The 248,395-nt window shown below is 42.8% G+C and overlaps 1 protein-coding gene across 3 annotated transcripts; it reads left to right on the forward strand.

Moving 5' to 3' along the window:
• The first annotated feature begins 101,096 nt into the window (after positions 1-101,096).
• On the forward strand, positions 101,097-242,290 carry NFATC3 (nuclear factor of activated T cells 3). 3 transcript variants are annotated; one of them, XM_072117782.1, is made up of 11 exons: positions 101,097-101,406; positions 121,379-121,576; positions 135,463-136,576; positions 144,944-145,106; positions 162,613-162,812; positions 182,025-182,197; positions 183,214-183,354; positions 192,717-192,775; positions 199,742-199,868; positions 210,961-211,995; positions 240,863-242,290. In XM_072117782.1, exons 1-11 carry the CDS (start codon positions 101,322-101,324, stop codon positions 240,937-240,939), a joined length of 3,372 nt encoding a protein of 1,123 aa, XP_071973883.1. In that variant the 5' UTR covers positions 101,097-101,321; the 3' UTR covers positions 240,940-242,290. The 3 variants fall into 3 exon arrangements, with proteins under 3 accessions (XP_071973883.1, XP_071973885.1, XP_071973884.1); XM_072117784.1 differs by lacking the exon at positions 121,379-121,576 and adding an exon at positions 130,906-130,953 and having other exon boundaries at positions 101,113-101,406; XM_072117783.1 differs by lacking the exon at positions 121,379-121,576 and having other exon boundaries at positions 101,113-101,406.
• Positions 242,291-248,395: the final 6,105 nt, after the last annotated feature.

Consider the following 248,395-nt stretch of genomic DNA (forward strand, 5'->3'; position numbering starts at 1 on the left):
GCAATGTAGTAGATAACAACATAATTAGTAGTAGTAACGATCACAAGGGATATATATAAAAACAGAAACTCCAGGACCAGGAGTACGAGTGAATAAGCAGATAATGGCAGGACAAATAAACATAGACAAAAAAGGAATAGAAAAAAAAAATAATAATAAATGTAAACACAAAAGCAGAAAAACAGGTGGAGGTCCACAATTACGAGTGTATCCATCAAGGACAGGAATCAAGCATGAGGAATGACCAAGAATGGTAAGACGTAGTAGTATCCAGGAGTGAGAGTGTAAGTCACAAATAGAGTTCCTAGGAGGAGCATCCCTAGGCGAGTGTAAAGCTTCTCCACGCCTGCATCTTCCAATTCTGCTCAGCTTTGGAACCAGTGATCCTGTTCCAGTCTCGGCCTTCCTGGACTCTGTTCTGCAGGGAATTTCATGGATGCTTCTTTAGTCTCCCGGCATAATTTTCCTGTGGTTCGTATGGAGAAGTCCCTGGTCATCTCGTCAATCAGTGGGCAGATCCTCTGTGAACCAGTCCAATATTGCACAGAACCACTATGTCTGCAAGTTGGTGCCCTGCATAAAGAGAGACTGTTTTTCTATGTGCTCCCCCGCTCCACGTCCTCCATTCAATTGGGACTTCCGTGGTTGCAGCAACATGCACCTGTCCTCAACTGGCAGACTGGGGAGGTTCTTCGCTGGGGTCCTGAGTGCCAGCCTCGCTGCCTCAAGACTCTCTGACCAGTCTCCACCAGAGTCTTCCAAGCCGTTGTTGGGTCTTCTTGCTGTTTATATGGACCTTGCTGACATCTTCCCAGGGAAAGAAGTCGAGACTTTGCCTCTGTACCGTCCTTACGGCTGTCCTATAGAGCTGCTACCAGGTACATCTCCTCCTCGGGTATATCCACTCTCCGTGCCCGAGACTGCGGCTATGTTGGCCTATATCGAGGCGAATATGCAGAAGGGGTTCATCCACAAATCCTCTTCTCCTGCCGCTGCTGGATTCTTCTTCGTGGCCAAGAAGAACGGCTCCCTCCATCCGAGGATCGACTACCGCTGCTTCGATAACATCACGGTGAAAAAACGCTATCCTTGATCACAGAACTTTTTGACCGTTTATGTGGTGCCCAGGTTTTCACCAAGCTGGATTTGCGGGAGGCATATAACCTCATCCGCATTTGTGAAGGTGATGAGTGGAAGACCGCCTTCAATACTCGTGACGGGCACTTTGAATACCTGGTTATGCCCTTTGTACTGTGCAATGCGCATGTGTTTCAGGAATTTGTCAATGACATTTTTAGAGACTTGCTCTACACCTGTGTCGTAGTCTACCTAGATTATCTTTGTGTTTTCTGCTGATCTGGAGTCTCATCATGTCCACGTATGACAAGTTTTTAGGCGCCTAAGAGCCAATAGTCTCTATGCAAAACTGGAAAAGTGCCAGTTCCATCAGAAGAGTCTTCCATTTCTTGGATACATCATCTCCAGAGAGAGCCTACAGATGGATCCAACCAAGTTATCTGCGGTACTTTAGTGGCCTCGCCCAGTAGGACTTCGTGCCATACAGGTTCTTGGGTTTCGCCAATTACTACCGGCAGTTTATAACGCATTTTTCCTCTCCCGTGTCTCCCATTGTGGCGTTAACAAAAATTCTGGCCTCCGGCGGACATAGAAGCATTTACCAAGCTTAAATCTGCTTCTGCCCCTGTCCTTACATGGCCTGACACTGAGAAACCATTCCAACTTGAGGTAGATGTTTCCTCTGTAGGTGCTGGAGTTGTTCTCACCCAGAAAGGGCCTAAAGGCCGAACACTCACTTGTGTGTTTTTCTCCAAGACCTTCTCCACTGCTGAGAGGAATTACTCCATTGGAGATTGAGAACTTCTCGCTATTAAACTTGCCTTGGAAGAGTGGCGCTATCTTCTGGAGGGGAACACAAGAACACAAGAATCTCCTGTACCTCCAGACTGCTCAGCGCCTCAACCCACGACACGCTCGCTTGTCCCTTTTCTTTTCTAGCTTTAATTTCCTGATCAACTTCCGCCCTGCTGAGAAGAATGTCAAAGCTGATGCTCTCTCTCCTGCCTCCGATGTTGTTGGGGAAGAACCGGCTCCACAGCATGTTATCCCTCCTGAAAGACTGATTCTTTCTGCTCCAGTGGATCTACGGCAGCTCCCTCCTGGCAAGACATATGTCCGACCTGCTTTGTGGGAAAAGATATTGAGTTGGGGACATTGCTCTCGAATGGCTGTGCATCCAGGGGTGCAGCGTTCAGTGGCCCTCATTTCTCTTTACTATTGGTGGCCAAACCTTGTCAAAGATATTAGGGAGTTCTTGGAGTTCTTCCTGCACGTCCTGTGCTCGTAACAAGCCATCTCGCCTAAAACCTGCTGGTCTCCTGTTGCCGTTATCCAGCTCCCCGTGGACTCACGTGGCCATGGACTTTATTACGGATCTACCATCTTTCTCTTGAAATTCAGTCATTTGGGTGCTAACTGACAGGTTCTCGAAGATGTCTCATTTTGTTACGCTGCCAGGTCTGCCATCAGCTCCTCGTCTGGCCAGTCTGTTCTTCCTCCATATGTTCCGGTTACCTGGACTTCCTCTGCACATTATCTTGGACCGTGGGGACCAGTTTGTTTCCAGATTCTGCCGTTCCCTCTGCAATCAACTGCAGGTCAAGCGTTCCGTGTTCTTGTGTTGCCAGTGCCCCTCCTCGTTCCTGTGTTGCCAGTGCCCCTCCACGTTCCTGTGTTGCCAGCGCCCCTCCATGTTCTGTTGCCAGCGCCCCTCCTCGTCTTGTGTTGCCAGCGTCCCTCTGTGTTCCTGTGTTGCCAGCGTCCCTCTGCTTTCCTGTGTTGCTAGCGTCCCTCTGCGTTCCTGTGTTGCCAGCATCCCTCCTCGTCATGATGTATTGCCAGCGTCACTCCTCGTCCTGTGTTGCCAGCGTCCCTCCGCATTCCTGTGTTGCCAGCGTCTCTCCGTGTTCCTGTGTTGCCAGCGTCTCTCCGCGTTCCTGTGTTGCCAGCATCTCTCCCCGTTCCTGTGTTGCCTGCGTCCCTCCGCGTACCTGTGTTGCCTGCGTCCCTCCGCGTTCCTGTGTTGCCAGCGTCCCTCCGTGTTCCTTTGTTGCCAGCGTCCCTCCGTGTTCCTTTGTTGCCAGCGTCCCTTCATGTTCCTGTATTGCCAGGGTTCCTTCACTTTCCTGTGTTGCCAGCATCCTTCCGCGTTCCTGTGTTGCCAGCGTCCCGAACCCTCACAAGTACTTGGGGGTCTATGTAGATAAGAAACTTGATTGCCACTTTCATGTTAATCAACAGGTAAAGAAATTTCAAAGCAGGTTGTACTTCCTGCACACTCTAAGATTCTTCAATGTTTGTAGTCACTTGTTGTGTAGGTTTTATCGATCAGCGCTCGAAAGCGTGTTATTTTTTTGCGGCCTCAGAATGGGGTACAGGAATCGCAATTCGTAACAGGTCTAGTCTAGATGGTCAGATCAGGAAAGCTAGTTCAGTAGAAGGATTTTTGTTGGATTCCAGAGAGCTAGTTCTGAATAAGCGAGTGCTTGGCAGGTTCAATAAGATTATTAAGGACCTGAGAAACCCAAATCATGCCACATTAGCTAGTCAGCTAGTGTGTTCAGTGGTAGATATTACACCGGTTTTTCACGCGATTTAACAATTCAATTTGTGTCGCAAGCCATGTACTTACATGCACCAGGAGGAAGATGGTGAACTCCGGCAGACCTCATCGGGGAAGCGACACATTCAGGAAATCGGGTGCACGATTTTCCTCTCAAAATTTTTCTCTCAAAATCACTATTAGAAGAGAATTTCTTTACACATTCAATCTTCTCTAATATCTCTGTTGACTTACCTGTTCCCTGTGCGATCCCCCATCCAGAATGTCCACCGGTATGCCCATCTGCCGCGATTCATGGGTACAGCCCCCCACCCCCCAAAGGTATAAAACGATTCTGGCCCCTTGTAAAATACATATCACCGCACCCCCCACAGTATAAAACAATTCTGGTCCCATAAAAATACACAGCAACCCTCCACCCCAAAGTATATTACGATTCTGGCCCTTATAACATACATAGCAACCCCCCTTTCCAGTATTATAAAGCGATTATGGCCAAATATAAGTAATATAAATATGTACACTAGCATCCCCACCACGTTATAGTTGTATTTGCCCCTTATTGGCCACATTTAATCAAGGAGTGTACATGAAAAATAATAAAAATCATACTTACCTGCAGGCATAGTGCTCCCACGGCGCACGTCTCCTCACAGCTCTTAATGAGACAGGCAAGATTTATATAGCTGGTGGGTAATTCGGGCATCAACGGGCGTCATTCTGCCGCCTGAGGCGAGATTTTCATTTTGGTGCACTTATCTAATTTTTCTGTGTGCAAGTGGTGTGGCTTTTCCCTGTAGTTTGGTGTGCATTATCTTATTTTACTGTGTTCCATCTGTATAGCTTGTCCATGTAGTTTGGTGCTCATCATCTAATTTTTCTGTGTCTCAAATCTGAAGTTTATCCATGTAGTTGGGTGTACCTTATCTAATTTTTCTGGTGCACATTATCTTATTTTTCTGTGTACAATATCGCAGAAATTTTGCAAAAAAGGCCTGGATATGGCCTCACTAAGACCCATTAGTCAACAAAGAACACTTGCGTGTATATAAAACGTATCTTTCTTTATTCTCTCCAAAAAATATAATGTGAATAACACTACAGAAACTGGAATATTAAAAATCTACAGTCATGGCCATAAGTTTTGAGAATGAAACAAATATTATATTTTCACATGATCTGTTGCCCTCTGGTTTTTATGTGTGTTTGTCAGATGTTTTTATCACATACAGAAATTTAAGTCCAATCATATTATGAGTAACAAAAGCTTTTATTGACTGAATGAGTTAATACAGCAAGTCAATATTTGCAGTGTTGACCCTTCTTCATTAGGACCTTTGCAATTCTCCCTGGCAGCTCTCAATCAACTTCTGGACCAAATCCTGACTGATAGCAGTCCACTCTTGCACAATCAATGCTTGCATTTTGTCACAATTTGTTGGTTTTTGTTTGTCCACCCATCTCTTGATGATTGACCACAAGTTTTCAATGGGATTAAGATCTGGGGAGTTTCCAGGCCATGAACCCAAATCTCTATGTTTTGTTCTCTGAGCCATTTAGTTATCACCTTTGCTGTATGGCAAGGTGCTCCATCATGCTGGAAAAGGCATTGTTGATCACCAAACTGCTCTTGGACGGTTTGGAGAAGTTGCTCTTGGAAGACATTCTGGTACCATTCTTTATTCATGGATGTGTTTTTAGGCAATACTGTGAGAGAGCCGATTCTCTTGATTCTCTTGAGAAGCAACCCCACACATGAATGTTGCAGGAAGCTTTCCAGCTGGCATGAGACAAGACTGGTGGTATCGCTCACCTTGTCTTCTCCGAACAAGCTGTTTTCCAGATCTTCCAAACAATCGGAAAGGGGATTCATCGAAGAAAATTACTTTACCCCAGTCCTCAGCAGTCCACTCCCTGTACCTTTTGCAGAATACCAGTCTGTCCCTGATGTTATTTCTGGAGAGAAGTGGCTTCTTTGCTGCCCTCCTTGACACCAGGCCTTGCTCCAAGAGTCTCCGCCTCACAGTGCGTGCAGATGCACTCACACCTGGTTGCTGCCATTCCTGAGCAAGCTCTGCACTGCTGGTAGCCCGATCCCAAAGCTGAAACACTTTTAAGAGACGGTCCTGGTGCTTGCTGGTCCTTCTTGAGCGCCCTGGAGCCTTTTTGGCAACAATGAAACCTCTCTCCTTGAATTCCTTGATGATGCAGATTGTTGACTGAGGTGCAATCTTTCTAGCTGCGATACTCTTCCCTGTTTTGTGCAGTGCAATGATGACTGCATGTGTTTCTTTAGAGATAACCATGGTTAACAGAAGAGAAACAATGTCCAGTGGTGTGATTCTTACTTAATCATGACAGATTCATCTCCAGCCCTGTCCTCATCAACACCCACACCTGTGTTAATGGAGCAATCACTGAAACGATGTTAGCTGCCCCTTTTAAGGCAGCCCTGCAATGAGTTGAAATGTGTCTTGGGGGGAAAAAGTTCATTCAAATTGCTATTATAAAATCCGTACACTTTGTAAAAATTAACATTTGTATCATTCTCAAAACTTTTGGCCATGACTGTACACTCACCAGGACCAGATTGATCAATCCAATTATAAGGATATTTGTTTGTGGCCTGAGTGTTGTGTATTGTGGTGTTTTACTTTACATAGGGTCAGCCTTATCTTGGAACTGGATATAGAGGAAAGTATTATGCTGATTCGTGGGAACAAAGTTTTTTTTTCCCTCCTTTTTCAGCTAAATGGGCACAAGCACAATGGGCAGAGAACTCTGGGAAGCAGAAAGGAACACCCCCGATGACATCTGCAGACCTGTAAGCCAATCAGCAACCGGCAAGCCTCTGGATGTGCTGTCTGCAGCGTCTAGCTGCCCGTTACTGTACTGTGCAGTAGCTATTCCTGCTCCAGTCCCTGGATGTTCTTTAAGGGTGATCTGTATACCCAAATAGCAGTTCTGTTTAGTGACAAAATCAAATAGGAAGAAATCTGTTTCACATTTATGCATCAGCAGTATGTGGACCTCTCACTGGGTGTCAGTTGTGGGGTATCTGTATAACGCAAATTCCCATACCTTTTTGTGGTTATAGTTTAGTATAATAGTAGTATAGTTTACTAGGTGGTCTGGGCTCAGCGCCACTATTCAGCGAGGACAAAGTATTTGAGGACAGTCAGCAGCTGCTTGGCAGTGAAGAGGTGGGGCAGACTTACGCTGCTTCCTGCAGTAGGCAGGCTGTGCATACTAACACCGGTGAGGAGAGTATCGGTGACCGGGAATCGCAAATTGACGATGATGCGGCTGATCGCACTTGGGATCTGGATGTAGCAGGGGATTCATCATCGTCAGGCAAAGAGAGTGTCAGCTTGCGTGTCAGGCAGCGGAGCAGGCAGCAAGTCGCTACTGTGGCCGTGAGTCAGCAGGGTGGCAGCAGCGGAAGGGCGGAAGCCAAACGTCCACGGGCTACAAATCCTGATTCACAGGTCCAAGTAAGCAGTGTCACAATGGCTCAGCGAGGCAGTGGAGGTAGTAGTCGCTCAGTGCAGAGTGTTGGCGATAAAATTACCACCTCGGCCATGTGGCAGTTTTTTGTAAAGACAACAGAGTAGCCGAGCGTGGGTATATGTCGTATCTGCGGGCAGAAAGAGAAGCGTGGCCAGGGAGCTGCGCCAACACATGCAGCGTCACCATCCAATGGCCTGGGAGAAACGGGTGTCAGATGCGATCCATCCTGCAGGCGCAGAAACAGCAGCAGTACCTAGTGGCACACATGGTGCTTCAGCGAGTCAAGGCTCCAGCACCTCTGCAGAAGGGAGCTGTTTGTCTTTGACATCATCTCCCGGTCCAGATGCTCCTGCTCCTCGCTACGCATGGAGCAGGAGCATTACAAAGAGACAACTCTATGCGTCCAGCCATCCTAAGCTGCAGAAGCTGACCGTGCTCTTGTCCAAGTTGTTGGTACTGCAGTTTCTCCCTTTCCAAGTTGTGGACTCTGCACCCTTCAGAGAACTAATGGCTTGTGCCGAACCGAGGTGGAGAATTCCAAACCGCAATTTTTTTCCCAAAAAAGGCACTGCCAGCCCTTCACCAATATGTACAACAGATGGTGGGCCAGTCCTTGAGCTTATCAGTTTCTCCCATGGTGCACGGCAGCGTGGAAGCGTGGAGCTGTAACTATGGTCAGGGCCAGTACATGTCCTTTACAGCCCACTGGGTGAATGTGTTTCCCACCCAGCCACACCAACAACTTCCACAAGAGACGGCACTTTCTCCTCCATGTTGTCAAACTGCTGCTCCTGTGCCAGTCTCCGCCTCCTCCTTCTCCACCACCACCTCAGCCTCCAATAGTGCTGCTCCATCATACCACATGTGCAGGGTACAGCAGTGTCACGCATTTCTACACCTGGTTTGCCTGGGCGAACGGAGTCACACAGGGGAGGAACTGCTCCGCGTCATGCAACAAGAAACCATGTGTGGCTTTCTCCGCGACAACTAAAAATCGGAACCATGGTGACAGACAATGGGAGGAACATGGTGTCAGCGCTGCACTGAGGAGGGATGGTCCATGCGCCCTGCATGCCACATGTGTTCAATCTGGTTTTTAACAAGTTCCTGAAGTCTTCCACCCATCTGCAAGACATTCTAAAAATGGCCAGGACACTGTACACGCACTTCAGCCATTCTTACAAAGCCAAGCACACCCTCCTCGAGTTGCAGCGTCAGAACGACCTACCCCAACATAGTCTGATATGCGACGTTTCCAACCGTTGGAATTCCAGCCTCCATATGTTAGACCGCCTGTATGAACAGAGAAAAGCCATTAATGATTTTTGTGATGATGCAAGCGGACTGGAGTACTCCCCTGTGTAACTTTGAAGTCAGCCACTGGCAGCTCATGCGTGACACCTGCCGTTTGCTCAGGCCCTTTGAAGAGGCCACGTTATTTGTCAGTTGCCAGGACTGCTGGATGAATAACGTCATTCCACTGCTTCATGTCCTGTAACTCATGCTGCAAAATCTGTCTGGTCAGGGCACTGGAGAAGTGTAGACTACATCTCATGGCCACATGAGTCCAGTGGGGGCTTAACTGGAGGAGGAGGACATTGGTGCACAAGCAGAGTCTGGTGCAATTTGTGGTTTTTCTCAGGTGACAGGAGAGGAGGAGCAGGAGCATCCGGAGGAGGTAGAAGAATAGTCAACATCTGCCATAGGGATGACATTTGACTTTTTTCCAGCTGCTGAGAGGGAGGAACAACTGGCATACTATATAGAGATACTGTGCACACAGTTGGTCGCTGCCTATGTACGCCATTGTCCATCCTCTGTCAGGTCTAACCGGGGGATTTCTGGCAGTCATCGCTCACGTACTACTGCCACGGCTGCTGTGGGGAGCTGGGGGGTAGGAGCAGTAGCAGTTCCATCAGCAGCAGCTTGAGTCTGGATTCCTTAATGAGCAATTTCCTTCACCCGCCTATTGAGGGGGTAGCCGCCACCAGCAGCAGCAGGACATGGAGCAGACCCTGCACCAGCAGGTGGTGGCCTACTTTGGACAGCACTTTACCACCTCAGGTAGAGGATCCCATGGACTCCTGGGCAGTTGGCAGTACAGAGGCTGTCATGCCGGCCAGTAGTGTGGCATCAGAGCGGGTGTTCAGTGCGACGGGGGCCATCGTTACCCCCAGGAGAACCCGCTTGTCCACCCGTAATGTGGAGAGACTGACCTTTGTCAAGATGAATCGGGCTTGGATTGGCCAGGATTTCAACTCACCAATGCCTAATACATCAGATTAGATCAGCCATGACACCTCCTCCAAACATTGAGAAATGAGTCTGGGTTCTAACTACCTGCCTCAGCCACTATTCTGATGCTGCTACCCGCCTGATGATACACATCTGCTGTGAGTTGCTCCATATGGCTCCTACCATCTTTGCCAGGGTCTGGAATTGTCCGCCACCTCCACACTATATCATTGAGACACTCTGGGGGCTCCTGCTGCTGATGCCACCTTCACACTATATCACTGTGCCACTATGCTGGCTCCTGCTGCTGCTACTGATGCCACCTCCACACTATATCATTGTGCCACTCTGTGAGCTCCTGCTGCTGCTATTATTGACGCCACCTCCACACTATATCATTGTACCACTCTGTGTGCTCCTGCTGCTGCTACTCACGCCACCTCCACACTATATCATTGTGCCACTGTGTGGGCGCCTGCTGATGCCACCTTCACACTATATAATTTTGCCACTCTGTGGGCTCCTGCTGCTACTGATGCCACCTCCACACTATATCATTGTGCCACTCTGTGGGCTGCTGCTGATGCCACCTCCACACTATATCATTGTGCCATTCTGCGGGCTCCTGCTGCTGCTGATGCCACCTTCACACTATATCATTGTGCCACTCTGTGGGCTCCTGCTGTGGCTGCTACTGATGCCACCTCCACATTATATCATTGTGCCACCCTGCAGGCTCCTGCTGCTACTGATGCCACCTCCACACTATATAATTGTGCCACTCTGTGGGCTCCTACTGCTGCTACTGATGCCACCTCCACACTATATCATTGTGCCACTCTGTGGGCTCCTGCTGCTGCTACTGACACCACCCCCACACTATATCATTGTGCCACCCTGTGGGCTCCTGCTGCCGCAGCTACTGATACGACCTCCACACTATATCATTGTGTCACTCTGCGGGCTCCTGCTACTGATGCCACCTCCACACTATATCATTGTGCCACTCTGTTGGCTCCTGCTGTGGCTGCTACTGATGCCACCTCCACACTATATAATTGTTTCACTCTGCAGGCTCCTGCTGATGCCACCTTCACACTATATCATTGTGCCACCCTGCAGGCTCCTGCTGCTACTGATGCCACCTCCCCACTATATCTTTGTGCCACCCTGCAGCTCCTTCTGCTGCTGATGCCACCTTCACACTATATCATTGTGCCTCTCTGCAGGCTCCTGCTGCTGCTAAAGCCATCTTCACACTATATAATTGTGCCACTCAGCGGGCTCCTCCTGCTGCTGCTGATGCCACCTTCACACTATATAATTTTGCCACTCTACGGGCTCCTGCTGCTGCTGTTGCCACCTTCACACTATATCATTGTGCCACTCTGTGGGCTGCTGCTGCTGTTACTGACACCATCTCCACATTATATCATTGTGCCACTCTGTGGGGTCCTGCTGCTGCTACTGATGCCACCTCCTCACTATATCATTGTGCCACCCTGCGGGCTCCTGCTGCTACTGATGCCACCTCCACACTATATCATTGTGCCACTCTGTGGGCTCCTAATGCTGCTACAGATGCCACCTCCACACTATATCATTGTGCCACTCTGTGGGCTTCTGCTGCTGTTACTGACACCATCTCCACACTATATCATTGTGCCACTCTGTGGGCTCCTGCTGCTGCTACTGATGCCACCTCCACACTATATCATTGTGCCACACTGAATGCTCCTGCTGCTACTGATGCCACCTTCACACTATATCATTGTGCCACCCTGCGGGCTCCTGCTGCTACTGATGCCACCTCCACACTATATCATTGTGCCACTCTGCGGGCTTCTGCTGCTGCTGCTTATGCCACCTTCACACTATATCATTGTGCCACTCTGTGGCCTACCATGTTGCCACCACCTCCACACCTCTGACCTCATGCTACTGCTACTGCTGGTGCCACCTTTGCAGTTCTTTTTTTGGCAAAGACCTAATATTTTCAGGAAAACTGTAATGTATTATGCATGTGGCATCTCGAATCTACAAATTGAAATTTACATTGAATATTTTGAATTCAAATTCATTTCAAACTTCATCATTGTGCCACATTGTGGCCTCCTCTGCTGTGGGTTTTGTGGGCTTCTGCTGCTGTTACTGACACCATCTCCACACTATATCATTGTGCTACTCTGTGGGCTCCTGCTGCTGCTACTGATGCCACCTCCACACTATATCATTGTGCCACCCTAAGGGCTCTTGCTGCTACTGATGCCACCTCCACACTATATCATTGTGCCACCCTGCGGGCTCCTACTGCTGTTACTGATGCCACCTCCACACTATATCATTGTGCCACTCTGCGGGCTCCTGCTGCTGCTGATGCCACCTTCACACTATATCATTGTGCCACTCTGTGGCCTACCATGTTGCCACCACCTCCACACCTCTGACCTCATGCTACTGCTGGTGCCACCTTTGCAGTTCTTTTTTGGTAAAGACCTAATATGCATGTGGCATCTCGAATCTACAAATTGAAATTTACATTGAATATTTTGAATTCAAATTCATTTCAAACTTCATCATTGTGCCACAATGTGGCCTCCTCTGCTGTGGGCTTTGTGGGCTCCTGCTGCTGCTGCTTACGCCACCTACACACTATATCATTGTGCCAGTCTGTGGCTTTCCCTGTTGCTGCCACCTGTGGGCTCCTGCTGCCACCTCCACACTCTTTTCATTGTGCCACTTTGTGGCCTCCTGTTGCTCCTCTGCTGCCTCCACCTCCACACTCTGTCATTGGACCACTCTGTGGCTTTCCATGTTGCTGCCACCATGTTTCTGCCCCCTGTGGCTCCAGCTGCTGCTTCTACTGCCGCCACCTTCACACTCTTATCATTGTGCCACTTTGTAGCCTCCTGTTGCTGCTGCTGATGCCACCTCCACTCTATATCATTGTGCCATTCTGTGGCTTTCCATGTTGCTGCCACCTGTGGGCTCCTGCTGCTGCCACCACCTCCACACTCTTATCATTGTGCCACTTTGTGGCCTCCTGTTGCTGCTGCTGATGCCACCTTCGCACTATATCATTGTGCCACTTTGTGGCCTACCATGTTGCCGCCACCTCCACACCTCTGACCTCATGCTGCTGCTGTTGGCGCCATCTTTGCAGTTCTTTTTTGGAAAAGACCTGATATTTTCAGGAAAACTGTATTGTATTATGCATGTGGTGTATCAAATCTACAAATTGAAATTTAAATTGAATATTTCAAATTCATTTCAAACTTCATCATTGTGCCACAATGTGGCCTCCTCTGCTGTGGGTTTTGTAGGCTCCTGCTGCTGCTGACGCCACCTCCACACTCTTATCATTGTGCCACTCTGTGGCCTCCTGTTGCTGCTGCAGATGCTGCTGCCGCAACCTCCATACTCTGTCATTGGACCACTCTGTGGCTTTCCATGTTGCTGCCACCATGTTGCTGCCTCCTGTGGCTCCTGCTGCTGCTTCTGCTGCCGCCACCTCCACACTCTTATCATTGTGCCACTTTGTGGCCTACCATGTTTCCGCCACCTCCATAATTTGTCATTGTGCCTCTCTGCGGCCTACTCCTGCTGCTGCCAACTAATTGCTGTCTCCCTAACAGCTGTTTCCATAATGCTGTTTTCACCCTCCATTGCTCTATGGCAGTGTTGGCTAACCTATGGCACTGGTGCCAGAGGTGGCACTCAGAGCCCATTCTGTGGGCACTCAGGCCATCACCAGAGATGACTCCAGGTATCTTCCTGCTGTCCCAGACAGCCCAGGACTTGCTGTGCACAGAGCTATTTTAAAGTGACAGCGCTACTTGGGACTACTGGAGGAGTGGGAAGGTGTGGACAGATCTGGATTATCATTGTAGCTCCTGCTCCGGCCTTGACAATTCTTCCTGTTTATGGGACCCTTAGGGAAGCAACAATGATCATCCAAATTTCTAATATTTTCTGCTTTATTGGTGTCCTTAGGGTGCCGGTATCAATGTGACTGAGAAGGGAGTTTAAATCAATAATTTAAATTTTTGTGTTGGCACTTTGTGACAAATAAGTGGGTCTTGGTTGTAGTTTGGGCACTCTGCCTCTAAAAGGTTCGCCATCACTGCTCTATGGCAATGCCACTATGTTTAGTTTCATCTGTCAGAAGGAATGAAAAGCCTCAGGATTGAGAGCCAAAAGCAGGAGTGGATACAGAACTTAGAGGACATGCAAATATCCCATTTACTGGTCATCTCTGTTTTGGATCCACTCCTGTTTGATTTTGGCTTTAGCAATACTGATGGTGGATTATTGACCGATTGAAAGCGGACACTGATGGACGAAATGAAGGGCAAAATGATCAGTGATGTCAAAGCAGAATTACTGCCGACACCCTCTGCACTCTTTTGGAAGGTTTCTACATATATCCATGTTTAACAGAACAGGTTCTGTCTAATCTATGGAATTATCAATGTAAAAAGAGTGCACTATTTGATGTTATAGTGGGATCTTGGCCCTCAGCTCAGTCCTTTCGAGCTCGCACAGACGATACCTTGTCAGGCTGCGTTCCCGCTTCGCTTATTTGGTGAAGTTGGCCTCTGTAAGTGCACATGGAAGTGAAGAGTGAAGCGATTCTAAGAGCAGCGGCTGTCATGTGTGTGTCGTACTAAAACACAGCATTGTTTGAAGACCAAACCACGCTCCTTAAGCATGGCAAAACGTTCTACAACACCCTCCAGGATGTCTGAAGACAGGAAATCCCTTTTTTTTTTTTTAACGTGATGCGTCATGATTCGATTTGGGTCGAATCGAATTTTTCCGAAAATTCGGCGAATCGGGATGAACCGAATATTAACAAATTCGCCCATCTCTTACTAGGTGTCAATCCTGAGTTACCATTTGTCTATTGTATCTTGTGAGGATGATACAATGTTACTCTCTCTCAATGATGTTGATAGTAAATAGCGTTATAATTATAACAACAGGAGAGTGGTGGGAATATGGACACTCTCACTTTATATCACAAGCAGGTACTAGGTTATTTTCCTAAGACATTCGGTGTCAGTCCTGAGTCATCATTTATGTCTTGTGAAGATGAAACAATGTTATTCTCTCTCAGTAACGTTCATAGTAAGTAGTGTTATGATTGTTTCAACAATAGGGTGTTTGGTCTATGGACACTCTCACTATATATATCTCCACACCCCTGAAGAAGCCACAGGACTAGGTGGCGGAACACATGGGGAGCCAGCCCCCCCTCCTATTATCCCAGTGATATCTTTTCATTTATTTAGCCATTTCACAGCATATAGAGCTTTGATTGTATTTACTTATGCTTGATATTATATTAGGAAGTTGATGTTATTGTGCGGGTATTAAAGGGGAGAGGGTTTTTCAGCAACCACTGTTTATTTTTAGCACATATCTACGTGGCTGCTATTGTAATCTTTGCATCATTTTTCACATATTTGATTGATTACACAGGACATGAATTTGCACTTGTTGGTGCTTTTAAATGTTTTTAACTTGTCTGTAGTATGAATTTAAAATAAAGATATCTGATATTTCTTCAAAAAGTATATATTGAGTAGGTACCTTTAACATGTCACATGTTTGTTTGCACTGTAATGTTTGTTTTTGACATGTGGTACCAACATTGGCCATTAACTGTTTTCTGGACTATGGACACTCTCACTATATATATCTCCACTGTGTCACTTTGAAATCCCAATTACACTTTTGTGCTTTTGTGCTTGATTCCACTCACACTTTTCTGCCACTATCTTATCCTATCTGCGTCTATATCGTTTGGGTCCTATGATTACTACGTAAAACTAAAAGAATACTACAGCCCCCGACATGTTGAGCTATGTCCCCAGGGGTGCCTGGGTGTTCCGTACTTCCCTCCGTTTGGGACGTTGATGTTAGATACTTTTCTTTGTGTGGCTGCACAACCTGTTTGCTGGCCGTGATGCTTGGATTCTATTCTGTTAGCTTATGTCTATATGGACCAGGACTAGCCATTCGATCAGTATTGGAATGGGACATATCTTTCCAATATCGTACAAAGCAGGTCAAACTATTAATATTAGGAGGTAAGTATATCAGTACGATGTTTACTTTACAGATCACATTCTCTTTTGGGGCAGATATATTGGCAATGTCCTCATCTTCTGGAATGGGGGTGAGGATATATTTGATCAATTTGTAAATACCCTTAATCACAATGCAATAGGCATGAAATTCACTCCCGAAATTCACTCCTCTATGATTAATTTTTTGGAACTCACTGTGTACAATGATACCAAAGGGGAAATAGGTTTCATGGTCTTTCAAAAAACCACGGCCACTTATAGTTTACTCAACTGGGAAAGCAGGCATCCACAAACACTCAGACAGGGTATCCAAGTTGGTCAATACCTTAGAGCCAGAAGAAACTGCTCGGATGAAAATGATTTTGAAGGAGAATGTAAGACACACATTGATTCAAGGAAAGAAGGTTCTCAAAAAAGGTTCTCAATCATGCATATATTAACAAGCAAAAATGACGAACAGAGAAACCCTTGTCAACAATGGGAGTAAAAAGAAAGAAGAGAAGAAGATTGTAACTTTTGACGCCTATGCAGAGGATGTCAAGAAAATTCGGCACAGAATTTGTCCCCTGTTGCAAGAAGACACAGATCTGACTGAAGTAATAACCTTCATAACCTACCGACGTGGTAGAAACATTAACGACAGACTGGTACACAGTCCTTTTGATATGTGGTTGTCCGCAAAAAAGACATGGCTATCCACACCCAACATGGGATCCTTCCCATGTGGTGATTGCATTTTTTGCAAATTCATGCCAAAAACTAAACAATTTGAGACAAATGGTCTTCACAATTCGCAAATTTTACAATCTCACGGAGTGTGGAATCACTCAAGATACGGCTGAGAACAACTCAGGTGCACATCCCAGGACCTAGACCAGGGCCCATCCACATACAAAAACACGAAAAAATGGCAACACTCCGAGATTCAAAATGTGGCAAAAAACGTACTCGTTTATTCACACATGTGTCAAGTCTACGTTTCGGCTCCTTACACCTGGAGCCTTTCTGAAGCAAAGGTGCATACAACAATGTGGCAATTTAAATACAATGCACAGGAAGTGAAATCATTGCCAGGAAGTGACAATGCACAGGAAGTGACATCATTGCCAGAAAGTGACAATGCACAGGAAGTGACATCATTATGTTAATCATGTGATCAAGGTAAACATTCATGTTACAAAATATACAAGAGCTTAGTTACATCGTTGGATCAAAGCTATAAAGTGCATAAGTGCTTATGGATTAATAACAATCTCTCGCTTACCTAAGGATCAGTTCTGACTGGTGCGAGAGCGAGTTACGCCCATTACTGAGCAATATGCGTTATTCTAAATTTGACATTAAGACCCTTGGGTTTTAGTGTATCCAATATATGGATCCACTCCAATTCCTTCCTGTGTAATCTATATGACCTATTGCTCCCCAATCTATGTGGTGGGACATGATCAATGATTTTTACTCGTAGTTGGAATTCAGTATGTTTTGCTTCTGCAAAATGTTTAGAGACAGGTAAATCAATTCTTCTGTCCCTAATAGACTGTCTGGGATTATTCAATCTCATTTTCAACTCTGTACTGGTTTCTCCAACATACCATAGCCCACACGGACATTCAAGAAGATAAATCACATAGAATGATTTACAGGTGAGATGATGTCTGATTGAGTATGCTTTCCCAGTGCGTCTGTCAGTAAACGTGTTACCCTTGACAATCATTTTACAGTTAATACAATTCAAGCATGGGAAACAACCCTTCCTGATTGTAGATAAAGTGGATTGGACGGCAATTTTCTTAGGACCAATGTCGGACCTCACCAGGTCATCTTTTACGTTTCTCACTCGTCTATAGGAGTATTCTCCTATAGACAAGTGAGAAACTTAAAAGATGAAGATGAAGAAGGGGAGTTTAGATTTATTCAATCCATCTCTCAAAATCGTCCAGTGTTTCCTGACTATATTGGTTATTAGGGGACTCATTTCTGTATATGTAGAAACAAATTTCAGTCAATCTGTTGTCAATTTCATTGGTGTACTATTTAACATTTCGTTCCTATCTCTTTAAAGTACCCTCTTTCTGTGTGTTTCCAAAATATGAGAGAGATAGCCTCTATCACAAAATTTATCTGTCATATTATCTAGTCTGTTTTTTAAGGGGATATCTCCATCTACAATCCTCCTGACACGTAACATCTGACTGTATGGCAAGGATTTGACCATCCGTCTTGGGTGACAACTCCGAAAATCTAATAGGTTATTCCTATCCGTCTTTTTAATGTGTAGATCTGTGGTCAATTTATTACCCTCAAGTGATACCTTCACATCCAAGAATTGCATTTCATGCATGGAATACACATGAGTAAATTTTACTCAATGCAATTTAAGTAATCAAAAAACGAATTTAATCGTTCCTCCCCACCTGTCCAGATGACGGATATATCATCTATATAACGCCACCAGCAGAGAACATATTCAAAATGGTGCGCTACATAGATGTGATACTCCTCCAGAAAACGCATAACAATATTTGGCTACGTTCGACCTCATTGCAGTCCCCTGGACTTGAACAAAAAACTGATCTCTAAATAAAAAGTAGTTACACATAAGAATTAATTCCACTAACTGTATAATAAATGTATTACATTCAGACATTATCTCACCTGTAAATCATCCTATGTGATTTATCTTCTTGAATGTCCGTATGGCCAAGGTATGTTCAGTACAGAGTTGAAAATTAGATTGAATAATCACAGTCAGTCTATTAGGGAAAAAGAATTGATTTACCTGTCTCTAAACATTTTGCAGAAGCAAAACATACTGAATTCCAACTACGAGTAAGAATCATTGATCATGTCCCACCACATAGATTGGGGAGCAATAGGGCATATAGATTACGCAGGAAGGAATTGGAGTGGATCCATAGATTGGATACACTAAAACCCAAGGGCCTTAATGTCGAATTTAGAATAACGTATACTGCTCAGCAATGGGCGTAACTCCAGTGAGGATGGATCTTGTTCTCTCTATCCGATTCAGTGAAACATTGGTGCAAATGTATATCTTTATGTTTTTATTGAAGTACATATCATTCAAGCCATATACTTACAATATTTCTCTTTCCTTCGAGATTCCGTAGTTACTTCACTACAAGCACTTCACTATAACCCCCCACTGAAGATACGATCATCGGTGCCCACCATAAGGATCAGATGTGTTGATACTCTATAGAATTGGGGGACTGCGTTTACCTTGGTGCAAATAGTCTCTGACAGGGGGCCACTGTGGGAGTGTCATCCCGACCCTAAATATGCACCCACTGGGCACTCGCCCTGAGAGGGTTGCTAATGATCGGGTTTGAGCCAAAAAATCCCAGCCGTAACAGAGTTGCTGGTGTTAGAGCACTTACTCCCTGGTCCCTCGATACTCAGCACCTTATTCATTTATTAATTTTGGTTGGAAGTGGATTTTTTACACTTCAGCTTCAGCACCCTAAAGTGCACGCGCGCATGCTGTCGTGATCACGTGATCGTCCTTTTTCTTGTTAGTTAGTCAAATGAACTGGATACATGGGCAGTGACCAAGGCAGGACGCTGATGGCACTCCCTCCAGTCAGAACTGATCCTTAGGTAAGAAAATATCGTTATTAATCTATAAGCACTTATGCACTTTATAGCTTTGATCCAACGATGTAACTAAGCTCTTGTATATTTTGTAACATGAATGTTTACTTTGATCACATGATTAACATAATGATGTCACTTCCTGTGCATTGTCACTTCCTGGCAATGATTTCACTTCCTGTGCATTGTATTTAAATTGCCACATTGTCGTATGCACCTTTGCTTGAGAAAGGCTCCAAGTGTAAGGAGCCGAAACGTAGCCTTGACAGGTGTAAATAAACAAGTACGTTTTTTGCCACATTTTGAATCTCTGAGTGCTGCCATTTTTTCGTGTTTATATATATGTATATATATATACATAAACATACCTCCCAACATTTATGAAAGGGAAAGAGGGACAAAATGGCGGCATGCGTAGTGTGCCGCGGCGATCCCCCTAAGCCACACCCCCAATCACTCCCTGGCCACACCCCAAATTTTAGCCATATTATAATAATAAAAATCATCTCAATAAAAAGAAAAAATTATCCTCTATGGGATTTGAACCTAGAACCTGCAGTGTCTATGTACAATAATGTCACAGTGCCTCAACCAACTGAGCTATAACCTTTGTGATTATCAAAGTTTAGAATTGTGGTAACTAAGAACTATGACTACTGTTACACTGTGACACAGATTTAATGCCTTGGTATATAGAGAGGGATCTTCTCAGAGATTATTGTAATTATTGAGACTATTATTATTATTTTGGAGATTATTATTATTGAGATGATTATTATTATTTTTACTATTACTAATAATAATCTCCATAATAATAAAAATAATACAATTTATAATAATAATAATAGTCTCAATAATTACAATAATAATCTCTGAGGAGATCCCTCTCTATATATCAGTGCATTAAGTCTGTGTCACAATGTAACAGTGGCAGATAACACTTCTTAGTTACCAGAAATCCTCTGATAAGCATCACTGGGCTTATAGCTCAGTTAAGGCTCCTGTTTATAGTGCAGAGGGTCCCAGGTTTGAATCTCAGCCTGGGCAAAACTTTATTCAATTTAATTAAATAAAGAGCTTGTGTCTGGGGAAGCCCCAGGAGACCATATATGGACAGATGGTGATCTGAAACTGATGATGTGGTCCCTGCTCTCCGCTAACCGGACACTTCTCTGAAAAGGATTCCCTGCCCGATGTCTGCTCTGGGGAACCCTAGGAGATGTAGTGACCATATATGGACAGATGTGGAACTGAACCTGATGACGTGGTCCCTGCTCTCTCCGCTAACCCGACACATCTCTGAAAAGGATTCCCTGCCCGATGTCTGTAGAAGCCATTCTGTACTATCAGTTCCGGCTTTCAAAGTATTTACTATGCGGACACTGCGCCGGGACATGCGGGACCTGGGGGGGAAATCCGTGACAATCTCATAGCTGCCTGTGACGCAGAGGTGAGAAAAATGGGACTTTCCCGGCAAAATCTGGACGGTTGGAAGCTATGCATATATATATCATATTTTCTGGACTATAAGACGCTCTTTTTAGGAAGAAAAAATCTTGCTAGAAAAGTGCCTGCATCTTATAGACTGGAGGTCAGGAGGATCCAGCACGGCCAGACTCTCCTGACCGCTGTAATGGAGATTGGGTGATGCCCTGATATAGAGCTGCTCCTGATCTCCCAGAGAGAAGCCTCCGTACAGCTTTGTCCTACAGGTACAGGACCTGCGATGATATCAGCATCATGTGACTGATCACATGCTTCTTACATCACCACAGATCTCATACTGCCATGCTGCATTGGGACATGGTAAGAAGAAGGGGAATGGGGGAAGTGTGTGTGTGTGTGTGTGTGTGTATAGCTGAGCTGTGTGTGTATGTGGATGGATGATGCAGAGATGAGTGTGTATATGGATGGATGATGCAGAGATGAGTGTGTATGTGAATGGATGATGCAGAGCTGAGTGTGTATGTGAATGGATGATGCAGAGCTGAGTGTGTATGTGGATGGATGATGCAGAGCTGAGTGTGTATGTGGATGGATGATGCAGAGATGAGTGTGTATGTGGATGGATGATGCAGAGATGAGTGTGTATGTGGATGGATGATGCAGAGCTGAGTGTGTAACTGTGGGTGATGAGCGTCTTATAGTCCGAAATATATACGGTGTGTATATACTATGTATATACTATACTATATATATACTATGTTCTTGTTATTTTTGTTCAGAATATTGAAATAATCTAACACTACAGATCTTAACATCATAATTGTATCTTGTTGCTCCAGTATTAAGAAGAAAGAGATCATTTCATTTGAAAAAATCATGATTAATTAACATAAGAAATATAATTCTAAGTTTAGATATACAACATTGGACTAATATACTTACCTCCTTATATTAGTATTTTGACTTGCTTTGGACGATATTGGAAGGATACTCCCCTCCCAATAATGATCCCACGTCTAGTCATAAGCTGACAGAATAGAATCTAAGTATCACGCAAAAAAGCAGATGACCAATGGGAGGGTCTTATGGACACACATCTAACCGATCAGATATAGAGAGGCATGTATTGCTAAAAGGAATCTGACGTCATCATTGACGTCCCAAACGAAGGCAATGTTTAGAAGTAAAGAACAGGATTCACTCACACTTAGCCCCAAGGGACTGTAGTGTTGGGTGGGCTGTAGTGCTCTGTTAGTTTTATTTAGCAATCATAGGATTTAGACGCAAGTGAGATAAGATAGTGGCAGGAAAAATGAGTGGAATCAATGTGCCTAAGGCACATAAGTGTAATTGAGATTGGATGCCTCTTTTCTCTCTATATCCTGTCCCAGGATAAGGCTGACACTGTGGAAAGTAAAACACCACAATACACACCACTCAGGCCACAAACATATATCCTTGTATTGTATAATTGTAGGCTTTTAATATTCCAGTTTCTGTAGTGTTTTTTTAACATTTTATTTGGTTTTCCAATATATAACAGAAAGAAATAAGAACTTAAACATTAAGTATTTTGCTGGGTACAAAGCCGATGTACAAATATCGTTAGTCATAATGCAGTTTCTGATACAGAAAGTGGAATGATTGTACAGAATAGGACATGAAATGACATGAGATAACATGAGAATAAAGACTGAGGATGCCCTGGGGGGGGTTGTTTTATTCGTGCTTGTCTCTATATTGCTAGGACCCGCTGCTTGGTCCATCGCGGGGAGGGCATTACTCCTTTGTAATATGATCGCTCTGAATATTATAGTTGTAGAGCTCCCAATGTGCCTTTGAGGAATTGTGTGTTGTACCATTCAGTAAGACGAAATGGTGTAACTAATTCTATAATTACCGCCCTTGTCATATGCGTGTAATAAACGCTTTCCATTTTCGGAAGAAATCTTTGGCCTGCTTTTCTATGTGCCGTAAGGTTTCCAGTCAATCTAGCCTAACCAAGTATCTCATTTGTGATACGACTTTCGTAACAGAGGGCACGGACGGTTGTATCCAGTGATTCATTATACACCTTTTTGCTAATAGCAGAGCATGTATAACAACCCTCGCATGACCAACTCTCATGAGGGTGAGAGTAATGTGTATTGTGTATATTCCCTAGGGTCAGGGTGCATTGTGCGCCAGGCAACGCGTAACCCTGTCTTGTGAATAAAATTGGCTAGTGTTTGGTCAGCTGGGCGTGTTATTGTTCTTGTTACCTGTTGTGTGGTGCGCTTACTGTCTTCATCTGTGGATGAGACTGCATTCATGTCACCCACGAGTAGCTTCAGGTCATTGCTGTCGTTCAAAAGAGTGATCAGTTGATTAAAGAAGGGCCCATTTGCCCCGTTGGGACCGTATATGTTGTAAAAAGACCATTTTTCCCTTTGATAATCTATCTGGAGTCTGATCCATCTTCCTTCCGTGTCATGTGTCTGGTAGGTTATTTTCCCAGAGAAATTTTTATGGAATAGGATCAAGACTCCTGCTTTACTGTTTTGCGTGGGGGAGCCCACCACCTCTCCTACCCAAATCTTCTTGAGGCGCCAATAGTCCTCAACTTCTAAATGGGTTTCCTGCAACAGGACAATATCTGGTCGTGCCTGCCCTAGGTGTCTCAAAATTTTTGTGCGTTTCTGTGGGGAACGCAATCCCTTAACATTCCATGTTATAACTTTCATAACTCCAGGAGGGATCGATTCTGGTAGCCCCAAGTTATTTCTTCTGGAGCGGTTCTCGATGTCATCTATTTTATCATTCATGCGTTTGACTTCTAGGGAGACTTCCTCTAACTTGCGTCTCATAGTTTCTTGTGAATCTTCTGTGCTCGAGACTCTTTGTTCCATTACTAGTAGCTGGTTGGCTTGTTGTGTTAATTCTTTTTGAAGCGATTTTATTGCTGTTTGCATGGAGGATTCCAATGCTTTTTGTATATCTGGAGCTAGTTTCGCCACACTTCCGCTGCTAGGAGCTGGTAGTTCAGTTGTAGGCCTGTTATGGTGGCGTTGCCTGCGTTTGTGATTGAACACATTACCTGCAGTAGATGTGTCAGATATAGCTTCCTGGGTGTCCGGCATTGAGGGCAGTTGGTGGCTTGGCATTGTGGGGCCCTCCTTGGGGTCTTCTCCTGGTTTACTTTTTTGCGCACTGCGCAGTACATATCTCTCCATGCACTCTATAGCTAGGGGTGCCCAGCCGGGTTAGGATGAGGAACGAGTCTGTCCTGATGTCTGTGTAGCAGCTCGCCTCTTGGGGAAAATAATATTCTCTCAGCAGTCTCAACAGTCGCCAGGTGGAATCAGGCAGGTCTGCCCTGATGGTTGCGTAGCAGCCTTCACTGATAGCTGGTGGGAGTAGAGTTCCTCAGCCAAGAGAGCTGTGGTTCCGCTGGAGTGAGGAGCAGGCCTGCCCTGATGTTTGTGTGTCAGTCTGCCTTTTGGGACTTATTGCTATGTCAGGTCTATGGCAGTATGCAGAAGCTGCACTGATCTCTGTGTAGCAGCCTGCTATTTGCTGGGGGAGGGGTTCCGTGGGACCTGCGGAAAGGGTTTCACTGGGGAAGGAGGGTCAGTTCCAACAGACAGGTGCTTACTGTGTTCCCTGGCCGAACACGTGTGATGTGGTGCTGCTGCGGCCCGAGTTCGGGGTGTAAGTGGCTGCTTTCGGGTCCGACTGTCTGGCTATGCTGGCCTTTTAATGTAGCTGCCAGTCTGCCAGTAGTGGCCAGTCTGTAGCGGAGCGGCTCTGTACGCTGCTGTGCTTCGCGCTCTAATCTTCCCGCCACGTGGCAATGGCGTGCTGCCACTCCGCTCACTGCTAGTGCTTCCGCAAATCGTGTCGGCTCCTGGTCACCTCCCAAGTCCCTTGTGTGCCGTCTAGAGATGACCGAGCACTAAAATGCTCGGGTACTCGTTATTCGAGACAAACTTTTCCCGATGCTCGAGTGCTCGTCTCGAATAACGAGCCCCATTGAAGTCAATGGGAGACTCGAGCATTTTTCAAGGGGACCAAGGCTCTGCACAGGGAAGCTTGGCCAAACACCTGGGAACCTCAGAAAAGGATGGAAACACCACGGAAATGGACAGGAAACAGCAGGGGCAGCATGCATGGATGCCTCTGAGGCTGCTTAATCGCACCATTATGCCAAAATTATGGGCAAAAGCATGGCAATCACAGAGTGACCGAATGAGGCTAGATAGCATCTAAAACATACAATAATTGACCCTGACACTATAGGGGACGGCATTCAGAGGCAGCGGCAGCAGTGCCAGGCTAGAGAGTGTCATGGCGACATACCCTAAATGGACTCAGGTTTCACCAAAGGAGGTGAAATGATTTCCTATGTGAACAAAAGGTTGACGGTATATTTAGTCGATAACACAGCATGGTGGCGACATAGTGACCAAGTTCCATAACGTATCTGGTGAAACACCCGAAAAATTAGCCTGACACAGCTCGTTTGATAAAGGGACGACATGTGTAGGCAGCCATAGAGACGACTTCCATGATTAAGAGTGACTACTGGGGCATCCATATTGCTTCTATGATTGAAACTTCAGGTCTCCAGCATGGTGACAGATGGTCCAAGTTCCACTATGTATCTGATGAAACACCTGAAAATTCTGCCTGACACAGCTCGTTTGATAAGGGTATAATGTGCTGCATATCCTCTCGTGCTCCAGCGTCTGGGGTATAGAGAGTTGAAATTTGCGCATGGAGACATTGGTGGACGCTGTGGAGGATCGTGGAGGCAAAATGGACAGGAAACAGCAGGGGCAGCATGCATGGATGCCGCTGAGGCTGCCTAATCTTGGGATGGAGCTGGCGGTCCGCTGCCAGGCGAGCTTTCGCCTGTCCAAGCCCCTGTCTCTCGGCTCCTCCCCACCCAAAATGGGCCTGGGGGCCAGAAGCGTTTACTTTGAAAAAATTATAATTTTCAAAGCAGGCCGGGTCGTTTAAATATTTCACCTAGGAATAATGGAATAGCATAGTGGTTCTATTTTTAATTGTTTTTTCGGAAATGGTTCCATGATTAAGAGCGACAGTATGGGGCATCCATATTGCACTGCTATGATTGCAACTTCAGGTCTCCAGCATGGCGGCGACAGATGGGCCGCGTTCCACTATGTATCTGGTGAAACACCTGAAAATTCTGCCTGACACAGCTCGTTTGATAAGGGGACGATGTATGGAGGCAGTGAACTAGTAGTAGATTAAAGGTGCTGCAGTTAAAACTATGTTAGTTGGATCTTGGGATGGAGCTGGCGCTCCGCTGCCAGTCGAGCTTTCGCCTATCCAGGCCCCTGTCTCTCGGCTACTCCCCAAACAGCACTTCTAAGAACCTTTTGTATAAGATCAAGTGTAGTAGTGTTCTTTTAAGTTTGGGTTTTGGCGGGTGAGGGGAATGTAAACAGATGCGCAAGAAGCACTGAAATAATATCGGTAAATTATAAAAATTTGCCAGTATATTTTGTGGATTACACAGCAGGATGGCGACAAAGTTAACAAGTTTGATGTGGAAGCCATGAAAACAACCCAAAATTCTGCCTGACACAGCTCGTTTGATAAGGGGACGATGTATGGAGGCAGTGAACTAGTAGTAGATTAAAGGTGCTGCAGTTAAAACTATGTTAGTTGGATCTTGGGATGGAGCTGGCGCTCTGCTGCCAGGCGAGCTTTCGCCAATCCAAGCCCCTGTCTCTCGGCTACTCCCCAAACAGCACTTCTAAGAACCTTTTATATAAGATCAAGTGTAGTAGTGTTCTTATAAGTTTGGGTTATGGCAGGTGAGGGGAATGTAAACAGATGCGCAAGAAGCACTGAAATAATATCGGTAAATGATAAAAATTTGCCAGTATATTTTGTGGATTACACAACAGGATGGCGACAAAGTTAACAAGTTTGATGTGGAAGTCATGAAAACAACCCAAAATTCTGCCTGACACAGTTCGTTTGATAAGGGGACCATGTATGGAGGCAGTTATATGGACGACTTTTGGAGGCAGCTATGGCGATGACGTGTGGAGGTAGCAATGGATACGATGGGGCACATTTACTAAGGGTCCGCAGCCGCGAATTCGTCGGGTTTTTCCCGAATATTTCCTCTTTGCGCTGTATTTCACGGAATTGTGGCGCACGCGATCGATTTTTGGCGCAAAAAGCGCTGAAATAATATTGGTAAATTATAAAAGTTTGCCAGTATATTTTGTGAATTACACAGCAGGATGGCGACAAAGTTAACAAGTTTGATGTGGAAGCCATGAAAACAACCCAAAATTCTGCCTGACACAGTTCGTTTGATAAGGGGACCATGTATGGAGGCAGTTATATGGACGACTTTTGGAGGCAGCTATGGCGATGACGTGTGGAGGTAGCAATGGATACAATGGGGCACATTTACTAAGGGTCCGCAGCCGCGAATTCGTCGGGTTTTTCCCGAATATTTCCTCTTTGCGCTGTATTTCACGGAATTGTGGCGCACGCGATCGATTTTTGGCGCAATCGCGCCGCCTTTCGCGCGACAGAAATCGGGGGGCGTGGCCACCGGACAACCCAAAGGATTCGGAAAAACCGCAGAATTTAAAAAGCCATTTGTGTCGCAAGATCAAGCACTCACATACACCAGAAAAAAGCAGGTGAACTCCAGCGGACCTCGGCGCAACAGCGACACCTGGTGAATATCGGCGCACGAACCTTAGTGAATCCCAGCAGAACCCGAATCAGCGTCGGAGAACCCGCCGCTGGATCGCGACTGGACCGGGTAAGAAATGTGCCCCAATGTGTGGAGGCAGCTAAAAAGACGATGTGTGGAGGCTGCTATGGAGACAATTTAATTTGGATAGTGCCTGTATGTGGCAGTCCAAAAAAGTTTTCAAACCAGAGGAGCAGGTAGGTGGTCCTCCAGAAAAATTAAATAGATTGAGTGCCTGTATGTGGCAGTCCGAAAAAGTTTTCAACCCAGAGGAGCAGGTAGGTGGTCCTCCAGAAAAATTAAATACATAGAGTACTATAGCTAGAGACAGTTGGCCCTGGCAAAAAATAGCCAGTTTCCTCTGCTTAAGTGTACGAGGAGGAGGAGGAGGACAATGAGGAGGAGGAGTGCATACATTATTCAGGTTGAGCTTCTTTCACCTGGTGGAGAATGGAAATCCTGAGAAATCCAGGCTTTATTCATCTTGATAAGCGTCAGCCTGTCAGCGCTGTCAGTCGACAGGCGTGTACGCTTATCGGTGATGATGCCACCAGCTGCACTGAAAACCCACTCAGACAACACGCTAGCGGCAGGGCAGGCAAGAACCTCCAAGGCGTACAGCGCCAGTTCGTGCCACATGTCCAGCTTTGAAACCCAGTAGTTGTAGGGAGCTGTGTGATCATTTAGGACGATGGTATGGTCAGCTACGTACTCCCTCACCATCTTTCTGTACAGATCAGCCCTACTCTGCCGATACTGGGGACAGGTGACAGTGTCTTGCTGGGGTGACATAAAACTGGCAAAGGCCTTGTAAAGCGTACCCCTGCCAGTGCTGGACAAGCTGCCTGCTCGCCTACTCTCCCTCGCCACTTGTCCCGCAGAAGTACGCCCTCTGCCGCTAGCGCTGTCAGAAGGGAAATACTGTTTCAGCTTGTGCACCATGGCCTGCTGGTATTCATGCATTCTCACACTCCTTTCTTCTCCAGATGAGAGTGGAAAGATTTTGCTTGTACCGTGGGTCCAGGAGAGTGAATACCCAGTAATCGGTGCTGGAATAAATTCTTTTAACGCGAGGGTCACGGGATAGGCAGCCTAGCATGAAATCTGCCATATGCGCCAGAGTCCCAACGCGCAAGAATTCACTCCCCTCACTGGCCTGACTGTCCTTTTCCTCCTCCTCCAACTCCTCTTCTTCTGCCCATACACGCTGAACATTGAAGGACTGAACAATGCTCCCCTCTTCTGTCTCGCCAACGTTCTCCTCCTCTTCCTCCTCATCCTCCTCCACCTCCTCCGATATGCGCTGAGAAACAGACCTAAGGGTGCTTTGGCTATCAACAAGGGAATCTTCTTCCCCCGTCTCTTGTGACGAGCGCAAAGCTTCCGACTTCATGCTGACCAGAGAGTTTTTCAACAGGCCAAGCAGCGGGATGGTGAGGCTGAGGATGGCGGCATTGCCACTGACCATCTGTGTTGACTCCTCAAAGTTACTCAGCACCTGACAGATATCAGACATCCACGTCCACTCCTCATTGTAGACTTGAGGAAGCTGACCTCACTACCAGTTCTGGTGGAAGTTGACATCTGGCAGTCTACAATCGCTCTGCGCTGCTGGTAAACTCTGGATAACATGGTCAATGTTGAATTCCACCTCGTGGGCACGTCGCACAACAGTCGGTGAGCGGGCAGTTGGAGGCGGCGCTGCGCTGCCCTGAGAGTGGCAGCATCTGTGCTTGACTTTCTCAAATGCGCACAGATGCGGCGCACCTTCGTGAGCAAATCAGACAGATTGGGGTATGTCTTGAGGAAACGCTGAACTATGAGATTTAACACATGGGCCAGGCATGGCTCATGTGTCAGTCTGCCGAGTTGCAGAGCCGCCAACAGGTTACGGCCGTTGTCACACACAACCATGTCTGGCTTCAGGTTCAGCGGTGCCAGCCACAGATCAGTCTGCGCCGTGATGCCCTGTAATAGCTCTTGGGCGGTGTGCCTTTTATCGCCTAGGCTCAGCAGTTTGAGCACCGCCTGCTGTCGCTTAGCGATGGCACTGCTGCTGTGCCTAGAGCTACCGACTTATGGCACCATGCCCACGGATGGTAATTCGGAGGAGGAGGTGGAGGAGGGGTGGGAAGAGGCATAGTAGGCCTTTGAGACCTGGACCGAGGTAGGCCCCGCAATCCTCGGCGTCGGCAGTATATGACCAGCCCCAGGGTCAGACTCGGTCCCAGCCTCCACCAAGTTAACCCAATGTGCCTTCAGCGATATATAGTGGCCCTGCCCGGCAGCACTCGTCCACGTGTTTAGCATTCCTATGCCTGCGCATACTGGTGGTAGTTAAGCTAGTAGTGGTGGAACCCCTGCTGATCCTGGTTTGGCACAGGTTGCACACCACAGTCCGTCGGTCATCCGGTGTCTCTTAAAAGAACCATGGGAGCTCGACTACGGGAAACATTTGGTGATGATGCACCAGCTCTGGCCCTGCCTCTCCATCTGGCCCCACCACTGCCTCTTCCAACCTGTTCTGCTATAGGACTCGCCTCCGTCTTCACCCGGCCTATCAACCCAGCTTGGGTCTGTCACCTCATCATCCTCCGATCCCTCAGTCTGCTCCCCCCTCGGACTTCCTGCCCTGACAACAACTTCACCACTGTCTGACAACCTTGTCTCCTCATCGTCCGACACCTCTTTACACACTCCTTCCACTACGTCAATAATGTCATCATCACCCACAGACTGCGACCGGTGGAAAACCTGGGCATCGGAAAATAGCTCAGCAGCAACCGGACAAGTGGTTTGTGACTGTGGGAATGGTCCAGAAAACAGTTCCTCAGAGTATGCCGGTTCAAATGCCAAATTTTGCTGGGAGGGGCCAGACTGAGGGGAAGGAGGCTGAGGTGGAGGAGCTGGAGGAGTGCTAATTTCGATGACATGGGTGGACTGCGTGGAAGACTGACTGGTGGACCAATGGCTACAAGCATTGTCCGCAATCCACAACATCACCTCTTCGCACTGTTCTGGCCTCAACAGTGCTCTACCACGAGTCCCAGTAACTTGAGACATGATGAACCTAAGGAGTGTAGCTCTGCGGTGTTCTCTTGCTCCCTCATCAGCAGGTGGTGTCTCACCCCACCCAGGACCACGGCCTCTGACCCCTGCAGTAATTGGACGCCCACGTCCACGCCCTCGTCCTCTACCCCTAGCCCTCGGGTTAAACATTTTCCAAATTAAAGTGTAAACTTTAATTTTTTTTTTATTATTATTTTTTTTTTAAACAAAACGATGCTATCCTATTGCTATGGCTAGTTTCTAACCTACACTGACAGCACACAACTGGATTTTGTGCTGTGCCTGATGACTTTGAGCTATAAAATGAAATAAACGTCAGCAGACTGTGCCTAATTCAAATCAAACGCCTAATAAATTGTCCCACTTCGGTGTTTGAGGTGGATATGTGTGTCACTAAGAGCTAAACACAACGGTCGCAAGTCTCCCTGCAAATTACTCACAATATGGTACTAGCTGCACTACTAATGGCAGCAAGCCCAGCCACAAGCAAACCAAAAAAAAGGAAAATATAATGCTATTGTAGGCCTAAATAAGCCGTTGGGGTTCTCCTATGGCTATTTTCTAGCCTACACTGAAAGCACACTGCTTTGCCAGATTACTTTGAGTTATAAAAAGAAATAAACGTTATTGTAGCCCTAAGAAGGGCTGTTGGGTTCTTGTAGAATCCCTCCTGCCTAACACTATTCTAATAGAACACCCTAACGCTTTCCCTGACCAGCAGCAGCTCTCTCCCTAGCGGCATCCAGACAGAGATTGATCCGAGCAGCGCGGGCAGGGGCTAGTCTATTCCAGGGTCACCTGATCAGGCCAGCCAACCACTGCTATCGACGTGTAAGGGTACCACGTCATGCTGGGTGGAGTGCAGAGTCTCCTGGCTTGTGATTGGCTCTGTTTCTGGCCGCCAAAAATCACAACGGTGGGAGATGCCATTTTCTCGAGCTGGCGAAATACTCGTCCGAGCAGTTTCGAGTACGCTAATGCTCGAACGAGCATCAAGCTCGGACGAGTATGTTCGCTCATCTCTAGTGCCGTCCTGACCAGGTTGAGGACCGTATTGTGCGGGTGATCTATGGCCGGGTAGGTAGAGCTCCTGAACTGCGTCCTCACATACCCGTGCCGGAACCGGAAGTCTCATTTCTGTAGTGCTATTCACATTATATTTTTTTAAAGAGAATAAATAAAATAAATAAAGATAAGTTTTCTGTCTTGACCAATGGGTCTTAGTAATTATTCTAAAATGGAAAAATGTAAGGCTCTGCTTTTCCCTGCCTTAATAGAAAAAAAGTTCTGATAAAAAAAGGGTCTTAATGAGGCCATATCAAGGCCTTTTTTGTTAAATAGCCCAGAAATAAATGTGGACCCAGTGAAAATATATCCATGCTTCTCTTCTCCAAGCAATGTCTCAGAAGACGTACACCGTGTTGGAGGCATACAGTACAACATGCTGGCTTCTGACACAGAGTCAGCTAGTGGGGATGATGTCCCCTTCTACCACTTCTCTCCCTCATCTTCCAGTGACCTGTAAGAGCCCCCGAGAAGGTGCGGCATAGGGTTTATGCTGAAGCAGTGCCTAGGATTTCTGCAGGAGAAGCGTCTGGGGCTTCCACTGACCCTACATGTGTAGCCCCAGATAATTATTCCCCTCAGGTCTTTTTGGCTCAACCTGGAATTAAATTTGACACGGCAGGGCTCAGAGCTTTGGACTTTTTTTTAGTATTTGTTTTTGATGAGGAGCTATTGAATTTAATTGTAGTCCAGATTAATCTTTATGCTGCACAGCATATTGCCCAAAACCCCACTTCATTTTATGCACAATCCCACAGGTGGACCCAGCAGAGATGGAGAAGTATCGGGCCATAATGCTTCTTATGGGTATTATAAAGAAGCCTCAATCGGGGACTACTGGAGCACAGACATTCTGTACCGCACCCCGATGTTCTGCATGGCGATGAGCAGGATGCACTTTGAAGCCATCCATAAGTTTTTGCATTACACACAGTGCCCACCCAGTTATGACTGTTTGTTTAAGGTCGGGCCCATATTAGACCATTTTAACGCCAAGTTTGCCCAGGCATATACCCCTGCAAAACATGTGACCATAGATGAGTACCTAGTACAATAAAAAGATAGACTTCAATTCTGCCAGTACCTGCTCAATAAGAGGTCAAGGTATGATGTGAAGATGTATAAGCTGTGCAAAAGTACATTAGGGTACATGTACAAGTTCAGGGTATATAAAGGGAAGGACTTCACTATAGTGCCCCCAGGAACCTCTTCCTGGGTGTTACTGCGAATATAGGGGCACATTTACTTAGAGGGTAACCGAAGTTCACCGAAAGTGTATTGTCCGACTATAATGCACTGTGTGGCGATTCACTAAAATCGTGAAACCGCATTCTGCATGTGTCGCTTCCCCGCTCAGGTCCGACAGAGTTCACCATCTTTTTAGTGGTGCATCTTAGAGCTAGGGCTTGCGACACAATTGAACGTTAAATACCGTGCTTTCTCCGAATCAGTCGGACTGTCCAATGGCACGCCCCCTAATTTGTGTCACATGGAAGCAAGTGCAGCTGCGCCAAAAAATGGGTCAGGATCGACACAATCCCAGTGCATACACTTTTTAAATACCTGTACAAGCTGTTTTAGTCCCGAAAACGGTGCACAGTCCGACAAAAGTGTGAGCGACCCTTAGTAAATGAACCCCATAGTGTTGGATTTGGTGCACCATTGCTGTACCAGAGCTACCACCTCTACCTGGACAATTTCTACAACAGCTCTACACTATTCAAGTGCTTCGCTTCCAGAAATACTGTGGCATTTGGCACTGTAGGCAGAAATCAGAGAGGTCTCCCTAAGTCGCTGCATGGGCGAAAAATGAAAAGGCATGAGAGCAGGGCACTATGCAGGGACTAAGGGCGCCGGGCTAAGGGCTTTCCGTGGGCTGGAACATTGCCTCTCCGCTGTGGCTGGCTGATACTGGGTGAGCCAGTTGGGATCTCGACAGCATGTGCCGAGCTGTGTGAGCCGCCAGAGGAACGCTGTGGGGACGGAGTAGCGGGATCATAATATTGCCGGTGTGAGATGGACTCAATGGAACTTGCCCCGAGCAGGTGTATGCAGGTGGTGTGACCAGGCTGGAGGACGGACCGGGCGCGGAGCTATATTCCGGGTTCTGTTGGGGGAGAGCTGTGCTTAAATGCATGGTGCTCCCTCAGAGTGGAATCGCCGAGGTCAAATACAGCTGTTGGATGTGTGCACAGAAGGTCTCCAGGGATCAATACCACCCCAAGAACGGACTGAACTGTGCTTCTCGGTTCCAGGGGCGGTAAGACCGTGAGATGATACTTTGTTCCTTTTCTGCCGCAATCTGCTATATAACAGCCTAACTCTGCTACATTGTGATGTGTTTAACCCTAATAACCCGGGCGATCTATTGATAACTGCGACTTCTGCATGGAATGTCTGGCGGATGTACTATGTCTTACTGGTCTACTATAAACTTGTCCATGTCCTAAGTGTTTGGACATAAATAAAGACAAGCTTATAGTTCAACCAACAACCAAGGTGATTTTCAATATTTCTGATGGAGTCAATAAATTAATTGGATGATCAACATAGTCAGCGTTTGGTGAACTTTCAAAAGTTATAAGGTCGCAGACTGTGATATAAGACAGTCCTGTAAATATATCCTGTGATATAAGACAGTCCTGTAAACATATGGCATTGCAAAGCTACTTGGGAGTCTAACATATGACTACACGACAGACTGCTTAACTCCACCTATTGTCTGATATACCATCTATGGACATTGCATTCTGAAGCAACCACAGTTCTTCCTCCCATGTGCCAGTTTTTCCTGTTTTTTTGTGGCAAACTTACTATGACTATCTGGTGTGAATAATACCTATATACACTTTTATAACAACTATATAAACGTGTAAAATCTGAGGGCGATAAATCTAGCAAGAGTGATTGACTGATCCCAGAGTGTGGCGTATTTGTATTGAACAACCTTATAGGCCACAGGACCACTCAGTAAAAGTGTAAATCCCTTAAGTAAACATGGGAAGTAAAAGACAAAATAAAGCAGGAATGAAGAGTAGATTATCAGAAGGGGGGCTTTCCCCGGGAGCAAAGTCAAAAGAGGGGAAGTTGGATAAATTCCTGCAATCCCCTGGGCCAACTAGAGATAAGGGGGAAAAAACTGAAGAAAAACAGAAAAGTGGGGGGCTCCCGGATAATCCTCAGGCCAAACCTATGTCAGGTCAGGAGTCAACTAGTACAGGGGACTCGATAATAGGTGAGGAATCCCTATCTCTTAAGGATATCTCAGCCCAAATAACACAATGTACATTGGCAGTAGGCGAGGTACTGAAGGAGATAGGGTGTATGAAAAATAAAATAGATGACATAGGTACTGAAATAGGTACGCTTAAAGGCAGAATAGATGGGGCAGAAACCAGAATAGGCAATGTAGAAGATACAGTTGTTGAATTAGAAAAAAGGGTTAAAAAGTTGGAGAAAGCAGAACAGCTGGCTCAACAAAAACTCTTAGACCTCGAGAATAGGTCAAGGAGGAACAATTTAAGAATAGTTGGGTTCCCAGAAGGTGTGGAAGGAGAGGATGTGGCGGAAAAAACTTTTTCGGAGGAGATACGCACCAGGGCATTCATGGTAGATAGAGCACACAGGGTGCCCTTCAAGAGGCGTGCAGTGGGTTGGCCTCCAAGGAGTATCCTGGTGCGTCTCCTCTCTCGGGATAATATTTTTAAGAGTTTGAGGGAAGTGGGGAAGTTGGAATATAATTCAGCTCCAATTATGATATCCCCAGATTATCCTCAAGAAATTAAAAAAAGGGCCACTTATGTAGATCTGAAGAAGAGGCTGAAGAGTAAAGGGGTCCTATACTCACTGATGTACCCGGCAAAACTGAAGGTTATTCATGAAGAAAGAACCTTCTTTTTTGAGAATCCGGCAGAGGCTAATGAATGGGCAGAGAGGGTCCTCAAGATTTAGTATTAGGAGAGGTGGCCCATTAGTATCTCTGGCCCGGCAGAGGTATCATAGTATCATAGTATATAAGGCTGGAAAAAGACGCAAGTCCATCAAGTCCAACCTTTAAGAATTAAATAAATGTTTTATCCCCATAACCCGTGATATTTTTTCTCTCCAGAAAGGCATCCAGGCCTCTCTTGAACATGTACATAGAGTCCTCCATAACAACCTCCTGCGGCAGAGAGTTGCATAGTCTCACTGCTCGTACAGTAAAGAACCTTTGTCTATGTTGATGGTAAAATCGCCTCTCCTTCAGGCGCAGAGGATATCCCCTTGTCCTGGTCACAGGCCTAGGTATAAAAAGATCTTTGGAGAGATCCTTGTACTGTCCGTTCAGATATTTGTACATTGTAATGAGGTGTCCCCTCAGTCGTCTTTTTTCTAAACTGAATAATCCCAAATTTTTTAATCTGTCAGTGTATTCTAATCCCTCCATTCCCCTAATAATCCTGGTGGCTCTCCTCTGCACCCGTTCCAGCTCTACTATATCCTTTTTATACACTGGTGCCCAAAACTATACACAATATTCCATGTGTGGTCTGACCAGGGATTTGTATAAGGGCAAAACTATGTCTTTATCATGAGAATCTATTCCTCTCTTGATACATCCCATAATTTTATTTGCTTTAGCAGCAGTCGCCTGGCTCTGGTCACTAAAATTAAGTTTACCATCCACCAATACCCCCAAGTCCTTTTCAGCTCCAGTTTTACTAAGTAATTGACCGTTTAGAATATAATTATACTTTTTGTTTCCATGGCCCAAGTGCATAACTTTACATTTATCTACATTAAACCTCATCAACCATTTCTCTGCCCACTCCTCAAGCTTCCACAAATCCCTCTGTAATGCTAAACTATCAACCTCAGTATTTATTACTTAACACAGCTTAGTATCATCTGCAAATATTGAAACTTGACTGTGTAAACCCAGTACAAGGTCATTAATAGAAATATTAAAAAGAAGTGGCCCCAATACTGACCCCTGTGGCACTCCACTGGTAACATCAACCCAATCTGAGAATGTGCCATTAATGGCCACCCTCTGTTTTCTATCACTAAGCCAATTACTTACCCAAATACACAGATTTTCTCCTATTCCCAGCAGTCTCATTTTATATACCAACCTTTTATGTGGCACCGTGTCAAATGCCTTTGAAAAGTCCAGATATACAACATCCACAGCGTCTCCCAGATCCAGTCTTGAACTTACCTCCTCGTAGAAACCAATCAGATTAGTCTGACAGGACCGATCTCTCATAAACCCATGCTGACGCTGGGTTATAAGGTTGTGCACAGTAAGATACTCCAGGATAGGGGGATCTCTAACAAACCCCTCAAATATTTTTCCCAGGTAATGCTCTGGGATGAGCTCAGGAAGAATAAGTCCTGGGTATTGGTGGGGGGTATGTAAGGGCGGGAAGGGGGGGGGGAACGACTGGTGAACCTAGAACCTAGTGTAAAAAAACTGTGTTATGCTATATGATTTTATACTCCAATGACCAAGCTACTCTCATGGAATGTGCGAGGCCTGAACAATAGGGCTAAGAACAGAGCAGTATTTGATTTATGTGCTTCATATCAACCAGATGTAATATGTCTACAGGAGACTCACCTATTGAAGGAATCGACATATAAGGTGAAGAAGGCCTGGCTGAGTCACTATTTCCACTCGACCTTCTCTGCCTATGCACAAGGAGTTAGTTTAATGATAAATAAATCAGCAGGTTTTCATGAATTGATGTCAAGAGTGGATCCACAGGGTAGATATGTGATTTTGGATTGTTTATTGAATGAACAAGAAGTAGTGTTGGTGGGGATTTATTTGCCTCCATCTGCTCCTGTGGATGTACTCATTGAAGTATGGAACCAGATTGATGAGCTTAATAATATCCCAACATACTGGATGGGCGATTTCAACAAGGTGATGAATGAGAATCTTGATAGAGTACGAAAAGGGTCTAGTCGGACGGAGAATCTTCTTACTAAATTTGGCAGAACAATAGAGGAGCTGGGCCTACGGGATGTATGGAGGGAGAGGTTCCCGACTAGACAGTGTTACACATGTTATTCTAAAACACACAGTACTCTCTCAAGAATTGATCTAATCCTAGCAAATGTGAGCGGGTACGGCCTCATCGATGGATATAGGAGCAAGGGGGTTGTCGGATCACTCCCCTGTGTGGTTGTCGTTGATTAGCGGCGATAACACTGGGATTATATTTTATAAAATTAAGCCCTTCTTGTTTGACTTAGTTAAAGGGGAAAGCAAAATCCAGGAGGATATAGAAATATTTCTGAAGAACTGGAAGGGGGATCAAGATGAAATAGTGAGTTGGGAAGCATTGAAGGCATATCTGAGGGGCTCGGATCGGGGCTGTGTGAGTTACTTTAAAAAAAAGGGAAAGATAAATCTTGCCCAGGCTGAATCGAGGGTATGGAGAAAAAATTCCTGGCAGACCCTACTGAAGACAATAATAACCAATTGTTAGAGGCTCAGGAATGTCTGAGATTATTATGTATGGAAAAAGCGCCGTTGGTATTAAGAGGACAAGCTCGGAGAATGATAGGGGGCCAATATACCTTAATGAAGAGAGTGGCATCCTTAATAAAAAAAATCAGTCCCCTAAGCAGATAATCAGTGCCATAAAGGCAAGAGATGGGAAGTTACTAAGAACCCAAGTAGATATCCGAAATGAATTTTTGGAATATTTTAAGGATGTATACCAGTGATAGTGAACCTTTTAGAGGGACGAGTGCCCAAACTACAACAAAGACCCGTTTATTTATCGCAAAGTGCCAACACAGAAATTCTATTTGTGATTTATACTCCCTTCTCTGTCACAGTTTTCATTGATACCAGCACCCTGAGGACACCAATAAAGCAGAAAATAGTCCCAGGTAGAGCTGTCACTTTAAATTACCTCTGTGCACAGCAAGTCCTGGGCTGTCTGGGACTGCAGGAAGATACCTGGAGTCATCTCTGGTGATGGCCTGAGTGCCCACAGAAAGGGCTCTGAGTGCCACCTCTGGCACCAGTGCCATAGGTTCGCCATCACTGATGTATACTCATGTGAGCTTTGTGTGGGGGTGGGGAAAATTGAAGAGGTGTTGGCTAACATTCCAATTCCAAATATTTCAGCAGAAGATGCAGTGATGTTAGATGGCCCAATTTCCCTCTCTGAATTAAGCGATGCACTAAATAATATATCCAAGGGTAAAGCAGTGGGTTCTGATGGAATCCCTCCAGAGGTGTATGTGCAATTTTCTGACTTACTCTTGCCAGTCTTGTTAGAGGTATTTAATGCCTCCCATGAAAAAGGCATGTTACCAGATTCAATGAGAGAAGCCCTTATTACCTTGCTTTTAAAAGAAGGGAAAAATGCTCAAGAGCTTGAAGCATACCGGCCAATCTCCCTGCTGAACACTGATTACAAATTACTGGCAAAATTACTGGCTAATCGACTACAGAAGGTTATTCCAGATGTGGTACTCAAGTTAAAAAATATTATTACGGACCGATCTCGCTGCCATAAACCCTGTCTGGTCTTCATAGACCAGACAGGGTTTATGGCAGGGAGATCGGTCCGTAATAATATTTTAAAAACTTGGTGGAACATATAGACACCATGTGAGTCAAAGGGTAAGAGAATGTTGGTCTCATTGGACGCGGTCAAAGCTTTTGACCGCGTCGAATGGGATTACATTTGGGCTGTGCTTAAAAGGATGGGATTTGGCCCTCAATACATCAGGTGGATCAAAAGCTTTGACCGCTTCTAATGGGATTACATTTGGGCTGTGCTTAAAAGGATGGGATTTGGCCCTCAATACATCAGGTGGATCAGAATTTTATATAGCGGGGCTGTAGCGAGAGTAAGCATTAACGGGAGGGCTTTGGTGCCCTAGGGGAACAAGGCAAGGGTGCCCTCTATCCCCCATGCTGTTCGCGGTTGCATTGGAGCCCCTGTCCTGTAGACAAAGAGACAAGGGTTTGTTAAGAGGGTTTGTCAGAGGTCCGAACGAGGATAGACTGAATTTATATGCGGATGATATGATCTTGTTCTTGGATCACTCGGAGAATATGCTTCAGTCTGTAATTGACCTTATAGGTGAGCATGGTACCTTGTCCAGTATATCTATTAATTGGAGTAAGTCCTCGTATCTCTTGTTGGATGCCACTGTTGAAGAAATCCCAAATACTGGGCAACTGAATAGAGTATCTGAATTGAAGTATCTTGGCATAGTGATTAGCAAGAATTTGAAGGACTATGTTAATTTGAATGTGAAGCCCATGTTGACTAAAATAAGACAAAAATAGGAATATGGAAGAAAATGAATCTGCCAATGGCAGCTAGGTTGGTTATTTGTAAGATGGCAATATTGCCTCAGGTTTTGTTTGTTTTTCAGAACAGCCCAACAGTAATAATGAAAAAAGTTTTTAAGCTGCTAGAGAATCTCATGAGGGAGGGGGGCACGAATGAGTATGGGGAGGGGGGCACGAATTAGTCTTAAGAAATTATATGCACCAATTGACCTTGGGGGGGGGGGTTAGCTCTTCCTGAATTTAATAAATATTTTATTGCTACACAATTACAAAATATTATGGATTGCGACATTATGAAAATTAGGTATGCACTTGGTAGGGATTATGATTTTTTGGAGCGATATAATATATGGAGTGTATTGGAGTCAGGAGTTTTGGCCAAGGAAGAATTTAAGGAACAATATCCACTGTTCACGTTGATGCACTGGGTATGGGAAAAAATGTAATTAGATTTAGGACGGGAAAGTTTTATAAAAGAAACTCCACTATGGGGCAACGGGGAGTGGACTCTAGCTCCGTTCAATGGGCTGAGGTTTTGGTGTTAAAAAGCTGTAAAGGGAATATATGTAAAAATGTATATTTAATCTGTTAAAGATCTCTACAATAAGTAGAGTAAGAATAAGTGTATATTAGAAATGTATAAAGTTTTGTATTTGACAGAGGATGACCTATACATTTATTGTTATGATGTGTTGAATCATTAATAAAAATTATTAAAAAAAAAACAAGGACAAGAGAGAGCTCCTTGTAGTAACCACAATACATGGACACACCACCACCCCTGTCCCAGTACAAGGTACCAGTACAGAAACCCCCAAACCTGATTTGCATATTGGATTATAACAAGGAGGGCTAGGTGTTTCAGCCATACAATGCCATGCAGAAATAGAGGGTGTACAAGAAGCTGGCCATGCACATCATTCAGATAACACTGTTTAATGCCAGGAACTTTCCAGGAATTTCAAGAGGTGTTTATTAAGTATTTTCTTTTTGGAGACCAGGAAGAGGGAAGTGCCAGCTCTTCTGGAAACGAGGCCACAACATGTATTAAACCAGGGCTGAACGTTCCAGGACACAAAAAAAAAGTGCAGGGTGTGCTCCAAAAAAGGCATTCGGAAGGACACCATTTACAATTGTGAAAGATGTCCAGAACACCAGGATTATGTATGAAAGAGTGCTTCAGTATTTATCAGACCTGGACATTAAGATGTAGATTTTACCCTGCATTACTATGCACAGCTTATAGATCATACAGCATGCAGAATCTTCCCTTTTAAGCCCTGCCGTGTGTGCAACCTGTAGATTATTTCCTCACATGGGGTATTGCCATACCCGGGAGAAAAAGCATCATGATTTTTGGGGTGTTTGTCTCCCGTGGCAGAAGCTTGGCACAATATGACATAATGGATATTTTTTACTATGTACTATCCATTAAGCATTTTTTTTGGGTCCACCTGTGGGGTTAAAATGCTAACTATACCCCTAGATTAATTCATGGAGAGGTGTAGTTTCCAAAATAGGGTCAGCTGTTCCGGGTTTCTACTGTACTGGTTCCTATTGGCATCTACAAATGCGTCATGATGCCAAAAAGAAAAAAATATGTAAAATGTCTGTGCGCCGAATGCCAGTTTTTCACATTTACTTTGTAATATATTTGGGTCAACATTGCAGAGGTTAAAATGCTCATACAACCCTAGATACATTCTTTGAGGGGTACCCCAAAAACAGAGCTCCAAAAGCCCTTCTGTGACGTGTGCTTAGTTTATTGCCCTAAACGAGATAACAATATGACATAATGGAAATTTTTTACTATGTACTATTCATTAAAGGGGTATTCTCGTCTGGGTATTCACATTCAGTTTCATTAATCTTCCACATATAAACATTTCTTCAATTAGGTTATTAAAAAAATGTACCTACGTGAAGAAAATTTCTCATAAATGTAGCCATGTTGTCCCTTAGTAACAAGACTGTGTCCCTGGATACAGCCGCTGGAGGGATTGCACAAAGAAACAAAAGGTTTTTGTACATGTAATGTCTGGGAGTTACCGCAGGTCCCACAGCCGTCCTGTGGTAATGATCGCTGAATCCAGGTTGCCAGGCATGACTCAATAGGGCATGTCTGGCCACCTCTGCCAAAATGTGAAGTAGTCGTATCCAAGGAAGCCATCTCGTTTCTAAGGGACAACATGGCTACATTTATGAGAAATTATCTTCACACAGGAACATTTTTTTTAACATCCAATTGAAGAAATGTTTATACATGGCAAATTAATTAAATTAAATGTAAATGCCCTGATGGGAATACCCCTTTAAGCATTTTCTTTTGGGTCCACCTGTGGGGTTAAAATGCTAACTATACCCCTAGGATAATTCATGGAGAGGTGTAGTTTCCAAAATAGGGTCAGTTCTTACGGGTTTCTACTGTTCTGGTTCCTATTGGCATCTACAAATGCGTCATGATGCCAAAAAGAACAAAAATATGTAAAATGTCTGTGCGCCAAATGCCAGTTTTTCCCTTTTGATCCCTGCCTTTCTCCATCCTGCAGATTATTGCAACATATGAGATATTGCCGTAGAAAGATTTTTGGGGTGTTTGTCCCCAGTGACATGAGTTGGGATGACACTTCAATGGCACATTTGAGAAAACACTGGCGCATTTAATTTGTATTATATTTGGGCCAACTTCGCAGAGGTTAAAATGCTCATACAACCCTAGATACATTCTTTCAGGGGTACCCCAAAAACAGAGCTCCAAAAGCCCTTCCGTGACGTGTGCTTATCCTGTAGTTTATTGCCACATATGGGGTATTGCCCTAACCGGGATAACCCGCAGGATGATTTTTGATTTGTTTGTGCTCAGTGACATGAGTTGGGCAGTGTTAGCAGTCATAGCAGCCGCCATGGGGCCCACAGTGTCAGGGGGCCCCGGCATCTGATCTGACACATTAAAGAATGGAAGATGTGCACCATTATATAAATATTATGCTGCACATTGTACAGCATATTTATCAGTGCATAAATGTGTGTAAGAGCGTATTAATGTTATAAATGTTTGAGTATACAAATGTGTATATTTTCTAAGGGTGTACGGGGCCCCATTCAAACATGCTATGGGGCCCTGCCTCTCCTAGTTACGCCCCTGATCTTGTGGGTTAAAATGCTCACTATAACCCTAGATAAATTTATTGAGGGGTGTAGTTTCCAAAATGGTGTCACTTCTTGGGGGTTTCTATTATCACCCTGGGGCTCTGCTATCACAACAAGGCACTCCAAAGCCAAACCCGTTAAAATAGAGGTCCAAAAGCAAAATGTTCGCTTCTGTGCCCAAACTGGAGATTATTGCCATTTATCGGGTATTGCCGTACCCAGGACAACCCACAGAATAATATTTGTGGTTTTTGTCTGTTGTGGCATGAGTTGGGCAAAATATATTTGGCACTAAAATATCACTTTTGAGAAAAAATTACATTTTTTACTCTATACCATTTAGTTTGTATTACGTTTCGTCCAGCATGCTGGGGTTAAAATACTCATCACAACCCCAGATAAATTATTTGAGAGGTGTAGTTTCCAAAATGGTGTCACTATTGTACTGTACCTCTAGAGCTCTATGAACATGAAATGCACTCCAAATCCAAACTTGTGAAAACAGAGCTCAAAGAGCTAAATTTTGCTCCTTCCCTTCTCAGCCATGCTGTGTGCCCAGAATGTCGATTATTGCCACGTGTGGGGTATTGCCGTACTTTAGACGACCCGCAAAATTATATTTTGGGTGTTTGTCTTAAGTGGCATGAGTTGGGCACAATATATTTGGCACTAGCATGGCATATAAATAATAAAATGCATTTACTTTGTATTAAATGTTGACCAGCTTGTTGAGGGTTAAAACTTAACTCAACCCTAGATAAATTCCATGAGGGGTAGAGTTTCCAAAATCTTGTCATGTTTAGGGGTTTTCTATTGTAAGAGAATATTCTTATACAAAAATTGTAATGTAAAAATTTCCAATCCATTTTTGTTTGATTCCTGATAAAGAATTAAAGGGTTCACAGACTTCCCAAATGTTGATTTGAATAGTTTGAAATGTAAGGTTCATAAAATGATGTTACTTCTGGCTGGAGGGGTGGTGGGAGTACACACACAGGCACTGAGGCGGGGAGGGGGGGGGGGTCTGTTATTGTATTATTATGTTATTGTTTACCAATTTGTTATTGGGGTGGTAAGGTGTGAGCCAAAGCACCTATGTAAATTGATTTATGTCATGTTGGCTCTGCAAAGTCAAAACATATGTAAAGGGCCCAATTGTCTATATATCCCGTTGAAAGAAAATGACTAGGTATGACCTAAAGCACCTATGTAAATTGATATATGTTATGTTGGCTCTGCAAAGTCAATACATATGAAAATGGCTCATCTGTTTATTTTTTTATTTTTTTTATTAAATGAAAGTAAAAAATTTTTCAAGTGAAGAAAAAATTGTGTTTTTATAGTGCATAAGCCTTCCAAAACTAAATTTGTCAACAAAAATGTTGCGTTTTTCAAATCACTTGAAAATCCACTCAAGTCACTTGAAATGATGTAAATACAATGAAGACAGATGGCAGATGTCCAAAAAAAAAATTGTGGTATGACTTTTTGCCTTTTTTAAAAATTTCTTTATTCAATTTTTCTTTAACACAATTACATATATTTTGTAAATTCAATCACATACCTTCAATATTTTACCCTCAGCTTCCTCCCGCCCCCTCCCTTAAGCCAGGTTCCAAAAAAAAAAAAAAAAAGGTAAGGGAAAAAGAAAAATCTATTTTTCTTGTTCTAAGAGCCATCTTTTATTCCATACATGTATTTGTATATATACAGACATATATTAACCCCTAGGGGACACAGCCTATTTTGGCCTTAAGGACGCGGCCCCATTCTTCAAATCTGGCCTGTGTCACTATAAGTGGTTGTAGTTTTGGAACGCTATGAGATATCCAGGGGATTTTGAGATTGTTTTCTCGTGACACATTGTACTTCAAATTAGTTTAAAAATTTGGATGATATCTTTTGTGTTTAGTTATGAAAAAAAGCTAAATTTGGCAAAAATTTGGAAAAATTCTTTATTTTCAACGTTCTAAATTCTCTACTTTTGATGCAGATAGTCATAGCTCCCAAATAAATTCATAACTTACATTTCCCAAATGTCTGCTTTATGTTGGCATGGTTTTTTAAGATTCCACATATTTTACTAGAATGTTATGAGGCTCAGAATTTAGGTATCATTTTTCACATTTTTTGTAAAATCACCAAAACCTGTATTTAGATGGACCTGCTCAACTTCTAATTGACACTGAGAGGCCTAAATAATAGCGAGACTCATAAATTACCCCATTGTGAAACTACACACCTCAACGTATGAAAAACCACTTTTAAGAAGTTTGTTAACGCTTTACGTGTTTTATAGGGGTTAAAACAAAATGGAGGTGCAGTCTGCAAATTGTAATATTTTTTCACAATACACTCATTTTGGGTGGAAAATTAAACATTTACAATGGATTAAATGAATAAAGGCTCCACAAAGTTTGTTACCCAATTTCTCCCGAGTACACGGATACTCTATATGTGGTGGTAACCTGCTGTATGGGCGCACGGCCGGGCATAGAAGGGAAGGAGGCGCCATCCAGATCAGATTTGCTATGTCACATTGTACAGGCTATAATTTTTTTCTTTTTTTAATGTGGACCTATAGGGGCTTATTTCTTTTGCCACATGAGATGCACTTTTCTGGTACGTAATTTGGGGGAATCTATAGGCTAATTGGTGAGATTTTATTAACTCTTTGTTGGTGGAGGAAATGAAAATCATCACTTTTTAGGAAGATTTTTATGGGGTTTTTTTTTTGGCTGTTTACCATACCATAAAAATAGTATATTATTTTTATTCTATGGGTCGCCACGATTACAAAAAGACCTCATTTATATAGATTTTTTATTTTTTTCCCATTTTTAGTGCATAAAAAGTAATTTGGCAAAAATGTTGTTACTTTTAGCATCACCGTCTTTCATATGCATAACTTTTTTATTTTTCGCCTCACAAATCTGTTTAAGGGCTTATTTTTTGCGAGAAGGATTGTTCTTTTTAGTGGTCTTAAATCCCTTTTTTAAATCCCTTTTTAGAGCATTTTTATAGGGTATTAATTGAAAATTATCTTTTTTCTGGAGCTTTTTTTTGTTTTGTTTTTTACGGGGTTAACTTTGCGGATCTAATAACGATTCTGTTTTATTATGCAGATTGCTACGGACGCATGGATACCAAATATGTGGGGGCTTTGTGTATTTTATTCAATTGTACTGAATAAAAACCAATTTGGAGAAAATCTTGTTCATTTTAGCATCATCATCTTTTCATATGCATAACTTTTTTATTTTTTGGCTGACAAATCTAGTTAGGGGCTTATTTTTTGCGAGAAGAGTTGTTCTTTTTAGTGGGCTTATTTTGGAGTGCATAACATTTTTTAAATTACTTTTTAGAGCATTTTTTTATAGGGTATTAATTAAAAATTATCTTTTTTTGGAACGTTTTCGCATTTTTTTTTCTACGGGGTGTACCGTGCGGGTCCAGTAAGGATTCTGTTTTATTATACAGATTGTTACGGACGCGGCAATACCAAATATGCGGGGTTTTTTGTGTTTTTGTGTTTTTTATACTTTATTAAGTGTTTTTATGGGAAAGTGACATTTTAGGGGCTTATATTTTTATGTATTTATTTTTTATTTATTATAATGTTTAGTGTTCAGTGTTTTTGCATTTTTTTTACTTATACATACTTGAACTTGAACCAGTGATGCTCTGATCACTGGTTTAAGTTCAATACACTGCTCTACAATACTATTTTATTGTAGAGCAGTGTAAACTGTCTGAGCAAGCTTGCGCATGCTCAGACAGTTTACAGTCAGACCCGGAAGGGGTCTGGCTGCCATGGAGACCGGGCAGCTCCGGGGCACATGCCAGTCCTCGGAGCTGCCCAGAAGTGGATCGGATCCCCCGGTAAGCGGCACGGGGGATCTGATCCACAGCGCAAACACCCTTACACGCCGCGGTCATGTTTGACCGCGGCGTGTAAGGGGTTAACACCCGCGATCGGAGCCGGATCCGATCGCGGGTGTTAGCGCAGGCTGTCAGCTGTACTAGACAGCTGACAGCCGCTGCTTCTGGTACCGACTCCGTTCGTGAGCCGGTGCCAGAAGCAGGACGTTATAGAACGTCCCCGTGCGCTAAGCATCTAGCCCCGGGGACGTACTATAACGTCCTGGTGCGCCTAGGGGTTAATATGTACCCATATTGCCATATTTAATCTCATCAAATTTTTTGACACGTTCCAAATGCTTGTCTTGTCGTGTACTTTGGGCCAACTTCGCAGAGGTTAAAATGCTCATACAACCCTAGATACATTCTTTCAGGGGTACCCCAAAAACAGAGCTCCAAAAGCCCTTCCGTGACGTGTGCTTATCCTGTAGTTTATTGCCACATATGGGGTATTGCCCTAACCGGGATAACCCGCAGGATGATTTTTGATTTGTTTGTGCTCAGTGACATGAGTTGGGCAGTGGTAGCAGTCATAGCAGCCGCCATGGGGCCCACAGTGTCAGGGGGCCCCGGCATCTGATCTGACACATTAAAGAATGGAAGATGTGCACCATTATATAAATATTATGCTGCACATTGTACAGCATATTTATCAGTGCATAAATGTGTGTAAGAGCGTATAAATGTTATAAATGTTTGAGTATACAAATGTGTATATTTTCTAAGGGTGTACGGGGCCCCATTCAAACATGCTATGGGGCCCTGCCTCTCCTAGTTAAAATCACATACCTTCAATATTTTACCCTCAGCTTCCTCCCGCCCCCTCCCTTAAGCCAGGTTCCAAAAAAAAAAAAAAAAGGTAAGGGAAAAAGAAAAATCTATTTTTCTTGTTCTAAGAGCCATGTATATATACATGTATTTGTATATATACAGACATATATTAATATGTACCCATATTGCCATATTTAATCTCATCAAATTTTTTGACACGTTCCAAATGCTTGTCTTGTCGTGTACTTCTACCCAGAAGGCCATAATTGTTTGGCAAATCCAAAACCTATGGATAATGTCTACATTTTTCTCTTGACATTCACAACATTCAATATCTTTCCCTTTCTTGAGTTTACTAATAAACTTTGGACTATAATATAACCTATAGACTATCTTGATCTGTATCAACTTAAAGGACTCTGGTAATATATCCAGTTCTATATTACTATAAATACTATTCCATTGTGCCACTTCCAATGTGCCTGCATTCCATTTAATCTTATTTATGTGCTCATTTTCAAAATTCCTCATTCTCATGAAATTTTTGTATATTTTTGAAAGTGACCTCTTTGTGTTCCAAAGTCCGCCCAAAAAAATGTATTTGTTCATGTTCACCCACATATAATGCTTCCTTATTTACAATTTCACCGCTTCTATAAGCTATTTGTCTATACTATAAATAATGATTATCCTCTACTTCAAAACACTCATTTGGCCTCAAAACAAAATGGCCTCAGTTGTCCATTTTGAAACAACTGAGCCACCGATCACATTCCCTTATTTATCCAAAAATGTTTATCCCAAATTCTTTTAAGCCAATATTATTTCAGAGTGGTAAAAATTCTGTGCTCCCCCTGATATCCCATGGATATTCTGTGCTCCCCTTGATCAATGACCATACTTTTTTTAATTTTTTTTTATATTTTTTTTTTTATCATACAAACTTTATTAGAAAAATTGATCCAATTCGGTAAACCATCTTATTTCACATGACAGTGTGACTCTTATTAAAAAGAATTTAAATATATATACAATTTACACACGTATCGTCCACATCGGCAAGCCATCTTGGTGCAAATAACAATGTAACTCAGTTTACTCTAATTCGAACCCCCCCCCCCACCACCACCACCATTGGTCCGCTGAGGAGACAGAGAAAAAAAAAATATTTTTAAATTCTGCTCTCTCTAATTCCATTTAGCCCAAATTCCTTCCCATTTTCCTGGGGCTCCTTTTTTCCCACACATATTTCTTTCATAGTTTTTAATCAAAAGTGAGAGGTTATACCATGCCTCCAATGTAGGGGGGTTTTTTGATCCCCAGTTACGTGCCAAACAAACACCAGCCAGGTTCATCAATCTGAGAATCAGTTTGCCATGTTTTCTTTCTATGTCTTGGTTCTCTATTAATCCTAATATGGCCGTTTGAAGGGACATATTTAATTTGATCTCCACAACATTACAAATTTTTCCGAATACCTTTTCCCAAAACTCCCATACTGGTTGAAGGCCGCTCGAGCACTATTACTGGAGCGATGTGGCCGGAATACAACCCCGGCGCACATCACTCCATGAACTAGGTTGCGCGGCCGCGCGATTACGTCATCACGCAGCCGAGCACCCCTTCCTGCCCGGACACGGCAAGAAGATAGAAGACGCGCGGCGGTGAGTACAGGGTTTTTATTTTTTATTAAAAAGGGCAGTAGAAAGATTGTGGTGGCCGGGGGCCAATAGTTAGTTATGAGGGGCAGTATAGGGAATAATTAATTATGAGGGACAGCATAGGAAATAATTAATGGTGAGGGGCCGTATAGGAAATAATTAATGGTGAGGGGCAGTATCGGAAATAATTAATTTGGAGGGGCAGTATAGAAAATAATTAATTATGAGGGGCAGTATAGGAAATAATTAATTATGAGGGGCAGTATAGGAAATAATTAATTATGAGGGGCAGCATAGGGAATAATTATGAGTGGCAGTATAGGAAATAATTAATTATGAGGGGCAGTATAGGAAATAATTATTGGGGGCAGTATAGGAAATAATTAATGGTGAGGGGCAGTATAGGAATTAATTATGCAGGGCAGTATAGGAAATAATTAATTATGAGGGGCAGCATATGGAATAATTATGAGTGGCAGTATAGGAAATAATTATGAGGGGCAGTATAGGAAATAATTCATTATGAGGGGCAGTATAGGAAATAATTAATTATGAGGGGCAGTATAGGAAATAATTAATTATGAGGGGTAGTATAGGAAATAATTAATGGTGGAGGGGCAGTATAGGAAATAATTAATTATGAGGGGCATCTTAGGAAATAATTAATTATGAGGGACAGCATAGGAAATAATTAATTATGAGGGGCAGCATAGGAAATAATCAATTATGAGGGGCAGCACAGGGAATAATTAATTATGAGGGGCAGCATAGGAAATAATTAATTATGAGGGGCAGCATAAGAAATAATGGTAGGGGGCAGCACAGGAAATAATTAATTATGGGGGGCAGCATAGAAAATAATTAATTATGAGGGGCAGTATAGGGAATAATTAATTATGAGGGGCAGCATAGGGAATAATTAATGGTGGGGGGCAGCATAGGAAATAATTAATTTTGAGGGGCAGCATAGGAAATAAATAATGGTGGGGGGCAGCACAGGAAATAGTTAATTATGAGGGGCAGCATAGGAAATAATTAATTATGAGGGGCAATATAGGAAATAATTAATTATGAGGGGCAGCATAGGAAATAATGGTAGGGGGCAGCACAGGAAATAATTATGGCTCAATAACGTTTTTATTTCTTTAATTTGCACATTGACAAATGTCATAAATTGTGACAAGCAATTCAAGAGTATATGCATCATTATGTTGAATGTTTAGAATTACAGAGTTGAGTGCAAAATGAGATTGAATGAATTGGAGCAGTAAAATAACAAAAGGGAAAAACTATCGCGGTCCAGAACAAAAGAGACCATGAACAATAACTTAATTAACTTGCACATACAACATAGAGACGCAAGACAACACGAAGGGTAGGATAGGGAGGGGTGTAAATGAAAAGGCAGGGGGGGGGCAAGAGGCTGCCTTGTATCCAGGAATGGAGCTTTAGGGTGCTGGATTACTAGCCTGTAGCCAAACTTCCATGGCCGGTTGGGATCTAAAAGAGATCCAGGGATTCCATGTTTTATAAAAATTGTCATGCTTACCCTCATCACTAGCCTTCAATTCCTCCATGTGTAAGATTGTATTGAATGCTTCCACCCACTGTGCTTTAGTAGGCGGATCGGGGGATCTCCATAGCCTTACTGCCTAGCTGCCACCAAAAAGTGACGAAGTAGGCTTTTTTGGAATTTGGAGATAGTCCCTGGAAATATAGAAAGAAGGGCTAACTCAGGTGACGGATCTATGCCTGGTGGGCATATGTCTTTGTACAAGTGGAAGATTTCCCTCCAAAGTTTATGAATCGGAGGGCAATCCCACCACAAGTGTAGCATGTTGCCTTCTGATTCTCCACAGCGCCAGCACAGGGGAGAAACTTCCGGGAACATTCTATGCAGTTTTGCAGGTGTTCTGTACCATTGAGACACAATTTTGTAGTTTAGTTCCTGAAGGCGGCAGGAGACTGAAGCCTTGTGGGTTAAGATAAGTGCTTTTCGCCACTGTTCAAGTGAGAAAGACTTATTGAGGTCCCTCTCCCATGAAGCAGTAAATGACGGCAGCTCATCCCCCGCACCTCCCCGCACCAGCATAGCATAGACCAAGGAGATCGTGTGGATAGGAGGGGAGGAGACCATACATAATTCTTCAAACGGGGTGAGGGTGGTAGAGAGTGCAGATGGACCTAGGGTGTTGACAAATTTACGAACCTGAAAATATTGTAACCATCTGGAAGAAGCTAGGCCAAGTGCTGTTACATCGGTCATGTCGCGGATTCCCTGCTTGTTAACTACACTACGCACCCTGGCTAGCGGAGCTTGTGGATCTGAGGGAGCATTTTGTAGGTCTGGTAGGTCAGGATTGCCGATGAGCGGAGTGAGTGGGCCTGATACTGTAATCAGGTTAGTAAGTCGCATGCATTTGCGCCAAGATTTAAGTAAAAGCGTTATTAGGGGGGATGCATTGATATTTCATATTAATGTGCTTGGGGACCACCAGAAAGCTCCAAGGGCATGTGTGTGATTTAACTCTAGCTCCATTTCAACCCATAGTTTGGATGTACGTTTGTGGAATAAGTCGAGTATGAATGTGGCGATGGAGGCCCTATGATAAGAGCGAAAGTCAGGTAGTCCTGTGCCCCCGTCTAATTTGTTGAGGCTTAGTATAGGATGTCTAATGCGCGGCCTTGAGGAGCGCCAGACAAAGACTTGTGACAGCCGTCTAAGTTGGTCAAAGAAGGTTCTTGGTAAAGGAATGGGGATGGTCTGAAACAAGTACAAGAGTCGTGGTAGTATGTCCATTTTTAGTATATTAATTCTACCAAACCATGATACAGTTAGTTTGGACCATTTTTCTAGATCCTTCTCAATAGTCTTTAACAGTGGTGTATAGTTTAGGGTAGACTTAGGTCTGAGGATATATTTGTTCCCAAATAGCGTATGGCGGATCTGGCCCATTTAAATGGAAAAGTAGCTTCCAAGTGTAACTGTTCGCGTTGGGGTATGGTGATGTTAAGCATTTCGGACTTATGTGTGTTGACCTTAAAGTTGCTCAAAGAACCGTAAACTCGGACTTCCTTTAATAGAGAGGGTAGCAATGTTGTCGGGGATGTTACGTATAAAAGAAGGTCATCCGCAAACAGGGAGAGCTTACAGTCCCGCTGTCCCATCTTCAGACCTGTGATGTCAGGGTTTGATCTTATGGCGTTTACCAGTGGTTCCATCACCAATAGATACAAGAACAGGGAAAGAGGGCACCCCTGCCTTGTCCCATTGGCGATGAGGAAGGGGTCTGAGAGAGAGCTGTTAACTCGCACCCATGCTGTGGGATTGTGATAAAGTGCCATGATACCTTGTAACATCTTTGGGCCGATGCCTATCTTTCGGAGGACAATCTCTAAGAATAGCCAGTGGACCCTATCGAACGCCTTCTCGGCGTCCACAGAAGGAAGGCAGAGGGGGGTTGATTTACGTTGGGCATTCGCTATCGTGGAGATTGTTTTAGCCGTGTTATCCCGTGCCTCCCTTCCAGGCACAAACCCCACTTGATCTCTATGTATAAGGTTCGGGATGAGAGGTTGCAAGCGGAGTGCCAACATTTTGGCATATAGTTTAACATCTATATTCAGTAATGATATAGGTCTATAATCCCCTCAAGAGGTTAAAGGCTTGCCAGGTTTGGGCAACACGGTGATGGTGGCCTGTAGTGTCTGTGCCTGGAAGGGAGTTCCCCCGCCACTGCATTAAAAGTCTTCAGGAGCATGGGTGTTAAATCTTCTCCAAATAGCTTAAAAAAGCGTGGAGTGAGACCATCCGGTCCCGGGCTTTTCCCAGACTTAAGGTCCTTGAGAACTCGGTGGACTTCATGTTCTGTTAAGTCCTCTTCAAGCGCGCCTCTCGCCTCGAAGGATATAGGGGGGGGGGCATGCTGGTCAAGATATTCCACAATTTAACCAGGGGCAGATGGCGGTAAGTCGCTCGTGTTGTCTTTTATATTATATAGACGTTCATAAAATAAGCGAAACTCTTCTGTTATGTCGGAGGGTGAGTGTACTTTTCCTTTGAGGGGTGAATCGATAGAGAGGATGTGGGTGCGTGCCATTCTGGGGTGCAGGACTCTGGCTAGCCAGGTTCCGCAATTTTTTGGTCTAAAATTGACAAGATTTGTTGGCGGATAGTAGATAGATTTGCTTTGACCAAGTCGGAAGGGGAAGCTTTATTAGTGTCTTCCAGCCTACTCAACTCCGTCAAAAGGGATTTAAGTTTGAGTGTGCGTTCTCTTTTTAGGCGTGAACCATGGTTCATCAGGATACCTTTTATATCAAATTTTAGGCCTTCCCATTTGAGTGTGGCATTAGAGGAATCTATGGTGTGTTGTAGGGGGAAGGACTGTATGGCTGCCTTTATATCTGATATGCATAAGGCGTCACTTAATAAATTGTCATTTAGCCGCCATGAGTATTGTCTTGGGGGTTGAGCCACCAATGTAAGGGACCCCATGACTGGAGCATGGTCGGACCATAGAAAGCCATCGATTGAGCAGCGTGGTCCTAGATCCAGGAGGTGGTGTGAGATGAAAAGGTGATCTAATCTATGATAGCTATTGTGAGCTGCTGAGTGGAATGTGAAATCTTTTACCCCTGGGTGAAGGATTCTCCATAAATCCACTAGTTGCATATCCCTAAGTGATCTCCTCAGTCTACGCAACTGTACGGATGAGACGGAAGACTTACCGGTCGTCGTATCTTGGTGAGGATCAAAGGCAAGGTTGAAGTCTCCCCCTAGCACAATCTGGGAACCGTCTGCAAATTCTGCAAGTTCCTGGAGCGTTCGGATGCCGAAATCGACTTGACCCTGGTTGGGAAAGTACACGTTAGCAACTGTATAAATTCTATTTGCAAAGGAAACTTTTAGAAAAAGGAATCTGCCCTCTGGGTCTGTTCTGGAGTCAAGAAGGTTGTGTTGGAAGGTTTTATGCCAGGCTATGGAAACCCCCCCTGCTTTACATGTAGGGTTTGGGCTATGGTGCCAGACTGAATAATATAAGGTGGGGCATGTCGGTAAATGTAGGGCACTGAAGTGTGTTTCCTGGAAGAGAACAATGAATACCTTTTTACGGTGTATTCGGTATAGGATTTGTCCTCTTTTGTTTGGAGCGTTGAGGCCTCTAGCATTAAAAGTGCAAACAGAGAGGGAAGACATAATTGACAGCCAATCTCTTGGTTCTTTGAAAAGGGGAGTTGTTCTGGTGTAAAGCACCAATAGGAGGACACGAGAGGGAGATAGGGAAATATCAGGAGCACACAAAAGACTATAGACAACACGGGCAAAAGTAACTTAGTATGAAAGAAAAGTAAAACTATGGCAGGTAGAAATCTCCTGCGCTGTTATTTCTAGTTGCTCTAGAAGGGATGAGTTAAGCGAGCCACAAAGGCTACGGTTCCCTCTCGGGGCGAAGGGAGCAAATGACTAAGGGAGCCCCCAGCAGGGCCCGCTCGTGGCAATGCGCCCTAATGGGCCGTCGTGTATCTGCAGGACAAGGTGGTTGTATAGACCAGATGTAAAGAAATGTAGAGGCAAGGAATGATTCAGAGCCAGGTGTCTTGTGAGAGTCCTTCAGGTGCCTCTTGGTCAACTCTCCCATGTATAGGGAGAAATCAGGTCAAAGTTCAGTGTTGAGTAGACTTCGGGCGTTTAGGATCTCTTCTCGGTTTAGGTTCCACCGTTTTCCACTCGGGCCTTGGTGGTTGAACGGGTAAAGAGGGTGGTTTGGGCCAGTCTGGTAGTGAGGTCATAGGTAGTTCCAAGATGCCCAGGAAATTCGGGAGGTCTCCCAGAGAACGGAAAATTGCGGTTTTCCCCCCGTTGCGGGCTATAAGTTGAAAGGGGTACCCCCAGCGATATGTGATGTTTCTTTCTCGTAGCACATTGAGTTTGAGTGCTTTACGGAGCTGTAGCGTGCGTTTAGCCAGGTCGGGTAGGATGGATAAGGGGATCCCTTGAATGACAGTGGTTCTGCGTTTCTGGCACCTTTCAAGATGGCTTCCTTATTTTTAAAAAAATGAATACGGCATATAATGTCGCGAGGTCTCGCTGGATCAGTAGATTTCGGGCCTAAAGACCTATGGATGCGATCAATTTCAATGGGACGACTCTGCGGTCGTTTTAGTAAGGATGAGAAGAAATCTTGTGCCCAAGCATCTAGGTGTGACAGTTCAATGTCCTCGGTGAGGCTCCTAATTCGAAGGTTATTTCGCCTGTGTCTGTTCTCGATGTCATCAATATGGGTTAAGATATCAGAAATCTGCGCAGATTGCTCCATAATGACTTGACGATGTTCCTCCAGAATAGATTGAGTATGATCTTGTGCTTCCTCCATTACAAACACCCTAGCGCCCACATGGTGAATTTCTTGTTTTATATCTTCCATGTCCCTCTTGTGAGACGCTTCTAATTTTAGTAGCAAATTTTCTAAATCTCCCTTTGTAGGGATGGAGCGAAGATGAGCTTGCCAGTCACAATTTTGCTCATTACAAGCCTGGCTGTTATGGAGTGCAGCTTGATAGGGTGAAGGAGACTGGCGACCCCTGGTGGCAGGCCAAGGGGATGCAGAGGGAGACTGTGTGGGACTGAAGGTGAGGGATGGGGAGGAATCTAGGCGAGGAGACATTGGGGGGTCAGCTCTTGGGGTTCCTGGACATGCTGGTGTGGCTAGGACCTCATATGGGGAAGCAGACCTACCCCCTGCAGCAGCTGGGATCTTCAGAGTTACCGGTGCTTGCGGGGCAGCCCTGGATGGTAGTGGGGGAAGTCCTTTCCCAGTGTGGGTGAGCCTGGAGCCGGTATCATGTCCAGAGGGGTCCCCTGTGTAGCGGCGGGGGTCTCACCTGAGATGTGCCCAGGAGCGGGATGTAGCGAGGACACCACTGGCAGCGGCGGCATGGCGCCGGGGAGAGGAGCCGGCCGCGCTTCCGATGTCGGGCGCGTGGCAGTGTCCAGTGAGGAGCGTGCCGCCGCCATCTTGGATTCGGCTGCGGGATCTTCGGGCAGCGCGGGTAAGCCCAGGAACTGCTCCAAGGAGCTCTGTTGCGGCTCCCGAGCTCCCTGCTTCCTGGTGCCGGTGCTTTTGGGTCCCATGTGAGGAGCCCGGTAACTTTAAAGTGTCCTGCGGGACTGATTATTGCGAGCGGGCGACGGAGCTCAGCGGTCGCACGTCCTACTCGGCCATCAGCAAGCCACGCCCCCCAGCACAGTAAATAATTAATTATGAGGGGCAGCATAGGAAATAATTAATTTTGAGGGGCAGCATAGGAAATTATTAATTATGATGGGCAGCATAGGAAATAAATAATGGTGGAGGGGCAGTATAGGGAATAATTAATGGTGGGGGCAAGCATAGGAAATAATTAACGGTGGGGGGAAGCATAAGACATAATTAATGGGGGAGGGGCAGCATAGGAAATAATTAATGGTGGTGGTGTAGGAAATAATTAATTATGAGAGGCAGTCTAGTAATTAATGGGGGGGAGGCATATTCAATAATTAATGGAGAGAGGTTCCTGTATATTAATGAATTAATTGGGCCAATATATATAAAATAGTTCATAAGGGAGTGCAGTATACTAAATAATTAATTGAGGAGGGTACCAGTGTTTTATGGATGCGGTCACATGTACCGCTATTTATTTTTAAATTTAAGTCCGCCCTCCAATGGTCTGAGGGGGACAGTAAACGGCCCCCTACGTAAAAAGTTTGGGGACCCCTGGTCTACATAGTTGTTTAATTTTAATCTGAACCCTCTTTCTGCCCCATATTAGATCATCGAGTAGGGTTTCTATGATTTTGAAATATTTTCCATCTATCCAGATAGGAGTGGCGGAGATTACATATAGCAGTTGTGGCAATGTTATAATTTTAATCAATTGTCACGTCTGTGCCAAAACGCTGCACTATACGTAGGTGGCTTTAATATGTGTGTGAACTGTGCCTTAATGTTTGTGTTTATGCCTGCCACTCCCCTCAGATTCTGTGACAATATTGAAGTAAAAATAAGTAAACCCCTCCATGGCACTTGAAAATTGCTGCGGACACAGGTAAGTTAAAAAATATATAATTTATTCTGCGATCTTCTGGCCGAAAAGGCACAGAGTGCAAAGTGCTGGTGCATAAACTGAACTACCAAATTGTAGTGTAGTAAAAATGTGAAATTAGAGATGGGAGTTGTTCGGGGTGGACAGAGTGTTATTAGTATGAATAAAAGAGCAATATATGGTGAATCAGGCTCTGAGGGCTGGGCTGGACTATACATTGAAGAAATTTTGTATCAGCGATACAAATAACACTAAAATATAGACAGGAATAGTAATAATGAATTTAAACAAGAACATATAGGGACACTGAGTATAACTTGAACAAGGGGGGGGGGGAGGGGGAACAAGGGACCGGAATAGGGACAGCAGATAAGGGGATCTGCCGCTGAAAAAAGTCCATCCGAGGTATAAATTAGCCATCAGAAAGAAAGCGTCTTAAGGTGCTGGAAAGCACTGAATTAGTGTCCCAGCAGAGCATCCAGGGTCAAAATCACGTGCAGATCGTGGGGAAGTGAAGACACCGCATTCTATACAGCGAGGTAAGTGGTGCATCAGTGATACTTGAGGTAACAAATCTAGTGAGAGGAGGAAATATATTAATGACAGTGTGATTAAACATCATGTCCAGTTAGATGTGTATATAGTGGTTAAAGCCGCTGGCTCATAAAGAAGGTGAAGTGGGAAGAAGAACAGTCCAATGGTGTGCTCCTCCAGGTCTGAGGACCAGAGAGTCCGCAACATCTGGACGAGCCAACACGTCAACTGATTGTAAGAGGTTCAGAGAATAAAAAATGAAGACCAAAACAAATAAGGGACCAAAAGGTGATACCACAAACAAAAAAGTGTGAGAGCAAAAACATAGTGGTTTTAAAGTGACAGTTTTAATCCTTATAAAACCTGTAAAGAGTAGATCCTCGTTAAGACCCATTGGGGAGAGTGCGTCAAGACGATAGATCCATTTGGATTCAGCTTTTAGAAGTTCCTTCACATAGTTTCCTCCCCTGGGGTTCCAGCGAATTTTCTCCAGACCATATACCCGTAGGCTGTTGTTTCGATCCAGGATGTGCCTGTAAAAACTGGGCAGCCACAGTAGACAGTGTCTTGCCCTTAGAGAAATCATTCGACGCTGTTGTGATGGAAGAGAGATGTTGTTGTATGCGTCTTCTCAATTCCATTCCCGTTTGTCCCACGTACACCATCGGGCACGAGCATTGTAGGACATATATAACATTTTTGGTTTTACAGTTAACAAAGTCCCGTAGTCTAAATGTAGATTGATTTTTAGGGTGGATAAAGGTATTTTTAGAGACCGTCATGCGGGGACAGATGGAACAGTCCCCGCAGGGGAAAGAACCCCTCAATCGCAAGCCCGTACCGATAGGCATTGTAGGTCTCTGAAAATGGCTAGACGTAAGTACATCCTTCAAATTTCATGCTCTTCTGGATATTAGTTTAGGTTTCTTTGGAATGGATTCGATAGATGTCCCTCCACTGGTTGTTGTAACAAGGTGACAAGGCATGGTTTAGAGTCCGTATCCCGTCTTGTCGGTTGTAGTAATGTCTGTCGATCGCTATCCCTAGGCTTTCGAGATTACCTTCTTGGGATATCCTCTCGATCTGAAGTGTGAGGTCCTTTGCCTGTGCGTGGTAATCCGTAACGTTGCTGCAGTTGCGTCTGACTCGAAGGGATTGACCCACAGGGATGCTTTCCCTGAGATGTCTAGGGTGGAAACTGGAAAAGGAAAGCAAACTATTAGTTGCAGTGGGTTTTCTGTAGAGTGAGGTTGAGAGATGGGTTCCCTCCACTTGGATTTTTATATCCAAGAAATCCACGTGGGTTTCAGAGATTGAATGAGTCAAGAGTATCTTCCAAGGATTTGAGTTCAGACCTCGAATAAACTCAATGCAGACATCACAAGCCCCCTGCCAGATCAGGAGGATGTCGTCGATGTACCTATACCAACCTATCACATGTGTTTTAAAGGTGGCCAGCTGGTGCACGATGCGCTCCTCCCACCAACCTAAGAATAGATAGGCATAGGAAGGAGCGCACCGCGCGCCCATGGCAGTGCCCAAAATCTGCTTATAATAGGTTCCATCGAAGATAAAATTGTTCTGGTAAAGGACCTAGGACAGCAAATCCACAATGAAGGAGTCATGTCGACGGTCTAGGGATCTCTCTTTGTTCAAGAAATATTCAACTGCCTCAATACCCACCTGGTGATCAATAATGGTATAGAGGGACTCGACATCCAGTGTAACCAGAAGGGCATTGGGAGGGAAATGTTGGCTCTTGATCTGCTGAATCAAATGTGTCGTGTCTCTTACGTACCCCTCAGATTCTGTAATTGCTTGCTCCTTCCACATGAGGAGCTTGGTATAGGGCCCGGAGGCATGTCTCACAGCCTGGCAGGTCTCCAGCGGGTGGTGTGTGCAAGAAATTAGATGAGGGAGAGGCTGTGGTACTGGTTCTCCCTGGGACAACCCCTTAGTGTCTGTAGTATGAGTCCCTGGAGGATAGATGGGGCGCCCTTGATGGTGATACAGCCGTAGCAGGGACCAGATGGAGGCAACCTTGTGCATAAAAAATAACTTACAGTTCTTTATTCAAACCAACAGCAGCAACAAGCCAAACAATTCTGTACAAAGGCAGATTACTGGAGTGATCTTGGAGAGGGAATCTCAGGAGTTGGGTCACCAGCCTGGTTGCAGATGCAGGCTGGGATGTAGCTGTGTCCAATGCTGGAAGCTGCAGCTTTGTCCTGGATTGCTTGAGTGTCAGCCCTGATGGTGGACTGACACAGTAACTTTCACTATGTGCTCTGTAGAAGCTCTGGCCTTCTCTCTCAGATGTGCTGTAAGAAGCTTCTGGAAACCAAGACCTCTAACTCCTCCCCTGACTAAGGGTTTTGTTAATCCTTGGTCAGGTGATCTCACTCTCCAATCACACACAGTTACAACGATGGAACACCATTGGATGATAACATTGAATAAGATTAACCCTTGCTTATCCAGGCAGTATCAGTATGCATATTACCTCTGTATGTACTGGATGGTACAAGGGTCAGGCAGTATCAGTATGCATATTACCTCTGTATGTACTGGATGGTACAAGGTCGCAACTACTCCTCTGCCATGTGTATTGGCAGGGATGTTGCATACCCCCAGGGCAATTGAAAGAGCCGCCCACGACTCGGCTATGGACCGGATGGGAGTAAAGAGAACCAACGCTGTCCAGCAGCAGATGGGCTCCAGGGGGTCCATTTGTGTATTACAGCCGGTAGGGGTAAAGATGGAATAGGTGTTGCACTTGCTTAGAAGTGCTGGCAATGTGCAGTGTAGGGGACAAACCGCCCATGGTCCTGGACACAGGTACCTGGGTTGGTGTTGGACTGGGTACACAAATACAATGAATGTGACAGTTGGTAGCTAACGCCCTTAAACCAACTGTATAGTAGGGAAAGGTGTGGTGTCATGTCCTGTAATCCACTCCTTGCACCAAGGCCTGACTATTTGTTCAAAAACTCTTCTTCCTTGGCGACAAATAGTAATACACTTAAATACATGCAATACATACAGTTCACTTTACCTGCCAAATGACGGTCTTACCCTGTCTGTATGGTATCTAGGTGTTTCTAGGTTGAACACCCCCCTAAAGACCCGCAGTCTATAACTTACAAAAACTTTGGTTTGAGGTGTAAGCCTGCAGTCAGGATTTACATATAAAGACGGTCCAACACAGTTATACTATCACCTGCAAAGCTGTAAACTTTATTAGGACAACGTTAAAAAGCGTTTGTGGGGCTGCCTACAATTCTATTTTATGATGAGGCCAAATAAACAAGACGGACATACATAAATTGTAGTGTAGCCTCCAACACACTAGAGGTTTCTGTGCAAAGACAATGGTGCTATGTTAAATGGTTGTACCCACACCTATCGCACCTAAACCCTCAGCCAGTATAATTAGCAGTGTTGGAGGCCATTCATCCACAACAAAGAATGGTACTAGACCCTCATGGTTAGGTACCAATATCTGTTCACACACGAGGGTCTGCACCTAGTGTGACCATACGTCAATAAGTGCCTGACGCGTTTCCCCGCTACATAGACTGAAGTAGCGGTTCATCAGAGGAGTGTTACGATAGTGACCCCCTGACTCTCAACTATCTTTGCTAGTCTGAAGCATTGATGTCAGCTTGCTAGCTAAGCTAGACTACAGAGGGGTCGGTCACGCTAGTATGGTGACATACGCCGGCATTTGTTTAGCCTCGCGTGCTGCCGGCGTCCCGGGCTATTTAAAGATTAAGCACCGCCCACAAGAAGGAGGAGGAGGGGGACGGACCTCCAGAGTGCTCGACGTCACCGGACACTCCCCCAAACACTCGGCGGAGTCCTCCACACGTCACCACTCGGAGACCCAATCCGGAGTCAGAGAGTATGACAGCGAAGGCACCAATCCGATACCAAGGAGCGTGACAGCCGATGCACTCCTGAAAATGATGTATCCTGCCTCCTCATGAATCGCTACATCGCGATAGAGTTACTTAAGGTACTTGATCGCGGCTCTCAGGGAACCTAAACAAATAGTGTATCTGTAAGTTCAGATGGGGACATAAGTATAAACTGAGGGGTAATGTACATAGGTAACAGAATCACAGAATTATATACATAATAGGAAGTACTGGGTGTACTAACGGAATCCAACATTAACCCCATATTTACAGTAGTTGGATTATAATAATATTATAATAACAGTAACTGGATTATTATAATAACAAGTGAACATATCAGGAGGCCTTGTCACCGGAATAATGGTGTTGCATCTAGATGCATAGGTCACCATTTGTCAATGGCTCCCAAGGCATATAGAAATTAGAGTATTAGGATAATCTATAGTTAAATGAAACAGGCATAGGCAATATGCTCATTTAACCCATCAGGTTGAACTGTCCCCAGATCAAAGATCCATCGCGATTCCCGTTGGGATAACTTTCTTTCAAAGTCCCCTCCTCTGGGTGAGGGTTCAACTATCTCAATGATCTGGAAACGTAGAACTTTATGATTCCCCTGATGGTGTTCCCATATATGTCTCGAGACAGATGTATCCCTTTTGTTCTTGACATCGTTGATGTGTTCTCTAAAACGTCTTCTCGCTTCACGAGTTGTTTGCCCAACATATTGGATCTGGCACATACACGTGAGTAAATAAATCACTCCTTTCGTTGTGCAGTTGGAAAAATGTTTCATGTAATAGGTTCTCCCTGTTGCTGTACTTTGGAATGTGTTGCCAGTGCAGATGTATTGGCATGACTTACATCCACTGCAAAGGAACGTCCCTTTGGGTTTCTCTGGAAGCCAGGTGTTATGTCCTGTAAGGGGTTTTAAGTGGCTTTGGACCACACTATCCCCTATATTCTGACCCCTTCTATACGTAATAGAGGGAAACACATCAATCGTGTCAACAATATCCTTGTCCATCCTCAGGATGTTCCAGCACGCGCGGCTAAACAAATGCCGGCGTATGTCACCATACTAGCGTGACCGACCCCTCTGTAGTCTAGCTTAGCTAGCAAGCTGACATCAATGCTTCAGACTAGCAAAGATAGTTGAGAGTCAGGGGGTCACTATCGTAACACTCCTCTGATGAACCGCTACTTCAGTCTATGTAGCGGGGAAACGCGTCAGGCACTTATTGACGTATGGTCACAGTAGGTGCAGACCCTCGTGTGTGAACAGATATTGGTACCTAACCATGAGGGTCTAGTACCATTCTTTGTTGTGGATGAATGGCCTCCAACACTGCTAATTATACTGGCTGAGGGTTTAGGTGCGATAGGTGTGGGTACAACCATTTAACATAGCACCATTGTCTTTGCACAGAAACCTCTAGTGTGTTGGAGGCTACACTACAATTTATGTATGTCCGTCTTGTTTATTTGGCCTCATCATAAAATAGAATTGTAGGCAGCCCCACAAACGCTTTTTAACGTTGTCCTAATAAAGTTTACGTTTTTAATGTCCTTTTGAGATAGTTGTCAATATTGAAGTTTGGACATAAACCACGATTATCGATATATTTTTTGAAATATCACCTGCAAAGCCTATGAAAATGAAAAGTGCAAATTTAATGGCAATGAATGACAGTTGTGCAAACATTATTTAACGCACTATGGGGGTCATTTACTAAGGGCCCGATTCGCGTTTTCCCGACGTGCTACCCGAATATTTCCGATTTGCGCCAATTGTACCTGAATTGCCCCGGGATTGTGGCGCACGCGATCGGATTGTGGCGCATCGGCGCCGGCATGCGCACGACGGAAATCGGGGGGCGTGGCCGAACGAAAACCCGACGTATTCGGAAAAACCGCCGCATTTAAAATCCGAAAAAGTGTCGCTTGGGGAGCGCTTACCTTCACCTGGTCCGAGGTGGTGCATTCCGGCGCGATGAGATGACTTTCAGCGCAGCAGCGCCACCCGGTGGACGGCGGAAGAACTACATTCATAAATCCCGGCCGGACCCGAATCCAGAGCAGAGAACGCGCCGCTGGATCGCGACTGGACCGGGTAGGTAAATCAGTCCCATTCGCTTCAGCAGCCCAATGGGTAAATTGCTTGAACATTTAACGTTGCAAACGTTACTTAAACTGACTTCTCATGGTAGCATAAGCAAAGTGCAAAATGTCCATTTTCCTGTGGAGAAAAAGGCATTGCAAACAGAATGTCCATTCCTGCAAATGAAAAGCATTCAGTGCAAAATATAGCCGATAGCCATAGAGGAAAAGATGCTATTAACTTTAAGTCTCTCAGAAGGCTCTAAGTCAAAGTCCATCTTCTGGGCACAGCACTTGATGTGGGAATAGTGCAGATAAACAAAGGGTCTCCTCTTGATGTGGAGGGACAGAGTCCTTTGTGGAGATTTGGCTCTGCATCAGCAGAGGTTGATGCTAACATAGCACATAACAATGGTAAGCAGTTCAAGGAGAGTCTCTTGACTGAGTTGAATAAATAAGGGAAAAAGTCTCAAGAAAGTCTCTGGCTCTATGAGGTATATGGGCTCAGCCCAACTGGGAGTAGAAAATAGCAGAAAACATTTACATTTGACACAGGGGCAAAGGATCGTAGACATCTCTTCAGCCGGTTCCTGTGTACCCGGAGTGATGGACGGTCTCCTCTTGAAATCTCGTAGACTTCAGGAGAGAGACTGTCCTTAACTAGGTATGGCTCACGCTCCCAATGCCCATCTAACTTACTGGTGGGATGGTTGTTTCGCAGCCACACTCGTTCTCCGGGGGCTAGAGGCTCAGCACAGGCATTGCGGTCATGGTCTCATTTTTGTTTGTCTCAGGCTTCCTCCACCCAAAGGTCCAGAATTTCTCTGGCATCCGCCAGGCGCCTCTGGTGTTCTTGAACTAAATCAGTCAGGGGGAGCAGAGAGGGGGAATCAGAGGATTCCATGTCCAAGGCCATATCGGCAGGGAGATGGGCATTGTCTCCCGAACATCAGATAGTAGGGAATGTATCCTGTGGAGCAATGGGTGGTCTTATTGTACAGGTATACTAACTCCGGTAGCTGTTTCGGCCAGTCAGTCCTTTTCGCAAGGGTTCTCAGCATATTGATGAAAGTCTGGTTCATCTTCTCGCAGAGTACATTGCCCTGCGGATGGTATGCTGTGGTTCTCAGCTTCTTGCAGCCATAGAGGGTACACAGCTCCTGGAACACTTGTGAGTCAAATGCAGTTCCCTGGTCCATAAGGATTTTATCCGGACAGCTATAGGGGCGGATGAAATTCTTCCACAGGGCCGCTGCGGTGGTCCTTGTGGACAAGTCTCTGACTGTTACGGCGACCACAAATTTAGTATAGTGGTCTATGATGGTCATGGGGTAGGTGTGACCGGACCTGCTGGGTTTCAACTTCACATGATCTAGAGCCAGGATCTCCAGAGGACGTTGGCTCACAATGGGATGTAGAGGGGCCCTTTGATTGTGTCGCTCTCCACGAACGATGGCACAGGCTGGGCATTCCCGGCACTAGGCTTCAATGTCAGGCTTCATGATCACCCAGTAGAAGCACTTCCAGAAGGTTGCTTCAGTCTTCTGAGTGCCAAAGTGTCCGGACTGGTCATGGTACATATCCAGCACTATCTTGGCGTCCCTCTGGGAGATCACAATCTGGTACAGCCGGTCATATGTGATAGGATCCAGAGTTCTCATTTTCAGCAGGCCCTTATGTGTACTCAGAGTCTTCCTCTGGCGCCACAATTGAAACAATTCCTCGTCGGCTCTTCTCCGACGAATCCGTTCACTAGAGAGATATTCCATCATTTCTCCTATGGCGTGGCTATCAGCCTGCAGACTCCTCCAGAGGTCTTTCTCTGCAGGTGACGCAGACTCTTCTGGTGGGGTAGGTAGCTGGTACTGCTTCTGAGGGTAAGGAGTAAACTCTCTGGGCCTCTTGGCGCACAAACCGGGCATAGAACGCCGGCATCTCCACATCTTCCCACTGAGCATCCGTGGAAGGCCCTTCCCACTGGTCAGCAAGTTGGAACAGAGTATCAGCATTGTCATTGGTCTTGCCGACCCGGTGTTTGATGGTAAAGTTGAAGTTGGCAAACCTGGAGGCCCAGCGCTGCTCCAGCGCTCCAATTCGGGCGGTGTTCAGATGCGCCAAGGGCTGTTGTCTGTGAAGACTGTGAAGAAGAAAGCAGCTAGGTAGTCCTTGAACTTTTCTGTCACAGCCCAGACTAATGCCAAGAACTCCAACTTGAAGGAACTGTAGTTCTGGTCCTTCTGTTCTGGTTCTCAGAGAGAAAGGCTGGCGTAGGCTATGACCCTTTCAGTCCCATTCTGAAGCAGGGATAGTACAGCTCCTAATCCCTGCTTGCTGGCATTGGTGTAGAGTATGATGGGTAGATTGTAATCCGGGTATCCTAACACCAGAGGCTCAGTCAGCCTTTGCTTCAGCATTTTGAAGGTCGCTTCTCGTTCTGCTGTCCATTCATTGGGTGCTCTGGACCGTTGACCATCCTTAGGCGTTAGAAGTTGCTGTAGGGGAGCAGCCAGCTGGGCAAACTTCGGGATGAATCGCCTGTAGTAGCTGGCAAATCCCAGGAAGCTTTTGATGTCAAAGATGGTGGACGGGGTAGGCCAGTCGTGGACAGCGGCAACCTTCTCTGGGTCTGATTTGATTCCATCGGCACTCACCACATGCCCTAGGTAATTTACGCTTGGCTGTAACAGGTGGCATTTTGATGGCTTGACCTTCAACCCATGCTGGGTCAGGATTTGGAAGAATTCAGCCAGATGTTGGAGATGGTCTTCATAAGTCTTGGAGTAGATGATGATGTCATCTAGATACAACAGGATGGTCTCAAAGTTTAGATGTCCCAAACATCTCTCCATTAACCACTGGAACTAGCCCGGGGCATTGCATAGGCCGAAGGGCATGTTGTTGAACTCGAAGAGATCCATTGGGGTGGTGAAGGCTGTATTCTCTCTGCCTTCAGGTGCCATGGCCACTTGCCAGTAGCCACCGGTCAGATCCAGAGTAGAGAAGTAGGCAGCTGACCCTAGTGCTGCGAGGGATCCCTCGATTCGAGGCAGCGGATAGGCATCCTTATGGGTGAGACTGTTGATCTACCTATAGTCAACACAGAAGCGAAGGGTTCCATCTTTCTTTTTCACAAGGACCAGCGGGGCAGCCCATGGGCTGTGACTCTCCCGGATAACATTGGCCTTCATCTCTTGCACCAGCTTCTTCACCTCTTGGTAGCGGGCTGGAGGTATGGGCCGGTGCCTCTTCTTGATAGGAGGATGAGAGCCAGTAGGGATGGTATGTTGAATCAGGGTAGTCTGCCCAAAATCCAGCGGGTGTTTGCTGAAGGCCTGATGGTGCTTCATGGCGACATCCAAGACACCTTGTACTTGGTCTGCAGGAGTAATATCGTCGTCTCCAATATTGAGCTCAAGCCACCAGGATTGCTCGGCAGGTTCACCCTCAGCACTTTTTTTCACTTCCAGCTGTTCGGAGGTCTCCACCAAGTCTTCAGGGTGGACGCTGAAGAGGGTGGCTACGGCTTGGTATCTTCTCAGATCCACCGGGGAGTCTCCCACATTTAGCAGTCTGATGGGTACTTGCCCCCTAGATACTGTGACTAAGCTCCTGGCAGCTAGAATGGGCAGGCTACCATCGTCAGATGGTAGAGGCAGGCTCGGCACCGTACCAACATCTCAGTCCAAGGTTGAAGGCGGACAGGTTGTGGATCCTTGATCCGGACTCTGAAGATTTCTCCATTGGGGCCAGCAAACTTCTGTTGCGCCGCTAGGATTTGCATGGTCTCCTGAGTTACCTTCCGAGGTAACTGGGAACTGTTGGTAGAGAATTGTGGAGAGCCTTCAGCACCTCAGGGTAGCAGTTGCGTAGGTAATTGGTACCCAGTACCAGGGAGAAGTTACCGTCTTCAGGCACTTGTGTCACCACTACGCCCTGTCTGGTTAACTCGGTGTCACGGATGGTTAGTGTGGGTTCCCAGTAGCCGCGGATGGGTACAGTCTTCCCATTAGTAGCAATTATATTCAGATAAGCCTTGGGAGGCTGCGACGGGGATGCATCTCTTCAGCACTTCTCAAAGGTGGCACTGCGGATGGTGGTCACTTGAGAGCCGGTAACTACAGTATCTATTAAGGCCGGTAGGGTTACTCCATTTATGGTCACAGCCATGGGACAAGTCCCCACGAACCTTGGCATCCAGTTAGTCTCTGGGACTCAGAAATTCTTCCCTTGGAGGTCGTCCTGTAGCTTCAAGGGTTTGCCGTTTAACCGACAACACTCATTCTCTTCGGCAGTAATTGCATCACAGTCTTGGTTCTCTTTGGCTCCAGGTGTCCAGAGATTTCACCATGGCTGGGAGTTGCTTGGCCCGGGAGTCTCGTCGAGTAGCTGGCTGTAAGGAGCTATCAGGTGCCTTCTTCTTCTTGGAGGGAGCAGCCACTTCCAGTTGAGCCATTCGCTCGAGCAGTTTGTTCATGGTGTCTGCCAGGGTGGTGACCCGCTCTGCTACAGTAGCGACTTTTGCAGACACTGGAGGCGGTGTTGCTGGTTGCGCTAGAGCAAAGGCCAGAGCAGTATCTGCCAGATCCACAGGTTCAGACTCCTCCTGTGGTTCTCCCAGGATGTCAATGACAATCTCCTTGAACTCAAGAAAAGAAGCCTGGCCATGTTGAAGAGACAGCATTTTTTTTAAACTGCTTTATTGAACAGAATCATCAAAATATACAACTGCATTGTACACAATTATTGGTACACAAAAAAAAGAGAATTGTATCAGTATTGGAAACACTTTCTTCCAGTAGTTGCTCAATCATTCTACCACCCGCCTACCCTACAGCACGTGTGTCTCCATAGCTGTGGTTTATTGTGTTACAGTTGTATCATAGGCATACGCCATGTCATAGTACAATGCAACCAGACGAACATTACAATGCAAACAAAACATTACTTGGGGGTGATTCTGGTAACTCTGGATCTGTAGGTGCCGTTAAAATATCCTTATCTTATGGCCGTTTAGTTAATAAGGTTTGAGCCCCTTCAGTGAGCTCTAGCCTAAGTGCCCCTAATCTATTCCCCTGGGTCCGGGTTGTAGCGGGCCCACACCTTTCGCTCCATGCCCAAGTAACTGGGACAGGATAGACATTGTCAACATGCAGATTGTTCTTCCGCAAATATTGCCGTGAATAGTGTGTCTCACCCGAGTCACACCAAGTGCCCCAGATTCGTCCGAACTTAACTGGACAATTCCTGTGTTTGTATAAGACTGCACATTTGATTTGTGCTTTCCACATTCGTATTGTCGGCGTGTTGGGGTCATACCACCGGAGTGCTTTACGTTTTCTTGCTATGAATAATGTTTAAATAAGATGAGATATGGAGATCAGGGAAAGAAAAAACGGGGTCAAATGGATAGACGCGCTACATCCAAATAAGGGTGATAAGTAGAGATGAGCGAGCACTAAAATGCTCGGGTGCTCTTTATTCGAGACAAACTTTTCCCGATGCTCGAGTGCTCGTCTCGAATAACGAACCCCATTGAAGTCAATGGGAGGCTTGAGCATTTTTCAAGGGGACCAAGGCGAAGATAACAGGGTGCCTGCGTCCCTCCAAAACCCGGATCTCCACCTCCCCCTTCCTGGCACAATACCTGAATAGCAGAGAGCGGGATAGGATCTTGCAGTTAGCCCGGTGCCTTCAAGAAATTAGAGTGGACAACACCAAAGTCTCCATCTTCCCAGACTTCTCTATGGAATTACAAAAGCGGAGAGCTATGAAGATGTAGTGAGACCCGTAATGGCGTTGGGAAGAGGTGCTGTGCGATCCTCCACCTGGGATATCCGCTATTCTGCATGCTGTACTCTTTCTCATAGGCTTTGCATATCTTGCCTTAGCAGGCTGACATCCATCCGCACTTCAGCTAGCTTTCCAGTAAGGGAACTCTTGCAGGCATAAATAGCAGAAAGTAATTTCCTCCATCTGTTCCTCTGTGTCAGAGGCGGCAATAGAATTTTTAATTGTTCTCTTTGGGCCACCACGTGGGGGCAGGGGCGACTTCGGGGGTTCTGTCATTTCAGTCCTGGCAGATTCTTTCAGTCTCTCCGCTGCATTAGTTTTGGGAGGACTCATGATGGGTGTTGCCTGTCTTGGCCCCCGGAGCTTGCAATGGCCCCTATATTTAATTGAAAAATAAAGCAAGAATCGGATTGTCCATTATTGTGAAGAGCTTTGATATGACTTCAGAGGAAACTGGTTAATTGGGGATCCAAAGGTTAAAACTTATTCCATGACAGAAGGCTGTTCTTGCAGGTTATAGCAGAACACATCATTCAGGAACCTTTAGAGTGAGGAACGGTGCGATTCTGCAATATGACCACTAAATGGCGGTGTAGGATAAGAAATAGTCGTGCTCTGTAGCTCCCGGAGCTCTGTAAGAATGCCGACTCACACAAAAGAGGCTGTGAGGTCTGTGTGGATTATGGCACCTCTTCACCAACTGTTCCAGCACTTTAGTGGTTATGTTCTTCTGTTCCTGGGGTGCTGCCCTCCTCCCCTTCACTGCCCCCGGCCCCTGCTATATATTTATCTTGATGGAGGTGCCGGCTTGTATGCGGGAGGTGCGGCTGTCTTTTCTCCCGGTCTCCCACCTGTGGGTTCAGGATGGTGAGGGATCGGTGTGGAGCTCACTTAGATGTGTCTGGCCATGTTGGCTGCTAGCCACTCCCCCTTAAAAGACAGCATTTTTAACTGGCATTTGTGATTTTTATCCAGAAGCCCATCAATGAATAGTTCCCGCAGGGTTTGTTCGGAATCCTCAGCCACTTTAGGGTTAAGGTGGATGATAGCCTTCCATGTCTCCTGTAAGAAGAGGGATTCTTGGGGCTTCTGTCTTTTCCCAAAGAACTTCTGCTTCAGTTCAGAGGCAGTACATTTTTCAAAGGTGGTGTGCAGCCTATTAAGGATTTGGGCCACATTCTGGCGTTCTGTTCGGGGCCAGGACTTGACTTCCCGGAGAGCGGGTCCCTTTAACTGCCCGGTTAGGATGCCCACTTTCTGTTCCTCTGTGAGTAGAAACAGGGTGAAGGTAGCTTGCATCTTGGCCCTGAATTCAGAAAAAGAGTTCCTTCATAGTAGGGTAACCAGGGAGCCCCAATATAGTAGGGCATAGTCAGGGAAATAATGGTGGTGGCATTAGCTGCAATAGGACTGAATGGGCTCTCTGGAGGATTTAGCATGCTCCAATACCCTGAGGAGGGTCCAGGTGACAGGAGTTGCTCCAGTTCAGTTTCTTCCTCTGGAGGCAGCCGGGGCCCAAAATACCGGAGTGGCTGGCGGTTGCGGCCTAGGCACGCTAGTGTCGCAGTGCTTGGTATGGGGAACGGAGGGCTGTCCCACAGCCAGGTCTCCAGCGGGTGGTGTGTGCAAGAAAGTAGATGAGGGAGAGGCTGTGGTACTGGTTCTCCCCGGGGCAACCTCTTGTCTGTAGTATGAGTCCCTGGAGGAAAGAAGGGGCACCATTGATGGTGATACAGCTGTAGCAGGGACCAGACGGAGGCAACCTTGTGTATAAAAATAACTTACAGTTCTTTATTCGAACCAACAGCAACAACAGGCCAAACGATTCTGTACAAAGGCAGATTACTGGAGTGATCTTGGAGAGGGAATCTCAGGAGTTGGGTCACCAGCCTGGTTGCAGATGCAGGCTGGGATGTAGCTGTGTCCAATGCTGGAAGCTGTTCTGGATTGGTTGAGTGTCAGCCCTGATGGTGGACTGACACAGTGGGGCTCATTTACTTACCCGTTCCTTTCGCGATCCCACGGCGCGTTGACCGGCGTTGATTCGGAGCTTGCCGGGATTCACTAAGGTCGTGCGCCCAATATCCACTAGGTGTCGCTGCTGCACTGAAGTCCGCCAGAGTTCACCTACTTCGTTCGGTGTATGTGAGTACTATTCTTGCAACACAATTTTTTTTTTAATTCCGCTCTTTTTCCGAATCTGTCGGGTTTTCCGACGGCCACGCCCCCCGATTTCTGTCACGTGAAAGCCGGTGCTGATCCGCCACAATACGATCGTGTGCGCCAAAATCCTGGGGCAATTCACCACAAATCGGAAATATTCTGTAAACCCGACGAAAATGTGCAATTCGGACCCTTAGTAAGGGTCTGGCCTTCTCTCTCAGAGCTGGGGTCCAAGAGATGTGCTCTAAGAAGATTCAAGGAACCCAAGACCTCTAACTCCTCCCCTGACTAAGTTTTTTTTGTTAGGTCAGGTGATCTCACTCTCCAATCTCACTCCAGTTACAAAGATGGAACATCATTGGATGATAACATTAAATAAGATTAACCATATCCAGGCAGTATCTACCGCTGCATATTACCTCTGTATGTACTGGATAGTACAAGGGGCTTATTCGCAACTACTCCTCTGCCATGCGCATTGGCAGGGATGTTGAACTTGCAAGAGTTAATACTCTGGACCTGTAATTGCTTGCTCCTTCCACCTGAGGCAGTGCCTAGTTCCTATAAGTGCCCAGTTTAGCCTGGACTCCTGGGTGGTTAATTTTTCTGTCTCCTGTGATCTCTAGATCTCTAGTTTCAGTCCCCTGTGATATCTAGGATCAGACAGTAGGTGTTCTCCTTAAGGAGACAATGCCAATTAAGGCCACCTTAAAGGCATGTGGAGACTTAAAGCCATAGATGCTCCACCAGGGAATTCTGGGAAAAATGCAAATAAGTTTTCCAAGGTGTTAAATGGAAAACAATACCTCCTGTTGCTACCTTGAAAAGGTAGCAACAGGAGGTATTGTTTTCCATTTAACACCTTGGAAAACTTATTTGCATTTTTCCTGTGATATCTAGTTCAGTCTTAACCGTTTATCTAGTGGTGGTGCTTGTGCAGTTGCTGGGCAGGCGCTGACATCAATGCTATCCTATCAGCTTGCGATATGGACAATTTGATCCATATTTTATTATTTTTCCTGATTTTTTTTTTTTAATCAACAGGATCAAATGTTGTTCCAGAAATGAACTGGCCCTTCTCCTGATCTTAATCCCCAAATATTGGAAATGGTCATTTTCCATTAATCCCTTCAAATCTCCATTGTCTTCTATTCCAAGTGATTGAATGGTAATAATATTGACTTATTCCAGTTTACTGCCATTCCTGAGAATTCCCCAAATATCTTCATTGTATCTATAACTACAGGCAGAGTTTTTTACGTTTGACAAAACAGCAGATTGTCTGCATAGAGAAGTATTTTATCCCCTTCTCCTTAATACCGAACAATAGAGGGGAGAGGGGGCACCCCTGTCGAGTTCCTCTATTTATCTTAAACATCTCTGTCACTGTATGTCCAATTTTTATACTTGCTCTAGGTTCTGAATACAGTAATTGCACCCACTTAACGAAATTTGGTCCAAAACCGAACCTCTGCATTATTTCCCAAAGTGGGGGCTGCTCCACCCTATCAAACACTTTAGATGCATCAGTAGAGAGGATGGAGCCGCACCCGCCCTGTCTCAACTGTATATTAGCATACTGCCTTCTCAGGTTGTATAGGGCATGTCTATTTGGTATAAAACCTGCCTGGTCCTCCTGTATCAAATCCGATATCACCCTCCTCAACCTTATTGCCAGTATTTTCGCATACAATTTTATGTCTATATATTTAGGAGGGATATCGTCTGGTAAAAATCCACCATATACATACCTTTATTCTTTTTTAAGATTAGAGTAATGACAGCCTCATTCATTGTTGTGGATAGCCGATCCGCATTCATTTCCCCCTGTAGAGTCTCCAGCAGAGCCGGGAGTAATATACTCCCGAATCTCCTGTACAACTCAAAGGGAAATCCGTCAGTCCCAGGGGCTATATTTCTGGCATTATTAAACAATCTGTAATTCCTCCAAAGAGAAAGGCTTTTCCAGTTCCTTTATCTGGGCACTTGTCAATTTCGGAAATTCTACATCTGTCAAGTAGGTCTTAATCTCTTCATTAAATCAAAATTTTTCACAAAGGTGTCCTTAATTTCCTCTATTTTATTTGTAATTTCTCCTTTTTCGTTTCTTATTATATCTATACTATTCTGATATTCTTGTTGGTTCACTATACTTGCCAGAAGTTTCCCTGGTTTTCCCATCTCATGAAAGCGTTTATACCTAGAAAAGGCATGCTGGGCTTTTTCTAATAAGAAAAAAAATATATGCTGCTCTTGCCTCTTCAAATTCTATACCTATGGGGTCCATAGTATATATTTCTTTATATTTCTGCACTTTTTCTCTTAAACTATCCTTAAACTATCCTTTCATACCTACTATTTTACTAAACAGTAGTCCTCATAGAAAGGCCTTTATTACATCCCAAGCCCCTCCTATATTACCTGAATCTTTATTCCTGTTCCAGAAATCCCTCAATACCTGTGTTATTGTTTCATCGTCATTTATTATTGATAGCCAATGTGCATTAATTCTTAGCGAAATAGAGAAAAGGGAAAAAACAAAACAAAGGCAGACAAGAGGACGGCGCCTTGTGTAATACTGTGAGGATAAAGGAGAAGAAAAAGGTATGGTGTCCAACGGAACCACAAAATATAGGGGGGTATGTGTGGAATAAACTCCCCCCCCCCCCCCTCTAGAGGTGTGCTCACCTTATTATAAAATCAATGCGCTTCTAAAACATCTGTAAGCTGCCCTTCAGCGTGCTGGTATTTAACCATAGGCTAAACCAGTGATCCAGTAGACCAAGGGAGGGGTTAGAAACCCGAAAAAAGGCTGGAACGGCGCTATTCGGATGGTCAGGTCGCTGATAGTCAGGGTATGCTCCGCGCTGCCTGGGGTGAGACTCCTATCTCTCTGTAGGTAGTGGGGGTGCTGTTGGGTCTCCTATTAATACCCAGACTAACCAGCCGCTGATAACACTGGTCAGATATTGTTAACTTCCAGTTTGTTATGATTCTGTCCATTGTGTCTTTGTACTGTTTGTCTTCCCCTCCTACCTTTTGTTTTTCCGTAGGTACCATGCACACAATCACAACCACAACCTGGCCGACCTTTTCAAGGACTGGGGTAAGCTCTAAAAAGATGCTCCTCAAATCTACACCTCCTATGCAATGGTTAAGTTCTTAACGCTAAATGTTAAAGGCCTGAACTCTAATGCCAAACGGCTATTCAGATCACTAACACTATTACTGATCCCAAGGATATATTATTCTCCATGGTTCTCTGCATAGTCTTCCCCTTACCCTCTAGAATATTTACGCCCCCTAATGTGGGACAGATCGCATTTTACAAAAAGGTCCTGCGTTGTATCTTTAGCCTTCCACCAGCGGCCTAACTTTAATCTACCATTCTTTGCGTTCGCAAACGATTAGCGATAAATCCCTCCTCCCCCCCTCACAATCTTCTCAGAACCACCCAGGAATTTAGGAAGCTTGTTCGTCAGTATAGGCTTTATGACCTATGAGAATGAGAATTAGCAACCCAAATGACTGCTCCTTTTCATACTATTCCCCGCAGCACGGCACTCATATGAGAATTGATCTCTTTCTGGGATCCATACAGACCTTAAGACTAATGGAAACTGCGGTTTTAGAACCAAAAACATGGTCAGATCATGCCCCCCTCTCTTAGACCTCACAGACTCTCATATGTACACCACAACTTACCACTGGAGGCTGAATGAGATGATTCTTAAAAAAACAGTGCAAAGAGAGACCCTGGCTCTCTAGCGGAATACTTCTGCGACAATGCAGACCTAGTTCCTCTCCCCAATTTGTGGGAGGCTCACAAGAGGATGGTGAAGAGCCAGTGTGTCTCTTTGGCTGCTGGTATGAAGAGGAATAGAGAGAAGCAGGAAATAGAACTGAAGACCCACCTTAGCTCATTAGAACGCATGCTGGCCACTACCCCTACCAGATCCCACTCCATCCGCTGCCCCGACGGTATGATTTCTTATGACCCGTGAGAGATATCTGAGATTTTCCACGCCTACTATACCAATCTCTATAACCTTTCAATGCCCCTCCCCACAGACCCCGAGGCTTGCAAGTCAAAGATTGATGCCTACCTTCTATCCTGTAATCTCCCTCAACTACCTCCTGGGTCGTTGAGTACTCTCAATGCCCCTATTGAGCTGTAAGAACTGACTGAAATCTTAAAAGCCCTTCCTAACGGTAAATCACCAGGCCCTGATGGACTGACGGACTTGTATTATCAATCGTTCTAAGCTCTTGTCCTAAGCTTGGACGCGGAGAAGGCCTTTGACAGGTTGGGTTGACACTTCCTGATCCGGGCATTAAAATCTTATGGCTTACATGGCCCTTTTTTAACAGCCATACAGGGTCTGTACTCCACCCCCTCGGTCTCCATCAAGCTCCCCCATGTGTCCTCAACTAGATTCCCCATTCATAACGGCACCCGCTATCACCCCTTCTTTTTGTACTTTGCATTGAACCTCTGGCAGCAACCATCAGGCAGTGTGTGGACGTTGGAGGAGTGATGGTGAGGGATAAGGAATTTAAGCTGTCTCTCTTTGCAGATGACATTCTGCTTACCATCACCAAACCCCATCTCTCGCTCCCCAACTTGCACAAACTACTGTAGGAATATAGCATACTATCAGGGTATAAGGTCAATGTTGGCAAGACTGAAGCTCTTCCCATTAACTTACCCCAGGATATGTTAATGCTCCTAAAATCCAATTACAAGTATAGGTGGCAGTTGACCTCTTTAAAGTACCTGGGGGTAAATCTGACTCCTAGCTATAGAACATTATACTCTCGCAACTTCCCTCTCCTCTTTGATTCCCTAAGAAAGTTACTAGACAAGTGGGATAAAATACTGATCTCCTTCTTTGGAAGAATTTCGACCATAAAAATGACAATTCTCCCAAAGTTGATATAACATTTTGAGACCCTACCAGTCCCGATTCCCCTCCTCTTATTCCTCCTCGATTCCTACTTAGGTGGCTCCAGGCTTCTCTCCTCCATTTCATCTGGGCGCATAAGCGCCACAGACTGCCCTGTAAGCTAATGACGCAACCTAAAGATATAGGGGGCTTGGCAGTCCCGGACATAGTCAAATATTATTGGGCGGCTCACCTCCGTCGGCTTCCGGCGTGGTCCACTCTGCCGGCCTACTCTAAGTGGATGTAAGTAGAGAAGCTCTGGAGAGCCCCAATTCCCCCCAATGCCTACCTTTGGGCCACTGCCACAACCACTCCTAACTCCGCACTGCTAGGTCCAATGACACATACAAGATCCATATGGATCCAGTGTAAATGGCGCTTTACCCTAGAGTCTCAACACTCACCCATGACTTCCTTCTGATTTAACCAACGTCTGCCTTCTAGCCTTGCGGGACAAATGTCGAGACCATGGTTCAATAAGAACCTTTGCAGACATACAACACAGATTAGAACTTCCATCATCTTCTCTTTTTAGCAAATCAAATTGTATCTTATTTCCTTATACCGTTCTACTAAGGTCTCTACACCCACAGCATTTGAGAGATTATGCAAAACAGAGCTATCCACAGCAGGTCTCATCTTGACTATTTATAAAATTCTAACTTATCCCTCGGAAGCCCCCCCCCCCCAAAACATGACTATATGCAAAAATGGGAAATATCTTTGGATACAGAACTGTCTCTAGAAACCTAGAGAACTATATGGGATCAGGCAGCGTAATCGTCCCAATGTGTACAATAGGATCAGACAGTAGGTGTTCTCCTTAAGGAGACAATGCCATTTAAGGCCACATTTTGGCTTAATCCCACATCATGTTTTTAGACTTCTTGTAGGTCATACTTGATGTTAAGGGGGCTGCCTTTCAAGGTAGCAAAAGGAGGTATTGTTTTCCATTTAACAACTAGGAAAACTTATTTGCATTCTTCCCAGAATTCCCTAGTGGAGCATCTATGGCTTTAAGTCTCCACATGCCTTTAAGGTGGCCTTAATTGGCATTGTCTCCTTAAGGAGAACACCTACTGTCTGATCCTAGTCAATAGCCTCTCACATAGCCAAATCAGTTCCCTACACTGTACTGAGGAGACCCAACCAGGTCGAAACAGTGCTGTCTACAGTTGGGAGTCTGTTCCATATGGAATAGATATACTGGTTTGGCTTAATCCCACATCATGTTTTTAGACTTCTTGTAGGTCATACTTGATGTTAAGGGGGCTGCCTTTCAAGGTAGCAAAAGGAGGTATTGTTTTCCATTTAACACCTTGGAAAACTTATTTGCATTCTTCCCAATGTGTACAATACAAAGAAAACCAGTATAATATTTTGGTATCATACCCAGTCTCTACTACATCTCATATATCCTGACTTTCCTGACCTATACTGGAGGTGCGAAGGAGATGGAGCATCTGTCCCACATATTTTTTGGCACTGCCCCTCCATTCGTGACTACTGAAGAATGGCGGTAAATATGATGTCCTCAGTCCTCATTCACAATCTTCCTCTTGATCCTGCCATGTGCCTATTAATTGTGTGCCCCAAACAGCTAAATAGCAAGGCAACAAAGTTATTACTACATTTACTCACTGAAGCTAGGTGTATGATCTCAGCCAAATGGAAACACTCTACTCCCCCGACCCGGGTTGAACTATGTACCAGGCTACAGAAGGTGCGTAAAATGGAACATCTCACTGCACTCCTCCAAAACACAGTAGATAGATTTAACCTTATCTGGGCCCCATGGGATGACCTCTGGGCAGGTAGAAACGCTGAGGAAAGGCCCCAACATTGGGCTGGTTCCCCCCCATTAAGTGGGTAAAGGTACCACTCCCCCCCCCCCCCCCATCCTGCTCTTTCCCTTTTATGTTCCTTCCTATGTCTCCCCCTCAGGTCTATATCTATGTCTATATATGTTTAATGATTCTCCAACAGTTGGCCCATACCTTCCATTGTACTCTTTGAGGCTTTGCCTTGTTTTCCTGGTTCCATGTTTTCTACCATTGTTCTTAATTGAGTAGTATATCCACTGTCAGATATCTAATGATGTATTAGCATTATCTATTGTGATATTTTGCTGCATTACAATCTGTAGTATACTAAAATATGAAAATCTTTAATAAAAATACAGTTATTTAAAAAAAATTATTAAGCACAGCCACGTAAAATAGGCTGGTCCCATTATTTCCTTTTGCTTTCTAGTGAGTTTGTGCACAAAATAATTATGCATGTCAAATACTGACATACATGACAATCAATTACAATTTGATTTAGGTAAAGGTTTTTTCTTTTCATTGCTTTACAGTATTTTACTTACAAATATATAGACATGGTAACACAAAGACAGCTGAAACAGTTTATTTACATGTTTCAACAATTTAACATACCGTATATACTTGAGTATAAACCGAGACACCTAATTTTAACACAAAAAAATGGAAAAACCTATTGACTCAAGTAGAAGCCGAGGATGGAAAATGCTTGGTCACAGCCTCCCCAGTGTATAGCCAGCAGGCCCCCTGTAGAATATAACATGCCAGGCCCCGGTAGTATATAGAGAGCCAGCCCCTGTAGTATATAGCCTGCCAGCCCCCTGTAGTATATAGCCTGCCAGCCACCTGTAGTATATAGCCTGCCAGCCCCCTTGTAAAAATCAAACAGTGTACTCACACTCCGACACAGTGTCCTCAGCGCTGTGTCCTCACGCTGTCCGTTGCAGGCACCATGATACCGGCGCACATAGTAGAATGTCAGCATGCGGCTGACATCCCGATCCCTGCGACGGAGGCAATTCGGGAGTATCGCTGTATAGAAGAGGACCTGCAGGGGGGGTGGGGGGGTGGTGGTTGGTTCTTGACTCCAGTATAGGTTGGGTGAGGTTTTTTGTGCTGAAAATCTCGGCTTATTCTCAAGTATATATTTAGTAATCCAAAAATAAGGATAAATGACATTCATGTCACCATTAAAAGCACTTCAACATCACAATTCAATACAAAACAACAAAAATTGTAGCTTGAAATCCCAGCCTAATGAAAATACATAATAACTATTCTTTTGTTCTGACAGGAGAGGAGCATAGGCTCCTATTTGGATTTTGATTGCCGTATGTGAACGCACTTTTGCGCAACTTATTTAATATTGGACTGGAAAGTTGATGTACTCATTTCCTGTTTGATGTTAAAGGGAACAGGTTGTAAAAGCCCATTGCATCTTCATTCAAAATATGTCTTTGTGCCTTCTCTCAGTGATTTCATTAAAATATAATGCTGTTTTTAACCGTTAAGGACCAAGCTCTTTCTTGTTTTTTCATTTCCATTTTTCACTCCCCACTTTCAAAAATCTATAACTTTATTATTTTTACACAAAAAAAGCTCTGTGATGGCTTGTTTTCTGCATAACACATTGCAGTTCATAGTGATGGTATTGAATATTCTATGCCTTGTACTGGGAAGCGGAAAAGAAAATCCAAATGCAGTGAAAATGGTAAAAAAAAGCATTTGCGCAGTGTTGTTGTAGGTTTGGATTTTACGGCTTTCACTGTGCGTCCCAAATGACATGTCTACTTTATTCTTTGGGTCGGTATGATCCCGGGGATACCAAATTTGTGTAGGTTTTATAATTTTTTCATACATTGACAAAATTATTATTTTTTTATTTTGCCATCCTTTGGCGCTAATAACTTTTTCATACTTCGTTGTACAGAGCTGTGGGCAGTGTCATTTTTTGAATCTTTTGATGATGTTTTCAATTATATCATTTTTAGGACTGTACAACCTTTTTGATCACTTTTTATAGATTTTTTTTTTCAAAATGGCAAAAAAGTGGCATTTGTGACTTTGGGCGCTATTTTCCATAACGGGGTTAAATGCAGTTAAAAAACTTTATCATATTTTGATAGATCGGGCATTTTCAGAAACGTCGATACCTAATGTGTTTATGATTTTTACTGTTTATTTATATCAGTTCTAGGGAAAGGGGGGTGATTTTAATTTTTAGTTTTTTTAATTATTATTTTTTTTAACTTTTTTTATTTTTATTTTTACTATTTTTTAGACTCCCAAGGGTACTTTAACCCTAGGTTGTCTGATTGATCCTATTATATACTGCCATACTGCAGTATGGCAGTATATGGGGATTTTCCTCCTCATTCATTATAATTTGCTGATAGCACATTGTAATGAAAGGGTTAAAACGATACAACCTTGGGTCTTCGGAAGACCCAAGGCTGTCATGGCGACAGATCGCCGCTCCCTGATGACGTCACGGGGAGCGATGAATCAGACTATCCATACTCAACACAGATTCAGGAATATCGGAATTTATCCCTCTCAATAGTTTCCATTGTAGAAAAAAATTTTTAAACACACATTCCTAAACAATTTCTGCAAATCAAGATCCATGCTAAATGAGTCATTGGGGCTCATTTACTGAAGGATCAGATCACACTTTCGTCGGACTGTTTTTGGGGATTGCACAACTGTGACAGGTATTAAATAGGTGTCTGAGCTGGGATTGTGACACTTTTACGCGAATGAAATCGGCGGGCTTGCCGTCGAAACAATCCGACTGATTCGGACTGAGCGTGGGATTTAAATTTCAAATTGTGTTGCAACACAATGCACTTACATGCACCAGGAAGAAGGTGAACTCCAGTGGACCTGAGCGGGGAAGCAACACATGCACGATGTCGCACAATCGTCGGACAATGCACTTTCCGTGAACTCACTGGACCGGGTAAGTAAATGTGCCCCATAATGTCCAACAGTAATGAACGATGAGCTCTTTTGCAACAATTGTGCAGAATACAAATTCTTAGAGGAAATATTTATAACTAATGGGGACTCAGTACCTGAGAGCAGGTCAGTGGCAGTTGTATCTGCTGCAGTTGCACTGGAGGAGGTATAGGTATTAGGCTTTGCGTCGACGGCCTCCGGGATGTGTCCTCCTGGGGGCTCAGTCCTCTACCTTCCAGAATAAAGGATGGCGCCCCTTTCGATTGTTGCCACGAGTGCTGCTGGAGCTGGATGAACGCTGCCCTCCTCATGCGCCAAATCTCGCACCAGTAGAAGTCTCGTCATTTGAAAACCATTTTTAATCCGTAGTCCTTGGAGTCACGGAAGAACTTCTGTTTCCTTCCGATATTTCTCTAAGTAGGAATCCACAGCTGCTTTCATTACAGTGAAATCATTGGAGTTCATACTATCTTGCAGTTGTTGTTTTATTGAAACAGTCTTCTGTTGCAATTCTTCAATGCTTTTCAGAATCTTTGAAATGGACAACAACATAAAGTCCATAGAGCATTTATTTAATATTTTATCGAAATCATTACAAAAATCGTCCTCTTCAGAAAATAAAGTGGGACGCAAATTCACATGTAGTCCCCAGGATATGCGACCAGTTTTATAATATTTTGCTAATGTTACAGAATACGTGTGAATATAAACTGGGAGACTGGGAGAGAGACTTAAATGGGTTGTCCAAAAAAAATCAAAGGTGGCCAGGAGGGGGCTGCTTAAAAATAATAAACATGTACTTATCTCCCGGTGCCCTGCGGGTGTTCCGCGCTTCTATCGCATGGGCACGGAAGCAGCACTACATTCAGCTTCTAACTGGCCACAACCACCTGTCCATATTCACAGCATTGTTTATGCAGGACGGATGGGTGTCCTGTCTGGCCGTAAGTTGAATGCAGCGCTCCTTCCGAGGCCATGTTTATAATTATATCTATAATAATTATATCTATTTTGTTGTTCATATTCATGGCATTTGTGGTAGGAATTTCTATAGTTCCAATTGGTTTCCCAATGTGGATTATCGTTCCTACTCTGGTAGTGCCCATAGCGGGAGTTGTTATTTCTATTATTCCTAGCGATCCCTTTATCTCTATACTTTTTGTCAATATATCCCTGGTGGATGGATTGTGTTTGACTATCGGTCAATTCGTTATGTTGTGTCTCCTGTTTTTCTTTTGCCGACTTTTTTTGCCATTTGAAAATTGTGTTATTCTCATAATCATTTTTTACTTTTGAATATTTATGTTGTTTTTTCAGATGGACCTCATTCTCCACTTTTTTTTATAGACACTGGCCTGAAAGCTCTAAATAGTCTTCTAGATTTTTATATGGCTCCAATTTAATTCTAAGTTCTTCGATAGACTCGTTTATTAGTCTTAACTTTGTTTTTCACCTGTGTATAATAAATTATATTACTTTGAATGAGCAATGGCTTAATAAATTCTGCCATTGTGTTTGGTCCTGCGGATTCTGTTCGCCATTAAGCGGCAAATTCCACCTAAGACCATCCGGGATCATTTTTTCAGCCATATACTTTTCTAAAGATGCCACATCCCACATAAGAGTAATCTCTTTAGTCATCAAATTTTGTAGCTGTTTAAAAACAGTTTCCAAATCATCCAGTTGTGATATTTCAACTGGATCACTTAGATTATTAATTTCCTTAACCATTTTTTTCTTGGTCAAATCTCTGAACGAAAAGATATCCATGGTCAAAGAGTACGGTAGAGCCTAAGTGTACAGACTTTTAAAATAAACACAAATATCAAAAATTCCACAAAAGCTCAAACCTTATGCCTATTGGTAAATATCATGTAAAAGAAACAAATAAGCTGGGGGGGAACGGCGCAGGAGAACACAGGTGAGAAAGTCCAAAAAAACACCCAAAGAATCCAACAGGGAAAAAAGTCAAATGGTCACCGCATCAACGTCCTTGCCCGCTCTATATTTAGTCTCAAGTGCACATCAAGCAACGAGCTGAAGCCAGATTACACAGTACCTTTCTCCGGGGGAAAGAAGGTGTGCTTGTACTCCACGCTCTCGCTCAGCTTTCCTCCGGTCTTGCTGGACGCAATCCCCGGATCACTGTTGGTTGCCGGTGCGTGGGTAATGTCTTCCGACTAGGAACTCCTGCCACCTTATGGTGTGTTCCACAAGTTTCGCGGTCACTCCGGTTCACTCGTCAAAGGGAAGAGAAGATAACACGCGATGGTGCAGACAATTTTTTAAGGTAATTAAGCGGAAAATTTATTCAATATACTCGCAAACAGAAGTTAAAATAAGGCCTTTAGTAATTTAAAATGCACGTTCGGTCTTTCTTGCCCGACTCTGAGTTTCGCCTACACGGCTTCTTCCGGGGCTTACTGACGTGCATGCATTGTTAACTCTTTATAGTAATTAATCTCTCCCAGAATACCTCAGTGTTCTCATATTATTGCATTTCGTTTGGATGAACCATCCAAAAAAGGGGGACATTCATATTAAAAAGCATATCTAAACATATAAAAAGGTAATAATTCTAAAAAATCTCTTATCGTATCGGTATCTCCTTCACATATGAATTCCATAATAGACTTTAGTATAGGCAATAACAGAATATTATTCCGTTCTAACAAAGAATTTCTACATATATAAAAATTAAACATAAAAGTACGAGGTAGATTGTGTATTAATACTAATGTGCAGAATTAAAGTGCTCAGTGTTTAGTGTTCAGTGTCAATTGTAAACCTGGTACTCAATTGCAGAGGGATACTATTGTGAACCTGGTACTCATTTGCAGAGGGTTACTAGAGGAAACATTTAATCTCAAAGTCTGCATTGAGTCCCATCGGGATCAGGGTTTTTAATTGATAAATCCAAAAGGATTCTCGTTGGCTCATTTTCTTTTCTAGATCGTCTCCTCTCCAATGTGGGGATACCTGTTCAAGGGTGAGGAACTTAGTCCCCTTGGGGTTGTTTTGATGAAATTGCACATAATGGGCAGACAAAGAATGATCTAATTTACCGTTCTTAATATTCCTGAAATGTTCTCCAATCCTAACCTTCAATTTTCTTATGGTTCTCCCAATATATTTTAAGCCACATGGGCAAATAATCATATAAATGACTCGAATGGAATCACACGTAGCAAAGTGCTTTATATTAAAAACTTGTGCGTTATCAGATGAAGTGAAATTGTGAATGCCTCCTGTGGATGATTCTCCCGTACTTCTACATACTTTGCAGTGTGTGCACCTAAAAAAACCTTTGTGTGCTGTGTCTGTGTGATAATCTTTATGATTTATACTACTCTGTACTATACAGTCTTTCACATTCCTTAATTTCCTGTGAACGATTTTTGGTTCTGTTATAAGGTGACCTATGACTGGATCATGTTTTAAAATCTGCCAATTCTGTTTAAAAAATTTTTAATAATATGTGTGGCCTTCGTGTAATCAGTGATGAATGGAACAACTATTTTATCATTCTCCCCCATAATATTATGTTTTTTTTTTGTTTTTCTTTTCACTATCACTCATTCTCGAGGTTTCCTGCTCTAATTCGATTTGAGCTTTATTTAGCTCCTCGATTTTATAGTTTCTTTGTATAAACCTTTCTTTCAATATTGCAGCCTGCTCATCATAGTCCTCCTTCCTGGTACAATTTCTTTTTATTCTTTTTAATTGTCCCTTTGGGATGTTATTCAACCACGGCGCATAGTGGCAACTGCCGTATTGGATGAAACTGTTACAATCAGTGTCTTTAAAGAAGGTTTTGGTATAAATGGTGTTTTTATCTTTAATAAGTTCTAAATCCAGAAATTGTATATTTGATGTGCTATAATTGGAGGTAAAGGTTAGATTAAAATCATTAAAATTAATTTACCTGAAGAAGTTGTTTAATAATTCTTGAGGACCCTGCCATAAAATGATGACGTCATCTATATACCTCTTATATAGTTTTAGATGATCTTTAAACGGATTGCTAAAAAAAATATGTTTGTCTTCCCAGGTGGCCATATACAAATTCGCATAGCAGGGGACAAATTTAGCCCCCATGGCCGTTCCTGACTTTTGTAAAAAGAACTTTCCCTCGAACCAGAAATAGTTCCTTTCAAGACCAAAATTTATCAAATAAATTATAAAATTCCTCTGTTCCTCTAAAACACGTATATACTTCTCTAAAAATTCTCTAACAGCAGCTACACCTTTCGAGTGTGGTATACAGTATACAGTGTATAAAGAAGTAACATCGCAGGTGCAAAGAATAGTATCATTATCTACTTCAATGTCCTTAATAATTTTGAGTAGGGCACCCGAATCCTTAAGATAAGCGGGGGTATTACATACATAGGACTGTAGGAATTTATCTATATATTCAGAAATCCTACTAGATACAGAATCAATGCCGGCGACTATACTCGGAGTCGGGCAAGAAAGACCAAACGTGCATTTTAAATTTAAAGGCCTTATTTTAACTTCTGTTTGTGAGTATATTGAATAAATTTTCAGCTTAATTACCTTAAAAAATTGTCTGCACCATCGCGTGTTATCTTCTCTTCCCTTTGACGAGTGAATCGGAGTGACAGCGAAACTTGTGGAACACACCATAAGGTGGCAGGAGTTCCTAGTCGGAAGACATTACCCACGCACCGGCAACCAACAGTGATCCGGGGATTGCGTCCAGCAAGACCGGAGGAAAGTTGAGCGAGAGCGTGGAGTACAAGCACACCTTCTTTCCACCATAGAAAGGTACTGTGTAATCTGGCTTCAGCTCGTTGCTTGATGTGCACTTAACTTTTTATATTTGTATATTCAAAAAAATCAGTCGGAGACGTCAGTGGGAATGGTCTATTGTACTTATTCTATATTATGGGGCACATTAACTTACCCGTTCATGTGCGTTTCCCGGGTTGCGTTCCCCGACGAGAATGCACTGTGCGGCGACTCACTAAGATCGTGGGCTGGATTTCCTGCATGCGTCACTTCCCCGCTCAGATCCGCCATAAAGCTGACGCGCCAATGCGCCAAAATCCGATTGCGTGTGCTAAAAACCCCTGCTAAATGTGTTGCAAAACGGAAATCGTCGCAATATCCGCCGATAGTGCAGTCCACGGACCCTTAGTAAATAAGCCCCTTTGTGTTGAAGTGAATAGTAATGGATATAGTAAGTATAGAAAGGCTTGACGGGCCAAAACACGTCCTACTATTGTATGCTGTTAAGATAATGCTGAATAAAGAATAAAAAACAAATCTGACGAGTATGAGAGTGCTGGAATTATTTTGCAATAAAAGTGGTTGTAACTTTGAAATGCGTAAACATATCCACATGAAAATTAATATATTTTTCAAAAATAATTTTACACATACACAATGGAATTAATGACAGAAATGCATTGAAATGTTTGATACACAATTTCTTCTGAGTATCCCAATACTGGGCACACAACAGGCAGGGGCATAACGACCTGGCTCTGTGCTTGGAAGGGCCCATGTTTGCCTGAGGCAGGTACTAGTCCTCCCTAGAACTTACAGAAGCAGTGCTGCTGGCACCGCATAGGCTGCCTCAAGAAGGGCCCATACGGAGCTCTGCTGGGCCTCTTTCTATGACCCAGGAGCATGTGATACGGTGCGTGATGTCATCATCACGCACAACGGCGCACGGCTGTCAGAGAGAGGCCAGTGTATACTGGGTAGAAGTGGAACTGCTGGACGAGAAGAGGAAGAAGCAGGGTAAGTAAGCATCTTATTATTTTTATAATGAGTACTGAAAAGGGGGTCCTATTATGAATTTTAAAGGAAAGGGGTGTTGTGCTGAATTTATTATGTGGGGGGTGGCTTTATGATTTATTGTAATCACAGTATACAGCCCCTACTTACCCCTGAGGAAGTCGTCCTTTTGACGACGATACGCCTGTGGAGCTGCTCACCTCGTATCCTGCCTCACCTCCGCCTATATGCCAGCTCTGCAGGAGTTCTCTTCTGACTTTTTAGATACTGTAGAAACTTAGCTTTGTTTGCACATGGTTGCACTTCATCTATTTATTTACCATGTACTATTGATTGTACCCTTATGGTGGGTTGGTATGTTGGATTGAAGCACCTGCACTTGCACTTTTTACACAGTACCCGGTTACCCTTGGAGCATGTTCTAGAGGCCCGCGGCTGAGCAGCCACAGCTCCGAGGCCGGAGCTACTGCGCATGCGCAGTAGCCGGCTTGTCGGACAAGAGCACACAACAGGGTAGGAGGAGTAATGTGGCTACTGGGGCGTGGAGTAGCCGCTTAAAGGGGTTCTCTGGAGGTGGAAAAACATGGCTGCAGTCTTCCAAAAACAGCGCCTCACCTGACCATGGGTAGTGTGTGGTATTGCAACTAAGCTCCATTCATTTCTATACAGCTGAGCTGTAGTACTGGCAGTAACCATGGTCGGGTATGGTGCTGTTTTTGGAAGACTGCAGCCATGTTTTTCCACCTCCTGAGAACCCCTTTAAGTATACAGCCCCTAGTAATCACTATATACAGCCCATCAGCAATCACTATATACAGCTCCCCCAGCAATCACTTTACAGGCAGTCCCCGGGTTACATACAAGATAGGGTCTGTAGGTTTCTTCTTAAGTTGAATTTGTATGTAAGTCGGAACTGTATATTTTATCATTGTAACCCCAGACAATTTTTTTTTTTGGTCTCCGTGACAATTGGATTTTAAAAATGTTGGATTGTCATTAGAACCAGGATTAACAATAAAGCTTCATTGTAGACACCAGTGATAACTGTTATAGCTGTTTATTGTTGCCTAAGGCTAAAGTACAGTAAATTGCCAACATCCAGAGGTCCGTTTGTAACTAGGGGTCGTATGCAAGTCAGGTGTTCTTAAGTAGGGGACCGCCTGTATACAATTCCCAATCACTATATACAGCTCCCCAGAAATATTGCTGTGGGAATTGTATATAGTGATTGCTATAGTAACCACTGTATACATCCCCCAGAAATCACTGTATTCAGCCCACCAGAAATCACTGTATACAGCTTCCCCGGCAATCACTATATACAGCCCACAAGCAATCACTTCATGTAGCCTCCCAGTAATCACTATATACAGCCCCCAGCATAAACTGTATACAGCCCCCTATAATAACTATATACAGTCTCCCTATAATAACTATATACACCCTCCCTATAACTGTATTCATCCCCCTATAATAACTATAAACAGTCCCCTATAATAACTATACACCCCCTATAATAACAAACTATATACAGTCCCCCTATAACAACTATATACAGACTCCTATTATAACTATATACACCCCTTCATAAGAACTATATACAATCCCCCTATAATAACTATATACAGTTATAGGTAAAATAATAAAATTGTACTCACCTTCCATCGTTTCCCCAATGCACACCAACCTCCTTCCCTTCCCTCGCGGTGTCAGGATACTAGTGGAGTGGATATCGGAGGTGTACCAAGATAGCGGCGCCTTGCTGCAGGCGGCACTGTGATGTCACGCGCTGCTCCGCCAGCAGGGCGCCGTCATCTTTGTTTATTTTCGATCGTCTATGGCAGAGCAGGGAACTTATTGAGCACCATTGCAGAGAAGACATCCATTGTCACATTTGTACAGACAATAATAATTTTGTTAAAGGGGTTTTCTCATGAAAGAAAATCTATATAATTCTATATTTTTTGGAAAGTACAGCATTTAGTTTTTCCCCTTTTGCCATGTGTGTCTAATAATTCTTTAGATTTATTGAACAGATTGTTACAGATGTGACTTTTTTTTTTACATTTTTCTTTCTATTTTTTAGCTTTTATCATCAGTTGTTCTTGAACAAGTGGTGGTCTGACTGCTTGTTCTCTACATTATTAATGTATTGCAATGTAGAGTGTATGCTTTTGTCAGTTAAAGCAGACCCTGCTAGAAGCAGGGTCTGAAGTCTAGGGGCACCTGCTCATCAGAGAGCGGTGCTGCGCTAGGAATGATCGGAGACCTTTCCCACTGGGATACAGTGGGAAAGGAAGTAGAATCTACTTACATTCCACAGCCACAATTGACCGTGGCGCGAAAGGGGCTAACACCCGCAATCAGATTTATTTCCGCTATTTTCTGTAAGCCCTCCTGCACACAAACGTTGTATTTCTATGTCCACAATCTGTGGTTGTTATGGACGTATTTGTGGGCTGTGTATAATCCATATTTAACCTGTGTCACAGCTGTATGTCAACCAAGATGGCCCCATGTGTAATCAGTGTTCTTATGCAAGCCTGTGACTGAGCTCGGCAAGCCCATTAAGGTATAGGCTGTACGGCCATTTTAGTGGTTGATTACAGGGCAAGATCCATGAAAATGGCTATAAAGCCTAGTATATTCGTGTGCAATCCGTTTTAAGAGCCCCATTAATTTGATCAGACTGTCTAAAACACGGATTAGAATAGAACATGCTCTGAGTTTTTCCTCACGGGCACTAAGCTCAGACACGGTCCTGAGAAATACTCAGCAGTAAGCATGAACCCATCGCAATACATGGAGCTGTGAGACAGCTGAAAAAAAAACACCATAGGACAGTGATGGCGAACCTTTTAGTGGCCGAGTGCCCAAACTGCAACCCAAAACCCCCCTTATTTATCGTGAGTTACCAACCAAAAATTAAAACAGTAACTTTTTGCTCCCTGTTCTTCAACAACTTTCAATCATATTGGCCTCCTGACTACAGCAACACAGTAGAAAAAAATGGCTGGAAAATTTGCATCATTTTAGCTTCTTTCCATTGTCCCTCTGTACACAGAGAATCGTGGGACCAGCAGAAGGTCTTCCAAAGATAATTCAGCCCTGTTTACTCATTCTCCCTCTTCCTACAGTCCCAAATAGTGAAGTATCACTTTAATATATGACTGAAAGCCACATCTTTTAAGTTGCTTGGAACTGCAGGAAGATTATTTGAGTCCTATCTGGTGTGCTGGGGTGATGGCCCGGGTGCCCACAGAAAGGGCTCTGAGTGCCGCCTCTGGCACCCGTGCCATAGGTTCGCCACCACTGCCATAGGACCTGAGGAAAAAACAATAATGTGCAGAATTTGGTATATATGATTGGAATGTAACTTGTTGGACCACATTGTTTTTATTTAGCCGTACGTTACCTTGAAATATTTGAAAATCATTAAAATGCGTGAAAAAAACAACAACTTATTTTGCCAAAGAAAACAAAGGTACTGGCGTCCTCGTTACACACAGCATGGGTAAGCTGACTCTGCCATTATATTTTTAGGAAAGGCACACAGCACTTTACCGTGATGTCACAATTACATGTTGGGTCGGATTATTAACTTCTTTGCACAGGCAATTTATAGTATTTTCCATTAACCTATACATGTTAATATACCTGGGTTTACATTGCTCAACTGCTGATCTGTGTTGCGTGGATGCATTAGTGGAATTCCCAAGGACAATTTACTGTATTTCAATAGTCATACTGTTACATTGATGATTTTAGATGGTATTGATTAATAAAAGAAGTTTCAAATTTTAAATGGTGTAATGAAATATCTATGGACCAAATATCACTCATGTGCTCTTTAAGGTTTTGTTCAGTTAGGAATGGAGTGGGTTTGTGTAAGAGAACTTATAGACAAATGTTTTTTCATTATTTGGTGCTAATTTTCATGGTTTAGTATCTTATATACAGAGTTTAAGGTCAATGGGATTACGTAGAAGTCCATGTTATGCACAAGAAAGGTTCTTTAGGTTTGTTCTTAAAGGGGTTGGCCAATTTACCAAATTTTTGGTGCAATGTGTGTGTAAGTATGGGGGGCAGTATTTTTGGTAATTTACCTACATCTTTTAAAAGTTCTGCACTGATTTTTTTTTAATTTGTAAAGTGAAGCCTCCTGTCTTTTACCTCATCAACAAGACATTCATGACCATTAAATATCTGCAGAGGGAGGGTCATGTGATCTCTATCTGTCCATGAACAATTGCCCTGCCAGGACCTTATGATCAGGAAGTAAAAGTGTAGGCGTGGGGAGACTTACAGCCATTGACGCTTCACTAGGGGGATTCTGGGAAAATGTGCAAAGTTTTCCAGGATGGGATTTGGAAAAGCATGCCTCTTTTTTGCAACCTTGTAAGGCAGCTCCCTTGGCATGGCATGACCTTCAGGAAGGAATTTACTGGTTAACAGATGGGAATAATACACAGGATGGGTTAGTAAAAAGAAAGCTGAAGTTTCATGCAGTTAGGATATTTGATAGGCGTGCCTAAAGAGATGGGTTTAACCTCTTAAAAGGCATCTACCACCAGAATCAAATTTCAAAAGATATTACTCTTTTATTTTTTTATCTGACATGCTTTTTTTTTTACATCGGACATTGCAAAGAAGATGCAATTGAATGTAGAAGAAGACAGAGATGCACGGAAAAACGGCTAATAGGTACCGTATTTTTCGGACTATAAGACGCTTCTTACTATAGGACGCACCCCAGATTTAGGCTTCCAAAAAAAGGAAAAATATATTTTACACCAATTAAAATATCCCTGTTGGTCGCACTAAAGCACAGCGCACACAGACATACATTTACACACTCAGCCCTGCATCATCCATCCACATACACACACAGCTCACCTATACACACTCACTCAGCTCACGTACACACACAGACAGCTCACCTATACACACAGACAGCTCACCTATACACACAGACAGCTCACCTATACACACTGACACACACAGCTCACCTATACACACACTCACTCAGCTCACCTATACACGCACACACACAGCTCACCTACACACACACTCACTCAGCTCACCTATACACACACACACAAAGCTCACCTATACACACTCACTCAGCTCACCTATACACACACACACAGCTCACCTATACACACACACACACACAGCTCACCTATACACACACACACACAGCTCACCTATACACACACTCACTCAGCTCACCTATACACACTCACTCAGCTCACCTACACACACACACACAGCTCACATATACACACTCACTCAGCTCACCTATACACACACACAGCTCACCTATACACACACACACACAGAACCACACACATACACGCACACATACTTCCCCCATTCCTCTTCTTCTCACCCTGAACCAGTAGGACATCGGGGAGATGTGAGAGCAGTACGGCGGCTCTTCTCTGGGAGATCGGGTGCAGTTCTGTATCTGGGCAGCACCCGATCTCCCTTACAGAAGTCAAGAGGGTCTGGCAGTGCTGGATCCTCCTGACCTCCGGACTATAAGACGCAGGCACTTTTTAGCAAGATTTTTTCTTGCTAAAAAGTGCGTCTTATAGTCCAAAAAAAATACGGTAAATACAGTAGACAAAAAGTCAATGTTTATTATAATTATTCAACAAGAAAAACCAATCCAAAAACATACATTTAAAAACATTTAAAAAACATAATGTACATATCATGTATAACGGTGACCCTGGTATGTGTCAACCGTACCACCGATGTCCAATCACTGATAATGATATCCAACCTCCCAAAATATGCAACATAGCTCCCGCTGATGTCCTCTCTCCTTCCTCCCACCTGTATGCCATCCTAACAGGATTTGTATTTGACACTTTGTTTCCTATTGACTACTCCTTCACAGAGCTGTGCCTTGAGTGACAGCTACTTGTCTACCTTATAATAAGCACTTTACTACTACCAGGATCATACTTGATATTGGCTTATTCTGGGCATAGTGCCATTGATATTTTCTCCTTTACATGCTCTCTGTTTGATAGTGGCTATAGGTGTTGTCAGTTACCTCTTTATCATAGGCTTTTTGTATACTTGCATATTTTGGGAGGTTGGATATCATTATCAGTGATTGGACATCGGTGGTACGGTTGACACATACCAGGGTCACCGTTATGCATGATATGTACATTATGTTTTTTAAATGTATGTCTTTGGATTGGTTTGTCTTGTTGAATAATTACAATTTAACCCCTTAAGGACCAGGCCGTTTTTGCGCCTTTATTTTTCACTCCTCGCCTTCAAAAAAAATCTATAACTTTTTTATTTTTCCATGTAAAGAGCTGTGTATGGGCTTATTTTCTGCGTAATAAATTGCACTTCATAGTGGTAGCATTCAATATTCTATGCCGTATACTGGGAAGTGGGAAGAAAATTCTAAATGCAGTGAAAATGATGAAAACACACATTTGCGCCATTTCTTGTGGGCTTGGTTTTTACAGGTTTCACTGTGCACCCCAAATGACATGTCTGCTTCATTCATTGGGCCAATACGATCACGGGGATACCAAATTTGTATAAGTTTCATAATGTTTTATAAAAATTAAAACAAAAAAAATTCTTCATTTTGCCGTCTTCATAGTTTGGTGTACAGAGCTGTGGGTGGTGTAATTTTTTGCGACTTTTGATGACGTTTTCAATGCTTCTATTTTTAGGTCTGTATGACCTTTTGATCACTTATAGAATTTTTTTTATTTTTCAGCCATTTGCGACTCCGGGCGCCATTTTCCCTTACGAGTTTAAACGCAGTTAAAAAAACCTTATTATATTTTTATAATTTTCGGGCATTTTCTCCACCAGGAGAAATCCTGGTGGGCCGACCAGTCTGAGTGATCTGGGGCCGGTGGGTGCAGGAGTATGTGACATAGTGCAGTGCATAACTTCAATTTTCAAAAAAATGCCTGGACTAAATAGGGTTTATTGGTCGCAAGCCGGGCGACTTTTTGAAATTTAAGTGTTGTATATTTACCCTATCCATCAGGGCAAACACTTAAAAGGGTCAAGGTTGTGTCCCCCCTTTGGGGATTTGGAGATATAGTGCAGTGTAGGCTGACATTCTATCAGCACAGAGAGCAGCCTCACCCACACTACAGGCAGCCCGTGTCCTTGTGTGAGCAGCAGACAGTCCGATGGAAGCTGCTGCCCCTGTGATTACAAGACAGCTGATTGGCAGCTACACGGAGGTCAGGCACAGGGCACTGCACCCCCTCCTCCCATAACCAGGAAGTCGGAGGCTGCTAGACGGGACGGAGAGGGCTGGGGAGGAATACAAATGCCATATACACCTCAGCCCTGCCAGGCAGCTGTTTCCCTGCACATTAATTCTCCCGATAAAGAACATAGTTAGTCTCCATAAATAGTAAATGCAGAAATGTGTAAAGTTTTTTCTTACATTTTATTGGCATATTTATGTGAGTTTATATATATGTTATGTATGGGTACGTACTAGTAATTCTGCTGGCATTTTATGGAGAAAGCTTGTAGGCTGAGCTCTCTCACTACAGAGCGCCCCCCCCTGGCAGGTTACCTTCTATCCATCGATGCTCCGGCAGGTCCTTTTCTATCCATCGATGGTCCAGCATCGGCTCCATGTCCCCGGCAGTCTGTCGCAGGCACTGCGATGTCAGCCGCTCGCTGCTGACCGCGCAGGGTCATGGATCTGATGCCGGAGCATCGATGGATAGAAGAGGACCTGCCGGGGGGGCATTGGAAAGTGAGTACACTTTTTGTTTTTTTCTAGACTTTAGTATAAGCCGAGTTAGGGTTTTTCAGCACATTTTTTGTACTGAAAAATTTGGCTTATACTCAAATATGTACGGTATATACATGGAAAAATTTAAAAGTTATAGGGTTGAGTGTTGTGTATCTAAATAGGTTTGTGTACTGCTCCTCTGCACACCACTGTAGATTAATATTTTCCATTGAAATATCTTGTGTAGGGGGCAGTATTATAGTAGTTATATTCTTGTACATAGGCGGCAGTATTATAGTAGTTATATTCTTGTACATAGGGGGCAGTATTATAGTAGTTGTTGCCCGCTATGTTCAGGAATATATTATAGTAGTTAGCAAGCCCACAATGTTTCTCTTACTAACGAAGCCATCGGTTTCAGCGATCTGCTCTCCATTAAGCCGCTGCCATACGACAGCACAGGTAACCAAGGATGCTTGTCCTTGGTTACCCACAAGCTCTATAGCATTTCTCTCTTGTAGCGCAGGCAGTGGTTTCATCATTGCATCCGCCAGCAAGCCGATGCCATGCGCAATCGCAGGTATCCAAGGGCGCATGCATGATCTTAAAAACAAAGCATCCTTGGAAACCCACGATTGCTTTTAGGAGGATATAGCTCTACAAGAAAGAAAAGCTATAAAGATTTACCGGGTTTATTAGCAAAACATTGTTTGAATTAAGTCAATCCACTAACAATGTGGAACATTTTGCAAATTCCACCCACATCACATGACCCCGCCTACTTCATTTGACTACACCCACAACATAGAGCCACTCTTACAATTTTTTCCCGGGCCTCTTTAATTTCCCAGTCCGCCCCTGTTTATATGACTTCTAGGGATTTGAGGGTGATTTGAATTTTTATGTTTTTTTAATATAATTTTTTTTCTTTTACTTTTTTGGTATTTATTTTTTTTACTATTTTTCAGACTCCCTAGGGTACTTTAAAGGAAACCTACCACTGCTCGCATGATAAAATCATGCAAGCAGACCACCTGGTAGGCTATTTAATACTGATGCCGGCACATACTTTAGTTAGGCACGTCGATCGTTAGTTTAGATAAAAAAATGTTTTACTTACATATGAAAATATTCCTCCGATGCTACCCCTACGTCATCTTCGGAAGGGAGATGCCTTCCGATCTTTAATTATTCACGCCTCCTTCATTGTAGCAGTTTCCTTCGGGTGCCGAGTGCCGTGACGTAACCAAGCTCTCGGCACCTATCGCCGGCCGACTGTGTGATAGTTAGTATCTGCGCATGCGTGATAGGTGCCGAGAGCTTGGTGACGTCACGGCTCTCGGCACCCGAAGGAAACGGCTACAATGAAGGAGGCGTGAATAATTAAAGATCGGAAGGCATCTCCCTTCCGAAGATGACTTAGGGGTAGCACCGGAGGAATATTTTCATATGTAAGTAAAACATTTTTTTATCTAAACTAACGATTGCCGTGCCTAACAAAACTATGTGCCGGCATCAGTATTAAATAGCCTACCAGGTGGTCTGCTCGCATGATTTTATCATGCGAGCAGTGGTAGGTTTCCTTTAACCCTAGGTTGTCTGATTGATCCTATCATATACTGCCATACAACAGTATAGCACTATATGGGGATTTTGCACACCATCTATTACAATGTGCAAATCTTTGTGTGACCCGAGGCTGTCATGACAACGGATCGCCGCTCCCCGATGACGTCATGGGGAGCGACGATCAGAGACAACCACGCAGCAACCACGCGGCACAGGCTCTTTAATGCCGCCGGCATTTGGCGGCGATCAAAGCACCGATCGCGGGTGTTAGCGACGGGCGTTTGCTTCATTGTGAAGCAAACGCCCGGTGAGCATAAAGAGGGCTCAGCCCGTGAGCCCTCTTCATACTCCCCCATGCGCAACAAGACGTAAGGGTACATCTTATTGAGCTATGGGGTTAAACATTTACTCAGTTCTCCGTACAGTATAATAAACATGATATAATTATTCTATAGGTTAGTACAATTAAGGAGATACCAAATCTACAGGTTTTCTTATATTTTACTACTTTAGCAAATAAAAACAACTTTTTATGGAAACTGCATTTGCCTAAGCGTCACCATATTCTGAGAGCTATAACTTTTTTATATTTCAATCAAAAGAGGGTCATTAGGACTTGTTTATTGTGGGAAAAGGTAATAAACAAGTACAGCTGACTTTTTGATCGCTTTCTATTACATGTTCTTGGGAGGTAGGAAGCACCAAAATTGCAATTTTTAGTTAGTATTTTTATAACCCTGACAATGCGGGTATAATAATTTAATAGCTGCTTGGCCAAGATTGCTCAAATGCGACAATACCAATTTGGGAACTGGTGCAGCTCATGAGAAGTCCTGGAGATGCATGTGGTTGAAAGGAAAGGAGCAAGGAAGGGGATTAATGGAGTTTGGAATAATCTCCTGGTGAATGCAGTTTTAAGCCTTTAAGGATTGTTAGAGAGAAGTGAAATAGACCTGTTTGGTGAAGGGCAGAGTTTTCTCCCACAAACAATCGGCACTCCTAGAGCACTGTGGAAGGAAATGTGGCAAGGTTGCCAACAGCTGTATTGAAAGATGCGGACTGAGGGTGGTGCCACCTCCAGGGTACTTTTGAGAATATGATTATAATAGTTAGGACGAGAGGGAGGAGGTGTGGGACTGTAATGAGCGCAAAGTTAATCAACCATTAGAAGCCTAAAAAAAAAAAAACCTGTGCTTCTATTGATGTTGATCCCGGCGCTGTCCTACACTACTCTTGACATGGCAGTGATGACCTAGAAAATGTAGCAGCACTAAGAGCAGGGATAACATGTCCAGCACTCTGAGCTGCTAATTATGCACGACCACTCACCTCCCTCTCCCAGCATGGTGACATCTCATGAGGGGCACAAAATCATGCCCGGAGCATCAGACATCTTGTGATCGCAGCGTGTCAAGACTAGCAAAGGACAGTGCCAGGATCAAGATGAAGAGGAGAGGAGGTGAGTATTTCCATATTTTTTTTAGTTTTTTCTAATGGTTGATTCCCTTTAAAGATTATATTGCCAAAATTTCCTAATTCCCCAAACCAATAACACTTCCTTACAACCCAGAAAGCCCTGTTAAAGGGGTATTCGCACGAAGACAAGTTTCTTAAATACCGCATTCCACAGATATAAGCCCAACCTGTCTCTATCAGTCCTGGTGTACACAATTTCAGTTGCTCCTGGTTTTCGTCCCTGTATCTTCTGACTTTAGAGTTGGCAGCCATCTTGGTTTTCTGTCTGACGGCTGTGAAGCTGAGATTTCTATTTCTCTTCCCTTGCATTCCAGGACAGATCTCTCACTGATGCGGCCTCCCTTTACTAATAAAAAACACCTAGCGGCCTCCCTTTACTAATAAAAAACACCTAGCGGCCTCCCTTTACTAATAAAAGCCCCTAGCGGCCTCCCTTTACTAATCAAAAGCCCCTAGCGGCCTCCCTTTACTAATTAAAAGACCCTAGCGGCCTCCCTTTACTAATTAAAAGACCCTAGCGGCCTCCCTTTACTAATCAAGAGCCCCTAGCGGCCTCCCTTTACTAATCAAGAGCCCCTAGCGGCCTCCCTTTACTAATTAAGAGCCCCTAGCAGCCTCCCTTTACTAATCAAGAGCCCCTAGCGGCCTCCCTTTACTAATTAAAAGGCCCTAGCGGCCTCCCTTTACTAATTAAAAGACCCTAGCGGCCTCCCTTTACTAATTAAAAGGCCCTAGCGGCCTCCCTTTACTAATTAAAAGGCCCTAGCGGCCTCCCTTTACTAATTAAAAGGCCCTAGCGGCCTCCCTTTACTAATTAAAAGGCCCTAGCGGCCTCCCTTTACTAATTAAAAGACCCTAGGGGCCTCCCTTTACTAATTAAAAGACCCTAGCGGCCTCCCTTTACTAATCAAGAGCCCCTAGAGGCCTCCCTTTACTAATCAAGAGCCCCTAGCGGCCTCCCTTTACTAATCAAGAGCCCCTAGAGGCCTCCCTTTACTAATCAAGAGCCCCTAGCGGCCTCCCTTTACTAATTAAAAGGCCCTAGCGGACTCCCTTTACTAATTAAAAGGCCCTAGCGGCCTCCCTTTACTAATTAAAAGGCCCTAGCGGCCTCCCTTTACTAATTAAAAGACCCTAGCGGCCTCCCTTTACTAATCAAGAGCCCCTAGCGGCCTCCCTTTACTAATTAAAAGGCCCTAGCTGCCTCCCTTTACTAATTAAAAGGCCCTAGCGGCCTCCCTTTACTAATCAAGAGCCCCTAGCGGCCTCCCTTTACTAATTAAGAGCCCCTAGAGGCCCCCCTTTTCTAATTAAAAGGCCCTAGAGGCCCCCCTTTACTAATTAAAAGGCCCTAGAGGCCTCCCTTTACTAATCAAGAGCCCCTAGCGACCTCCCTTTACTAATTAAAAGGCCCTAGCGGCCTCCCTTTACTAATCAAGAGCCCCTAGCGGCCTCCCTTTACTAATTAAGAGCCCCTAGAGGCCCCCCTTTACTAATTAAAAGGCCCTAGAGGCCCCCTTTTACTAATTAAAAGGCCCTAGAGGCCCCCCTTTACTAATTAAAAGGCCCTAGAGGCCCCCTTTTACTAATTAAAAGGCCCTAGAGGCCCCCCTTTACTAATTAAAAGGCCCTAGAGGCCCCCCTTTACTAATTAAAAGGCCCTAGAGGCCCCCCTTTACTAATTAAAAGGCCGTAGCGGCCTCCCTTTACTAATAAAAAAAAAGAACCTAGCTGCCTTCCCTATACAAATAATAACCTTATATACTTACCCTTGATGTCTTCTTCCGCGTAACTTCTCTCCTAATGGCGATCTGCCCACCTTCTGTAGCTCCTGCACCGCACGCCTCTGGTCATGTGACTTACACGACCTGACGTCAGGTCGCGTCAGTCACGTGACATGGGCCGCGCGGTGCAGGAGCTACAGAAGATGGGTGGATCGCCATTAGGAGAGAAGTTACGCGGAAGAAGACATCAAGGGTAAGTATATAAGGTAAGTATAGGGGCCGAAACACGGGGGCGCGACGGCAGCGCTACACAGGGGCTCCCCGCGGCACACTCAACCATGTGTCGCGGCACACAGGTTGAAAATCACTGATCTATACATTGTATCTCAATACGTAAAAAATAAGCCCTCATATGTTTGCATTACCAAAAAAAAATTTATAGGTTGTACAATGTGACAATACAAATCTGCTGTGAATGGCGCCTCCATTCATTCTATACTCGGCCGTGTGCCCGTACAGCAGTTTACCACCACAAATGTGGTATCAGTACACTTGGGAGGAATTGGGCATCAAACGATGCAGTGTGTTTCATCATTCAATTTATTCTGAAACTGTCAGTTTGGCCTAAATGAATGTATTTTCCAAAAAAATTCCATAGTTTCTAAATCGCAGGTCCATATTGTTTTAACCCATGTGAAACACTTAAAGGGTTAATGGACTTAATAGAAGTTGTTTTACATACGTTGAGGGGTGAAGTTTCTATAGTGGGGTAATTTATGTGGTTTTACTATTATTTAGGCCTTTCAAAGTCACTTGAAAGCTGAGTTGTCCCTCAAAATGTCAATTTTCATGAAAATCGCACCTAAAGTTCTGCACCTCATAACATCCTAGAAAAATGAGAGGATGCATAAAATATCATCTCAACATAAAGCAGACATTCCGTAAATGTTAATTATCAAGCTTTTTGGGTAGTTTTACTTCCTGTCTGGAAAGCAGAACATTTCAAACTTGGAAAATGAAGAATTTTTACAAACTTTTGCCAAATTTTCACTTTTTTTCAGAACGAATCGCAAAACTTATCACTTACATTGTACTTCATGTTTGTTTTCTCGTGATACTTTTTATAACTTTCTCAAAATCACCAGGATATGTTAAAGTGTTCCGAAGTTATAACCAAATATCGTGAGACAGGGCAGATTTGAAAAATCGAGTCTGGTAATTGAGCTGAAAACTAGTGTCGGTGATAAGGGGTTAAAGCACCAACCAGCAGCAAGCGCGGAATCCTGTACCATGTGACACTGTGTCACGTGACGAGCCGACGTCACAGGGTCCTTATCGAGAAGGGGAACTAACCGCTACTGAGGCCCCGAACGCAAGACACATAGAAAGTTGGTGTGAGGTTGGAAAGGAGAGCGAAAAACCGGGAAAGGGCGGGAAACCGGGAGCGAGGAGTGGACGAAAGGCTGAGAGCGGGTTACCGGCACCGATGAGTGCCACACATTGTGGCTCTGACGAGTTGGACTTCAGGCTCTTATTCGGAGAGGAGGCGACACAGCCTTTAGGACCGGCAGGTAAAATGCTCTCCAAGTGTTTATAAATATGGATAGAAGGATAGTGCGAGGCAACTACGTCACGGGGGAAGGGGGGGGGGGGCGCAGGTGTTGTGCTATAACCGTAAATAGTAACCTGTGCGGGGGTCCGATTAGTTTATTTTCCGGTAGGGGGTGCTATGCTGATAGAGCCTGCAGATCTACCAGTGACGTGTGGGTAGGGTTGTAGTCTGTGGGCTGGGCATGGACTGGCGTCATGAACTATTTGAGTTTTCAGACACGGCAGGAAGCGGAGGGCCGAGGAAAATCGCTGTAAAGGAAGCGTCTTACAAGCGCCGTCCTTGTGCTTAACGTGTTGCTGTCATGAAGCCATAGACAAGTGGCGCTCATTGACATGGAGTGCATGGTGTGTTGTATGCTGCTTCACAACCAGGTGTCTATGTGACAAGCGATCGGGGGAGGCGAGGAATGAGCGGTGACGTCGGGACAGTTGCGGGGCACAGCCGCGTCTCTGTCTGTTCCTCAAGTAACAGCAACTTGTTATGGTAGAAATATTTCCCTTCCATGAGCGCACACATTATTTATGGCCCGTGCTTGATCTGAAGGTTACACATGCCACGGATGGTCTTCATGTAGTGGGTGTATGAATACTTCCTGTTAATAAAATCTTGTACTTTATTGACAAACTTCTTTTTTGTGATCTGTGTTGGTAGGGGGTTACTGGCTGCGGGGAAATCAAATATTTTTACCCTTCTAATCCATCATATAATCTAGCTGCACTTCTGCCTTGGGTGAAATAGGGTGCTGGAGCAGCGGAATATATTTGGTTTTTTAAAATTTCCCACCTGTTGAAACCCTAGGTAGTTTTCAGGGTGTGTTCACACGGCCTCATTCCTTCTGAAATAAATTTTTTGCTAACAAACTGAAATGTCTCTAGGGGTGTTACCGGATCCCCTTGTTGCTCTAACTTCACGGCTGTTACACTGTCTCCCCCTGCTCTCACTACACTTCTTCCCTCCCACTGCCTGATGTAATATCACTGCAGCAGAGTAAGTTTCAGCACACAGTGGGATTAAGGAATTGCACGCTGTAACAGCCTGTAAAGCTAATTTTTGGATGCTGTCACACGTTGCATTCTTGTTGCGTTTTAGAAGGCATTGAAAACACATGCGTTTGGCTGGTGTGAATCCTGTATTATCATTTTCACAGCTTCTTAAACTTGCAGAAACTAAGAAACAGATTAAAACAAGCCAAACACATGGTAAACATACATAAACGCATGTGTTTTCAGTGGGTTTAAAAACGCACCAAGAAAGCACCGTGTGATAGCCCCATGTTAAGGGCCACCATCTTTGATCTGGGCGGTGCCCCCTGTGACGACATCAGCCTAAAGAATTAAGTAGAGGTGTCATTGGGAGCACACAAAAAAGACTGCACAAGAATATGGCGCAGATGCATTTTCTTGTCAATTTCTCCAGATTTCCAGATTTGGATTTATTTCCAGCTTCTTTGTATATGGCATGCAATATAAAATACCATCACTAGGAAGTACAATTTGTTACTCAAAAAGGAAGCCTTAATAGAACTCTGTACACGGACAAATGAAAATAAGTTTGTTTTTTGAAGGTGGGGAGAAATGGAAAAAGTCCTTTGTTGGAAACGCATTAATACGTTTAATGTAATATGCAGGCTGTTACTAACATTTTGGCTATTGGTACAAGTGGTGCTTGTATTGTATTTAGAATCGCATGTGATCATTAATCTTTTACCGCTCAGCACCGTACTAGTACTGTGTGGGCTCCCGCTATAAGCGCTCAGTGCAGTGCTAGTTCGGCTCTCCACCTGAGCCGAGCTGGCATCGGGAGTCACGGGGTGTCGGTGATAATCTACCACTGACATCCCTGGGTAACACCATTTTCAAGGGGCGCTGATCATTACTATGGCAGCAGTGGGGTCCGATCAGGACCCGGGGGATACCTACAGGCAGTGCCATTAAGATGGCGTTTCTGACGTCATCTTGAAGGGACAGTGTCAGCCTGTGCATGTGCATAGGCAGACACTGCTGATACAGTGCAATACATCAGTATTGCAGGATTATATCATTTACAAGCAATCAGATGATTGCATGTTCATGCCCCATGGTGGAAGTAATAAAAAGGTGTAAAAAAAAAAAAAAAAAAAAGTTATTCAATAAAAAATAAATTAATCAATAAAAATGCCCAGAAGCCCCAAAACATGTAAAGAGACCTATAATGCACAAAAAAGTCTAAATCGTAACACAAACCCCACATATATACAATGAATGCCAAAAAAAGGTTAAAAAGTTGGCAAAATTATGATTTTACCTATTTAAATCCCACAAACAATGCAATAAAAAATTATCCAATAAACATATGGTCTCCAAAATAATTTTGTTGCAAAGTACAACATGTCCCACAAAAAACAAGCTGTGTAACCAAAAAAGTAAAAATGTTATGCCGAATTCCGAAGAGTGTGGGGCTCTTGGTGCTCTTCCCCAGATACCCTTTTTAATGTTCGCAGTCTGAGAGAGTCTCTTGTCGCTATTCAGTGAGTACAATACTCCATGGAGGTTATATTACTATAATTTTACATAATACAGTTGGGCACCCTTCCTGCACTCCTCTGTGCACTGTCGACAGGAGGGATTCCTTATTCTCCAGAAGTAGGGTGGTAGGTTACCTCGTTGCCTAACCATTGTTACTACCTTTTCTTTAACTCCATTTCTCTCTTGACACCTCTCGACCAGGTTGGTTACTGTTCTATGTATTGGTTGAGGAGGGGTTTACTGGATCACTGTTTTTGTACAGATGTTATCACACATGACAAATGATTGTGTAAAGATAACTGTTGTTATATCTGATGTACCTCAGCTAATGCTCCTTGTGTTGTGATGTTGCACCGTTTCATTTCTGTGCCAATAAAGCGATTTAAAAAAAAAAAAAAATGTTATGCCACTCAGAAGACGGCGATCCAAATATGATAGATTTTTCCCCACATTATGTTTTTATTTGGCAAATTTAGTCAAACATGTTAAAGTACGGTATCCCTGTAATCGTATCGACCCATAGAATAAAAATAACATGATTATTAGGCTATACGGTGAATATAAAAAAAAAAAAAGTAAAAAATCCAGTACATAATTGATGCACTCGGGAGAAATCGCATAACAAATTGTAAGATGAGTTTTCTCTTTATATTTTTTGAAAATGGTGTAAATTTTTTGGCTAAATAAATGTATAACTGACGGAATGTAACCATTCTAAATTCCAGCTCCATTTTTAGTGAATTACTACGAAGAGCTTAGGGGGCTAACAATCTTCCTAAAAGTTGTTTCTGATAGATTGAGGGATGTAAATTTGAAAATGGGTTGATACATACAGGTTTTTAAAATGTAAAATATTTAAAGTTTCATTCAAAACGGTATTTATCCCCAAAATAGTCAATTCATGAAAACACGGAAAACCAATATTTGTAAGCGGCGTGAAATCAAAATAAATTATCCAGACATTTCAAAAGTTATGAAAATGTAAAGTAGACATATGGGAAATGTTATTCAGCAACTTATTTAGGTGTTTTTTTTTTTTTTTGTAACACATTTTATTTGATTTTAAATACATCTTCTACACACAATATATCATCGTTATGGTGTAAATGGGTGTACATTTCTCAAATGCAAGAAAATAACAAGGAAAAAAAGAAAAATCCGACATTCCAGTTGCTTGTGAATCACTGTATTAGTAATTGTACGTAAGTATACATCTATTCTTTAGAAGATGATGCCCTAGGACAGTGATGGCTAACCTATGGCACTGGTGCCAGAGGTGGCACTCGGAGCCCTTTCAGTGGGCACTCAGGCCATCACCAGAGATGACTCCAGGTATCTTCCTGCAGTCCCAGACAGCCCAGGACTTGCTGTGCACAGAGCTATTTTAATGTATCAGCTGTACCTGGGACTATCTCCTACTTTATTGGTGTCCTCTGAGTGCTGGTATCAATGAAAACTGTGACAAAAAAGGGAGTATAAATCACAAATAAAATTTCTGTGTTGGCACTTTGCGATAAATAAGTGGGTCTTTGTTGTAGTTTGGGCACTTGGTCTCTAAAAGGTTTGCCATCACTGCCCTAGGAGGTGACGACCTTTATTTAGGTGGTTAATCTATCTGCCTGAAAGCTTGATGATTTTGAATAACAAAAAACATTTTTAAAAAAATTCATCATTTTTTCTTCTTTTTGTAAATGATGCATATCAGCTAACATTTACCACTAAAATGAAGTACAAATTCTCTGAATTGTTTTGAAAAGTAAGTGTTCAAAAGTTATAACCGTATAAAGTGACGCAAGTCAGAATACAAAAAATGGGGCTGAGCCTTGGCCCCTTAAGGATGTGGGCCTTTTTCGTTTTTGCTTTTTAACCCCTTAACACCCAAGCCACTTTTCACCTTCCTGACACGGCCCATTTTTTCAAATCTGCCCTGTGTCACTATAAGTGGTTATAACTTTAGAACGCTTTAACATATCCAAGTGATTTTGAAATTGTTTTCTCGTGACACATTGTACTTCATGTTAGTTAAAAAAATTTTAGTGGTATGTTTTGCATTTATTTATGAGAAAATCAGATGTTTGGTGAAAATTTAGTAAAAATCCTCAATTTTCGAAATTCAAAATGTTCTACTTTTTCCACAGGAGACATAACACCAAAAAACGTAATAACTAACATTCACTGAATGTCTACTTTATACCTCCATGGTTTTTTATACATACTATCATTTTTGTAGGATGTTATGGGGCTTTGAACGTTAGGTGCGAATTTTCATAAAAAAAGCAAAATCCTGCTATTGAGGGCCCTACTCAGGATTGAAGTCACTTTGAAAGGCCTAAATAAAAGTAAAACCCCATAAATTACTCCATTGTAGAAACTACACCCCTCAACATACGTAAAACAACTTTTATGAAGTTTGTTAACCCTTTAATTGGTTTACAGGGGTTAAAACAAAATTGGATGCAATATCGAAATTAAATTTTTTTGGCTAAATGAATGTGTTTTTCATAAAATGTACAAATTCCTAGTGGATAAAATACCAAAACGCTACACAAAATTTGATACTCAATCCCTCCCGTGTATAACAATACCCCATATGTGGTGGTCACCTGCTGTATGGGCACACACCAGGGCATTGAAGGGAAGCTGCGCCAGTCACAGCAGATTATGCATTGTCACTTTATAATGGCTATACAATCTTTATTTTTTTTGGCAATTTGGACATATAAGGGCTTATTTTTTGCAACATGAGATGCACTTTACAAATACTTCATTTTAGTGGGTCTGTAGCTTTTTGATGAGATTTTATTAACTCTTTAACCCCTTAACGCTCTGCGCCGTAGCTCTACGGCACAGAGGTATAAGGGATGTATGAAGAGGGCTCACGGGCTGAGTCCTCTTCATACAAAGGTGGGGGTTTTTGCATATTGCAGAAAACCCCCACCGCTAATAACCGCGGCGGTGCTTGCACCGATCGCGGCTATTAACCCCTCCGTTGCCGCCGGCAAAGTCGCCGGTGGCATTTAAAAGACGCGGGCGCCGCCATCTTTGTTACGATCGTCATCGGGGGGGGGGCGGGTGGCGGCGATCGGCTGCCATGGTAGCCTCAGGTCTTCGTTTGACCCGAGGATACATGGCTTCTGCATATCCATTACAAAATCACAGACACAGTAGGTATCGCCGCGTCCCAAAATGCCCGATCTATCAAAATATAAAAACGGTTACGGGCGGCGGTGACCTCCGAGGCGGGAAATGGCGCCCAAATGTCCGAAATGCGACTTTTACACCTTTTTACATAACATAAAAAATGATCAAAATGTCGCACAGACCTCAAAATGGTAGCAATGAAAACGTTGCCTCATTTCGCAAAAAATGACCCCTCACACATCTCCGTGCGCCAAAGTATGAGAAAGTTATTAGCGTCAGAAGATGGCAAAAATTTTTTTCTTTTTTGTACACATTCGTTTAATTTTTGAAAATGTATTAAAACACACTAAAATCTATATAAATTTGGTATCACCGCGATCTCACCGAACCAAAGAATAAAGTAGGCGTGTTATTTGGAGCGAAGAGTGAAAGTCGTAAAAACTGAGCCCACAAGAACGTGACGTGCGTTTTTTTTTCAATTTTTCCACATTTGGAATTTTTTTACAGCTTCGCAGTACACGGCATGTTAAAATAAATAACATTACGGGAAAGTAAAATTTGTTACGCACAAAATAAGCCCTCACACAGGTCTGTACACGTAAAAATGAAAAAGTTATGGATTTTTGAAGTTGAAGAGCGAGAAATGAGCCGAAAAACCCTGCGTCCTTAAGGGGTTAATGTATGGAGGAAAAGAAAATTGTCAATTTTGGGTTTCTTGTTTTTGCATATTTTGGGGGTTGTACACCGTACACTAAAAATACTATACCGTAATATTTTTATTCTATAGATCACTACGATTACGGTGATACCTCATTTACCTCATATATTTATTTAAATATATTTTACAATTTTACAGGAAAAAAAACAAGTATAAAGAAAATCTCATTTGTTTTTGCATCGCCATCTTTTCAGAGAAGTAACTTTAAAAATTTTTGGTTGACAGAGCTGTTTTAAGGCTTATTTTTTACGTGTTGAGTTGTCCTTTTTAGTGGTACCATTTTGATGCACATAACTTTTTTTGATCACTTTTTGGAACCTTTTTGTGGCATGTTGGGCGCTATTTTACATCACGGGGTTAAACGTTGTGAAAAATCGTTATTATATTTTGATTGGACATTTTGGGACGCGATGATACCAAACATGTTTATGATTCTTACTGTTTATTTGCTTTTATATGTGATCTAGGGAAAGGGGGTTGATTTAAACTTTTACTTTTTTTTTTTTTTTTTTTACTATGTTTTCATATTTTGTTTACCATTATTTCAGATCCTCCAGGGTAATATAACCCTGCAGGGTTCGATTGCTAATACTATATACTGCAATACTACAATTATTTATACTAGCCTGCCATCTGCTGGCTATTATAGGCTTGCCATGTGCAGTGATCTCTGAGTCTCAATGAGACTGTAGGCTGCCATGCCAACTGATCGACACCCTCCGATGATGTCACAGGGGGCGTGATCAGCCATCCAAGATGACTGAGCCCATGTAAGGTAAGTTAGGTGCCGCGGTCGAGTACAACTGCGGCACTTAAGAGGTTAACGGCCACGAACGGTACCAGCACCGACCGCGGTATTAACAGGCGGGCGTCAGTTGTCTTATACAGCCGTCCCCCGCTGTGTATGGAGAGAGCTCAGCTCGTGTACACCCTTCGCGGCATGAGGTGTTAAGCTACAAAATGGGGTTAACAAGCACCTGGTGTTTTGCATTGTAAATAATGCAAAAACCTGATTCTCCTTTCTGAACGTTTCAGTGTGCTTTTTGGCAGTTAAAATGCACTTGTCATTTCCCCTGCAAGGCCGCAGTCACACATTCCGCTAGCATCACGTACAACACGCAACTCTAGAGCATGGGGCAGCAAGCCTTGGCCTGATCGCATATTAGTTTCCGGGAAAATGCATGTCAGCGGTAATCAGCCCACAGTGTTATGCGAATGGGACGAGGCCCGTCCCCCAGCACTAGCATTGCCTTATGAACTCTAGCGGGGCTTGGCCAGAAAGCACACTGAAACGTTCAAATAGGAGAGTAAAAACTGTATACAGGCAAGATGGGGTCTGTAGGTTTGTTCTTAAGTTGAATTTGTATGTAAATTGGAACTGTATATTTTATAATTGTAACCCCAGCCAAATTTTTTTTTTTTGGTCTCTGTGACAATTGGATTATAAGTTATACATTTTGTTACCCTAACTAATCTGGCTCATCGGTACTGGGTACACATGCTTAATGGCACACCTTTACAGGTTATATAGTTTTGTCACCACTTGTCCTATATAGCACTTTAACACACACATAGCACTTTTAATACACATATCTCTGATAATTTTTAGTATACTTAGCACTTTATGTACAGTAAATTTAAGAAATTCATTTCATCCATTCTACCTCTAAAAATTGCACATCAGAATTAACACATCGGCACATAGCACTTTTATAAATATTTTTAAACTCATCCACTCCATTTTTTAGCATTGTACATTAGAATTAACACATTAGCACGTAGCACTTATCACTTTGTACCATATTTAGCACTTTATGCAACACTTTTATGTGCAGAACTATTGAATGGATAGATGTTAGCTATATGTACACATTTCGTGTAATTTCACCATAATTTAAATTTTTATACTTTGGGGTTATTTCTAATTATTGTATTTTTTGGGGGATTAGATAATAATTAGGTAATTTGTCTTTATACAATTTCCATGCACAATGCATATATGGTCACAAAATAATATCCAAGCAAAAAATAATCTAGCATATTTGGACAGGTAACATTATTATATATCTTTTACAGCTATATACCAATTAATGTCTGTAGTGATACTTTAGACTGCATGTGGTATTTGGTCCACTCCACTTACCTACAGCAGTATACAATTTGCCCATACTACTGCCCTTACCTGACATGGCCAGCAACTGCGCATTGCTTCGGCGCATGCACGTGTCCCGATGGCGGTCCCGGACTTCTGTCTCATGCCCAGGTAGGGTAATATGAATTTGCATAATTTTGGTCATGTCGATTAGGACACTATATTGGAGATGTATATACATTGATTTACTTTGGACCACCACCACATTTCTTTGTGTCTTTGTGGAATTTTTAATCTAGTTTTTAATTATTTGTCTTGATTGCTATAAATTGTGTTAATAAAGATTGATAATATTATTTTATTGCAAGTGGTGTCATAGTTTTGATCTGTGACTATTGGTTGACTCTTGTCCTATTTACCTATATATGTACTGTATAAGCCGACCCGAGTGTAAGCCAAGACCCCTAATTTTACCATCAAAAACTGGGGAAAACTATTGACTCGAGTATAAGCCGAGGGTGGGAAACGCATTGGTCACAGACCCCCCCCCCCCAGTATATAGCCAACCAGCCCCCTATAGTATACAGCTTGCCCCCAGTGGTATACAGCTTGCCCCCAGCAATAAAAAAACAAAATCTTATATACTCACCCTCTGGGGGCCCTGATGTGCAGTGCTGCTCCCCCGATGTCCGCGCCGCTTGTCTTCAGGATTCCGCCGGCCGGCGCCTAGTGTGACGCGCCGCTGCTGACGTCATACTAGGCGCCACCTGGTATAAAAACATGGCGGCGCCCAGCAGAAGAAAGAAGACGGGCGCAGAAGCCTGAAGACAAGCGGCACGGACATCGGGGGAGCAGCGCTGTACATCGGGGCCACCGGAGGGTGAGTATATAAGTTTATTATTTTTTAAGTATTTTTTTTACTCTTGACTCATGTATATTGACTCGTGTATAAGCCAAGGGGACGTTTTCAGCACATTTTTTTGTGCTGAGAAACTCTGCTTATACATGAGTATATACGAGTATATACTATTGTTGTTGTTTTGGTGATAGGATTCATATTGGAATCAGGTTTTCTTATTGGTATTTAAAGCAGGGAGAAGGGTCTCTGTTTCCAGTAGTGTGTTTAATCTGTAAAACACAACATGACATGTTTTGCGACTCACTGACTGGTTGTAGTATGTAAGGTAGTTGCATGTGTTCTGGGAAAGAGAAATATTACCTTTTAGACACCTCTGGCAGTGGCATATCTCCCTCGAGGAGAAACAGACTTCAACATGCCTGACATCTGCCTTCAGCCAGAACACAATTTTCCTTACTCCTCCTTTGTGGTGTTGCTTCCAGTTCTCTCTGTAGCGCAGAGAACTGAAGTATACACAAGTCGGCACTGCAGCCAATCACCAGGATCAATGGTATACTGTATAAAACTCATGATGTGGGATTAGGGTTCCTGAAAGTCATGCTTTTTGTTAAAGGACTGCCTTACAAGGTAGCGTGGACTCAATGTTTTCTTTATCCCATCCTGGAAAATATATTTGCATAATCACTCAGTGGAGCATCAATGGCTGTAAATCTCTACTCATCTGCTAGGCACCTTAATTGGCAAAGTCTCCATAAGGAGATTCTCTTACTATCGGACCCGTGTATAAAACCCACATAGGCTAGTGATATACTCTAGTGGTCATGTGTTTACTTGGACTCATTGGTTCTACAGAGACTTTTTTTGCCAAGGGAGAGGGCTGCAGGGGTTGTAACATAACAAACTCTTAGATATACCTAAAAATTCCATACATAACTGCTGCAAAATGTTGTTTTTGAAATGGGCCTAGCAAAGGGTTTTTAAAAAAAAAAATATTTTAAGCCATTTTTTATTATGATTAAGACTGTTTGTTTTTATTATTGCTAGCCCAATCAATTTTTATTTATCAATGGTAAATTGCAAAACATGCACACAAGAGTTAGCACCTATTATTGTGTCGCATTGAGTGTATTATTGAGTGTATATTAATGTTTCATGCTCGTGAGCATATTTTCACAGTAGATATGGTTGAAATGTAGGTCCATCAAATTCAACCAATCCTACAGTGCTAAACAATTGTCATGAAGCACAATTCTGTGTGCTTTCATGCGAAATATATAAAGGATGTATGTTACAAAGAATGAGGCCTAAGCCCAAATCCACAACAATTTTGTATTTGACACCCTTGCTATGCATCATAATCAAAGTGAATAAAGTTAAGAGGATCAAAAAACTCAAAGCTTTGTGCAGTTCTTACAAATGCAGTGTTGCAATCAAAGGAGCCTGCAATTAGGGCCAGTGGCGTAACTACTGTGGTAGCAGGCATGGCAGCTGCTACGGGCTCTGCCAGACTGACCTGCCACTATATAGAATGGAGAAAGTGCTGTGCAGTAGCACCTATCTGCACAGCACATCTTTCATACTATAGAACTGTGTAATGTTGGGAGGGGGAGGGTCAGAGGAGAGGCAGGAGACACTACAGATAACATCCTGTCCTGTCACCGGCTGCATTTATATCCATGTGGCCTTCTGACCCCCTTCCTGGGATGTAAATGTCTCCATGCCTGTGAGGAGATCACTGGGCGCTGCTTCCAAGGAATAGTAGTGTAAGTATGAAGGATATATAAATGTGTGTATGATGTATGTAAATCAGTGTAGGTTGTGTATGTGTCTGTAATGAGTGCATAATGTAAATGAGTGTGTAATAAGGGTATAATGTGCGTTTAAGGAGTTTTTTAATGTATATATATGAGTTTATATTTTTTGTGCATGGTGCATATGTGAGTGTATAACGCGCATATAAGAGTGTATACTGTGTGTATAATGCATATATGTGTGTATATATGAGTTTACATGTATACAACTGATATTATAATGTATATTATTATACACACATAATGTATATATTTGAGTAAATGTGTGTATAAGTATAACATGTATTTGTAGCGGTGTATAACTGTATGTTTATGCGGGTTATAAATATATGTATGCGAGTTCACAAATCTACATGTATCAAGATATAAAGGTATCTGTAAAAAAAAAAAAAAAAAAAAAAAAATTATGCATATATCCGACATGCTCTGCCAAAACCTTAAAATACGGTACATTTTGAAGTAAAGTTTAATGGAGTTTTCTAGTTGCAGAATATTATCAGCCTATCTGTAGTATAGATTAGTAACGAGGATGTGACCCCTGCAGCTGCCCTTATCTACCTCTACACAATGGGCAGTGCTGTTTAAATTCTGTCTCTGCCCGGTGTGTAGTAAAGCTGCATGAAGCTGCTCTCCTCTGATCAGCTGTTGTGCCAGGTGTCACGTACCTTTCCACCTCTCATAAATAATCGATCCTACTGAAAGGCTGCAATATTTTGTGACTGTAAAACTTCACTTCAAATGTATTTTAAAAGGAACCTATCAGTAGGATATCACATATCAGGTTAACCCTTTCAGGATCTGGCCCTTTTTTGTTTTTTCATTTTCATTTTTTACTCCCCATGATCAAAAATCCATAACTTTTTTTATTTTTCCATGTACAGAGCTGTGTGACGGCTTATTTTCTGCGTAACAAATTGCACTTCATAGAGATGGTATTGAATATTCCATGCCGTGTACTAGGAAGCGGGAAAAAAATTCCAAATGCAGTGAAATTGGTTAAAAAACTCATTTGTGCCGTCTTCTTGTGGGCTTGGATATTACGGATTTCACTGTACGCCCCAAATGACATGTCTACTTTATTCTTTGGGTTTGTGCGATTACGGGGATACCAAATTTATATAGGTTTTATAAAGTTTTCAAGTTTAAAACCTCCTGTACAAAAATTTTTGGGGGCATTTTGCCATCTTCTGGCGCTAATAACTTTTTTATACTTTGGTTTACAGAGCTGTGGGTGGTGTCGTTTTTTGCGGATTTTGATGACATTTACAATGTTATCAATTTTAGGACTGTTCGACCTTGTGATCACTTGTTATAGAATTTTTTTAAATATTTTTAAATGACAAAAGTGCCATTTTCGACTTTGGGGGCGATTTTCCGTTACGGGATTAAACGCAGTGAAAAACTGTTATCATATTTTGATCGGGCATTTTCGGACGCGGCGATACCTAATGTGTTTATGATTTTTACTGTTTATTTATATTTATATCAGTTCTATGGAAAGGGGGGTGATTTGAGTTTTTAGGGTTTTTTATTATAATTTTTTTTTTTTAACTTTTTATTTTTAGTATTTTTCAGACTCCCTAGGGTACTTTAACCCTAGGGTGTCTGCACGATCCTATCATATACTGCCATACTACAGTATGGCAGTATATGTGTATTTTACTACTCATACATTACAATGTGCTGATAGCACATTGTAATGCATGGGTTAACCCGAAGTAGCCTCGGGTCTTCGTGAGACCCGAGGTTACCATGGCGACGGATCGCCCCTCCATGTGATGGCATCACGGAGAAGCGGCGATCCTCGAAAAGATGGCGGCGCCCATGCGCCGCAATCCTTTTGAAGCCGCCAGCAGCTTTGCCGGCGGCGATCAAAGACTTACCAGCTATGGAGAGGGCTCAGCGCAAAACGTATCTGTTGTGCCGGTACTTCTGTTCTTCAGAAACTGCTTCTGACCAGAAGGTGACAGGAGGTTACAGGACCTGTTATGTCCATTTTGTGGCCATTTTGGACCACGTTATGTGACATATTGTGGTCTGAGGAAACCATGAGCTGGCCAAAGTGGGTCAAGTGTTGCCTCCTGCGGTATACTAATAGATGGATAATTTCTTTGTATTTTTCAGACTATGCATGCACTTGGACATAAAAAAAAGAAATATTTTATCTGAACATTGCCAGGGTCAATGCATTTGTATTTAAACTTTAATGTACAACCTTGTAGATAGCGTCCCTTACCAAAATCGACACCTGTGGTGTTTACTACACAGGCATGTTATATCCTGCATATTGGTCTCTTTATAGTGTTATCTTACTGCTACCTTGAAAACTGCCTCAGAAACTGTAATAGAGCTACACAGAAAGTCCTCCAGTAATACACAAATGATGCTTATTAGAATAACATGCTGTAAATGCCCCCCCATTCAAAGTAAAATGCCCTTTATAATAGCTGCTAATATGCGTAGTCACAGAAACATCAAGCTGCTTGGAGAACGTCTTTATAACCATTACCTTTAACCCCTTCACGCTCCGCGGCGGATATATCCGCCATCGAGCGCAGTGAGTTAGCACTCGATGGCGGATATATCCGCCAGCGCCGCGGCATGTTCAAATTCGGTCATCCCGTCGCAAGATTGCGATCAGTGACTGTGGAGGGCAGACCCAACACCCTCCATGCTCTCCAACGCCGCCATTCTGCGTTTGGTAGTGTTGGAGAGCAGAGGGTTTTAGGATCTGTCCTGTAAAAGTGAAAAAAAAAACTACTACACCCATCCTCCATCCCCTCCCAGTGTAATCCCACTTCCCTGTACTATCCCCCCCATCATCTGTATTCCCTTTCCCCCCAAACCGCACTTTTAAGTGCGAAGTGTGTGGAGTAGGAGTTTAGTGGAGGAGAAGGCGTGTGGTGGAGGAGAAGGCGTGTGGTGGAGGAGAAGGCGTGTGGTGGAGGCATGTGGCACTGTTAGGAAAAATCAGAGAGGTCTCCCTAAGTCGCTGCTAGGGGAAAAGCTCAGAAGGCATGAGAGCCGAGCACTATGCAGCGACTCAGTATTGTGTGTTAGGTACAAGGACAAGAGGGATGTCCTTGTACTAACAACAATACATGGGCACAGCATCACCCCTGCCCATGTACGAGGTACCAGTGCAGAAGCCCCCAAGCCGGACTGTATTTTGGATTATAATAAGTACATGGGAGGGGTGGATTTGTCTGACCAGGTGCTTCAGCCGTACAATGCCATGCGGAAGTCGAGGGTGTGGTACAAGAAGCTGGCCGTGCACATCATGCAGATGGCATTGTATAATGCTTTTGTGCTGCATCGATATGCCGGCCAGAGGGGAACTTTCCTGGAATTTCAAGAGGTGGTAGTCAAGAAGCTGATTTTTAGAGACCAGGAAGGGGAGAGTGCTAGCACGTCTGGAAGCGAGGCCACATCACGGATTGTACCAGGGCAGCACTTTCCAGGAGAAGTTCCCCAAACAGCCAGCAAGGGAAGGAATCAAAAAAGGTGCAGGGTGTGCTCAAAAAGGGGCATAAGGAAGGAAACCATATATCAGTGTGACACATGCCCCGACAAACCAGGGTTATGCATGAAGGAGTGTTTTAGGATATATCACACGTCCCTGGATGTATAATTGTACCCTGATGCACACAGCTCACACAGCTTATACATCATGCCGCATGCCGCACCTTCCCTGCTGAGCTCTTCCGTGTGCCCAGCCTGTAGATTATTGCCACATATGGGGTATTGCCGTACCCGGGAGAACCCACATGATGATTTTTGGGGTTTTTGTCTCCCGTGGCAGGAGCTGGGCACAAGATGACATAATGGATAATTTGTACTATGCACTATCCATTATGCATCATCCTTGGGGTCCACCTGTGGGGTTAAAATGCTCACTACACCCCTAGATTTATTCATGGAGGGGTGTAGTTTGTAAATAGGGTCAGCTTTTAGGGGTTTCTACTGTACTGATCCCTAAGGGCATCTACAAATGTTTTTTGATGTAAAAAAAAAATTAAATGTCTGTGCTCCAAATACCATTCTATTCCGAGCTCTGCCGTGTCTCCACCTTGTAGCCTATTGCCATACATGGGGTATTGCCATACCCGTAATCACCCGCAGAATGATTTTTGGGGTGTTTATCCACAGTGGCATGAGTTGGGCTGTTTTCATTTGTCACTACAATGGCACATTTAAGAAAACAATGCTATTTCTACACTGAACCATTCACTTTGTGTTACATTTGGGCCAGCATCTCAGGGGTTAAAATGCTCATACAACCCTAGATCAATTCTTTGAGGTGTGCCCTTTCCATAAACGGGGTCAATACTCGGGGGATTCTATTGCACTGGTACCTCAGGGGCACCCCAATAACATTCTAGTGAAAAGGGTGCTCCAAAAGCTAAATGTTGCTGGTCTCTTCTCAGCCTGGCTGTGTCCCCAGCCTGTAGACTATTGCCACACATGGGGTATTGCCATACCCGTAATCACCCGCAGAAAGATTTTTGGGGTGTTTATCCATAGTGGCATGAGTTGGGCTGTTTTCATTTGTCACTACAATGGCACATTTGAGAAAACAATGCTATTTCTACATTGACCCATTCACTTTGTATGACATTTGGGCCAGCATTTCAGGGGTTAAAATGCTCATACAACCCCAGATAAATTCTTTGAGGTGTGCCATTTCCAAAAACGGGGTCACTAGTCGGGGGTTCCTATTGCACTGGTACCTCAGGGGCACCCCAACATCAGTCTAGTGAAAAGGGTGCTCCAAAAGCAAAATCTTATTCCATTCCTTCTCAGGCCTGCCGTGTGCCCAGCCTGCTAATTATTGGCACATGTGTGATATTGCCGTACTCGGGACAACCCGCAGAATGATTTTTGGGGTGTTTGTCTAAATTGCTATAGGTTGGGCACAATATATTAGGCACTAAACTGACATTTTTGCAATAAAAATGCAATTTTTACTATGCACCATTTACTGTGCATTCAATTTTGACCTGCTTGTTTGGGGTTAAAATTCTCACCACAACCCCAGATGAATTCTTTGAGGGGTCTAGTTTCCAAAATGGTATAAATTATCGGGGGTTTCTATTGCACTGGTACCTCACGGACCTTTCCAACATGACATGGCACTCCAAATCCAAACGTGTGAAAAAGGAGGCGAAAAATCAAAATTTCACTCCTTTCCTTCTCAGGCCTACTGTATGCCCAGCCTGTCAATTATTGGCACATGTGTGATATTGCCGTACTCGGGACAACCCGCAGAATGATTTTTGGGGTGTTTGTCTAAATTGCTATGGGTTGGGCACAATATATTAGGCACTAAACTGACATTTTTGCGATAAAAACGCAATTTTTACTATGCACCATTTACTTTGCATTCAATTTTGACCTGCATGTTGGGGGTTAAAATTCTCACCACAACCCCGGATGAATTCTTTGAGGGGTCTATTTTCCAAAATGGTATAAATTATCGGGGGTTTCTATTGCACTGGTACCTCACGGGCCCTGCCAACATGACATGGCACTCCAAATCCAAACGTGTGAAAAAGGAGCTGGAAAAGCTAAATTTCACTCCTTTCCGTCTCAGGCCTACCGTGTGCCCAACCTGTCAATTATTGGCACATGTGTGATATTGCTGTACTCGGGACAACCCGCATTATGATTTTTGGGGTGTTTGTCTAAAGTGCCATGGGTTGGGCACAATATATTAGGCACTAAACTGACATTTTTGCAATAAAAACGCATTTTTTACTCTGCACCATTTACTTTGCATTAGATTTTGACCAGCGTGTTGGGAGTTAAAATGCTCACCACAACCCCAGATGAATTCTTTGAGGGGTCTAGTTTCCAAAATGGTGACATCTTTGGGGGTTTTCTATTATACTGTTACTTCAGGGGCTCTTCAAGTACACTGTGGCACCACAAAACATTTGCAGCCAAATTGGCCTTCCAAAAACGCAATAGTACGAACTCTGTTCTGGACATCGCTGTGCGACAAAGGAGCACTTGAAATCCACATGTCTGGTATTGCCGTACTCGGAGGAAGCAGGGCAATAATTTTGGGATGTATATTTACCTCAAATTTCTAATGAATGTGTCCATTTTAGGGCTAAATGAGAAAAATCGTAATCAAAAATTGAAATTTCAGAATTTCAAATCCATTTTTGTTTGCTTCTGGAAAAATAATAAAAGGGTTAACAGACTTCCTAAATGCTGATTTGAATAGGTTGAGATGTTAGGTTCATAAAATGGTGTTACTTGTGGGGGTATATAGTACAAAAGCCTTTATAGAGCACTTCCAAACTGCATTGATCACCACAAATTTTACATTTTTCAAATTTTAAAAAAATCTGAGAATTTGCTACTAACACTTGAAACCTTCTCACATCCGTAAAAAAAAATGGGAACGTAAAACAAATAATGGAAATAAAAAGAAGACCAATGGCAAAAGGTTTCTACCCCAAAAAAATTGTGGTGTGACATTTTGTCTAAAAAGTATAACATTTGAAACTTTGAAAATTGTAATTTTTTTCAAATTTTTCCTAAATTTGTGAATTTTTACCCCCCCAAAAAGGAACGGATCACCGAAATGATACTACTAACATAAACTACAATGTCTCACAAGAAAACAATCTCAAAATCGCAAGGATATCTTAAAGCGTTGAAAAGTTACTACCACAGGAAGAGACACTGGTCAAATTTCTGAAAAAAGGACCGAGCCTTAACCTACAAACAGGCTGCGTCCTTAAGGGGTTAAAGGGAGCCTTTCACCATAACCCCCATTTTTTTTATTATACACATGTTACAGAAGTCCATTACATAACAATTGCATAGTTGCTTTTGTCATGTTTGTGAGTAGCATAGTTTCCCCATAATCATATGGGGGCAGGAATTTAAAAATCGCCATCTGCTCCTTGAACTTTTCCCCAGCCAACACGCTTCAGTCCCTCCCTTTGACTTCATGGATGGGCTGCAGTTGGAATGGGGAAGGGACACCTTCTACCTATCTGGCACATCAGCCGAAGGGACTGAAGAGTGTTTGCTGGGGAGAAGATCATGTAGCTCCTGCCCCTTGGAGCTTGACAGGGACCCTGGTAAAACACACTTTATGCTTATGAAGAACTTGTACTACTCACAAACATGACAAAAGCAACTATGCAATTATCATGCTATGGGCTTTTGAAACATGTGCATGGTGAAAAATGGGGGTTGTTGTGACCTTTATAATTTTTGTCTTGAGACTTTTTCCTTCACTTCTTCTGGTCCATGTTGAATGTGGTACACCAAACAGCACAGTGAGTAGCTGTAGCCTTCTATAGAGACCGACATCTGACTACAAGATTGTAGACACCTGTGATGCTGATTAGTAGAAACATTTTCTGCTTCAAAATGTACACTTCAAAATGGTGGTATTTAATATTCCATGCTGTGTACTGGGAAGTGGGAAAAAAAAAATTCCAAATGCAGTGAAAACGCATTTGTGCCATTTTCTTGTGGGCTTGGACTTTACAGATTGCAATGTACACCCCAAATTACATGTCTACTTTATTCTTTGGGTCGGTGCAATCACAGGAATACCAAATTGTATAGGTTTTATAATGTTTTCATACATTTACAAAAATTAAAACCCCTGTTAAAAAAAAAAATATATATATTTTTGCCATCTTCTGGCGCTAATAACTTTTTTTATACTTTGGTGTACCGTGCTGAGGTGGTGTCATTTTCTGCAACGTTTGATGACGTTTTCAATGCTACCATTTTTACGACCTTTTGATCAGTTTTTATAATTTTAAAATGGCAATTTTCGCCTTTGGGAGCTATTTTCCGTTACAGGGTTAAACGCAGCGAAAAACCGCTTTTGATCGGGCATTTTCGGACATAGCGATACCTAATGTGTTTATGATTTTGACTGTTTATTTATATTTGTATAAGTTCTTGGGAAAGGGGGTGATTTGAATTTATATTTATTTTTTATTTACTTTTTTTTTTTTACTATTTTTTAGACTCTCTAGGGTACTTAAACCCTAGGTTGTCTGATCGAGCCTATCACAAACTGCCATACTACAGGATTTTCCTCCTCATTCATTACAATGTGCTGATCGCACAGTGTAATGAAAGGGTTTACAATGAGACAGTCTTGGATCTTCGGAAGACCCGTTGCTGTCATGGCGATAGATTGCTGCTCCCGCGCCAAAGCACCGTCATTTTAAGCCTTTTCAGTCCGTTTAAAATGCATCCGTTTTCAGAAACGCATGCGTATTTGAAAACGCAAGCGTTTTTGTCCGTTTTTCCCAATCATCTTAATAGATAAACAGGTTGTAAGCAGCCAAATGCATGGTAAACTGATGCTTTTTTAAACTGACTGAAAACGCATGCTTAAAAACGGACCAAAAATGCCTTATGTGGCATTACCCTGAGCCTTTTTTGCAATATGCACACTTACTGGCCCATGAGCCCTCTCCATGCACCTGCACCCGGCATGTGAGGTACTATTACGTCACATGTTGGTAAGGGGTTAAAACAGCTGCTCAACTTCCAGCAATAATGAAAAATGCATGCTAGCCAAACACATTCGTTTTGGTTAGGCGTTTAACAACACTTTAAAAAATCGCAAAAAGTGAATGTACCCTAACTAAGAACACAGAAGCATATTAAACGCAAATCTGGGGCTGAACAGGTTAAAGTTATCAGGGAACAGGCAGCCTGCACTAAGGAATGCTAATTACAACTGATATGACTGGACACATGGCCACAGCATCTCCACTGAGGGAGAAGTTGAACCTTTTTTTTTTTTTTTTAGCTCTGGTCGCACAAGCAATACAGAAGTCCCCTACAGGTCCTGGACCAGCGCTGAACGGTCTACTCTCCGGCAGTGATCATGGCATCGGCAGCCTGCAAAATAGCCATAACGGACACATGGCAAGAGCTTCGTCATGGAGAGTGGACCATGTGTCTTCCGAGGTCCGGGACTGGGGTCAAAGAAATTGCACTGATAAGGGTCAGTGAAGTCAGGAGAACTGGAGGCAGGGAAAGGTAGACTTAATTTGCAGTTACCTCAAAAGCAGCAAAGAATCTCCTTGCCTGTGCTTACACACAGCATGTACTGCCTTCTCTCTGATTGGTGAAGAAGTGATCACGTGCTCAGCATCACACAGCAAAGGAATCCTGGTATTGAACCGTTTTGCCTTTTGTTATGTTATATAGAATTTGTTATGTTATATAGAATTGTTTCCCCTAAATCCCTTCCTCATCCAATCCCTACCCTTCCTTGGTTGAACTTGATGGACAAGTGTCTTTTTTCAACCGTATAAACTATGAAACTATATAATCGAAAAGGTACCAAAATTTTGATGCATCGTGCAACCCTTCTGCAGACACAGAACTGTAAGACCAAAAAAGAAACTTGCCTAGGGGGTAAATGCTTGTTGCAAAATGCTTATTTCCTAGGGGGGGAAAAGGGCTCGTTGCCTTGGGGCAGTGGCCAATAGCTGTCAATAAAAGTACCCCCCTCTTCAGTCATCACAAAACATAAAGCAAACACACATACTTGTCAAGCTTCCTAGCCAAATCCTCTTCTCCAGCGTTCACAAGATGTGATTGAATTGTGTTTTGAAATGCACACCAAGTTTTCCTGCTAAATAAGCGTGTGTTAATCATTTAAATGCAAGCGGTGCATGTGTGGCATCATCTTGAACCTTTGAAGGGTTTTCCCACAAACCATAGTTGGGCCCTATTAATGGGACAGGACCTCACTTGCTGATCAGTGGGGGTCTCAGTGTTGAGAACCACAGAGATCACGAAAACGAGGGGTCCGATGGGGTCCCACCTATCCCCGTCGGACCCCTTGTCGCTCTGTCAGACTTATAGAGCAGACAGCCGCTCTGCTCCATTAATCTCTATGGAGCTGACGGAAATTTTTTGAGCGCCGCGCTCGGCAATCACTGTCAGCTCCATAGAGATTAATGGAGCAGAATGGTCATGCACGGCCATCTGCTCCATTAGTCTGACGGAGCGACGAGGGGACCGAAGAGGGTGGTATGAAACTGGGTATAGACCAGATGCTACATCATGCAAGAAAACTCATTGCCTACCATTGGATCCAGGCTGTTCCTCCTACTAAGCAAAAGAATATAAACAAAATGGATAAGGTTGGAGAGGGGGTGTATCTAAAAAGGAAGACGGAGAGGCGGTTTGAGAAAATATGGGGGACCATGGCTCGATTTGTCAGGTTTATCATCAGCATATTTATGTAGGAATCCATTTTTACTGACGTGATTTGTGTTATCAGCAGTCAATGGTCTTATTTACCATTCCTGCATTGGCACCTTTACTCCCCTGTATATCCTTGTGTAAGATGTTGTATCTCCCGATTTGTATACATTTTTTGTCTCTACTTATATTGTATGCTGTCTCTTCCTGCTCTACGTTTCTCTTTTGGGGGAAAGAGGATGGGTGGGGATGTGTGGATTTCTTTTTTTGGGTGTTGTAACATTTTAAGAAATGTTTAATTAAAAAGGATTGAATAAAAAAAAAAAAACATGGCTATCAAATCGGAGCCTGGATCTATGAGCAAGTGGTGCTTTATTTTGATGGTAAATTTCCTTTTAAAGTTTCATTCTCTGAGTCAAACAGATGGTATTCAAAAAATCCAAAACATGTTTTTACAAGAGTAAGATAAGAAATAGGGTTTCATGTTGTATCATGTAGTTTCATTCTCAAACTTTGGCTTGTGAACGGATTCCAGTGTTGCTTAACCCTTTCATGACTACCATACAGCTATATATTCACATGCCCCATGCATATAGACATCATGATTCTTGGGCTATATTGTCTGTCTACAGTGTCATATTCTATGAGGGATTTCTGTGTGTGTGTGTTGGTGGTGGGGGGGGGGTGTTTGACACTGAACCAGAGCAATCTACTGTTAAAGTTGTAGTAAAAATAAGATTTTTAAAGGAAATTACCATCAAAATTAAGCATGATACACCAGGGACACTTACATTTGTTATCCACGACTTTTTTTTTTTTTTTTTTTAAACTGTATTTATTGAGTAATTTTCAGTTTTATGGAAGAACAAGACCCCCACATAGGGTCATCAATACAAACATTGGGTCTGGGACCCATAGGAGAGAAGGGAAGGAAAAGATAAGAGGAGGTTCTATCAGGTCACTATGTTTTAGTTCCGACTGACCACCCCAGTTCTCTCCAGCCGTTAGTGAGATCCTCTACCAGCTTTAAGGTCAAGATCTATAAAGTATTGGCTGGTAAAGTGACATCTTTGCAAGGTAGTTATACCTAGTTCTGGGGGAAAGGATGGGTGGGGTGTGAAAGAGGGGGGAGGGAGAAACACAATATAATTAACACAAAATAAAACCAAAGAATCATGACACTTGCTCATCATCTCGTTTCCAGAGGTTTACGGCCCCCTGCCCCCCTCCCCCCCAGCCCAAGCTTGGTATATTATAAGATGTTACCTCTACTACCATTTCTGATCCAATTCAATCAGGTTCCACAGGGGCATCCCCCACACAAGCTTTCTCTCCTGGTACCACACTGTGTTCACAAAGCAATTTTCTGATATCCTAGTTTCATAGTTTATACGGTTGAAAAAAGACACTTGTCCATCAAGTTCAACCAAGGAAGGGTAGGGATTGGATGAGGAAAGGATTTAGGGGAAACGATTCTATATAACATAACAATCAATGTTATTTAGGTGTAAAAAGGCATCTAGACCCTTCTTGAACCTGCCTCATCTCTGGTGATAGCATGCTAATAAAACTTTCCTAAGAGGTGAAGAAAAATTGTACTTGGCATTTCCCTACTTCTATCCAGTCCATACGCAATATATATGTGATCTTATCTGAAAACAATCTGAAAGGGGGTGCTGTGGGGTTGAGCCAGATTTGGAGGCTGCATTTACAACCCAATAAACAGAAATATAAAACAAGATTTTGGAAACTAAAGATCAGGCTAGTTGTTCAGAAATGACGGCGCAATGAGAGAAGGGAAGGAATGGGAGTCCAGTTTTCCTTATAGTCACAAATTGTCTAAGAAGCTTTTCCCTCTGCATCAACGTCTTTCAGGTATTCAATGTAGATGTGGGACAGTACCTTAAATCTGGTAAGCGATGTAATAACAAGGTAAGATCATCAGGTTCTCCATGTGTCACTGGCTCTGCGATGTTCACGTGGATCCCATGTTTCCACTTGCGGTATGCAGCGGGCGGCTGTGTGAGTTACTATTTCCTCCAGATGGAAACTCGATCGCAGCCCTTTTGGTTCCGCTTTACTCCGTAGTGGTCCGTATAGGAAAGAAAGGGATACGGAAAAAATAGTGCAGCAGAGCTTCTATTTAGTGAAGAAAATGTTTTAATATTATACTCGCAAAAGTAGATTAAAAAACAGGCCTTAAAAATAGATTGTGGTGCACGTTCGGCGTCAAATCTTAGACAATTTGCTTTTACAACCCGCTGCTGCCAATAATCTCTGGTACAACGTTGAATTTCTGTATCTACATACCCAAAAATAGCCCATTGCAGATCTCTAGGGACATAATTTGTAAGATATTTAGATGTAAAGGCTATAATTGTTTGCCAGAACGGCTAGATAACCGGGCATGCCAACATACAATGATAAAGGCCGGCTGCTTCCATAATGACCTCTCCAGCATGCAGTTGTGTCGTATATACCCATGTGAAACCCTCAAGTTGGAGTGATGTAGAATCAATGCCACAACTGAAGGTACATCTCCTGGAAGCATGGCAAAGGCAAAGATCTATAGGCATTAGCCATGGCCTTCAGGAGCTGTGATGGGGTAATAGACAGGTCATCTAGCTCCCACTTAGTCAAGGGAGCAGACAAGGTTGTATAGTCCAGCAGGGGGTAATATTTTGGGGGGTAATGGTGCCTCATCATGGGTCTATGGTGATGAGGTGTTAATTTGATCTCTGAGTAAATGATTAGTTCTCGTCTGTGTGGTCAGGCAGTCATATGCAGCGTGTAATAAGTTGGTTAGGTCTACGCCTGCTGCAAAATATAGGTCTTTGAAAATGTCTGTGTAAATTGAGGTACTGTGTATCCAATTCTGAATCGCCCTCAAAGTAGCTGCTAGACTCGAAGCCCCGGTTAAGCTTAGGTCGAGGTAGAGATTGAGGTTGAGATTTCCAGTAGAAGTAGTCAATATTATTTAAATCTTGAGGTGAAAGAGTCAAGGGCAGAAAAAATGGCATCTATGAAGCCTTGGTGTTAGATGGTGGAAGGCAGGACCGCAGCAGTGGGTGAGCATGTGGCGGTGATGGGACAATTGTGCTGGGGTACAGGGCTATCCTACTCCTCTCCCTCCGGTGTTTGCCCAAAGCTGGCCCCCTGATTCTGGTATTTCTATCTCCGTGTTTCTATGTTTTCCTCCATGTGGCCACCACTGCTCCCATCATGTTTTCTCAGGGGTTGTCTTATGTGGTGGGACCTTGTGTCAGGCCTCAAGATGGTTCAAGAATCGTCTTCCCCTCGCCACAATGAGCCGAGTCTGGAGGGGGCTTCCCACTTTATGTGGGCAGAGCCGTGCTCTTAGAGAGCGGTTCAGGGCCTCCAAGATGGCCGACCACCAAGAGGAAGTCGCACGATGTCTCGGATCGGACCCCAGGTTTTAAACGTGGCAGATCCGGCACAGCAGGGGTTACTTCTCCGATGGTGTGGGAGAGGTTCGGTGCCCAGAAAATGGCTTGGGGTGCCAAACAGGGTGCTTTAGCAAGCAGGCGGACTCCTTACTTCTAAAATAAACTTTTATAATCATGCTAATGAGCCTGAGGGGCTCTGATGGGTGTAACTAGATCCCCTCCGTGCTGCAGATTGATGGGCTGTTGAGCCTAGGGGACATTGAGCAGAACTTGTCTGCCCCTAGGGGGAGGGGAGACATGTTCTGCTCATTGTAACAAGTGAAAAGCATCACTGAGGGGAAACACCCACCAGAGCCCCTCAGACTCATTAGCATAATTTTCAATGTTTGTTTTAGAAGGAAGGAGGTCTTGGGCAAACAAAAATAAAAAGATTACCACAAGTACTTGGATCTAAGTGTCCCTGGTTTATCACGCTTGATTTTGATGGTAGATTTGCTTTAAATATTATTAATTTAATCGTGGGATGCTGAAAAAAAATGCAACCTTTCATCTTCCTGACCCTGTTTTTTCAACTTTTTATGTGGTTATAACCTTTGAAAGCTTTGTACACGTTGTACTTCAAGTGCACATAAGATCATCCCAGATTTTTCAACAATCTGTGAAAAAAAAAATGGAAATCTGGCGAAAATTTCACAAGGGTCAAAATAGAGGTGTAATTGTAGAATTTTACATTTTTATTTTTTTTTTTAAAGTAAAAAAAAAAATTCACAAAGGATTAAATGCTAAAATGCACTGCAAAGTTAATAACCAATTTCTCTTGTGTAGCCCCGTATGTGGTGGTAAACGCAACCGCATATTGAAGGGAATGAGCAGACATTGATGCCTTTGAGGAGTCCCTGAGGTACCAAAACAAACCCCAAAAGTAAAACCCCTTTCTTGCAAACTCAGCCCTTAACCGATTTTTATCAAGGTATAAAATAAGTATTAAACCCCAGGTGTATGATCGATGGAATCAGTCCACAAAAAAAGAAATATTGAATGATTGTTTTTAACCAATATACTGGCTTTTGGGGAAAAAGTGACTTTTGGCGGGCAGAATTACTGAATTAATGGAGCTCAGTGATGCATTAATGGAGCTCAGTGATGCATTTGGAGAATCCTTGAAGTACAGGCAGTCCCGGGTTAAGTACAAAATAGGGTCCGGAAGTTTGTTCTTAAGTTGAATTTGTATGTAAGTCGAAACTGTATATTTTATAATTGTAGATCCAGACATAAAAATTTTGGCCCCAGTGACATTGGAGTTTAAACTTTTTTGCTGTAATGGGACCAAGGATCATCAATCAAGCTTCATTATAGACACCTTACAACTGATCATTGCAGTCTGGGACTATATTAAAGCATTCAGAAAGCTTCACCAGAGGTCAGAGGGGTCTGTCTGTAAGTCGGGTGTGCTTAAGTAGGGGACCGCCTGTACCGTAAATGTGAAAATCGGTGACCCCCACTTTTGGAAACTATATACCTTTAGCTGTTTTTTGAGGCATATTGAGCACAAATAGAAAATTGTAAAAAAAAAAAAATAAATAATAACAATTTATAACGAGTAAAAAGAGAATGCTCATCAGTTTGCGGAGCAATGCTCCAGGCAGGGCTTGGAAGGGAGATCGCAGCATTTACCTGAGTAAAGTTGCTGTCAAACATTTGTGCTACGCTTGTGCTGGTTTTTGCAGCAGAAATTTTTCTTTTGTGTCGCTATAGTTTTTTAGACATCAATAAAAGCTTCCAAAAGTCATCAGAAGTTAACCAGTCCCCCCACCCACTTTGCCCAAATCAAACACTACTGGTGCCAATGAATTCTGCTACGTTTGTACTACTTTTGTTTTGAAGATCTAAACCAATTTGTAAAGGTCAAAAGGTGGCACTCAGAGCCCTTTCTGTGGGCACTCAGGCCATCACCAGAGATGACTCCAGGTATCTTCCTGCAGTCCCAGACAGCCCAGGACTTGCTGTGCACAGAGGTATTTTAAAGTGACAGCTCTACCTGGGACTATTTTCTGCTTTATTGGTGTCCTCAGGGTGCTGGTATCAATGAAAACTGTGACAGAGAAGGGAGTATAAATCACAAATAGAATTTCTGTGTTGGCACTTTGCGATAAATAAGCAGGTCTTTGTAGTTTGGGCACTCGGTCTCTAAAAGGTTCGCCATCACTGCCCTAGGGGGTCTGAAAAATAGTAAAAATAAAAAGGTAAAATTATATTTAAAAAAACCCCAAAAATTCAAATCGCCCCCTTTCCCTAGAAGTCATATATAAATGAATAGTAAAAATCATAAACACATTGGGTATCGCTGTGTCTGTAAATGCCTGATCTATCAAAATATAAATACTGTATATACTCGAGTATAAGCCGACCCGAGTCTAAGCCGAGACCCCTAAATTTACCATCAAAAACTGGGAAAACCTATTGACTCATGTATAAGCAGAGGGTGGGAAATGCATTGGTCACAGACCCCCCCCCCCCCCCAGTATATAGCCAGCCTGCCCCCAGTAGTATACAGCCTGCTGGTCATCGGGGAGCGGCGATCTGTCGCCATGGTAGCGTCGGGTCCCACGAAGACCCGAGGCTACTTCGGGTTAACTCATGCATTACAATGTGCTATCAGCACATTGTAATGTATGAGGAGTAAAATCCCCATATACTGCCATACTGTAGTATGGCAGTATATGATAGGATCGTACAGACAACCTAGGGTTAAAGTACCCTAGGGAGTCTGAAAAATAGTAAAAATAAAAAAAAGTTAAAAAAAAAAATAAAAAACCCTAAAAACTCAAATCACCCCCCTTTCCCTAGAACTGATATAAATAAACAGTAAAAATCATAACCACATTAGGTATCGCCGCGTCCGAAAATGCCCGATCTATCAAAATATAATGGTTTTTCATTACGTTTAATCCCTTAACGTAAAATCGCGCCCAAAGTCGAAATGGCATTTTTTTTGTCATTTAAAAAAAATTTAAAGTGATCACAAGGTCGTACAGACATTGTAAACATCCTCAAAATCCGCAAAAAAACTACACCACCCACAGCTCTGTACACCAAAGTATAAAAAAGTTATTAGCGCCAGAAGATGGCAAAATCCACCCAAAAAATTTTGTACAGGAGGTTTTAATTTTTTTAAATGTATGATAACATTATAAAACCTATACAAATTTGTTATCCCCGTAATCGTACCGACCCCAAAGAATAAAGTAGATATGTCATTTGCACAGTGAAATCTGTAAAAATCCAAGCCCACAAGAAAACGGCACAAATGCGTTTTTTTTTACCTATTTCACTGCATTTGGAATTTTTTTTCCCCGCTTTTCCCGCTTTCCCCCGCGTTCCAGCTGTTGTCACACAGCTCTGGACATGGAAAAATAAAAGTTATGGATTTTTGATCATGGGGAGTGAAAAATGAAAATAAAAAAACAAAAAAGGGCCAGGTCCTGAAAGGGTTAAATGGCACCACAAAAAAGTAGTTTGTCCCGTAGATAACAAGCCCTAACACATGTTTGTAAACTTAAAAATAAAAAAAGTTATTGCTTTATGAATGAGGGAGTAAAAAACTAAAAAGGGCTGAGTTGTGAAGGGGTTAATGAATTTTATTAAATATTTTTGGTAATTCTCTGCACTGAGAATACAGCAGAATTGTGCTCAATGCACAAGTGCTGAGGAAGCGGGGGGGGGGGGGGGGCTCTGCTGAACTAGGCAGAACTTGAAGTGACAGCGCACTTTCAGGGCTAGAGATGAAGAGTATACACCTGGGACTGAGGCAACACAGAAAATGGGGTTAACTGAAATGGGAACACTGGGAAGCTTTTTACCTATATAATTAGAGCGCATAGTTTGGCCACATCTACCTGCATTAAGATCCAGGGGATTGTTTACCCTGTTAATCATGGTTTTACTAAACATGTACGGAAAGGGCTCTCGGGCTGAAAACTTTCCATACAAGAGAGTCGTTTTCTGCATTATATAGCGCGCATCTGCCGTTGGTGCCAGCACTGTTTGTGGTAGTGATCCTACTGTGGTTCCATTGCCATGACAACTGGGAGCCTCTTGGAGGTTTCCCAGGTCTTTCATTCTGCATTCTCTATCACAGCCTGCCGCAAAATTTGAGAACCAGATTTTTCAAAACTTACCGTGAAATCTCTGCAGAAGACCCCTTCCTTAAATGACCATTGTTTTTTTTTTCAGTCACCAATGTTGGGCGTTTCATGGTACTTGGTAAAATCAAAAATCTATCAAAATAATGATGCCATGTAACATACACCATTACAGAAAAACGTTAAAATGTATGAATGGCCTGCAGTCAGCAAAGGTTCACTTCCATACCCTAAATATGCAGCAAATATCATGTGGATATATCTGCAGTTTTTCATTGTTAGGCCTCATGTACATCTGTGCACTTTGCGAGCCACAAACCGGAACTTTATCCCTTGTTACGGCGCACCGTGGGCATGGTGGCCTATGCACCGGCCTTAAGCATGTGCACATATAAATCAATGGCTAATAATTTTAAGAAAATCGTAATTAAAAGCAGGAATCATTATGTTAATTTTAGACAAAATCATCACTTTTAGAAAATATGTAAAACAAAATAATGTGCAGTATATTAGCTTTGGGTCATATAAATTGATTGTTGTACAAAAAATTCTTTTTTGCATTTCTGCAGTTTTGATGAATTTGTGAAGACATGTCCATGTAAACCTAGGCATGTGTGGTATGTATAAATTCTGTATACCTTGCACGTATTTTTATTTTTTTAGGCACTTTATGTTGGTGGTCTTCAAGCATCACAAAATACTGACAAATACACACAATGTTTATTTCAAGTAACTAATGCAAAATTGCATGCAGGCTGTTGTGAACATACCGTAACTTGAGTTTTGTTTTTATTAACTCATTTTATTTCTATAAAATGTACAACTTGTTGCTTTTTAAATATAAAATAAAATAGCCTTGTACACATCTAAAAAAAAAAATAAAAAGCAAGAGGAGAGGTAGAGCAAAGATGCTGCATTGTGGGATGAATAAGCATGGTCCTGTCAGTGACCAAATGGTGACCAACCTCTTGCTTTATCTGCCTTGAAGCTGAGTCTAATTGAGGTTGCCTTCACTTCTCATAATACCTTTTTTCTCTCATTCATTAACTTGGCACAAAATCCAGTAGGATTCCTACAAATAATTCCACTGAACGCTGCAATGTATACATACAGAATCTATATGGTGACTTGCCTGGAGGGCACCAAGGATATGCAGAACTGGGAGTAGGTGTGATGAGCTAAAGCAGTGATGGTGAACCTTTTAGCGAGTGCCCAAACTGCAAACCCAAATCCCCTTCATTTATCGCGAGGTGCCAACCAAAAGTAGAGCAGTATCTTATTGCTCCCTGTTATTCAACAACGTTCAATCTTACTGGCCTCCTGAGGACACCAAGAAAGAAAGGAGGGAAAATTTGCATCATTTTAGCTTCTTTCCAGTGTCCACTGTACACAGATTCATGGGGCCAGCAGGAGGTCCTTCAGAGGTAATTTGGCCCTGTCTACACATTCTCCCTCTTCCTACAGTCCCAAGCAGCCAAGTTATTTACTTTAAAATATCATTGAATGCAGCATCGTTTAAGTTGCTTGGAACTGCACGAAAATTCTTTGAGTCCTATCTGGTGTGCTGGGTTGATCGCCCTGATGCCCAGAGAAAGACCTTGGAGTGCCGCCTCTGGCACCCGTGCCATAGGTTCGCCACCACTGAGCTAAAGCCTGCAGACTCCCTGAGAAGTCATTGGAATGACTACAGCAGGGAGGTGGTTTGGATTTTTTTTTCAGGATATCCTCTGTGACATGTTTGGGAGAGGTTTGCAGAGGGTTGGAATTTTTAAGGAGTTTACCCAGCCATGATATATGCTATCATCCCCACCCCTTCAACATTAGGAATAAATTTTGGAACAATTGTGCTAAGCCACTGACATGTCGGAACTCGTAAGAGGCAGTGAGTGGAATACCCAGGTATTCCAAGTGACCTGGCAAGCACTGGAATGAAAAGGACGTCTGCAGGTGTTAGACCGCAGGAATTAGTCAGAGGGGAATGTCAAGTTCAGTTCTTAAAGAGAACCCGTCATGCAAAATAACCCCCCTAAACTAAATATATTTTTATAAACTGCCATTAGAGAGCATTGCCTCTATCCCTTCATTATCCCTCTACATGCCTGTAAACCTAAGCAATGAGGTCCTAAAGCTGTATGCAAATGACCTGTGAAATGTCCAATGAAGCATTAGCATATTCAAGCTGTCCACTCTATTCATGAGTGGGAGGCACAGCCACACCCCCAGTGCATGACTGACAGCCTGTATAATGATGTGAGGCTGTATAATGATGTGCTTCCTGGTGCTGGTGGTCATGCCCCCTGCAGCCTGTGTGTGTGTTTAGGAGAGATACAACAGCTCCAGGCAGCCATGTTACAGCAGAACATGTCAGATTCATGTGTAGCTGATGTCTGTGTCTCTCGCCTGTATATTAGGAGGATGCAGCATGTCAGCAGATGCAGCACTTACACTAGCCATGCTTTACTATACATTACACACAGACATGAGCAGGGGGAGGAGAGGGGAGGGGTAACAGGGGTGACATCACTGCCTCTGACCATGTGACCAGCCTCATTTACATGATAAAGAATAGATGATTTTACAATGAATAATGTATGAAATAACTAGATAAAGGCTGGGATGGGATCCTTGTGAGCTGCTCCAACAGGTAGAGGTGACAGGACTAGTGGCAGAGACCTGATGACAGGTGTCCTTTAAGACTTGGTTTCATAAATCATAGGGACTGATGCAGACCAAAACCTGCAAAGCTGAGGATATGGTAGATATGGAGAAAGGTAATAGGATAGAAAATAAATCAGTTTATGCCCTTCACATCCGGATTATAACAGATAAAGAGACTCCAATGCCAAAATAAAATGGAGAGGGTATAAGGTGTATCACTGCCATGTCCCACACTATATCTGATAATTAGCTGAGAAAAAAACCTTTATGCCAGACAAAGGTCTGTGGATCTGCTTAAATCTACCTTAAAGGAAATCATTTGATTTTGTTCATTATGAACCAAACATACCTTGAGAATGCTGTATCTACACTGTTGCAGAAACAAGGAGACTCTGACACTCCTGTGGCTGCCTCGGCGCTATTCCTCACCCTAATTATGCACTGCACCAGCTCTGTCCTGCGCAGCGTAAGCCAAGAATACGTCATTGCTGTGTTGTTCCTGACAGGCAGAAGTAATCAATCCCTGCAACATCGTCCAGCTGCCGTGTATGAGTCATCCAGCTCAGGTTGATTGGTCCTGTCTGGACAGTTCAGGAAGCTATGTGTGATGTGTTTATGTAGGAAGCCTGCATGAAACCCAGCTTTCACAAGGTCCTGAATTTTATCATTTTGTTTTTTGAGCAAAACCACTAGATTTAGGGATTAAACAATAATGTTTCTGCATCGGTGTAGTGACAGCACTCTGAAGGTATGTTTGGTTCACAATGCATAAAAAAAAAAGGTAGATTCCCTTTGAGTCGCGTCAGGAGTGTGGCAAGAAAGCTCCAGTGTTCCAAAACCACAAATGAGATTTTTCTGACAAAAATGAATGTATTGTCCAGAAATATTACAATTTGTAGACCGCACCTTTTATTTTGTTTTAACCCATATAAAACACTTAATGGGTTAATAAACTTCTTAAAAGTGCTTTGAGGGGTGTAGTTTCCATAATGGGGTAATTTATTAACTCTGCTATTATTTAGGCCTCTCACAGGCCGTTGACAGATCCCTCTGGATACAGGTTTTGTTGTGTTTTTTTTTCCCGACAAAAATTAGAAAAATGGCACCCAAATTCTAAGCCTCATAATAGTCCCGTTGTGCATCCGGCGCCCCGCCCCGTCATAAAGTGGGCTCACCGCCCCGTTGTGCATCCGTCCCCCCGCCCCATCATACAGCTGGCTTCCCGTCTCGTTCTGCCAGCACCGACCGCGGCAGTAACAGACAGGCGTCAGCTCATGAGCTCTCACCATACACCCTTCGCAGCTCGAGGACGATATAGTTCGTCCTCGGTTGCAAAGTTGTTAATGAAAGGTCTATAAATTTCTTCTACTCTGATTAAAATCTATATGCATTGTCAAAATTTATTTTGCTGGGAGGTTTGCTGGTGTTTGGAATTTTTATGTGCCGTTTTCATATTGATTATATGTGCATTTTAGCACTTGAGTATAAGAATAAATTTATTTTTAATGACTGTTCGAATGGTCTGCACTATGTATGTTCGTCTTTCTACTTAGCAACTCTGTAGACAGCAAAGCGATCACCGGTCTCAGTTTGGAAAACGCAAGCTGAGTCTAGTGTGAACTGTATTGGAGTAATAGAAAAGATGATGAGACTCCATGTGGAAGTCTCATCATACATATCATACAGTTTACCTTCCAAAATTGACTGCTAACAACAGATTCCCTGTAATATGACATGTAGGATCGCTGGATATGTATGCAAGAGAAATCTGAGCGACCTTTCCAGATATATATCCGAAGCATGTGTGCCCATGAAGTTAGGAAACAGATAGTGATGGAAGACCAAAGTCAACACAAAAAGCAATATAAATAGTAGTCATGAGGAAACTGGGCCGGGATAACCCAGTCAGACAAAAATTTAATTAGAAGAAGTAATCCAAACTTAGAAAAGTTGGAACATATCCCAGGCAGAGATCCCTGTGGATGTAGAACATGGCAAAATATGTCGGCAAGTGGTGATACCCTAGGGAGCAGTCATGGGAGAAGGTCAAGGGAATTTTGCCAGCCATCTGCTGCAATGTAGGTGCGCTCCATAACAGAATAGGAGACCAGTGGAATGGGAAAAAAGGGGGTGGGTTGGAGTAAATGAAAACAAAAACTGGATTGTTGGAAAAGCAGTAACTGAGCAGTAGGGGGGCATCTATCAAAAAAAAATCAGAGAAATCTGTAGATTGAAGGGAGAGAACCATGTTGGACAAGAGCAGGACACAACATTAACAGCATTTTATATGTATACGGAGTTGTATGAATGGAAGATAAGTGACCTCAATTTTTTTCACTATGGAAAATAACAGCACAAGCATAGGATAGTTTAGATTATTTTAACCTTTTGGCTTGGTTATTTACTGTGTTTACAAAAAAAAAATTGTCTTTTGGTTAAAGTAATTGCATTTCTCTCTTTCCTTACAGATCTTCAGCCTGATGACAGTGCGTCATTTTTTATCTTCAATGTAGACCATCAGTTACCAGCAGTGAACCAACCCATTTCCTTCACGCAGCATGGACCTCCGCATCCGTGCTCCATTCGTTCTCCCTCTTCTCGCTTTCAAGGTTATAAAACTTATGGCTCAAATGAAATGCAGGATTCTAAGTACAGTCCAAGCGGAGGTCCAAAGCCTTTTGAGTGTCCCAGTATTCAGATTACATCAATTTCCCCTAACTGCCAGCAGGATATTGAAACCACAGAGGAACTCCACAATAACTGTTCTGAAAGTGACTACAGTGAAAGACCATCCCGTGACCACCTCCACTTACATCTTGAGCCCTTTTATAGAGAACCATCATTAAGTCCAAGCCCTGGAAGCAGCATTTCCTCCAGGAGCTGGTTCTCCGATGCATCATCTTGTGAGTCTATTTCACACACCTATGATGATGTTGAATCAGAGCTCAATGAGGCAGCAGCACGGTTCACTTTGGGATCGCCATTAGCATCTCCTAGCTGTTCCCCTAGAGGCTTTCCAGGGGATGAAACGTGGCAGCAGTTGGGCTATGGTACGTCTCTATCACCCAGGCAATCCCCATGCCACTCTCCCAGAAATAGCATTACAGATGAGAACTGGCTAAGTCCACGGCCTACATCTAGGCCTTCATCCAGGCCTACTTCTCCCTGTGGAAAGAGACGACACTCCAGTGCAGATATCTGCTATCAAAGTCCTGCTTCCCCTCATCACTCTCCTACACCATCACCAAGTCCATCACCCAGGGGAAGTATCACAGAAGATACCTGGATCAGTTTGTCATATACTTCTGTTCCTAGTGCTTCTCCAGCCCAGTGCTTCCAGGAGACTGCTGTACCCCTAAAAACAAGAAAAACCTCAGAAGACCAAAGTGCCACATTGCTTGGAAAAGTTGATCATTCTGCTGACGATCAAGGTAATTTATCTCCAACCCGTGAGACGCCTACAGATGATAATTCAGGTTCCCCCCATCTACTTAAGAAGGACTCCTCCAATGATCAGTTTTTGTCTGTTCCTTCACATTTTACATGGAATAAACCAAAGTCTGGACACACTCCTATATTTCGGTGAGTACTCCTATATTTTGTTTCAAGTCTTTCTTTCTTACGTGGCCTTTCCATTTTTTTTTTAAAATCATGTAGCTGTATAATCGCTTGTTACTTTTTATTTATTTACATATATAATGTATGGATTAACTTTTAATAACTTATTTTTAGTGGAGGTTGCCTATATTAGGACATTCTTAGATATTGCAGTCAAGTTTTTCAGTCCACACTAGTCTGTGGCTAGCCTCAATAAAAGGGTCCGCTAGCTCTAGGACCGGCACACATCTCTAAAATGAACCATTCCATTTAGTATTTAAGTTAACCTGTCCAGTATGTTGTCCAGTAACTTAACAACTTTCAGATCTAGGGGATATATACACCAGAATAAGCATTGATAAAAACACAATTTCTGGCACATGGCTAGGAATTTCACCTGCCCCGCTTCTGCAACTTTACACCAAGGGGCATGGACTGGTCGAGGCTTCAGACTTCCTCCGTTGTAACATTAGCTATAGCCCTCGCCAGTTCCTGACTCGGGGTCAGCAGTATAATTGCACACAATCGTGGATCTAATATATTGACCCCTGCAAAGCTTCTTTTATGGCCCCCATTGGCTGGCACACATTGGCACATGGGAGAGGAGGAGGGGTGAGCACTGTTTGCCCCCGCCCCTCTCCATAGAAAATAGTAGCCACACAGCCGTCGATACGGCCCAAGATCGAGCAGGCTCTATCTTTTTGCAGTTAAGGCTCGGAACGGTGAATGCTTGTTGCTCTCACCATACCAAGCCCATGCGTCATAGTTGTCTATGGGGGACATACACTCACCGGCCACTTTATTAGGTACACCTGTCCAACTGCTCGTTAACACTTAATTTCTAACCAGCCAATCACATGGCGGCAACTCAGTGCATTTAGGCATGTAGACATGGTCAAGACAATCTCCTGCAGTTCAAACCGAGCATCACTATGGGGAAGAAAGGTGATTTGAGTGCCTTTGAATGTGGCATGTTTGTTGGTGCCAGAAGGGCTGGTCTGAGTATTTCAGAAACTGCTGATCTACTGGGATTTTCACGCACAACCATCTCTAGGGTTTACAGAGAATGGTCCGAAAAAGAAAAAACATCCAGTGAGCGGCAGTTCTGTAGGCAGAAATGCCTTGTTGATGCCAGAGGTCAGAGGAGAATGGGCAGACTGGTTCGAGCTGATAGAAAGGCAACAGTGACTCAAATCGCCACCCGTTGCAACCAAGGTAGGCAGAAGAGCATCTCTGAACGCACAGTACGTCGAACTTTGAGGCAGATGGGCTACAGCAGCAGAAGACCACACCGGGTGCCACTCCTTTCAGCTAAGAACAGGAAACTGAGGCTACAATTTGCACAAGCTTATCGAAATTGGACAGTAGAAGATTGGAAAAACGTTGCCTGGTCTGATGAGTCTCGATTTCTGCTGCGACATTCGGATGGTAGGGTCAGAATTTGGCGTCAACAACATGAAAGCATGGATCCATCCTGCCTTGTATCAACGGATCAGGCTGGTAGTGTTGGTGTCATGGTGTGGGGTATATTTTCTTGGCACTCTTTGGGCCCCTTGGTACCAATTGAGCATCGTTGCAACGCCACAGCCTACCTGAGTATTGTTGCTGACCATGTCCATCCCTTTATGACCACAATGTACCCAACATCTGATGGCTACTTTCAGCAGGATAATGCGCCATGTCATAAAGCTGGAATCATCTCAGACTGGTTTCTTGAACATGACAATGAGTTCACTGTACTCAAATGGCCTCCACAGTCACCAGATCTCAATCCAATAGAGCATCTTTGGGATGTGGTGGAACGGGAGATTCGCATCATGGATGTGCAGCCGACAAATCTGCAGCAACTGTGTGATGCCATCATGTCAATATGGACCAAAATCTCTGAGGAATGCTTCCAGCACCTTGTTGAATCTGTGCCACGAAGAATTGAGGCAGTTCTGAAGGCAAAAGGGGGTCCAACCCGTTACTAGCATGGTGTACCTAATAAAGTGGCAGGTGAGTGTATGTACGGCCGCAAGCTTGGGGCCGTACATATGCCCCCCCAGACGGTCGTGTGCATTAGCCCTTAAATGTAAAATGGTTGTATATAGAGTTTAGCACAAAAATGAAGCTCTTCTTAAATATAGAAGTACATTTCTGTATTTGGTTGGCAATTTTTAGGTGCCAAATAGTTTTTGAGAACCGATTCTATTTTGTTATACTTATGATTAGATGTTTACTATCCCATAACAACCCTTGGAAAAATATTTTAAACTTTTTATTTTTGGCTGTTGTTTTTATTTTATTTCTTCTTTTTTTTTTTTTCTCTTTACGCCAAAGTTCCCATAGGACTGTCAAACAATAGCCCAAGTACCGTATTCTCCGGACTATAAGGCGCACAAAAAATCCTTTGATTTTCTCAGAACTGTACTGACAGACAACTGCTGCCTTGAAACTGTGCACAGGTCTGCTTCCTGCTGGGCATACATCCTTATACTCTGGTGCGCCTTATAGTCCGAAAAATACTGTATATGAAAAGTGGTGCAAACTGACTATGTGACAGGTTGCACCAAATAATCCAGTTGTGGTGCACGCTCTTAGTAAATCTGGTCTGCTTTCTGGATGTGCCCACTGTTGCACTGTTTTTTTTGGTCTTTTTGGCGCTCTTTGCTTTATGGTGTTGTGGAAAGGATTGTGGTGCAGCGCAGTAATAAATGTGGTGCAAACTGTGACTATGCACTACCCCGTTCATTCAGATGCACAGATTTCTAAAATGTCAGGCAAAGGTCAGCTGTGACACAAAGGTGGCGCAAACACTTTATAAATACATGTGCAAGCACCAAAGACACTTCTTTTAGTGCAGACTAAAAAACTGCCACACACACAATTATACATCTGGGCCAATGGGGGATATTTATCATACGCTGGCGCTCGTGCGCTAGCGTATGATAGCCCCGCTGCTGCAAATTCGCAGCCCGATACATCAAGAGGCTTCTGCCTCTTGATGTATCGGGCTGCCAGCAGCGCAACGTTTATCCTATGCCAGGCAAAGTCGCTGGCAGCAGCAGGCGCGGGGACAGTAGCGCCCCGCACCAGCCCACTCCCGTCCGCCCGCGCCCTCCGCACGGCCAACCGCCCCCCCCCCTTCACGTCCCACTGACGTGAAGGTAGTGGATTGGGGAAAATAATCGCAAAAGCTAGCAATAAGCTAGCATTTGCGATTATTTCAGGGCCACTGGCTGTGCGCAGAGGTCCTGATAAATATCCCCCAATGTGTCTAGATTTTAATAATGTATGTAGGTTTAAATTTTACAATTTTAAAATTGGGTATGGGTATGGAATGCAGGCCTCAAAATGGGGCATTTGCCCCCAAACAAAATTCCTTCAAAAATGGCAATAGGCAAGCATCAAGATATTATTTATAGATTCTTCTAACCTGGCCCTGGAGTGGATTTGGACTCATTTGAAAAACTCATGTGTAAAACTTTGACAGAGTTTGTGACTCCAAGCTTTAATAAGATACACGGGTTACGTATACCAGCAGTAGCAAGTTAGGTGTAAAGAAAGAAAGATGTAAGTAGTTGCAGCACTGAACAGCCTTTTTTATTCTCTGCCACCCATCAATGTCCCTGTTCTTCCTCTGTGAAGTCAGTTTGTGACTCATGTTCCTTGATTCATGGACCAACCATGGCTGTCTAGTTCTAGCCTTCAATTGGTTGTCCTGTCACTGAAGTTAAATGTCAAGTTTTCCCCTGACCACAGAATAGGGGATAACTTGCTAACTGTGAGGGGTCCCTGTGTTGGGACTACTACAGTTTGGGAGAACAGGGGTTTGTTGTACCCAAAAATGCAGAGCAGCCTTTTGCAGATGCGCCATGCTACTCTATTCATCTTTGCGCTGCTGACCGTTAAAACCATCCTAGGGTTATAACCGGCTCCATCAGGTCCTTAGACAGTGAATGGAGTGGCCACGCACATGTCTGACCCTGCTGCTTCATTTTTCTGTGTTACAACAACAACAGGACCACCACTGGGATGCCCACCAATGAAAACGTTGTCCCATAATCTATGCATAGTGGAAAACTTGTTGTGCCTGGACAACACTGTTTGATCGATTTAAAATCTCAGCTGCTGAATATAATGGCCGATTACTTTAAACTGTGCTGGAATTAATAAATTGACACCTATTTAAAGATTCACAATGTTGGAATTGATAAAGGTTTTGAAAGGTCCTCCAAAGGTGGCATTATGTGTACCATAATCTGAAATCTTTGTAAGGTTTTTACATTATTCTAGAAAACAAAGAAAAAACACATACCCACATAATCTCAAAGTAATAACTACCCTGATAAGTTGTATAGCAATACAGTGTATGTCTGATTTAAAGGAAAGCTACCACTTGGGTAGTCATGATTTAAACTAAATAAACTTTCATGTTGGCCTCTTCCTCTTTAATCGGGAACAGCTCTTTACTAAGCTTGAAACGCCTGTAATGCAGATAGAAACCACTTTTAATAATATGCTAATGAGCGCTTGGTGCTTTTATGCATGAGACTCATGCAGCCAGGCGCTCCTTTGGCTTTTTATTATGCACAACTACTGCATGTTATTATATCTATCCACTCAATCACTCCTACCCTTCTGCCCGAGAGCTTTGCGTGGTCCCAGTCTCTATTAAGCAGCTGCATCAGACGGCTTGCTTGAACAAGACTTCCCTAGAAACAGGACTCTCAGGATGAAGGGTGTGAGTGGGTGGATATAATAGCACGCAGTAGGCATGCATAATTAGAAACCAAAGAAGTACCGGGCTGCCTGTGTTTTGCTTACAGGATCGCCCTGCGTTTATTAGCATATTTGAAAAGTTTCTTTTTGCATTACATGCGTTTCAAGCTTAGTAAAGACCTGTTCCAGATTAACCGGTTAAGGACCGGGCCCTTTCCCGTTTTTTCATTTCCATTTTTCACTCCCCACCTTCAAAAATCTATAACTTTTTTTATCTTTACACGTAAAAAGCTATGTGACGGCTCGTTTTTTGAATAACAAATTGCACTTCATAGTGATCACATTGAATATTCCATGCCATGTACTGGGAAGCGGGAAAAAAATTCCAAATGCTGTGAAAATGGTGAAAAAACGCATTTGTGTCGTATTCTTGTGGGCTTTGATATTACGGCTTTCACTTCACGCCACAAATGACGCATCTAATTTATTCTTTGGGTCAGTACGATTACAGGGATACCCAATTTGTATAGGTTTTATGTTTTCATACATTTGCAAAAATTAAAACCTCATGAACAAAAATTTATTTTTTATTTTGCCGTCTTCTTGTGCTTATAACTTTTCCATACTTTGTTGTATGGAGTTGAGGGTGGTGTCATCTTTTGCGACTTTTGATAATGTTTTCAATGATATTATTTTTAGGACTGTATGACCTTTTGATCACTTTTTATAGAATTTTTAATTTTTTTTAAATGGCAAAAAAGTGCCAGTTTTGACTTTGGATGCGATTTTCCGTTACTGGGTTAAACGCAGTGAAAAACCGTTATTATATTTTGATAGATCGGGCATTTTCGGACGCGGCGATACCTAATTTGTTTATGATTTTCACTGTTTATTTATATTTATGTCAGTTCTTGGGAAAGGGGGGTGATTAGAATTTTTAGGCTTTTTGATTATAATTTTTTTTTTTAACTTTTTTTTTTATTTTCACTATTTTTCAGACTCCCTAGGGTACTTTAACCCTAGGTTGTCTGATCGATCCTACCATATGCTGCCATACTACAGTATGGCAGTGTATGGGGATTTTACTCCTCATACATTACAATGTGCTGATAGCACATTGTAATGAATGGGTTAACCCGAAGTAGCTTCGGGTCTTCGTGAGACCCGAAGCTACCATGGCGACGGATTGCTGCTCCCCGATGAGGTCACGGGGAGCGGCGATCCTCGGAAAGATGGCGGCGCCCATCAGCAAGAGAACACCTGCGATCGGTGCCGGCACCGATCGCGGGTGTTACCAGTAAGCCTTTGCTGCAATATGCAGCAGAGACTTACCGGCTATGGAGAGGGCTCGGCCCGCGAGCTCTCTCCATGCATCGGAACGCGACCGCCGCCGTGAATACACGGTGGGTGGTCGCGAACCGGATCTGGGGGACGCTGTGGATGTTGTATATCTGGACTTCTCAAAGGCATTTGACACGGTGCCACATAAAAGGTTGGTATATAAAATGAGACTGCTGGGAATAGGAGAAAATCTGTGTATTTGGGTAAGTAATTGGCTTAGTGATAGAAAACAGAGGGTGGTCATTAATGGCACATTCTCAGATTGGGTTGATGTTACCAGTGGAGTGCCACAGGGGTCAGTATTGGGGCCACTTCTTTTTAATATTTTTATTAATGACCTTGTAGTGGGTTTACACAGTCAAGTTTCAATATTTGCAGATGATACTAAGCTGTGTAAAGTAATAAATACTGAGGTCGATAGCTTAGCATTACAGAGGGATTTGTGGAAGCTTGAGGGATGGGCAGAGAAATGGTTGATGAGGTTTAATGTAGATAAATGTAAAGTTATGCACTTGGGCCATGGAAACAAAAAGTATAATTATGTTCTAAACGGTCAATTACTTAGTAAAACTGAAGCTGAAAAGGACTTGGGGGTATTGGTGGATGGTAAACTTAATTTTAGTGACCAGAGCCAGGCGGCTGCTGCTAAAGCAAATAAAATAATGGGATGTATCAAGAGAGGAATAGATTCTCATGATAAAGACATAGTTTTGCCCTTATACAAATCCCTGGTCAGACCACACATGGAATATTGGGGCAGATTTACTTACCCGGTCCGTTCGCGATCCAGCGGCGCGTTCTCTGCACTGGATTCGGGTCCGGCCGGGATTCATCAAAGCAGTTACTCCGACGTCCACCAGGTGGCGCTGCTGCGCTGAAGTCCGCTGGAATGCCTCGAAATACACCGGCCTATCCAGGATGAAGGTGAGTGAAATTTTCGCGACACAATTTTTTTTTTAAATGCGGCGGTTTTTCCGAATACGTCGGGTTTTCGTTCGGCCACGCCCCCCTGATTTCCGTCGCGTGCATACCGGCGCCGTTGCGCCAAATTCCGATCGCGTGCGCCAAAAACCCGTGGCAATTCAGGTACAATCGGCGCAAATCGGAAATATTCGGGTAACAAGTCGGGAAACCGCGAATCGGGCCCTTAGTAAATGACCCCCATTGTGTACAGTTTTGGGCACCAGTGTATAAAAAGGATATAGTAGAGCTGGAACGGGTGCAGAGGAGAGCAACCAGGATTATTAGGGGAATGGGGGAACTAGAATACACTGACAGATTAAAAAATTTGGGATTATTCAGTTTAGAAAAAAGACGACTGAGGGAAGACCTCATTACAATGTACAAATACCTGAATGGACAGTACAAGGATCTCACCAAAGATCTTTTTATACCTCGGCCTGTGACCAGGACAAGGGGGCATCCTCTACGCCTAGAGGAGAGGCGATTTTACCATCAACATAGACAAAGGTTCTTTACTGTAAGAGCAGTGAGACTGTGGAACTCTCTGCCGCAGGAGGTTGTTATGGCGGACTCTATGTACATGTTCAAGAGAGGCCTGGATGCCTTTCTGGAGAGAAAAAATATCACGAGTTATGGGGATAAAACTTTTATTTAATTCTTAAAGGTTGGACTTGATGGACTTGCGTCTCCTTCCAGCCTTATATACTATAATACTATGATACTATGAAAGAACTTAAAGGCTCACCTTCTGATGCTCCCCACGGCTGCTCTTCCTTCTCTTCTTCACTCGTAGCAGATCGGGCAGAGACTCATCCATGCGCAGGCTCACACTATGACATCAGCAGCATAGTGTGCTACGAGTGAAGAAGAGAAGGATCAGGAGCTGTGGGGAGCATTGGAAGGTGATTATGTAAGTTTTTTATTTTTTTTATACACCAGGGGGGCTGCTGCAGGGCATTGCATTATTGGGGGGCTGCTGCAGGGCATTGCATTATTGGGGGGCTGCTGCAGGGCATTGCATTACTGGGGGGCTGCTGCAGGGCATTGCATTACTGGGGGAGGCTGTTACCAATACATTTTACAACCTAGGCTGATGCTCAAGTCAATTAGTTTTCCCAGTTATTTTTGGTAAAATTAGGGGCCTCGGCTTATACTTAGGTTGGCTTATACTCTAGTATGGTACTTCTGAAAGTAGATTCCTCATGGATTTCCTTTTAATTACCGTATATATTTTTAATTTTATACAGTATTACTTCCCAAACATTATGTACACTCTATGCAGCTTAGATTTCTTTTCTATTTTTCACAAATGTGTTTTTCAAATTGTATCCCTTTGTTCCTCAGAACTTCATCTCTGCCTCCTTTAGACTGGCCCTTACCTAGCCATTATGGACAGTGTGAACTAAAAGTAGAAGTTCAGCCAAAGACTCATCATCGAGCACACTATGAAACTGAAGGTAGTCGTGGGGCTGTGAAAGCTGCTTCTGGTGGGCATCCAGTTGTAAAGGTATAGTCTTTAAATAATTTTTTAAAAAGCAATTTAAAAAGATAGTCTATAAAATGTTTAAGGCTTCCTTTTTGAGTTAAAGGGGGTTCACAGTCGAGAAATTTGTGGCCGTTTCATTCCACACGTTCAAAAATCCATAACTTTTTTGTGTTTCTGTTTAAAGAAATGTATGAAGGCTTTTTATCTGTGGAACAAAATATTGTCCGTGTATAATTGTATAATGCTCCATGCCGTGTCCTGGGAAGGTAGAGAAAAGTTCCAAAATGCCATGAAATTGATTATAAAAAAACATTTACATAATTTTCCTGTGGCTATGTTTTTACAGCTTTCACTGTGTGCCCCAAATAACACCTCTACTTTACAAAATTTATATAGCTTTCATTATGTTTTATAACATTTTAAAATTTTAAAAAATAATAGCAAAAATTACTTCATTTCAGTTTTGACACTAATAACTGTGCTTCCATTTTGGAGGCTGTACAACAGTTTGCAGTTTGTTCAAGGGAACCTGTCACCGGGAGCCCTTTTTCTGGCTCCCCAAGTCCCCAAACAGAATAGTGTACACATTGGCAGAGAGTTTTTATAGTGAAACTGACCTTTTCCCAAAACAAGATAAGGTACATCAAAGCTTACCTTTCTGTATGCAGAGCTGCGTCCCTAGTCCCATGGGAGTGCCAGTTATGAGTGGGGCAGGCATGTATGATGTCCTGGGGTGGGGATATGGGAGTTTTTTTCATTTAAAGAGAACCCGTCATGCAAAATAACCCCCCTAAACTAAATATATTTTCATAAACTGCCATTAGAGAGCATTGCCTCTATCCCTTCATTGTCCCTCTACATGCCTGTAAACCTAAGCAATGAGGTCCTAAAGCTGCATGCAAATGACCTGTGAAATGTCCAATGAAGCATTAGCATATTCAAGCTGTCCACTCTATTCATGAGTGGGAGGCACTGCCACACCCCCAGTACATGACTGACAGCTTGTATAATGATGTGAGGCTGTATAATGATGTGCTTCCTGGTGCTGGTGGCCACCCCCCTGCAGCCTGTGTGTGCATGTGTGTGTGTTTAGGAGAGATACAGCAGCTCCAGGCAGCCATGTTACAGCAGATTATGTCAGATTCATGTGTAGCTGATGTCTGTGTCTCTCACCTGTATATTAGGAGGATGCAGCATGTCAGCAGATGCAGCACTCACACTAGCCATGCTTTACTATACATTACACACAGACATGAGCAGGGGGAGGAGAGGGGAGGAAGAACAGGAGTGACATCACTGCCTCTGACCTTGTGACCAGCCTCATTTACATGATAAAGAATAGATGATTTTACAATGAATAATGTATGAAATAACTAGATAAAGGCTGGGATGGGATCCTTGTGAGCTGCTCCAACAGGTAGAGGTGACCGGATAAGTGACACAGACCTGATGACAGGTGTCCTTTAAAATCGATGCATAACAGAGCGCTTTCCCGAGGGTGGGGGAACCACTCCTCACTGGTCATTCCCATGGGACTAGGGGCGCAGCTCTGCATGCAGAAAAGGTAAACTTTGATCTACCTTATAGTAAACAGGGTTTTTCCAAAAAAGATAACAACTCTTTGGCAATGGGTACACTGCCACAGGACTAGTGACACAGACCTGATGACAGGTGTGCTTTAAGCCTGTGTAGCAGTTCAGGGGTGTGGTACCAAAGCATGAGGAGTTTCACTTGGTTCTCTTTATAAAGAGAGTTTATGGAGGCCTTTTTAGCATTCGACCAGATAATCTGCCATTGTTCCATAGAAAATTTCCTCTTTGGCAATGGGTACACTACTCTCTATGGCAGTGATGGCAAACCTTTTAAACACTGAGTGCCCAAACTATAACGAAATCCCAAATTTCGCAAAGTGCCAATGCAAAAATTTAAGCAGTAACTTATTACTCCCTGCTCTTTCACGTGTTTAAATTGTGTAGGCACCTGAGGACACCAATAGAAAGGAGAAGAAGTTTGGATTATCATTGTAGCTTCCTTCTGGGGTCCTGGGCTGCCTGGGACTGCAAGAGGCCTTGAGTCCTGTTTGGCAAACTCTACCTTGAGGTGATGGCAAGGGTGCCCATTTAATGGGCTCTGAGTGTCACCTCTGGCACCCGTGCCATAGGTTCGCCACCACTGCTCTATGGGGGTATGAAGGAGCCAGAAAAGGGGCTCTCCCTTTAGTGGGAAAAGGGGGGGGGGGTGATTTGAATATTTTAGTTTTTTGTTTGTTTTTTGTTTTTTTGGAGGGGGGGATATTTTGGAATTCTGTCCTTGGAGTGGAGAGTGATGGCATCTGTTGAACAGCCTGGATAACAGATCCATCATAGCAGGTAGTGTACACAGTAGTCATGCCTATATTTGTTTATAATCTTTCTGTGTAAAAGAGCAGGTGTATATATCTGTGTGTAATGCATGTAAATATGGATGGAAAGCTGACATTGAATTTATCTGTTTGGCTAGGTTCACATCTGTGTTGGAGACATGGGTCACGATAAATGGAACCATTTAAATGAACCCACTTAAAATAAATACTTCATTAAAAACTGATTGAATAGCATTGCCCTTATCCCTAAATGGTTCCTTTTCATGACTGCAAATTTAAAATAACAGTTTGTAAACTTGTATTCAAATCGCTTGATGTGAGACCTTTCACACTAAGTGAGCCCTGCATGTTAAATTTTACTTGCATTGCCCTGCCTCCTTTCCTGATTGACAGGGGGCGTGATCAGACCATGTTATTGGTCCTATGGTGGATTCCTGCAAGGTTCTCAGAATAGAGACGTCGCCAAAAAAATAGTCAATACGGGTGTAAGTATGGTGTGGGTGGGAAAAAAAAGAATAAGCTTTAGCTGTGGGGTTGTCCACTCTCCACAAGTCATACAGATCATATAGTCGAATTAGTTTTCTGAAGCCCACTGCCAGTCGGTGGATCTGTTGCGTCAGGGGGCAATTCAGTATTGAGAGTCTGTCTCTATTTTCCGAAAAAGGAGCATCAAAGTCCCCTCCTATCAACGTGGGGGTACCTCTAAAGTGCGTCAGTCGTGTCAACATCTCAGACAGAAAAGTAAGTTGTCCTGTGTTTGGAGAGTATATGTTGCAAAGAACAATAGGTCGACCCCCTAAAGCACCCTGCACTATAATGTATCTACCCTCTTGGTCTGCCTGTATTTTAGAGGCCAGGAATGGGCAGGTACGGGATATTAGTATTGCCACCCCTGCCTTTTAGTTTGGGAGTTAGCCAAGTAGGCCTGCGGATACAGCCGCCTAGCAAATTTACAGGACCCAGAGTCCGATAGATGTGTTTCAGCTCCTGCAGCAATAAGTTACGTTTGGTATTGGAGTTGAGTCCTTTAACATTCAATGTCAGAATTCTCACCATCTCGTCGGGCATCTGACAGGCTTATCTGCGGACCACAAGAAAGGCACAGGAACCCGTCCCGGGGAGGCCCCTGTGTGACTGAGCCAGGCTGCTCCTTCGGTGAACTGTGGAAGTATAGTCAATAGACAGGAGATAAGTACAATAAACCATAACAAAGCAACTTTAAAGGGGTAATGGAACATGGGAACGCACTTAAATTCGAAATTACAGTTCAAAAACCTGAGAGTGGAGCCAAGCCCCCCCATGAGGCGGGGGTTAATCCGCCCCATGCGGGGATCCGGCAACCAGGTACACCTATGACACCCTATCCAAGCAGGGGTTCCATACCTCTGCGTCCGGGTGTCTGGGCGACAAAGGTCATACCCGGTGTTGGGGGTCGTGGCAGACGTTTTGGGTCAGGTACCGCGACGTCTCCCCCTCCCCGACCTGTTAAAAAACTGTGGATCAGCAATGCCTACCTCAACATTTATACTAATTGCATATAAAGAAAAACTGGAAATTTTCAAATGACAACCAATATTAACAGTCTAGGGACCTGCCGACTGTAGGGGCTGACTGGGGCTACGAGAGCCTCTTGAACCTGCCGATTGATCTTGTCCTCCCTTTTTCCTTGGTTGGACCGTCTGCCATGTAGGAGAGAGGGGAGGATTCGGAGGGGCAATAGCCCATTCTGGGATTACTGGTATCGGGATGTTCAGAAAGGAACAGAAATCTGGGAGGTCCTTGCGTGTTCTAAGTGTGAGGGTCACTCCATCTTTCCGTGCTGATAGGCTGAATGGGAAGCACCATCTGTATGGTATATGGTGGTCTTGCAGCAATTTCAGCAAGGGGCGTAGGGTTCTGCGACGTTGAAGTGTGACCCACGATAAGTCTTGGTAAAGATGGATTTGTGTTCCGTGGTATTCAATGCGTTTCAAGCGTCGAGCCTTCATCATTATATCCTCTTTAAGGAGAAAATCAGTTATGCAGCATATAATGTCTCTAGGTCAGTTAGTACTGGATTTCGGTCGGAGGGCTCTATGAGCTCTGTCCATTTTAATAGAAGTGTCCGGGGGGTTCCCCAGGAGTGTGTTGAATATTTCTTGCAGGATAGAGAAGGTGTCTTCTTGGCCCGCAGATTCCGGTACACCCCGGACCCTGATGTTGTGCCGCCTGCCCCTGTTATCTAGGTCTTCCACATGAGATTGTAATTCTTGTATCGTCTCTTCCTGAGACATAACCCGTTTCTGAAGCGCATTAATAGCTTTGCGAGCAGTGGCATGGCCATCTTCGAGAGCATCTACCCGCTGGGCTACCAGTTGTACATCTTGGCGAATCTCAGCTATGGCTGATTTGCAGGTCTCCTTTACTTCAGAAATCAGAGTTTGAAAGTCCAGCTTCGTTGGTAGCTGATTAACATGAGACCACCAATCGGGTGGGAGCAGTAGTGGTAGATCTCTGGCTGGTGAGCTCTCTGGTGGTGAGGACCAGCATTGGGAGGGAGAAGCAGGGCGCAGAGCCCTTGGAGTGGCCATATAATCTGTGGCTAGTTCATCATGGGCCAGATATGAGGGTTGCCTCGTGGAAGGCTGTCTCTGTGGCAAGGGGGCAGCTGGGGAGGCACTTGTAGAAGGGATGATGGATGGGTTAGGACTGTGCATCAGACCCACAGGTCCTGATGGAGGGGCCAAGTCTATTAAAAGGTGCTGGAGGTCAGCCTGTGTCCCCTCTTGGGCCCCCTCCATGACTGTTGGGCAGTCCTCTTCTTGGACCCAGCGGTCCTCCCCTTCCCTGGTACATGAGGCCCTGCAGGGCGCCATGATGGCATCTGGTACCTGGAGGGGTGCAGGGCTGTATAATCCCGTGTGCCTGGTGGTCTGTCCCTCCGTCAGGTTGCCGGCCTGCCCTGTACCTGGTGGCTTCGGGGTAGAGGCGGAGCCCGGCCAGTCTACTCCCTCGGCATCCGGACACGCCCCCCCTCTTTAGCTGTTCTTAATATATTTACTTCTCAGGTCATTTTGGAGTTGTGCTATAAAGGAGGCAATGACACGGAACACATACGGAGGTTGTGTTAACAACTGTACAAGCGTCTTAAACAATTTTAAGGCAATTTTACAAAAAAACAAGGCTGCCCTCTCAATACACCTTCAGCCAACATGTGATGCACAGATATGTCACACGTCAGGAAGTGGGTAAATAAAATGTTCCATCAAAATCCATCATGATAAACCAGGGACACTTGCTCATAGACTCAGGCCTGGTGACTGTAGTAATCTTCTTATATATGTTATCCATATATTAACATTAATAACATTAACATGTTAATAACATTAACATTATGATAATGAGCCCGAGGGGCCCAGCACAGTGTTTCCAGAGTCCCTCAGTGATGTCTTTTCACCTGCAGTTACTATGAGTAGGGCAGGTCTCCGCACTCCCTGCATTTCTTGCTGCTTTTCGATTATTACATAGGCCGAGGGAGGAGATGATAGCAGAGGAATAGCAGAATTTTGCACCGATGGCAGAATTTTGAGTGTACTACGATACCTGGAAAAGTATTGCGATACTTGTTACCGATACGATACTTTCCATGAAAAGAAAAAAGCTTTATCTGAACTCCAAATGTTTGTTAACCCTTTCACGACCCGTGACGTAATAGCACGTCACGGGTCGGCCGCGGGTGCATGGAGAGGGCTCACGCGCTGAGCCCTCTCCATAGCCGGTAAGTCTTTGCTGCATATTGCAGCAAAGGCTTACCGGTAACACCCGCGATCGGTGCTAGCACGTGTGGGCGCCGCCATCTTTTCGAGGATCGCCGCTCCCCGTGACGTCATCGGGGAGTGGCGATCCGTCGCCATGGTAACCTCGGGTCTCACGAAGACCCGAGGCTACTTCGGGTTAACCCATGCATTACAATGTGCTACCAGCACATTGTAATGTATGAGTAGTAAAATCCCCATATACTGCCATACTGTAGTATGGCAGTATATGATAGGATCGTGCAGACACCCTAGGGTTAAAGTACCCTAGGGAGTCTGAAAAGTACTGAAAATAAAAATAAAAAAAAGTTAAAAAAAAAAAAAAAATTATAATAAAAAACCCTAAAAACTCAAATCACCCCCCTTTCCCTAGAACTGATATAAATATAATTAAACAGTAAAAATCATAAACACATTAGGTATCGCCGCGTCCGAAAATGCCCGATCTATCAAAATATGATAACGTTTTTTCACTGCGTTTAATCCTGTAACGGAAAATCGCGCTCAAAGTTGAAAATGGCACTTTTTTTGTCATTTAAAAAAATTAAAAAATTCTATAACAAGTGATCACAAGGTCGAACAGTCCTAAAATTGATAACATTGTAAATGTCATCAAAATCCGCAAAAAACGACACCACCCACAGCTCAGTACACCAAAGTATAAAAAAGTTATTAGCGCCAGAAGATGGCAAAATCCCCCAAAAAAATTTTGTACAGGAGGTTTTAATTTTTTTAAATGTATGAAAACATTATAAAACCTATACAAATTTGGTATCCCCGTAATCGCACAGACCCAAAGAATAAAGTAGTCCTGTCATTTGGGGCGCACAGTGAAATCCGTAAGATCCAAGCCCACAAGAAGACGGCACAAATGCGTTTTTTTACCAATTTCACTGCATTTGGAATTTTTTTCCCGCTTCCTAGTACACGGCATGGAATATTCAATACCATCTCTATGAAGTGCAATTTGTTACGCAGAAAATAAGCCGTCACACAGCTCTGTACATGGAAAAATAAAAAAGTTATGGATTTTTGATCATGGGGAGTAAAAAATGAAAATGAAAAAACAAAAAAGGGCAAGGTCCTGAAAGGGTTAAAACAAACAAAAATCTGAATAACAATTCCGATTGATTCTTTAGAAATCCATAGTTTTTAGATGTATAACACTTGATTTAGAACTTATTTTTAGCAGGAAATGCTGTACTTTACACCAGAATTATTCTGGAGCAGATTAAAACCTGTATCGCTTATTTCGTTTTTTTGGGTTTTTTTTTTTTTTTGAAGGGGACAAGATGGAGAAACCCACATCTTTTTGGCAAGTCGTTCATTGTGCAGGTTCACTAATGAACGTTTTGTTGTATGGGACCAATTTGGCAAGCTCTGTGCAGCGCTGCTTAATCTGTAGGCGCTGTATAAATAAAGAGAATTCTTATGGGTTGTTATGCACATGGTAATACCATATGTGTAGGTTTTGTGTGATGATTTTCACTTTTTTCTATGTAATGGGAGCATTGGAATATTTTTATTCTTTTATAGATTTTTTTTTTTTTTTACTTTGTTCCATTATGGGAAATCAAATGATTGCTCATTAGTGAATTACAGATTAAGCAGCGCTGCACAGAGCTTGCCAAATCGGTACATGAGTATTGCAGGGTATTATCACTGTTAGGCCATGCAGATGCAGATCTGTGTGTTAGAATCTCATAGGCTCTGATAGTTAGAGCAGGGGTCAGGCAGCATGTGTTTTTTATACCTTTCAGGATCACACTTCCTTAACCCCTTCAGCACCACTTTTTTTTTTTTTTAAACCTTAAATCCAAGAGAGTTTAAGATAATAGTTCATAGCAAGGATCGACACCCACACGTGGTGGGAAGGGACTCCAGAAGGAACTTATCTCTTAATCGCACTTGGATTTAAGGTTAAAAAACATGGTGGTCCTGAAGGGGTTAAGGAAGTAGGTTTTGAAAGGTATAAAACACATGCTGCCTGATGCCCTGCTTCTCTGGGACCCAGAGTGCTGGGACTTGTACTAAAGGCTGTATGCAGTGCTGCTGGCAGATTGGGGAAGCCTCTGCTTGCGCTCATCCCCCATGAGCCAGACAGGGCACCTTGCTGCTGCCTTGTATATGGAGAGACTGTTCTCTTCAGTGGGGGAGCTCGCAGGAAGCTTAACCCCTTCCTGCTCACCTCCTGTTTTGAAAACCTCTCTCCAACCTGAGGGTGATGCCACGCATGACGTTTTGAACCCGTTTTTGGTCAGTTTTTAAGCAGTTCGTCCAATGCATTCGTTTTCGATCATTTTTAATTAACATAATTGGTAAAACTTGTCAAAAACCGCATGTGTTTTTTTTTCTTCAAAAAATCGCATGTGTTTTTCAAAACACATTTTGAGCCGTTTTCAGGCAGTTTTTAAGCAGTCCGTTAACCCCTTAACGACTTGGCCTTTTTTAGTTTTTTTCACTTCCATTTTTCACTCCCCACCTTCAAAAATCTATAACTTTTTTTATTTTTCCAAAATAAAGAGCTGTGTTATGGCTTATTTTCTGCGTAACAAATTGCACTTCGTAGTGACGGTATTTAATATTCCATGGTGCGTACTGGGAAGCAGGAAAAAAATTCCAAATGCAGTGAAAATGGTGAAAAAACACATTTGCTACGTTTTCTTGTGGGCTTGGATTTTACAGCTTTCACTGTGTGCCCCAAATGACATGTCTACTTTATTCTTTGGGTCTACTTTATTCTTTATGTGGATACCAAATTTGTATAGGTTTTATAATGTTTTCATACATTTAAAAAAATTAAAACCTCCTCTACAAAAAATTTTTTTTGATTTTGCCGTCTTCTGGCGGCAATAACCTTTTCATACTTTGGTGTACGGAGCTGTGGGTGGTGTCATTTTTTGCGACTTTTGATGGCGTTTTCATTGCTATCATTTTTAGGACTGTGCGACCTTTTGATCACTTTTTATTAATTTTTTTATATTTTCCAAAATGGCCAAAAAATTTCATTTTTGACTTTGGACGCTATTTTCCGTTACGGGGTTAAACGCAGCGAAAAACCGTTATTATATTTTGATCGGACATTTTCGGACGCGGCGATACCTAATGTGTTTATGATTTTTACTCTTTATTAATATTAATATCCGTTCTAGGGAAAGGGGGGTGAGTTGAATTTTTAGGTTTTTTTATTATAATTTTTTTTTAACTTTTTTTTTACTTTTACTTTAACCCTAGGTTGTCTGATCGATCCTACCATATACTGCCATACTGCAATATGGCAGTATATGGGGATTTTACTCCTCATTCATTACAATGTGGTGCTAGCATCGATCGCGGGTGTTACCGGTAAGCCTTTGCTGCAATATGCAGCACAGACTTACCGGCTATGGAGAGGGCTCGGCCCGCGAGCCCTCTCCATGGACCCGCGGCCGACCCGTGACGTGCTATTACGTCACGGGTCGTGAAAGGGTTAACAAACATTTGGAGTTCAGATAAAGCTTAAGGGGTTAAAAACCGCATTCTTTAAAAAAGGCATGCATTTTTTGAAAACGCATCCGTTTTGGACAGGTTCGACCAATTATCTTAATTGGGACAAAATTGGGTTAAAAACGCCACGTGTGCCATCATCCTTAGGCTGCATTCACGGGCACACGGCAGCGCGCGGGAGAGGAGGAGGGGGAGAGCAGGGCTCACCCTCACCCCTCTCCATAGGGGTACATGGCGCACAGCGCCGTATGGGGTACGGTACCGCACTGCGCGCCCATTGCCGTCTATGGGGGTCGTATATACGTAAATATGTCCCCCTTGCGTTAGTGAGAATGCAGCCTTAGGGTGATGTCACACATGGCGTTTTTAGGCCATTTTTGGGGCGTTTTTAGTTAGTGCATGCGGTTTTTGATGCATGAGTTTTTGTCCGGTTTTCCGAAATTTGCACCGTTAAAAACGGACAATAGCGCATGCGTTTTCAAAAACCACATGCAGTTTTTTTAAAACTGATGCGGTTTTTAAGGCATACGGTTTTTACGATCTGAAAACGCACTAACTAAAATCGGCCTAAAACGCCATGTGTGACATCACCCTTAGGGCTTAATCTTTGCAGTGTCAGGGCTCTGAGGGGAGGGGGATGAATGCAGCACTATATGAGGCAGTGTGTTCCTGCACTGCCCTGACCTGTGTGTTTAAGCACATAGATTATCTCAAGCACCACAGTGACAGCACACAATCTCCTTGCTCGTCTCCCTGATTACTCACACGTTGCGTCTTGTTTGCGTTTAACGCATGCGTTTTAAGACCGCTGAAGAGGAGATTTGCCTAATTACATTGGTGTCAGCATTGTGTTTAAAAAATGCAAGCGTTAACGCAATGTTAGAGCATGCATTAACACACTAACAAGCACATGCGATAACATCGCATTAATGCATGTGGTTTGTAAACACAATGTTGACAACAATGTAATGAAATCTCCTCTACAGTCATGGCTAAAAGTATTGACAATGGCACAAATATTATATTTTCACATGAACTGTTGCCCTTTTGGTTTTTGTTTGTTCACTCGTCTCTTGATGATTTACCAAGTTCTCAATGGGATTAAGATCTGGGGAGTTTCCAGGCCATGGACCCAAAATCTCTGTTTTGTTCCCTGAGCCATTTGGTTATCACCTTTGCTTTATGGCAAGATGTTCCATCATGCTGGAAAAGGCATTGTTGATCACCAAACTGCTCTTGGACAGTTGGTAGAAGTTGCTCTTGGAGGACATTCTGGTACCATTCTTTATTCATGGATGTGTTTTTAGGCAAGACTGTGAGAGAGCCGATTCCCTTGGCTGAGAAGCAACCCCACACATGAATGTTGCAGGATGCTTTACAGTTGGCATGAGACAAGACTGGTGGTATCGCTCACTTTGTCTTCTCCGAACAAGCTTTATCCCAGTCCTCAGCAGTCCACTCCCTGTACCTTTTGCAGAATATCAGTCTGTCCCTGGAGAGAAATGGCTTCTTTGCTGCCCTCCTTGACACCAGGCCTTACTCCAAGAGTCTCCGCCTCACAGTGCATGTAGATGCACTCACACCTGCCTGCTGCCATTCCTGAGCAAGCTCTGCACTGCTGGTAGCTGAGACACTTTTAAGAGACGTCCTGGCACTTGCTGGTCCTTCTTGGGCGCCATGGAGCCTTTTTGGCAACAATGGACTCTCTCTCCTTGAATTCCTTGATGATGCAATAGATTTTTGACTGAGGTGCCATCTTTCTAGCTGCGATACTCTTCCCTGTTAGGCCAGTTTTGTGCAGTGCAATGATGACTGCACATGTTTCTTTAGAGATAACATGGTTAACAGAAGAGAAACAATGATGCCAAGCACCAGCCTCCTTTTAAAGTGTCCAGTGGTGTGATTCTTACTTAATCATGACATATTGATCTCCAGCCCTGTCCTCATCAACACCCACACCTGTGTTAATGAAGCAATCACTGAAACAATGTTAGCTGCTCCTTTTATAGCAGGCCTGCAATGAAGTTGAAAAGTGTTTTAGGGGAAAAAGTTCATTTTCGAGGCAAATATTGACTTTGCAATTAATTGCTGTTAAGCTGATCACTCTTTATAACATTCTGGAGTATATGCAAATTGCCTTTATAAAACCTGATGCAGTATCATTCTCAAAACTTATGGCCATGAATGTACAGCTGTTCAACCCCTTCCCGCTTTGCATCCGTGCAGTGACTTGGCGCTCAGCTATCGGAGGCAGAGCTGATACTGGTTCAGCTTAAGATCTGAGCTGAACCGGCATTGGGACACACTGGGTGCCAGCTATAAGTAATAGCCGACATCCCAGTGTAATACCCGCGGTCGGAGTGGGCTCCGATCATGGGTATTTAACTTGCCTTTGGGGGGTCTTTGCCCCACGATCGACCCTGCCTTCCTTCATCGTCTTCAGGGACACCGATCATTGCTATGGCAGCAAGAGATGCCTGTAGACACTGCCTGAAAGATGGCATCTATGACGTCATCTTAAAGGCACAGTGCCAGCCAGAGGTCACACTAACTTTTTTCCAGAAGGGTAATAATACTCCTCTCACCATTTTTGAGGAGTAATTTCTGTGTTACTGAAAATGTCATACTCCTCCTTGGCAAACTCTATAACTCTTATATAGTGTTAAACTATTGTTCCATATGACTGTTTGTACTTTTGTAATGTCTTATTTTATTTGTAAATATCCCCTATGATATGTACTGTAAAGCGCTACGAAATATGATGGCACTATATAAATAAATATGATTATTATTATAGACGTCTATTTATAGAATAAAATTGTTACAGCCCCTGTTTTTGTAGCTACTTGAGATAATTATAGTAATATCTGGGGCTGAAGTTGACCCCAGAAACCCCCACAGAGGAGGTCAGGGCTTACGCCGGCGCCAGACAAGCACACAGAGTGGGCCGGGGCCGCCGCTGGTTCCAGAGCCCCCCACAGAGTGGGTTGATGTCCCAAACCCCTACAGAGTTGGCCGGGACTGACACTGCTTATTTTATTTAATTTATTTTTCGTTATTGGGACCTTGTGACAACATTTTTTTTTTTTGGGGGGGGGGGACAAGATGCCTTTTCAGTGTTACCATTTTGGGGTTGGTATCCCCTACTGTCGAAAATGTAGGAATATTTTTTTGAGGGCAGGAGTAGAAAAGCATCAGTTCTGTACTGGATTTTTTTACTTTTTTTTTTTTTTTTTCCACCGTAAAGCCTAATAATCATGTTATCTTTATTTTGTGGGTTAGTACGATTGCGGGGATACCATACATGAATATTTTTTCTTACATTTTACTAAATTTGCCAACTAAAACATAATCATTTGTGCATCACCGTCTTCCAAGTGGCATAAGAATATTTTGGCTATGGAGCTGGTTGATGGCTTGTTTTTTTGCGGGACATGTTGTACTTTGGAAGCATATCATTCTGGAGCACTTTTTTTTATCACTTTTTATTGCATTTTTTTATGGGATTCAATAGGTAAAAATCATAATTTCTGGTGGGTTTTTAAGTTTCTTTTTTACGGCGTTCATTGTGCGGGTTCAATAATTATTTACTTTTATTCTACAGGTTGTTATGGACGCAGTGATACTATATATGTGGGGTTTGTGTTAGGATTTAGACTTTTTTACTGTTATGTCTCTTTATATTATTACACCCATTTTTATTGATTTATTATTTTTTTTATTAAAATTTTTTTATTTTTTATTTACCATTTCCACCATGGGACATGAACAAGCAATCATCTGATTGCTTGTTCATTATAATACTCTGCAATACTGATGTATTGCAGGATATTAGTAGTGTCAGCCTATGCAACCCCCTAGTAGGGGGTTGGGAGATATTTTCTGCTCATTGTAAACAACCTGTGAAAAGACCGGAAATGTCCACCAGAGTGCCTTTGGCCAATAAGCATAATTTTGAAAGATTATTTTAGGAGGAAATAGGCATATTACCACAGTCATTGTGGTATGGTTAATCCATACTTGAATTTGATGGTAGATTGCCTCTATTGAAAATCTAATATTAAATGTAACTTGTCAGGCACATCTACCACAGCCTGACTCAGGATTGCATTGCAGACTGTTGAGAGGGGTCATTTTATAATTCACAAGAGCTGCTGACTGACTTCAGCATCATCATGCATAGCAACTCACTACAGCAAATAAGGTTTTGGGGCTCTATGTGCCTGACAGGTTCCCTTTAAATTATGTGTGTATGACCCATAAATGCTGCTTTGTACAGCTTCCAGTACTTTTGTTATAAAATACAGTTTATCTGTAGTGTTTGAGGGGGGGGGGGGGGGGTTGTAAATCATTGCATTTGTAAAGTTCAGCAAATTACCAGCATCCAGAGACTATCAGCAGAGGTCGCAGTGGGCTTAGATATCGATGCCTGTACTTTAAATAGTTAATAGATGCTCAGTTTTTACTGTCAGAATTATATAAATGTGTTATTTTTTTATCAGATTATCAAGATAAGACTGATGCATCCTACCACATAAATGCATATTTTATCCCATTGTGACCTTCACTGCTTCCTTTCTAGTCACTCTGCCTTTGTTAGCTTACGCATGCATTGGCGTTTGCTATGGAAACAGCAGAGAAACACAAACGAGAGCTGGCTCTATTCCCTGTACGCACACACAATCTGCTGACATTGTTGATATAGTGCTGTGTTAAAATCTAAGGTCAGCTGCTTCAATTCTGCAATTTTGAGTTTACTTTATAATGGGACAGAATCTTTTTAGCATATCCTAGCCATTGTATAATGTGTTGCATGAAACAGTTATGCTTCTTTTTCCTTGCTGTGATTAGGGTTTCTTAAAGGTCTTCTCTGGATTTATGATTTTTACACAGATTTCAATACCCTATCACCCTTTTCTAAACAGAACATTGTCCATATAGTGCATCTTAATTTGTCTGTTGAATCAACGTATAGCACACAAAACCAAAAAATATTTGTGTGCAAGGGAGTCTTATTACCGAATTTTTCGGACTATAAGGTGCACAAAAAATCCTTTGATTTTCTCAGAAATCAAAGGTGCGCCTTCTAGTCCAGTACACCTTATATATGAACCGTGCTTACAGACAACAGCTGCCTTTAACTGTGGACAGGTCTGCCACCTGCTGGTCATTCATCCTTATAATCAGGTACGCCTTATATATGAACTTAGACGTTTTACCAGGCATTTATTGATGGTGTGCCTTATAGTCTGAAAAAAATACTTTAATTTTTTTTAATAAAATAGATTATTCAACATAATGGAACCTGTCATTCAAATTCTTATAGATTTTTATCTGGGGTTCAAACCCCTAATCATTGTAAGGTGACTTTCAAATTAAATGAGTCTGTGTCCAGCGCTGGAATTTGACTAACTTGAAAGAAAAGACAAGACCTGTCCTTGCAGGAAGTTAGCAAACAAGACTGATAAGTTTATTGAGGGACCGACATTTATAGAAAACCATAAGGCACTTTACATAAGGCGCGTAATTAGGAAAGCAACAACTATAATTGGGTGTTCTCACCCAGGAAATGTAACACTATTGGATGTAAGCACACAAAGGAGTCTAATACTATTGGCTACATGCAAATACTGAAACTTCCCAGGTGTTCGCCTGGATACCTTCCACTAGGTGATGCTAGTGAGCACTAAGTCTTTGTGTGATGAGGGACAAACCCAAACTTTAGTTATCACTACACAAAGTTATATGAAATGAATGCTGAGTCTTTAAAATGTCCGACAATATGTAAAATGGCGTCTGAGTCCACTGTAATATCTTTAACAAAATTAACCCACCTAAGATAAATACTTCATAAAAACCTTAGATTAAAAAGCATTGCCCTTATCCTTGAATTGTTCTTTTCCATGGCGGCAATGTTAAAAATTCAGTCTGTAAACTTAAATGCAACTCACCTGATTTGAGTCCTGCATATCCATTTTTTTTGCTGCTACTACCATGCTGCTGGTATGGAACTAGTACTTGCCAACCATCTACCAATATTCAGCTACAGACATATAGTTGTTTACTTGAAGAAATACCACACAATGCTTTGCTGGAACGTTGATAGAGAGACAGACAACATTAGTTTTTAATTTTTTTTTTTAGTTGTTATTGACAAAAAGTACATACAATAAAAATCAAATTTCAAGCAAAATTGTACAAGAAAAACATGTTTGCTCCAACAATTTAAAAAAAGAGGAGCAACAAAATGTAATGTCTTGCAAATCTTTTTTAAATTTTTTCCTAAACCGTAACAAACTAAAACGTAGGGCAGTACAACGCCCATGAACGGACATCTTACTCTTTCGTCACAAATTAGTATAAAAAACAGAGGGTCGTGTGTGCTACATCCTTAATCACCCTCACTGTACTATTACGGCGTGCATTGAAGGGCAGGAGGATATAGACGGCTCCCAGGCTGAGCACTCTCTGTACCAGGTGGTTGTTTGTGTCATATTGCAGCAAACGCCCACCGGTAACACACACGGTCAGTGCTGGCACTGATCATGGATGTTAATCCTGTAAATGCTTCCGGAGGTGGGAGCCGTGATATTGGATTTGAGTCTCCCCCTGTGAGGTCAACGGTTGGTTACTATGACAACCTTGGGGGGGGGGGGTCAAAATCTGGTGAAAGGTTTTCTTTAAAGTGAAGTCAAAAGACAATTATTAGCAACAAGAGCACTATCAATACAAGCGCAACACAACCGTTTCCTGTCAAGTGTAGTAATCATACCAGTGCATCCCTGCAAGTGATAGAATAATGAGGAAAAAGGGAGGAACTACACGGGGACAAAAGAGGATGATTATGTGACGTTGTGGTAAATGTACCAAATATAGTAACCATATAACCCACCATATATTATGACATGCATATTACCATGACATCATATTATCATGACATCATATTATCATGGCATCACAACACAGCACATGTTAAAGTGAAATTCCAAAAGATTCTATACATAAATAATGCCATTATTATTGTACATTCTTGTGTGAATAATACCTGTCAAATGTTAAAGACAACCTGTCACCAGGGACCTCATTTTCACTAAAGACAGGTGGCAAAAAGCCTATTACAGCTGCATTGCAAATATGCCTTACTGCTTTCTCTAAGCATTTGCGTTACAATACAATTGTGTGCTATAATTTACCTTGCACTCTGACAGAATCCTCTCTGTAGTCACAGGGGTTGGGCTTTGGTTTGGATGCATTTCAAGAATGAAAATGTGACTTGTCTGTGCTGCAGACTGCTCAATTCTTGGCCCCCACCTTTGTGCTCCTAAAATGTATCCAAACTAAAGCCCAACCCCTGGGACTAAACAAAGGATTCTGTTTGGAAGCCATGTCAGTTAGAGCTTAGAGAAAGCACAAAAGCAAATTTGCAATGCCGCTATATTGGGCTTTTGCAACCTATCTTTAGTGAAAATGAGGTCCCCGGTGACAGGTTCCCTTTAAATGGCATCTATCATTTATTGTAATGCTATACATTACAAGATTACAAAAAATATATATGCTTAGTATAATTATTCTACTATATAAGCATGCATACTTCACATAAAATACATATTCTGACTATTGACAGTTGTAACCTTCAGAAAAGTTAGTTACAGTTTTTCTCTGTGCTACAGTCATTGCTGTTCTCTAATTATGATCGTGACATGTTTTGCAAAATATAGCTTTCATCTTGATATTCTTTGGTAATTTTGTAAAACACAGTTCTAGCGGCTTGGTGTAATCCCTACAAAAAATCTATCAAATGTTGATTAATAGAGATTACATTATTTCTGAAGTGCTCATACATTGTTCTTTAATTTTGATCTCCAATGTATGTTTTGTTTTTCAGCTCTCGGGTTATACAGAGAAGCCTGTTAACTTGCAGATGTTCATTGGAACAGCTGATGAGCGTTATCTGAGGCCGCATGCATTTTACCAGGTGCACAGAATAACTGGGAAAACTGTAGCTACTGCAAGCCAAGAGATTATTATAACAAGCACAAAAGTTCTGGAAATCCCACTCTTACCAGAAAATAATATGTGTGCCAGGTATGTCTTTGTTTTCATTTTTAATGGAAATCTACCATCAAAATCAAGCATGCAAATCCAGAGTAACTTCTCTAGATCCAGGTCCTGTCACTGGTAATCCTTTTATAATTGTTATCCGTGGGCTTTAACCCTTTTTTTGGTGATGCCCTTTTTTATTTTATATTTCTGTTTCTTACTTTGTTCCTCTAGTGGCAGTATTTTATATTCCATGCCATGTACTGGGAGGCGGGAAAAATATTCCAAATGCAGTGAAGTGTACGAAAAATCACTGTGCCATTTTCTTGTGGGCTCTGTTTTTACGGCTTTCACTGTGCACTCCAAACGACACCTCCTACTTTAATCAGTACCTTGGGTCCGTGTGATTACATGGATACTAAATTTATATAGGTTTTAAAAAATTAAACATTTTTGTACAAAAAAATAATAATTTTTTTTGCTTATTTTTACGCTAGTAATTTTCTTACTCTGGCGTATAGAGCTGTGTGAGGTGTCATTTTTTTTCGGGATATGATGACGGTTTTATTGCTACCCTTTTAGGGTCTGTAAAACATTTTGATCACTTTTTATCAAATTTTTATGTGTTGCAAAATAACAGTGGTGTTTCGTACATTTGGGTGCTATTTTCTGTTACAGGGTTCACAGCTGGGAATAACTGTTTATAAATGATAGGTCAGACTTTTTAGGAAATACATAACATGTTGACCGCACCCTAAACATTGCAAGTTACAGGGTGCCGTTTACTGTATATATACTGTATATATCCATGCAAAATACAATATAAATCAAGCATATTAACACCTTTGCACACCCTGACATAATTCTACGTCGTAGGATGCGGGTAGTTCCGCTTCTGAGCCCAGGCATTACGCAGTAGCCGGGATCCCACCGTAACAGCCAGCATCGCGACTAATCACAATTCCGTCTGTTTGATCCTATAAACGCCATAGTGACCTCAGCGTCTATAGAGCAGGAAAGGTACTTGTCTCAGTTCGGCGCACACAGATAGGTGACATACACAAGATGAATCCAAAAACGGGGGTATTTTATTTCGTATCTCTGGAACACAACGCGTTTCGGAGTCTACAATGACTCCTTTTTCAAGTGGATAGATACTGGGGGAACATAAAAAAAAGGGTATTTGGGGAGGGGGAAGGTACATATATAGTACAAAAAGTAGATAAAAGTGAATTATTTGTGTTTTAAAAGAACTCTATGCAAACACAAAGACATAAAAACAGTCATATGAATGGTAATAGATGCATGAAACAAATTAAGAATACGTATAATATCACAAGATTGAATACATGATTGAGTATTAATTATGCATGATTAAATACATAAATGAATAATTCAATACATAGGTACATAAGGCAGGTTTATATATAATGAAACCTATATGCTATTGATGTAAATCACTGAGTAAACTTGAATAATATAATGCATATACAAATAAATAAATAACTCATTAGGGGGGCGGAGCTGACCGCTGCGGAAGATGGCAGCATAAATCCGGAGCTCCGTGCGCTACACATGTGAGACCCGTAGTAAACTGGGCAGAAGCAGCGGCAAATGGTGAAGTACGGAGGTAGCGGTCCCGGAGGTAACCGGGGACAAGTCGATCGCTCCCAAATCAGCGCACATAAAACTGTTAGAGAAAAAACGAGCCCAGAAAGACCCGCGTGCATGCGGCACAAGATGGCGCCGAGCAACTCGCCCTCTGATGCCTCAGAGCACTCGGACACGCCGTCAGACCACGAGCCCGGCTCCTCACGCTTTGAGATTTCACAAGCAGTGCTACAAAGAACGATCACGGCAGCGTTGGCCCCGGTCATGAAGGAGCTCTCGGAGATCAAAGCAGAGGTACGCCACGTGGGGCACAGGGTGGAAGCTCTCGAGTCGGGGCAGGAAGAACTAGTGGGCTTTGCTGAGGCGGTAAGGAGCAAATTAACAGCCAAGGACAACCAGATAAATCATACCTTCCTGATGCTGGAAGACCAAGAAAACAGGAGTCGCCGCAAAAACGTCAGGCTAAAAGGCCTCCCTGAATCCTGGGCTACAGAAGCGCTGCCAAGCATCATGCAGCAGATATTCACTATGCTATTAGGGGCAGACCGCTTTGAAAAAGTGATAATCGAGAGAGTGCACAGAGCCCTTAGGCCCAAGCCAGCCCCATCAGACCCACCTAGAGACATAATTTGCGGGCTCCTGAGCTATGTCGACACGGCAGCCATCCTCAGCAAAGCGAGAGAACATGGCGACTTAGAATATGAAGGCGCTAAAGTGGCCCTCTTTCAGGACTTAGCAGCCTCCACTCTGGCTAAAAGACGCCTCTTCAGGCCACTTTTGACCCAACTGCGCGACCTCAACCTACAGTACAAGTGGCTTTTCCCGTTTGGCCTGCAATTTTCTAAAGGGAACCAGCAAGTAGCGATCAAACACCCGAGAGACCTGGAGAAAGCCTGGAAGCTTCTAGGAATTAATCCCATCAACATTCCCTCATGGCTACCGGCAGCTGACGAGATAGAGCTACCTCTACTGAAAACACCTACTCCCTGGCAGCTAGTGGCGGCGCCGAAACCTGTGAGAGAGAAGAAGAAGAGATCAACCTGGAAAGAGGACACTTGAATCACTCGCATCGGACAGGTCTAACTTACCTTTCAACTTGCCTTTCATCTTTTCACTGGTTCTCATCTCGTTTATGTAGTAAGATGCTCAGCCGCCATGCGGTATTTTGTTTAAATGTTATTATCTCATTAATAAGTTAAGCACTTGCATAGCTTAGTATTTTTATTCACCATTTGCCCCAGTAGGTATATATGACGGTCAACAAGTCTAAGCTGGCACGAAATTTCGGTAAAACACCTGGGACCGTAGATACACTATCCAGCCCAAAACCCAGTTTTACTTATTAGCTGATGGCCTATGCAGATAATAGGTCTCGCCTAAAATGGCGATGCGACTACCCAGTCTAGTAGTGCCCCCCATCGCATTCAGGCGCATTGTCGCAGGTTGTATAGACCACTCTCCAAAAGTGGGAGCTCTATGCACCTGTACCGCGAAACACCCACAGAGAGATCATGGGTCTGTTTCATTTGTTTACTTGTTCTTTTCATTGTTTTCTGTGTGTCTTTTGCTAGATCATGTTCATGGTAACAAGGTGGTAGCTTCCTCCCATCCCCCCCCCTCCCCCTTTTTCCTGGTCTTACCTTCCCCCTCAGGTAACACAACCAAGTAGAGCAAAGAGGTGCAATTCGCAACTGGACTCCACACCCATGATACAAATGTGATGGCGACCCTTCAGATTACCTCCTGGAACATGAAAGGTCTCAACTCCCCTGGTAAGCGATCCCAACTTTGGCTCTTATTACGGCGCTTTAACACTGAAGTAATTTTACTTCAGGAAACCCACTTTAAAGAAAATAGGATACCAAAACTACCGCTTAAGATGTATGATCAGTGGTTCCACAGCGGCAGTTCTTCTGCAGCTTCTAAAGGAGTCTCCATAGGGATCCATAGGAACACACCCTTCACATTAAAAGATACATACAAAGATGCTGAGGGAAGGGTCATTCTAGTAAAAGGTCTATTAGGGGGAGTGATGTTTACTTTTGTTTCACTGTACGGGCCAAATAGGGGCCAATGCGCGTGGCTGTGTAGCATTTTAGAAAAAATTAAGCTATTCGCAGAAGGAATCCTTATAGTAGGAGGTGACCTGAACGTCACGCTGAATCCGCTAGAGGACTCCTCCACTGGGCACTCTGCTTGTTCTTTTAGGGCTATAAAGCGTATTAAGGTGGCTCTGGGGGATCTCTCACTGTTGGACTCCTGGAGAAGTTTACATCCAGGGGATAGATCTTACACCTTCCACTCTGTCCCTCACAACACATGGCAGAGATTAGACTACCTCTTCGTACAATCAGACTATATTGAACAGGCCTTGTCGGTAGAGATAGGACCAAGCACGATATCTGATCATGCGCCTCTTTTGATGTCCTTCCTCTTACCGCATATCCCGGCTAAAGAGTGGACATGGCGACTAAATGAGACGCTTCTTGGAGACGAGTCTCTAGTAGCGGAACTAACAACTAAGATGTCCAAATCTTTCACTGACAACGCCGATACTGAACTAGATCCAGTAACCCTGTGGGAAGGTCAGAAAGTTGTCGCCTAATGGAGATGGGAGCTAGGGTTAAGAAAAAAAGGAACGCGAAAATAGAGGGGCTGCTAAAAAGAATCTCAGACCTAGAAAGACAACATAAGAGATCTAAGGCCCTGCAGGTAGAAGAGGATCTGAAATTGGCTAGAGACCAATTGAAGGACCACCTTAACATCACTATATCAAAGATTTATTTACTGTATATATCCATGCAAAATACAATATAAATCAAGCATATTAACACCTTTGCACACCCTGACATAATTCTACGTCGTAGGATGCGGGTAGTTCCGCTTCTGAGCCCAGGCATTACGCAGTAGCCGGGATCCCACCGTAACAGCCAGCATCGCGACTAATCACAATTCCGTCTGTTTGATCCTATAAACGCCATAGTGACCTCAGCGTCTATAGAGCAGGAAAGGTACTTGTCTCAGTTCGGCGCACACAGATAGGTGACATACACAAGATGAATCCAAAAACGGGGGTATTTTATTTCGTATCTCTGGAACACAACGCGTTTCGGAGTCTACAATGACTCCTTTTTCAAGTGGATAGATACTGGGGGAACATAAAAAAAAGGGTATTTGGGGAGGGGGAAGGTACATATATAGTACAAAAAGTAGATAAAAGTGAATTATTTGTGTTTTAAAAGAACTCTATGCAAACACAAAGACATAAAAACAGTCATATGAATGGTAATAGATGCATGAAACAAATTAAGAATACGTATAATATCACAAGATTGAATACATGATTGAGTATTAATTATGCATGATTAAATACATAAATGAATAATTCAATACATAGGTACATAAGGCAGGTTTATATATAATGAAACCTATATGCTATTGATGTAAATCACTGAGTAAACTTGAATAATATAATGCATATACAAATAAATAAATAACTCATTAGGGGGGCGGAGCTGACCGCTGCGGAAGATGGCAGCATAAATCCGGAGCTCCGTGCGCTACACATGTGAGACCCGTAGTAAACTGGGCAGAAGCAGCGGCAAATGGTGAAGTACGGAGGTAGCGGTCCCGGAGGTAACCGGGGACAAGTCGATCGCTCCCAAATCAGCGCACATAAAACTGTTAGAGAAAAAACGAGCCCAGAAAGACCCGCGTGCATGCGGCACAAGATGGCGCCGAGCAACTCGCCCTCTGATGCCTCAGAGCACTCGGACACGCCGTCAGACCACGAGCCCGGCTCCTCACGCTTTGAGATTTCACAAGCAGTGCTACAAAGAACGATCACGGCAGCGTTGGCCCCGGTCATGAAGGAGCTCTCGGAGATCAAAGCAGAGGTACGCCACGTGGGGCACAGGGTGGAAGCTCTCGAGTCGGGGCAGGAAGAACTAGTGGGCTTTGCTGAGGCGGTAAGGAGCAAATTAACAGCCAAGGACAACCAGATAAATCATACCTTCCTGATGCTGGAAGACCAAGAAAACAGGAGTCGCCGCAAAAACGTCAGGCTAAAAGGCCTCCCTGAATCCTGGGCTACAGAAGCGCTGCCAAGCATCATGCAGCAGATATTCACTATGCTATTAGGGGCAGACCGCTTTGAAAAAGTGATAATCGAGAGAGTGCACAGAGCCCTTAGGCCCAAGCCAGCCCCATCAGACCCACCTAGAGACATAATTTGCGGGCTCCTGAGCTATGTCGACACGGCAGCCATCCTCAGCAAAGCGAGAGAACATGGCGACTTAGAATATGAAGGCGCTAAAGTGGCCCTCTTTCAGGACTTAGCAGCCTCCACTCTGGCTAAAAGACGCCTCTTCAGGCCACTTTTGACCCAACTGCGCGACCTCAACCTACAGTACAAGTGGCTTTTCCCGTTTGGCCTGCAATTTTCTAAAGGGAACCAGCAAGTAGCGATCAAACACCCGAGAGACCTGGAGAAAGCCTGGAAGCTTCTAGGAATTAATCCCATCAACATTCCCTCATGGCTACCGGCAGCTGACGAGATAGAGCTACCTCTACTGAAAACACCTACTCCCTGGCAGCTAGTGGCGGCGCCGAAACCTGTGAGAGAGAAGAAGAAGAGATCAACCTGGAAAGAGGACACTTGAATCACTCGCATCGGACAGGTCTAACTTACCTTTCAACTTGCCTTTCATCTTTTCACTGGTTCTCATCTCGTTTATGTAGTAAGATGCTCAGCCGCCATGCGGTATTTTGTTTAAATGTTATTATCTCATTAATAAGTTAAGCACTTGCATAGCTTAGTATTTTTATTCACCATTTGCCCCAGTAGGTATATATGACGGTCAACAAGTCTAAGCTGGCACGAAATTTCGGTAAAACACCTGGGACCGTAGATACACTATCCAGCCCAAAACCCAGTTTTACTTATTAGCTGATGGCCTATGCAGATAATAGGTCTCGCCTAAAATGGCGATGCGACTACCCAGTCTAGTAGTGCCCCCCATCGCATTCAGGCGCATTGTCGCAGGTTGTATAGACCACTCTCCAAAAGTGGGAGCTCTATGCACCTGTACCGCGAAACACCCACAGAGAGATCATGGGTCTGTTTCATTTGTTTACTTGTTCTTTTCATTGTTTTCTGTGTGTCTTTTGCTAGATCATGTTCATGGTAACAAGGTGGTAGCTTCCTCCCATCCCCCCCCCTCCCCCTTTTTCCTGGTCTTACCTTCCCCCTCAGGTAACACAACCAAGTAGAGCAAAGAGGTGCAATTCGCAACTGGACTCCACACCCATGATACAAATGTGATGGCGACCCTTCAGATTACCTCCTGGAACATGAAAGGTCTCAACTCCCCTGGTAAGCGATCCCAACTTTGGCTCTTATTACGGCGCTTTAACACTGAAGTAATTTTACTTCAGGAAACCCACTTTAAAGAAAATAGGATACCAAAACTACCGCTTAAGATGTATGATCAGTGGTTCCACAGCGGCAGTTCTTCTGCAGCTTCTAAAGGAGTCTCCATAGGGATCCATAGGAACACACCCTTCACATTAAAAGATACATACAAAGATGCTGAGGGAAGGGTCATTCTAGTAAAAGGTCTATTAGGGGGAGTGATGTTTACTTTTGTTTCACTGTACGGGCCAAATAGGGGCCAATGCGCGTGGCTGTGTAGCATTTTAGAAAAAATTAAGCTATTCGCAGAAGGAATCCTTATAGTAGGAGGTGACCTGAACGTCACGCTGAATCCGCTAGAGGACTCCTCCACTGGGCACTCTGCTTGTTCTTTTAGGGCTATAAAGCGTATTAAGGTGGCTCTGGGGGATCTCTCACTGTTGGACTCCTGGAGAAGTTTACATCCAGGGGATAGATCTTACACCTTCCACTCTGTCCCTCACAACACATGGCAGAGATTAGACTACCTCTTCGTACAATCAGACTATATTGAACAGGCCTTGTCGGTAGAGATAGGACCAAGCACGATATCTGATCATGCGCCTCTTTTGATGTCCTTCCTCTTACCGCATATCCCGGCTAAAGAGTGGACATGGCGACTAAATGAGACGCTTCTTGGAGACGAGTCTCTAGTAGCGGAACTAACAACTAAGATGTCCAAATCTTTCACTGACAACGCCGATACTGAACTAGATCCAGTAACCCTGTGGGAAGGTCAGAAAGTTGTCGCCTAATGGAGATGGGAGCTAGGGTTAAGAAAAAAAGGAACGCGAAAATAGAGGGGCTGCTAAAAAGAATCTCAGACCTAGAAAGACAACATAAGAGATCTAAGGCCCTGCAGGTAGAAGAGGATCTGAAATTGGCTAGAGACCAATTGAAGGACCACCTTAACATCACTATATCAAAGATTTATTTAAAAGCCCAACATAAATTTTACGCTCACGGGGACAAGTGTAGTAGAACCATGACCAGTCTTTTGAAAAAGGCACAGGCACGTACATTCGTCTCTACGATTAAAACATCAAAAGGGGATAGAGTACACAAAACGGAAGACATAGCCCAGGCTTTCCAAGAATATTATACAGGCCTATATAACTTGAGACAACGAGAGTCTAGCCAGGAAAGAGGAGTGAGACTGGATAATATCCGAGAATTCCTGGGGAGGGTGCAGCTCCCACACTTGGGTGAGGCGGACATGGGTCCATTAACACAACCGATAACAGAACAAGAACTGGGAGAGATCATTGCGTCCATACCAGGGGGGAAGAGCCCGGGCCCAGATGGGTTCACAATACTTTATTATAAGAAACTAGGCCCTTTATTGACTCCCCACTTTACGAATATGTGCAATGCACTGCTCAGAGGGGAACATTCACTTCCTTCTATGCTTTCAGCTCATATTACCATAATACACAAAGCGGGCAAAGACCCTGAACAGCCTGGGAGTTATCGCCCAATCTCCCTACTGAACGTGGATTTAAAGGTATGGGCTAAATTACTGGCCAGCAGATTAACATCACTGCTCCCACGTCTTATAGCGGATGATCAGGCAGGATTTGTCAAGGGGAGGGAAGGCAAAGATAATGTATCCAAAGTAATCAAAGCCATACACTTAGCTAATTCCAGGAAGACCCCTCTAATCCTTCTCGGCACGGATGCCGAGAAGGCATTCGATAGGGTAGACTGGCTCTTTATGAAGGAGGTCCTCCTAAAGTATGGCCTCCCGAGTAGCTTTGTGGAAGCTATCTTCTCGTTGTACAACGGGCCCTCTGCACGTATTAGAATCAACGGGATCTTGTCACCCACCTTCCATATACGAAACGGAACGAGGCAGGGGTGTCCCCTATCCCCCTCCCTCTTCATACTCTGCCTAGAAGCTATGATTCAGTATGTACGTCAAGACAAACGCATTAAAGGGCTTAAGATGGGAAAATCCACATGTTTACTAGCGGCCTTTGCCGACGACTTAATTTTCCTGCTTACCAATCCATCGGAAGCCTTACCGATCCTCTGCAAACACTTTGAGTACTTTAATCAGATTGCTAACTTTAAAGTAAACATGAGCAAGTCAGAAATTTTAAATATATCCCTACCAGCGCAACAAGTCAAAAAGATCAAACCAACGTCCCCCTTTATTTGGCAAAATGACTCTATTAAATATCTGGGAGTCCAGCTGTCTAGAGATCCACGTAATCTTTATAAACTAAACTTCACTCCGCTTCTAGACACCATACAACAAAAGCTAACAGACTACAACCTACCAAACATCTCGTGGATGGGTAGGAAGAACGTGTTAAAAGCTTATGTATTACCCAAGATACTCTACCCCCTTTTGATGCTCCCAATAACAGTACCAGGATGTTTTTTTTCCAAAATTAAGAAAATGTTTTCGAATTATCGATGGAGAGGGAAACGTCCTAGGTTAGCACATACTCTGCTGATGCGGAAGAAGGGGAGAGGAGGTCTGGGGGTACCAGATGCAAGATTCTACTACTGGGCTGCACAGGCGGTGAGAGGGTTAGCGTATAGAACACCAGGTAGCTCCTCAGTAATCACCAAGTCAATGGAGCAGAAAGAGAGATTACTGACGCTTGGAGGGGCATGGATTCCACCTCCCTGGAGACAGAACTTAGACTGTCTGGACAAACTGACGAGACACACACTTCAGATGTGGCATGCAGTAAACAAGAGATTTGAGTTATCCCTTTTCCCATCCCCTTTAATGCCAGCTAGTCTCCTACCCTACACGATATCTAAGAAGTGGTCTGACGTGCCTACCTGGTGGGCGGGATTTGAGGACCTCACATTAGGGGAATTTCTGAAAAAAAACGACACTATGAAAGATGAGGAAATTAAAGATAGAACAAAAGGGGGGGGGTTGTCTGTCACTCATCAAGATGCAGCTCAAATCAGTGTGTAGGGAGTTCCTAAAGAACCACGGTGCAGTAAGAGAGGCAACCACTCTAGAAATATCTTTAGCGGTAGGTGCCCCCAGGGCTGCAAAGGTGTCGTTTCTACATGACATTTTGTTGTCTAAAAAAGCACCAGATTACCCACTTTACATTTCAGCTTGGGAAAAGGAGCTGGGACTTACCCTTACAGAAAAGCAAAAAGATTGGGTACTGAGACACTCCTATGGTTTTTCGCGCTGTGTTAGGCTACAAGAAAATCATTACAAACTATTATCGAGGTGGTACAAAACACCAGAATCATTGTTCCACTGGGGCTTGCACCCTTCAGGGGTATGTTGGAGATGCGGACTAGAACTAGGTTCTTACACGCATGTGTGGTGGTCCTGCTCTCTAATTAAAACTTTTTGGCTGGAGATCCAAAGCAGAATTCGCACCATATGCTCTGCTTCCCCCCAGATAACACTACCCTTAATTTGTATGGGATGGGCGTCAGACGATACTAAGTTAGATGGGAAGTCTATTTTTACACACCTCATCGCGGCAGCAAAGGCGCTGATACCCACTTACTGGTTACAACCCATTGCACCACCCATCTCAGCTTGGGAGGAGAAAGTGGCTCAGATTTGTCGGATGGAGGAACTTTCGAGCTGGGCGTCTCACACTCATGAGCAATTTGTCACAACATGGCAACCTTGGATAGATTACAGAACCAATGCCAATAAAGAATAATGGCTACGATTGTAGTGTGAGCACACACCCCCCGAATAGCAAAAAACAAAACAACACTTCCTTCTCTCCCCCCAAGTAACAGACAGTACTATAACACAATACACTCTCTCCCTCTGACTTACCTTCCCCATGACCCCTTCCCTCCCCCCCCCCCATGTACAAAAGCTACCATAAAATTGGATCCTACCATCATGATCTGGTTATATATTTGTTCACGATATTATGTTGTTACACTTGCTTTGTTACTAATACCTTGCAATGTCATGAGCTCAAAAAGGTTTCGTGCAGGTATGGAGTATGACTTTCTGTTGCACAAACGCGCAGTATATCTGTAAATGCTCGCGAACCTGATGGAGATAATAATACTGAATATATTTGTTCAATTGTTACAGTAGAATTATTACGAGGTATGTTTTGTATTCTTGCATTGAACAAACAAATTGACATTGTACACTGTATGAATCCTGTTTTTACTAAATGTTTTAATAAAAAGAGAATTGATAAAAATAAATAACTCATTAAATAAATAAATAAATAAAGCTGTGGCACAAGTGGACCGTCTGTTATTTATATATAAATTAAATTAAATTAAACTGTAGAGCTGTAAATATCCTAAATGAGTTAGCGGTGGCTTGTGGGGAGCGAGATTAATTAAATAAATAAATGAATAAATAATTAAGTAAATCTAATAAATTGAATAAATGAATAAATGGGCAGATAAAATTGACATAGGGAGAGCGAGAGCTTACTTGCAGCGCGGGTGAAGGGCCGATTCCCCGAAGCTGTCAGGCAGCGTTGTCTTTGTTGTTAAATATAGACGCCGACTAGTGGGAGCGGCGCGCGACAACGCTGCCTGACAGCTTCGGGGAATCGGCCCTTCACCCGCGCTGCAGATAAGCTCTCGCTCTCCCTATGTCAATTTTATCTGCCCATTTATTCATTTATTCAATTTATTTATTAGATTTACTTAATTATTTATTCATTTATTTATTTAATTAATCTCGCTCCCCACAAGCCACCGCTAACTCATTTATGATATTTACAGCTCTACAGTTTAATTTAATTTATATATAAATAACAGACGGTCCACTTGTGCCACAGCTTTTTTTATTTATTTATTTATTCAATGAGTTATTTATTTATTTATTTGTATATGCATTATATTATTCAAGTTTACTCAGTGATTTACATCAATAGCATATAGGTTTCATTATATATAAACCTGCCTTATGTACCTATGTATTGAATTATTCATTTATGTATTTAATCATGCATAATTAATACTCAATCATGTATTCAATCTTGTGATATTATACGTATTCTTAATTTGTTTCATGCATCTATTACCATTTATATGACTGTTTTTATGTCTTTGTGTTTGCATAGAGTTCTTTTAAAACACAAATAATTCACTTTTATCTACTTTTTGTACTATATATGTACCTTCCCCCTCCCCAAATACCCTTTTTTTTTATGTTCCCCCAGTATCTATCCACTTGAAAAAGGAGTCATTGTAGACTCCAAAACGCGTTGTGTTCCAGAGATACGAAATAAAATACCCCCGTTTTTGGATTCATCTTGTGTATGTCACCTATCTGTGTGCGCCGAACTGAGACAAGTACCTTTCCTGCTCCATCGACTACGCTTCCAGACCGGTTTGGCAACCGCGTCTTGACGACCCTTGTCCACTGGCAGCACCAGGAGACATTAACCATCTACACTTTCATTAGAGTTGTGCCTAAATCAGCACAACCACATCCGATGAGCTTCTCTCCTTTCCTCCTAGTCAGCACCATAAGCTACTACCATACTACTCTATGAGCGCTTTTCTGGTCTCTCCTTGTCCGCCTTTCTATACGACACTCAGCGTCTATAGGGCATTGCCGCAACGTTCGGCACCCTCCATGCAGGGCACGGAGGTGCCGATCGTTGGCGATAAGGACTCCAGGGCTGCGTATAGTAGTAGCCTGTTATGATCGTGCTTGCAGCAATATTTAACAGTGCAGCTGTCAGCCGATGCAAAATGCATAGGCCGACTATGTTATATGCTGAAATACATTAGTATTGCAGTATATTACAATGAACAAGTGATCAAATGATCACTGGGACAAAATAAAACAGTAAAATAAGGTTAAAAAGAAAGTGTAATTAAAAAAATTATTAAAAAAAGAATAAAATTCCCCTGAAGTCCCATCACATGCAATAACCAAATAAAAGAAAATCACCCAAAAAAACACAACATATTGGGCAACACAATGTCCAAAACAACTTGTACAATAAGATAAAATTGTCACTGAACCCATACGTTTACCCCAACATGATACCAAGATGAAGTACAGCTTGTCCCACAAATAATAAGCTCTAAAACTGCTCTGTAAACAAAAAAAAATATAAATGTTATGCCCATTGTTACATGGTGATGCAAAAACAAGCAAATTTCTCAGCATGAGTTCTTTATTTTGCAAAACAAGTTAACCATAAAAAAAGCTATATAAATGGGGCATCGCTGTAATCGTGATGACCCATAGAATAAAGATAACAGATGCTAAAAACCATAAACAAGAATTTATGATTTAACAGCCACCAAGAAATAGTTAATAAAATCTGATTATTAGCCATCCCCCAACTCCCCCCAGGCTGGTCTGAATGTCTCTCCTTCCGTTCTATGTCGGCCGTGCACTCATACAGCAGCAGTCACCACCACATATGGGTCATCCTCATACTCTGGAGAAATTGGATATCAAACTTTGTGGAGTTTTTCATCATTAAATACTTTGTGACGGTTTAATATATTAATTTCGGCCAAAAAATTGTCTAAAAAAACTACAGTTGTAAATTACACCTCCATTTTGTTTTAACCCCTGTGTAGCATCTAAAGGGTTAACACAGTTGATTTTTCTCACATTGAGGGGTTTAGTTTCTAAAATTGCATGATTTATGGGGTTTTACTGCTATTTAGGCCTCTGAATGTCACTTAAAACTCAGCAGGTGCCTCTAAATAAGGGTTTTGGCGATTTTCATAAAAATGAGAAAACTTGCAGCCAAAATTCTGAACCTCCTAACAACCTAGAGATAAGAGAGGGGATACATGAAAAGCCCACGCTGATATAAAGCAGAACATGTGGGAAATGTTAGTTATAAATTTTAGTTGGGTGAAAATGAATAATTTTTAGAAAATTTTGCCCCAATTTTTTTTTTAAAATGCTTTCTATTACTTTGAAGTACAATCTCAAAATCCCCTGGATATGTTAACCCCTTCCCGGCATTTGACGTAATAGTACTGCATCGCGGGAGGTGCGTTCCCACAAAATGCAGTACTATTACGTCATGCTTCTGGCACTGGCTCCTGAACGGAGCCGGCGCCAGAAGCTGCAGGTGTCAGCTATATATTATAGCTGATACCGGCCTCTAACACCCGGCGTGCAAGGGGCATTTGAGAAGAATCGGACCCTCCCGCGGTGCTTACTGGGGGGGGGGGTCCGCTGCTCCGATCGCAGCCCCGGGACTACCGGTGCCCGGGGCTGCGCAATCCTCTGCGCAGCATGCTCAGTGTGTTACATTACACAGTGAAATACATCTGTATTACACTGTGTAATGTGAAGAATAGCTTGAACAAACGATCAGTGGATCGCTTGTTCAAGCTAACCTGTAAAAGTTAATAAAAAAATGTTAAAAACATTACATAAAATAATTTTTTAATAAAAAGAATTAATTAAATAAAGTTAAAGTCCCATAAACACAAATATTCCCTATACACATGCAATAAAGTGAAAAAAAAAACACAAAATCACCAAAACCCCCCCACATATTTGGTATCGCCGCGTCCGTAACAATCCGTACAATAACTCAGAAACATTATTGGACCCGCTCAGTGAACGCCGTAAAAACGAAACCCGAAAAACACGCCAAAAATGTACATTTTTCATAAAATCTTTACACAAAAATGTTCTAAAAATTGATCAAAAAAAGTTATGTGCGCCAAAATGGTACCACTGAAAAGAACAACTCAACACGTAAAATTAAGCCCTAAACTAGCTCCGTCAACCAAAAAATATTAAAGTTACGTCTCCGAAAAGATGGCGATGCAAAAACAAATGAGATTTCTTCTATATTAGTTTTTATCCAGTAAAATTGTAAAAGTAAATGAAAAACTATATAAATGAGGTATCGCCGTAATCGTAGCGATCTGTAGAATAAAGATAATATAGTATTTTTAGTGAACGATGTACGACCCCCAAAAAATATGAAAAGAAAGTAAACCAAAATTGACAATTTTCTTTTCACCCATACATTCAAGAGTTAATAAAATCTCATCAGTAAGCTAATGAACCACTAAAATGAAGTATTTGTAAAGTGCATCTCAAGTCGCAAAGAAAAAGTTGACAATGCATAATCTGCTCTGAATGGCGCAGCTCCCCTTCGATGCCCTGGCGTGTGCCCATACAGCAGGTTACCACCACATATGGGGTATTGTTGTACGTGGGAGAGATTGGGTATCAAATTTTGTGGAGCGTTTTGGTTTTTTATCCACCGAGAATTTGTAAATTTTTTGAAAAACACATTAATTTAGCCAAAAAAATTTTACTTTCAAAATTGTATCCGATTTTGTTTTAACCCCTGTAAAACAATTAAAGGGTTAACAAACTTCATAAAAGTTGTTTTACATACGTTGAGGGGTGTAGTTTCTATAATGGGGTAATTTATGGGGTTTTCTTTTATTTAGGTCTCTCAAAGCGATTTGAAACCTGAGCAGAGCTCTCAATAGCAGGACACATCCTACAAAAATAAGAGTATGCATAAAAAACCATGTCCACATAAATTAGACATTTAGTGAATGTTAGTCATAACCGCAAAAAAAACGTAATAACTATGTATGGAAAAAGTAGAACATTTTGAAGTTCGAAAATCAAGAATTTTTCCAAATTTTCACCAAATATCTGATTTTCTCATAAATAAAACATACCACCAAAAATTTTCAACTAACATGAAGTACAAAGTGTCACGAGAAAACAATTTTAAAATCACTTGGATATGTTAAAGCGTTCCAAAGTCATAACCACTTGTAGTGACACAGGGCAGATTTGAAAAAATGGGCCGTGTCAGGAAGGTGAAAAGTGGCTTCAGCGTTAAGGGGTTAAAGCGTTACAAAAGGTGTAACCACCTATTATGACACAGGGTAAATTTTAAAAATTAGGCCTGGTCCTAAGGCCCGTAAAATGGCTTAGACCAGAAGGGGTTAACACACGGTACACACAATTTGCACATGAACACATAGAGCAGACACATTATACACATGAACATATAAAATCCATTTATATACACATGAATAAAATCCATTTATATACACATGAATATATGCAATACACACAATTTAGAAATAAACATATGCAGTACAAATACAATATACATATACACTACAATATACACTTGCAAATTCAATATATAGACCTTACATTAATAATTCACATACTTTAATGTCAGACAGGACTTCAGCAGGGGAACGCAGACTGCATCAGAGGAGCAGCAGCTGGAGAGCACCAGGAAGCACAGTGTCCCTGCGCCCTCCTCCCCTCTGTCCCGTACATCTGCCGTTTCCTGTAAAGCAGTATGGGAGGGGCAGGGCCAGGAACCCGGGAGCAAGCAGCTGCTGAGTGCTGAACGAAAGTTTACTGGTGCAGACTGCAGAGAGGCTGCACATTCCGGGCACACAGCCCGTTACTGTGTAACCCTTAACCCCTTAACGCTCTGCGCCGTAGCTCTATGGCGCAGAGGTATAGGGAATGTATGAAGAGGGCTCACGGGCTGAGTCCTCTTCATACAGAGGTGGGGGTTGTTGCATATTGCAGCAAACCCCCACCGCTAATAACCGCGGTCGTTGCTTGCACTGATCGCGGCTATTAACCCGTCCGTTGCCGCCGGCCCCGAACGTCTTTATTCCGATCGCCATGGTTGCCTCGGGTCTTTGTTTGACCCGAGGCTTAATGGCTTCTGCAGATTCGTTACAATGAGCCAGTGGCTCATTGTAATGAATCAGCTGCAAAAATGCCATATATTGCAATACAGAATTATTGCAGTATATGGTAGGAACGATCTGACTATCTAGGGTTAATGTACCCTAGATGGTCTAAGATATAGTGAAAAAAAAAGTTTAAAAAATAAAAAAGATTAATAAAATATTAAAAATTCAAATCACCCCCCTTTCGCTAGAACTGATATAAAACATAATAAACAGTAAAAATTACAGACTCATTAGGTAACGCCGCGTCCCAAAATGCCCGATCTATCAAAATAAAAAACCGGTTACGGCCTGCGGTGACCTCCGAGACGGGAAATGGCGCCCAAATGTCCGAAATGCGACTTTTACACCTTTTTACATCACATAAAAAATGATCAAAATGTCGCACAGACTTCAAAATGGTAGCAATGAAAACGTCGGCTCATTTTGCAAAAAATGACATCTCACACATCTCCGTGCACCAAAGTATGAAAAAGTTATTAGCTTCAGAAGATGGCAAATTTTTTTTTCTTTTTTGTATGCATTCGTTTAATTTTTGAAAATGTATTAAAACACAATAAAACCTACTGTATATACTCGAGTATAAGCCGACCCGAGTATAAGCCAAGGCCCCTAATTTTACCACAAAATACTGGGAAAACCTATTGACTCGAGTATAAGCCGAGGGTGGGAAATGCACTGGTCACAGCCTCCCCAGTATATAGCCTGCCGCACCCTGCCCCAGTGTATATAGCCTGCCGCACCCTGCCCCTGTGTATATAGCCTGCCGCACCCTGCCCCTGTGTATATAGCCTGCCGCACCCTGCCCCAGTGTATATAGCCTGCCGCACCCTGCCCCAGTGTATATAGCCAGCCGCACCCTGCCCCAGTGTATGTAGCCAGCCGCACCCTGCCCCAGTGTATATAGCCTGCCGCACCCTGCCCCAGTGTATATAGCCTGCCGCACCCTGCCCGAAAGATGAGTTGGCTTATACTCGAGTATATAAGGTATATAAATTTGGTATCACCGCGATCGCACCGAACCAAAGAATAAAGCTGAGGTGTTATTTGGAGCGCAGAGTGAAAGTTGTAAAAGCTGAGCCCACAAGAACGTGACGCACGTGCCATTTTTTAAATTTTTCAGCTTCGCAGTACACTGCATGTTAAAATTAATAACATTACGGGAAATTAAAATTTGTTACACACAAAATAAGCCCTCACACAGGTCTGTACACGTAAAAATGAAAAAGTTATGGATTTTTGAAGGTGGAGAGTGAGAAATGAGCGAAAAAACCCTGCGTCCTTAAGGGGTTAAAATCTTCCCTGCCTGAAAGAAACCAGCTGCTGGAGTACAAGTGCGCTGCATCAGGGGCCCGCAGCTATCTGCTGGAAGCTCAGAGTAGATATTGACCTCCTACTGACATGTGACGTAGTAGTACGTCTCATGCCGGGTGCGGGTACAAGGAGAGGGCTAATTTTGGTAATTGTATGAAAACATTATAAAACCTATACAAATTTGGTAACCCCGTAATTGTACCGACCCTAAGAATAAATTAGACATTTGATTAGATTTTTGAAGTTGGGGAGTGAAGCAATAACGAATAAGGACTGCGGTGGGAAGGGGCTAAAGGTGACGCAGGCCTGCAACTGCGATCGTTACGCCCCTGCATGTCATGTTTTAACAGTGATCATATTTAAGTACAGTATTTTTCGGCCTATAACGCGCACCAAAAATCCTTTAATTTTCTCAGAAATCAAAGGTGCGCCTTATAGGCCAGTGCGCCTTATATATGAACTTATATAGAAATGTACTACAGACAAGATGTACTGAACATTTACCAGTGTTTAATAGCTCCATCCCCAGAAATTTCCTACACCTTCTCAGACAGTATACAGGGTCCCTAGCTCCTGAAGTGCCCTGGCACCACAACTAACATTGTGCCCATACCTGACAGCCCTGTAACAGGGGAAAGAGAAGGAGCCACAGGGAACCCCACAGGAATATCACCCTGGCTGAGGAGGACAGGAGAAGGGGCAGAGGGAGACCGCTTAACCCCTGCTGCATCACCCTGCATTAACCCCCAGCAGCCCATACCTCTGAGATCGGAGCTCTCTGACATGCTGAAGACAAGTTTCCCGGGAAGTGTAGCTGGCTTGAACTGTGCACAGGTCTGCCACCTGCTGGTCATTTTTAGGTACTGCATTTGATCCTGCGCCTTATACTCCAGTGCGCCTTATATATGAACCTAGATGTCTTAGCAGGCATTTATTAGAGGTGCGCCTTATAGGCCAAAAAATATGGTAACTGATAATATAATGAGTTTCCCTTTATGTTCATTGTCATTGATTGTCCCACCAGCTTTTTTATTAATTATTTTTTTTTTATATGAAAATAATATTTGGTGAATAGGACCCTTAATCCTCGGACAGGCAAATTAAAGAACCGGTGTGAACAAGCTCTAAGAATGTAGAGAATTATGTTTATTCTGCTACTGTTTATTTAATGTATAATCCTTTTCACCATTATTGTTTTACAGTATTGACTGTGCAGGGATTTTAAAGCTGCGGAACTCCGATATTGAATTGCGCAAAGGGGAGACAGACATTGGTAGAAAGAATACTCGCGTCCGTCTTGTGTTCAGAGTCCACATACCCCAATCTAATGGAAAAGTTCTCTCTTTACAAACTGCATCTATACCAGTTGAATGTTGTAAGTATTTTCTGTCCAACCAACACAAAAAAATCCATTTCTTTTTATTTCAACGTCCCTTTATGCTGGAAAGAAAGCTTTTCTACACTTTTGTTCACAGAACAGGACGTCTAACATTTTACTAAATACATAAATTTAAAAAATAATTTCCGTTATACCTTTTTTTTGTGTGTTTGAATGCTTAGGGGTCTGGTTACTCATTCACTATACTACAATACAACTGTATAAAATAAAGTGCAAGTTCTGAAAGTTCAAGCTCTTTTTGGTAATTGTTAATTCTGTACTATATAGTAGAAGTTATAGTAAACCAAAATATTATCCATTAAATCCTTCATTATTGTTATACTGCTATGTATGTCATATTTGCACATGTCCTTGTGCGGGTGCCATGTTTATACCCGTCTTGACAGTGTCCAAACAGTCATATTTTCTGAAATGTGGCACCTAGAAATTAATGATGAGAATCATCCCTTGACTATAATATAGGACTTTGTGTCTAGGTGATACAGAAATGGATATATCCACTGTTGACTTCGCATTCGTAAAAAAATTGCTTTTTAAATACAGAAACCTAGAAACATAATCCTGATATTATATTAAAAGGGGAGATTCTCATCTTTAAAATAATACCAGAATTGTGCTTCAATGTGTCCCAGATAAACTGAAGTGTTGCCATCCTCTGACCTCACAGCTGAAGGCCATAAGGAGCTACAGAAGATGCTTGCACCCTTTGCCTCTCTGAAACCTGGGAAATGGTGATGGATTGACACTGTACCTACTTATAAAGGTTTATACAATAGAGCCGCATATATTGCTGTGGACTTTCAGACACCAATGACCCTCTGTCACAAAGGGGTTAAGGAGGAAATGTCTGTATTGAAATGATTTTACGGCACTCACTTATTGTCAATTTGCTAGTTTGAGGACAAATTAAAAAGCATAGGGAATGGTCTTGTTTACTGTAATATGTTGCTTTCATTCTTTATTTATTTATTTTTACTTTTCCCCCGCAAAAGCTCAGCGATCTGCCCAGGAGTTACCACAAGTGGACAAATATAATATAAATAGTTGCTCCGTTAATGGAGGAATGGAGATGATAATCATAGGTTCCAATATCATGCCTGAGTCCAAAGTAATATTTGTGGAGAAGGGACAAGGTAGGATACTTTTCAGTTTTGCTATAAATTCTTAAAATATTTTTGTAAACTAATTTGTATTGAAATCATAGCAAATTTGTAAATGAAACATTGCAGTTAAATTAAATTAATACAGTAGGTTGTGGATTACTCAGCTTTGTCATCTGGAGGGAAGATTGTCACTGCCAAACAAGAAGTTTGGACAGAAGTATGCAGAAGTGTGCCCTGGTATTGTAAATCTGGAGAGGTGTTTAACCGTACGGGAGTCAGCCTCTTTTGGCCTTAAAGTGTAACCGTCATTCTGAGCAAAAAAAAACAAAAATACATAATTCTGCTCCAGGTGTCCCTGGGAATCCTTCCTCAAACTATTTTGCCTCTAGGTCCTCATTTAGTACCTCTTTTTGCCCATAGCAACCATGGTTGCATACTGAAGTGGTCTGACTGCTCAGAAGATCGGGCAGTCCTCGGGGCTGCCCAGAAGTGGATCGCTGCTGTTATAGCGCGATGTCAGACAGTTGACAGCCGCTGCTTCTGGTGCCGGCTCCATTTGTGAGCCAGTACCAGAAGCAGGACTTATAGCACGTTCCCCGTGCTTTTAGCATCTAGGCGCAGGGATGTACTATAATGTCCTGGTGCGCCTAGGGGTTAAAAGTGAGGGCAAAATGTAATTCTTTATGCTTGGAGAACTTATAAACTTTAATGATAAGTGATACCTGCAATTTGTGATATATAAACATTGCTGCTGTTTTTTTAATCAAATGCAGACTTTGTAAAAATACTTTAATAGACAATAGAGGGCATTCCCCTGACAAGAAAATCTAGTTGGAATGAATGCCTAATTTGTATATATTTGTAGAAGTCTGTGCAGGGTAACTTGTATATATCCTGCATTCATATATCCTAATGAATGTGATATCAATTTAATCCTTCCCGCCGCAGCCCTTTTATGTTTTCATTTTTCACTCCCCACCTTTAAAAATCTATAACGTTTTTATTTTTCCATGTGCAGAGCAGTGTGATGGCTTTTGCGTGCGGACGAGCCTACCTGGCTGTGTACCGGGGTGCACACACGCGTCTAGCTGGCTGTGTACCGGGGGGCGGGCACGTACGCGAGCAAGCCTAGCTGGCAGTGTACCGGGGGGAATATTGTATAAATTCCTGGGAAGTATGCAAATACTTTTTTCTAAGGTGTTAAATGGAAAACACTGCCTCCTTTTGCTACCTTGAAAGGCAGCCCTCTTAACACCAAGTATGACCTACAAGAAGTCTAAAAACATGATGTGGGATTAATGTAAACATTGAGACCAGTCTCATTCGGAGCACAGCTGAATTCCAGAGGGACCTCATGCTCATGTTCCAGAATGCTGTAATGGAATGCTTCTGGAATAGATATTCTGGTTTGGCTTTATCCCACATCATGTTTTTAGACTTCTTGTAGGTCATACTTTGTGTTTAGGGGCTGCCTTTCAAGATAGCAAAAGGAGGCATTGTTTTCCATTTAACTCCTTGGAAAAAAGTATTTGCATGCTCCACCAGGGAATTCTGGGAAGTAAATATGGCTTTAAGTCTCCACATGCCTTTAAGGTGGCCTTTAATTGGCAATCTCTCCTTAAGGAGAACACCTACTGTCTGACCCCTGTATAAATTCCTCACAGTTTTCTACATCTCTTCTTGCTGTCTTTCTATAGAAAGCATCATTGTTTACTTCCAGTGGACAGAAATCTGACCATGGTCACACAGGTGCACTGTGACCCATGATCAGATTACTGTCTACTGGAAATAAACAATGATGCTTTCTATAGAAAGACAGCATGCAGCGATCTAGGAAACTTAGGATTTGATATAGAAAGTATATTTGAAAATACAGCTGTGATTCAATGTTTCAGGGATGTGTTCCAGGCCCAGCATCCAGACAGACCCAAAAACTAATGTTGCATTACCGTTGAATTACAGAAATTTTTATATTGTTGTTGGGCTCTAAACGAATTGATCTCCCATATACAGCTGTCGTCCTTTATTTATAGGTGGGCCGCTAGATATACATGCACTTTTAATTTCTGGTCATTAATAATTGAAGTAATAGTTCTAAATCACTTTGATCAGATTTTGAAGGCTTTTTTTCCGTCTATTGTGTAGGTATATTTTTCACAAGCTGAAGGAATAAATGTCCTTCAGATTTGCAAGTCTGTATGTTTAGGTGCTTTTATGATAATGGTCTTTGTTATGAGGGAAATATGAAAAATATAAGAGTATTAAATATTTATACTTCTCTCAAAGTCTAGGTGAGTATTTGTAATGTATTATGTCTGCTGTAATTAAACTAAATAATTGATGGTTTCATTGTGCAAGAAAATGACATCAATATTTACTTCTAGTGCAAGTAGTGTAAGCATCTGTCCAAACAATACACAATTAGATGATAGTTTCCAAATTAGATGGAGTGGTAAAGTTATAGACAATATATAGATGTTTTTTTCAGAATAAAGTAAATACAATAATTACAAATGCCATTTAAAGGGAGGCTATCAGCAGTTTTGATCATATAAAGCTGCAAACAGTATTATCAGGCCAGGACCAAGAGTTGTGTAACCAAGTAGCAATATAGCTGTGAAAAAGCTTTTATTTTCCAAAATTAATCCTGCACAATCTAGTGCAATGGCATAGGAGATCTCTAATGATTAGAGCACAGACCCTCCACTTTGCTCTTTGCCATTTACTTAATGGACTTATGGTTAGATATTACAACAGAAGAGGGAGTGTGGAGCAGTTTGAATGCAGAGTTTACAGAGCGTAGATTTTTCTCTGTGAGGCACCGTATCGCTCTGTGGTGCCGTTGCCGTCTAAGGGGGTCGTATGTATGGCTGCAAACTTGCAGCCGTATATATGTCCCCCATATGGTCGTATGAATGTATGTATGTATGGTCGAATGAATGTGTATATACGTCCCCCATATGGTCGTATGAATGTGGCCTAACAATACACCATTAGATCATAGTTTCCAAATTAGATGGGGTGGTAAAGTTATAGACTATATATATATATATATATATATATATATATATATATATATATATATATATATATATATATATATATATATATATATAGACTGGGGAAAACGTCCTGTGTGATGGATAGAAGGAGGGCTGACCCCACCACTCTCCATAGAAATGCACAGCTTACGGCCATACACACAGGGAAAGATAGGACATGTCCTATCTTTTTCCCATGTATGGTGCAGTGCCACACGTGTGAGGCACCGTATCGCTCTGTGGTGCCGTTGCCGTCTAAGGGGGTCGAATGTATGGCTGCAATCTTACAGCCGTATATACGTCCCCCATATGGTCGTATGAATGTGGCCTAAATACTAAATTATTTAATGAGAGAACACAAGGCATCATGGGAGCTTTGGCAGCCTTAATTTGACAGGGCAGAGACATTAAAGAGAACCCGTCATGCAAAATAACCCCCCTAAACTAAATATATTTTCATAAACTGCCATTAGAGAGCATTGCCTCTATTCCTTCATTGTCCCTCTACATGCCTGTAAACCTAAGCAATGAGGTCCTAAAGCTGTATGCAAATGACCTGTGAAATGTCCAATGAAGCATTAGCATATTCAAGCTGCCCACTCTATTCATGAGTGGGAGGCACAGCCACACCCCCAGTGCATGACTGACAGCCTGTATAATGATGTGAGGCTGTATAATGATGTGCTTCCTGGTGCTGGTGGTCACGCCCCCTGCAGCCTGTGTGTGTGTTTAGGAGAGATACAACAGCTCCAGGCAGCCATGTTACAGCAGAACATGTCAGATTCATGTGTAGCTGATGTCTGTGTCTCTCGCCTGTATATTAGGAGGATGCAGCATGTCAGCAGATGCAGCACTTACACTAGCCATGCTTTACTATACATTACACACAGACATGAGCAGGGGGAGGGGTAACAGGGGTGACATCACTGCCTCTGACCATGTGACCAGCCTCATTTACATGATAAAGAATAGATGATTTTACAATGAATAATGTATGAAATAACTAGATAAAGGCTGGGATGGGATCCTTGTGAGCTGCTCCAACAGGTAGAGGTGACAGGACAAGTGACACAGACCTGATGACAGGTGTCCTTTAAGAGGTGAGTCTCTGCCCACTTCACTACTGCTGAGAGAGATTTTTTGACAAACGGCTGCTGAACAGAAAAATGGAACGTAGAAAATGGTGAGCAGCGCAGTATGGACATTTTTTTTTTTTTACAGTGGGATCACATAAGACAATTTGATGAAAATCATTATAACATCGGAAATACGCCTTAACCATCAAACACACCTTGTGTGTGACACATTGGGGCAGATTTATCAAGCAGTCTGAAAGTCAGAATATTTCCAATTGCCCATGGCAACCAATCACAGCTCCCCTTTAAAATATTCATGAGCACTGGTGAAATGAAAGCTGAGCTGTGATTGGTTGCCATGGGCAACTGGAAATAGTCTGACTTTCAGACTGCTTGATAAATCTGCCCCATTGTAACCAAAAGGTTCTAACCTTCTAGTGATTTTTGTGCAGCACTCATGCTCTGGAATTTAAATCTACACCAGGTCCGTTCAAGCATAATTTTCACCCATAAACACTTACAATTTTTTGGTTTAAATTTGGTTGGCCAAATCATCTTATCTTAAAGTGAACCTGTCATTTAACTAAATCCACTATATCCAATAAATACTCCATTAAAAAGCATTGCCATTTTGCCTTATTGGTTCCTTTACATGGTTGTAATGTTAAAAAAAATTAGTTAGTAAACATATATATGAAAATCACCTCTGTCCAATCACACTACATGAGGCCTGCGTATTAAATTTTTTTAAAGAATGCGCCAAAATAAAAAGCAAATTTCATACTCTCCTCGATCCATCGTAGTAGGTACACCGCATGTACAGTGAAGACTGGATGTCATCCTGGCTTCACTTGCATCACTGCAAAAAGAGGCACCTTAGATTTGGGTTCAATGTGCCTCATCAGACTCACATCTAGGTGAGAATAAAAGTTTTTGTGGAGTGTGTTTGTATTTTACACAATAAGAATGTGTACAATACAATTATTTAGCCAAAAAAAATATGACAATTTCAAAATTGCACCTCCATTTTGTTTTAACCCATGTGAAACAATTAAAGGTTAACAACCTTCATAAAACTTGTTTTACATATGTTGAGGGGTTTAGTTTCTATGGGTAATTTATGGGGGTTTACTACTATTTAGGCCTCTCAAAGTCATTTGAAAGCTGAGCTGGTCCCTCAAAAGTATTGTTTGTGTTTTTAAACAAAAATGTGAAAAATATCACTTAAACTGTTAACGCTTTGCATCCAATATATGTCCCACAAATCAACCAAAAAAAAAAAGAGTTATGCCACTTGGAAGACAGTGATGCAAAAACTATACATATTTTCTATCCCTATATTAGGTTGTATTGTAAGAAATTTTGTAAAACCTAAGAAAAAAATATCTAAGTCATCACACTCGACTATCTCCTTCAGCTCCATTAAGATGTATGGAGCAAAACGTATACAGGGAGGGATACCTAACATGTTGAGTATTTTGTTTATTGTTCTAGGGAAAGTGGAGTGATTTTTAATTTTTTATATATTGTTTTTATTTTTTTAACTTTTCCTTTTTACACTTCCGCCGTTTAGAGATTAGGGTGAATGACAGGTCTGGTAGTCTTTTATACAGTCATGGCCATACGTTTTGAGAATGACACAAATATATTTTCACATGATCTGTTGCCCTTTGGTTTTTATGTGTGTATGTCAGAAGTTTTTATCATATACAGAAATACAAGTGCAATCATATTATGAGTAACAAAAGCTTTTATTGACAGTTAGAATGAGCTAATGCAGCAAGTCAATATTTGCAGTGTTGACCCTTCTTCTTCAGGACCTCTGCAATTCTCCTTGGCATGCTCTCAATCACTGATAGCATTCCATTCTTGCAAAATCAATGCTTGCATTGTTTGTCTGCCCATCTCTTGATGATTGACCACAAGTTCTCAATGGGATTCAGATCTGGGGAGTTTCCTGGCCCCTAATTTTTTTTTTTGTTCCCTGAGCCATTCACCTTTAGCTCTATGGCAAGGTGCTCCATCATGCTGGAAAAGGCATTGTTGATCACCAAACTGCTCTTGGACGGTTGGGAGAAGTTGCTCTTGGATGACATTCTGGTACCATTCTTTATTCATGGATGTGTTTTTAGGCAAGACTGTGAGAGAGCCGATTCCCTTGGCTGAGAAGCAACCCCACACATGAATGGTTGCAGGATGCTTTCCAGCTGGCATGAGACAAGACTGGTGGTATCGCTCACCTTTTCTTCTCCCAACAAGCTGTTTTCCAGATGTTCCAAACAATCGGAAAGGGGATTCATCAGAGTAAATGACTTTACCCCAGTCCTCAGCAGTCCACTTTCTGTACCTTTTGCAAAATATCAGTCTGTCCCTAATGTCTTTCCTTCTTTGCTGCCCTCCTTGACACCAGGCCTTACTCCAAGAGTCTCCGCCTCACAGTGCGTGTAGATGCACTCACACCTGCCTGCTGCCATTCCTGAGCAAGCTCTGCTGGTAGCTGAGACACTTTTAAGAGACGGTCCTGGCACTTGCTGGTCCTTCTTGGGCGCTCTGGAGCCTTTTTGGCAACAATGGACTCTCTCTCCTTGAATTCCTTGATGATGCAATAGATTTTTGACTGAGGTGCCATCTTTCTAGCTGCGATACTCTTCCCTGTTAGGCCAGTTTTGTGCAGTGCAATGATGACTGCACATGTTTCTTTAGAGATAACATGGTTAACAGAAGAGAAACAATGATGCCAAGCACCAGCCTCCTTTTAAAGTGTCCAGTGGTGTGATTCTTACTTAACCATGACATATTGATCTCCAGCCCTGTCCTCATCAACACCCACACTTGTGTTAATGGAGCAATCACTGAAACGATGTTAGCTGCTCCTTTTATAGCAGGCCTGCAATGAAGTTGAAAAGTGTTTTAGGGGAAAAAGTTCATTTTCGAGGCAAATATTGACTTTGCAATTAATTGCTGTTAAGCTGATCACTCTTTATAACATTCTGGAGTATATGCAAATTGCCATTATAAAACCTGATGCAGTAGACTTTGTAAAAATTAACATTTGTATCATTCTCAAAACTGTTGGCCATGACTGTAGACATAAAAACTCCATGTGATCACATGCTTCAAGTCATCCAATTACAAGGAGGAAGTCTATTTATACTACCCCAGGAAGAGTATGTAGCAGGGCTGGTTGTGTTTGAAAGTTTGAATGCAGCAGAATTGTGAATAAGTGGAAGTTCGAAGTTTGTATGCACAAGTAAAAGATCCTGCACACAGCACAGTATATATACAGTAAAGCCGCCTTGCACAAAAGGAGTGGTCTGAATATACATGGAAGCGTCCATAGAGTATGACAAAAAATTATATATCGGACATTATATATCTTAGAGAGGTGAACTTCTGGAGAGATTTCACTGTGATTTTGCCATGTGTTCACTTTTTTGAATTCCTATGTAGGTGTCTTATGTTGCAGGTGTACATCTTTTAATATATACCATATATACTCAAGTATAAGCCTAGTTTTTCAGCACAAAAAATGTGCTGAAATCCCAAACTATGCTGGGTCTTCCCTGCCTTGCCCTGCACTACATCTCTGTACAAGCAGTAACACTGTTAATGTGTCCTGATTGGCTGAGCTGTTTCTGCAGAAGCCGTAAACGGGGATTGTTGGAATTGTTGTCAAAGGCTCTTTCCAGCTGTGCTTAAAGGGGTTGTATCATCATAGCACATGGCTGTAATTCAGCTCAATGCATTGTGACAAGTACTTTCACCATTTACACTTATTACAAAATCTGCAGCCTTGCTGAGATAACTCCTTTTGTTCTGGTTGCTGGTGCCTCCTGGTGGTAGCTGTGTTCCGTCCTGAGTAACAGCTGATCTGGCAGAGTCTGCGCACAAGGAGTCAGCCTTCTGCTCCTCTCCACACTGAGAGATCAGCTGACACATTGCAGCCAATAGGAAGTGAGAGAGGAGGAGGGGCAGAGATTGTGCTGTGATGTCCTCTGCTTACCAGCTCCACAGGAGCCTACAGCAGCAGATACAAGGTAACAGCAGCCAGACATGGCTATCTGCTGCTCAGAGGAGTCATCCCCCAACATGGATCATAGCAATGTAGAAGCCCTCTCCTCCCTCCACCATTAGTCAGGTCACACAGGAGGCTGCAGAGATAACACAAGTAACAGGCTGAGCTCTGACCTCTCCTGATGCAGTCCTCTTCCTGTACTCTCCTCCATGCTATCCATCCATCTCATATCTATCTATCACATATCCTTCTATCTAACTATCGATTTAGTTGCAATTCCTTACAAAATACACAGAAAGAGATGCAATTAACGGCCCCAAAGTAACATACAAAAATACAAAAGTTTATTAGTAAAAGTCATAAAAACAACTAAAAAGGTCCATGTTATTGCACCTAATTTTGTACAATCAATGCATACAAGTAGAGCAAAACAATGTATTCTCACAGCATCATGGTCGGTCAGGCGGACAGTAAAGTGTAAATATGTCGGAGGTCTATAAAAATGCAGGGACGGCAAACTCCATGCGTATCCTCACTTCGAAGTGAGGCACTTACCCCTGAGGAAGTAAATTTGGAGTGACGATACACGTGGGGTTTGCCTCCCCTGCACCCACCTAGACTTCCGCCATGCATGTTAGCCTGACCAACCATGATGCTGTGAGAATGCACATAGTACACAAATACTATGTAGTGTCCTGTGTAGTGTGCAGGGGGCCAGGGGGCGCCAGATTCAGGATTTCATGAATCTGGTGCCCCCTGCACTGCTTTGACAGACTGCACCAACTTTTTTTGTTGCACTTTTAACATGGGGCGTATGACATATTTCTATTGGACTTCTATGGGATCAGTAAATGCAGGGACTATTTGAGCACAGCAGGTGGAAGGAGACTCTGAAGTCTGAGTGCTCTGTAGCACTGAGTTGTGCAATAACTGCCGCTGTCAGTGCTGTGCATGTGCCTGGCTAGTCCCCTCCCACATCTGTTTCTGTGTGGAGCAGAATACAGGCTAAACAAGCATCATAATAACAAATAGAAAGGTATCTTTAATTCCAGGTAACCATTACAAATAGATTTTTGAAATATTTTAACCTCTGACAGCTTTTTGTAGTCAATTGTTTTGTGGCATAACCCCTTTAAGTTACTTGACAAAAAAAAAAATTAACAGTAACGCTTTTAGTATTTAGAAAGTACTAAACAAAATTTGAGTTAGTGGTGTTCTATTATTACTAAATATGTAATTATATTTTTTTTACCTTTTTAGATGGAAGGCCACAGTGGGAAGCGGAGGCAAAAATTGTGGCTGAAAAGAGACAAGTGATGGTGGGTTTTTTTTCCGCAACAAAAATCTAAAGTTTATTTTATTTTATTTGAATTTTTTTTTTAAAGAACTCCATTTGTTAAATTTAACAAATGGGGGGCGTGGCTAGACCCTGAGCCTGATGGCAGCACATTGAGACAGCTCTGCAGCCCCGGTGCCTATTTTACCCTAAAGGAGGGGACCTACCCTGGCCCCTAAAGCTAAAAAGACCCCCAGAAGGGGAGTAAAGACCTCAAGACCCCAGAACGCGAAACGGGTGGGCGAAATACCACTCACCCGCTTTTTCCTCCGCTCTTCTGCAGCAGCCAGCACAGGACCACGTGCTGCCCAGAGAACCGACGGCCTGCCGAGGAACCAGCCACAGCCGACAGACGCCCTCACCATGGCACCCACGCCTGCAGCGGGTAGCGGGGATCCGCGGTATCCATCGCCGCGCCGCCTCCCCACGTGGCCCGCGGCGATCCAGTCCGGGCCTCTCAGGCCGCGCCGAGCCGCCATCTTGGCACGCAGCTAGACAGACAGCGCGGATCTCCTGAGGCGCAGCAGCGCCAGAATAAAGTGGCACAGCAGCGCCAGAATGAAACAGCGCAGCAGCGCCAGAATGAAGCGGCGCAGCAGCGCCAGAATGCAGCAGCGCAGCAGCGCCAGACTAAAGGGGCACCTCCGCAGAATCCTGACCAGAAAGGCAGCCCACCCCACACTGAGGGGGGGTCGCCCCTCCATCTAAAACAGCCTAACCTGCAACATCTGCAGACCTCTGAAGAAGAACACGACCCTATGGATGAGGGTCAGTTTGAAAGCGAAGGACAGGGGCGGCATCTTGAGAACATCCCACTGAGATCCCCCCAACTCCCACAGCCTGGGGAATTTGTTCCTGGAATCCCGTTTATCCTCCGGTCCCAAGCTACGGAAGATGAGCTAAGTGCAACCCCTACTCTTGCCCGTTACGCTGCACCTCCCCCAGAATGGGCGTCATCGCCTGAGCACTTCGGCACAGACGAAATGGCGGTCAAGAGACCACCGGTATCAGAACCACTCTGGCACACTCATCTTCAGAATCTCCCTACCAAAGAGGACTTTAAATCTTTAATTGCTGAAGTGAAGGAGGCTTTCAGATCTGAAATTTCGGAGATACGGCGTGACATACAGGGCATGACGCAGAAAATTGACCACCTAGAAGCTGGACAGGCGGACTCAAGGCGCCAGATTGCACATACGCAACATACCCTGCACTCTCATTCTGTCACACTACAAGACATGGCCAGACACCTGGAAGACCTCGACAATAGAGGAAGGCGTAATAATATAAGGGTGAGGGGCCTATCGGAGGTGGAAGGTAAAGAAGATGTCCGTGCCACACTTCAAGTGCTTTTCTCGACACTATTGGGGGAGCCGGAAACGCAAGTAAAGCTTGACAGAGCTCATAGAGCATTGAGGCCTAAAGTAATGGGAGGAAATCCGAGGGACGTGGTCTGCTGTGTACATGACTTTGAATTAAAGGAGCGCCTCATGTTTGCGGCGCGGAAGAAAAAGAATTTTGCTTTCAATGGGGATAACATACAGCTTTATCAGGATCTCTCTGGGATCACCCTTCAGAAGAGACGGATTTTACGGCCGCTGCTGGACATTTTACGTCAACACGACATTTCCTATCGCTGGAACTTTCCTTTTGCCCTGTCGGCCACTAAAGATGGAATAACGGCGACGCTCTCAATGATGGAGGAGCTGCAGGAATTCTGCGACATCTGGAACATCCCGACTCCACGACTGGGGGGACCTTCCCCGCCAGATGCGACAAACGCAGAATAAGACCCAGCTGCAACAGAAGAGACGAAGGCCGCGAACCAGAGCTCCATCCCAGGACTCTTATGATTAGAGAGGAACATCTGCTGAACATATATCCTTTATAGTTATTATACTTGTTTGAAGGGGGTCTTATGTTTGCCCATATTTGCATTGATTTGGGGTACCCTTCCCCTCCTTTGTGAATTCAGATGTAATTTGCACAAGGGCACCGGGGTTAGTGTCTCGATAGTTAGAGATATATCTCAGTTTCTATTTTGGTGTAGAACTACACTTGATGCTTTTTTCTTTTTTCCTCTATTAGGTTCTATTGCCACGTTTTTCCCCACCGAGTGGGTCTACTCCGGATCCCGCCCTCTGACCCTGGCATAGGGTTGATACAGGAGGTGGTGAAAATGGTTCAGCTGACTATACTCCCCCATCTTAGGGGTAGACCAGCTGAATAGACCTGCACTAGGGCCAGGAGATTCTCCTCTCCCTGGTTATAGTATAAGGAATTTATCCTTGTTTTCTTATTACCCCCCCCCCCCCTTTTTTTTTTTTTTTTTTTTTTTTCTCTCTCGGGGGGGGGGGGGGGGTTTGTTGTTTTTTGTCTTGACTGTTTGTCTTGTGGAGTGCAAGGTTTGTCCTTTCCCCTGTTGCCCCCCCCCTGTTGCCTCTGCGGGTTTCTCTGACGCTCTAGGCTTCTGTACACTGACACCCTTTAGTACAGTCACTCTAGGGCTTTAGGGAGAAAAGGCCACACTTAGCCTCTCCTACCTCCCTCCCCCCCCTCCTAACACAGAACTTGTCCAGTTACATCCTATTCAGGGGAGACAGCGTACCTTGCCCAAGAGTATTGGTTAGCTAACTCACCATGGTTCAGCTTTTGACACTCAATGTAAAGGGGCTCAACTCAGCTCGCAAGCGACGTCTCACGCTAAATGAGCTAAAGAGGAGTAGAGCAGATGTGGTGTTCTTGCAGGAGACACACTATGATACGACGGGGAACTTTAATTTTGCTAAGCACCTTTACCCGGTATCTTATATGGCATCTACGGAGAACAAAAAAGCAGGAGTGGCGATCCTGTTCTCCACCTCGTGCCCCATAGTGCCTGAGACAGTAACTGCGGATCCCATGGGCCGCTTTCTCATTATTCAGGGCAAAATGTTCGGCTCGCCTGTGATTTTATGCAATATTTACGCCCCCAATTCATCGCAGGTCCGCTTCATTACCAAGGTCCTGAATAAAATAGCCAGACTCCCAGCAGCACCCCTACTGATAGGAGGGGACTTCAATGTAATCTTCTCAGAAAATATGGACCGGCTGGCTATCGACCCCAATCCCGCCACTAGATCACAGAGCACTATTTCAGCGGCTTTCCGTAGAGTCATCAGGAGGTTTGCTTTATATGATTTGTGGAGAGTGGGCAACCCGGGCGACCGCTCATTTACTTTCTACTCTGCACCACATGGCACCCATACTCGTATAGATTACTGGTTTGGAGACATCCAATTCTTGCGAATGATGCATTCCGCAGAGGTGGGAGACATATCGTGGTCAGACCATGCGCCAGTCCTATTACAGCTTAGTGAGGGCCATACCACAACGAGGGCATGTCATTGGCGTTTAAATGAATCCCTTCTTAAGAAACCCCTGATCAAGGAGGAGTTAAATGGAGCACTACGGGAATATTTTCAGCTTAATGAGGATTCAATCCCCTCTATCCCTATGATATGGGAAGCTCACAAGGCGGTCTTCAGAGGCCATTGTATAGAACAGGGAACCAGATTGAAAAGAAACAGGGTCCATCTGGAAAAGGAATTGAGAAAGGAGATTGGTAAGCAAGAGGCAGCCCTATTAGCCAAACCCACTAGGAGGAGACTCCAACAGTTAATTGAGGTTAGGGAGCAGTTGCGAGAGGTTCAGACTCAAGAGGTAGAGAAATTACTAGTGTTTACTAGGCAACGGTATTACGAACAGGCCAATAAGTACCATTCTCTCCTAGCGAGACAATTGAGAGAGAAGAGAGAGCACCAAACACCCCATGTTATACGGGATCCCCGGGGAAATCTATTACATGACCCGAGAGCGATTGCCTCTCGCTTCCAAGAATTTTATGCCAAACTGTATTCCCTGCCAAATACTCTACCCCTGGATGAGGGCCTTAGAAAAACGCTGCTCTCGGACTTCTTGAGCTCCTGCTCCCTACCGGGACTCCCCTCAGAGGCCATCGAGACGCTCAACTCAGAGTTAACGTCGGATGAGATAGAGGAGGTGATCAAAGAAATGCCAAATGGGAAATCCCCGGGCCCAGATGGGCTAACATATCTTTATTATCAGACCTTCTCCCCTGTGGTGCTGCCACATATGACAAAAGTGTTTAACGCGTTCTTACAAGGTGAACCCATGCCTACAACTTTCACCCATTCCTATATCACCCTTATCCCCAAGCCTGGGAAAGATGCAACCGATTGTGCTAATTATAGGCCGATTGCACTTCTAAACGCAGACCTAAAAATATTCACAAAACTACTGGCCAATCGCCTGATTCAGTGGATTCCTCAGGTAATCCATAAGGACCAGGTGGGCTTTGTACCTGGACGACAAGGTGGCGACAACACGAGGAGAACAATTGATCTTATCGATGTAATTAATAAGCAAAAAGATCAGGCCCTAATTCTCAGTTTAGACGCAGAGAAGGCGTTTGATCGCCTCAGCTGGCCCTTTATGTTTCAAGTCCTGGAACACATAGGAATAAAGGGTCCCTTTCTCCAGGCTCTGAGGGAGTTATATTCAAATCCCACAGCAGAAATTAAGCTCCCACACGCGTCCTCCCCACCTCTGCGGATCAAGAATGGTACACGTCAGGGTTGCCCACTCTCTCCCCTCCTCTTTATTCTTTGCATTGAACCCTTGGCCTCCATTATCCGTCTAGACCCCAATATCCATGGTGTTATGGTTAGAGACAAGGAATTTAAATTGTCGTTGTTCGCAGATGATATCCTGCTCACCATCACTCAGCCCCTAATCTCCCTACCCAACCTACAAGCGAGGCTACAACAATATGGCCGTCTCTCGGGCTATAAAGTGAACACCTCAAAGACGGAGGCATTGCCCCTCAATTTTACCCAACCGCTGGTAGACCAATTGAAGGCCACATTCAGATATAATTGGAAAGCAGACGCTATTAAGTATCTGGGGATACTTCTGACCCCCTCTTACAATACACTGTATGGGCAGAATTTTCCTGGTAGTTTTCAGGAAATAAGGACTCTCCTTAATAACTGGAACAGTCTCCCCCTCTCTCTTTTTGGCAGGATAGCAGCGGTCAAAATGACTATTCTGCCTAAGCTGCTGTACCTTTTTGAAACCTTGCCAGTAGCGGTGCCGTTGGGCGCTCTGAGGTCCCTGCAAGCATCAATATTGCACTTTATCTGGGCGAAAAAGAGACACAGAGTTTCCAGGTCTGTTCTACTCTCTCACAAATCCAGGGGCGGCCTATCGGTGCCGGACATAACCAAATACTACTGGGCAACACACTTGAGACGCATTCCTGCATGGTCCACCCTACTGGCATTCTCTAAGTGGATGGAGATAGAGAAACTGTGGCTGGCCCCCTTTCATCCTAACTCCTACCTTTGGCCCAAAGAGGCGCCTGCGCTGCCTGATTCCCAACTAGGCCCTATCTCATTCACGATTAAGTTATGGAGGGCCTGTTTGGCCAGGTTCCCATTGGTGTCCAAGTGCTCCCCTATGCAATCCTTTTTACACACTCCCCTCATGCAACAAGCTGGGGCTGGGCAGGAAATTAAACCCTGGCATGAGAAGGGTTTATTTAGATTTGCAGATATTGTGGATTACCGCGATAGGAAGATCTTGCCCTTTGCAGCCCTACAGGATAAATTCCATCTCCCACAGGCGGCCAATTTTCACTACATTCGAATTAGACACTTTTTACAATCCCTGGACAGTGCTGCAACAGTCTCGGCACCCACTACGTTTGAACACATTTGCAAAACTGCGACCCAAACATCTGGACTCATATCAGATATCTACATGATACTACTCCATCCCAGCCCAGACGAGCTCATTGCACACCCGTATATGGCCAAGTGGGAGAGCATAGTGGGGGGGCCGATATCTCAGGACACTTGGCGACTGATTTGGCATAGGGCGGCTAAGACCTCCCTGTGTGCTACACATAAGGAGAACCAGTACAAACTGTTGATGCAGTGGTACCATACCCAATCCTTGCTGCACAGATTATTCCCAGACACACCAGATACTTGCTGGCGATGTGGCTCAGTTGGAGGTACTCTTCAACACATCTTCTGGACGTGCCCATTGTTGCAGCCTTTTTGGCAGGAAGTAAAGACTCTCCTTCGGGAGGTCGTAGAGGTGGATATCCCACTCTCCCCATTATTTCACTTGCTGAACGTCTCTCCACACCCCATGGCCAAGGCGACCACAAAACTGAGCCTACACATTCTCACAGCTGCGAGATGTCTGATAGCGCAGTTTTGGAAGAGACAAGCCCCCCCCCTCCCGAATGGATCTTCTCTCTAGGGTTAGAGAAACTCGCAGTATGGAATATCTGACCGCTTCCCTGAACAATCGTATTCCACAGTTTGACAAAACCTGGGATCGATGGGACCGCTACTGGATTGAGGAACGAGCAGGAGGAGGAGAGTGACAGGGCCATCCTTTTAGTGTCTTCCCAAGTGGTAATTGTTGTCGTAGTGAGTATGAATGACTTTGTCTTTGTCCGTACCCTTTTTCCCAACCTCTTCAGAATGGTTAAGCATTGATATGATGCCATCTTTGGTATTTGTTTTAATATAGTAGGCATATGTTACTGCTGGATTTTGCATTATGATACGCAAACAGGATATTTACACTGTTGATACTCCACGGGGAAATAGATCCCTTCTCTTTTGTCTTTTAATTATTTTATTATTGGAAAATTTTTATGTGATATTTGTACATGATAACTTGTTTGTTAAATATTTTTGAAAAATAATAATAAAAACACAATTATATAAAAAAAAAAAATTTAACAAATGGAGTTCTTTAAAATTGAGTTCTTAATTAATTAAAGGAGAGATTATATGAATATGTATTATATATTTATTTATAGAGAGAAAGAGTGCGATGTACTGAATGAGCATTTGCTTCTTTACAGAATGAAATTGTTGTTGAAATTCCACCTTACCACAACAAGTCAATTGTGACAGGAGTTCAAATACAGTTTTATCTATGCAACGGGAAAAGAAAACGTAGCCAGTCACAGCGGTTTACCTATACTCCAGGTTAGTTTGCATTATAGTAATTCTATATAGCTTTCTTTTTTCTTAATTTTTTTATTTAGTAGAAATGAATGTGATTATCAAGCCCTAAAGATGGTGGAATTAATACATTCTTTATCACTACTCAACATTTAGTAAAACGTTATCTAGGGAAACTTGTTACACAGAGATTTAAGCAGCAAATCATGTTGAGCTCCTTTTGAATTGGTCATAAACCTAAACATGCTCATCTGAGCAATTCACAACATTGGGGCAGATTTATCAAGTGTCTGAAAGTCGGAATATTTCTAGTTGCCCATGGCAACCAATCACAGCTCAGCTTTCATTTTACCAGTGCTCATGAATATTTTAAAGGGGAGCTGTGATTGGATGCCATGGGTAACTAGAAATATTCTGACTTTCAGACACTTGATAAATCTGCCCCATTGTGTTTGTGTCATACTTAAAAGTAAAAATCATCCCACATCTTAGTACTTTATCATAAGAAACCATAGGGACGGATTATAACTTCTTAACCCCTTCTTCACGTGTGCCTTAATAGTACAGCGTGCGTCGGGAGCACAAGGATAGATAGTGCTCACAGGCTAAACCCTTCCCATACCAGATGGCTGGTTGCTGAATCTTTAAATGCCATCAGACCCTTATAACATCAGCTTGCATCGTAAATCTTAGGAACTGTCGCTTCGGAATTCCCTTTTTAAAAGGAAGGGGGTGGCTGCTCTCCCATCTCAAAAGGCTATTTCCTATAGAAATATTTCTGAAGGGTTCCTTTATTGGATTAAGTAATCAAAACATCCAAAAAGGCTAATGATGATTGATGCATCTCATACCTAAACCTTGGGCTCATGAAACTTAGAGATAGGTTGAATAACAGCAACTTGAACCTATCTTTACTACCCCTCCACAATACAAGCATGTCATGAATGAAGGGTAGCCACGGTTCTACATTTTCAATCCCAGGTAGTGGAATATCACCAAACACTACCGTCTCCTCCCACCAGCCCAGGAGAAAATTGATATATGTGGGCGCACAGGGATTACCCATTGCCTTGTCCATGAGCTGGTCATAGCGACCTTTGTCAAGTTTGGCCTGTAATAAACAAAATAAGATAAGTCTATAGTGAAAGATATATATGTATGTGTGATATATATATATATATGTTTATATTATATTTTATATTATATTTAATAAAACAACATAGAATTGTAGAAGTGGAGGACTGACCATAAGCTAACATTAGTATGTGGAGAGATGGGCTATAGATTATGTGCTAGTAGAAAAGAGAGCTGAAGGGACAAGTAAGATAATTGGTCAGGTGAAAGAGGAAAGAGGCGTGTATCGTGTCACCGGAAGTAGGAGGAGACTCAATGAGGAAGGAAATCGCTAGTAGAGGTAGCTAAAGCAATGCATCTGTATCGAAGATAGATGCTGCAATTTGAAGCGCAGTCGCTTATGTAAATAAGTATGGCAACATATCGGTAAGCTGTCACTTATGTAGGTAAATATGTCACCATATCAGTACAGTGAAAAAATGTCTGGAATAGTGTTAACCCTAAGGATGCATGGAGGCTGTATACATTGGATCGCTGTAGGAAGGAGAAAAATCCTGATGTCTGGGCGAGAGCAATTGAAAGAAGCAAGATAATACATTGAAAACAAGAAGAGAGGAGAATGTATATATGTTTGGGGTACATCCTATATTATAGCTTATTATAACTATTTGTGTTTTTAACCATCCCACTGGATATATGCAGATACTATAACTCGTCTCTAGTTTCTATTTTTCTGTAAGAAAAAACAGATTGAAAAGACTTCCTCATTAAATGAAAAATTAGAAAAATTAGTCCCGTCTTTAGACCAAAAATTAGTACAATAGCAAGAGGCTGTGAGATATGGTAACCCTGAAGTCATATGATATTATGTAAATATTCAATCATATGCCATGTTGAGACCCCAAAGGTTCAATAGTTTGTAAGGTATGAATCCAGTAGGATTCTTGATTGTGTAATAGCATGATCCTGTTCCCACCTCTGAGGGGAATTTCCACGGAGTGGATCACTTGTAAGCACAGTTGTGATGAATGATGGTTATGCGCATTGAAGTGTGCAGGAACTAGTAACAGATTGTGATTGGTACATATCGTGGATCCTGTCTTGAATCGGAGTTGAGGTTTCCACGTATAAAAGTCCACAAGGACATCCCAGTCCTTGGATGGCTGAAGTGTTCCCTGCGGATGACTGCAGAGCATTGGCTGCAGTCTAGGCATGGAAATGTGCCCTTTTCGGGGTGGAAAGAAAAGTCTGTTTTTTTTTTTTTTGTTTTTTTTTTTGTGAAGCTGCAAATGTCCATGCGTACAAGTTTGCCTCTCAAATTCTTAATGCGCTTGTGGCAGGTAAGAGGTGGAGACTGGAATTCCTCGACATTAGGATAGGCCTGTTTTAATAATGGCCAGTGTTTGTTAATGACCTTGGTTAGGAGAGGGGATGTTGGATGATAGTGGTGTGCTAAAGGTATGCGTTTAGTCTGCTCTTTGTGTGTATTCAGTGTTTGTTTAGGGCAGTGGTTCTCAACCTTTCTAATGCTGTGACCCCGCAATACAGTTCCTCATGTTGCGGTGGCCCCAAACTATGTACAAGAATATTGTATTCGTGCCAAAAAATGCAATAAAATCGTGGCTCCCATGGCTTTAGGCGACCCCCTGCGATTTGGTTGTTTGACCCCCACCGGGGTCGCAACCCACAGGTTGAGAACCGCTGGTTTAGGGGGTCTTGTCTCCCTATTTTGTAAAGTGGGTATCCTCTTTTTTGAAATTTGGCTAACATTTCAGTTAACCTTTCTATCTTTTCTGCCAGGTCACTAATAATTCTGTTGCTGAATTGTGATGTAGTTAGAGACTTTTGTTTGTGGAGGATGGGAGCTTGAGAAATGTAGTAGCGTATTGCGATCAGTAGGCTTGACATATATGGGATCCAGCACAGAGAGAAGACGCTGAGCTTCCCGTGCAGCCTCTGTAAAGACCCCTGCACTGATATCCTGGGGGACGTGGGATCTATTTGGAAGATTTCTATCTTCATCATAGGCTGTAAGTGTGTAGAAGTAACTGTTAATGTGTCATATGTATGTTTGTTTGTGTGTGCAGTTTCAGTGTGTCATATGTATTGCATGTGTTTATATGTGGGCAGTATATGTATTGCATGTGTTTATGTGTGGGCAGTATATCTATTGCATGTGTTTGTGTGGGCAGCATATGCATTGCGTTTGTTTATATGCATATACAGCCCCTGTATACAGTGAGAAGCTTGCTGGGACGATGCTATCTGCATCCTCTCTGCATGTCTCCGCATGCAGATCACTGATAACAGTGATCCAATGGGATGTTAGATTACTGTTACCATTAGATCACGGTTATCTATGATATATATATATATATATATATTATGATTAGCAGGTATCATTTGTGCCCTTATAAAACAAAGAAAATTGTAATAAAAAAAAAAAAGGGGGGAAAAAAGCAAAAATTAAAGTGGTATGCCCTCAATCATCTACAAAATAAGTGAAATAGTAAAATTAAATTAACTTTGTCACCCTCGGCCCGCTCTGTCTGGGAGTCTGGGGCAGGCACCAACCAAGGCCATCCCTATGCGGCTCTGGCCGACATCAGCCCTGGCCTATTCTGTAGGGAGTCTGGTGGCGACATCAGCCATTGCCTGCTCTGTGGGGGGTCTGTGGTTGGCGTCAGCCATGGGCCGCTCTTGCGAGTTTGAAACTGGCGTTGGCCTGGCCCTCTCTGGCTGAAATTTATGAGGAGACAGTCACATGGTTGTGCACCACTTGTTAAATACATGTAATATTACAAAAATTGTAGATGTCTATTAACACTATATACGACTAGGAGTTGTATATTTTGTATTCATAAAAATTTCATACTCCTCCTCGGCTAAAAAAAATACTCTTCAAAATCGGTAAGAGGAGTATTACTACCCTTCTGGAAGAGTCTAGAAATTATGTGGTTTCCAAGAGAAAAGTTTTTTTGACCAATGTCTAATCTTTTGTGGATCTTGGGAAGAGTATACAAAACTGTAGTAATTGGGTGATGGTTAGTCAAAAATTGTGCTGTTTTAGCATCTATGGTACCCTGGGACTGGTATTTGGAAATAACACTCTGAAAGGAGTTAGCAATTTGTGGCGTAGGGTTCCTGGGGAGTTTTTGATGTAATCAGTTTTGTCCATGACTACTATGGCTCCCCCCTTTTCTTCTGGTTTAATAAGTTTTTTGGGACCTTGTAAGGATGAGAGGGCTTGGCGCTCTGAGGGGCTGAGATTGGAATTGTGCTTGTGTTTTCTTTGTTCCTTTTTATGTCCGTGTGTAGATTTTGTATGTCTCTATGGTGGAGTCTCGGTGGGTTGTAATGGCTTTTGTTATGTAGTCCTAATTTGTCAGTAGTGATGTTAGAGGAGGTGTAAGTTCTTGACATGTGGGGGGTTTTGAGACAAATGGATCTAAAGAATCGATGTAGGTCATCTTCTAGGGTAAAGGTGTTAAGCGAGGGGGTTGGGCAAAAGCTGAGGCCTTTGCTTTTCTGTAGGTGTTAGTGTTTGGAAGGAATTTTAACAACTTGGTCACATTCACCTGGGAGCAGGTCTGGGATCGTGGAGGAGCAGGTTGTTTTCTTGCCACCCTCTTCTCGTTGGTCATTTGTGTCTTGTGGTTCTGGATGTTGGTGGGATGTGGGCGGGCGTCTGTAGCCTAAAAAACTGTGTTTCTGACGTGAATCTGAGGATCTTTCACCGCTGGATGAGGATGATCGTCGTTAGAATCGTCTCGGGCGGTATCCTTGAAAGCTGGGCTGGAATCTTGCCACTTGTATACCCTTTTGTGTTGATAGTCTTGTGTCTCTAAGGCTCTTGGCTCTTTTCTTACTTTCAATTTCAACACGAAAGTCTATAATTGTTTTATCAACTTTTTCCTTTAGCTTTGTCGTTTCATTTAAATCTGAGATGCGTTGCTATAGCTACCTATGCAAGCGATCCCCTACCACATCACGTCCCCTCCTACTTCCGGTGACGCGATACACGCCGGCAAACACAATAGCGTTCCAGGACATTACTATTATGATACATATTCCTTTTTCACCTGATCTATTATCTTACTTGTCCCTTCAGCTCTCTTTTCTACTCGCGCAAAATCTATAGAGCATCTCTCCACCTACTAATGTTAGCTCATGGTTAGTCCTCCCCTTCTACATTTTTGCTGCATTTCCTATTATTTTTATTCCCACTTGTTTATTTCTATATATCGTCTATACACCTGATTCATTTTGATATGTTTATGTTGTTTTATATATGTATATATCTCTTTCACTATAGACTTATCTTATTTTGTTTATTACAGGCCAGATCTAACTTGACAAAGGTCGCCGTGACCGAAACGTTATAAAGTCTGATCTGTTATACCTTGCAATAAATAAAAGAAAAAAAGATTACCGCGTATACTCGAGTTTTTCAGCACACTGGAGTGTATAAAAAAAAAAAAGTGTACTCTCCTTCCGACGCCCCCCGGGAGGTCCTCTTCTGTGCAATTATGTTCTGGCTCCCTCTCTACATGCAGTGCCAGTGCTCAAGCTGTGTTGTCAGGCGGCAAACACGCTAGAACGTCAGCGAGCCAGCCCCGCACGGAGAGAGTGAGCTGGCTGTATACAGGGGGCTGCTGGCTGCGTACCGGGGACATTTTTATGAAAATCGCCAAAACCCTTATTTAGAGGCACCTGCTCAGCTTTAAGTGACTTTGAGAGGCCTAAATAACAGTAAAACCCCATAAATCACGCCATTTTAGAAGCTACACCAACTTTAAGATCAACTTTAAGAAGTGTGTTAACCCTTTAGATGCTACACAGGGGTTAAAACAAAATGGAGCTGTAATTTAGACAATATATTAATTTTGGCCAAAAGTTAAACCGTTACAAAGTATTAAATGACGAAAAACTCCACAAAGTTTGATACCCAATTTCTCTTGAGTATGAGGATGACCCAAAGGTGGTGGTCACTGCTGTAAGGGCACAGGGCTGGGCATAGAAGGGAAGGAGCCCCATTCATAGCAGATCTGCAATGTCACATTTTACAGGCTATAAAATGTTTATTTTTTTTTGTGTTTGGACATATGGGGGATTCTTTTTTTTGTGGATGAGATCCACTTTTCAGGTGCATCATTTACAGGGGATTCAATAGCTAATAATCAGATTTTATTAACTCTTTTTCTTGGTAGTGGTTAAAAAAAAATCATTAATTCTTCTTTATGGTTTTTAGCATTTTTTTTTTCCCCGGATGTTCACCGAACCATAAAAATAATGTGTTATCTTTATTCTATTGGTCATCACGATTACGGTGATACCCCATTTATATAGCTTTTTTTATGGTTAACTTGTTTTGCAGAATATAGAACTCATTTTGTGACAAATGTTTGTTTTTGTATCGCCATGTAACAATGGGCAGAACATTTTATATTTTTTGTTTACAGAGCTGGTTTGGAGCTTATTTTTTGCAGGACAAGCTGTACTTTTTCTTGGTATCATGTTGGGGTAAATCTTACTTTTTGATCACTTTTTATGCGCTTTTTATGCGACCAAAATGTGAAAATTTCATAATTTTTTAGGTTTTTTGGTGTTTTTTATGGCATTCACTGTACGGGTTTTGTGACAATTTCATTTTATTGTACGGGTTGTTACGGACGTTGTGATACCCTATATGTTGTGTGTGGTTTTTTTTTGTTTTTTTTTATTTTTCACTTTTTTTTGTTTTATTTGATTACTGCATGGGACGGGACTTCAGGGGACTTATTCTTTTTTAATAATGTTCTTTAATTTCACTTTTATTTTAACTTTTTTTTTTACTGTTTTATTTTGTCCCAGGGTGGGACATGAACAAGTTATCATTTGTTCACTTGTTCATTGTAATATACTGCAATACTAAGGTATTGCAGCATATTACAGTCAGTCATATTACAGGCATTCTGCATAGGCTGACAGCTGCACTGTTATATTGTGCACAGTGCACGATCCTAACAGGCAGCAACTATAGGCAGCCCTGGGGTCCTTATTGGACCTCAGTGTTACCATGGTAACGTCGGCACCTCCGTGCCTTGCATCCGTAGGTTATTCCGACGTCCACGCCCCCGATTTCCGCCGCATGCATGCCAGCGCCGATGCGCCACAATCCTGTCGCGTGCACCAAAAACCCGGGAAAAACAATTCAGGGGAAAGACTGCGCAAATCGGTAATATTCGGGAAACCCGACGAAAAATAGCGAATCGGGCCCTTAGTAAATGACCCCCTATATGTCTTAAAATTTCTAGTTGATCATGGATCACAAATATGAAAAGATTACATGGTGCCTGGATCTATGACCTTTGTGTCCCAAGTTTGATGGTATACATTGTTGGCTGTGTTCTGTGTGAGAAGATGGTACAGATGTTAGGAGCTTGGGGGGGGTTAGATGGATGTCTGCATGAGAGAGAGGTGCCAGGATACATTGAACAGGAGCATTGTAGCATTGTAGGATTATGCATAAAAAACCATGTCCACATCAAGTAGACATTTGGTGAATTTTATTTTGTTTTGTTTTTTTTTGCTGTTATGACAGCAAAGTAGAACATTTTAAATTTTGAAAATCGCAATTTCTCCAAATTTTCACCACATGATTTTTTTCATGAATAAATGCAAAACATACCAAAAATTTTTAAACTAACACGCAGTACAAAGTGTCAAGAGAAAACAATTTCAAAATCACTTGGATATGTTAAAGCATTCCAAAGTTATACCCACTTATAGTGACACAGGTCAGATTTGAAAAAATGGGCCGTGTCAGGAAGGTGACATGTGGCTTTGGCGTTAAGGGGTTAAAGGAAATCTACCATTTGATTTCCTGCAATATGAACCAAACAAGCCTTGAGAATGCTGTAGCTTAATTTTTGTAAATGTATGAAAACATTATAAAACCTATACAAATTTGGTATTCCCGTAATTGTATCGACCCAAAGAATAAAGTAGACATGTCATTTGGGGGGCGCACAGTGAAAGCCGTAAAATCCAAGCCCACAAGAAAACAGCGCAAATGCGTTTTTTCACCATTTTCACTACATTTGGAATTTTTCAAATATTCGCTTGGAATATTCAATACCATCACTATGAATTGCAATTTGTTACACAGAAAAAAAGGCACCACAGAGGTCTTAACGAGTAAAAATAAAAAAGTTACAGATTTTTGAAGGTGGGGAGTGAAAAATGGAAATGAAAAAACAAGAAAGGGCCTGGTCCTTAACCAGTTAAACAAATGATTTCCATTACCTTTAAAAATTATGGGGGAGATTTATTAATCTGTCTGCCACAGAATTCTGTCAAAGTTTGAAAAAAAAAAAAATGTCTGCACCACATTTATAAAGGGTTTTAGACCGTTTTCTGTCTCTCCTACGGCTTGCTCGACAAAAGGGGGCGTGACCTATGATAAGGGAGGCGGCCTCTCACCAAAAATGAACTACTGCTAACACGCCAGAATAGTGTTTTAACTTTCTGGAGTAAAGTAAGCCAACTAATAGGAGGTGCAGAGTACGACTAGAAAGTCGTAGGGACTATTATCCAGCAATGGACACTTTTATAAATAAATGTGGTGTCCTGTCGTACTCTGCACTGTCTAACCTTAGGACACTTTTTATAAATCTGCCTCTATGCCTTTACTAATGAAATCTGTAATTTTACAGTAAAATTTCCTCCATACCCAAATATAGAAGGTTTAAGACTTTTTAATGGTAATCTATCAGCTCCAAAATCACACCACAAGTAAAGATAATTTATGAAGTGGCCTACACAATTTATCTGGACACCTTTTCCGTTTCTTAAATATTTTTTATGTTTTCCCCAATTTGCCCTAAGATAGCTTTAGTTGGAAGGCTTGATCGCCATTTCATAGGTTTATGTCAGACGGAAGCACTAAGATGGTTCTCAACAATGCTACCCTCTTGCATTAAGTCGTTTCTTTTGTTCCATCAAACAAACGGGTCAAGCTTGAAGCAGCCATGATCTTTCCTCAACTGTAGTCATTGGCTTGGGGTGGATGACGAGAAGCTGGTAGGGTTGGATTTCCCTTTTTTTATTTGAAGATTTCCAAAGACAGTGGGAAAGATTGATTGTGAGGGGTTTCCTGCTTCAGAGGGGTAGTTCTCTCTTTCATAAACTGGTTTTTGCCCCTGGGCAGATACAAGGCAGGTTCCTCTGTAGATTGGCCCTTGAAAACACATGGATGGGTCTGTTCCTTGTGGACTCCTTGCTGCTGTCTCTTGAGGACTTCCTTTAGACTTAGACTTGTTGCGGTCTTTTGTTTAATGTCCAATACTGATATCTAGTGGCACTGCCCTAGACTACACGCATTCTGAGACAATGTGCTCCAGTTATTTGAATCACTTGTTGACCACTGTTATCATCTTTTGTAAATTTGTGTTAGTTAGCTTTTCGTGCATCATAGAATTGGTCAAGTCAGCTGGTTAACTGTTTTTTTTTTTCTCCTTAACTGTCATCTAGTATGTATTAATGAGTCTCTAGTACAGTGCAGAATAGAATTAGACCATTCCCTACTTTGCCAGATTAATTACTGCGACTGATGCTCGGTGATTAATCTTGTGCACAAGCTATTTCTGTGCAGAGGAGTCAAGGTGGAGCAGCCTAAAAATGGCCTAAATCATTCAGTAAATATGACGCACAACATTTCAGGTCATAATTACTCCGGTTTTCTGACGTAGACAGATTGAAACTGCCCAGCGGGTAACCTCCCACCGAAAACCCTAGAGGCATATTTATGAACAATGTAATAAGGTAAGACAGTGCAAAGTTAGACCAAACTGTCTTTGACCCCATTCACATCGGCCCGATGTGGACATATGCGGCCGGATATACGTCCCTATAGATGCCAGTGGCGCCGGACGTGTTACAGTGAGCACAATGTTTGCTAATCCTACCATGACATGACCGCAAACAAGATGGAGCTTGCTCTATATTCGGCCATAAGAATGGCAATGTTGTGCTATTTCCCATGGAGAGCTCCTATGAGCTGATGTGTACTCCCGGGCAAGCACACATCAATGTGAATGTACAAGATTCATGTAAGAACCTGATGTTGGATGATGAGTCTGTCATAGTTTTACTTTCTAGTTGTGCTTTACTTTCTAGTAGTGGCCTTTTTTTTTGGTGCACAGAATTTATGCTATGAAGCCATGCCACTTTTTATAGTGCAAGTCGCTTTTATCATTCTAGTCGTACAAGTGTCTGAAAACTGTCTAAAACCATTTATAAATAGAGCGTAGACAAGTTTTTCTTTTAGGTCAATTACAGAATTCTGTTGTAGACTGCTGAATAAATCTCCCCCCACCCACCCCTCTCCATAGTGTAGAAAGAAGAAAATTTACACCATCTATGGTGTACTAAGAAGTACATAAACCATCATTTTCCCTAATATTAGGTGTGTCTGGAAGGCTTATCCCAAACTCGCCCAAAGTGCATTGTCCGACGATAATGCACTTTGCCGCGATTCATTAAGAATGTGCGCCTGATATCCTGCATGAGTCGCTTCCCCACTCAGTTCCGACGCAGTTCACTTTCTTCTTCCTGGTGCATTGGATTGCGACAGAAATTAATTCCCGCGCTCAGTCCGAATCGGTTGGAACGGCAAGCCCCCGATTTCTGTCTCATGAAAGCCAGTGCAGCTGCGCCAAAAAACGATCATGTGTGACACAATCCCAGCGCAAACCCCTGTTAAATACCTATCACAGCTGCACAAATCCTGAAAACGGCGAACAGTCAGACGAAAGTGCAATCTGAATAAGCCGCGATTTTTGTTTTTTTTATGCTTGCATGATAATATGGTTGCTGGTAGACTCCCTTTCAATACATAAACACTAAAACGGACATAAAATGGAATGAAAAGAAGATATACTGACACAATTGAATGTAAATAGGGCACAGGATTATTTTTAATGCCTATTTATGTTTTATGATGTATAGAAAAAGGCATTTGGCACATACATCCCATAATTGATGTCTTCTTTTTCAACAGTTATGCTTAAAAGAGAACATGCAGAAGAAGAAGCTATACCAACAACATCTTCTGTATCTCTACCCCAGGTAGTGAATGTTTCTAATCAGCAGTCTGTGGACTCTGACAGCCCTTCTACAGATCAGAGACCTAATCATGATAATCTCATGTCCTCTTTGGATCGAAGTCTAGGATGCCCTTCTCAACCTACATTCTCTTCACTGGTGAATCATGGAGTTCCCCGCCTTACACAAGGTAGGAACCTAAATGGGAGAGCAGAATGCCTCCCTCCATTGTTACAGCAGTCGTATCATGTATCATCTTCAGCCACAAGGTCTTCCTATTCATCTATGCAGTCTAATGTAATGTACAATGGACAGTCCGGTCTTCCATTGAATCCAGTCCCTGCTCAAGGGTTTGATGCATTTCCGCAAGAAACTGGTATTTCTCATTTGGTCAACCATGGTCATCAGTCTTTGGCAATGATGCATTACCATACATCAAGATTAAGTCCATCCACCTCATCTCCTGCCATCCTTGATCCATTGGTCCATGCAGTGCAATCGTCACATCTCCAGCAGATTGGCTACTCTTGTCCAAACACTGGTGGCAAGAATACCATTCCATCATCTTCAACAAGTCTGACGATTGGACATCTACCACTTCAGCTTCCATCTGTCTCTTACCACCTGACAAAACCAGGCCCTACCTCTTCCTTTACCAATGCTCATACAAGCGCATTAACTTCCTCATCACTGCCCAGTCCATCTTCTCCTCAGATGCAGCCTATCCCATATGAATCCCCAACATCAAGTGTAAAAGCCTCATCACCATTTCCCACATCCCTGATTCATTCTGGACAACTGGCTTCACAAACCCAAAGCCATGGACTGGTTAACCTTCCCCACAATGTCACTCTTGGGCACCATGCAATTCAGGACTCTTCTCCATTCCACCACAATGACTCTTCTCTATCTGTTAAACCTAAACCTGAGCCTGAGGATGGTGATTTGAACTTCCAGTCAATTGGCTTACAGGACATCACTTTAGATGATGGTAAGAAATGCTTTGTGATTTCAGTAGTTTTATTTTCTACTGAAAAAATTGTTCTTAGGGCTATTTCTAACTGCCCCATTCTATGTTTTTAGATATCTATCTATCTTTATATCTTTGCATCTATATATCTTTATATCTATATACCTATCTCTATTTCTCTCTGTCTGTATGTCTCTAACCATATTACCATACACATAAGCTGTCTTATACTCATTGCCTATATATTAATGACCTGTGGCAAAATAGAAGCTGAGCTGTCATTGGTTGCTAACTACCACAGTAGCCAGTAGACTATGGCACCTCTATATGGTTGTTAATAATTATATTTTGAAAAAGCACTGGGTGAAAATTTTGACTCAAAAGCTAGTAACCTGTGTAACTGGGAGTCACTGTGCAAAATTTGGGGGTTGTAAATTCAACGGTGCATATTCCTTGAGAGGACATTAACAGAGAGAGTTACATTAAAAGCTGAGTGTATGTATGCATATGTTTAAGGGAACCTGTCATTGGAAATTGAACTAATAAGCCGCTACGAGTACCAGTTGCCAAGCAGCTGAGCAGTTTCCAGATTGTGTTTCTTTTATGACCCAGTTTGGTGGCATCATGCAGAAAACCAACTTTCAAGTGAGATGTAAATTCGTTTTATAAAGCCAATGAAACAGATTTTAACACTGAAGTCAAGCTCTCCCTTCCTCAGAAAGTCCCTTTTCACTGTAATTGATAGTCCTGTATCTAAAGACATCAATAGCCAGATCTCCTGAAGTCTGATGCTCAATGTCAATAACAGAGGACGAGGCGTTCAGTCCTTCCCGCCTTGACTTCAGTGTTAAAAAGTCAAGGAGGCGGAGAGTTTATAACCAATTTAGAAAGAAACAAAAACCTGAAGGTGTTATGCTGCTTGACAATATATTGGTAGTGGTTTATTAGGCCAGTTGCTGATGACCGGTTCCCTTTAACCCCCTTTAGTACCGCTCCAAGTAAATATACGGCAGCTTTCACTGTGACAGATTGCAGAAAGGACGTTGATCAGTGACATGACAGTGACCAAATTCAAATGACTGTCTCCTGAACCCTTGCCCTAGAAACACAGTTCTCGTGTCATATTAAACAGGAGAATCTCTCCTTTAGTGATATATGGATAGTGTATGGATGCTTTTTATTGCCGATTGTAAGAGTAGATATCTCCGGATCTGTTGAGCATCCATACACAATCCATGTATCATATGAAAGGTGAAACTCTCCTGTCTAATAATTGTTTCTAGGTTCAAGGTTTCAGGAGATATTGGTTTGAATTGAGCCCCCCTCCAGACGCTCAGCAGAAGGCAGAATATAGAAGGAGCTGCAGGAAACTCTTACTTTTCATTATTGCAGAAGTACATGCACCCTCTGCATCTGTAGCTGTAACTGGGAAAGGGTGATGGAATAATGCTGTACATATTTATAACATAGTTTGGGTAAAAGTTACTACTTTAAAAAAAAAAAAAAAAAGCTTTAATTGGAAAAATGACTAAAATTCTTATTTTTTCAACTTCGTAGTCAATTATTAGCAAATTTGACATATGTAATTATCAAAACTATTGTATAAAGATAGTCTCACATGTCTTGAAAAAAACAAAGTTAAATTTGTTATGCTATGTAAAGCTTTTCCAGAGATATCATCATTTAAAGTAGTGCATAGTGGAACATCAAAAATTGTCCTGCTTTTCCTGGGACCAATGACCATCGTTACAGGGAAATTATGTTACTTTTCATAACCACATCAGGATTGTGGTTATGAAACGACACAAATGGCCAGGACAAAGTCCATGATAGTCCATGTGTAAGTTCTGTAAGTTATGAAACGACACAAATGGCCAGGACAAAGTCCATGATAGGAGTAGGGTTGCATGATGTTTGGAAACCCCAGTACCAGGTTTCTATCATTTTTGGTACTGAATGATTTCTGCCATTCTACATACTCCAAGTAGCTTTCTATAGGGAAATCCACAGAGAAGATATTAGGCAGGGAAGCCTTTGAATGGATTTTTTGGGCCGTGGAAGCCGTTGAATAGATGTGTTGCACTACATCATCAGGGAAATAGCACAAACTGTCCATATATGGAGATAGAAAATGTATAAGACACAAAATAAATTATACATTTTATATTAATCCCTCACTGAAGTGTAACATTAGTACATCACATGTCGACTGCCGCTGTGTGAAGAGGGCTCACGGGCTGAGGCCTCTCAATACAAGGTGGCTGTTTGCTGCATATTGCCGCTGGGTGAGCCACATTGGCTTAGATCATTTCTCCCTGAGACATAATCGGGGGGCGACAATCTGTTACCATGACGGTTCATACATAGCCCTGAGGACAACTTTGGGTTAAAGTACCCTAGGGAATAGGGTAAAAAAAAAAATCTCCTCCTTTCCCTAGAACTGATATAAATATAAACGGTAAAAACCATGTTCCTAAAATGTCCGATCGATCAAAATATAATGGTTGTATAGCGGCCAAAGTCAAAAATGCCACTTTTTCGCCATTTTACTTAACATAAAAAACTTAAGAAAGTCATCAATAGTCCTAAAATTGGTAGCATTGAAAAAGTCATCTAATCTCGAAAAAAATTACACCACATACAACTTCGTACACTCAAGTATAAAATAGTCATTAATAGCCATTAAATTCAAGCCCACAAAAGTGTTTCCCCAATTTCTCCAGCTTCCCAGTATATGGAATATTAAATACTGTTGCTCTGACATGCAATTTGTTACGCAGAAAACAAGCCCTCAGACAGCTCTTTACAGGCGGTCCCCTACTTAAGAACACTCGACTTACATACGACCCCTAGTTACAAACGGACCTCTGGATATTGGTAATTTATTGTACTTTAGTCCTAGGCTACAATAAACCTCTATAATAGTTATCACATGCGTCTGTAATGAAGCTTTAGTGTTAATATTGATTCTTATGACAACCCAACATTTTTAAAATCCAATTGTCAAAGAGACCAAAAAAGTTCTGGCTGGGATTACAATGATAAAATATACAGTTCCGACTTACATACAAATTCAACTTAAGAACAAACCTACAGACCCTATCTTGTATGTAACCCGGGGACTGCCTGTACATGGAAAAAAAGTTATAGATTTTTGAAGATGGGGGAGTTAAAAATGGAAACGCAAAAAAACTGAAAAAGGCCTCGCCTCGGCGCTAAGTGGTTAACACCAGAATCTTTTCATTCTTTAGCATACAGAGCTGTGTGAAGTGTTATTTTCTGTGGGACCACTTTTTATAAAAATTATTATGGGTGCCAAGATGAAGAAAAAGGAGCAATTTGGACGTGCGTCACGTTCTTGTGGGCTCAGTTTTTAAGACTTTCCCTCTTCGCTCCAAATAACACGCCTACTTTATTCTTTGGTTCGGTGCGATCGCGGTGATACCAAATTTATATAGGTTTTATTGTGTTTTAATACATTTTCAAAAATTAAACGAATGTGTACAAAAAAGAAAAAACATTTTTTGCCATCTTCTGACGCTAATAACTTTTTCATACTTTGGCTCAAGGAGATGTGTGAGGGGTCATTTTTTGCGAAATGAGGCGATGTTTTCATTGCTACCATTTTGAGGTCTGTGCGACATTTTGATCATTTTTTATTTCATTTTTTATGTTATGTAAAAAGGTGTAAAAGTCGCATTTCGGACATTTGGGTGCCATTTCCCGCCTCGGAGGTCACCGTCGCCCGTAACCGTTTTTATATTTTGATAGTTCGGGCATTTTGGGACACGGCGATACCTAATATGTTTGTGATTTTTACTGTTTATTATGTTTTATATCCGTTCTAGGGAAAGGGGGGTGATTTGAACTTTGAATATTTTATTAATTTTTTTTATTTTTTAAACTTTTTTTTTTTTTTTTTCACTATTTTTTAGACCATCTAGGGTACATTAACCCTAGATGGTCAGATCGCTCCTACCATATACTGCAGTATTGCAATATATGGCATTTTTGCAGGTCATACATTACAATGAGCCACTGGCTCATTGTAACGAACCTGCATAAGCCATGTAGCCTCGTGTCAAAAGAAGACCCGAGGATACCATGGTAACCGATCGGCGCCCCCCGATGACGTTCGGGGGCGCGGCGATCGGAAAAAAGATGGCGGCGTTGAGAGGGTTAATAGCCACGATCTGTGCAAGCACTGACCGCGGTTATTAGCGGTGGGGGTTTTCTGCAAAATGCAAAAACCCCCACCTTTGTATGAAGAGGACTCAGCCCGTGAGCCCTCTTCATACATCCCTTATACCTCTGCGCCGTAGAGCTACGGCGCAGAGCGTTAAGGAGTTAAGGAACTTCTCTTCTCTGGGAATTCCCCTTTAACATTACGAATAATAAACCGCAAATACTATAAAAGCTAAAACTCTTCTTGCAAAACGCTAGTTGGTACTGATCGCATACGTTTCATTGTAAACTCATAGAACCGTATTGGGATGAGTCCCCCAAAGACTGCACCCATTAATGTTCCATGTGACTGCACCCATAACCCCTTAAAGACGCAGACATTTTTTTTACTTAAGGCTCAGCTCTATTTTGACATAAAGGGATACCCCCATGAAGATACTTAGATTTACTCAGGATAACAAAATAACACATTCTCTAATTCACTGTTATTAACAAAAATACAGGATTTCATAGATATAATTCCAACCTCTTTCTATCAGCCCTGGTGTATGCAATTTTGGTTGCCCCAGCATCTGACCGTAAATTTTCTGGCTTGGGGTCGGGCATGGCAGATTCTTCTCATGAAAATCTTCTCTTTTCTGCTTGATGCAGTCTTTATGCACTCCAGCCACTCCTCCTGCATTCCAAGACAAGCTCACACGCACACACTTCTGGCTGGCAAGCAGCATGAGGAGACTAAATCTACAAGCAAAATAAGATCTTAATAGCAGGGAAAGGAGTGTTATCAGAGTTGACTGTCTGTTTTATAGCTCAGATGTAGCAGAGCTCAGAGTCTCATATTTTTATGTGTCATATACTAGTAGACTGTTCAGAAGCTAAATGAAAGTGTATATAAACCTGTACCCTAATTATCTAAGCACATTGTCAGCACATGGGGATCATAATTTATCTGTTTTAGTGTCCCTGCCTACACTTTGGAATTTTACACTCACCATAGTTATAGTTATAGAAGCTAAAATAGCAAAATTCTAAAGTAAGGGGGTAAAATTCTCTCCATTGTGTAAACAGAGCATTAAAATTTGAGAACTTTTATTTCATGGAAAAACCACTTTAAGGCTCAGCTGACATGCATCTCTTTATATGATTATAACTTTTGAACAATCTACCATTTTCTTTTATGTATTATGAACCAAACATACCTTGAGAGTGCTATAGCTACACTGATGCAGGCACATATCCTGGTTAATCCCTGAACTGAGTGGTTTTACTGAAAAAAAAAAAAAAACAGTTATAACATTTATGATAATGGAGCTCTGTCACTCCTCTGGCTGCTCAGCGCTTCTCCTCTTACCTTATAGTAATGTGTCGTTCGGGAACGACGTGAGCCGATTGCTCCACCCCTAACTGGCTCACCACGCTCCCTTTAACACGATACAGTTGGATTAAAAGTGGAATGGCGTTGGGTGATTGACTGGCCCTCGGCTCCCTATTGTACATGTAATAGGGTGCCGTTCAGGAGCCGGAAGAGCAGGCTCTTCTTAGTGAGTGGAGCTGTAATTCCCATCACTATTACCCTAATTATGCACTGCTTCAGAGAATAATTTAATCACTGTGTCCCTGACAGGCAGAAGTAATCAATCCAACTCAGGTTTATTAGTCCTGTCTGGACAGTTGAGGAAGCTCTGTGTAATGTGTTTATGCATGGCAGCCAGGAGCACCCAGCTTTCCCAAGGCCCTAAATTTTATTGTGTTTTAAGCAAAACCACTCTGATCAGGTATTAACTAGAGATAAGCGAACATACTCGTCCGAGCTTGATGCTCGTTCGAGCATTAGCGTACTCGAAACTGCTCATTGCTCAGACGAGTATTTCTCCAGCTTGAGAAAATGTCATCTCCCGCCGTTTTGCTTTTTGGCGGCCAGAAACAGAGCCAATCACAAGCCAGGAGACTCTGCACTCCACCCAGCATGACGTGCTACCCTTACACGTCGATAGCAGTGGTTGGCTGGCCAGATCAGGTGACCCTGGAATAGACTAGCCCCTGCCTGCACTGCTCGCGTCATTCTCTGTCTGGATGCCGCTAGGGAGAGAGATGCTGCTGGTCAGGGAAAGCGTTAGGGTGTTCCATTAGAATAGTGTTAGGCAGGAGTGATTCTACAAGAACCCATCAGTCCTTCTTAGGGCTACAATAACGTTTTATTTTCCCTTTTTTTTGGTTTGCTTATGGCTGGGCTTGCTGCTATTAGTAGTGCAGCTAGTACCATATTGTGAGTAATTTGCAGGGAGACTTGTGTTTAGCTCTTAGTGAGCAACACAAGAGGTCCTTGTGACCCGTTAAAATTTAACTTTTACTTCGATATTCCTTAAAAAGGATCACAATATAATCATATATATATGAGCCTTGACATAAAGAAACGCATTAAAAGAATATGGCGGATGTGGAGGGAATTCTCAATGGTATTGTATGCTGGTATGATAGGCTGGTGGAGCAGTGTGACTCGCTAAGGGGTGCTACTATACCGATATACTATCGGGGTGGACAATTGTGAAGTGGTTGCTGAGAGCGGCTGTATACCTTTCTGCGGTGGTGTGTGCCAAATTGTCTCTATAGGATATACCTATTCACCTCTGGGGACTAGTATATTTACACACCACAAACAATGGCATACTAGATTTTAAGCTAAATCACACCATCCACACAACACATTCATACATTGATAGTCTTTGGCATGTATTACTGGACTAATGGTCTCTGCAGCGCGACCCTAAGTCCTAAATGAGTCTCCAAATGAATCGCCATCAATTAAAATTAGGCCCCTGGGGGGGCTGCCTGAGCCTAATTTTAATTGATGGCGATTCATTTGGAGACTCATTTAGGACTTAGGGTCGCGCTGCAGAGACCATTAGTCCAGTAATACATGCCAAAGACTATCAATGTATGAATGTGTTGTGTGGATGGTGTGATTTAGCTTAACCCCTTAAGGACGCAGCCATTTTGTAGCTTAAGGCTCAGCCCGATTTTTTGGATTCTGACTTGCGTCGCTTTATATGGTTATAACTTTTGAACTCTGTTACTTATCAAAACGATTCTGAGATTGTTTTTTCCCCACATGTTGTACTTCATTTTAGTGGTAAATTTTGGCTGATAAGTTTTGCGTTTATTTACAAAAAAAAAGAAAGTATGATACATTTTTTGAAAAATTTGCCATTTTCGAAATTCTAAATCATTGCGTTTTCAGGCAGATAGATTTACCACCTAAATAAGTTGCTGAATAACATTTCCCATTTGTCTATTTTACATTTTCATAATTTCTGAAATGTCTGGATAATTTATTTTGATGTCACGCGGCCTACAAATCGAATAGCGATTTTCTGGATTTTCAGAATTGACTATTTTGGGGATAAATAAAGTTTTGAATGAAATTTTACATATTTAGCATCAAAACCCCCTATATAACCAACCCAATTTCAAATCTGCACCCCTCAAGCTATCAGAAACGGCTTTTACGAAGATTGTTAACCCCTTGAGATCTTCATAGTAATTGAATCAAAATGGCGGCGAAATTTAGAACGGTCATATTGTTCCCTTATACGTTCATTTAGCCCTAAAATTTACACATTTCCAAAATATAAAAAGAGAAAACCCACCATACAATTTGTTCTGCAATTTCTCCTGAGTACAAAGACCCCCCACATGTGGCTGTGACTTGTTTTATGGGCGCACAGCGAGGTGCAGAAGGGAAGGAGGGCGCTGCAGCTGCCAGGATTTTAGTTTCCTCATTGGCCCCTTTTGAAGGCTGTAAAATGTTCGCTTTTTCGTTATTTGGGCCATGTGACGCCATTTTTTTTGCGGGACGAGATGCTTTTTCCATTGTTACCATTTTGGGGTTGGTATCACCTATTGTTGAAAATTTAGGAACTTTTTTTGAGGGCAGGAGTAGAAAAGCATCAATTCTGTACTGGATTTTTTACTCTTTTTTTTTTCGTGTTCACCGTATAGACTAATAATCATGTTATCTTTATTCTATGGGTCGATACGATTACGGGGATACCAGACATGAATATATTTTCTTACGTTTTACTAAATTTGTCAAACAAAACCCTAATGTGGGGAAAAATCTATCATTTATGTATTGCCGTCTTCCAAGTGGCATAACATTGTTACTTTTTTGGCTACGGAGCTGGTTGGTGGCTTGTTTTTTGCGGGACATGTTGTACTTTGCACCAGTATCATGTCTGAGTACATATGGTTTTTTGATCGCATTTTATAGCATTTTTTGTGGGATTGAAAAGGTAAAAATCATAATTTTTGGAGGGTTTATAACAGTTTTTTTTTACGGCGTTTATCGTGGGGGTTCAATAATGATTTACTTTTATTCTACGGGTTGTTACGGACGCGGTGATACTATATATATGTGGGGTTTGTGTTATGATTTAGACTTTTTTTTGAGTTATATGTCTCTTTAAATGTTTTGGGGATTTGGGGCATTTTTAGTGATTTATGACTTTATTTTTTTATTGAATAACTTTTTTTTTTTTACTTTTTCACTTTTATACCATGGGACATGAAGAAGCAATCTTCTGATTGCTTCTTCATGATAATATTCTGCAATACTGATGTATTGCAGAGTATTATCAGTGTCAGCCTATACACTTGCATAGGCTGGCACTGTGCCAGTAAGATGACGTCACAGACGCCATCTTACCGGCAATTCTTGCAAGTAACTCTGGGGTCCAGATCGGACCCCAGAGTTGCTATAGCAACGATCGGCGCCCCCCGAAAACGGTTCGGGGGGGCCGATCGTGGGGGAAAGATCCCCCAGATGCTTGTTAGATGCCGCGGTCGCGCTGACCGCGGCATTTAACGGGTTAAGCACCCGCGATCGGAGACAACTCCGATCGCGGGTGTTACACTGGGGTGCCGGCTATTAGTTACAGCCGGCACCCCGTGTTTCCCGATGCCGGTTCGGCTCTGATCCAGAGCCGAGCCGGCATAAGCGCCGTGGCGGATATATCCGCCACTGAGCGCTAAGTCACTGCGCTCCGTGGCGGATATATCCGCCACAGAGCGTGAAGGGGTTAAAATCTAGTATGCTATTGTTTGTGGTGTGTAAATATACTAGTCCCCAGAGGTGAATAGGTATATCCTATAGAGACAATTTGGCACACACCACCGCAGAAAGGTATACAGCCGCTCTCAGCGACCACTTCACAATTGTCCACCCCGATAGTATATCGTTATAGTAGCACCCCTTAGCGAGTCACACTGCTCCACCAGCCTATCATACCAGCATACAATACCATTGTATGCCATGTACCATCTACCATCCCTCCACATCCGCCATATTCTTTTAATGCGTTTCTTTATGTCAAGGCTCATATATATATGATTATATTGTGATCCTTTTTAAGGAATATCGAAGTAAAAGTTAAATTTTAACGGGTCACAAGGACCTCTTGTGTTGCTTCCTAAGCAACAACTGTAAATATATGAATTAAATCTATAGGTCCGACCATAAAGTGGTCCTAGGACTATCTAAAACTATAATTTTGATAGCTCTTAGTGACACCCATATCCACCTCAAACACCGAAGTGGGACAATTTATTAGGGGTTTGATTTGAATTACCCCGAGTCTGCTGATTTATTTTTTTTTTACGTTTATTTCTTTTTAGAACTCACAGTAATCTGCCAAAGCAGTGTGCTTTGAGTGTAGGCTAGAAAATAGCCATAGGAGAACCCTAACGGCTTATTTAGGCCTACAATAGCGTTATATTTTCCTTTTTTTTTGTTTGCTTGTGGCTGGGCTTGCTGGCATTAGTAGTGCAGCTAGTACCATATTGTGAGGAATTTGCTGGGAGACTTGCAACCGTTGTGTTTAGCTCTTAGTGACACACATATCCACCTCAAACACCGAAGTGGGACAATTTATTAGGGGTTTGATTTGAATTAGGCACAGTCTTCTGATTTATTTTTTTTTACGTTTATTTCTTTTTATAACTCAAAGTCATCAGACACAGCACAAAATCCAGTTGTGTGCTGTCAGTGTAGGTTAAAAACTTGCCATAGCAATAGGATAGCATCGTTTTGTTTAAAAAAAAAAAAAACACAAAAAACACACAAAAAAAAAAATTTGAAGTTTACACTTTAATTTTGAAAATGTTTAACCCGAGGGCTAGGGGTAGAGGACGTGGGCGTCCAACTACTGCAGGGGTCAGAGGCCGTGGTCCTGGGCGGGGTGAGACACCACCTGCTGATGAGGGAGCAGGGGAACGCCGCAGAGCTACACTCCCTAGGTTCATCATGTCTCAAGTTACTGTGACTCGTGGTAGAGCACTGTTGAGGCCAGAACAGTGCGAAGAGGTGATGTCGTGGATTGCGGACAATGCTTCTAGCCATTGGTCCACCAGTCAGTCTTCCACGCAGTCCACCCATGTCACCGAAATCAGCACTCCTCCATGTGCCATGCCTGGCCCATGTGTTAAATCTCATAGTTCAGCGTTTCCTCAAGACATACCCCAATCTGTCTGATTTGCTCACGAAGGTGCGCCGCATCTGTGAGCATTTCAGGAAGTCCAGCACAGATGCTGCCACTCTCAGGGCAGCGCAGCGCCGCCTCCAACTGCCCGCTCACCGACTGTTGTGTGACGTGCCCACGAGTTGGAATTCAACATTAACCATGTTATCCAGAGTTTACCAGCAGCGCAGAGCGATTGTAGACTGCCAGATGTCAACTTCCACCAGAACTGGTAGTCAGGTCAGTCAGCTTCTTCAAGTCTACAATGAGGAGTCGACGTGGATGTCTGATATGTCAGGTGCTGAGTAACTTTGAGGAGTCAACACAGATGGTCAGTGGCAATGCCGCCATCCTCAGCCTCGGAAGCTTTGCGCTCGTCACAAGAGACTGGGAAGAAGATTCCCTTGTTGATAGCCAAAGCACCGTCAGGTCTTTTTCTCAGCGCATATCTGAGGAGGATGAGGAGGAAGAGGAGGAGAATGTTGGCGAAACAGAAGAGGGGACCATTGTTCAGTCCTTCACTGTTCAGTGTGTATGGGCAGAAGAAGAGGAGTTGGAGGAGGAGGAAATGGAGAGTCAGGCCAGTGGGGGGAGTGAATTCTTGCACGTTGGTACTCTGGCGCATATGGCAGATTTCATGCTAGGCTGCCTATCCCGTGACCCTCACGTTCAAAGAATTTATTCCAGCACCGATTACTGGGTATTCACTCTCCTGGACCCACGGTACAAGCAAAATCTTTCCACTCTCATCCCTGGAGAGGAAAGGTGTGTGAGAATGCATGAATACCAGCAGGCCCTGGTGCACAAGCTGAAACAGTATTTCCCTTCTGACAGCGCTAGCGGCAGAGTGCGTAGTTCTGCGGGACAAGTAGCGAGGGAGAGTAGGCGAGCAGGCAGCTTGTCCAGCACTGGCATGGTACGCTTTACAAGGCCTGTGCCAGTTTTATGTCACCCCAGCAAGACACTGTCACCTGTCCCCAGTCTCGGCAGAGTAGGGCTGATCTTTACAGAAAGATGGTGAGGGAGTACATAGCTGACCATACCATTGTCCTAAATGATCACACAGCTCCCTACAACTACTGGGTTTCAAAGCTGGACATGTGGCACGAACTGGCGGTGTACGCCTTGGAGGTTCTTGCCTGCCCTGCCGCTAGCGTGTTGTCCGAGCGGGTTTTCAGTGCAGCTGGTGGCCTCATCACCGATAAGCGTACACGCCTGTCGACTGACAGGCTGACGCTTATCAAGATGAATAAAGCCTGGATTTCTCCGGATTTCCATTCTCCACCAGGTGAAAGAAGCTCAACCTGAATAATGTATGCACTCCTCCTCCTCATTGTCCTCCTTCTCCTCCTCTTTGTACACTAAAGCAGAGGAAACTGGCTATTTTTTGCAAGGGCCAACTGGCTCTAGCTATAGCACTCTGGAGGGCCACCTACCCGGTCCTATGTTTTAAGCAATTCCTTAAAACCAGCTCCTCTGGTTTGAAAACTTTTTTGGACTGCCACATACAGGCACTATCCAAATTAAATTGTCTCCATAGCAGCCTCCACATGTCGTCTTTTTAGCTGGCTCCACACGTTGTCTCCAGTGCTACCTTCACACGTCATCGCCATAGCTGCCTCCAAAAGTCGTCCATATAGCTGCCTCCATACATGGTCTCCTTATCAAACGAACTGTGTCAAGCAGAATTTTGGGTTGTTTTCATGGATTCCACATCAAACTTGTTAACTTTGTCGCCACCCTGCTGTGTAATCCACAAAATATACTGGCAAACTTTTATCATTTACCGATATTATTTCAATGCTTCTTACGCATCTGTTTACATTCCCCTCACCCGCCATAACCCAAACTTATAAGAACGCTACTACACTTGATCTTATACAAAAGGTTCTTAGAAGTGCTGTTTGGGGAGTAGTCTAGAGACAGGGGCTTGGATTGGCGAAAGCTCGCCTGGCAGCGGAGCGCCAGCTCCATCCCAAGATCCAACTAACATAGTTTTAACTGCAGCACCTTTAATCTACTACTAGTTCACTGCCTCCATACATGGTCCCCTTATCAAACAAGCTGTGTCAGGCAGAATTTTCAGGTGTTTCACCAGATACATAGTGGAACTCGGCCCATCTGTCGCCGCCATGCTGGCGACCTGAAGTTGCAATCATAGCAGCGCAATATGGATGCCCCATACTGTCACTCTTAATCATGGAACCATTTCCTAGGTGAAATATTCAAACGACCCCGCCTGCTTTGAAAATTATAATTTTTTCAAAGTAAACACTTCTGGCCCCCAGGCCCATTTTGGGTGGGGAGGAGCCGAGAGACAGGGGCTTGGACAGGCGAAAGCTCGCCTGGCAGCGGACCGCCAGCTCCATCCCAAGATTAGGCAGCCTCAGAGGCATCCATGCATGCTGCCCCTGCTGTTTCCTGTCCATTTCGCCTCCACGATCCTCCACAGCGTCCACAATGTCTCCATGTGCAACTTTCAACTGTCTATTCCCCAGACGCTGGAACACGAGAGGATATGCAGCACATCATCCCCTTATCAAACGAGCTGTGTCAGGCAGAATTTTCAGGTGTTTCACCAGATACATAGTGGAACTCGGCCCATCTGTCACCATGCTGGAGACCTGAAGTTTCAATCATAGAAGCAATATGGATGCCCCAGTAGTCACTCTTAATCATGGAAGTCGTCTCCATGGCTGCCTCCCCATGTCGTCCCTTTATCAAACGAGCTGTGTCAGGCTCATTTTTCGGGTGTTTCACCAGATACGTTATGGAACTTGGTCACTATGTCGCCACCATGCTGTGTTGTCGACTAAACATACCGTTGTTAGGGATTTTTTTGCAGGGCCCCAACAGCCCTCTTGACTTTTGTAAGGTGAGTCCTAATTAACCCTTGATTGAACATAGAGACCAAGACATACGTCAATCTCTTAGTCAAAATCTTCTCCCCTTTAATAATCAAAATGCATAATATATAACAAACAGAAGAATCATCAAAGGGGCGTGAATAGTATACTGCAAAGCTATTGGTCATCAGCAAATTCTGGGAAAAGAAAGTTAATTAATTGTGCTCAGTTCTCAGAGACCTTGTACACAGATATTGTTTATACTAAGAAGAAGATAAGTGGCTCCAGAATCATATTATTATGCAGCTTCGAGGACAGACTGGCTTCTCATTAAATGTCAAAGGGTATTAGCTGACAGGCCAGCAAACAGGTTACATAAAATGAAGTTTGAATCATGACATTAACTTGACAATGGTCAGGGAACATGGCCGCTGTATCTAAGATGGCGGACAGTAGTCAAGATGGCGTCCGAAACCAGTGCGACCTCCTTAACACCGTCAACCTTTTGTTCACATAGGAAATCATTTCAGCGCTTCTTTCTCACCTCCTTTGGTGAAACCTGAGTCCATTTAGGGTATGTCGCCATGACACTCTCTAGCCTGCAGCTGCCTCTGCATGCCGTCCCCTATAGTGTCAGGGTCAATTATTGTATGTTTTAGATGCTATCTAGCCTCATTCGGTCACTCTGTCATGGCCTTGCTGTTGCCCATAATTTTGGCATAATGGTGCGATTAAGCAGCCTCAGAGGCATCCATGCATGCTGCCCCTGCTGTTTCCTGTCCATTTCCGTGGTGTTTCCATCCTTTTCTGAGGTTCCCAGGTGTTTGGCCAAGCTTCCCTGTGCAGACCCTTGGTCCCCTTGAAAAATGCTCGAGTCTCCCATTGACTTCAATGGGGTTCGTTATTCGAGACGAGTATTCGAGCATCGGGAAAAGTTTGTCTCGAATAACGAGTACCCGAGCATTTTAGTGCTCGCTCATCTCTAGTATTAACCCTTTAAGGAACTAACTGGCCCTTTTTTATTTTTTCAGTTCCATTTTTCACTCCTCACCTCACCATCTTTTTTTAAAATTTTTTACACAACCTCTGCGATTGCTTGTTTTTGCGTGACAAAGTGCACTTCATATTGATGGTATTGAATATTCCATGCCGTGCCCTGGAAAGCGGGAAAAAAAATCCAAATACAGTGAAAATAGAGAAACTGCATTTGTGGTTTTTTTCTTCTGGGATTTTACGGCTTTCACTGTGGCCTCCTTTATTCTTTGGGTCGGTACCATCACTGGGATAACAGATTTGTATAGGTTTTATAATGTTTTCATGCATTTACAAAAATTAAAACCTCCAGTACATGTACATTTTTTTATTTTGCCATCTTCTGGCGCTAATGACTTTTTCATACTTTGGTGTACAAAGCTGTGGGTGGTGTCATTTTTTCCGACTTTTGATGACGTTTTTAATTCTATCATTTATAGAACTTTATGAGCGTTTGATCAAATTTTTAATTGAACTTTATTATTTTTCAAAATATCAAGTAACTGCCATTTACTTTGCCACTTTGGGCGCTATTTTCCATTTCGGGTTAAATGCAGGGAGAAACTGTTATCATATTTTGATCGTGCATTTTCGGACGCGACGATACTTAATGTGTTTATGATTTTTACTATTTGTTTATAGTTATATGATTTGTAGGAAAAGGGGGGGTTATTTTAATTTTTTTTTAACTATTTTTTTTTATTTTTCTTTAACCCTAGGTTGTCTGATCGATCCTACCATATACTGGTACCATATATTATGGGGATTTTCTTCCTCATTCATTACAATGTGCAATTGGCACATTGTAATTAGAGGGTTAAAACGAGACGGCCTCGGGTCTTCGGAAGACCCAAGGCTGTCATGGCGACTGATCGCTGGTCCCCGATGACGTCACAGGGAGCGGCAATCCTTGGCAAGATAGCAGCTCCCATTCGCCACCATGTTTTTGAAGCCGTCGACGGTGATCGCCTGGATAACAACCGCGATTGGTGCAAGCACCAATCGTGGTTGCTACCGTTAAGTCTTTGCTACAATATGCAGCAAAGACTTACCGGCTATGGAAAGAGCTCAACCCGTGAGCCCTCTCCATGTACGCGTGAGCCCTCTCCCAACGAGCGCCGTACTATTACAGCACGCATCGGTAAGGGGTTTAATAAGATATGTTTCTGTATCAGTGAGCTACAGCATTCTCAAAGTATGTTTGTTTGGTTCACAATGCATAAAAACAAATGGTAGATTTCCATTTTAACTTGTCAAAGTGATTTTGAAATTGTTTAAATTATCTTGTTCTTGGACAAATTAGTTACTAAAATGTCTGGATATTTTAGTTTGATGTCACGTGTCTTACAAATAGATTAAAATTGGTTTGACATTTTCAAGGAGAATTAAGAATTGACTTTTTAGATATATATATCTCAGAAGCCCACTATATATCACTTCAATTTTAAATCTGCACCTCTCAGACTTGGAAACCGCTTTTAGGAAGATTGTAAACCCTTTGAGATCTTCATTGCAATTTAAAAAAGTTAGTGCATTAGTGTCATTGTGTGTTATGGCCATGGCACGGATCTCTGTGCCCTGTGACATTTTGTGTTTTTTTTTTTTTTGTTTGTTGTTTTTTTTTGTTTGGGCTTATTTTTTGCGGGATTAGATACATTTTCATCAATAGGACATAGCCACCCCAAAGTAGCATCACTGAAAAATACATCATCTTACCATAATCTATAAATTACAACCAAACCTTCCCCTGCTCCTAGCAGTGACGTCAAGAACACTGTGGAAAGAGGACCATAAATATACATAAAGTTTTTCAGGATAGGATAAGGAAAACCACGCCTCTTTTAGCTACCTTGTAAGGCAGCTTCCTTGACATCAAGCATTGCCTACAAGAGGCCTTATGACATGATTCAGGATTGAAGCCAGTATATCTATTCCAGAAGGATTAGATTCCCAACTCTTTAGACCGGACTGTTTCGACCTGGTTGCGTCTTTTCAGTACTGCGCTGGAAACTGGTTTGGCTGAGTGAGAGGCTTGTGACTAGGGTTGGGAGGTAAAAGTTCTTGTTACGGAGATTGCCAATTAAAGGTGCCATGTGGAGTCTTCTAGCCATGGATGCTCCACTAAGGGGATTCTGGTAAAATATGCAAAGTTTTCCAGGATGGCATAAGGAAAACTATGCCTCTTTTAGCTACTTTGTAAGGCAGCTCCCTTCACATCAAGCATGACCTGCAAGAGGCCTTATAACATGATGTGGGATTAAAACCAAACCAGTCTATCTATATAGACTTCTGGAATAGATATACTGTTTTGGTTTTAATCCTGCATCATGTTACAAGGCTTCCTGAAGGTCATGCTTGATGTGAAGGGAGCTGCCTTACAAGAATGTACTCCAGAATGATACTGTTGCAAAGTATAACCCGCAAAAAACAAGCCATCAACCAGCTCCATAGTCAAAGTAAAAATGTTATGCCACTTGGAAGACAATGCAAAAATGATGGTTTTACTTAATTTGACAAATAAAACCATAGTGTCGGGAAAAATCTAAGTATGGTATCCCTGTAATCGTAGTGACCCATAGAATAAAGATAACATAATTATAAGGCAGTGAACACCAAAAAAAGGAATAACAAATCCAGTACAGAATTGATGCTTTTCTGCTCCTGCCCTCATAAAAAAGTTCCTAAATTTTCAATAATGGGGGATACCAACCCCAAAATGGTAACACTGGAAAAAGCATCTCATCCCGCAAAAAAACATGGCCCCAATAATTAAAAAAGCTAAAATTTTATAGCCTACAAAAGGGGCCAATGAGGAAACTAAAATCCTGGCAGCTGCAGGGAGCTCCTTCCCTTCTGTGCCTTCTTGCTGTGCACCCATAAGACAAGTAATGGCCACATGTGGGGGGTCTCTGCCCTTAGTAGAAATTGCATAACAAATTGTAAGGTGGGTTTTCTCTTTATCTTTTGAAAATCTGTAAATTTTAGGGTTAAATGAACGTATAACCGACAAAATTTGACCATTCTTAATTTCACCTCCTTTTCGATGTAATTACTATGAAGATCTCAAGGAGTTAACAATCTTCCTAAAAGTTGTTTCTGATAGTTTCAGGGGTTCAGATTTGAAAATGGGCTGATTATAAAGGGGTTTTTTTGTTAAATATGTAAAATTTCATTCAAAACTGTATATATCCCCAAAATAGTCAATACGGAAAATTGTAAGCCGCACGACATCAAAATAAATTATCCAAAAATTAGGAAAATGTAAAGTAGACATATGGTAAATGTTATTCAGCAACTTATTTAGGTGGTAAATCTATCTGCCTGAAAACACGATGATTTAGAATTTCGGAAATGGCAAATTTTTCTATAAATTCATCATTTTCCTTTTTTTTTTTTTTGTAAATAAACGCAAAACGTATCAGCCACAATTTACCACTAAAATTAAGTACCACATGTGGGGAAAAAAAACTATCTCAGAATCGCTTTGATAAGTAACCGTGTTCAAAAGTTGTAACTTTATAAAGCGACATATGTCAGAATCCAAAAAATGGGGCTGATCCTTAAGGGGTAAAATAGCTGCGTTCTTAATGTTTAACCCCTTATCACCGACACTAGTTTTCAGCTTAATGACCAGATTTTTCAAATCTGACATGTCTCACGATAATTGGTTATAACTTCGGAACGCTTTTAATATATCCTGGTGATTTTGAGAATGTTTTCTCGTGATACTTTTTATAACTAACATGAAGTACAATGTAAGTGATAAGTTTTGCGATTCGTTCTGAAAAAAAGTGAAAATTTGGCAAAAGTTTGTAAAAATTCTTCATTTTCCAAGTTTGAAATGTTCTGCTTTCCAGACAGGAAGTAAAACTACCCAAAAAGCTTGATAATTAACATTTACGGAATGTCTGCTTTATGTTGAGATGATATTTTATGCGTCCTCTCATTTTTCTAGGATGTTATGAGGTGCAGAACTTTAGATGCGATTTTTCTCATTTTCATGAAAATTGCCAAAACTCACATTTTGAGGGACAACTCGACTTTTAAGTGACTTTGAAAGGCCTAAATAATAGTTAAAACACATAAATTACCCCACTATAGAAACTTCACCCCTCAACATATGTAAAACAACTTCTATTAAGTCCATTAACCCTTTAAGTGTTTTACATGGGTTAAAACAATATGGACCTGCGATTTAGAAACTATGGAATTTTTTTGGAAAATACATGCATTTAGGCCAAACTGACAGTTTCAGAATAAATTAAATGATGAAACTCACTGCAACGTTTGATGCCAAATTCCTCCCGAGTGTACTGATACCCCATATGTGGTGGTAAACTGCTGTACAGGCGCACGGCCGAGTATAGAATGAATGGAGGCGCCATTCACAGCAGATTTGTATTGTCGCATTGTACAACCTATACATTTTTTTTTTTTTTTTTTGTAATGCAAACATATGAGGGCTTATTTTTTACGGGATGAGATACAATGTATAGATAATTCATTTTGGGGGTCTATAGCTTATTAATGAGATTTTATTAACTATTTCAAGGGGGACACAAACAAAATCATCACCGTAACATAAAAATAATATATGATCTTTATTCTCTGGTTCACTACGATTGCGGTGATATCTCATTTATATAGTTTTTCTTATCTTTGCTCAATTTTCCTGAGCAAAACCAATATTGGAGAATATCGCATTGTTTTTACTATTGATAGAGTTGTTCTTTTCAGTCGTATCATATTAGGGAACGTAACTTTTTTTGATCACTTTTTAGAACCTTTTTTGTGATGGTGTTTGATGGAAAATTGTATATTACGGGAAGATTTTCGAGTTTTTTGTTTTAGTTTTTTTTACGTCGTTCACCGAGCGGGTTCAAGCTTGATTTAGATTTATTGCACAAATTGATACGGACGCGGTGATACCAAATATGTACGTGTTTTTGTGTTTTATATACTTTATTTGCATTTCATGTGTAACTGGGGAGATTAGGGGACTTTTATTTTATTTATTTAATTATATAATAAAATGATTTCATTTTTTTATTTTTTTTTTTTTTTTTTACTTTTTTACATTTTCTACTTCTTGGCTTGAACAAGAGATCGTCCGATCGCTTATTCAAGCCTTTACACTGCAATACACTTGTTCACCGGGATTATCCTGTCAATATTTTTGTCCACCATCTGCTTGCCCTGTGTAGCTAAGCTGCTTCCATAGGCCATGGCTAAGTTGGACATGGGTTCTGACAGGAAGGCCTGAGTAGGGATGCACAGAGCTGAGGAGCCGTGGTTGTGGTATTCCATGCCCGGAGGTCCTGGGACGGCACTGGTGTCATCGAATAACTGATGCTGACCGGCCATATTGGGGTTAGAGCCTCGATGGCGCCGCTTTGAAGGGGCCCTGAAGCTGCTCTCCCGGTTCATGGTTCCGGTGTGATGACGCGGCCTCGCCTCCTCCTTAGCAGCTGACGCGCAAGCCAGTCGGTCGGTAGAACGCTTGCGCGTCAGCTGCTAAGGAGGAGGCGAGGCTGCGGATCCCCCGGTAAGCACACCGGGGGGGATCCACGCGGGACACGCTTACACGCCGCGGTCATGCTTGACCGCGGCTTGTAAGGGGTTAAACACCCGGGATCTGAGTTTTTCCGCTCCCGGGTGTTAGTCCCGGGTCTGGGCTGTAAGATCACAGCCCGACACCGGCACCAGCGAGACCCGGTGTCCCGAAATCTTCTTCTGACGCGCCGCCGTAGAAAGGCGTACGCGTCAGAAGAAGTACCCTTAATGACCGCCGTAAAAAGCCGATAGGGGGGTCATTAAGGGGTTAATCAGGAACTGATTTTGTAGGCCTCCAAATCTGTTAACAGAATTGTTGTCTGGTTTGTATTTGACCTCGTGTTGCAATGTAGACAAGAACAGCTGTTCTTGCCTTTTCTAATGCTGGTTAAATTTAGTAAGGTAGGCTTAAGACTGAAAGATGAAACTCATTAGCACGGTGTGTGCTAAATATGTTTATCAATTATATGGCACATGCTTTGAGGAGGATGCTAAATTTGGTACCACTTTATATTTGAAATACTCAGATATTGAGACCGTTTGTCAGGCTTCTTTAACTTCTTAAGGACTATTATTTTTTCATTTTCATTTTTTACTGCCCACATTCAAACATCCATAACTTTTTAGTTTCTCTGTATTCAGAGCCTTGAGAGGGCTTGTTTTCTGCACAACCAATTGTTCTTCCTATTGATTGTACTTAAAAATCCATGCCGTGTACTGGGAAGCTGTAAAAAAAAAAAAAAATTCAAAATTAGTTGAAATTGACAAAAGTGCACCACTTTTGTTTTGGGCCCTGTTTTTACGACATTCACTGTGCGCTCCAAATAACAACCGTTTTTTTGGGGGGGTGGGAGAATCACAAAGATATAACACATTTATATAGGTTTTATTATGTGTTATTATTTTAAACGTTATAGATCATGCTGAACGACCGGCCTGGGAGTCTTTTGACATATAGCAAACCATAGGGAGGCATTATAGCTTCTCAACAGTTGTTTCTATAGGGTCTGCGTCTGTATTCACACAGGAAACACTACAACATAGAGTGGCAACTGCAATAATAAATGTATATTTAAAGGGGTTGTCCGAGTTTTCAAAAAAAAACTATATGTGGCCGGGAGCGGGCTGACTAAAATAATAAAGCTGTACTTACCTCCCGGTGCCCTCCCGTATCCAGCGCTGCTGTCGCTCCGGTCCGGGCGCCATGTAAACAAACATGGCCGCCGGAGCAGCGCTGGACTCAGTTCCGGCCGGACCCGACAACCTTCCGGCCCCCATACACAAAGCTGTGTATAGGGACGGATAGGCGTACCCGGCCACGGCCGGCCGGAAGCTGAGTCCAGCGCTGCTCCGGCGGCCATGTTTGTTTACAGCAGAGATTTGGGATAACGCTAGCAATGTAACACTGCAGTCTTCTGCAGTCCACATTTAAAAACGCTCGGTTTTCAAGTCACTTTGAGAGGCTTAAATAATAGTAAAACTCTCAATGTATGTAAAACAACTTTTATGAAGTTAGTTAACCCTTTAATCGATTTACAGGGGTTAGAACAAAATTGTGTGCAATTTAGAAATTTCAAATATTTTGGCTAAATGAATGTGTTTTTCAAATAATGCACATATTATTAGTGGATAAAATATGAAAACCCTCCACAAAGTTTGATACCCAATCTCTCCCGAGTATAACAATACCCCATATGTTGTGGTATGGCCATATGGCAGGGCATCTAAGGGAATTTGCGCCATTCAGAGCAGATTTGCATTGTCACTTTTTATTGGCTATACTTTTTTTTTCTTATATGCCACATTAAAAGTACTTTACAAATACTTCATTTTAGTGGGTCTTTAGCTTACTGGTGAGATTTTATTAACTCGTGAATGTATTGAGGAAAGAAAATCGTAAATTTTGGGTTCCTACCTTTTGTAGGGCCATACACGATACCATAAAAAAATAATATATTATCTTTATTCTATAGATCACTAAGACTCGAATTAGAAAATCTATTTGCATAGTCCACCGTTTTAAATAGTAACGCCAATACTATGAATTGAATAGCTGATAAGCTAATTAAAGCAATCAAAAGAGATTTTAGTGACATTAAAAAGTATTGGTTTCAGGTGTATGTGGATGTGAACAAATGGTACACTTGCAATTTTGTTTTTGTTCAATTTAAAAATTATGTTTGGATTTAAAGCAGGGGTGCACAACCTAAGTGTACAATAAGTGTCATAGACCCCAGAGCAGACTACAATACAGCGCACAAACAAAACAATATTAATAATGGAAATTGTCTGAACCCATGCAGCTGGGCCCAGCACTGTGCCCTAACTGCAGCCAGCCAGTTATTCTTATCCATACAGGGTGATTCTTGACTTTTTGCTGCCTTATGTGAAAAGAATATATCTACTATAATACTGTCATCAGATCATGACTAAGACGCTATGCTCAAAAACTCGTCGATCATAGGATAATCATGTACCTGATGTGCAAATTTTATTAATAAAAAAACTTAATGTTCCATTCAATGCGCAAGAGTGTTCTTGTTCCGTACCAAGGAAGCTTTTATATAACTATAGTACTGTCTCCTATGTATATGACCAAACAAAGAATAGGACAGGCACTACCAATGTATAAAGATTACAAATAAGTCCACGTATCCTAGGAGAGCATGTAACCAACAAAAGAGAGGATACGTATGATGGACTAAGGTAATATCAAAAAAAACTTTATTAATACATAAACACAGTAACAACAAAACCACATAATAAAAACACTTAAAAAGTGCACCATGCAAGGTGTACTTGACCTCCCAGGACCAATGTGTCCTGGGCTCCCCAGCCCCAAGCCGACCAAGTCCTGTGATGCAGGACAATGAGGGAAGTACTAAATACAGCTGAATAACATCAAATTGCAACAGGCAATATGTGCATACATAAAGTGACCGGTGCAAAAAATAAATGAACCCAACAGTCCTGTATATAGTAGCCTAAATGCCTGAAGTATACGGTACCTAATGTGGATCCATATGGTAAGGTGAGAGAGGCAGAAAGGCAAGGTCGGAGTGGGGAGGGGGAGAGAGGAGCGAACCCCACGCGTATCGTCACCTGCTCCGGTGACTTCCTCCTATGTATATATAACTACTATAATATTGCCCCCGATGTACAAGAATATAACTACTATAATTGTGCCCCAAGCTCCAGTTCTCCCCCTGCCCGCAGCTCCAGTTCTCCCCCTGCCCGCAGCTCCAGTTCTCCCCCCTGCCCGCAGCTCCAGTTCTCCCCCCTGCCCGCAGCTCCAGTTCTCCCCCCTGCCCGCAGCTCCAGTTCTCCCCCCTGCCCGCAGCTCCAGTTCTCCCCCCTGCCCGCAGCTCCAGTTCTCCCCCCTGCCCGCAGCTCCAGTTCTCCCCCCTGCCCGCAGCTCCAGTTCTCCCCCCTGCCCGCAGCTCCAGTTCTCCCCCCTGCCCGCAGCTCCAGTTCTCCCCCCTGCCCGCAGCTCCAGTTCTCCCCCCTGCCCGCAGCTCCAGTTCTCCCCCCTGCCCGCAGCTCCAGTTCTCCCCCCTGCCCGCAGCTCCAGTTCTCCCCCCTGCCCCCAGCTCTAGTTCTCCCCCCTGCCCCCAGCTCTAGTTCTCCCCCCTGCCCCCAGCTCTAGTTCTCCCCCCTGCCTCCAGCTCTAGTTCTCCCCCCTGCCCCCAGCTCCAGTTCTCCCCCCTGCCCCCAGCTCCAGTTCTCCCCCCTGCCCCCAGCTCCAGTTCTCCCCCCTGCCCCCAGCTCCAGTTCTCCCCCCTGCCCCCAGCTCCAGTTCTCCCCCCTGCCTCCAGCTCCAGTTCTCCCCCCAGCTCCAGTTCTCCCCCCTGCCCCCAGCTCCAGTTCTCCCCCCTGCCCCCAGCTCCAGTTCTCCCCCCTGCCCCCAGCTCCAGTTCTCCCCCCAGCTCCAGTTCTCCCCCCTGCCCCCAGCTCCAGTTCTCCCCCCTGCCCCCAGCTCCAGTTCTCCCCCCTGCCCCCAGCTCCAGTTCTGCCCCCAGCTCCAGTTCTCTCCCCTGCCCCCAGCTCCAGTTCTCCCCCCTGCCCCCAGCTCCAGTTCTCCCCCCTGCCCCCAGCTCCAGTTCTCTCCCCAGCTCCAGTTCTCTCCCCAGCTCCAGTTCTCTCCCCAGCTCCAGTTCTCTCCCCAGCTCCAGTTCTCTCCCCAGCTCCAGTTCTCTCCCCAGCTCCAGTTCTCCTTGCCCCCAGCTCTACTTTCCCTTCTGCCCCACTTCTCCCACCTGCCCCCAACTCCATTTCTTCCCCCTGCCCCCAGCTCCAGTTCTCTCCCCAGCTCCAGTTCTCTCCCCAGCTCCAGTTCTCTCCCCAGCTCCAGTTCTCTCCCCAGCTCCAGTTCTCTCCCCAGCTCCAGTTCTCTCCCCAGCTCCAGTTCTCTCCCCAGCTCCAGTTCTCTCCCCAGCTCCAGTTCTCCTTGCCCCCAGCTCTACTTTCCCTTCTGCCCCACTTCTCCCACCTGCCCCCAGCTCCATTTCTTCCCCTCCTCACTGTCAGCAGCCCTGTGTCGAAGGATCATGTGATGATGACATCATCACACATGATATCATCACAGGCCCTTAAACCGGCCGGCTGAAAGGTCCTGCACCAGGACTTGTGCTTGCTAACTGCATGTTTTATTCAATTTTTGCAGCGAATCACATCAAAAATGCAATAAAATATTGGCACTGCTGCTGCACTTAAAGCTGCTGGCAGCATGGTGGTGCCGTCCTGGCTTGTGCCTCATGTGACATGATCTGTTCTTTTGTTTTTCTTCCAAAAAAAAAAAAAACTGTTCATTTACATCTTTTTAAAAGATGATTTCTCATAAGCTATTGTTTTTGTTTTTCACCAATTTAAAGCTTTTGTTTTTTTCCCAAGAGGACTTGAACATTGGACCCCATTTCTCTAGCTTAATGTGTATTGTAATGTCTACTGTATATTGTATATTGGCTAGTAACTATTGCTGGTAATAAGTTTACTGCGGTACAGTACCTTGATGGTAGGCATCGGGTCTCTTGCCGGCGGCTGACAAGCTGACCATCATCTACCATCAAGGCTCTTGTCCAACTCCACTGGATGATAGTTACTAGACAGATAGCTAACAATATGCCAAACAGCATTAGAGATTACAGATTAACGTCTTCTGACAGCACAAAGGCAGAAGAAACGTGTGAAGGCTTCAGAGTCGGTTAACCCCTCGGAGGGAACTTGTCTATATTGTCTGCAGGAAAGAGAACTGTGTGGAATGAAACAAGGAGCACAGTCTAATTACCGTATATACTCGTGTATAAGCCGAGTTTTTCAACACAAAAAATGTGCTGAAAAACGTCCCCTCGGCTTATACACGAGTCAATACTTGTAAAAAATAATTAAAAATGGACTAAAAAAAAAAAACTTATTTACTCACCCTCCAGTGGCCCCGATGCGCAGCGCTGCTCCCACGATGTCATCGCGGCTCCCACGATGTCATCGCGGCTCCCACGATGTCATCGCGGCTCCTCTTCTGGCTTCCCGGTTCCTCTTCTTGCTTCCGCATCGTCCTCTGTCTTCTTTAACATCGTGTTGGGCGCCGCCGCTGTTCTCTCCCGTGCTGCACCTAGTATGATGAGAGGAGCCGCGATGACATTGGGGGAGCAGCGCTGCACATCGGGGCCACCGTAGGGTGAGTAAATAAGTTTTTTTGTTTTTAAAAATCTGGGCTGACTGTATACTACTGGGGGGCAGGCTGTATACTACTGGGGGGCAGGCTGTATACTACTGGGGGGCAGGCTCTATACTACTGGGGGGCAGGCTGGGGTGGCTGTATACTACTGGGGGGCAGGCTGGGGTGGCTATATACTACTGGGGGCAGGCTGTATACTACTGGTGGCAGGCTTGGGCAGGCTGTATACTACTGGGGGCAAGCTGTATATTATAGGGGGCTGGCTGGCTATATACTTGGCTGGGTCTGCGACCAATGCATTTCCCACCCTCGGCTTATACTCGAGTCAATAGGTTTTCCCAGTTTTTTGTGGTAAAATTAGGCTTATACTTGGGTCGGCTTATACTCAAATATATACGGTAATCTCTGTGTACTTTTGCTAGATAATGCAGAATCAGTCCTACACAAAAGTGGAGCACCACCTAGTGCTGAAAGGATCATTGCTTATACAATTATTGTCAAAGACAGAAATTGGTAGTGTTTATTGTCCTGTGGTACAGTTACAACAAGTACCGTATATACTCGTGTATAAGCCGAGTTTTTCAGCATAAAAAATGTGCTGAAAATCGTCGCCTCGGCTTATACACGAGTCAATATACTTAAGTATAAAGAGTAAAAAATACTTAAAAATACTTAAAAAAATAATAAACTTAAATACTCACCCTCTGATGGCCCCGATGCGCGGACATCGGGGGAGCAGCGCTGCACATTGGGGCCACCGGAGGGCGAGTATATAAGTTTTTTTTTTGTTTTTTTTTTTTAATGCTATGCTGGGCTGTATTCTACTGGGGGCAGGCTGTATACTGCTGGGGGCAGGCTGTATACTGCTGGGGGCAGGCTGTATTCTACTGGGGGCAGGCTGTATTCTACTGGGGGCAGGCTGTATACTGCTGGGGGCTGGCTGTATACTGCTGGGGGCTGGCTGTATACTGCTGGGGGCTGGCTGTATACTGCTGGGGGCTGGCTGTATACTGCTGGGGGCTGGCTGTATACTGCTGGGGGCTGGCTGTATACTGCTGGGGGCAAGCTGGGCTGGCTGTTTACTGCTGGGGGCAAGCTGGACTGGCTGTATACTGCTGGGGGCAAGCTGGGCTGGCTGTATACTGCTGGGGGCAGGCTGTATACTATAGGTTGGCTATATACTGGGGGGGTCTTTGACCAATGCATTTCCCGCACTCGGCTTATACTCGAGTCAATAGGTTTTCCCAGTTTTTGGTGGTAAAATTAGGGGTCTCTGCTTATACTCGGGTCGGCTTATACTAGAGTATATACGGTAAATGAATCTCCAGTGCTATTTACCCCAATAAGTATAACACGTTATCAAGACTTGGCTTCTTAACCGGTTCCCGACCGGGAGTCCGAGAAATAGTAAAAAGAAAAATAAAAAACAGTTAAAAAATAATTATAATAAAAACTTATAACTTCAAATCACCCCCTTTTCCTTAGAACTGATATAAATAAACAGTAAAAATCATAAACACATTAGGTATCATGGCATCTGAAATGCAGGATCTATCAAAATATAATAAGTTTTTCACTGCTTTTAACCCCGTAACGGAAAATAGCACCCAAAAAATCTATAAAAAGTGACCAAAAGGTCGGACAGTCCTAAAAATGTCATTTTTGCGACTTTTGATGACATTTTCAGTTATAACTCCCACAGATCCACACAACGAAGTATGAAAAAGTTATTTGCGCCAGAAGATGGCAAAATAAAAAAATTTGTGCAGGAGGTTTTAATTTTTGTAAATGTATACAAATTTGGTATCCCTGTAATAGTACGACCCTAAGAAAAAAAGTTGACATGTCATTTGGGGTGCACAGTGAAAGCCGTAAAATCCGAGAAAACGGTGCAAATGCATTTTTTTCACCATTTTCACTGCATTTGGAATTTTTTTCCACTTCCCAGTACACAGCATGGAATATTCATTACCATCACTATGAAGTGCATTTTGTTACGCAGAAAACAAGCCATCACAGAGCTCTTTACATGTAAAAATTAAATTATGATTTAATATTGAAGGTGGGGAGTGAAAAATAGAAATGTAAAAGCAAAAAAGGGCCTGGTTTTTAACCGATTTAAAGGGTTGTTCTGATGAAGACAATATTCTTATTTACAAGCAGGTTGGCAAAAATAACACATTCTTTTATAACCTGTTTATTAAAAAAAAATACAGCTTTTCAGATATAAACATAACCTGTATCTATCAGTTCTACTGTTGTATTTTTGGTTGTCCTTGGATATGACCATAAACTCCTGACTAGAGAAGAGCGGACTCAAACTTTAAAAGGTTTAAAAATATTAAAAACAATCCTGCTCATCTTTACTCCTGTCTATGGTCAGGTAGGTCAGGTTCGGTTCACATGAACACGCTTCTACTGTATAGCAGGAAGGAGGATTAGAGCACTAGATACAAAGGCACTTTCTCTCCAGCAATTTAGACCTGACCTACAGTAAAATAAACTCTTAACCCCTACCGCATTGTGAAGTACTATTACACCACGTTTCTGGCACTGGCTACCGAACGGAGTCATATTTATATATATATATATATATTTATATATGTATATATTTATATATTTGCATATGCGTGTGTATGTATATGTGTATATATTATATGCGTGTGTGTGTATATATATATATATATATATATATATATATATATATTATTATATATGTGTGTGTGTATATATATATGTATGTATATGTATATATATATGTATATATATATATATATTATAGCCAGTGCCTGTCTTCCTGCCACAACTTTTTGTGCTGAAAAACTTGGCTTATACTCAAGTATATACAATAAATTGTGGGCTGAACTAATTTTACAACTGCATTTTTTTAATCCAATGTGAAATTTTACAGGCTCTGAAACACAATTGAAAATTATGTGTGTTCCTCGGCTTTTTGCCCTTAGAGTTCTGTAACCATTTTTGGACATTACATTGTTACCAGAAAGAAGGATTTTTGTCCAGATGATAGAGTTTATATTGCAAAAAATTATTTAGTCACTTTTTCTCTTCTTTTTTCTTTACAGTTAATGAGGTCATAGGACGTGACATGTCTACAAGGACACAGAGAGAATGCCATAAGACCCTGGAGTCTGATACCTGATAGTAAATATAAAAAATTTCTGTGGCAGATGAGAGAATGACAAAACTACGATGAAAAGTCTATGGTCATCCTTATTGCACCCTAATATGTCTCTGAATTTCTGTGCTTCCAGCTTTGTTGCCTTTAAGTCTCCTTAAGGGGATTTTTTTGTTTGTTTTTTAACTCTTTAAATTCCCCATTTTCTAAATCATGGACATAAAACTGCTTGCAAGTGTTTTACAATTGCTGTTATATTTCTAAAACTATTTTAAGCTATATTAGAATTTTTTTCTGTTGTTGGGAATGTGACATTTGCTATGTGAATAGTTAACACGTAACTAAACTTTAAAGCCAAATGGCATGAAACAATAGTTCATGATGATAATAAACTTTGTTATATACTTTGTTCAAGAAAAATACTTGTTTTTTTTCTGCTCCATTTCTTTCTGCTTTTAGCAGTGTGTGTAAATAAACTTTTCCTCCTGTACACACAGTTGATAAGGTTTCCAATGTCTACCATCAGTTTAATGATAAATGTTTACAACTTACATGCTCGTCTTCTGGAACTTCTTCTTACATTCAGGAACGGCGCATTTTAAAAATACGCAGATTAGCCGGAGGCGCTCAGGTGACGTATGTCATAGTCCCTCCTGCTCAAAGAGCTTGCAGCACTGCCATATTGGGATTTATGCACGCTGGCACCACCTTCTCAGTCCCACCTTCTCCAGCCCGAAAAGCTTGGAACACTGACGTTTTTTTAATTTATGCACACTGGCATTGTCTGCTACCACCCGAAGAACTTGGAGAGTGCTCATACTCTGCACGCTCCAAGACCTTGCTCTCTGGCTTCACCAGCCCTCTCCAAGCTCTTTGGGCGGTAGCAGACAGTGCCGGCGTGTGTAAATTAAAATATGGCGGTGCTGAGAGGGATATTTTTAAAAACCTCTATTTTGTGAATATATTGCCATTCCTGAACATAAGAACAGTTCCAGTACCTGCTAAAGAAGGTGAGCATGTAAGTTCTACCCATCTACCATCAGTCAAACTGATGGTAGATGTCCTGTAAAGGGGTTATCCGTTTTCAGCAAATTGATAGCGTTTGTGTAAACCGTATCCAATATATTTTCGTTATCAATTCCTCACAGGTTACAAGATCTCTGTTTGTTCAAAAGAAACCTTAATTGTTTACTTCCTGTGGATAAAAAAAAAACTGTCTTATGTCAGTTGCATGGCTCATTAGACCACATAATAATTAGAGTTGTGCACCTATCCTAACTTCACATCCCAAACAGCCTCTAAAATAAGCTAATGGGGATTATTGGTTTGTATGGGCTTTGTATTAAAAAAAAAAAAAAAAAAATCCTCAAAAAAAGTTACATGGAGGTTTGCACTCACTCTGCACTACTAAAAAGTCAAACAGGGCTATTTACACCACTTCACTTTTATGGCAAAACCAGATTCGTGACTTGCGACTTCAAAAAAAGTTGCAGGAAAAGATAGGAGAGTATATTGGGAAATTGTTTAATTTATTACACAAACAAAATAAAATATTTGCTGAAAGTGGACAATCCCTTTCAACTATTTAAAGCAACTCATTACATAATAACTCTTAAGTATGCAAAGAATTTACCTTCAGCCTTATTTCCTTATCTATCTGCTGTGTTCAGACTTAAAGGGTTATTCTCATCTGGGCATTTAGTTGATATGTTATATAAATACATTTCAACAGGATGTTATTAAATAAATGACATGTGAAAATAATTTCCTATAAATGTAGCTATGTTGTCCCTTAGAAACAAGATTGTTGTCCTTGGATATGACCTCCTCTGGTGGTTTATATTTTTTGCATATGAAATTTCCAGGGGTTTCTTTATGTCCCACAGCCATCTTGTGGTAATAAAACCTAAATCCAGGAGGGCAGGGCTCATGCGTTATGGTCTGGCAGGGCGTATGTGTGACCACCACTGACAGATTACAGGATCATCGTATCCAACTTGTTTCTAAGGGAAAACATGGCTACATCTAAGGGAAATTATCTTCACACAGGTAAATTTTATTATTAACATGCAATTGAAGAAGTGTGTGTGTGTGTATATTATGGCGGATGAATTTAATTAAATGTGAATGCCCAGATGAGAATACCCCTTTAAGGCTTTCAAAAACACTGCTCACTGCAGGAAAAGATAGGAACCGGTAAAAAGAACATATGAGCTTTTTTCTTAATAAAGTATATTTCAGTGGTTACTTAAAAAGATTTACATACGTCCCCCATAGACGGCAATGGCGGCTGGAGCGATACGGTACCACACACTCGGCACCGTACCTCTCTGTACACAAGGGGAAAAAGATGGGACAAGTCACCCCTCCTCTCCATCGCCCCTCAGGCTCATTTGCCTACAGTCTTTCATCATGGTAGTAGATGTCCTTTAAAATATTGTAGATCCAACAGACCACTGCATCTGGCACTGTTGATGAGACAAAAACACTCCCTGTATAGTATAGAGCCATGAGGACTGTTTCAAATTTGCAGCTTATGTTAAAGAACATATATCTAGATTCCTTTGTCTTCTGCAGCACCACTATTCTGGAGGGTGCAGCAACCATTTTTTTTACATGGTTATAAGCATATATCTAACACCTTGAGCTCTACCTTATCTACTAGAAAAGATTTCTACATTATGCAGCCCCTCTGATAAGCAGATTGGATTATTTATAAAGCATGAAATTGCCTGGAGATAATGGGTGCCCCACACCCATTTGTCATCAATTCACCATAAACAGTGTTGGATATTGTAACTGGATATTTTTGTAACCTTACATTTCTGTACATAATCCATAGCAAGAGGATTGTGAAGGATGCAGGATCCAGGATTGTAGCTGGATTAGGAGCGATGCTGTTTACTGGTTTACATGAAACACAGCACAAGTAAGTAAGGGCCAATAACATTCACATTCTGTGATGTCAGCGCTTTTTTTTTTTTTGCATAGGTTATTGTGAGCAAAAGTTAGGTCTGACAGATCAGTTGTAAGTATTTCCATTATACCCTTATGCCTTATCTGGTTTTAGCTCACAATACTACAACAGCTTACAACTCGTTTGTATCTTATGTCGGTGCATCAGTTATCAAACAGAAGCCTGCTACAGCGGGGGACAGTCATTGAAGCGATCTCAAACCACAGTTCTCCAAATCCTGCTACAATGCTGAAATATAAATTAATTTTACAATCCTGCTACTACTGACAACACAGACAAAATTATGTTCTTTATCATGGTACATCCATTGTTTTGTTCTGGCACACGGCTTTGATTTTACTTTTAAAACACATTTTTTGTTTTTGTTTAAGAAAACTAAAGCTTCTGCAGTGTGAATATTGTATATTGGGCCAATTCTAATATAGAAATATTCCATAGAAACTTCATATTTGTTACAATTTAATAATATTGACAGTTAGTTCTGACAGTTATATAAAATACAAAACTCTGATCAGGAATTCCATTCTACATTATACATTAGAACAAATTAATAAAAATAGATGTTCCACTGTTAAAGTTGTGGTCCTCCAATGTCCCCAAAGTTTTCATACAAGAGAAAACAGCCAATATGTTATAGAAAATGAAGACAGACAGCAGGCATGGAGAAGTATCATACTCTTAAATTTATAATTGGCAACAGTCTGTTCTTTTGTAATTGGCCATAATGTTTCTTCAAAGCAAAATGTTTCACTAGCCACACTGCTATTAATGTGCATTTAAAATTTTGAGGCTTGCCAATCAATCAATCAATCAATCAATCAATTATTTGAGATGCAGGGGCTTTAACACCAGTACATCCATGAACAAAACCTTGCTTTTTTTGGGGGGAATACTTGAAATGGAGGAGCTCTGGAGCAAGTTTGGAAAAGTAGTAGTCTATTAAGGTAGATCCAGTGGCAGGTTCATCTAGTGTATAGTAGGACAGCACTTTTTAGTGCAAATCCTTTAGACCCCTGTAACCTCTAGTAGCCTCCTTCAGAATTTCATATTAGTTATAAATTACTAATATGCAAATTTCTGAAGGAGGCTACTAGAGTAGCCGCGCCGTGTAGCTTCAGCTCCAGCTACTCCACACCTTAGTATCCTCCTTCAGAAATTTGTAGCCTCTTTCAATCCTCCTACCAAGTCTTCGTAATGTGCACTAGCTTTGGAGCCAAGACCACACAGCCCCCAGCTCTGCATAGATAGTCTCTGATGCTAGGTTTCCTATAAGCTGTTCGAATAACTTGGTGTTCTGAGTCACTGGAAAAAAATATGTTGAAAAGAGGCAGTTTAGTATAATGCCTTTAAGTATAGTTTGTCTTTAGTTGGTTTGCGGTTATCATTTAGAGGAAAAATTTTTGCATAAAGACTTAACAGTCTTATCTGAACTTCTGAGCAACTGTAGAATTTATTACATGTCTGCATGGGTTCTTCCAGTTTTGTTTTCAATTAAGTGTTGAAAATAAGTAACCATTTTAATAGTGAGTGTGTGGTCTCTCAGGACTTTGTAGCTTTACAAATCAGGTATATCTGTATTTCATTAAATGCATCAACAATGAAATATTTATTTATGGAAGTTTTAATTATTTGCAGATCCAGCGATAATCTGGGGTTAAAGTTTTATTTTATATAAGTATCCCTAAAGTACTGGAGAGCACAGACCTGGCTTTAAACTTGCATTTAAGGATGCATTTTTATAATTGAATTTGTGTTTGTAAGAATTTGATTTTACATGTTGCCCCAAATTTGTTCTTGTTTTGAAGTGTTATCCATTTATGAAAGCATGTAACTTACATGTGCATAGCACACTAAACATGGCTAAGTGAGGATAAAAAAATTATGCAATGTATTTTCTTACCATTTGAAAATTGTAGTATGTGTAAATGTTGCATTTTCTAATAACGAGATAAGAAAAACTTATTGCGCTACACATTTTAATACTGTAACCATGTGAATATTTTGAACCAAAGTAAAATTAACCAAATAAACAACTCCAGTGCAAATAAACATGGAAACGAGATCTACTTTATTTTAGCATTTATATTGAATATTGTGAATATTGTTTTCCATTTTACAACTGTAAGCTGCTTATAACTCCAAAAAGCTTCCTGCCTCCAAAGTGTGTAGTACTTGCATGGCTTAATCTTTAAAACAAGCATATACTACTTTTCTCTTTTTTTTCGGAAAAACACTTTGGCAATATGCACTCCTGCTGACAGGTTCCCTTTAAAAACAAATCCATTTAAAAATAACACATAAATATATCAGTAGACCTGAGGTTTAGTCCCTCAGAACAAGTCATGCTTACAAACAAGTATAAGGAATATACAGACCAAAAATCATGATGCAGGTTCTCCCGGGTACAGGCTCAGCAGGGAAGGTGCGGCATGATGTATAAGGGACGTGTGGCAAATTCTGAAACACTCCTCCATGAGTTTCTGGGGGGACGTGTCACACTGGTATATCATTTGTTTTTTTATGCCCCTTTTGGAGCAAACCCTGCACCTCTTCTGTGCCCTTCCCTTGCTGGCAGTTTGGGGAACTTCTCCTGGAAGCAAGGCCACATCACGCATTGTAATGCGTGATGTGGCCTTGCTTCCAGACGTACTAGGTCTCTAAAAATCACTGCTTGACTACCACCTCTTGAAATTCCAGGAAAGTTCCCCTCTGGCCTTGATGTAACACGTAAGCATTTTACAGTGCCACCTGAGAAATAAGAGTGGATTGGCACTACCACAGCGGGGCTCCAACGCCCACACTAGATCTCTGGGTGGGCACTGTGAATTGTCCATAAAATGCATAAACTTATGGATGGCTTCAAACCTCATCGGCAAGTATTTACTAATCTTGCCCGAATCACGGTAGGATTCGATAGGTACCAGTGTTTACCATATTTTGTACATTTTGATTATACCGTTTGGTGACATCATCTTTTAACCCCTCGTTCTTTTATCAAATGCAGAGCCAATGCCAGTTCAGCTCAAGATCTGAGCCGAACCGGCATTGGAAAACACGGGTGCCGGCTGTGACTGATAGCCGGCACCCCAGTGTGACACCCGCGATCGGAGTGAGCTCCGATCGCGGGTGCTTAACCCTTTAAATTCCGCAGTCAGCGTGACTGCGGCATCTAACAAGCCTCTGGGGGGTCTTTCCATCACGATCGCCCCCCCCCCCCAACAATCGGGGGCGCCGATTGTTGCTATGGCATCTCTGGGGTCCGATCAGGACCCAAGAGATGCCTGTAAGAACTGCCGGTAAGATGGTGCCTTACTGGCACAGTGCCAGCCTATGCACATGCACATGCACAGGCTGACACTGCTAATACCCTGCAATACATCAGTATTGCAGAGTATTATCATGAACAAGCAATCAGATGATTGCTTGTTCATGCTGGAAAAAGTAACATTTAAGCATTTAACGCAAACAAAAGTATAAATCATAACACAAACCCCACATATAGTATCACTGCCTCCGTAACAACCCGTAGAATAACAGTAAATAATTATTGAACCCGCACGATAAACCCCGTAAAGAAAACTCTTATAAACCCTCCAAAGATTATGATTTTTACCTATTCAATCCCACAAAAAATGCTATAAAAAGTGATCAAAAATACATATGTACTCCAGAATGATACTGGTACAAAAAACAGGTCCACTTGGAAGATGGCAATACAAAAATGATAGATTTTTCCCTAAATTTATTTGACAAATTTAGTAAAACGATACCCGTAATCCTATCGACCCGTAAAATAAAGATAGCATGATTATTGGTGAACACCAAAAAAAAAAAATCAAAAATCCAGTACAGAATTTACTGCCCCCCCAAAAAAGTTCCTAAATACACAGTATTCCCGACCACACAGCCATCTGTCCGGTCCTGCATCCACCTCCCCGCCCGCGGTCACACACGCCTTCTCGACTCCGCAGCCATTCTTCGTGGCATAGATTCAACAAGGTGCTGGAAGCATTCCTCAGATATTTTGGTCCATATTGACATGATGGCATCACATAGTTGCCGCAGATTTGTCGGCTGCACATCCATGATGCTAATTTCCCGTTCCACCACATCCCAAAGATGCTCTATTGGATTGAGATTTGGTGACTGTGGAGGCCATTTGAGTACAGTGAACTCATTGTCATGTTCAAGAAACCAGTCTGAGATGATTCCAGCTTTTTGATATGGCGCATTATCCTGCTGAAAGTAGCCATCAGATGTTGGGTACATTGTGGTCATAAAGGGATGGACATGGTCAGCAACAATACTCAGGTAGGCTGTGGCGTTGCAATGATGCTCAATTGGTACCAAGGGGCCCAAAGAGTGCCAAGAAATATTCCCCACACCAAGACACCACCACCACCAGCCTGAACCGTTGATCCATGCTTTCATGGTTGTTGACGCCAAATTCTGGACCCTACCATCCGAATGTTGCAGCAGAAAGCGAGACTCATCAGACCAGGC

The sequence above is a fragment of the Engystomops pustulosus genome, chromosome 7 (assembly GCF_040894005.1).
Source record: "Engystomops pustulosus chromosome 7, aEngPut4.maternal, whole genome shotgun sequence".
NCBI classification, from domain to species: domain Eukaryota; kingdom Metazoa; phylum Chordata; class Amphibia; order Anura; family Leptodactylidae; genus Engystomops; species Engystomops pustulosus.

Coding starts and splice junctions, on each gene's coding strand:
- NFATC3 (XM_072117782.1), top strand. CDS start 101,322: ATGAGTGCCACACATTGTGGCTCTGACGAGTTGGACTTCAGGCTCTTA. Junction 182,198..183,213: donor ATCTATACCAGTTGAATGTT/GTAAGTATTTTC, acceptor CCCCCGCAAAAG/CTCAGCGATCTGCCCAGGAG. Junction 192,776..199,741: donor CTGAAAAGAGACAAGTGATG/GTGGGTTTTTTT, acceptor GCTTCTTTACAG/AATGAAATTGTTGTTGAAAT.